This window comes from Staurois parvus, unplaced genomic scaffold (genome assembly GCF_062004578.1).
Source record: "Staurois parvus isolate SC_StPar_1 unplaced genomic scaffold, SC_StPar_1.0 ptg000673l, whole genome shotgun sequence".
NCBI lineage: Eukaryota > Metazoa > Chordata > Amphibia > Anura > Ranidae > Staurois > Staurois parvus.
Genome location: NW_028318469.1, coordinates 1,489,607 through 1,737,615, shown reverse-complemented (window position 1 = coordinate 1,737,615; position 248,009 = coordinate 1,489,607). Strand labels below are relative to the sequence as shown.

At 42.3% G+C, this 248,009-nt stretch overlaps 5 protein-coding genes and 2 pseudogenes across 6 annotated transcripts; 5 read left to right on the top strand and 2 right to left on the bottom strand.

Annotated features, from left to right (window-relative positions):
* The first annotated feature begins 2,009 nt into the window (after window positions 1-2,009).
* On the top strand, window positions 2,010-2,125 carry LOC149447701 (U2 spliceosomal RNA; annotated as a pseudogene).
* Window positions 2,126-40,223: 38,098 nt separating this feature from the next.
* On the bottom strand, window positions 40,224-70,066 carry SF3A1 (splicing factor 3a subunit 1). 2 transcript variants are annotated; one of them, XM_089652218.1, is made up of 16 exons: window positions 69,914-70,066; window positions 63,509-63,627; window positions 60,798-60,999; window positions 60,364-60,621; window positions 55,434-55,508; window positions 53,629-53,779; window positions 49,095-49,291; window positions 48,885-49,002; window positions 48,617-48,802; window positions 48,239-48,360; window positions 47,788-48,075; window positions 45,255-45,465; window positions 44,546-44,700; window positions 44,341-44,442; window positions 44,156-44,227; window positions 40,224-40,610 (listed from the first exon to the last, which is right to left on the bottom strand). In XM_089652218.1, the coding sequence occupies exons 1-16, from the start codon at window positions 69,965-69,967 to the stop codon at window positions 40,509-40,511; spliced, it is 2,412 nt and encodes an 803-aa protein (XP_089508344.1). In that variant the 5' UTR covers window positions 69,968-70,066; the 3' UTR covers window positions 40,224-40,508. The 2 variants fall into 2 exon arrangements, with proteins under 2 accessions (XP_089508344.1, XP_089508346.1); XM_089652220.1 differs by having other exon boundaries at window positions 63,509-63,624; window positions 69,914-70,058.
* A 264-nt stretch (window positions 70,067-70,330) lies between these two features.
* On the top strand, window positions 70,331-102,387 carry CCDC157 (coiled-coil domain containing 157). Its single transcript, XM_089652221.1, has 11 exons — window positions 70,331-70,483; window positions 75,009-75,267; window positions 78,695-78,869; window positions 82,648-83,284; window positions 83,392-83,469; window positions 86,050-86,237; window positions 88,469-88,645; window positions 88,768-88,930; window positions 93,387-93,526; window positions 99,863-99,963; window positions 101,162-102,387. Exons 2-11 carry the CDS (start codon window positions 75,020-75,022, stop codon window positions 101,361-101,363), a joined length of 2,109 nt encoding a protein of 702 aa, XP_089508347.1. The 5' UTR covers window positions 70,331-70,483; window positions 75,009-75,019; the 3' UTR covers window positions 101,364-102,387.
* On the top strand, window positions 96,281-99,339 carry LOC149447699 (uncharacterized; annotated as a pseudogene).
* A 13,247-nt stretch (window positions 102,388-115,634) lies between the features above and the next one.
* SEC14L2 (SEC14 like lipid binding 2) lies at window positions 115,635-169,891 on the top strand. Its single transcript, XM_089652217.1, has 12 exons — window positions 115,635-115,814; window positions 124,211-124,292; window positions 133,135-133,178; window positions 134,160-134,222; window positions 139,131-139,319; window positions 140,035-140,130; window positions 147,227-147,287; window positions 149,729-149,812; window positions 152,881-152,987; window positions 155,774-155,913; window positions 160,408-160,577; window positions 163,977-169,891. Exons 1-12 carry the CDS (start codon window positions 115,761-115,763, stop codon window positions 164,117-164,119), a joined length of 1,233 nt encoding a protein of 410 aa, XP_089508343.1. The 5' UTR covers window positions 115,635-115,760; the 3' UTR covers window positions 164,120-169,891.
* Window positions 169,892-172,823: 2,932 nt separating this feature from the next.
* Window positions 172,824-219,045, top strand: MTFP1 (mitochondrial fission process 1). The gene is made up of 4 exons (XM_089652216.1): window positions 172,824-173,270; window positions 194,556-194,683; window positions 202,497-202,729; window positions 218,688-219,045. Exons 1-4 carry the CDS (start codon window positions 173,201-173,203, stop codon window positions 218,770-218,772), a joined length of 516 nt encoding a protein of 171 aa, XP_089508342.1. The 5' UTR covers window positions 172,824-173,200; the 3' UTR covers window positions 218,773-219,045.
* Window positions 219,046-223,184: 4,139 nt separating this feature from the next.
* On the bottom strand, window positions 223,185-243,890 carry LOC149447695 (zona pellucida sperm-binding protein 3-like). Its single transcript, XM_089652215.1, has 10 exons — window positions 243,788-243,890; window positions 241,112-241,308; window positions 233,679-233,791; window positions 233,219-233,313; window positions 228,823-229,000; window positions 228,194-228,311; window positions 227,417-227,505; window positions 226,386-226,477; window positions 226,190-226,306; window positions 223,185-223,354 (listed from the first exon to the last, which is right to left on the bottom strand). The coding sequence occupies exons 1-10, from the start codon at window positions 243,864-243,866 to the stop codon at window positions 223,218-223,220; spliced, it is 1,215 nt and encodes a 404-aa protein (XP_089508341.1). The 5' UTR covers window positions 243,867-243,890; the 3' UTR covers window positions 223,185-223,217.
* Window positions 243,891-248,009: the final 4,119 nt, after the last annotated feature.

The window sequence follows — 248,009 nt, the reverse complement described above, 5'->3', positions numbered from 1 at the left end:
GTTACAGTGCCAGGAGGTAGGAAAGGGCAAAGCTCCATATAAACTGTCTTGACCATAATCTCTACAACTGCAAGTGGGCAGTGCGCTGGGTAAGCAGTGCCCTGATCAGACCTGGGTGGCTGGTAACATGTACAGCAGTTTCCTAGCAACCAGACAATAAACTCACATGTGGAATGTCCAGTTGGCAAAAAAAAACAAACAAAAAAAAGGAATCCAGTATTAACCACTTGCCTTCCTGAGGATTTCCCCCCTTTCCTGACCAGGCCATTTTCTTGCATCACGGCGCTGCGTTACTTTAACTGATAATTGCGCGGTCATGCAACGCTGCACCCAAATTAAATTTACGTCCTTTTTTTTCCCCACAAATAGAGCTTTCTTTCGGTGGTATTTGATCGCAACTCCTTTTTTAATTTTTACGCTATAAAAAAAAAAAGACCGGCAATTTTGAGAAAAAACAATACTTTTGACTTTTTGCTATTAAACATGTCCAGTAAAAAAAATTAAAATCAAATGTTGTCATAAATTTAGGCCAAAATGTATTCTGCTACATGTCTTTGCTAAAAAAAAGCATTTTTGTTTTACTAGTAATGGTGGCAATCAGCGACTTATAGCGGGACTGTGGCGGGCAGTCTGACACTTGGGGGGGAATTGACTTGGTGTCACTGACATCCCCAGTGTTACTCATCAGTGCTAATAAAAAGCAGTGACACTGTACTAATAGCACTGGGAAGGAAGGGGTTAATATCTGGGGCAATCAAAGGGTTAACTGTGTGCTGTGTGCCATTTATAACTGTGTGCTGTGTTAGTGCTTCACTGTAAGCACACTGCTTTGCATGACTATGCTGTGCAGGAGCTTACAGGGAGGAGAACTGTTTTATTTACTATTTATACCTGATTTTGCGCACAGCTGCTGCCCTGTAACAGAATTTCTGCTATGGGGCGGAGCTGAAGCGGTTAAGCCTTCAGATGGCCCATGGGTATCCCAGCCCTGGGGATCCCAGCACTGGGATGTTTGCTGCCTTGTGGAACTGCAAGTGTTGCATCTCCTAAAGGATCTGATCTGCGGGGCACCCAGCCAATTTGTAGACACCACCGGCGGGGCACCTCAATGCCCCAAAATTCTGGCCCTGCTGTATTTTTTACAGTGCATAGCAAATAGCAATGCACACTGAAGTTGGAGTACAATAACCTCCAGTAATGGTGTCAGTGAACACAATAAAAACTCCTGCATTGGTGTTGGTGGTCATAATAATAACCCCCAGCATTGGTGTCAGTAGATGCAACAATAAAAACCCAGCATTGGTATCAGTGTATTCAATCACAACTATCAGCATTGGTGTCAATGGACACACTAAAAACCTCCTTCACTGGTGTCAGTGGATGCAATACAATTTAGTGGTGCACCGTAATGAAAATTCCAGTGCTGAAACCGAAATTTCAGGATGCACCAAAACCAAAATGGACAGTTTTTAATTTTTTTAAAAAAAATGTATTTAATGTGGCTAACGCTTTTGCACTGAAGTCAATGAGACACAATTTTGCATTGAAGTCTATTTGACACGATTTTGCAGTGAAGTCACTAGGGGGCATTTTTGCATTGAAGTCTATGAGACGTGATTTTGCATTGAAATCTATGGGATGTGCTTTTGCAATGAATTCACTAGGGGGCATTTTTGCATTGAAGTCTACGGAATACAGTCTTGCATTGAAGTCACTAGGGGGCATTTTTCATTAACGTCTATGGAAACTCAACTTTGTATGCAAGTCTATGGAACGCGACTTTACACAAAATTATATGGGATGTGACACAATAAAAACCCTCAGCATTGGTGTCAGTGAACGCAGTAATAATCACCAGCATTGGTGTCAGTGGATGCAAATAACCCCCAACATCTGTGTAATATCAGTGAGTTCAATAATAACCCCCAGCATTGGTGTCAGTGGATGCAACAATAACCCCCAACATTAGTATCTAATCAATGAGTTCAGTAATAACCCCCAGCATCAGTGTCGCTTCTCGGCCTTTTGGCTAAGATCAAGTGTAGTATCTGTTCTTATCAGTGTCCAGTGGGGGTGCTCCCGGCCATTCTAGCTTTGCGGGGATGGCTGTTGTATAGTACCCTCACTGGTATGATGGGGGTCCGGAAGGCTAGTACCGGAGGGACAGAAACCGGGGAGCGCCACGAGTTATGCTGGGGCCCTGGGAGTAATTCCTCCGAGAAGACTGGAAAGACCCAGTACCTTCTGATTTGGACGGATCTACCTTGGTCTGGCCAGGGGCTGAGGAGGCAGAAAGTCTGCAAACTCAGTGCCCCCTGAGTAGACGCTCTCAGGGGTGCCACTAGTAACACTTGGGTGTGGGACCCCACTGTGTGAAGATGGCACATGGTCACTGTTTTTACACTCTTTTTGCACAGCGCCCTAAGGACCAGGCCTTTTGGCTAGGACCAGGGCAATTTTTGCTACGGGCCTCAGGGCCTGGTCTGTGCACAATTTGGCACGGTACCACTTTTTTATTTTCTATTTATTTAATTTATTTACACCTCCCACGTTTGTCACTTTTTCTTTCGCTTATGTGTGTGTTTTCACGGATGGAGGGTGTGGGTCCTCGGGCCTACCCTGAAGTCTAGGGGGAGGATGTGTGGCCTTTTGGTTCTTTCCTCCCCTGATCCCTAGGGGGCTTTTCTTCGGGAGAGCGCCCTGACCAAGTACTGTGTGTCTGGCTTCGGCTGGACACAAGGAACGGTGGTCAACCAGGCCTTTTGGCCAGGAGGACCAATTGGGAACCTTGTCCCCGTCAGGAGCTTTGTGCCCCGAGGGATCAGGGTAAGCGGTCCAAGCCCCTTTAGGGGTAGGACACAGCACACCCCTAAGTGCACTTTTTCGTGTGGTGTTTTGCACTTGCACTTTTTTTGTGATACACTTACGGGTTTTTCGTTTATAGTTGCACGTTTGCGGACTTAAAAAAAAAAAAAATCAGTGTCACTGAGTACAATAACCTCCAGCATTGGTGTCAGTGGACAGAATAGAAACCTCCAGCATCTGTGTCAGTCAATAAAAATCCCCTACATTGATATAAGTGGACACAATAACAACCCTCTGCGTTGGTGTCAGTGAATGCAATAATAATCGCCAGCATTGGTGTCACTAGATGCAACAATTACCCCCAGCATTGGTATAATCTTAGTAAGTTCAATAATAGCCCCCAGTATCGATATTACTGAGTATACTAATAACCCTCAGCATTGGCATCATTAAGTTCAATAACTCCTGCATCTGTATCAATGAGTACAATAATAACCCTCAACATACTATAGGTGCCAGTGAGTACAAAAAGTACCCCCAGAATTGGTGTCAATGGACACAATGCAAACCCCCGACATTGGCGTCAGTAAGTTCAATAATAAATGAACCCCTGCATTGTGGTCAGTGGCAGTGAAATGTATCCCCCCCTCCACACCCCCTGCATTACACTGACAGTGAAATGTAACTGCCTACTCCCCTGCAGTATGGTCAGTGGGAGAGAAATTTAAAGTGTTACTGAACTCACAACAGTAAAATCAGTCTGTATATGCAGTAAAGCATGCTTGTTATACTCACTGTGGAACCTAAGGGGTTAATCCTCTGCATTGTGTGAAAAGGCTGATCCTTTCTTCTCTGCCCCTCCTCTTGTTGAAATGACCACCTGATACAGACTGAATTTGTAGTCACATGCACATGCTCAGTTTGGTGTGTATTGCTAGAGAGGTTTTTTTTTCTCTTAGCAGAGTGTATGTGATCAGCAAAGGGCCAATCAGCACTGTCCAGACAGAGGGTCAGAGGTTTTACATCCTCCTAGAGCGGAAAGAAAACGCCTACAAGCTTTAACAAGTGCTCTGCTGATGTCACAAGACTGCTCTAACTGCTGATAAGAAAAGGTATTTAGCAGTTTATATTTACTAAAACAATTGCATTTCCATGTGTGTACTGTGGGAGACCAGATATAGTGAATGCAGGGGCCTGGGTTTAATATCACTTTAACCCTCACCCTTCTACATTGTGGTCAGTGGCAGTAATATTTAACCCTCTCTTCACCCCCCCCCCCCCGTATTGTGCGCAGTGGCAGTGAAAATTACACAGACAGACAAATCAGGGTAGAATAGATAACACACAGCTATAGGATGAGGCATATTAAATACACACACTATATTGCCCAAAGTATTGGGATGCCTGCCTTTACACACACATGAACTTTCATGGCATCCCAGTCTTAGTGTAGAGTTCAATACTGAGTTGGCCCACCCTTTGCAGCTATAACAGCTTCAACTCTTCTGGGAAGGCTGTCCACAAGGTTTAGGAGTGTGTCTATGGGAATGTTTGACCATTCTTCCAGAAGCGCATTTGTGAGGTCAGGCACTGATGTTGGACGAGAAGGCCTGGCTCGCAGTCTCCGCCCTAATTCATCCCAAACGTGTTCTATCAGCTTAAGGTCAAGACTTTGTTCAGGCCAGTCAAGTTCCTCCACCCCAAACACGCTCATCCATGTGTTTATGGACCTTGCTTTGTGCAATGGTGCGCAGTCATGTTGGACCAGGAAGGGGCCATCCCCAAACTGTTCCCACAAAGTTGGGAGCATGAAATTGTCCAGAATGTCTTGATATGCTGATGCCTTAAGAGTTCCCTTCACTGGAATGAAGGAGCCAAGCCAAACCCCTAGAAAACAACCCCTCACCATAATCTCCCCTTCACCTAACTATGCCACATGGCATAATGCAGTCAGGCAAGTACCATTATCCTGGAAACCGCCAAACCCAGACATGTCCATCCGATTGCCAAACAGCGAAGCGTGATTTGTCACTCCAGAGAACACATCTCCACTGCTCTAGAGTCTAGTGGCGGCATGTTTTACACCACTGCATCAGATGGTTTGCATTGCACTTGATGATGTAAGGCTTGGATACAGCTGCTTGGCCATGGAAACTCATTCCATGAAACTCTTTACAGATGGTTGTTTTGCTAATCTGAAGGCCACATGAAGTTTGGAGGTCCTTACCTATTGACTCTGTAGACAGTTGGCGACTTCTGCGAACTGTACGCTTCAGCATGTGCTGACCCCACTCTGCCACTTTTCTTGCCCTACCACTTCGTGGCTGAGTTGCTGTTCCCAGTTGCTTCCACTTTGGTATAATACCACTAACAGTTGACCATGGAATATTTAGTAGCAAGGAAATTTCATGGATGGACTTATTGCACGGGTGGCAACCTATCACGGTACCACGCTTGAATTCACTGAGCTCCTGAGAGCAACCCATTCTTTCACAAATGTTTGTAGAAGCAGTCTGCATGCCTAGATGCTTGATTTTACTACACCTTTGGCCATGGAGGTGATTGGAACACCTGAATCTAATGATTTTGAGGGGTGTCCCAATACTTTTGGCAATATAGTGTACATCCAACACTGGAAAAATTATGACTAGCATAAATTAGGGTAGCTAAGTGTAGGTCCTTCCCTGGAAGAATCGACGTTGTCATAGTGGGCAGGCTTGTAATCTTCTGGCCAAAAGTGTGTCATTGAATGGAAGAAAAGATCCCTTCTCTATGGAGATCTTCAATCTCCAGTGAAAAGTAACCCTTCATCCTCTGCATTGTGGTCACTGTCAGGGAAATTGTGAAATTTACACAGATGGACAAACAAAATAGGGTTAAGTAGATTGCACAAAGGTTTTAGGATGAGGCCTTCTGTATACATACATCCAACACTAAAAAAGGATGACTAGCATCAAGCAGGGTAGCTTAGTGTAATTTAGTGTCCTGCCTCAGAAGAGTCTACCTTGCCGTGGTGGGCAGGCTTGTAATCTTCTGGCTAAAAGTATGCCACTGAATGGAAGAGAAGATAACTTCTCTGTAGAGATCTTCATTTTTGGTCAGCCTATTTTAACCAAATGACTCTTAATGGGAGTACAGTAAAATAGCTTTGCCCATAAGCAACCTATATTCAGCTGAATCTAAAATCCTGTGACATTAAATGAAGGTATATAAATAAAATGTTTGATGCAAACCATGTATAATGTCTGAACCTAGATGAGTCTGTCCTTTTGGAGAGATATGCAGATAAAGCCATGGTCAGGAGGTAGTACTGAGATCTCTGTGAGAGGCAGTAAATACCTGGAAGTGTTACACTTACAGTCAGGTCCATAAATATTGGGACATCGACACAATTCTAACATTTTTGGCTCTATACATCACCACAATAGATTTGAAATGAAACGAACAAGATGTGCTTTAACTGCAGACTGTCAGCTTTAATTTGAGGGTATTTACATCCAAATCAGGTGAACGGTGTAGGAATTACAACAGTTTGCATGTGTGCCTCCCACTTTTTAAGGGACCAAAAGTAATGGGACAATTGGCTTTTCAGCTGCTCCATGGCCAGGTGTGTATTATTCCCTCATTATCCCAATTACAATGAGCAGATAAAAGGTCCAGAGTTCATTTCAAGTGTGCTATTTGCATTTGGAATCTGTTGCTGTCAACTCTCAAGATGAGATCCAAAGAGCTGTCACTATCAGTGAAGCAAGCCATCATTAGGCTGAAAAAACAAAACAAACCCATCAGAGAGATAGCAAAAACATTAGGCGTGGCCAAAACAACTGTTTGGAACATTCTTAAAAAGAAGGAATGCACCGGTGAGCTCAGCAACACCAAAAGACCCGGAAGACCATGGAAAACAACTGTGGTGGATGACCGAAGAATTCTTTCCCTGGTGAAGAAAACACCCTTCACAACAGTTGGCCAGATCAAGAACACTCTCCAGGAGGTAGGTGTATGTGTGTCAAAGTCAACAATCAAGAGAAGACTTCCCCAGAGTGAATACAGAGGGTTCACCACAAGATGTAAACCATTGGTGAGCCTCAAAAACAGGAAGGCCAGATTAGAGTTTGCCAAACGACATCTAAAAAAGCCTTCACAGTTCTGGAACAACATCCTATGTACAGATGAGACCAAGATCAACTTGTACCAGAGTGATGGGAAGAGAAGAGTATGGAGAAGGAAAGGAACTGCTCATGATCCTAAGCATACCACCTCATCAGTGAAGCATGGTGGTGGTAGTGTCATGGCGTGGGCATGTATGGCTGCCAATGGAACTGGTTCTCTTGTATTTATTGATGATGTGACTGCTGACAAAAGCAGCAGGATGAATTCTGAAGTGTTTTGGGCAATATTATCTGCTCATATTCAGCCAAATGCTTCACAACTCATTGGACGCCGCTTCACAGTGCAGATGGACAATGACCCAAAGCAGACTGCAAAAGCAACCAAAGAGTTTTTTAAGGGAAAGAAGTGGAATATTATGCAATGGCCAAGTCAATCACCTGACCTGAATCCGATTGAGCATGTTTTTCACTTGCTGAAGACAAAACTGAAGGGAAAATGCCCCAAGAACAAGCAGGAACTGAAGACAGAGCATCTCCAGGGATGAAACCCAGTTTCTGGTGATGTCTATGCATTCCAGACTTCAGGCTGTAATTGACTGCAAAGGATTTTCAACCAAGTATTAAAAAGTGATAGTTTGATTTATGATTATTATTCTGTCCCATTACTTTTGGTACCTTAACAAGTGGGAGGCACATATGCAAACTGTTGTAATTCCTACACTGTTCACCTGATTTGGATGTAAATACCCTCAAATTAAAGCTGACAGTCTGCAGTTAAAGCACATCTTGTTCGTTTCATTTCAAATCCATTGTGGTGGTGTATAGAGCCAAAAATGTTAGAATTGTGTCGATGTCCCAATATTTATGGACCTGACTGTACACATTACTTTGCATACATGCACTTACACAAAAAACTATGATGATAGGTCCACTTTAAAGTGAAGTTGTTCTTCAACCATGTTTCTATGTTTGGACTGAGTACAACAATGCTGGCCGATGGCACTTTAACGCAGCATGTTGTGCTGCACTGCAATGCATGTACTTTGCCTGCTACTGTAACAGTGTTTTGTGCACCTTCAAAATTAATGGCATTGTAACATACATATGTAAAGGGAGTCTAAAATGTTCTAATAAACCCAATCACTAAAATCTCATATTAGCCCTAACGTGTTAAGGTATTTTCAAAAGTAATTTTCAATCTTTTAACTCTGCATATTTCAGCAAAATAATACCTAATGATCCTACCATCATGGTCAATGTTAAAGTGACATTGAACAATATCCTTATTCTCCAAAAATAATCCATGCATATCTACTGCTTGACTAGGCTTGGATGCTGGTGGAAGGAATATACTGCAAGCTTCTCAGAACCATAGGTAACCAGTCATTAAGTACCATTACTGGAAACATCCAATATCCCAAGGGAAATTGTCAAGGAAAATGAAACAGTCACACAGGTGCGTGGATACTAAACAAGGATGAGCTCAGGCAAGTTTGGAGATGAGTCCAAACTCAACACAACAAACACTTTATTCCTGCGCTAGGAAAGGACTCAGTAGACCCAATAGGAATGTTCTGGAATTTTCTGGAATATGCACTGCTTTCTGCCCTCAACAGATCGGGGTGGTCCAAATACACTGGATACAAATGGAGAAACTGAAAAAGGGCGCACCGACCTAGTGCATTATTCTTTAAAATAATTTATTGAAGAAACAAAATAGGTATCATACTCACAATGGACATATTAACACAGGCATGTCAAACTGAACAAGATGTATGATCCAAACAACATCTGAGTCCATACGATGGAATCCTGGATGACCAACTGGCTAACGCGTTTCGAGGACACAACCTCTTCCTCCTATATGAGTCCAAACTCACCTGAGTTATCCTGCCGGGAAGTTGTCAAAGCCAGAAGCCAATCAGAGTAGGTGGAGGCAAGTACACAAGCCTCTTAGTTTCGTTCAGTTGTGGGACAGGGAATGCCACCACCTCCTATGATTGGCTGTTTTCTTTGACAGATTCCCTGTGGGATAGCTCAGGAGGGTGCAGGAGGTGTCCAAGAACACCTGAACTCTTTCCTAAAACTGAATACCATGGTTGGGATGGGTGGGTGGAGCAGTGAACTTTCTATAGGAGCTCTCACCATAGAAGTCCAAGAGTGGTGGTAGAGACAACAAATGACCTATTACAAGTATGCAGCAAATGATAACAGAATCCCTGATCTGCAAACTTGTTCCAGGTCAGTGACTCAGAAATTATATATGCCATTTAATCATTTGGCAGCCAGGCATCCAACACTTTCAGAAAGCAATGGCAGTAAGCAAAGATTTTCTTAAAACCTATCCATCTATCAGGGACGGACTGACAACTCATGGGGCCCCCAGGCAATAGGGGATCATAGGGCCCCTGTGTCCTCGCCCACACTCAAAAAAGCCTATGAAAAAGCCAATAAAAGGTACCAGGGGCATCTCATGGGGCCCCCTACTGACCCCAGGCCCTCGGCCAGTGCCCGAGTGCTCGAATGGACAGTCTGCCACTGCCATCTATACACAATACCAATCAATGAAACAGCTCAGAAACCAAGTTAAACAGAATTGAAATTGGTGAATGTAATTTCCCAACCCTTACCCTTTATTGCTGGGACTGGATGTTCCCAGGATTGTTATTCTTAAGCTGGGCATACTTGGGTCAGTTTATTTTGATCAGCCATATGGTCAATTTAAAAAAAAAATCAGCAGATTCCCCCATCCACACAAGCAAGGTGGACAGAGGACTCCTCCCTGCTGTGTTACTGTATTCTAACAGAGGGGACTCCTCTGCTGCCAGAATATACTGATCAGTGCTGTAGCCGATTGGCTGAAGTGCTTATCAAACAAGAATTTTCCAACAAATCCATTCATGAGAAGTGGATAATTAGATCGACTTCTCAAGAACGGGAATGGCCATAGATAGATTGAAATTCTGCCAGCCCCTGCTGAACTGGACATATTTTGATCCATCTATGGCCAGCTTTACCACTACTACAATATATTGGTTACAAGCATCATTAGGCCACTTTTTTGTACTACTGACTTGCATTATGGAATTTTCACACTGTTTATATGAAATGGTTAATTGTAAAATTCAATAAAAATGTATTGAGTTTTTCTGGCAGATACAAAGCTCATTGAGAAATATCCAGAACGTTTTTTAGAATAACCAGTTATATAATAGCATTTTTAAAAACATGCACTGAAAAAATAACGTGGAAATTGGGTGATATTTTATTGCTTCCTGTTGGAGTGATCATTCCTCACTTCCTGTGTTGGTGACCACAGTAAGAAAGTCAGAGGACAGACAGAGCAGTAAAAACACTTGCCTATCTACCATAAACACAGCTATATGCCTTTCACCAGATGGCCTTTTCACATTTACTAAATGAGAACAGAGGGAAGTGCCAATTTATGACGAGAACCCTACACTTTCCACCAACGCAAGAAAAAAATAAAATTCTGTGGCACTCAGGTAACAAGGAGAGGTGGGGAGAAGACAATAAAATGAAGCGCTCTATAAAAAGATGAAGATGATTAATGAACTCCCAACGATGAAGACAATAATAAAATATCATTATGTGAAATTGCGGAGGTTGTGTCAGAAACTAATTAAAATGCCACTAATATAAATTCAGTAGGGGATGATGCAGTCAGCTGTAAGGGCTTGTAGGGTGGGGGGGTGTGTGTTGAGGGTGATCAGGATACTTGGACTACTCCATTTTTGTGGATGGGGCCCAGCACGTCCATGCACAAAGGGTATCTTTACCAGAAGCATGCTCACCAATGCCTGGGACCAGGGGAGAACTAATGCTTCCTCCCAGGGGTGGACTGGCAATTTATGGGGCAATAGGGGATCATGGGGCCCCTGTGTCCTCACCCACACTCAAACCACACCCAAAACAGCCTGTGAAAGGTACCAGTAGGGGGCATCTCATGGGGCCCCCTACTGACCCTGGGTCCTCAGGCAGTGCCCGAGTGCCGGAATGGTCAGTCCGCCCCTGCTTCCTCCAGTGAATGAACCAGTAAGTAATAGGTATTACTTCACTTCCCGATCCGCAGTTGTCATTCCCCAGGAGAGCTGGCTGGGAAAGCAGTTAATGTAGCACAATGAACCCTGATGTCTCCAATAAAAGAACCTGTCACAGCCTATATGCTGTCACATAAGGGACTATTGGTACCCTACGTAATAAAGTTAAATAAAAAAAAAATGTAAACAATCTTTGTGACCAATTGAAAAAAATACATGTATTGGGGTACCTATGTATAAAAATCTTTATTCACTATGTTGGTGTTGTATTAACACATTATATGTGGATCTGGGTATATGCTTTATTCACTATGTATAAAAATGGCAACTGTCCTACACGTTATATATCGCTGTGCACGCTGGAATGACAGCTCTCAGAAACCCTCTGCATCCCTGCCTGCTGAGCACAGCGCATTCTATAACTGATACAACCGATCGGGGCACATTTCTAACATACGTTGGCTCCTGTCACTCTTCTGCTGCTGCTGGTGGTGCCATGGAAGTTTTATGGGTACTACAGCATACCCATTCATCCCCCTGGCAGGATCTCTGCACTGATGAGTAACGTTCTTCTTTAAAGAACCTCTGTAGTTAGACCATTCATTTCAACAATATTGCCATAAGATTACATGCATGTTTAACCACTTCCCATGTGCCCTATACGTGATTTTGCATTTCCGGCCACGGCTGTCAATCACCGGGTCCCAGCCGGTCCCAGGGAGGAGGACTGTTTTGTTTACTAACAGTTCTCCTCCCTGTCACCTCGGGCACACTGCTCTGGATGGCAGTGCACAGCACAGCCATCCAGAGCAATGTGATTACAGTGAAGCCCACTGACACTGACCCCTAGTAAAACACTCCCTGCCCATAGTTAACCCTTTGATCACCCCTTATGTTAACCCCTTCCTGCCCAGTGCCATTAGTACAGTGTCAGTGCTTTTTTTTAGCACTGATCACTGTATTGGTGTCACTAGGGTTGTCAGTGACACCAAGTCTGCTGCAGTCCCACTATAAGTTTCTGATCGCCGCCATTACTAGTAAACAAAATTTTTTTAAAAATCCCGGTATATATACTGCCATTTAGTAAACGCTATAACCTTCACATAAACCAATTAATTTACATGTATTGGGATTTTTTTAGTAAAGACATGTAGCAGAATACATTTTGGTGTAAATTTATGACAAAACTTTTTTATTGGACATGTTTAATAGCAAAAAGTAAAAAATATTGTTTTTTTTTTCTCTAAATTGTCAGTGTTTTTTTTTATAGCGCAAAAAATAAATAGCGCACAGGCGATCAAATACCATTGAAAGAAAGATCAATTTGTGGGAAAAAATGGACATAAATTTCATTTGGGTGTAGCGTTGCATGACCGTGCAATTGTCAGTTAAAGTAATGCAGCGCCGTAACGCAAAAAATGGTCTGGTCAGGAAGGGGGGTAAATCTTCAGGAGGGCAAGTGGTTACTGTATTTTGTTATTTACCTGTATTAGTCTCCATTGTGCGAACATCCAAAAGCCCTGACACTGCTTATGTGTGCTGAGCCAGCACAAGCAGTAATTAGAGGGAGGGACTGTGCTAGGATATCAACTCTTCCTGGAATAGTTAAATCTGCTAGAGAGTTAACATAGTTACAAAATGTTTTTTCCTTATTGCATTCTCTGTCCCCCTATCTGTCCTACTCTCCTCTACCCCCAAACTTACCTGACTCCTTTCACCGCTCCAGTGCTGTCTTCGGCTACAGCACTCACTTCCTGCTTTCATAGGAAGGCAGTTGGAACCATAGGCTCCTGCTACTGTCAATCAAACTCCTGTGAACAGGGAGCAAGGGCATGGCTTACCAGTGCGGTGTGTGTCTATGTATGCACACAGCCCAGCTCGGGAGCACAAAAGTATGGGTGCCTCCTAATGAGGCATCCGAAGCAGATAGAAACTGACAGCACCATTGGCGACTGCCAAAATAGGTGGTAAGGAACATTTGTTAGCCATATCATTGCACAGTGCAGGTAAGTATAACTTCTTTTTTTTTTTTATCCCTGATAATGTAATTTGTGACGAAACGCATCGGGTGGAGCTTGGACGTACGTCACCACAACTACTCTATAATATGATGGTCAAATATATCTGGTAAGCGTTCTTTGAGCACGGAGTGGGGTGACACGTGGTTCACTTGGATATATTTGATCATCTAGTAACTGAAGATTTATGATTGCATTTCAAAATACCTTTTAGTGCTCTTTTGGCATTGGGACTTATATCAGGGTGTGCATATCCTATCGCCCGATGCCCATGACATGTAGTTCCAGGTGCCGTTTTTTTCTACCTTTTGCCCTGCTGCAGGCAAGCAGCAGGGCTCCCCTGTCAGGTGGAAGCATTCGGGCGGCAGTGTTGCCGCCCGAATGCTTTCACACAGTGCAAGCCTCTCCGCCCCCCTGTGTGAATCTCCCCTCGCCCATTGTCTCCCGGTGTCAGGAAGCGCGGCGTCCTGTCGGCCGGCGCACGCGCACTGGCGACGGCTCACGCCGGGACACAAGCACCAGGTCCTGGCGAGCCGCAGATGACAGGACGCCGCGCATGCGCAGTAGGAGCCGCGGGCGCGCCTTGGGTGGCCAATGACAGCCCGGGGGCGCGTCCTGGACGGCCAATGACAGTGCAGGGCGCAATATTTAAAGATGCCCTGCACTGTCACTAATCGCCGCAAGGTCTATCTGTGTTCCTGAGTCCTGTACCTGAGTTATTGACCCTGATTACGCTGCCTTCTCCTGTGTTTGACCCGGATCGTCCTGACTACGCTGCCTTCTCCTGTATTTGACCCGGATTGTCCTGACTACTCTGCCTTCTCCCCTCCTGACTCCCGGCTTGTTTGACCTATCTACGGACTGACTTATCCTGCTGACCCTGCGTGTGACCTGACGATTCTCCGCCTGCCAATTCTGTACCTCGCCTACCCCACGGGACCACTGCTCGTGATCCATCCTGCTAGGTCCTGCCGGCCTCCTCACATCTGGCTCTCCCGGTACCTATACATCCCCGGAGGTTCCCTCTGCCACTGGTGGGCCTGCTCAGAGGTTGTGACCTGGTCCTGGTCTGTTTCAAGTCCATCCCCACCATCAGGGGCCCTGGTGAAAGCACAGACCGGGACTTAGACTCCATGCTTTGGGTAGCTCTGTCAAGTGGGCTGCCAGAGGCACCACCTGGCGGATCATAACAGTACCTTGCGGCCATGACAGAGCCAGGAAGAGGACCGGCGTCCCTAGAGGATATATGCCAGCACCTGGCGACTCTGACCCAGGCCGTCCAGAACTTTCACAGCCGCTGCACCCGTCTTGAGGACCGCATGGAGACGTTAGCCACCCAGACTCCTCCTGCTCCAAGTCCCGCAACTGTGGAGTCACCCGCTACCCCAGCATCCAGAGCAGTTGCCGCACCCCTAGCTCCCGAACCCCACGTTCCCCTGCCGGAACGATTCCGTGGAGACCGAAGCCGCTTCCGGGCCTTCCGGAACGCATGCACTTTATTTTTTGACTTGCAGCCCCGCACGTTCACCGCCGAGACCGTCAAGGTGGGGTTTATAATCTCTCTCCTTTAGGATGAGCCCCAGGATTGGGCTCACCGTCTGATGGAGAAGCGCGACCCCCATCTTGATTCTGTGACTGAGTTCTTTCAGGCCATGGCTGTCCTATATGACGACCCCCAGCGGGCTGCTTCCGCAGAGGCTACCCTATACTCTCTGCGGCAAGGCCGCCGGGCAGCCGAAGAGTATGCGTCCGATTTTAGGCGTTGGATGGGAGATACCAGATGGAACGATGCGGCACTATGTCACCAGTTCCGCATCGGGCTGTCGGAGTCGCTAAAGGATGAATTAGCACGAGTAGGCCTACCTGACTCTCTTGAGAAACTGATAGAGTTGGCCATCCAAATTGACCGCAGACTGAGAGAGCGTTGTCTGGAAAGGAGCAGCCAGGGTCAAAGGGTGGCATGGATTCCACCGAGAGAAGCAGCTCCAACCCCAGGGAACCATACCCGGAGCACGGCAGCAGGGGACACCTCGGAACCCATGCAACTTGGTCTGACGTTCCACTTTATCGGCCGAGGAACGTCAGAGGAGACGATCACAGAACCTATGTCTGTACTGTGGGGAAGCTGGTCACCAGGTGCGCTCCTGTCCTGCAAAAATGAGTAAGTCTGCTTCCTGTTGTTTTCCTTTACCTACAGAAAGGGGTGATCAATCTAGTTACCTGGCAATCCCTGTGTCTTTACAGCTCCCCGGAGGAACCTTGTCGGTGACCGCTATCATTGATTCGGGAGCATGTAGTTGTTTCATCGATCTTACTTTTGCTCACCGACAAAAGATCCCCCTCCAGACCAAAGAAAGGGGGTTTAACATCTTCCTGGCAGACGGGTCTAGCATAAAATCGGGAGTGGTGGATCAGGAGACGCCCCCTATTTTTACCACGGTGGCTGACCATCATCAGGAGTTCCTCCGTCTGGATGCCATCGCATCCCCCCTTTTCCCAATCATTCTGGGGCTTCCTTGGCTGCGGGCCCATAACCCCCAGATTGATTGGGAGAACGGTTGGGGGAACGGTTCAATTTCGGTCACCATACTGCCGGGGTCACTGCCACGTCCCAGGGTCCGTGGCCCCCAGGTTTCTTCTGTGCATGGATGGTGATACGGATCTTTCTCAGGTTATCCCTCCGGCCTACCACGATTTCCTAGACGTGTTCAGTAAGCGAGGAGCAGACATTCTTCCCCTGCACCGTTCATACGATTGCCCCATAGACCTCCTACCCGGGTCTGAGATTTCGTTTGGTCGCATTTTCCCTTTATCTGAACTAGAATCAGGAGTTTTGAGGGAGTATATTGATGACAATCTTCGGAAGGGATTTATTCGCCCGTCCACGTCCCCAGCCGGGGCCAGGTTGTTTTTTGTTGAAAAAAAAAGACAAATCGTTACGGCCCTGTATAGACTATCGTGATCTGAATAAGATCACAGTAAAAAATCGCTATCCGTTACCTCTGGTTCCCGAGCTCCTCCAGAGATTAGGGTCAGCAACAATTTTTACTAAATTAGACCTGCGGGGGGCATATAACCTTGTTCGTATCAGGGAGGGGGATGAATGGAAGACAGCCTTTCGTACAAGATTCGGTCATTTCGAATATCTGGTGATGCCGTTCGGGCTCTGTAACGCACCGGCCACCTTCCAACACTTTATCAATGACGTTTTTCGTGATTTCCTCGATGTCTTCGTGGTTGTCTACCTAGATGACATCTTGATATTTTCACCCTCACTGGAGGCTCATAGGGATCATGTGGCAAGGGTCTTAGCACGTTTACGCCAACACGGGCTCTACGCCAAGGCAGAAAAATGCTGTTTTGAACAGTGTAAAATCACGTTCTTGGGACTGGTCCTCTCTCCCGCGGGGGTCGCGATGGATCCCCAGAAAGTCACGGCCATTTTAGATTGGCCCACACCCACCGATAAGAAGGGGGTACAGCTTTTCATCGGATTCTCAAATTTTTATAGAAAGTTTGTCAGGAACTTCTCAGGGCTGGTCTCCCCAACCACGCAACTGACTAAACAAGGGATACGTTTTAAATGGACTTCCGAAGCTCAGACCGCGTTCGACACGCTCAAGAAATTGTTTACCTCTGCTCCCATTCTCTGCCATCCAGATTCTTCTCTCCCATACGTTTTGGAAGTGGACGCCTCCGAAAACGCGGTAGGAGCGATTCTTTCCCAAAGGAATGGTACCAAGGAGCTACTGCATCCTGTGGCGGTCTTCTCCAGGAAGTTGACACCGGCGGAGCGCAATTATGATATTGGAGATTGGGAACTCCTGGCCATTAAGTCCGCTCTAGAAGAATGGAGGTATCTCCTGGAAGGAGCCACACACCCAATCCTAATATTCGCGGATCACAAAAACCTAGAGTATTTAAGAACAGCAAAACGACTGAGACCACGCCAGGCGAGATGGGCTCTTTTCTTCTCTCGGTTTACTTTTCATATAACGTACCGACCTGGGTCTAAGAATACGAAACCAGATGCTCTGTCCCGCATTATTGAGGACCCCGACGATACAGTGTTACCTGACACAATTTTACCGTCCGGAAGTTTCCTCGCCCTGCAAACGGAACTTCGCTGCAGACTGATGGACGCTTCCGTTGGACTGCCAGTCCCGCCTGGGTCGCCCCTCCAGAACCGCGATGGTCTGCTTTGGAAGGAAAATCAGATCGTGGTGCCAGAAGGAGTTCAAACTTTGGTCCTGGGGCACTGCCACGACCATCCATTGGCAGGGCACTTTGGGGTGACGAAGACTCAGGAGCTACTGCAGCGCTCGTTCTGGTGGCCAAACATGGTCAAGGACTGCGAGCGCTACGTCCAGACCTGTCCCACCTGCCAAAGGAATAACCCCTCCAGAAGCAAGGCCTGGGGATTGTTGCATCCGTTGCCGATACCCAAACGGGACTGGCAAATGATTGCCATGGATTTTGTAGTCGAACTCCCAGCATCTCAAGGCTACACTGCAATAATGGTGATCGTGGATCGCTTTTCAAAGATGGCTCATTTCGTGCCCCTGGAAAAGACACCGTCGGCGCCGGAGACTGCACGGATATTCATTAAGGAAGTAGTGAGGCTACATGGGGTTCCCAAAGACATAGTATCGGATCGGGGAGTCCAGTTCACATCGAGATTCTGGAAAGCCTTATGTGAAGCATTGGGAATCAAGCTGTCACTATCATCCGCTTACCACCCACAGACCAACGGGCAAACGGAAAGGACCAATCAAACATTGGAACAGTACCTAAGATGCTACACCTCCTACCTTCAGGACGACTGGCTAACACTGTTGCCTTCTGCAGAGTTTGCCTATAATAACTCGAACCACTCAGCTACAGGACAATCCCCGTTTTTTACCAATTTCGGATATCATCCTACATTTCTCCCCGACCTAATGCCCGAAAATCCGGTACCAGCATCTCAAGATGTCTTGCATTTCTTTTCTGTCAATAACAAGACGATTCAGGAGGCCATCACTAAAGCCCAAGAAGACAGTAAAAAGGCGTTCGACAGGAAGAGAAGAGGAGAGCTGTTGCTCCAGCCAGGGGATCAGGTTTGGTTGGCTACGACCAACTTGAAGATGCTGTGTCCTTCAAGGAAGCTAGGACCGAAGTACCTTGGCCCGTTTCCAATTAAACAGGTAATCAATGAAGTGGTCTACGACCTCGAGCTCCCGGAATCTTTCATAATACACCCTGTGTTCCATGTGTCTCTCCTGAAACCATCCAGACCGGATTCCTTCCCGGATCGCGAATCCAGACCTCCCGAGGCAGTCACCATAGGTGAACAAGAAGAATATGAGGTAGAAACTATTCTCAGTTGCCGAAAGAGGGGGGGCCAGACGCAGTTCCTGATAAAATGGAAGGGTTATGGCCCTGAGGAGAACTCTTGGGAACCCATCCAGAACGTTCACGCCCCCAGGCTCATCCGGGAATTTTTTCGTGGCCACCCGCGGTGGAGAGATCGGTGGGGCTCCCGGAGGGTGCCCATAGGGGGGGGGCAATGTCAGGAAGCGCGGCGTCCTGTCGGCCGGCGCACGCGCACTGGCGACGGCTCACGTCGGGACACAAGCACCAGGTCCCGGCGAGCCGCAGATGACAGGACGCCGCGCATGCGCAGTAGGAGCCGCGGGCGCGCCTCGGGCGGCCAATGACAGCCCGGGGGCGCGTCCTGGACGGCCAATGACAATGCAGGGCGCAATATTTAAAGATGCCCTGCACTGTCACTAATCGCCGCAAGGTCTATCTGTGTTCCTGAGTCCTGTACCTGAGTTATTGACCCTGATTGACCCTGATTATGCTGCCTTCTCCTGTGTTTGACCCGGATCGTCCTGACTACGCTGCCTTCTCCTGTATTTGACCCGGATTGTCCTGACTACTCTGCCTTCTCCCCTCCTGACTCCCGGCTTGTTTGACCTATCTACAGACTGACTTATCCTGCTGACCCTGCGTGTGACCTGACGATTCTCCGCCTGCCGATTCTGTACCTCGCCTACCCCACGGGACCACTGCTCGTGATCCATCCTGCTAGGTCCTGCCGGCCTCCTCACATCTGGCTCTCCCGGTACCTATACATCCCCGGAGGTTCCCTCTGCCACTGGTGGGCCTGCTCAGAGGTCGTGACCTGGTCCTGGTCTGTTTCAAATCCATCCCCACCATCAGGGGCCCTGGTGAAAGCACAGACCGGGACTTAGACTCCACGCTTTGGGTAGGTCTGTCAAGTGGGCTGCCAGAGGCATCACCTGGCGGATCATAACACCCGGGTTCCGCTTGCCCATCTGCGGGCCCGGGACAGGCTCACTGCTGGTGGCTAGAGGGGAGGGAGGAGAGGAAACATGTCCACTCCCCTCCCCTTCTTGTCCTGACCCGAAAATGACATTTGACATCACTTCCAGGTCCCCATTCACAAATTCCCGGCAACTGAGGTTAGGAAAGAATGTAATGCGGTGCGACGTGCAGTGCATTAGATTCAGGGGAGCAGAGGGGAGACATGCAGGGTCTTTTAGACCTTGGATGTCTCAATAAAGAGAACTTGTCACCAAACAAATCATCAAATAGGGGACATTGTCCCTATGTGATGAGAAAAAAAAATAATTTTTTTTTAATTGTAAAAAATGAAAGTTACACCCAAGCACATAACATCCCCCCCCCCACATATATGCACATACAAACATAAAAGCACACGCTGGGGTGCCTACGCATGAAAACGTCGATTGTGATACACGTTACATATCACCGTGCACACCAGAATGAGAGCAATAATTCTAGCACCAGACATCCTCCGTAACACTAAACCGATGACCTATAAGGGGCTTTAATAGCGTCACCTATAGAAAATATAGGGTACTGAAGTTCGTCGCCATTTCACGAGTGCACGCAAATTTAAGGTTTGACAAGTTGGATATGTATTTACTTGGTGCAAGCTCATCTTTTATATTTAAAAAAAAAAAAATATAGGGTAATTTATTGCTTTTTTTGTGGCCTACAATGAACTAACATGTATTCTTTACTGAAATTTTGCAGTAATATCATACGACATAAAAATTTGAAAATGCCATTATTTTATTGTCTAGGGTCTCTGATTTCAGAAAATATATCATATTTGGGGGTTTTGTGTAATCTTCAGGCCTAAAATAATTTTTTTAAAGCTTGTGCAAAAAATGCAAAATTGCTTTGGCAGCGAAAGGATAAAGGATTTTTTTTTTTATCTGGACAAGTAGATTGTCATTAGGGACAAGTAGATTGGGGCACCGATTTAGTTCCTTGCACAAGTAGTTTTTTCAAAAATGACCACACCCCTGTATATTTTTTCTCACTCTGTTTTTTGCTGTACTTTTTCTACACATCTGTTAGTGTTGTCACTTTTCTTTTCACTTATACTTTATTTAATTTCATTAGATTGTTTCTTGCACTTTTAGCGCCACATTTATAAGATCTTTTTTATTTTAAACTAAATTTAGCATTTAAAGAAAAAATATGTATACGAGCGCACCTAATTGCAGCAGCTATACATCAGGTTACCATACACCTTAAAAATACCATAAATCAAAAATGTAGCGCTACAGACCCAAGATATTCCAATGAAGACAGATAGGTAGTTCATATGAATAAATGCCTAAACAAACATAACAGTTCATAAAAAGGGTGACTTTTAGTGATTTCTTCTCTGTCCTGCACTTCTGGTGCTCAGGCGTTGTGCAAAATAGTGCTGAGAGAATGCACACTCACCAGAACGCCCAGGAAAATGAGCGTTTAGTAATTATATTCCCCTTAGAGACATCAGCCGGTCAGGATAGGATAGTATGCTAGCCTCCCTCTAGAGCTCCTGGAAGTTACTGTGTGATCCCTCGGTAGGTGGTCTGTGGACTTCTCCTTGAGGACCACATACGTTCCTTACCCAGCGATGGCTGCAAATGAATACTCCCCAAGGGAGTCAAAACAAGGACGCCTCCATAGTGTAGTAGGTGATAACAGAGGTTTTATTACATAAAGCATCCAAGGTACACAGCGGTGTATACAAAAAACGGACTGACCGTCCAGTGGTAAAGATGGCCGCCGGAGCTCCACGATGCTCCGGCGGCGTGATGTCACGGCGTTCCTGGCTCCTCCTACGCGTTTCGTGCACACGCACGTCGTCTGGGGGGATTAGCATTTAGTGTCACCTTAAGGGGCACATTGCAAGTGAATTAAAAAAAGAATGTGAGAGCTACAGTCATGTTACAGAAACCATACCATCTCCATGTCATTAATGCCATCGCGCCAACTTTTTTAATTGTTCTAAAAGCTGGGAGGCGGAGGCAGGTATTTGGGTCATGTGTCCGCTGTGACTGCCTGTCAAAGTGGTCACATGATTGGAAAGCTTCCAATTGCAAGTATGCATCAGGAGCTTACCAATCCCCGCTGGCTACCATGCTGAGAGCGGGTTCCCTGCACGCTCCCAATTGTTTTAACAGGGCCTCATATATGCAGCCGCTCAGCATTAAGGCCCACCTGCAGAGAGGCCACATATGCATACACCCCGGCATGAAGAGGTTAAAGCCCACTTAAATGTGTTAAGGGGTTAAAGACATATTCCACTGTCTAAAAAAAAATAATAAATGCACCCATACTGCAAAAGGAAAGATGTGCATGTATTGATTTTGTTTGCATTGGACCTGGCAAAGCATTGCAACCGAGACCAGTGAATGGTGAGTGCAATGTACAGGCTCCTGTAGATTATTCCTTTGGCCGCAGGCCTCTCCCGCCCCCCAACCCCACCTGCTCTCTCCTGGCTCCCTTTACTCTACTCGGCATGGCCGGATCTAGTTGGATGCTGAGCTGTGCTATTCCCACTTCTGTCAGAACAGTTATCCTCTAAACAGCAGATGACATGGGATCAGGCCCGGACTGGCTGTAGGGCACACCAGGCATTTTCCTCGTGGGCTGGGTCCCCCGGTCCGCATATAATTAATGTGGGGCAGCCGCAAAACGCAAAGCAGATGCGGCAGCTGAGTTGCCCCTTGTCCCAAACCTTCACCGCTCCTCGGTCTCTCTACCGCTGTTCAGTCAGTTCCCTCCTGTATGGCCGTCAGAGCAGGGGCAGGAGCTAGCGGTCAGCAGACCCGTGGCTTGCCTGTGACTTTGAAGGGGGAGGAGCTGGAGGAGACCCCATCGCCTGATGCCGAATAGGTGTCACTGCTGCCGCCACAGACACCACAGGGAGCTGGCCCGGATTGAATAAATGTGAATGTGTGCCAGCCTGCCACTGGATTGGGACATCTCTTTGCTGGATTGGGCTGTCCCTTTGCTGGATTGGGATGTCTCTTTGCTCAACTGGGCTGTCTCTTTGCTGGTTTGCACTCTTTGCTGGATGGGGCTTTCTCTTTGCTGGATGGGGATGTCCCTTTGCTATATGGGGATGTCTATTTGCTGGATTGAGTTGTCTCTTTGCTATATGGGGATGTCTCTTCGACATATGGGGATGTCTCTTTGCTGGATGGAGATGTCTCTTTGCTGGATTAGGCTGTCTCTTTGCAGGATTGGGCATGTCTCTTTGCTGGATGGGGCTTTCTCTTTGCTGGACTGGGCAGTCTCTTTAACATATGGGGATGTCTCTTTGCTCGTTTGAGCTTGTTTCTTTGCTGGTTGGAGCTGTCTCTTTGCTTGATTGGGCTGTCTCTTTGTTGAATTGGGCTTGTCTCTTTGCTAGATTGGGCATGTCTCTTTGCTGGATGGCATTGTCTCTTTGCTGGATGGGGCTGTTTCTTTGCTGGACTGAACTGTCTCTTTTGTCGATGGAGATGTGTTTTTGTTGCTTGGGGATGTCTCTTTGCTGGATGGGGATGCCTCTTTACTGGATTGGGCTGTCTCTTTGCTATATGGGGATGTCTGTTTGCTGGGTTGGGCTGTCTCTTTCCTATATGGGGATATCTTTTTGATATATGGGGACGTCCCTTTGCTGGATGGAGATGTCTGTTTTCTGGATTAGGCTGTCTCTTTGCTGGATTGGGCTTGTCTCTGCTGGATTTTGCATGTCTCTTTGCTGGACTGGGCTGTCCCTTTGCTGGATTGTGAAGTCTCTTTGCTGGATCGGGATGTCTTTTTGCTATATGGGGATATCTCTTTGATATATGGGGATGTTTCTTTGCTGGATGGGGATGTCTCTTTGCTGGATTGGATCATCTCTTTGTTGAATATATGCATGCAAGTGGCACTGTGAGAGGGGGCTGTGATTGCTAGGGGCACTGTGATATAAATGGAACTGCACTGTAAAAGGGCACTGTAATCAATATAGTACCTCTTTACAATGCAGTCCCCTTTATATCACAGTGCCCCTTTACATTACAGTGCGGAGGACTGAATTTTCAGTCACCAACCGCCCCCGCAAACACCCGACCACTATTCCCCCCCTGGAGAAGTTTGCTGCTCAGGATAAAATGCCCAGGCCTATTTTTTGTCCCAGCCGGGGCCTCTCAGGTTGGACTGTGCATGGACTATACTGATCCCTACTGACATTTCCTGCTGCCGGGAGGTGAGCAGTGCTTGGAGAAGATGGGGGGTGGGTAATCAAGCCATGTATAGTCCGATCTGAGAGGGATCCTAATTTATGCAGTTAACCCATCTGCACTGGACTAATGACCAGTTAGAGCCTTTTATAAATCGTCCTTAAAAGCGAATACGTGCTGCCATTTTAAACATTTTAATTTAAAACATCCTACCTAAGAACAGCAGTTTCTGTCACTTGTACCTTTGCTTTCTATATCAGCCAGTCATATTAGCTAACCCAAATATGAGTGACTAGTAAAGTAAGAGTTATTTATTCACGGAGGAACAACATAAAGGGCCATTCACTCACTGACCCCCAAAGTAAGGAGCCCGTCTCCCTTTAACCACCAAGGTTACAGGGGTCCTTCTCCAACTGACTGCCAATGTAACTGGGGCCCTCGCTCCCATTGACCACAAATGTAATGGGAGACCTTCTCCCTTAGACCACCAATGTATCAGGGGTCCCTCTCCCATTAACCACCAATGTTTCTGAGGTTCTTTTCCCATTTGACTGCCACTGTAAAGGCGGCCCTTTTCCCATTAACCACAAATGTAATGGGGGTCCTTCCCCCTTTAAACACCAAAGGAATGGGGCACCTTCTGGGTGCACCAAAGCATTCTGGAGGTCACACAAATGTACTAAGAATTGGCCACCATTTTCCACAGCTGTGTATTCAATTAAAGAAAGATTCTCTTGTTGCCATGATCTCAGTTTGATTGTAACAGGGATGGAGGCAATGTCTGTTCTCCATAAATCACATACAGCATTTGGTGCCAGAGTCAACAGAAGGGTAGAAAATTTCTCTAGTTCCTAGCTAGGTGACAAATTGTGGGAAGTAGTGAAAGGAACATTCCAGGACAGGTGTTTATTTTGCTCATATATTTTACACAGTGAACTATAAAAGCAGTGTAAAGTGATTGTATATGTATATTGGGTGGGGTGGCTGCTGGGAGATCTTTCTTGGTATTCATCCCATCACAGCTGCAAGGACTGTCCACGTTAAAGCCTGAACTCAATTCTCTAATGCAGCCATTTTTAACTAGCGGCTCTTTGAAATTTTTAAGAGGGCAGCAGGTGAAAAACCTGTAACAGCGGGCCACAGTACGTGCCAAGGGGCCTAAAAAAAGCAAAGTCTATTAGGCTGCATTCCCACGGGTGACAGATGCCAAAGGGCCACATAAAGAGAAAAGTGTATTAGGCTGAATTCGCATGGGTGGGCACACAAAGTGTATCCAGTCATGTTAATCTGCGATGATTGCAGGCTGTGTGAACAGGCATGAATAGCTGCAGCCACTGAAAACCTGTCCTTGCAGTATCCACATGTAGCTGTCAATCCCAATAGCAGGACTCTGTATAATTCTGCCACTGGGACTTGCATTGTAGCTAATCACCCTTGTGAGTGCAGCCTTGCACATTTGCAGGGCTGCTAATACTACATTGAGGAACTGCTTATTGAACTACAAAGTTATACAGTAGATACTATGAAGAAGCCCAAGCATTTTACAAAATATCTGCACAGATTTGAGAGAAGGGATTTACCACATCATACTTGGTAGAATCAGGTTTCAGTCAGGTAAGATATTTGTTAACACAAATGGGCTACTGCCTGGTCATAGAAAAGATGACTTGTATCACATTAATTACCTACTAAATTACATTAAGTGGAAATGTGTTTAATTATGTATCGTAAACAGCATTACTAAAATGATTATAAATAACAACATATATTTTAACCGCTTAAGGTCTGTCCTATAGCAGTAATACTGCTACAAGGCAGACTCTCTGTGCAAAATCACGTATATAAACGTGATTCGCGCTCTCACCGGGATCGCAGGCCAGGGCACGCGCGCATGCCCACCGAACCGGTGGTGCCATGATTCGGTGCCCAAGAGATCAATCAACAGATTCAGGCAAGTCATGTTCGGCCTGGATCTGCGGATTGATCCCTGGCCTATCACACATCATCCTGTACCTGTGGTTACAATTACACAGGTACAGGAAATAATGCAATCTTCTCTCCCTGGGCACATTCCGTCCCAGAGAAAGAAAGAAAGACTACACATTTACAGTAAAAGCACAGCTAGGTCACATTTAACCCCCTGATCACCCTCCCCCCCTCCCCAAGTTAATTCCTTCACTGACCTGTCATCAGTGTCATTAGTACAGTGTCCCAGATAGCATCAGATTGCCCGCTACTACATCAGTCATCACAGTTAACCCCTTGATTTCCAGGAACACGCTCATACACAATAAACCTCCATTGCTAGTGTAGTGTCTGAACGGATTAATATCTTTGATCAGATCAGCACTATACCAGCATTCACATTAGTATAGTGTCCCCAAAAATGCAGCGTTAGCGGGATCAGCCGTGACACCTGCCAAAACCTGTGTTTAGCCCCTACGTTTAACCTCCCCCTTCTCCCCCAGCAAGTGCAGTGTCAATAGAATAGCAGAAAAATACCTGATCTCTGCTAGCACTAGGTACCTATAAATTTAGTGGCCCAAATGTCCAATGAAAGGTACTGTAGTGAATAGGCCTACAGGATTCTGAGCATGTCAGATGAGAGCAAAGGGGAAGCCTCACTGACAGAATCAGGCTCAGAATATGAACCTGTAGACAGCAGTGGCACCCTGACAGATAGCTCAGACAATAGAGTACAGCTCCCTGCTAAGGTCAGGCATACCCGACCCCGTTGCTGAGGTGGTACAATTGCATGATGATTCTCATATGCAGCAGAGTGCCAGTACTAGTGCCATGCTACCTTTTGGTGAACTGGTGAGGACCAGCGGCCTAGTACATCCTGGTCTTATACATACCAGCACTGCAGTATCACTTGGTGACGTGGCGAGTCCCATAAGTGCAGTACAAGCTGGTGCAGTGGCAAGCACAAGCAGTGTCCCGCAGCCACCAAGAATTCGCACAGAGGCACGTAGAGCTCCTAGTATTCTTCTAGATGTGCTTGCAAATCCTCATTGGCAGCCCACAAATTCTGCAGCACCCGTACTTCCCCCATTCACTGCCCAACCCAGAATTCAGGTGGAAACAGCAAATTTAACTACTCCCCTTGATTTTTTAAAGCTGTTTTTCACGGAAGATCTGTATGCATTGGTTGTGTATCAAAGCTATTTATATGCCCAACAGTTTATCACCGCCAACCCAAATTCCAAATTGTCAGACCATTTGCATGTAAACCTATTACGGTTTCCGAATGTAAAGTTTTTTTGGGCCAACCTTTAACATGGGCATTATTAAAAACAATGAATTGCGCTTGTATTGGTCCACAGACCCGATTCATCATATGCCCGTGTTCTCTGCTGCCATAGCCACGCATAGATATGAGAATATAATGTGATTTATGCATTTCAATGACAAAACACTCTGTCGTCCTCCTCCAGTATCTATACCAGTGTTTCTCAACCTTCTTCTTTCAGTCAAGTCACCCTTTAAAATTATGGACAGTACCGAGGTACCCTTTATAATTATGGACAATCTTGAGGCACTCCTTTCTAATATGTGAAAAATTATTTTAATAGTTTTATTTATAACGCAACAACATCCACACATATAGGACACCCAACGTTAGAAATGGTTTATTCTTTCAAAGCAAATACACTTTTGCAAACTGGTATTTGGTAGTATTCCAGTATTTCTCCATCACTGAACTAATGTGACCCCAGCGTTGATGGAAATGGGCAGGGGAGGTGTGCAGGCATCTGACATCCCCCTTATCAACTGATGATGCCATTGGTTGTCAGGATGCCAGTGGCTAGAAGCCCGTAATGGTGCACAATGAAAACCTGTGGCTTTGTGTAACTAAAAGGCAGGCTTATTAAAAATAAATAAGTGATGTAGCGCTGCTAAATAATAGTTACAGAAAAAAAAATTAAGAGTGACATAGCTGAATAAAAACGTCCATAATGAGTCCATATATGTGAAATCAATCAATTTGTAATAAAGATTCTTCCATAATTCATGTGCTTTCTTCTTGTGCTGATATCCCAAACACCATCAAGTAAAACAGTGCACATAACATATAGTGCCACCTCAGTGCTCACAGAACTCTCACCTCAGAGCACATGGAAATGCGCTTTATGATATCAAATAGACAAAATGATTCTTCACTTTTTCAATCCACAGCCATGTGATAGTGATCCAACATCTTTCAGCTTTCAATAGATTGTCAAACCAGAGCCAGGGGTCGGTCCCTTTAAGGGTGATGGAAGTCACACATTCCTATCCTTAAAAGGGAACAAAGGACACTCCCATGGTGCAGTATGTACTAATATAAAAATTTATTAAGCAGTAATACACTCACATGTAGTAAATTAATAAAATGCCATAAAATCATCAGGTGCAGGCTTCACTTGTCAGCTGAATTTACTATTCATGTCTGCCCAGAGCCAAGCCCCTTACACGTTACATTATGCCCATGTGACTTCATCAGAGGGGTTCCATCTGTTGAAGCCTTTTTATACAAACAGCCTTTTTACACAATGCAAAGGATAAACCCCTTAGGTTCCACAGTGAGTATAACAAGCATGCTTTACTGCATATACAGACTGATTTTACTGTTGTGGGTTTAATAACACTTTAATACCCCTGACGAAACATTATGCTGCCACCTTCAGGTGATTGAACACTGTTAAAATAAATACAGGAAATTCACTCCTAGGCACAACCCCTCCCAGCTAGGCAAGGCTTCAGTTTTTGTAGCAAGCCATGAAGCACAAAAGAGGGGTGGAATCGTTGTGCCCCTTGAGGTACTCCAAAAAAGGGATTTTAAAGGTAAATCACAAATCTCCAGGTTAGAACATCACGCAACAGCCTGGAAAACACACCAAGAGTAGCGTCTTCAATGCCTCCAGCATCAACCTGGTAAAACTTTGTACAAGTATGAACTGAAGACCAGGTAGCAGCTTTCCAAACTTGAGCCACTGAAACCTGATGTTGAATAGCCCAGGAACCATCATCACTCTTGATATATTGAACTGTCACCAGAAACGGTGGAAGCTTGAGAAATAAACTTATGGATCCGTCGAGAAATGGCAGATTTGGAAGCTGGGTGACCCTTCCTTGGGCCTTCAGGAAGTACAAAGAGGGAATCTGACTTCCAAACTGCAGCAGGTGGTTGACTTCAGGTAACACCTGATAGCACAGGCTACATCCAAAGTGTGAGAGACTTGTCCCCCCACATCAGAGGCTTATGAAAGGACGGCAACACAATGTCCTGGTTTGGATGGAACGAAGAAACCACCTTAAAGAAAAAAGATGGCCAAGGCCATAGAACCACCTTGTCACAGTGGAGCACCAGGAACAGTTCAGTCCAGGTTCCTCGCTACCAGAAGAATAAAGTATTTTGGACCCATCGCTCTCTACATCCCATCCTCTATGCCATAATCAAGACATGGAGATATAATGCATGTACAATTTTCCGTAATGATCTGTTTTTTTTCAGACATGTGATTGGGTAGTTATACAGTATATATCTAAATTTGGAGAGTTGCCAATAGTTTTAAGAGCTTGCCTGCTTTTTCCCATCTGTCTCAAGTTCCTATGGTCCGATCACTATAGGAAGTGGCACCACTGCACAATAGGAATAGGCTGGAAGTGGAGAAGATCTAAACATTATCAAGAAGTACTAAAATGTACATGTTACAGCCAGAAAGGCATTGCAAGTAGGAAGTTGTTGGTACAAGATGGAAAAACTCTGGTCTCTACATCAAAAGGTACATGCTGAGGAGTCTGGATAATAGAGATTATACCAAGCCAAGTACCTTATGCTGCATGCTTTCTTTAGCACTTTTACTTTTAGGCACAGTATGGAAAGTGCTTCTCTTGTACTTTTTCAATGTAAAATAAAATGTCCCATTTTATTTATTGGACAAAAAAAGCTAAAGGCTTGTGTTGTCATTTCTCCCTCTAGTGGTCAGAAATTGCACTTCAGCATTACAGAAATTAGCATTTTACTAAGCATAAGGCCTAAACCACACAGGTGATTTACATGACATTGTGTTGCTATGATTGTGAAATATAGACCAACCTGAAGTGAATACATATGCAATTTTCTTTGTCTATGACGACAAATATTTATACTATGTACATAAAAGCTGCAAATATTGCAAGCAAGGGACATAAAGCTGTTATTCGAGAAATATGCTGGCTTGCCATTGCTCATCTCCTTTTCAAAAATGCTAATTGCTGTATCTGGATATAGCTTGTCTGTCCCATTTGTGTTTTCTAGAGGATGCAGTTTACTGGTGTTTATTCACATCTTACTTCTGTGTGTATACTAGTGCACTTAAGACATTCCTTACAGTTGTCTCCCCAGTCCTTTGCCAAAAGAATGGGTTGAGGGCAGTTTTCTCTTACTCACACAGGAACCAGTAATGTATGCAATATTCTACCCCCTTCTTGCCAAATGCCAATCCCTGGCATCCAGTGTACACACTAGGCATAAACATACAGTATATTACCCATGCAAATACTTGTCTGTCCCAACATGCTGTAGAATGTGCTGACCTGGCCCATATTATGTTGTACCCCATACTAACACCATGTATGTGCAGGTTCTTTGCAGCTTTGATTAAAAAAGCAAATAAGGTTTAATGACCTCATATTAACAAAGTGATGCCACCCCATTTTGATCACATACAGGGAGATAGCTCTGAGAATCACAGACTGGATTATCTTTCGTTCCTTGCAGGAATCATTCAAAACTACAACCCAATGCAATCCTGGACCTCGCTGGCAGAGCTTTGTGCATTATTTTATTCTTTCCACTGATATAGATAAGGTTTGCAGTGAGAGCCAATGAGAGATCCTTCTTTTAGCCTGCTAGCAGTTCAGAAACTGATTAAAAATTAAACAAGCATTACTCCAAATTGGAAGTATTTTCCATAATTTTAAAGCAGGCTATGTAGTTTCACCAACACTGCCACAAATTAGATTCCTTATTGTGTTTGGTTGAGGAGTGCTGAATGTTCTTCTGCATATCTAAGCAGCTACTCCATTTATATCATGACACAAAGGAGTGTACTTTTAAAATGACCCAGTGTGGGCTGTCAATTATTGGGGTATCTACTGTACAGAATGAGAAAAACAATGCTTCAATACACAAACATCACTGTGCACAAATTGACAAGACATTGCAGTCGGGCTTGGTTGTTTGCTCAATGTGTGCCTTTTTCTCAGATGCTATCCTTGTGCCCAGTGCAGTCCTAGAAACAATATGGAGGCTCCACTGCCTCACCTTTGCAAACTGTTAAAGGACTTGAATAGTTTTCAAGTTGCCGACAAGGAAAAAGTATAAATATAATTCTGGACCTCACCGCCTACATACTTGTTCCAGGTTAGAGACTTAAAGTCACTGGATAAGAGTGCCTACCTAGCAACTAGCATTCTCATAAGGTCAGCAATAGCAACCACTATGTTTATTTTTCTTAGCACCCATTTTCAATGATCATATGTCATCAATTGTTTCTAGTTACCTCATTTATATTGCAAACTTTGAAGCTTAAAAGTACAACTCCAGTTAAAATGAAAAAAAAACACTATATATATATATATATATATACACACACACATATATATATATATATATATATACACACACACACACACACACACACACACACACACACACACACACACACACACACACACACAGCCTTGAAAAAGTATTCGTACCCCTTGAAATTTTCAACATTTTGTCATGTTACAACCATAAACATAAATGTATTTTATTGGAATTTTATGTGATAGACCAACACAAAGTGCCACATAATTGTGAAGTGGAAGGAAAATGCTAAATGGTTTTCAAATTTTTTTTACAAATAAACAACTGAAAAGTGTGACATGCATTTGTATTCAGCCCCCTTTACGGATACCCCTAACTAAAATGTAGTGGAACAAATTGCCTTCAGAAGTCATCTAATTAGATGTGTTGGTCTATCACATACAATTCCAAAAAAATTAATTTACATTTTTGGTTGCAACATAATGTGGAAAATTTCAAGGTATATGAATAATTTTTCAAGGCACTGTATGTGGGTTTATTGAAGTTTCAGGCCACAATTTGATAAGGGAGACTTCTGGGCATCGGATGCCCAGTCCCTCACTGTGTGCTGCAGTTGTAATGTTGTAATAGTAATGGAGTTGTAATAGTAATGGAGTCAAAAAATAAAACCACAGCACAAACAAAAAGGTAGGTGATCCAAAGTGTGTGTTTTTTCAGCTTTCCTCTGTCGGTGAGAAAGTAAACTTTTTTGTGACATTCACATTTTTATTGAGTTTATGAGCACAAACCACCACAAATGTTCGACTATCAGCAGGATTTACAGACACAAAGAAGGTGGCACTACAGTGTTCCGGTATACAACCAAGAATCAATATGTACACACTGAGATTATCCATTGAATAGCCTAGAGGCCTCATCATGATGTACATATCATGAAAGAGTAAGGCACGAGCTATGGATACCATTTGGGCTAATCACTGCGTGCCTAGTGTAGGCACCTACGTGTGCATGGGACCAGTCTTGAACAGACAAAGACAGACAATAAAAAAGTCAAGAAAAGCAAGGTAGGGAGGAGAACCCCTGACCAAGATGCCACCAAAACCTCTGGCAGCACAGCTGGACTTTTGAAGGTTTTCAGAGAAAGGACTGAAGATTGGATGAAGTGGAAAAGTTGATCCAAGATACCACAGTTGCATGGGATTTCTGATATCTGCATCTAAGCTTAGCAGTTAATTCCCCTATCTGCATAATGAGTTGAGTTTCCTCTACCCATTCTCTAACGGTAGAATTAGCTGGGGATAACTGCACGAGCTGCGGACAGGAGGACGCAGAAGATGCTTTTTTTGAGTCCAGAAATGGATCCTAGCACCACCTCTGGATTTTCTGGCCATGTTTGACCAGTAATCTTATGACCTAACCTAAAGATGGTGGTCCAGTGTTTAATTTGGAAACAGGTCCACCATAGATGCAATAGGATTCCCTCTGACTCTTCCCTTTGCTATCAGAAATTGAAGGGATGATCTTGTGTAAGGCAACTGGGCTCTTGTACCATATACAGTTGTGTTCAAAATAATAGCAGTCAGACATCACTAACCTGATCAATCACTGTTTTTGGTAGAAATGATATTTCTACATGGCAAATAATTTACTAGCAGGTGTAGTAAAGTTATAGAAATCCAACAGACCCAACAGTCATGACATGCATGCTGCTGATTCTGTGTATTTGAATCACTAATTGAAAGGGGCATGTTCAAAATAATAGCAGTGTGGAGTTCTATTAGTGAGGTCATTCATTCTTTGAAAAACAGGTGGCAATTATTGCCCTTATTTAAGGAAGGAGGGCAGCAAATGTTGTACATGCTGGTTACAGTGCATTTCTCTCTGAAATTCTGAGGAAAATGGGTCGTTCCAGACATTGTTCAGAAGAACAGCGTACCTTGATTAAAAAGTTGATTGGAGAGGGGAAAACATATAAAGTAGTGCAGAAAATGATAGGCTGCTCAGCTAAAATGATCGCAAATGCTTTAAAATGGCAACCAAAACCTGAAAGACGTGGAAGAAAGCGAACAACTACCATTCGAATGGATAGAACAGCCAAAATGGCAAGGACTCAGCCAACAATCAGCTCCAGGAAGATCAAAGAAGATCTAAAGTTACCTGTGAGTACTGTTACAATTAGAAGACGCCTATGTGAAGCCAAGCTATATGCAAGAAGCCCCCGCAAAGTCCCACTGTTGAAAAAAAGACATGTGCTGAAGAGGTTAAAATTTGCCAAAGAGCACATTGACTGGCCTAAAGAGAAATGGCGCAACATTTTGTGGACTGATGAAAGTAAGATTGTTCTTTTTGGGTCTAGTGGCCGGAGACAGTTTGTCAGACGACCCCCAAACACTGAATTCAAGTCACAGTACACTGTGAAGACAGTGAAGCATGGTTGCGCAAGCATCATGATATGCCGATGTTTCTCATACTACGGTGTTGGGCCTATTTATCACATACCAGAGATCATGGATCAGTTTGAATACATCAGAATACTTGAAGAGGTCATGCTGCCTTATGCTGAAGAGGAAATGCCCTTGAAATGGGTGTTCCTACAAGACAACGACCCCAAACACACCAGTAAACGTGCAACATCTTGGTTCCAGACCAACAAGATTGAAGTTATGGAGTGGGCAGCCCAATCCCCGGATCTTAATCCAATAGAAAACTTGTGGGTGACATCAAAAATGCAGTTTCTGAGGCAAAACCAAGAAATGGAGAAGGAACTGTGGAATGTAGTCCAATCATCCTGGGCTGGAATACCTGTTCACAGGTGCCAGAAGTTGATTGACTCCATACAACACAGATGTACAGCAGTTCTCAGAAACAGTGCTTATACAACTAAATATTAATGAAGTGATTCAAAGGAAAGCAAAATCTTCAAACATTTTTCAGTTTATATAGTGAATGTTTGAGTTTGTAAAGAAGAATACAAACACTGCTATTTTTTTGAACAGTCTAATATTCACTTTTCTTCAATTTTTTTTTTTAAGAGGAACAACACAAATTTGATATATTTTTCTTCATGTTTTGAGTTGGAATAGAATGTGTAGTGTTCCCAATGCATTTGTGTGTATGGAAATAAAAGCTATTAGAAGGATTTTGAGCTTTATTCACTTTTTTCAACACACTGCTATTATTTTGAACACTGTGTATAGCTGCCAATACTCATTTTGAAAGTTAGAAAGGGAGGATTTATCCCAGTCCTTCTCAGTTCCCTCTCCTGGCCTCATGTGCAAAAAAAGGGCATTTTTTAATCCTTGCATACATTTAACCACTTGAACTCCAGAAGATTTACCCCCCTTAATGACCAGGCCTCTTTTTGCTACTCGGCGCTGCACTAATTCAACTGATAATTGCGCGGTCATGCAATGCTGCACCCAAACGAAATTTACGTCCTTTTTTTCACACAAATAGAGCTTTCTTTCGGTGTAAATTGATCACCTGTGCGCTTTTTATTTTTCACGCTATAAACAAAAAAAGGCCAAAAATTTTGAAGAAAAAATATTTTTTACTTTCAGCTATAAAAAATATATAGTAAACTCAAAGTTGGTTATAAATTTAGGCCAAAATGTATTCTGCTACATGTTTTTGGTAAAAAAAAATCCCAATAAGTGTATATTGATTGCTTTGTGTGAAAGTTATAGCGTCTACAAACTATGGTATAAATACTGCAATTTACGCCATTTTTCTGCTATACAGCGCTGCGCTAGTTTAACGGAAAATTGCGCAGTCATGCAATACGGTACATAAATGAAATTTACATCATTTTTTCCCGCACAAATTGAGCTTTCTTTTGGTGGTATTTGATTGCCTGTGCGGTTTTTATTTTTTGCGCTATAAAAAAAAAAGGCTGACAATTTTGAAGAAAAAAAAAAATATTTTGGACTTTTTGCTATAAAACATGTCCAGTAAAAAAAAAAACGCAAAAATCAAATTTAGTCATAAATTTCTGCCAAAATGCATTCTGCGACATGTCTTTGCTAAAAAAAAAAAACCCAATACGTGTAAATTAATTGGTTTACGTGAAAGTTATAGCATTTACAAATGGCGGGAAAGATACTGGGATTTTTAGGTTTTTTTTTATACTAATAATGGCGGCGATCAGGGACTTATGGCGGGACTGCGGCAGACATTCTGACATTGGGGGGTACTGACTTGGGGTCACTGACATCCCCAAAAACACTAATACAGTGATCAGTGCAAAAAAAACAAAAAAACCACTGACACTGTACTAATGGCAATGGGGAGGAAGGGGTTAACTTTATTTTGCAGGGAAGGGTTATAGGAGTGAGGGGAGTGTTTTACTAGGGGGTGGGGGTGTGTACTGGACAGTACAAGGCTGATCGAGAAAGAGAAACTGTTCTTTCCCGATCAGCTCATCCTCGAGCTGACAGGGAAGTGACAGACAGCACAGCTACTGCAGCTGTGCTGTCTGTCACTGTTTGCCGCTGATCGCCGGGAGATAGCCGCTAAGGACCGGCTGTGACCCGGCGACTCACATCTGCGGCGGTGATTGGTGGGACAGATATGGTGGCGGCACGCCTCGCGCGCGCCCCCTATTTGTTTTCAAACCGTGGTTTTGCCTGCGAGTGCCGCCCTGCCGCCGTATATCTACAGTGGCTGGGCGGCAAGCAGTTAAACAAAAAAAAATTTAGGCCTGAAGTTTACACAAAACCTGCAAACATATATTTTCTAGGTGACGACACATGCATTTATGTTCATATGTGCATATATGTGTGAGTGGGGCCTCTTTGGGGGGGGGGGGGGGGGATATTATGTGTAACTTTACCAGGGGCTGTGGCTGTAGCTACTGGTTTGTGTGTAAAAGCCCTCAGTCATATCCGTTCAACGTACGGACTTGGCAGTGAAAAGGTTAAACAGTATCGGAAAGCATGTTATATAACTTGGGTAATTTGGGTTTTTGACATAGGGCCTCAGATCCCTTTAACCTCCCTGGCGGTATGACTATTTCAGATTTTTGGTGCTGAAAGCGGTACCATTATTTTGCATGGATATTTGGTGTTTTATATTGTAGGCCTGTAATTTTTAGGAATAACTCACTGAAATCTGTCCGAACAAGAGTCTAGTAAACATTTCGGGTAGGATAAAATTTGAAACACGAAATCATAAATTATAATTTAATCATAAAAAATATAACAATACATTTAATTCAATAATATATTCAAACCAAAAACACTGAAATTTGAAATATAGCGCCAAGTTCGCACATCACTGAACAAAGTCGCAAAATCGTTTTCAGTGTCTGATGACGAACTTCCCCCATGAATCATTATCACTCAATTCTGCAAGTGGTTCTAATTTACTATCGCTGTTCTCTAGCTGGTCTAAAACCGCTTTTGACATAAAGGGACGCTTTTTGGACGCCATGGACTTTTCTAAGTTTCCAGGCAGCAAGAACAGTCAAAATGCAGGCAGGGCACAGGACAAAGCACTAGGGACAAAATGTATGTGAAATGGTTTGAAATAGTAATGTTTTACTATGTCATTTTCGTTTATTAGAAAATGAGTTTTTTAAAATGTTTAAATTTGCCGCCGGGTCCAGCCCCCGTATGTCCTGACGCTCGCAGGGACCGGAACACGGAAGCCGGATGCCGGCATCAGCCAGAGGAGATGGCCGGGGGCGCTGCAGGGGACACATCGCGGGAGCGAAGGACAAGGTAAGAGCTGCAGGGAATCCCTGAGCAACACCGCATGGTAAGCCCGAGTGTAGCTCAGGGATACTGCTTTTGGTACTGAAACTTTACCCCGAGCTACACTGGGGAATACCGCTAGGGAGGTTAAAGCATCCCAAATTACTATTACATTTATAAAGGTTTGTATATTACCCAGTAGAAAATGAATTGTAGGACTATAAAGAGAACCTGTACTTGATCCATTCAAGGGGAAGTAAAAGGTATGCTTTCAAGCACATATTTACCTATAAACACTCTTCCACCACTCTGTTCTCACCTGTTAGAGCCCCCACAAAATGCTGTGCATATTCTGCCTTAAGGCTCATTTATACTTGCTTCAAAATGTGGCATTGGACACGCTTTTTTTTTTTTTGTAAGCACTCTGAATGCCAATTAAAGCACTTGACACTAAATAAAATGGTAAGCTTACAATACTGATCACATGTTGCGTTTACCACATCCTTATCGCACTATAGCCGAATGACGAATACAGCGCAGTTGTCCAGTTCTGGGAGGACGTCATATGATGTCCTCCCATAACCCGCCCTCAGCGGCACACACCCGGCGATCTCTGTGACCTACGGACACAGATCACATGGTGAGGTAAAAAGCCAAATCACAGCGGCGTTTTACCACATTATCAGCTGTGTCCAATGACACAGCAGATCACCGAGTAAATACAGTTACCGATTATCGGCAGCACTTTCCACACGCTTTCACAGTGTGATGAAACTACTGCCGATAACCAGCAGCTGTTACAGAGCAGATCGACACTGATCATCAGTGCTCTGCAGTGCGGCCCATCAATGCCACCCACCAGTGCCCATCATTGCTGTATATCAGTGCCTACTCATCAATGCAGCCTATCCGTTCCCATCAGTGCAGCCTCATAAACGCACATCAGTGAAGGAGAAAAATTACCTGTCTGCAAAATTGTAGAATAAAAATAAAGAAAAACTCTCTTTTTAAAATTCTTTGCACTTTGTTTATATTGCAAAAAATAAAAAACACCCAGTGGCAATTAAATACCACCAAAAGAAAGCCATTTGTGTGAAAAACATAATAAAAAATTTCATATGGGTACAGTGTTGCATGACTGCGCAATTGTCACTCAAAGTGCGACAGCGCTGAAAGCTGGCCTAGGCAGGAAGGGGGTATAAGTGCCGATAGGCAAGTAGTTAAAAATTATACCCCATGTCGCTGTCTTGTGTTCAAAATGTCTCCAAAGCCTCCATGGAAGTCTATAATAAACCTCACCAACAGTACCTGCAGATTTTGTGGGGTTTTTATTCAGAGTTAGCTTTGCTTTGTTTTGGAGGTATTGCAGATGAGCTATCCCAGGATACGCTGGGAAACCAACAAGCAAACCGGAAAAATGTTATCAGCAGTCACTTCTGGTTCATGTGTATATACACCATATTGCCAAAAGTATTTGGACACCCCCTCAAAATCATTGGATTCAGGTAATCTAATCACCTCCATGGCTATGGGTGTTTAAAATCAAGCACCTAGGCATGCAGACTGCTTCTACAAACATTTGTGAAAGAATGGCTCGCTTTCAGGAGCTCAGTGAATTCAAGCGTGGTACTGCAATAGGTTGCCACCTGTGCAATAAGTCCATCCATGAAATTTTAGGCCACATAAAAATGACAGAGCGGGGTCAGCACATGCTGAAGCACACAGTGCGCAGGTGTCGCCAACTGTCTGCAGAGTCAATAGCTAAAGACCTCCAAACTTCATGTGGCGTTCAGATTAGCAAAACAGTGTGTAGAGAGCTTCATGGAATGGGTTTCCATGATTGAGCAGCTGCATCCAAGCCTTATATCACCAAGTGCAATGCAAAGTGTTGGACACAGTGTTCACTACGTCACTACTGTACTCTAGAGCAGTGTACATGTGTTCTCTGAAGTGATGAATCACGCTTCTCTGTCTGGCAATCCGATGGACAGGTCTGGGTTTGGCAGTTGCCAGAACGGTATTGCCTGCCTGCATTGTGCCAAGTGCAAAGTTTGGTGGAAGGGGGATTATGGTGTGGGGTTGGGCTTGGCACCTTCGTTCCAGTAAAGGGAATTCTTGAGGCGTCAGCATACCAAGACATTTTGGATAATTTCATGCTCTCAACTTTGTGGGAATAGTTTGGGGATGCCCCCTTCCAACATAACTGAGCACCAGTGCACAAAGCAAGGTCCATAAAGACATGGATGAGCGAGTTTGGGGTGGAGGAACTTGACTGGACTGCACAGAGTCCTGACCTTAAGCCGATAGAACACCTTTGGGATGAATTAGAGCGGAGACTGTGATCCAGGCCTTCTCGTCCGACATCAGTGCCTGACCTCACAAATGCCCTTCTGGAAGAAAGGTCAAACATTCCCATAGACACACTCTTAAACCTTCAGCGCAGAATAGATGAAGCAGTTATAGCTGCAAAGGGTGGGCCAACTCAATATTGAACCCTAAGGACTAATATGACTGTGCACCAGTGCAAAAAGCAAGGTCCATAAAGACATGGATGAGAGAGTTTGGGGTGGAGGAACTTGACTGGCCTGACCTCAACCTGATAAGACACCTTTGGGATGAATTAGAGCGGAGACTGCGAGCCAGGCCTTCTTGTCCAACATCTGTGCCTGACCTCACAAATGTGCTTCTGGAAGAATGGTCAAACATTCCCATAGACACACTCCTAAACCTTGTAGACAGCCTTCCAAGAAGAGTTAAAGCTGTTATAGCTGCAAAGGGTGGACCAACACAATATTGAATCCTACAGACTAAGACTGGGATGCCATTAAAGTTCATGTGAGTGTAAAGACAGGCAACGCAATACTTTTGGCAATATAGTGTATTCTGGGAGTATCTGGAGAGCATGGGGCAGCAGGAAGATGAGTGGGGTCCGGACTGGAGGAACTAGCAGGTAGCACATGTGGTTTGCAACATGGGAGCGCTATAGCAAATGAGCAGGGACTGGAAAGAGAAGACTGAGTGGTACAGGATCAGCAGAGCTGGTAGACCAAAGCAGAACAAATTAGCAATGTCACACATGGTGCGGTGTGGGAGCAATATAGAGGGAGGTGAGTGAGGACCAGAGAGAGAGCAGACCAGACCAGAGGAGGATCAGCAGAGCTGGGGGTTACTATTGAATGAGGGATCTGTTGAACGAGGGTACTAATGAGCTGGAGATCTGCTGAGTAGGGGCAATACTGAGCAGGTTTTCTACTGGACCCCTTTAAAACAAATAGAAAAGTAACACACACACACCCGCACAGGGCATTTGCCAAGCTTCACAAAAGCATCACCAAAGCATCACAAACACTGACTGTGGGGGGCTTTGAATACAAGTCTTTTCTTGCACTTTAAGGTCAAACAGAATTACAAACTATCTGGCAATCCAAACACTTCAACTCAGTGAAAAACTATTTTTCGGTATTGTCTTTATTGTACAAATGCCGATAGGATAGTAACAATCTTCTCATGTCAAAGTAACTTATCTGTAAAACATTTCAACTTACACAGGTCTTGTTTAAAGTGCAAGAACTGTATGGAACCATGCTCAAAAATAAGCATAATGTGCTAGTATCATATCTAGCAATGAGGGCTATTTAGCAACATATTCTAAATCTATTTACTACATACATGAACAATCAGCATTACATTAGCACAATCTGGTAGCAAGAATGCATTTTATCAAGATGGTTTGCTTTATTTTTTACGGCCTCCTCTTTCCTTCAGTGCCAAGTGGATTGTAGCTCCATTCTGCATGTTGTAGTAAGCAAGAGAGTTTGAATCTTTAATAAAGATTCCCTACAGAAAAAAAAAATGAAAATGTTATTGAAAAGCTTGTAAACTACTACAGTGCTACAAACTTCCATGTACTTTCAAAAGTCAAATACTAAACACAACATACAGAAAACAAAATAAAAGTACTAGCAAGAATGGCAGGTGGCTTTAAAAGAACTCCAGGTTTCCATTCACGCAATAGTTCATTTGGGCCACCTTGGATCAAACAAATTCTATAGTAGAACAGTCTGGCTGCCGGGAAAGCTGTAATAGACTGTAGCTTGTGCTTCATACAGTAAATTGTGCTGCCTTTCTGCAAACGTACAAGTGACTTCCACTCTGCGGCTAGAGAAAGTTGCTTGTACAGCATCTCTGCCATTCAAGGAATAGCCTTTTTTTTGTAATCAATACAAGGCATTCTCTGATTGGGCAAGGTGGAGAGGCATGTGGATGACATCACAATCTCCACCTCATCCAGAGAACGCCAGTTGTATTCAACAAAACAAATACATTACTGTTCCTGAATGGGGGAGATGCCATACAAGCAACTCTTTTGCTGGTAGCACAATGCTTGTACTCGTGTAAGAAAACAATACAGCTTATCATATGCAGCACAAGCTGCTAGTCTATTACAGTGTGCCATTCCTAAAGGCCTTTGCGATACACAGCCTCACAACAGAACAGGAAATATATGTACAAAATCCATCCTGTTCATATCACAGTTAAAAAAAAAAAAAAAAAAAAAAAAGTTATTTTCTGAATGTGAATCTCCCAAAGTACTGTGCATTTGCCATTAATCAGACTCCAGGACCATTTACACATTTCAGCCACATGTCTATTAATTCAACAACATTATTACTTATATAGATATCCATAATAAAACACTTTACTTCTGTATCATATTTTAGAAAACAAGAAAGGAAGTGAACTAAAAATTGAAACAAGTCTTACTATAGATTTAAAGTACTATTCTTTTTCTGCAGTTTCTCTTATGACAATATGATTATTATATAGCGTGGCCCAGAATGGGGAACCAAAAATATCCAAAGGATCCCCAGAACAGGTCCAAAGCGTTATTCAGCGATCGCATCATAGTTACAATGGCAATGTTTTGAAGCCATGCAGGACCCCTTCTATAGGTATGATGAAGGAATGATGAAGAGGCCCTGCAAAACTCAAAACCGTTGCCACTGTAAATACAATGCGATTGCTAAATAAAGCTCTGGTCCCATTCTGGAGATCCTTGGTGTGCTGGTGACACATACTTTTCACTTCTGATGTTAAGGGAGGAGACTCTGAAGGGGACCCCTATGTAAACGAAGACTAATTTATTTACAAAACTAATTTTTTTTCCAACCACCAAAATATCTGTAAAATTAACAATGTGACCCTTGTAATGAAAAGTTTGGAGACTACTACTACTGCTCTAAATGAGTGGGTTCCAGGGACAATTTAGGAAAGTTTAGGATCCACCTCTGAAATGTTTGGATAATTAAAGCAAAGTTGCCAGGCAGAGCCCACACTAACTGTTCCTTAATAGGAGCGTACAAAATGAGGGATGCCACAAGAACGCAGCAAGTCTGGTACTGAGGATAGCATCGTGGTGAATACCTGAAGTACAGCAGAGAAACTGAAGGGCAGGATCCCACAGCAAAAAAACACAGGAAACAAAGATGTGCTGTAAAGATGGGGACAAGCAGGTTCACATTTTTGATGGCTATGACAGATTTGGTGGATTCCATATGGAAATTCTAACTCACAATTAGAACCTGGAGACCCAAGATGGAGCAAATTTCCCTGTAGGGTTTTGGAAAGGTGAACTGTACATTAGAAGGAAAAAAAAATAAAAAAATCTGGCAATTACATCCTGACCCAGAAAACCCAAGAGGGCTCAATGGAGATCTGCTAAATCTAGAAAGTGACAGAAGGGGGAAACAGAGGGGACAGGGAGCAAAACTCCAGGTAACCTAGATTCCATCTCCTCCACCCAAGTGTAAGATGAAAGCTGTCCAAAGCATCCTCAAAAGGGTAATAAATGCCCACCCCACCTCAGAAAGTGCAAGCACACCTTCCTGCAGAGTAAGGCTCAAAGATTTGATCCTTATTTTTGCATAGCTGGGCCAGGTGCATACTCGCACCCCACATAAACACTGTAATTCATCACATAGCCCTAGATAATGGTTTCCCATGGGAATTAAGCACAACCAGTCTTCTAGCATTTTTGCTCCCCCAACCATCACTTAAGCCAGAGCCTCCTGCGGAATTGAATAGAAGAAAGGGTTACCCAGGACAAAGCTATAATAAAGCATTGTTGCCAGAAACAAAAGATCAATGCTAATCGGTCAACGCGATCAATAGCTTTGTGTAAACACCAGTAGCTGCCAGATCCCTGCATTGCGAGGTTGACCAGTTAGCTAAATTCTGGCAAATGAGTGTGGAGAGGAGTATAGGCTTACTAAAAAGAAAACTAGGCGAAGGTTAGGTCAGCAAGAACCCAACCAAGACACTGTTTCTGAGAAAGATTTAGGCAACTGTGACCAATTCTGCAGAGGATGGTGGTGGTGGGCATTTTAAGTCCTTGCAATCAGGGGAAGCCAACACAGTGTACCAACCAAGTCATAAAACGTGCAAAAAAAATGGGAATTTACTTTCACTGAAACACAGAGGGTCAGAAATGGCCATCAACAAAAGTGGTTCCCACTGGGAACAAAGTGCAAATTGAACACTTTTTCACTACCTAGCTCAACCTTACAGATTTGCAAACTTGTTAAATGATCTGAAAATTTGCAACCGATTTTTCATTAGGTAACAGACATACAAATCAACAGCAATTTTTCTGATGAGGTCACTACAAGCAGTTTTCCAGGAGCAGGGGTCATATCTGTTAAGTTGTAAGTTATAGTTATGTAGAACAAGCTGTCATGAGCTAGTTTCACTTACTTACCTTAGCAATTTTTACATACTTGACCATGTCAAAGTACCAGATTATGCCCGACATCCCACTCTATAGTGCCTGTGCTTCCACTGGAAATATTAGCATGCAGCAACCCTTTTTAAATTATTGCTCTTATAAACGTTTAGGAAAGAGGACTGTGGGGGAGATTTACTAAAACTGGAGCACTCAGAATCTGGTGCAGCTGTGCATGGTAGCAAATCAACCCCTAACTTCAGCTTGTTCAATTGATCTTTGAGAAAAAAAAATTGGAATATAATGGTTTTCTATGCAGAGCTGCACCAGATTTTGCACTTTCCAGCTTTAGTAAACCTCCACCTGTGTGCGCATGTGAGCAACCCCCTCGCTGTGAATATTTATAGGTGAAAAACGTTGTAAGGAGATTCCCCATTTCCATTTGTTCTGGTGACCAGTCTCCAGAACATGAGGATAAATCAAACATTTTTATGTTTCTGTAGTATATTTGGGATAGGAGGTGAAAAGTAACTTTCCCAATAGAACATAAAAAAAATAAAATAAAAATCCCAAGCAAGAGAACGACTATACCATGTACAAGCTATGGTCCTTTAGTTTGACATTTAGGATGGAATACAAATTTTTCTGTTTCAATACTTACATCGTACTGAAGCTTCTGCTTCCCAGCGGGCATTCCCGTTGCCTCGTGAATTTTAACCTTTATTACAGAGACCTAACAGACACAAAAGAGAAAACTGCTTAAAACTTGCACTTTTGCAGCAAATGGGATGTTATATTCCTACTATACATTATCATTTCTCTACTACTACTACTACTGAGTGTTACCTGATCGGGGAGGGGAAGGGTGAATGCCAAAATTTGTCCATTTAGCTTCCATTCTGTCTTGTCCTGCATGTTGGGCACTTGTACTTTAACTGTAACTGGACCCTGAGAAAAAACAAAGACTGAGATTCCTTGGAAAAAAACCCCCCAAAAACCCAAAACACTGTCTCCAAGTAATCAAATTTGTGTTTGGAAAAATAAAACTAACCTTGTTCCGGCGCAAGAACTCTTCCTCTGGAATCAATGTGTCCTCACTCTTCATTTTCTTGGCAGAAGGCTCATCTTCCATTGGTGGTGGTGGATGAGCTGGAGGCAATGGAGCCGGTGCAGGAACAGGTGCAACAGGTGGAGCAGGGACAAATGCTAAAAAAGCAGAAGGCTTTTAAACTAAGTGGTTGTTTGGATCAAATTATGAAAAACGCAAAAAAGAGTCAATAAAATGTTTTATGTGAAATATATTGTGAGTTGCATATCACATGAAGAAACTGATTGGTGAGTAACTATCCCTTGGGATTATACAAAGCTAAAACGTTAAAGATTTGGGTAGTTTAGCATAAAAGATTTCAGTTTTCCATTAAACGATATGTAAAGTTCTGCAGAAAGCAGTTACACCTCACTGCTCCGCTGCAGTTGCCATAGTCAACAACATCCAACTTTCTGATTGAGAGTTTCACTTCACCAAAGAGGTGATCAATCAGCTCTCTCATGTCTGCAAGCTCCTTGTTACATTAAAAACACTGTAGGAAGGGGTGCCTTATCACAATATTTTTGAATAATTCTTCACGTTCAGCCTTCAAGTGTTTAAAATATTTTACTGGCAAATGTTTTGGGTTTAGGCATGCAGTTTACACAACCTAAATATTACCAACATGTCTTCAAAATACTGAATATCTGTAGTGGAAAAAAGTATTCAGTACCTGCTGGAACAATCATGTGCGGGGCTCTCTGTGCCATCATTGGAGGTGGGTTTGGTGGCATTGGTACCACATTTATCCTAGGCGTGTGCAGAATAGGAGGCATTGGAGCAGCTAAAACAGAACCGGGAGGAAGGCGCACCACAGAGGCCATGGGGGGCCTCTGCATCACAGGTACTGCGGATACCATTGTAGTACGGATTGGTGGCGGCATCTGTTAAAAATATTCAGGATTAATAATCTGAATAATGTCACTCATACATAATCTACTCACATAATCTAACATCCCGAGTATACCGGAAAACATTATATGGTTGATACCTGAGAACATTAATATGAATGATTTTCCAGAAGAGGAACATAAAGGCAACGTTCCCTTCCAATACATTTTTAAAAAGATAAACATGACTATACACTAATTGGTTTCATTCAGCCTGCGGGCAGAACAGATTTCTACATCCACAAAAACAGTGTAGATGGACTACTGCGAGTTGTAATGCCCTAAAAGTGCATGCAGACAAAAGTCTGTTGAGAAGTTGAGCCAGCAGGGCCACCCACTATTATAATTTTAGCCAATTCCTTGGCCCACATTCTAACAGTGTATGGCCAGCTTAAAGCCTTAATCTTCCTCAGACAGTTTTATCAGACCATATACTTACCACTCCATACAAAGAAGGGGCAGGTAGAGCACAAGCTTCATCAGAATGAGGCTGTGTGATGCATTGTGAAGACCTTAGGGTGGTGGGAGCAACTATTTGCCCTGAAAGAACTGCTGAGGGGAGGGGCATCATGGCACTTTGGTATAGCACCACTTAAGCAAGAGAAAAAAAAAAAAAAAAAAAAAAAAAAAAAAGGCATACAGGGCAAGTTAGGACACCACCCTGACTTTTATGCTACCATAGATACATATTTTTTCTGTTCATCATTACTTTTCTACAGCGTGCACACACATGAAAGGGGCTGCCATGTCAAACATCTGCTCTGCCATTAAATGGATTACTAACAGATAAGATGGATAACTAGGCTGGAGAAAATGATAGTGAAGACCCTATCATTTAATATTTATGTAAACACATTCTTATTTATCAAATGAACCACCTGCCCTCCAGAGGATTTACCCCCCTCCCCCCTTCTTGACCAGGCCATTTATTGCGATAAGGCGCTGCGTTAATATAACTGAAAATTGCACGGTCATGCAACGCTGCACCCAAAACAAAATTGATGTCATTTTCTCCCCACAAATAGAGCTTTTTTTGTGGTATTTGATCACATCATTTTTTAAACTATAAGCAAAAAAAGACCGACAATTAAAAAAAAAAAACAAAAAAAAAAAAACAAACAAAAAACCCCCAAAACAATATTTTTGACTTTTTGCTATAAATCATTCAATAGAAAAAAAAAAAAATAATCAAATCTCTTTATAGATTTAGGCCAAAATGTATTCTGCTACATGTCTTTGCTAAGAAAAAAAAAAAAATCAAATAAGCGTATATTAATTGGTTTAGGTGAAAGTTAGAAAGTCTACAAATGGCGGTATATATACTGGAATTTCTATATCCATCCATCTATCTTTTTATTTTTTAATACTAGTAATGGCAGCGATCAGCCACGACTTATAGCGGGACTGCAACTGACATCACCAGTGACACTAATACAGTGATCAGTGCTAATAAAAGGCACTGACACTACTAATGACATGGGGAAGGAAGGTGTTAATATCTGGGGCAATCAAAGGGTTACCTGCGTGCGTTTCACATTGTGTGCTGTGTTTTAGTAGGGAGTCATGCTGCTTTGCATCTCTCTGCTGTGCAGAGGGATACAAAGAAGCATGTCCATGCTGGCAGGAGAGAGATCTGTGCTGTGTACACACAGATCTCTCCCTTCTCAGCACTGCCGCTGATCAGAGTTCCGGCCGGGACCTGGTGATTGACATCCACAGCAGTCAATACTGGCGCGGGTAGAGCGCGCAGGCCCCCTACCCGGAAATGCAAATCACGTATATATAAACACAGGTGATTTTGCGCAGCCGTGCCGCCCTGTAGCAGTACTTCTGCTATAGGGCGGAGGGCAACAAGCTAACATGGAAGCTTATGGAAATGTTAAAGGATAAGGTCACCTTTCTAAAAAATAAATAAATGCACATTTTTCATGGGGGCAATTAATGATTGCTTTTTCATTATTTCTAGTTACCTCAGGGAACATTTCTTCTATCAATTCTCATATAGGAAACCCATTGCCACTCTGGTCACTTTTCGCTTTCCTTTTTTCTTAGCCTTATTACCCATAGGAAAAATTATCTTTGTTAGCAATTATCCCTGCTATGTCCGCACTCGTCCACTGTTCTAGATTATTGGAATCTACTTATTCATAAAATGAGACTGTCTCATTACCCAGAACTACAAAATCATACATACACACACGATTTTCCGTAGTTCTGCTATAGGGCGGTCGGGAAGCTGTTAAAAAAATAGAAAATGTGGACTATGGTTCCCACCTTGTAAATCTCCATAAAAGAAAAGAAAAACAAAAAACTTACAGACGGTGGCCGGGAAATAGGAGGATTGACCTGCTGATGAATAGACACTGGAGGTGGAGGTCTTGGAGCAGAGGTGATGGGTGCAGGACTGGGGATGGTAGGTGCAGAGGATGGAGGTGGCTGTGTGATATCGTTGGGCTTGCTAGGTCCAATCTTGTCCTTGCCATCCTCTTCAGGAACCAGACCCTTAGCCTTATGGATGGCCTCAATTTGTTCCTGTAGCGTAATATTGGCCTGTGCAGCTTGTTGGGTACGTGCCATGCTGCCAGAGTGTCCATCCCATGTAACCTGGACATGACAAAAATTATACATATCAATAACCAAGAAATTACCAGTTTTAGTAACTCCTCCTGCATTACTGTATGTTATCCATTGTTTCATCATGCATTCTGAACTGTGTAAATTGGTTTAATGTTTTATCAACAGTTTGTTAAATAAAACATTTAAATACCTTCTCCTCTGGTTTCTGGATCTCCTCCTCTCCAATCTTTTTACCGATAGCCGTTTCTTCAACACCGAAAATATCGGTACGGCGTTCGGCCAACTGCTTCAAGCTGCTTTCAATATCCAAACCTGATGAAGAAAGAATGAATGACAAAATATAAAGCACAAAGTACATCCAAGAAAGGAAAATGACAGAAAAGGGACAAGTGTGGGTATACAATTCTCTTCCTCTTTCACAGCAGGGTAGCATTTTACTGACAGCATTCGTAGTGCTCATAAAAACTAAAATAATTTAAATAAATTTGATAACATTTTGCCAACTGATAAAGGAACTTCAGTTAATGTACTGTGTCTTTCATAAACAGTGCTGCTAAATTCTATTTACCTGGAGCATAAACTTCATCATCGCCTTGCTTCTCTCGGATGGAGCGATCTCTCTGCTCCAACCAACGAGGATCCAAAAGTCCAATTCGCATATGCTCCTGCATCTTGCTGGCAGGAATCTTCTCCCCAGTAATGGGAGATACAAGGTATTCATCAGGTGCAGGAGCAGGTGCTTGTGGTTTAGAAGCTAAGAGAAAAGAAACACATAGTTGTTATGGACTCGGCGCTACAGCACAACACATTTACTACGAGAGAATGGCTACACCAACCTTTTGGATCATAATCTTTACGAACTATCACTTGATCTGGCGTGGGAGGTAAAGGTGGTGGCATTGGTGACTCAGGAGGAAGAGGAGCTTTCTGTGCATAATCTTCATCATCTGAACCCTGTAAAGAGAAAAAAAACCCCACACATATGTTAAAGGGGAATGTTGGCTACATGGACAAAGGATATAATTCCAAAACTATAGCTATATCACCTCATCCATATCCTGCACTTGAGTATCCTGATCCATTTGAGATGTGCCTTCTTCAGCTTTGCTATCCTTTACGTCCTCTTCCTCATCAGACTCTACTTCCATTTCAACTTCCTCACTTTCACCAAATTTCTCGTATCGCTCTTGGATCAATATGCGGGCACCCAGCTCCTCTGGTGTTGTAGGAGGTGGGAAGTTGCCTGAAACAAAAATACCTTTTTATCAATTCAATGCACAAAAAAAAAGAAAAAAAAAAAAAAAAAAAAGAAAAGAAAGGTGCCATATGCTTTTAAAAAGGGAATGTATAGTTTTGTTTGTTTTTCTTCTTTTAAATAAAATATTCTTTTAAGTTCATAAACAAATGAAAAAGGATATACATTTTTCTCTAAAAACGCATGTTATGTACAGTTAACCGCTTTGCTGCTGCGGGCTAATATACCTGTACATCAGCCCGCATCGGAGGCTCCTGCGTGGCTCACAGAGCACACCCAGGAGCCCCATGATCACTATATCGAGCGGACACAGCAGATCACATTACCGCTCTCTCCGGGTGATTACATGGTGTTGTACCATGTGACTGCTGTGACCAATCACAGCACTCACATTGTAAACGCTGGAAAGTGAAAGTAAAGATCGCTTCTCTTTGCTCTCACTGTGAGAGCAGAGAGAAGCAATCCGGCAGCCTGTGAGTGTACAGCAACCTGTTAGACTGCTAGTACACTCACAAACTGCAGTGCCAGCCGCCCCAGTTTAGTGCCCCTTTGTCTCTGATCACTGCCCCAGAATATCTATAACAAATAATGCAGCCTTCCCGTCATCTTTCCCAGTGAGCACAAAAACACCCTTAATACCCCACGTCAACATCCTGACCACCGCCATACCCCACGTCAGCATTCTGACCACCGCCATACCGCACGTCAGCATCCTGACCACCGCCATACCGCACGTCAGCATCCTGATCACCTCCATACCCCACGTCAGCATCCTGATCACCTCCATACCCGTCAGCATCCTGATCACCTCCATACCCCACGTCAGCATCCTGATCACCTCCATACCCCACGTCAGCATCCTGATCACCTCCATACCCCACGTCAGCATCCTGATCACCTCCATACCCCACGTCAGCATCCTGATCACCTCCATACCCCACGTCAGCATCCTGATCACCTCCATACCCCACGTCAGCATCCTGATTACCCCCATACCAGTGTCCTGATCAACACCATACCACATACCAGCGTCCTGATCACTGCCAAAGGACATACCAGCATCCGGATTTTAGGGTCTCAATTGATCAATTTTCAAATATATATCCCAGTTTGTAGAATCTAAAGTTTTCGCAAAGTCTAAATAATATACACTATTTTGGTTATTTGTACCCCAAAAACGTAGAAGAATACATTTTGGCCTAAATTTATGAAGAAAAAAAATTATAAAGCAAAGAAAAAAAATATAAATAAACACAAAGTGGTGATCAAATATCACCAAAAAAAAAGCTCTGTCTCAAAAAAATTATAAAAAAAAAAAATTTCATATGGGTACAGCGTTGTATGACTGAGTAAATGTCACTCAAAGTGTGATAGTGCTGAAAGTTGAATTGGCCTGGACTGGAAGGGGGTGAAAGGTTCCAGACTAGAAGTGGTTGTAATGTCAAGACATTTTTTTAACCTTACTGTATGCCCTGCATTAAGGGAAAAAAAAAATTGATCCACTTCTTGTATCCCCCACCTCACCTCCCTAAGTACTTGCCCAAGTCGTATCCCAATTCAGTGCTGTGCACATTTGCAGCAACGCTGGTCTATGTTCCTCTCCACACAGAGGTAGCAGCAAGAGCCACTGCCTTCTGCTGTTGTAAATCCTGTGGGGAAAGAGTGGGGGCAGGGCTGTTCCACGCTGTCTGTGTCTATGGATGCACACAGCCTGGCTTGGGAGCGAGTCCGCGTGTCTGCTCCCATAGCTGACAGAGGACCCCAGAAGAGGTTCAGTGCCAGTCTGTGCAATACCACTGCACAGAGCAGGTAAGAATAACATGTTTATTATTTTAAATTTAACCATTTTCCCTCCAGAGGATTTACTCCCCTTCCTGACCATGCCATTATTTGAGTTACATCGCTGCGTTATTTTAACTGACAATTGCACGGTCATACAACGCTGCACCCAGATGAAATTTACGTCCTTTAATTTCCCACGAATTGAGCTTTCTTTGGGTGGTATTTGATCGTCTGTGCGATTTTTATCTTTTGCGGTATAAGCAAAAAAAGACCGACAATTTTGAGGAAAAAAAAACAAAAAAAAAAAAAAACACAACATTTTCGGCTTTTTGCTATTAAACAAGTCTAGTAAAAAATAAAAAAAAAATCAAATTTCGTCATAAATTTAGGCCAAAATGTATTACAGTATTTATATAGCGCCAATAGTTCACTCAGCGCTGTACATTACAATGTGAGACAATACATGAGACCGTACAATGACAATACAGTGTAATACACAAGGGGTTCGAGGGCCCTGCTCTTTGGAGCTTACAATCTAGGAGGGAGGGGATAGTGGTATGGGAGGAAAAGCTGTGGGGGATGGAGTGGTGGGAAGAGAGGAGAACGGCAGTTAGCAGAGGTGGGTTTTCAGGGTGCGCCTAAAGGAGAGGAGAGTAGGCGATAGTCTGATGGATTGGGGTAGGGAGTTCCAGAGGATGGGTGATGCCCTGGAGAAGCCGTGGAGGCGGGTATGGGAGGAGGAGACCAGGGAGCTAGAGAGAAGGTGGTCTTGTGAGGAACGGAGAGTGCGTTTTGGGTGGTACTTGGATATTAGGTCGGTGATGTAGTTTGGGGCGGTATTATGGATAGCTTTGTACGTCACTGTTAACATTTTGAATTTAATCCGTTGGGCAATCGGGAGCCAGTGGAGGGATTGGCAGAGGGGGGTGGCGGAAACAGAGCGGTTGGTAAGGTGGATGAGTCTGGCTGCCGTATTCAAGATCGACTGAAGCGGGGATAGCCAGCGGCGAGGGAGGCCAGTGAGGAGGGAGTTGCAGTAGTCGAGTCGTGATATGATGAGGGAGTGGATGAGCTGTTTAGTGGTTTTCGGGGTTAGGAATGGGAGTATTTTGGCGATGTTGCGGAGGTGGAGTCGGCATGAGTTCGTAAGCGATTGGACTTGGGGCTGGAAGGATAGATTGGAGTCAAGAATGACACCAAGTACTTTGGCTTGCGGAGTGGGCCTGATGGTGGCATTGTTGGACGTGATGGAGAAGTCAGTGGTGGTGGGGGGGGAAGACTAGGAGCTCGGTTTTGGAGAGGTTCAGTTTAAGGAAGTGGAGCGACATCCAGTATTCTGCTACTTGTCTTTGTTAAAAAAAAAAAAAAAATCCCAGTACATGTTAATTAATTGGTTTACGTGAAGGTTATAGCATTTACAAATGGCGGTATAAATACTGGGATGTTTTTTTCCCCCTTACTATGGCGGCGATCAGCGACTTTTAGCTGGACTGTGGCGCGCAGTCTGACACTGGGGGGGGGAATAACTTGGTGTCACCGACATCCCCAGTGACACCAATACAGTGATCAGTGCTAAAAAACAGCATGACACTGGGCAGGATGGGGTTAATGTGAGGGGTGATCAAAGGGTTAACTGTGTGTAGAGAGTGTTTTACTAGGGGGCGGGGGTGTGTGCTTCACTGTAAGCACACCGACTGTGCACAGCCATCCCAAGCAGTGTGCCCGAGCTGACAGGGAGGAAGACTGTAAACAAAACAGTCATCCTCCCCGTCGGTAATCTCCGGACGCCGGCAGGTAATCTCCGGACGCCGGCAGGTAATCTCCGGACGCCGGCAGGTAATCTCCGGACGCCGGCAGGTAATCTCCGGACGCCGGCAGGTAATCTCCGGACGCCGGCAGGTAATCTCCGGACGCCGGCAGGTAATCTCCGGACGCCGGCAGGTAATCTCCGGACGCCGGCAGGTAATCTCCGGACGGTACCTGGTGATTGACATCAGTGTCCATGAATGGCCGCACTCGTGTGCGCCCCTACCTGGAAATGCAAAATCACGTATATATACACGTGATGTTGCGCACCCGTGCCACCATGTAGCAGTATATCTGCTATACAGCGGCGGGTAAGCAGTTAAAAAAAGTAACCTTTACATTAAATAGTTAAACTGCACATTTACATTCAAGTCAAAAGTGTGACCCATACATGGATTTAGAGAGGGTCTCTTTCTGCTGTGCGCTTTAGAAAACCCATAATACTCTGAATACTATCTCTATTGTAAACTTATGGCGCTCTCATCCATTACATTTTCTCTGCTGACAACTGTGTAAGAAGGCATTGCCCCTCACTTAAAGTTTTCTTCTCAAGTTCAAATCAAGCCATCCAGAATTAGGGGGAAAATAACCTGGCCTTCTATACACTAAATTATTAGAAACTCACAAAGCATTTTTGGTGAGCACAAAAGTTGGGATAAGAGACTTTATAAAACCATCATATTTAATCAAAAGTATTAAAGAATTACAAACTCATTCAAACAGCAATTAGTTTTTACCTTGTTCATTCGGCTGGAAGTCAACTGTTTCCACTACTACAAAATCATGCCAATCTATTTGCGCATAGGCCACACGTTCTCGCTCTTTCTCCTCTTCCTCTTTTTTCCTCTCCCTTTCCTGGAACTTGGCCCACTCCACACGGTAACGCACCTAAACATAGGGAAGATTAAAATTTTAACCACTTGCCCTCCAGAGGATTTATCCCCCTTCATGACCAGGCCATTATTTGCGTTACGGCGCTGCGTTACTTTAACTGACAGTTACGCGGTCATGCAATGCTGCACCAAAATGAAATTTACATTCTTTTTTTCCCATGAATTGAGTTTTCTTTCAATTGTATTTGATCGCCTGTGCAGTTTTATTTTGTGCGCTATAAGCAGAAAAAAAAAAAAAAAAAAAGACAATTTTGAGAAAAAAAAAAAAATATTGTGGACTTTTTGCATTAAACATGTCCAGCAAAAAAAAAAAAACAGCCACCATCAAATTTCATCTTAAATTGAGGCCAAAATGTATTTTGCAACATGTCTTTGCTAAAAAACAAACAGAAAAAAGAAAATCCCAATATGTGTAAAATTAATTGGTTTACGTGAAAGTTATAGCGTTTACAAAATGTTGGTATAGATAATGGGATTTTAATTCTACTAGTAATGGCTGCGATCAGCGACTTAGCGGGACTGCGGTGGACATTCTGACACTGGGGGGGGGGGAGAAACTAAATTGATGTCATTGACATCTTAAAGCACTGACCCTGTACTAATGGCACTGGGCAAGGAGGAGTTATTTTGAGGGGCGATCAAAGGGTTAACTGTGTTGGGAGTGTTCTTCACTGTAAGCACACTGATCGGGATTGGCTGTACTGTGCACAGCCATCCCAACCAATGTGCTCGAGCTGACAGGGAGGAAGATTGTAAACAAAACAATCAACCCTTCCTCCCTGTCGGTAATCACCGGGCACTGGCAGGTAATTACAGCCCAGGACCCGGTGACCGACATCCGTGGCCATGAATGGCGGCGCGGTTAAAGCTAGCACGCACCCTACCCAGAAATGAAAAATAACGTATATATACACGTGATTCTGCGCACAGGTGCCGCCCTGTAGCAGTATATCTACTATAGGGCGGTCCTTAGCGGTTAAAGCAGGATTCCGATTAGTTTGTTAACCTGATGGTTGAATCTGCTTCACAGTCTGTTTCTATCACACCGTAGACAAGGTCAGACAAAAAGCAATTAAAACAATCTGCTCTACAACAAACCTAATGCAATCAATAAAATTACCCAATAAGAATATTTAACTCAGTAGTTCAACTACAGACCAGGCTTTCTTCTGTATTCATCTCAAAAGAGGAGTTTTATAACCCTAAGAGGTTACAATGTCTAAATGTGTTCTATAACCACTGACATTTAAAATGTGTACACACACACACACACACACACACACACACACACACACACACACACACACACACACACACACACACACACCATTCATTTGTTTTTCTGTCAATTACATTGAAGTTCACCATTCTTTAGTTAAATTCTCTTCTAAAACAGACTGTACTATGCCTCATAACAGTAAATACAATGCTAAATAAATATTAAACACATTTGTGAGCCAATAGAAAAACTCTTTTACAAAAAGTTAAATACTTTAGATTTACCAAAGTTCAAAAAACTTTCTCAAAGAGATAAACAAAGTCAATTACTAAAATAAAATTAAAAAAAGGAATGTGGTTTAATTCAGAAGTAGGTTGTTTGGATTGTAAAACATTAATAAAACAGCAGCCAAACAAGACTGGACAATTACCTGGTCTAAAACTTCCGTGGGGTTCTCGGCTTCTTTCTTCAGCTTGGTGAGTAATCCCTTTGGAGGAATCAGGATCTGAAACAGACGAAGAGATCACTTACAAAGTACTATCCAGTGTCAGGGAAGGAGAGCTCACACGGTCATCTTTATTAATAGCTTTGTAATAAAGTTAGTCACTTCCCAGCCAGCCTGCAATGACTTGCTGTTGAACAGCTGCCTGAGCATACATAGAAAACAGACGTAGTAAATATATTCAAATACAATCATCTTGTACCAGAAGATCTGCAGCTTATTTCCTGTGAGAAGCATTTAGAAATGTTTCTAGCAGTTACAAGGTATTCCCAAATATACCATATTGTCCCTAGAGGGACAAAATAGTCAAAATGGAGAGAAGAACATCTGTATTATACTTGCTTTGTTGTGTAGTTGTGAGATGGAGTAAGACAGACAAACAGGGATATTTATAAAAAGGAGAAAAGTGGGTAGTTTTGTATTTTATGATTTTGCACTATCAATACCTTAATTCACCACTCTGATACTCTGCTGCTGTTTTTAGTTTTTCATATATATTTACAGATATCAGCACACTTCTAATTTGTAAAACAAGAGCTTAAAGCATATCTAAACCCAAAAGCAAAATGAATATATTGCAGCTTACCAATCCTTGGTGGTTGTAATAGTTTTTTTTTTTTTTTTTTAAGTCTTTGCCCCTTTGCCCCTCTGTTATTCGACTTCCTTTGACAGACCAAGCTGTCCAGCAAAAGTGACAATTACAGGGCTTAGATAAACCACTTACCACCAACAGGGGTGCTTACAATGGTTACTTATTATTCACGTAAAATCTTTATCCCAACGGCTTAAAAAGTATCACCTTGAGTTTGGGTTTATCAGTCAGGTCCATTTTGAAAGTGCATCTAATACAACTCTCTCCACAGACAGACACTGCTGTCCAAGGGTGGCTCCATTTCTCCTCCACAGGGTGGGGGGCCCCAAGACAGAAAGTGCGTTCCTGGCTGGATCACAAGGTGAACAATGGAAAAACTAAAAAAAAGTAACACTAATGCAACCACATCATTTAGCCCCGATTCACACCACTGCGACTTCAGGTGTGACATGCAATTTAAAAATCATATCTGAAGTCGCATCTAATGTATTTCCATGGCAGTGTCTTAATAGGTATGATTTCAAGTAGCGAGATTTGAAAGAGACAGAATAACCATAAAGCCAGCAAAAAAAACAAAAACACATGATACAAATGTTATAAATTGAGCTGCAGTTCAGTGAGCAAAATGGGTATTTGATACCCAAGCAAAACATGACTTAGTACTTGAAGAAACCCTTGTTGGCAATCACAGAGGTAAGACCTTTCTTGTAGTTGGTTACCAGGTTTGCACACATCTCAGGAAGGATTTTTGTCCACTCTTCTTTACAGATCTTCTCTAAATCCTTAAGGTTTCTTGGCTGTCGCTTGGCAACTCTTAGTTTCAGCTCCCTCCATAAATTTTCTATAGGATCAAGGTCTGGAGACTGGCTAGGCCACTCCAGGACCTTAATGTGCTTCTTGAACCACTCCTTTGTTGCCTTGGTGGTATGTTTTTGGTCATTGTCATGCTGGAAGACCCATCTATGACCCATCTTCAGTGTTCTGGCTCAGGGAAGAAGGTTTTTATCCAAGGTTTTACAATACATGACCCCGTTCATTGGCCTCTCAATGTGGCAAGGTCGGCCGGTACTTTTAGCAGAGAAACAGCCCCAAAGCATAATATTTCCAGCTCCGTGTTTGACTGTAGGGATGGTGTTCTCTTAAGGCCATATTGAGAATTTTTTTTTTCCACCAAACATGGCGAGTCAAGGTAATGTCAAAGAGCTCAATATTGGTCTCATCTGACCACAGCACTTTCTCCTAATTCTTCTCTAAATCATTTAGATGTCCATTGGCAAACTTCAGACAGGCCTGTACATGTGTCTTGAGGAGGGGGACCTTGTAGGCACTGCAGGATTTCAATCCATGGCAACACATTGTGTTACCAATGGTTTGTTTGGAGACTGTGGTCCCAACTGCCTCACAAGCTCCTCTGTGTAGTTCTGGGCTGATCCCTCACTTTTCTCATGATCATCCTTACTCCATGAGGCGAAATCTTGCATAGTGTTCAAGACTGAGGGTGGTTGATGGTTATTTTGTATTTCTTCCATTTGCGAATAATCGCTCCAACAGTTGACTCCTTCTCACCAAGCTTCTTGCTGATGGTCTTGTAGCACATTCCAGACTGGTGCAGTTCTACAATCTTGTCCCTAAAGTCCTTTGACAGCAATTTGGTCTTTTCCATGGTGGTGAGGTTTGAATGGAAGAAAAAGATTCTGGACAGGTGTCTTTTATACACATAAGTTGTCGTTAGGAGCACCTTCTTAAATTGAAAGAACTAATCTGTGTACCACAACAGCACATAGCCAGTCTGTGGGAGTCAGAATTATTGTTGGTTGGTAGGGGATCAAATACTTATTTTACTCACTGAACTGCAACTCAATTCATAACATTTGTATCATGATTTTTCTCTGGATTTTTGGTTGATATTCTGCCTCGATCATTTAAAATACATCCATGATAAAAATTATATACCCTTCAGTGGGCCAACTTACAAAACCTGCAGGGGATCAAATAATTATTTTCCCCACTGTATCAGTGCTTTAAATGGGACCAAATTGCCCCACTTTGAAAATCACCTCAAAAAATTGCCAGATTAGTGCACCACATTTAAAGCAGTACTTTGGATTTCTCCAAAACAAAACTCACCTATATGTCAAAGCTGTGAATATACCATTGTATATTAAACGAGTTCTCCCAAGGTTGGCAACATGCATATAAACTAACCTGGCAAACCAGAATTAAGAAATTAGTCTGCCGCTCCCAAGCCCAGAATGCGGGGGCCACTTCACAAACTGTTGGGTGCCAAAGGGGCTCATCCATAGCCCAAACACTTGTGAATCAAAGAGCTAAGAATGGATGGCACAAAAGCAGAATTATAAACTCCATGAGAAGGGCCCTATTATTCCTTCTGTATTGAACTGTATTTGTACCATCACCATTTATTTTGTAAAGCGCTGGGTAAACTGTTGGCGCTATATAAATCCTATATTATAATAATAATCTCTCATAGATACTCCGGATTGGAAACACAGCCATCTTGCTTCTGCAAGAACAGAAAATTCATGCGATACAAGAGGGGATATCACCGTTGTGGACCGATACTAACCTAGAAGGGGGGGGACCAGGCCGTGGATGGTCATTCTTGTTTTCTAACAGGCGTTTTGGCCCTTTGGGTCGCTTCAAGGAGGTGAGGGGGCAAATCATCAGTTTATGGATTATTTCCTTCTGGTTGTCATGCGAATTTAACTATATCACCTGCACTTTGAGTCGTTGGATTATTTGGTGTTTATACGCAACTTTGAACTTTATTTTTCTGGACAATTTTTATGCGACACTTTAATGGTGTTTTTTTTGAATATCACTTTTGTTGTGATATCACTTAATAATGTTTGATTGTATTTATTATTTTCTGTCTCCTAATCACTGCACTTGTCACTATTGGGTGATATATTTAATCCCACATTCAGGGATTCACGGATCTTTTTTCACTACTTTTCACTATTTTTTGGCTAATTTACAGCCTGTGCAGTCACCATTATTATCAGTATAACTGATCCCATATTTCAGAGATTCACCTTTTATGTTGATTATTATAGTTCATAATTATCGGAGTCCCAATAGGACTTTTTGACTTTTATTCTTGTTTATTTCTTTCACTGGCGTTTCTTTAGCTATACATTATCAATTCACTTTTTTTGTCCCACTATGGATCCCCTAGTGGATCAGTTCACTTTATGATCTGTGAGTTATTGGTTTGTTGTATTCACTGAATTGGTGGCATTCATTAGTCACTTATAAGTTTGGTACGAGCCATTTTGGCTGATTCAAACTGTTTTTAAGTGCATTCTATTCTATTTTACGCATTTGTCTATTGGCATGTTACATTTATTGGTTTATTTATTTGATATTTTTTTGGGATAAGCAAGTGTGGGAGTGGTGTAGTATTGGGGTAGCGCTGCACTAATTCACTTTATATTTTGCACAATATCCATTTGGTATATGGTTGGGTGTTAGCAGCCCCCTGCCCATAATTGTCATTAGTACATTTTGAGCACCGCAGGAGGTCCCTATCGTTTCATAGATAAAATGTTATTGTGGCAAAATAGCACAAAGCACCATCTGGGCCCTTCACCTAATGAGTTTCACCCAAAACTGGGCCCAACTGCAGAGACTATCAAATTATAATATTTAGAATTTTCTGGTGACTGGGACTCTTTAATCCCCCATGTATTTTTAAGCACTCAGGTCGAGAGGGTTTGGGGACATTTTAATGAATAGTTGTTTTAGTGTGTGTGAGTCGAAGACTAGAAGATTGCTCTAATGGGAATAAGACATTTTAGGTGCTAATTGACTGAATCCAGGAGGGAAAGTGTTACATTCAGCACTGTAGCAAGTAGATTGTCAATGGGCTGTGTTAGGGAAAGGTGAGCAACAACACTGCTGTACTGCTGCCAAGTTCAACGTTATCAGTGTAGGAGTCAATCTGTAATGCCAAGTGAGAGGCAGAGTACAAAAGAGCACGACAGTGCTGAGTAGGAACAGATAGCGTAATCCCTGCAAGAACACAAAGCTCTTATCCGGCTAGCAGTGACATCAGCAATGTTACAGAGGGGCAGTCTCCCAAGACAAAGGCAATGCTGCAGTATTTAGTTTTATAGACAAGAAATAGGCACCACCTGACAGAAGGCAATGTATTCAGCAATGTTTCAGCTTTTTTACTAACGGTAGACACCAAAATATTTATAACAAATTAGCTGTGGCTAATTTTAGCTTTAAAGATGATACCTTTGTATATTGTTCCACTAGCTTGGTGAAGTAGTTGAAAAGACTGTGCTGGGGCCTCAGGAAGTCAAATTGGTAATTCCTCTGTTCCTTCTGCATCAGTTGTGTCAAAAACTGGCGCCCGTTACGAGCCACAAACTGGGCTGTCAGTTTCACCACATCCAGGTCAAAGGCAGAGATAGAAGGTGGATCAGCTACAAACTCAAAATCAGGAGGGGGTTCCTTTGGAACAATGGTTTCTTGGACAACCTGAGCTTGAACCTAAAAGAGAAAACCACTAGTTTAGTACAGCATTTTAATTAAATTACTTGTCAAACTTTAGTTATTTGCTGGTGGTAGTGGTGGTGTTGGGAGGATTTCAACAACATATCAACTTAACTGCAACATAATACATTTTGGGAAACAATTCTGTTTACATTTGTAGCACAATCACATACCTTCTGAGGAAGCTGCTGTACAGACTGCTGTTGCTGCATAACTTTAGGTATGGCAGCAGATGGCTCCTGTGCTTTTCCCTCTTTGAACTCATTGACCTTGTGACGGTAGTAAGCATGATAAGGATCATTTGGATTCAAAAAATTAAATTTAGGATTGTTGATTTCATTTTGGCGGATTCTGGCTTCAAACTCAGGGCCATTTCTGTCGCAAAAAAAAAAAAAAAACACAAGTCAGACTTTTTCCTCATAAATCCAGGTATGTTTATTATTAATAAAAAGTAATACAGAATCATATGCAGCAAGGTCTGTGGGCTGGAAACTAAACAGTATATAGTCATAATTTAGGTTGGAAAATGTGCCAACTCACATTTATTTACAGGAAACTGACATGAGGTGAACATGGTTGCTCCTAGTGATGACCTGTCCTTCTAAAAAAAGGTGGTTGTCTGGCAGCCACCCTCACCCTATAGCGTTAATGGCTTAGTTCACCTTTAATGAAAAACTGCCCTTGCAGATAAGTGGCGTCTGCAAATAAACTGTGCAGCTTTGACTAAAGTTGCCCTTGCTATGGATATAGGCAATTTACATACTTCATGAAGCCAGACCTGAAAATTCTCAGGAAGTGGATAAGAACGCTACTAAAAGAGCCCCAGCTATTACAGTTCACCCCAACCATCGCAGACGTGAGCACTCAAATGCTGAGCCCAGAGCTACTGCATCAGAGGAGAGAAAGTGCATGTGAAGGAGTGTGAATCAGAAAAAGCTTGCTCCTGTGAAAGTGAACATGAAAAGTAAAAGCTGGGCTTCTCTTAGCAACATCCAGTTTTCCAGTGAGGCTTCATGAGGTACGTAAATGGCCTACACCTATAGCATTCAATTTTGGTCAAAGCTGCAGTTTTATTTTATCAACAGAAGCCCCTTATCTGCATAGTCAGTATTTTGGTAAAAGTGAACTAAGCATTTAAAGTGATTCTAAAACTCTGTTATAAGCTTACCTGTAGGTTAAATTAATATCTCCTGAACGTGCACAGTTTAGGAGATATTCTCTCATTAAATCCAGCGCATGCGCTGTGTGCTGTGGCCCGGGACTCCCACGCGCATGCTGGGGAGTGACGTCACCGTGGACCGGGCTGTCCAGAATGCTAGAGCTCGTGAACCCGGAGGGAAGACGGATGAAGATGGAAGCCTCTACAGCTGTGACAGCGCGCTACTGGAGGGCTTCATTTTAAGGCAAGTTTTACATAACGTGCGAATATGCAATTCATACTAGTATATTATGACATCACCTTGAGGGTAACTTTTTTTTTTTGTCTGCGGTTTACTATAGCTATAAAGATTTGATTTAGGGAGACAGAATAAGGATGTAATCATGTAGCCAAGAAATCAGGTCTCTTGAGAATCCTAGATCGGCAGCTTTTCACTGTCCCGCTACATGAACCATGGACTGGATCCAATGCTCCAGACAGATGCCATTCCCAGGTTTCCCACAGAAATTCCAGGCCAAAAAACAGTCGCAGCATCTGATGCAGTGGATGCTCAGGCTTAAATGATTATCCGGGAGGAAATGTGCCCCATGAACTGGAAATGTGTCATCACAGTGCCATACTGCTACAACTTAGTGGCCCGGCCCTCTTCTCCAGCAGGGTCAAGGTGCACCTAGAAATGACCTTACCAGAACGAAGAGGAGCGGACCACAAATGTAAAACTACCCTTAGACACACCCACCACCTTGGTCCACGCAAACGTGCTGCTCTCTCCAGTATCCAGTACCAGCGACACTTACCCACCGGTCACCAGGGGGACAACCCCAATACTCCTGGCACTACACTTCTAGTTGGAGTTGCCTGACAACCATAACTGATGCAAGATCCCACTGGAAGAACACAGAACAGGACACCCTTCGGTAAGGGGAGTTAGTAACACAGTTACACCGTGTACTAGCCACCTTGAAGGGGCTCAACAACCACAGTTATTAGAGCCAGGGAAACACAGCAAACATGAAAAAGTATAAACCTGGAGGTCAGAAACACAAAACAAACATGAAGGGGAGAGAGGGGCTTTTTAATCTCTGCTCCGATTTGTGTTTCCTGTTGAAGGTGGAGCCAATCATCTCAAGTATAGCTATCCTGGAAGAGGATTTGGGAAAATGATTGTTTTGAATCAGTAACTTGGCATACTTAAACCAGTGGTTAAGCATAACAGTTAACTAGAATTTTCAGAAGAGTATGCAGTAAAGTCACCCCCAATATTTCATTTTTAAAAAGTTTAGAATAATAATATATGTAGACCTTATTTATCAAAAAAATGTATGCTGGCCAAAGCAAACAAAAATTTCTGCATATTTCAAACCTGTTGTATATAATTATACTAGGAAACCGGGATGCTATGGAATAGTAGCGTTACAATAAATAAAACCCAACTTTTCCTTAAAGTTATTCATTTTAGCAAGCCATTAAAGGCTTACATATTAAAATGCATGATAAAAAAAAAAACAAAAAAAAAAACAAAAAAAAAAAAAAAAAACCTTGCCTGTAGCAACCAAAACCCTACTGTAATTGACCAAATATGGGGAAAAAAAAAATGTTACTATCAACAACTTTACACGTAGGCTCCTTGCCAATAACGTATAATGCCATTCCTACTACACCATAGACTACGAAATCTAAAAAAGCTGAGAGAAGGAAAAAAATATCAGAGCTTGTATCACTTACCTTGCCACAAAGCTTGCTGTCTTGTCCACGATATTTCGGACTTCTGGTGGAGGATAAATAATACCCACAATAGGCTTGGAGGGAACCACCTCTTCTTTTTTTTCCTCCTCCATTTGCTGCTGAAGAATAATTAAAGAAAAATGTTACTTTGTCTGAGGGCTATATGGGGATTGTAGCCATAATTTGGTACACTCTTGTAGCCCAACAGTTGGCTGCATGTTGATCTTCACTATTCTCTTCCAAGGAAAGCCAGCACTTGTTTATAGCAGCAACTTTTAAAGTAGAACTATAAGCATTTTTTTTACATTTCAGATAGAGGTTTATACGGGAGGTTTATAACCCCAGTCAGGATTTTTTTTTTTTGTTCCATTGCGGAGATTTTCCTTTACTTCCTGTCTCATAGCTAAACAGGAAGTGAGAGGAAATCCCTGCAAATTAGGGAATTTCTTGGGGATCCCCCCCAAGTCAACAGAACTAATGTCCCCATTAGAAGATTTCACCTATATTAACTTTCTGGAGACAACCAAAATGTGGGTTTATTTTACTTTCACTTTCAATAAACTGTAAGCTCCAAGGAGCAGGGCCCTTCAACCCCTCATGTATTGAATCGTATTGTTACTGTGCTGTCTCGTGTACGGTCTCCCATTATAATGTACAGCGCTGAGCAAACTGTTGGCGCTATATAAATCCTGTATAATAATGATAATGGAAAACAGGACAAATACAGAGTTTGAATCTCCCCAACGGGGACACAGATCATTAAAAACTGACAAGCGTTCTACTCCCTCTCTACTCTTCCCAAAACAAAGAAAGGTTTTCCTTTAGTTATACTTTAAGTCTATTAAAGTGTACCTTTTGTGATTCCTGATATTTTCTCGTAGAATTAACACATCACTGTGTTGTAACATGGCCTGTGCAGTGAGCAGAACATTAGGTGGGACCCAACAGGCTCCACCCGCTACAGGAGGGGGCAGAGATAAGACCAGACACACTGCACAAGAAGTGACCGCAGTAGTGAGTGCTTTTTTTACAAAACGTTTCTGCACTGAGACAAAGGATCGTTAGATTACTGCACAGACCTGGAAGAAATACACAAATCACATCAAGATTCAAGAGATAATACAAAAAAACTCTTGAATGTAGACAATACTGGCTTATCCCCGAGTTCAACTTTAGCCCTAGTTCACATTATGAATATCACAGGAACGTGGTGGTGCATTCCTGTTCTATTCACATGTGATTCAGTGCAAAGTGATTTTGGCCCATTCGTTCTGCATTTATGAAATGCGTTTGGGGTGTGTGAACTTAACACTGACAGCCACTGCAGGTCGCCACTGCAGCGTGTTTTGAATGCAGTGTGGGAAACGCACACGGATCGCGATTGGTTAAGGAACCTTTTTTTGGACGCCCCACAATTTTGTTTGTGCAATCGCGGCACATTTGTTGTGCAGAAAAAAACCAGCAAAAACGCCCCATGTTTTCAAGTGCCATTGAAATGAATGGCACCTGAACGGTTTCACATTTTCACAGCGCATTTTCAATCACGGCGATTCCGCACACGAATTGAAACCTCTAAGTGTGAATGGAGCCTTAGATACACTTTGGCTTTTGATGAAATACTAAACCCTCCTGCAAAAGCAGAGGAATGCAGAGGTTGCAGCTTTTATCATTACAAACAGATCGGCTGTGGATGATGACAGTAAATGCTGCCACCTAGCAGTCACTTTGAGAAGAGGGATGGAAACAAACTCAGGAGAGGAAAAAAAATAGTCTGTTACATTTTGCCAGGCCTCTCCTGAAGAGCCCATGTGTGAAATCATGCCTTAACACCATGCTGAAAGCGGATCTGTGATTGGATGGTAGACATGACTCCTCTCAGCCACCTCCTTCCACAGGATCATATCACAGGGCCAATTAAAGTGACTATGCAATCAGAATGAACAATCTACTTTTAGCGCCATTCATACCTCTGCATTTTGGGAATGTGCATTTCCACAAAACATTCCAGAGCATGCAAAAAAAGCATGTTGAGCAGGCGGTACCATTAAAGGAGAAGTTTGGCTAAAGTTATTTTGGACCCAGTTCTCCTGGATCACAGGATTGCAGTTTGTTCTGCATGCCTGTGACCTGTTTTCAGCCAACAGAGGGCTAAAACCATCATAGAGCCAATCCAGGCTCTGTAAAGATCCCAAAGCCCGACCCGCAGCTGGCTCAGCCTCTCAGAATGCCTCCGAGAGCCTAAACCCTCCACAGCCTGGCACTCCAGTGAGCACTGAAGGGGCAGAGCAGAGAGCTGGTGACTGACAGTGACCGGCTTTCTGCTAACTGAAAATGAGAACTGAGTGATCAGCGGTCTTTGATCGCTCAGCTCTCAATCTTAGAAGTGGTGGGGGACAGATGCTGCATCCACCTAGGTGAGTATAGTGTTTTTTGTTTTTTTTTTCCAACCCCATACTTCTCTTGACACCTTCCCGCTGGCTGTATGCATATATGCAGCCTCTCAGCAGGTTGGCCTTAACACTGAGTGGTCACATATGTGAGGACCTGTATAAACAGCTTACCATGCTGAGAGAGCACTCCCTGCACTATAGCTGGCGGGGATCAGTAACCTCCCAATGCATATTTGTGATCAGGAGCTTTCCAATCATGTGACCACTGTGACAGCCATCACATTGGTCACATGACCCGAATGCCCACCTCCCGGCATCTAGAAGCTCTTGAAGGGCCAGGAGGTGTCAGTGGGAAAGGGTTAAAGCTACATTCACACCTCAGCAATTTGCAGCTTGAAGCTACAAAACGCACAAACATAAAAGAAGAAATCAATTATTCTCTGTGGTGCTTGTTGATGCCTGTAACTCAAAAAGATCTGGAGCTTCTTTAGCAGCTTAAATCGGGCAGACAGCAGCATTTTGAGTCCCACAGAATCACACAGATATGTGCGCTTTTAAGATGTCAACAAAGCAACAAGTGATGTCACAGATAATACTGTTATCTATTGGCTAACACAAAAACGCCTGAAGCTCCAACGCTGTAATAAAACATGCAAAAATCACACAACAAAATGTGTGCAAAGATTGTAACTCATCTGCAAATGCAGCCTAGTTGTTAAAGCACCCCAAATATGCCTAAGAAACACATTTTGTCATGGTGCAAACAAAACACAGCGAAACACTCCACTAGCTATTTTGCCAGGTTTGTCATACAGCAAGTGAATGGAAAGCTGTATACTGTCACACGAAAAACATACACAGGTGTGAATGAGGCCTTATGTCTACCATCCATTATGTACCGCAAGGCTTCATTCACATCTAAAAATCAGTGGTGCACCAAAACGAAAATTCTGGACTGAAACCGAAAATCCAGGATACACTTGGCTGACAACTGAAACAGACAATTTTTTTTTCTAAAAAATATATTTTGTACATATATCCAGTAACGTAAAATAACTTATTGAATATATATGTGTGTATGTATATGCTGCACAATAATTTAAAGGATAAGTTCACCTTTTGACATTTTTACCTGCAAAAAAATGTGCATTTATTTTTTGTTGCAGGAGCCTGAAAAGCAGATCGCTGGTGGCATGTAGGACTCCTGCAGACTTGTCAGTGTATCGGTCTGCTCGTACCTCAAACCGGCAAGCAGATACATACTGACAAGACGACTCACCAAGGATGTTGGGAATTCTACTTTTCTCATTCACAGAATACAGTGAATGAGTAATGCGACCTGAGCTCCACATGGCCACTTTAAAAAAAAAAAAAAAAAAAAAAACACCTGACAGCTAGCAGAAGTTCCCCCCCCACCTAGAGCTGGTCCTTTCATAACGTTACACTCTGAATATGGATGTAACATGTAATGAAAGGTGAACTTATCCTTTAACCACTTGCCTACCGGGCACTTTCACCCCCTTCCTGCTCAGGCCAATTTTCAGCTGCTGCACTTTGAATGACAATTGCGTAGTCATGCAACACTGTACCCAAACCAAATGTTCATCATTTTTTTGAGACAGATAGAGCTTTCTTTTGGTGGTATTTAATCACCACTGGAGTTTTTATTTTTATTCTGTTATAAAATTTTCTAAATAAGTAATTTTTCTACTTCATTGATGTGTGCTGAAGAGGCCGCACTGATAGACTGCACTGATGGGCATTGACAGGCCTCATTAATGGGTACTGAAAGACAGCTCTGATGATCAGTGTAGATGTCCCCTCTGAGGAATGCCATTTACCGGCTCTACTCACACGCTGTGGCATTGATTGACAGCACTGATGATCAGTGCTCTGATTATCAGTGTAGATGTCCCCTCTTGCCACTTACCAGCTCTACTCATGCGCTGTCAGCGTGAGGAGAAGACTGACGATAACTGGCATTTCCTGTTTACATGCGATCAGCTGTGATTGGATTGGGGCACACATGCACAGCTAGAGTGGGAGGTTGTCACACGGCGGGAGGGAGGCAGTTAAGAAAAAAACCATCAGTATTTTTTTTTGTCTATTTCCCTATTTTTGGTGGACAATATATTGATGCATCACTACTAGAAATGCTCCAGCACCTTTTTTTTTTTGGAGGCAACTTTGACATTTTTTTACATGCCAAAACACCTGCTTTCTTGGGGGTTTTGGGGCCCCAATCACACCTGAGCATAGCGGAGGAAACACTTTTTCCATTTTTCATGCGTTAATGCTAGTGGTGTACAAAAATGAAAATTCTGGTGCTGAAACCAAAAATTCAGGATGCACGTGCGCAAAAACCGAAATGGAAGATTTTTAAAAAATTAATATATATTTTGGAAAAAAATACACTTTTACGATTTAAAAAAAAAAGTATATACTCCAATTTTTTTGTAAAAAGATGATGTTACGGCGAGTAAATAGACACCAAACATGTCATGCTTTAAAATTGCGCATGCTCATGGAATGGCGTCAAACTACAGTACTTAAAATTCTCCATGGGTGATGCTTTAAACATTTCTACAGGTTAGCAGTGTAAAGATACAGAGGAGGCCTAGTGTGAATTATTGCTCTTGCTCTGACTTATGTGGCGATACCTCACATGTGTGGTTTGAACACCGTTTATATATGTGGGCATGGCCTATGTATGCGTTTACCATTACATGCAAGCACGGGGGGGGGGGGGGTCACTTTAAACTTTTTTTTTTAACACTACCCCTTTAAAAAAAAAATGTAATCAGTTTTATTCCTATCAAAAGGAATGCATGCATCCCCTGTGATAGAAATCATTAGTGACAGGTCTTTATGGAGAGATATGGGGTCCTTAAGACCCCACATATCTCCTCTACAATGTAAAGCATTGGATCCCAAAAAAAAAGCGGCCTTGTTAAGGCACCAGAACCGACATCACTCCAGTCCTCCAAGGGCATAGAGATGAGTGGAGGCCATCTTTCCTTTACTTATCTCTATGCCCAGCACCGGGATCGTTCAGTGGTTTCTCTGGTAAGGCTCAGAACCACCAAGCAGTGGTGGGTTGTGGCAGCGTTATTTTCCTATCAGCCAATTGGGGTGTTTTCAGCCAAAACGTTTCAGCCACCGAAATTTCAGTGCACCCCTATTAATGCACATCACATCTAGGACAGCTCTATGCACAACAAACGCCCCCAAGTAGCTCCAGAACCTTTTCTGTCATGCATTTTTTTTCAGTGCCCATTCATAACTCAGCAAAACAGGCATCTCCTACCTGCACTTGGGGTGCTATAAACAATTAATGGCACTGCAAGTGTGACCCGAGATTGCAGCACATTTGCAAAAACGCTACATTTTTGCTTGTTTAGGAAATGCAGCATTAGGCCCAATTCATATCTGAGCGTTTTGTAGCGTGAAGCTCCTAAGGGAGGGAAAAAAAAAGTCACTATTACTCTATGCAGATGGTTCACATCTCCACTTCCAGAAACAGAACGCCTGAAGCTCAGAAAAGTTTTGGAGCCACGTTTGTAGCTCCATTTAGGCAGACTGATGCATTTTTATTCCCATACAAATACATGGAAACGTGCAAATTGTGCGTTTTCATGCGTTTAGCGCGTTCTGTCACGCGACCATGAGCGCTTTCCTGGCATGGCAACAACTGATGTCACAGATGAGATTTTTCTCTATTGGCGAATACAGAAACGCCTGAACTTAAAATGCCCGGAAACGCCTGAACAAATCACACACAAGCATTTGCAAACGCGCAAAAAAAAACCCCGCTATGCTCAGGTGTGAATGGGGCTAAAGGGCCTGACTGACTAGAACAGTGTGGGAGAATGTATAGTGCCCATTGGAGGGGTCTATAGCCCCCCTACTATGACTACATTGCTAGTAATGTCCCCGCATATGGAGGGTCTCAGTAGACCCAGGCAGCCGCCTGTATTACCTATGGCAGCGATAACACGGCACAGCTCACACTTACCTGGCCTCCCTCAGGCGCCTGAGGCGCTAGCAGCTGAACTGGACCCGCCGGCATGGTGTTGGCCTCTCCCGGGCTCCTAGCAGAATCCTCAGGCGCTTAACACCAAAATGGCGGCACCACGGAGGAGAAAAGGACGGGCGGAAGTGGCGGAAGACACTCACATGCACCTCAGGGCAGGCGGGGGGGGGGGAGTGTAGGAAACTCTGGGTTTGAGAACAGCCAAGTGCAGTGTTGGAATTTGTTAGCATGCAAGTCATATGCTAAGGCTGTCTAGTCCTAGCTGAGGAATAGTAGGAACCATTTCAACTAGCACAGCAAATCCTGCACCACCCCTCCGATACATAGAGAATAGCACGTTCCAAATAAAACCGGAAATACGCGGCACGGAAGTTGCCGGAATTTGTGGCTTTGTCGCTATGGCAACAGATGTAGTGTACTAACAGGGAGAATTTGCAGCTTCCAGCAAGCGATTTGCCCGGGTCACAGCTGGGGATCCTTCATCATTCCCGACATGGAATAGTCCTGGAATTATTCCGCACACGTGGTCTGTACTAGTCACATGTCCACAGAGTAAGTTCTTCCCGAACTACCTGCCCTGAGCTGAACCCTGGACAGGCAGACTACCCATCATTAGAATCCGCACATTGATGATGCTTTTCTCTTTCTGCTACATTTTCGGCTTTGTTCACACTATGGTACAGAGATGTTAGCTTTTCTGCATGCGTTCTGCAAGGGTACAATGAAACCGATTGTTCTCTATGTGTCCTGTTCACACCACAACACTGTATCTGTACCTGTATCACATGCAGATGTTTTCTGTACAGGAATCTGCAACGTGTATACAATTCACTGAACGTGCATAAAAAGGAATGTCTCTGCAAGTGAAATCTGTACGTCAGTTTCCATCAGTTTTTCTGCACTTATGATGTGAAGGAAGCCTTAGAAATACAGCTTGATGGCCTCCCAACCAGTGATTGGATGGGGAAGGAGCAGCAAAAGACTGCTAAGGTAATCTCTCTGCTCTCTCCAACTTGTCAGCAAATTTTAAATGGAACTAAACTAGAAAATGCATACATTGCAGTCAGGCAGGGTCTTTATTTCTGAAGACACATGCTATGTCTCTTCTTCAATAGAAAAAACATACCTGCCTGTTTACACATGCACAGCTCCGTGTACATTCTCATGCCTTGGTGCCCAGATGGCTGAATGCCCAGGCATGTGCATAGGATTGCCACCTTATCCCGTTAACCCCAAACACATAACAATTACACAGGTTCTGTGTATGATTAAGGTTGTAATTAAACCCTAGACACCGAGTGTATGCAAATATGTGGCCTTTTGGCGTTTGGGCCTTGACGCCGAGCGGCCGCATATTTGCGTGCCATTAGAAAATACATATGTACTGATAGCGCGCGCCCTGCGCACCCCCAACACATATGTCCGTGACTCACAGAAAGGTCCCGATCTCCCCTTGCGATCGGGACCTTTTCCGATCATGTGACCGCCGTGACAGCAAATCACGGCAGTCACATTACCTTAAAACCCCATCTGCCTCCCAGCTTTTGAAACTCTTAAAGGGCCGGGAGGCACCAGTGCAAAGGGGTTAAACTCAGTGCTTTATCTGCAATAAATTCCCCTCAGAACCTGTGTAATTAATATGTGTTTGGGTTTAAAGGAATGAGGTGGCAACCCTACATGTGCAGATGTTACATCCTCCCACAACAGCCAATCAAGATGGTGGAAGAAGCCAGGATGAAGATGTCAGTGTGGACATCTGATTGTTGGAGCAGAGGTAAGCATCACAGAGTTTAGTTCCACTTTAAGTCACTAGTTCCACCTCTGCGATTTAAAATCGTGCAATTTGTGTGCTATTCCAGGTGCGATTTCGGAAGAATTTATTGATACTTGTGAAGATTTTCAACAATTTCCATTATATTCTATGTATGTGAAATCGTCACAAAACTGCAGAAGAAGTACTGCAAGAACTACTTTAGAAATCGCGCTGCAGCAAATCGCACATATTAAGACACATTCATTAGGTTTGATTTCAATTCGCAAATCTCACCAGTATGACCGGGCACTAAAGGAAAACTGTAATGGTTTCAGGTCAGTTTTATTTTAAAGTAGTGAAGCCAGTTACAAAAATCTCAAATCTCTTAATGTATTCTTTTAAAAATTATTTTGAGTCTTTTTAACTCTGAAGCTTTCATTAAAGCGGAACTAAACCCTCCCATCCTTTTCAGCCAAGGAAACTGCCATCCTAGCCTCTGTTTGATCTGCAACTGTCATGGTGCTACACAGCCATTTGATGGTTTGACAGTTTGGTTAAGAGACCAAACAAATGTGACAGTTACATTCCAGGCATGTGCCAGGAATGTTACTGCTTTGGAAACTGTTAAATCGCTTGGTTTAGTTTACTTTAACGGTCATTTAAAGTGGAGCTAGAGTTAAAGTGGAACTAAACCCTACCTTTTAAACCAAGGAAGCAACTATCTTAGCCTGTGTTTGATCTGCAACTGTCATGATGCTACACAGCCATTTGATGGTTTGACAGTTTGGTTGAGAGCCCCAGCAAACGTGACAGTTACATTCCCAACAGGTGCCAGGAATGTTACTGCTTTGGAAACTGTTAAATCGATGGATTTGGTTTACTTTTACGTCATGTAAAGTGAAACTAGATTTAAAGTGGAATTAAACCCTCCCATCCTTTTGAGCCAAGAAAGCTTCCATCTTAGCCTGTTTGATCTGCAACTGTCATGGTGCTATACAGTCATTTGATGGTTTGACAGGTTGGTTGAGACCCCAAGCAAAAGTGACAGTTACACTCCCGTCAGGTGTCGGGAATGTTACTGCTTTTGAAACTGTTAAATCGATGGGTTTAGTTTACTTTGAAGGTCATTTAAAGTGGAATTAGAGTTAAAGCGGAACTAAACCCTCCCGTTCTTTTCAGCCAAAGAAGGTGCCATCTTAGCCTCTGTTTGATCTGCAACTGCCATTTGATGGTTTGACAGTTTGGTTGAGAACCCAAGCAAAGGTGACAGTTACATTCCCACCAGGTGCCAAGAATGTTACTGCTTTGGAAACTGTTAAATTGATGGGTTTAGTTTACTTTAACGGTCATGTAAAGTGGAACTAGAGTTAAAGTGGAACTAAACCCTACCTTTTTAACCAAGGAAGCAGTTATCTTAGCCTGTGTTTGATCTGCAACTGTCATGATGCTACACAGCCATTTGATGGTTTGACAGTTTGGTTGAGAGCCCCAGCAAACGTGACAGTTACATTCCCAACAGGTGCCAGGAATGTTACTGCTTTGGAAACTGTTAAATCGATGGATTTGGTTTACTTTTACGTCATGTAAAGTGAAACTAGATTTAAAGTGGAATTAAACCCTCCCATCCTTTTGAGCCAAGAAAGCTTCCATCTTAGCCTGTTTGATCTGCAACTGTCATGGTGCTATACAGTCATTTGATGGTTTGACAGGTTGGTTGAGACCCCAAGCAAAAGTGACAGTTACACTCCCGTCAGGTGTCGGGAATGTTACTGCTTTTGAAACTGTTAAATCAATGGGTTTAGTTTACTTTAAAGGTCATGTAAAGTGGAGCTAGAGTTATAGTGGAATTAAACCCTCCTATCCTTTTCAGCCAAGGAAACTGCCATCTTAGCCTGTGTTTGAACTGCAATTGCCATAATGCTACACAGCCATTTGTTGGTTTGACATTTTGATTGAGAGCCCAAGCAAATGTGACAGTTACATTCCCACCAGGTGGCAGGAATGTTACTGCTTTGGAAACTGTTAAATCGATGGGTTATGATTGCTTTAACGGTCATGTAAAGTGGAACTGGAGTTAAAGTGGAACTAAACCCTCCCATCCTTTGCAGCCAAGGAAGCGCCCATCTTAGCCTGTGTTTGATCTGTAACTGCCATGGTACTACACAGCCATTTGATGGTTTGACAGTTTGGTTAAGAGCCCAAGCAAATGTGACAGTTACATTCCCACCAGGTGCCGGAATTGTTACTGCTTTGGAAACTGTTAAATCGATGGGTTTAGTTTACTTTCACTCTAGTTCCACTTTACATGACCGGTCGTGTAAAGTGGAACTAGAGTGAAAGTAAACTAAACCCATCGATTTAACATAAACGCGCATAAACACACATGTGCACTATGCAGTTTCAACCATGTTTCGCAAGGCATTCCGGGAGGACATCATGGGGTTCATTTACTAAAGCTGGAGAGTCCAAAATCAGACTCCCTTCTGCATAGAAACCAATCAGCTTCTAACCTCAGCTTGTTCAATGAAGCTTTGGCAATGAAACCTGGAAGCTGATTGGTTTCTATGCAGAAGGGAGTCTGATTTTGGACTCTCCAGCTTTAGTAAATAAACCCCCATATGACAAGCACCCAGAAAGACAAAAGTCCTGCCACCCGTCATATTACAATAGGCTGGGAGGGAACTGGTTAAGCAGCATTTCTCCTGCCAGTAGAGAAGGCATTCAGAGCAGCTGAGCAAACACTCAGTGTGCATGAGGCCTAAAAGCAGCAAAGCTGATGGTCAATGCACAAGCAGTTGTTTCCAGGAAGCCCACCCTGAGCAATGCCATGAAGCTGCCACTGAAGTGCATGTACACAGTAAATGAGTGCAAATAGGCTGCATAAGATCAGCAGACCTGAATCCCTCCCAGAACTGGACAACCGTGCTGTAGCCGTCATTCTTTTGACAGGTTTCATAGATCTGTGGCTCTCATGCAGGAAAGGGTGTAATTATTATTATTATACAGGATTTATATAGCGCCAACAGTTTGCTCAGCACTTTACAATATAGCGGGAGACAATACAGTTCAATACAAGAGGGTTAGCTCCCTGGAGCTTACAATCTAAGAATGAAAGCATACCACCCTGCCCCTCTTAAAGGAGAACTATACAAATAAAAAATTAGGGACAAATGAGAAGGACGAAAGGACAGAGGGACTTTGTTCCAAATGAGGGACTGTCCTTCCAAATCAGGGACAGTTAGGAGATATGTGAAAGGTAGCATTTCAAAAACAGATGTCTTCTACCTTTTTTATGTAAGTTTTCTTATTGCATTGTTTACTTAGGTATCAGAAATATGGCTTGTATGTTGGGAGATCGTACATGTATGGAAAGCCTGCGGAAGGACATCACTGATCTTCAGGGTATCGTGATTGATGTTTTCTCAAGAGTGGGTGCTGTTAGAGTGCCCTCTTGGAAATTCCCAGATAAAATGTCCTGTGATCTAGACCTGGTACAGTTGCTGGATAGATATGACTATGTGGAGAATGATCCAGAGATCACACAGGTTTCACATATGGTGTTACTGGAGCTTGTGATTGACAGGTATGGTAAATTTATGTAGTTTTGCAATATCTATTGCATAACCCAAATAGAGTTTTTTTTTATATATATATATATACACTCACATTTAGGCAGGCCATAGAGGAGTTCTTTGTCAATCGAAAAATAAAAATGGCTCATACGATTGTGCCATATTTGTTTAGTTTCTCGACATAAAACCCGGCATGTTGGATCAGGCACGATTGATTTCGACACAAAAATTGTGTGTTGCAGCTGACACACTAATGATGTGGAAAAAGAACGACCAAGAATTTTCGCTCAGTTTTCGACTTGTCTATGGCCTGCTTTACTCTTAAAAATAAATGTATAACTAATAGCAAAACTTTTTTTCCCTTAGATTTAGGATGAAGAGGTGAGGGGTTGGAACCACTGTTAGGACTTTGTCTGGGTCCCCATTAGAGAGATTTAGAATTTTTAATTCTCCTGACCACCGATGTTACTTGTAATAAACATGACGGTAAATCAGGAATTTTGAGCTGCCACCAAATTCCAATGGGGCACTTGTTCCTGACAATTGTCTAAGAGGGGATATTCCTCTTGTTGGAAAGATATTCTCTCACTTTCTGTTGAGTTCAAGAAGTGATGGGATACTTCTGTAATTACATTAGATACAGGTGGCAAAAAAAAGTGATGGCAATCGTAGCCTTACCCTACTCTATCCAAAATGAAAAAAGGTTTTGCCTTTAGATATACTTTAATTCAGGGGTCTTTAAACTGCAGCCCGAGGGCCGGATGTGGCCCTTTGCTACCCTTTATCAGACCCTTGTGGCACTATTCCTCCCATTGAGACCAACAATGGGGCAGTACTTCTTCCATTGAAACCAATTATGGGGCACTATTCTTCCCACTAATACTATAATGGGGTACTACTCCTCCTACTGACCATCAACCCTGTGGCCATGTTTATTCTCACTGATGCTGGGGACAGGATATTTTTTATCCTCACTGGCCCCAACCCGGCCCTCCTAAAGTCTGAAGGACAGTATACTGGCCCTTTGTTTGACAAGTTTGGAGACCTCTGCTTTAACTGAAAGCTGAATAATTGCATTTTATCCACCATTTTACTGAATGGCCTATGTTCGCTTTTCATTACGTCTATTTATTAGAACTAAATTCCTGGGCTTGATTTACTATGGGTAATTAGGCTGTTCACTTTGCAAGGGAAATTAAACCAGAGCTTAGTGAATGAGAAATTTGACTTTGCAAAGAATACCCAATCACATGCAAGGAATTTTAAAAAACTGCATTTATGCTTGCATACGATTGGATGATGGAAGTCAGAAGAGCTTCACCTCATTCATTAACCTCTGGGGAAAATTCCTTTGCAAAGTGCAAGAGTATGAACAGTCTATTTGCCTTTAGTAAATTATTATTATTATACAGTATTTATATAGCGCCAAAGGGTATGCTCAGCGCTGTACAGTAGCAAGGGGGACAGAACATGAGAAAAGACAGTAACAATACACTACACGAGGGGTTCGAGGGCCCTGCTCTTTCGAGCTTACAATCTAGGAGGGAGGGGAAGGTGGTACAGGAGGATATGGCTGTGGGGGATGGAGTGGTGGGAGGAGTGGAGGAGGTTAGTTGTTAGGTGAGGTCCGGTGTTAGGTGAGGTTGGGGTAGGCTTCCCTGAAGAGGAGGGTTTTCAAGGTGCGCCTGAAGGTGAGGAGGGTAGGTGACAGTCTGATGGATTGGGGTAGGGAGTTCCAGAGGATGGGGGAAGTCCTTGAGAAGTCCTGCAATCGGGCGTGGGAGGAGGAGACCGGGGAGCTAGAGAGTAGGAGGTCCTGTGAGGAGCGGAGGGCACGGGTAGGGTAGTATTTGGGTATCAGGTCAGTTATGTAGTTCGGGGCGGCATTGTGAATGGCTTTGTAGGTCAGAGTTAGCAGTTTGAATTTGATGCGTTGGGCAATCGGGAGCCAATGAAGGGATTGGCAGAGGGGGGAGGCAGATGTGGAGCGGTTGGTGAGGTGGATGAGTCTAGCCGCTGAGTTTAGGATCGACTGGAGTGGGGATAGCGTTCATTTGGGTAGGCCAGTGAGAAGGGAATTGCAATAGTCCAGGCGTGAGATGATGAGGGAGTGTACGAGTTGTTTGGTGGTGTCTGGGGTAAGGAATGTGCGTATCTTGGAGATGTTGCGGAGGTGGAGCCTGCAAGATCTAGATATCAGTTGGATGTGGGGTAGGAAGGAGAGGTGGGAGTCCAGGGTGACACCCAGGACTTTGGCGCGTGGGGTGGGAGAGATGGTGGCATTGTTAGTAGTGATGGAGAGGATGGGGGGGGCACGGGGTGGGGGGAAGACTAGGAGCTCGGTTTTGGATAGGTTAAGTTTGAGGAAATGGAGCGACATCCAGTCTGATATGTCGTTTAGGAGGTGGGCGATGCGGGCAGAGAGTAAGGGGGTGAGGTGGGGGGTGGAGAGGTAAATTTGGGTGTCGTCGGCATAGAGGTGGTAATTGAAGCCGTGGGAGTGAATAAGTTTGCCAAGGGAGGAGGTATAGATGGAGAAGACGAGGGGCCCGAGGACAGAGTCTTGGGGGACCCCGACAGAGAGGGGGAGGGAGGGGGAGGTGGCAGTGTTGTAGGTGACGCTGAAGGAGCGTTGGGAAAGGTAGGAGGAGAACCAGGAGAGAGCAGCATCCTTGATGCCAAGGGAGTGCAGTTTGGCAAGGAGGAGAGGGTGGTCAACAGTGTCGAAGGCCGCGGAGAGGTCGAGGAGCAGGAGGATAGAATAGTGGCCTTTGGCGGTTAGCAGGTCAGTGGTGATTTTAAGTAGGGCGGTTTCGGTGGAGTGCAGGGGACGAAAATCTACCTCAAGGTGTACCTAAAGCCAGATTATTTTCTGTGCAGGAATTTGAAACGTATAAAACTCATTGAAGCGGCATGAAACCTGATGTAAACTGATGTCTCTGCAAGTGAAATCTGTGCATCAGTTTCCATCCGTTTTTCTGCACGTATGGTGTGAACGAGGCCTTAGGCACAACAGGAACAGCATGGAAATCTTTTCAAAGTGAAATGAATCGTCAGTTGTCCTCAGAACAGGTGTCGCTATTGGAACATTTTTCCTTTATTCCTGTTCTGGTGACAACGCAGAATTTTGGATTGGGATTTCACAGGTCAAATTCAGGTCAGAAGGGGGGAATCTGAGAGTCAATGCATTCTGAATGAATTCTGAATGATCCCAGAAGTGTGTGAAACTGACGACAAAAACCCAAAGCCCATTGATACAGGCCCTAAACATGTTGATTTGGAACCAGGTTTGATAAAAAATAAAAAATGGCATCCAAGCAACCCTCTGTACAGCCAAGTCAATACATATAGGTGAAATGTCATGCTGTATTCTCACCTGCTTAGGTTTGACATTATGTAAACATTTACTGCTTCTCAATTATCTTCCTATGTGCCCAGGCTGCTTCTCCTGCTTCAGAGTTTTGACATTTACACAGAGTTAATAAACAATGAAGGTCGGTTCACTCCAGCCCGTAGTCCTGGACCCTCTATGTCCATTGGGCTAACAGTTCGGAAATATTGGAGCAGCATGGTGAAGTTAGGAAGTGTATCCCAAAAAACACAAAGTGGAAAGGTAAACATGGGAACTATTGCTTTTATTTTATGATCAGTTATATATTACATTTGTTTTGAACATTTTACACATTTTCAAAACTGACCTATCGTATTATTATTTTTTCATTATTCGTATAGAGTCTTTATTTTGCAAGTAAACATTTAAAGCCCCATTCTGGGCTTAAACTATTTTTCCCACCCCCCTCTAACCCACCTTTCTAGGCATTTCCCCCCTTACCTTCAGAAGCCAAATATACTCACCTAAGTCCTCTCTCCAGGTCCCTGCCACCATCAGTTTTGGGTGTGAGGGACCATGAATCTAGTGGTGTGAATGGAGCTCAAGAACAGCAGTCCTTTGTGATCCCACTGTGATAAAGTTACCCACTTATGGATCCTGAGATGACTCCACTCCTGGACATCTATTAGGAAGTATCCTTGTCATGCAGGCACTGATATGAACACCTGAAGAAGAGAGAAAGGTTTAGGAGAGAGGCGACATTGAACCCAGAATGGGGCTTTAATATAAGGTGTCTTCATAACAGTTTGTATTCATTCTTGATCTTCTAATAACAAAGCCCAGTTCTCCTTGTTTACTTGTTGATCACTTCTCTCTATTTGAAAATCCAAACCATCCTGAGCTAGCAGAAAAGGAAGGGATGCATAACTTCACAGCTTCATTCAACTGTGTGTGTGTGTTTTGAATAGACTTGTTTAGCAAGAGACATAATCACAGAGCCTATTCAAAGCATAGTAAAAAAATTAGCTTGATTAAAAACTGAATGTGCTAAATATTGAAAGTGTTACTAAACCCAGGACCCTGCATTCACTATATTTGGTCTCCAACAGTACACAGAACATGAAAATGCAATTATTTTAGTAAATATAAACTGCTAAATACCCTTTCTCATCAGCAGTTAGAACAGTCTTGTGACTTCTATCAGTGTTCAGCAGAGCACTGATTGAAGCTTGTAGGAGGAGTTTTCTCTAGGAGGATGCAGAACCCCTGACCTCTGTCTGGGCAGTGCTGATTGGCCCTGTGCTGATCACATGCACTCTCCCAAGCAAAAAAAACAAACAAAAACCTCACTAGCAATACACACCAAATTGAGCATGTGCAGAGTGTCCCCACATGATATGTCTTATCAGGAAATAAGAGGGGAGCACTGGAAGAAAGCGAGGATCAGAGAAGACAGGGTCAAACAGCCTTTTTACACAATGCAGAGGATTAACTCCTTAGGTTCCACAGTGAGTATAACAAGCATGCTTTACTGCATATACAGACTGATTTTACTGTTGTGGGTTTAGTAACACTGTAGATATTTACCTGATTAGTTTTTTAATTTTTATTTTTTTTGGCCCTGAAGAGCAATTAGGTTTTGTCTTTTATGAAAAAAGGAATCCAAATGGTTGCCCTGAGACGCTTCTTCAGTTGTTTTTGTACCAGTCTTCAGAAAATCATCCCATTTTGTCATGAAAAATAGGAAATGCATGTACACCAAATAGGCAGGGATTTGATTCCTTAGCTATACATTTTACTTAAAGCTGGAAGATATAAAAGATGCAAATTATTGCAACTCTGTAGGCACTCATTCATCATATTTAACATAAAGAGATTCATTTACTAAAACTGAAGAGTGCAAAATCTGGCAGAGCTCTGCACAGAAACCAATCAGCTCAGGTTTTTCAAAGCTTAACTGAACAAGCTGAAGTTAGAAGCTGATTGTCTACCATGCACAGATGCACCAGGTTTATCACTCCAGTTTTAGTATATCAACCCCATTTCCTATTTTGTTTTTAATACAAGTAGTGTAAGTACCTAAATGTGACCTGATATTAGTCACTTAAAGTTCCTGTACAGCAGAGCTCAGACTGTGAGAGTGAGAAGCAGCACAATTTGCTGACATACAGTGGGGATCGAAAGTTTGGGCACCCCAGCTAAAAATTTGTATTAATGTGCATAAAGAAGCCAAGGAAAGATGGAAAAATCTCCAAAAGGCATCAAATTACAGATTAGACATTCTTATAATATGTAAACAAAAGTTAGATTTTATTTCCATCATTTACACTTTCAAATTAACAGAAAACAAAAAAATGTCATCTGCAAAAGTTTGGGCACCCTGCAGAATTTATAGCATGCACTGCCCCCTTTGCAAAGCTGAGACCTGCCAGTGTCATGGATTGTTCTCAATCATCGTCTGGGCAGACCAATTGATGTCAAGCTCAAAGGTTTTAAATGCCCAGACTCATCTGACCTTGCCCCAACAATCAGCACCATGGGTTCTTCTAAGCAGTTGTCTAGAAAACTGAAAATAGTTGACGCTCACAAAGCTGGAGAAGGCTGTAAGAAGATAGCAAAGCGTTTCAGATGTCAATATCCTCTGTTCGGAATGTAATTAAGAAATGGCAGTCATCAGGAACAGTGGAAGTTAAAGCAAGACCTGGAAGACCAAGAAAAATATCAGACAGAACAGCTCGCAGGATTGTGAGAAAAACAATTCAAAACCCACATTTGACTGCACGATCCCTCCAGAAAGATCTGGCAGACACTGGAGTTGTGGTACACTATTCCACTATAAAGAGATACTTGTACAAATATGGTCTTCATGGAAGAGTCATCAGAAGAAAACCTCTTCTACATCCTCACCACAAAAATCATCGTTTGAACTTTGCAAATGAACATATAGACGAGCCTGATGCATTTTGGAAACAAGTTCTGTGGACCGATGAGGTTAAAATTGAACTTTTTGGCCGGAATGAGCAAAGGTACGTTTGGAGAAGAAGGGGCACAGAATTTAATGAAAAGAACCCCTGTCCAACTGTTAAGCATGGGGTTGGATCAATCATGCTTTGGGGTTGTGTTGCAGCCAGTGGCACAGGGAACATCTCATGAGTAGAAGGAAAAATGGATTCAATAAAATTTCAGCAAATTTTGGATGGTAACTTGATGCCATCTGTGAAAAAGCTGAAGTTAAAGAGAAGATGACTTCTACAAATGGATAATGATCCTAAACACACCTCGAAATCCACGGGGGATTACATCAAGAGGCGTAAACTGAAGGTTTTGCCATGGCCTTCACAATCTCCTGACCTCAACATAATTGAAAATCTATGGATAGACCTTAAAAGAGCAGTGCGTGACAGACAGCCCAGAAATCTCAAAGAACTGGAAGACTTTTGTAAGGAAGAATGGGCAAAGATACCTCAAACAAGAATTGAAAGACTCTTGGCTGGCTACAAAAAGCGTTTACAAGCTGTGATACTTGCCAAAGGGGGCAGTACAAGATATTAACTCTGCAGGGTGCCCAAACTTTTGCAAACGCCATTTTTTTGTTTTCTGTTATTTTGAAAGTGTAAATGATGGAAATAAAATCTAACTTTTGTTGACATATTATAAGAATGTCTAATCTGTAATTTGATGCCTTTTGGAGATTTTTCTATCTTTCCTTGGCTTTTTTATGCACATTAATACAAATTTTTAGCTGGGGTGCCCAAACTTTCGATCCCCACTGTATGTTGACAAGTAGCATGCTTATAGGAGGAGAAAAGCTCATCATTGTGCTATTCTCCTTCATTGTCCAGTCCAAGCTGGGACCAGGTCTATGGCAGCATGTGCTCAAAGGAACTATGTTGAGAGTGCTGGCCATAATTCAACCTAGAAGAGATCATCTAATGGCGTAAATCAAGCCAGCTTTGGTTTAAAGGTATTGCAACAAAACTATCTTTTGTATCTTTTAATGGCTATTCCTTGTCAATATGTTGTCCGGACGTCTGCTTAGTTATTGCCTATCTTTCTACAGAGAGTCTCTATACAAGACAATACTGTTGTGACTAAAAAGAGTGAAATATCGAAAGATCCTTCCCATTTTTCTGAATCCAGACTTCAGACAGCCCCCACACGTCTTCACAGCTATGGCATTAGTAGCACCTCAAGAGAATCCAGACTTGAAACTATAAAGGACAGACAGAATGTAGGCTCACAGACATTAGAGTCTGCTCTCGTACCGTGTGATGCATGTGCCATTGCCCAGATTAGCTTGAAAGAAGTCAGTGATGCCATTGTTAGTGTATGTAAAAGTCAGAATTTGCCCACATCTCTCACAAAAGTCCAAGACGTTTTACCACCTGGAGGTATTCTGTCTCCCAGTGAAATGCGATACTGGGCCAGTGAAGAGAGCAAGGACCTGGCTCGCATAGCCAAACATCTATCAGAGCTCACCCAACTGATACAACCTCTGAGAAATCAGCTTGAAGATACTAAGGTTGAGAATGAGAGGCTTCAACAAAACATGGAAAGTTTGATGAATCGGCTTCGGGTACAGGAAGAAGAGATGCAAAGACAAGCAAAGGACAATGAAAGGAAGTTACACAAAAAGGGGCAACAGAGTCAGGAACTGATGGACAAGTTGGAGAGGGACAAGGAAGAGCTCAGAAAAGGTATCAGTTAATTAAACCTCCTCCTGGTCACTCAAAGAACACCTTAGTAGGATGTAAGAGTTACTAATTTACTGCAGAGTGTTATTCACTCTATATGTTTGATTTAGGCTCAGCTGTCCTAGAAGAAAGAGTTTCGATCTTGAAAGAGGAACTAAAAATGCAACACTGCACCATCCGAGATCTAGGTGAGGTTCAATGAAAAATGTATTAAAAAGCAAGAGTGAACATACTGTATATGCACTGCTTTTCTACTTTGGTTGCTATGAGCTGCACAGTTGCACAATTCCATATGGACAGTTACAATCAGGTTACATTATTTACAGCTGTATATTAACCTGTACATAACAGCCACGAAAACAAGAAAGAATTAAAAGCTTAGAAAGAAGCCAAAAAATGAACAATGGTGAAAAGGGGGAAATATTGGTAATCAAGAAAAGAACAGCAGAAAGAGAGCTAATCTGTTCAAATATACACACATATATAAATTTACTGTTACCTGCCAGTTTTATCCCCCAGCAAATAAAATAGAAAAAATATATTTATTAAGGTGACCACAAACCATGAAAGCTGATAGTACTATCTCCGTGTCACATTGCCCTAATGAATGACCCATGTGAGACTCTGAAATGTTACACTTTCCTGTGACTTCAATCATGCTTTAATAAGGAAGACAATTCGCTGGTCAGTACAGCACACTGCATAGGAGGTCAGAACCAATATGGCCTTCAGTGAAGATATGCTGACTGTCGATCAATATTTGGGACATTGAAAGTAAAGGTACCACAGAATTATAATTCAAAACTATCTTTAATATTTATTGAAATAGTACTTTTAAATATCCTTAAGAGGTCCTTATGGGCGTAACAGTTATGAATATTTATAAAGCATTAGGCATTCTCTGTGAACATTCTTAAGCTGGCTATAGGGGGATTGACATTTGTCCAAATCAGCAGGGACTGACTGAATTGTGATCCATCTATGGCCATTCCCACTTGACAGAAGTCGATCTAACAATTGACTTCTGTCGAACAGGACTGTTGGAAAACTTTCTTTTGATGAGCAGCTGCAGTCAATTGGCCTAGTGAATTTTTTTTTGTATACTAAGTGCACAAAGTAATGTGTAAGTGTGACACTTGTTGATATTTATTTTCTCTCAAAGAGATCACTGTACACCTCCTAACAATATCTTCATCTTCCCTTCTCCTCAGAAGGCCAGCACCCTCTTTGCTCAGGCACCATGCAGGCTCAGAATCTTTATCATGGATTAAAATCATTCCCCTAACTGAAATAATCAGGATTTTTCTGAGACACAACTTGATCATTTATACTACTTACACCACTCCAGCTTTGTTGATATGAAGATGGAGGAAAATAGCTATAAATTGCTCACACATTGGTACAGTGTCTCTTCTAGGCAGGCTGTGATTTATCCTTCACTGTCGGATACCTATTGAAGGGCATGTGGCCAGCATGGAACCTTCCTACACATATGGTGGGAATGTCCTAAATTACACCCCTTTGGACATTAGTGCTCAAATTAAAATTATTTTGGATATAGATGTTCCGGACTCACTGCTACACTTCTTGCTGCATGTGTCGTCGATTCCTCTTAAAGTGTGTTTTGTAATTCCAATATATTGCAAGAAGTCCCAGGTGTGGACTCGATATGGCTTGTGATGAATATTATGGAGGTGGAGGGATGGATTGCTAAATGCAAAGACAAATATGACAGATACAGGTACTCCTTGTACCTATAAAGCAGCCATTATGAATGACGGCATTATACTCCTAGAGTTCACCTCTTAGCCTAGGTGCAGGTCTTTAACCTTTCGCTGCCACCAGTGTAACTACTATGTTAGAGGCAGTGCAGACCTTTAAACAACCACTATAGCAGCCTGGAGTTTTTAACCTTTTTAGTCCTGGCTGCTGGCTATGTAATAGCCAGTGATTTAGCTTTAAATCCACCCAATCACTTATACATGGTGGGGAACATGCAGCCTCCCAACCTGACCAACACATATTAGATATTGTACCTTACACCAAAGTAAGATCAATAATTTAGAAGCCATCTGTAAAGGCTTTAAAAGTGTGGTTTACGAACAGTGTTGGGTACCGGTTGTGTGCAAATTTGAGGCTTTACATATTTGGTATCTATTTACTTAATGTAGCCTCATCTATTGTATTTTACTGTAGTACCCTCTAATGCAGACAGTTTTTTTATGTATAGCTAGAGGTTTGCTAGAATCCTGCATGGGAGTCAGCAAGTTTACTTCAAGTTAGGGCTGAAGGGCTCTACAGGTCAGTTCTCTGGTACCTCTTTAAGGGGTTTGTGACACCAGGAGGTGGGATTTAGGGTCATTTGACCGCAAGTAGTGATCGGGACCTTTCCACAAGGTGCCGATAAATATGCTAGGAGTGCACAGAACGCATGGTCTCGGCACATCTTTTGCTTACATTGGGTCCGCAAAGGCCCAGCCGCCGAGAGGCCGCATATTTGCGTATGCTCGGCACCCAAGAGTTAGTGTTTTAAGTAATATTCAGGCCTAAAATGGGCATTTTATTGTGTGCAAAAAAAATTAAAAAAAAGGCTCTGGCAGCAATCAGGGTTAATGCTACTGTTTAGTAATAAAAGCTACATTTTATTTGAAAAGCATACTGTTGTATACTGTGATTATTTTTCTTAGACCCAAATTGTTCCTTCAAGTGCATCACTGAATTAAAAATGATTATGAATTAGTCCATACTGAAAGATCTGTATTCTGCAGAACTGGCAAGACAAAGACTGGTAAATGAGATGCAAAACATGGTGCACAAGGAAGAGGTCTCTACTCTGGAAAAGAAAATGAATGATTTAAAAGTACAGTTAGACAACACACTGCAGAAACTACATGAATCAGCAGAGGCAGTATCTAAAGAGCGAGCACGAGGAGAGAACCTTCAGATCCAAAAAGAGGTGAGTGCCTCCAACCATCTAAATGAAAAATTAGATTTTTCCATTTACTGTAAAATTTTTTTTTTTTTTAGTCCATTAAAGGTCAAAGGAATTCAGCAACACTCTGTTTATACTGCTTTTGGAACACTGGCACACAGAATAGTTGTAAACCAACTTCCATACAACCCAGTTTAGTGGGAAAGCAATACACAAGGCCAGCAAAAAACACAAAAAGATGGGATCTGTGTTCTTTGAGGTACACGTTAAAAAAAAAAAAAAATTAATGTAAGTACACATGCTGTATCTTGTTTTCTCCATTGCTCATTGAAGGATGTAGCAAAAGCAGTCCAGCAGTGGGCAATAGCCACTGACAATAAATTAACAATGTAAAATGGTCAAAAGAAAAAACACTGGTGCAATTACCAAGGGAACTGGTCCACAAAGGGAACGTGGACCAAAAGTGCTGAATCAGTAAGATTAGAAACAACATATTCACAAACCTGGGAAAGTGGTGCTGCTGAGGATTTCAGGCAGCAGGAGGTGACCCAGTGCAGCAGCGGGATGGTGCTTCCTCTAGCCTGAAAAGCGGAAGAAGACGCATGGAGCATGCAGCAGTCAACCCAGCCAATAGTGTCAGTGTTTGATCCCTTAGCCTTTACCCTTTCCGTGACAAAAAAAACAGTGGTGGGAAATTAGAAATAGTGAAGTATCTCCTGGTGTTTTAGCCTGTCTGGCCCTACTCACTAATTGAGCCTTTAGAGGCAGGATCACACATTGGGCTTTGCCACATCTCTGGACCAACAGCTAACAACACATAGCTACATAGTTAGGTTAATAAAAGACACAAGTCCATCTAGTTCAATCAATAGTAAAAAAAACAAATATATATGCACAGTCCTATACTGTCCTATACTACACAGTACCCTAAGGTCTGGAAAGTGCCAATGTCCAAAGGTCACATTCAAGGCTAGCCCTGCACATCCAGTCTTGTAAATGTGACCTCAAAAGCTGTTGCTGAGGAATTGCCGATCTGGATAGCTGCTATGCAAACACTAGCTCAAGCAGCTGTGTAACAAGGAATCTTGATTTGGATCACCAACAAAAATATAATCAGCGTTGTAGCACAAAATCTTGATTCAAGTTACTAAAGGCATAATTCCACAAAGTTGGAAGGTCAGCAGAAAATGTTAGACTTTTTTCATCAGAGCTGAAGAAAGGGTATCCAACCTCCTCGGATACTAGCAAACCAAAGCTATATAACCTGACTGTTTCTGAATTCTTGTGGGTCCCTCAATCAACTATGGAGAAGTTTAGCACAATTTTGCCACACAAAAGTGTGACGCCTAATTTTTTCCATTTGGATTCCCAAGGTTGAACTCTATCACCCCTCCCCCAAGATAAAAATTAGCTATGGCCCTGGGTAGTAATAGTATCTCGGGATAAACTGTGTAAAAACAATTGCATATATGACAGTTCAGGAACCTAAAACCTATTGTTATGAATGTAACTAGTATATTTTAGTATTCGTTGTTACTCTGAAAAGATCCAGGTCTCAGTAGTGAAAATGACTTAAAGTGTTACAAAACCCACAACAGCAAAATCAGTCTGTATATGCCGTAAAGCATGCTTGTTATACTCACTGTGGAAACTAAGGGGTTAATTCTCTGCATTGTGTAAAAAGGTTGTTTGATCCTTTCTTCTCTGTTCCTCCCCTTTTTCAAGCGACCATCACTTATCTCCAGACTGAACCGTAGGCATGCACATGCTCAGTTTGGTGTATATTGCTAGAGAGGTTTTTTGTTTTTCTTGGGAGAGTGCATGTGATTAGCACAGGGCCAATCAGCGCTGTCCAGACAGAGGTCAGGGGATTTCCATCCATCTAGAGCAGAAAGAAAACTCCTCCTACAAGCTTTAGCTAGTGCGGGGCTGAACACAGAAGCTACAAGATTGCTCTAACTTCTGATGAGAAGAGGTCTTTAAAAGTTTATATTTACTAAAATAATTGCACTTCCATGTTCTGTGTACTGTGGGAGACCAGATATAGTGGATGCAGGGTCTTGGGTTTAGTAACATTTTAATATGGTTATACCTATGCACTGAAATGCATACAGTTTTTGCTTTATGCTGCTGTTTGTGGCTTTTTTTTTTTAGAATAGTCTATTCCATTTCTCTGGAGTCTTAGCAGACAAATATCTGTTGCGGTATTCTATTTCTCCAATAATTGTCTTCAACCCCTTTCCAATGAACCCCAGTCCCTGCAGGCAAAGCAGAAATCCTTGTTGCAACAGTTGGATCGGCTGTCACAAGAGTGTGAAGACTTACGAGGCAGTCTGGGTGATGCAGAAGAGGAAAAAGCAAAGCTGGAAGAGCAAATAGAACAAATAGAAAAAGAGGAGGAAAACCTGAAGAGACAACTGAAGGATCAGCAAGTACTGCCACATACAATATTTAGTCTGCCAAAATAAGGAATTTTGCCTGACAGAATTCTGCCCTTGGCAGTTTAAGCTATTCACAGCAGGTAAATCCTACTATTTTCATCCACTGCTTGTAGGAGATGGTGAGGATACTTCAGAAAGAGAAGGTGACAATTGAGAAGTCTGTGACAGAAGTGACCAAGCAACTTACAGAACTACAAGGATGTTTGCAGGAGCAGAAAGAAAGGGAGAGATTGTTGATATCATACCCAGACTTACATCCTCTACCAGAATTTGAAAGTAAGATTTTATAATGGAAACTGGACTTGAGCCATTTCCTTGTCAGTTCTGTAAAGAGAATGTCATAGTTACATAACTTAAAAGGTTGAAAAAAGACCCCGGTACATCCAGTTCAACCTATGTGTTTGTGATTGTTATTCTCTAACAATTACCCTAACCCTGTATATTCATATACCATGTTTTCTAAAGGGCTATAATTATTGATTTATCTCTAGAATGTATGCTCTGTTTACTGGATGACAGTAATTTGCTAGCTTTGTTAGCTGTGACGTGGTATTACATGCTATTGCTAAGTCTATGTTTTACAAGTACCCCCAGATCTTTCTCCATCACCAATTCTCTCAGAGGAGCCCACTCTAATGTACCATTTCCATGTGTAGTTTTGTCACCCAAATCACTTTATATTTCTGAATATTGAACCTCATCTGCCATGTAGCTAATCCAACTCCTATTTTGTCAAGATCTTACTTTAATGATGCTATATCTGTGAAGGTCGCGGCGTCAGACCCCAGCCCTTCTCACCAAACTTGTGACCGAAGGACTAGCCAATCTAAAACCGCGCTGGCACGTGCGTAACAATGCCACGCCCAGCTGCACCCTGCACAAAGATTTTCCAGCTAATGGACCACAATCTGTGTACCTGCAGCCTGGGAGCGATTGTTACTGGGTCAGTTTAATTACGCAATTAACCCTTCACACTGCCACCACCTCCTTTTTGTACAGAGAAAGAGGAAACTCGGCAATAATAGCAATAACACTATGATGTTTGAATAATTGTTTGTATACACAATGTCACCGCAGACAGATGTATGCAGACGTTTTAAAACACAGGAGCTCTTTAGAAGCAGGGATTCTTAGTTTGCATTAAAGAACTTTAGAAACCGTTCAACACTTTCAGAAAGTAAGATTTATTACTAAAAGGTCAAAAGGGTGCAATAAAAATATTTACAGAAAAAGATGTAGCCAATATATATATATATATATATATATATATATATATATATATATATATATAAATATACAGAGAGCAATAACACAGCAAAGAGATAACAGAAAGAAGTTTAGAGAGATAAAGTACTTGCCAAAAGTCCTGGGTTAAGCAGATCAAGTTTTCTGAGCAAAAGGGCCTTGTCTCCCAAAGTTAGTTCCGATGTTAAAAGGGAGCTTCTTCAACTTCAACTCAACTCAGCTTAGCTTAGCTTACTGCTCCAAGCATAACAGCCTTTTTCTAGGAACTCAGCAGGGTGTATCCTTGAAGCAGAGAACCAATCGCCTCATTTGGGGAGGGAGTTGTAGGCGGAGACCCCAGCTAGAACCAAAATCCCTCGCAGCATATATCATGACCCATAACTTACCCTCGGTGCATTTAGCAGCCTAGCCACTAGTAGATTGATATGCAGAAGCATCTGCTGAATGTCTAGATATGAAATATGACATACCTGCTTAGGGTGGTTAAGGAGATATCATTTTCTGCTCTCCTGTAGATTCCAGCTAGGGGGTGTAATATATCAGACGACTTGTCTTAAAGTGACCGATCTGAATATATGCCTGGGCTCCTTGTAAGTCTTACATATTCCAAGATATGAAATCATAGGGGAAAGGGGATTTTGAATGTGATGTCTGTTTTACGGCTTATCTGGAATGTCTTTGAAGCTCAGTGAAGGACTTGGTTTATGGCTTTACGATATCTCAGATTGAGAAGCTAACAGACACCTGGGCACCAGCTAGTGTGGGATTTATAACCCTGGAGCTCTCCCGCTGAGCCTGATTGCCTGTGATCTCTGCATCATACAGACCACATGTCACTCAACAGAGAGGGAGGGAGGATTTGGAGGGAAGCTGATTTGGGAGTAGAAATGATACAAGATGGAGGCCTTTGCCAAAATGGAGGTTCACATTCATCTCTGTGTGCACGATTGCTACAATATCCTGTGCTGAGTTATTTCCTTGCATAATTTGGTATACTCAGAAAACAATGAAAGTGAACTCTGGATTGCAACCTCTATATCAGTGGTTCTCAACCTTTCTAACGCCGCGACCCCTTAATACAGTTGTGGTGACCCCCAACCATAAAATTATTTTCGTTGCTACTTCAGAACTGTAATTTTGCAGTGGGAGGAATAGTGCCCCAATCGTTGGTGTCAGTGGGGGGAGGAATAGTGCCCCATCGTTGGTGTCAGTGGGGGGAGGAATAGTGCCCCATCGTTGGTGTCAGTGGGGGGAGGAATAGTGCCCCATCGTTGGTGTCAGTGGGAGGAATAGTGCCCCATCGTTGGTGTCAGTGGGAGGAATAGTGCCCCATCGTTGGTGTCAGTGGGGGGAGGAATAGTGCCCCATCGTTGGTGTCAGTGGGGGGAGGAATAGTGCCCCATCGTTGGTGTCAGTGGGGGGAGGAATAGTGCCCCATCGTTGGTGTCAGTGGGGGGAGGAATAGTGCCCCATTGTTGGTGTCAGTGGGGGGAGGAATAGTGCCCCATCGTTGGTGTCAGTGGGGGGAGGAATAGTGCCCCATCGTTGGTGTCAGTGGGGGGAGGAATAGTGCCCCATCGTTGGTATTAGTGACACAAATGATGGGGCACTATTCCTCCCACTGACACCAATGATACTTACCTTGCTGACCCCTGCTCCAGCCTGGGCTCGCTCTCTCCCTCTCCCATCTACAGCCTGCAGAAGCAAAATTTGCACTTACCTGTCAGCTGTCTTCCTTCTCTGGCCTCTCTCCTCTTCACTCGGTCCTGCAGCTCCCTCGATCTTCTTCGATCTGCGCGCTCTGCCGCTCGGCTCCTCCTCTCCAAGCTCCACCTCCTCGCCGGTGATTGGCCGCCTGTGTGCCTCTCCTGAGCTACAGTTCCGGTGGCCAATCAGCGGCGAGGAGGCGGAGCTGTTGAGTGATCCCGGAGGTGTGGCCAGGTTACAGGGGCAGCATATCATCCCGCCCACAGATCGCGAGACAGAGCAGCGGTGTCTCGGTTCCTAAGACCATCGGAAATATGTTTTCCGATGGTCTTAGGCGACCCCTGGGAAATGGTCGTTCGACCCCCAAAGGGGTCGCGACCCCCAGGTTGAGAACCGCTGCTCTATATCATTAATAAACAAATTGAACAGCATTGGTCCAAAGACAGAACCCTGGGGGCACACAACTCACAACTTTAGACTGTTCAGAGAACGAGTCACTTATCTTTACTCTCTGGACTCATTCATGTAACCAGTTTCCTATCCATGTACATACCATTTACATGCCACAAATAGTCTTTAACGGCATGTTATAATCTGATTACAGAACCAAATATTACCATCCTCTTCATAGGCAGTGTCCAGGAGGCTTCCTGTCAACATCAGTAACCAGAGGAGAATTAAAGGAAGACGTTCGGCATATAGGCTTTTGGCTAAAATTTAGCTCCCTGTCACTCTCAGGGAATTGGGGGGCAGGGGGAGATTTTGCTAACAAAGTAAGGTGTTGATAACCTGACGACTAAATTCTTCTTCTTGAATCAAGCATGTGAAAAGATCATAGGGATGCAACTGATGTTAATTTGCAAGACTTCCTTGGTTATTTTATGAATGCCTTTTAGTTGCACTTGTTTTAGATTGTTTATAATGTGTACATGATGATCACATTACCAAATTACCACACCAAATTTTCACAGTAACCAGATTAAGGGATCATGTCGCCAGAAAAATAGCTACTGCAGTTATAAAGAGGTGCCTGCACATAGCTAAAGCAGCCTCAAAAGCATGCAGATAAAGTCAGATGCTGGGCAGCTGTGAAAGGCAATGCTCTGGTGCTTCTGCTTTGTGTCACAACTTGTCATTAAGTCTCGCCTCCTCATTTTATAGACTTCCGTTTTATAGGGCAAAGCAATGTGTGAGCTGCAGCAGCTCAAAGCAAGAAATTAATTTTTAAAGTGGAATTCCAGTCAAATACTAACAAAGTCTAAACCTACTCCCACCCCCATTCTAAGACTAATCTATCTACTTAAAGGAAATATGTCTATACTTACCTATTCTGAGGCCGGTCCGGTCACATGATTAGGTCCCAGCACCAGTTTCAGTGTAGAGAAGGGACAGCCAATAACGGATGCCCCATAGTAAGCCTATGGTGACGTCATCACCCAAGCTCTACAGCCACTGTCGTCGATCTCTCCTTTTTACTGAAGCTGGCTGCTGGAGAGATCATGTTAGTGCCCTCAGAATAGACTTCTTTCCTTTACAAGGTAGTTAGAATATGCTTAGAATGTAGGTGAGAGTAGGTTTAAGCTTAGACTTTAAAACTCACTAATGTAAACTAATAAAAAGTGAAATATACTAATATAACTTAATTTAATGCACATCAGTGTTTTGTCCAATAGTAAAAGAATGGTGTATTTGTTACTGTAATGATGATTTTGAAAAACAAAAGATTTTTATTAATTATCTTGAATGTTTCATTATATGACTTTATGGTGACATTCTTAAGGTTCTGGTGATATCACTGAAGATATGGAAAAACAGCTCCAAGCAAACAGCATTCGTATCAACATTTTAGAGGAAGAAAACACCAAACTGAGAGCCAGTCTGCAGAAACTGGAAGAAAAGAGCAAACAAGGGCCACTTCAGGTGAGTGCCACAATCTATGCAGCCAGTGGAATGCAACTTGATACTTAACTGACGTAAAAGAACAAAGTGTTCATACTGAACATTTACAGGTATTGTAATGTATGCTTGTATTGTGATGAACTGTAAATATGAGAACACTAAATCTATCTGACAAGAATACCTGGATCACAAAATTAGCTGAAAAAATGTATAATCCTGTGTGAGACTTTGTAGAAAGGGGTTAGCTGCCTCCAGCCTCATAGCTAGTTATCTGGACCCTGGCAGGTGTTTTTTTTACATTTTCTTTACAGTCAAAACATTCTAAAGTCTAAATACATGGCTTTTATGGAGAAGAAAAAGTGATAGCTCAGTTAAAATACTTCTAGGTTTACACTTGTGCGTTTGGTTGCCGCTGCGGGATGGCACCTGTTCCCAAAGTTGCAACCACCTGCATAAAGAAACATGCTGCCGCTCAGGAGATTCGTGGGTGTACCATTAATCCTAATGGCACCCCCGCGCAGTAGAAACCGCAGCAGGTTTTCCACACTGCTCTATGCGTCTTCCCTTCGGCTGTGTTTTCTATAAAGGTTTTCAGTGTATACAGCAGCCCAACAAATGAATGGGCTGCTGTGCACAAGCAAAGCAGCCGCAGGGAAACCGCATAAATGTGAACCAGGGCAGTACTAATTCTTAAAATGAAAAATAATCTCTTTATGCTTGTACCTCCAGGTAACTTTACCTATCTTTCTTGTTCCTGTCTGCTGACCTGATCCTCACTACTACCATCTTAAAAATCTGGGTACTTCTTGGAATGGAGAATAGGAGAACATTTGGCACTCTGCCTGACTTCTCATATTGCAGTGGTTATGCTGAGCAGCTAACCACCAGGCCAAAGCTCTGTAACACTGAGGCAAAAGAGTTTAACGGTGTGTAGGTGTTTTCTCTGGGTAGGGCGAGTACTTGCCTAAAATTTTTGCAAAAGCTGCAGTGGGGTGGGGGCAGCAAAACAGAATTGGGTAAGGTAAGTTAAAGGAAACCTTTCCTGAGAAAGACATGGGGGATAGTAGTACTTTGTTTTCGTGCTGGTTTGCTAACTGTCATGTTTACCCCTTTGCTTCAGGACATTGTGTCCCTTACCTGGAAAAAGCATATAAAATAAGAATGTCTTTATTCTGACTTTGCAGATATGTATGCTTGTTTCAGATCAGTGGCTCACATTTTACGGAACTCAATTGGTCAATGTACAATATTAGCCAGACACAGCTAACACCTCCCAAAGGGGAATGGCAACCACAGCTCCATGGGTCTCTCAGGAAAGGTTTGCTTTAAAGTTACTGTCACTGCTGACAGCTGATCATGTGCTTAGAGGTGATTGCCTATACTTGCAACCATATAATGTGTCCCTGAGATGCCTTAATGCCAAGCAGTTGTGTTCAGGCAAAGACTCCACCATTTCCTGGTAAATACCAATAAGAAACCCAACTCCAACATTTCCTGTCAGTGTCAGAATTTTAGTATTTCTGTTTGCCCATAAACATGAAACTCTTTGGACAACAGGAATGTGTGGGAGGAGGAAAGAGTTAGACACTTCCAGGATATCCTTAACTTATGCCTTATCAGTATGGCCTGTGATTTGGGCAAACCAGGGACACTGAAAGTTGTTTCCTGTATCTCTAGGTGCCTGCATTCTATACCTGTGAGTAGGTTTTCTGTGGTTGTTAAAGCAAGAGTGCAACTTTAGGGTACCAGAGGGTTCATGCTGTACACTGGGGATATATTTTTGCTCTCACAGACATGCTTTAAAGAGTATTTCCACTTTTGCAGCCAAATTGGGATAATATCAGCTTTATTATTGTTGCATGTTCGCATAACTCTAATGCTCTTTCTTTATCGTACATCACAGGACACAGAGCAGGCTATTCATGACTATGTGGATTATAGGCCACTTATAGGTGAATGGACCAACCAATCAGAGAGGAGGTCCTCCCCTATATAACCCCTCCGATACAGGAAGTTTCACCACATACAGGTCCCAGCCTCCAGATGTAGGTCTCAAAATCAAAACCCAAGGAGGCCCTGGGTACAAAAGTCGTCTAAGACAGATCCAAAGCCCACCTCCTTATAAAGGTGCACCCCCACTTGTTTGGGTGGGGGGAAGGCTTTTGAATTTTTTGGCCGTATAGAGGGTTCTAATCTAAGACAAAAGGGTAATTTCCATGATTTCTCTGGGGTACAGACTAGAATTTTGGATATTTCCCTCTCCCCAGTTTCTAAGATCAAATGTTTCCAACGAATCCAGAGAAAAGAAGAGCTTTATTTCAGGCATTTGATTGCCTATTGCCTCAATGAGTAATCACAGAGGTTCCAGCAGATGAAAGGTTTTAGGGGTTTTATTCAAACCTGTTTACAGTCCCAAAACCAAATGGGGATGTAAGGCATATTTTGGACCTCAAGGGGCTAAATCAGTTCCTTTCGTATGGAATCTGTTCGGTCAGTAGATTTTTTTAGCATCCATAGACATCAAGGATGCATACCTGCATGTACCGATTTTCATTCCTCACCAAAGATTTCTGTGGTTTGCAGTAGGGGCTCAGCATTTCCAGTTCATAGTACTACCGTATGGGCTGGCCACAACTCCCAGAGTTTTCACAAAAAAATCTTCCTCTGGTGGTGGGGCTACTCAGAACTCGGGGAGTATCGGTCATAGGTTATCTAGACGATCTCTTGTTTAGAAATCAGTCGGTGCCAAATCTGAGGCAGGAAGTTGTCCTTACGATGCAGATCCTGGAACAGCTGGGCTGGGTGCTCAACCTCAAGAAGTCGGTCCTGGAACAAGTGCAGAGCCTGGAATTTTTGGGGATGGTCCTAGACACAGTTCAGGCAAAGGTATTTCTGCCTCCAGGGAAATGTTGCGCCCTGAAGAACGAAGTTTGCAGTTTGAAGGCCAAGAGGTATCCTTCAATTGGTCTTTGTATGAGGTTGTTAGGGAAGATGGTGTCCTGATTCGAGGCTATTCCCTATGCCCAATTTCACTCCAGACCACTGCAAAGGTACATTCTGTCTGTTTGGAACAAGATTCCAGCTCTGGATTACTGCATATCTCTGTTTCCAGTGGTGCAGGAAAGCCTGAATTGGTGGTTGATAACACAGTTTGTAGATGGGAAGATCCTTACGGCTAGTGTTGTGGAAGTTGGTAACCATCAATGCCAGCCTTTCAGGTTGGGGGGCCATTCTAGAGGAGGCCACAGTGCAGGGAACATGGCTTTCACGGGAAAGGGTTTTTTGCATCAATGTCCTGGAACTTCGAGTAGTGAGAATGGCTCTGAGGTATTGGACATCCAAGCTTCAGGGTTGGCCTGTAAGGATTCAGTCCGACAATGCCACAGCAATGGCATACATCAACCACCAGGGCGATATCAGGAGTCAGGATGCTCAGAAGGAGGTGAACTACATTCTGACCTGGGCAGAGAGATATGTTCCAAGTCTGTCAGCAGTGTTCATTCTTGGTGTGAAAAATTGGCAGGCAGATTATCTCAGTCGCCAGTAGTTGATTCCAGGGAATGGACTTTGCATCCTGATGTTTTCAAGGAAATCCGCCAGCAATGGGGTTGCCCGGATGTAGACCTATTGGCATCCAGGTTCAACAACAAGGTCAGTCTTTTTGTGTCCAGGGTAAGGTACCCTCATGTGGCAGGGGTGGAAGCCTTAGTGATTCCTTGAAACCAGTTCTCACTGATTTATGGCTTTCCTCCGAACCAACTGCTGCTGCGTCTCTTATACAGGATTATAGTGCTCTGGCCTGGCCCAGGTGGGCCTGGTACGCAGACATAGTGAAGATGGCAGTAGATGGGCCGTGGGCCCTGCCATATCAGCCAGTCCTGTTGTCTCAAGGTCCTATATTGCACCCAGCTTTACAGTCGCTACATTTGATGGTGTGGCTATTGAAACCCAGATCCTGAAGGATAGCGGAGTGTCGGATTCTGTCATCTCCATCATGTTGGATGCTAGTAAGGTAGTTTCTAGGAACATTTATTATAGAACCTGGAAGGCTTACATTGCCTGGTGTGAGGTTCTCAAATGGTACCCATAAAAGTATGTGATTGGCAGGATTCTGTCGTTTCTTCAAACAGGGTTACAGAAGAATTTGGCTGTTGGTACCATTAAGGGCCAGGTTTCAGCATTAGCTATGCTATTCCAGAGGCCCATTGCATCTCACAGTTTGGTCCGCACTTTTTTACAAGGAGGGATGCATATTGCTCCTCCTGTCAGGTTGTGTCCTTGGAACCTGAATTTGGTTTGGGAGGTTTTGCAAAAGCCACCATTTGAACCCATTGAAGAGATTCCACTGGTCCTTTTGACTCGTAAGGTGTTGTTTTTAATGGCAATCACTTCTGTGAAAAGGGTGTCAGAGCTGGCAGCTCTGTCTTTCAGAGAACCATTTCTGGTTTTGCATCATGATAAGGTGGTGTTGCAAGCTCATCCCTGCTTTTTACCAAAGGTGGTTTCTAGTTTTTGTCTCAATCAGGGCATAGTTCTGCCTTCATTCTTTCCTAGGCCTCAGTCAGCACAGGTCAGGAGGTTAGATGCTCTATTTGTGCTGCCAGAGGGGCCTAGGAAGGGGCAGGCAGCATCCAATGTGACTATTTCTCATTGGATCTGTCAATTGATCATTCAAGCCTATGGTTTGAAAGGTAAAGTTCCTCCCTTTTGGATGCAGGCACACGCTACCAGGGGCGTGGGGGCATCTTGGGCAATCCGCCATCAGGGGTCAGTGGCTCAGGTTTGCAATTCTGCTACATGGTCTTTGATTCACACATTCACAAGGTTCTACCAGGTGGATGTCACAGCCGCAGAGGATATTGCCTTTGGTCGCAGTGTTTTACGGGAGGCTGAGTAGGTCCTGAGGGATTATGGATGGTGGCTATCATGGTGTCACCCTCCCCTCAAATTTCTTATTGCTTTGGGACATCCCGCATAGTCTTTAATAGCCTGCTCTGTATCCCGTGATGTACGATAAAGAAAATTGGATTTTTTTCTACATACTTGCCTGTAAAATCCATTTCTTGGAGTATACCACGGCACACAGAGGTCCTGCTCCTCTTTCTGGAATTTTCATTGCTTACTACAAAAACTGAAGTACTTCTTGTATAGGAAGGGTTATGTAGGGGAAGACCGCCTCTCTGATTGGTCTGCCAGTATCCATTCACCTATAGGTGGCCTATAACCCACATAATCATGAGTTAGCGTGCTCTGTGTCCCATGCCGTATTCCAAGAAATGGATTTTACAGGTAAGTATGTCAAAAAAAAATCAAATGTTTCTGATTCTAGCACTGAAAAATCCTACTTGGTTCTCTTTATTTGTGAAGGTGCTGGGGGGCTGTGTTTGCTATAATTAACCCTACCTGTACTCTGTAGATCTCATTATGAGTTGAAAACTAGATTTGAGCACAAAATCTAAACTAGGGTTGCAGATTTGAAAGCAGGCTTTCGGAATTATACATTAATGAGAGGAAACTCAGTTTTGCCTTAAAGCCAAACTCCAGGATATTAGCCATTCCCCTCCCTCTCCCCTATAACTAACTGCTAGTATGAAAAAACGAACTAAATGCCCATTTTACTTAACTTAAGCCATAGTAATATGATGAGCCTTCTCTCTTCTTACTAGGGTACTTCTTCAAGTGTCCACATCACTGCTTGCATGATGTGGACATCACATATTGGTGGAGCTAACACTTGCAGCAACCAGGACCTTTCTCATAAGCTCCAGAGGCAGGAACTCATAAGGGAAGGGAGGGAAGTGAATGGACCAGTGCCCAAGAAAATAACGGCATAGAATATGTCTGGTTCCCAGGTTGGGAAATTAGTTTGTTCATGGAGGAAACTGTGTCTTTGATCCATTACACTGCAAGATGGCTTAGGAAGAGGTGTTTGGAATCAAGAATCAGGGGTAAAGTAATTGATGCACAATGGAACATTTCAATTTAATTTATTCCTGGAGATTATTTCTATGCCTTTCTCTTGGAACAGACTCAATCTTAAATTGTTCAGAAATGCTTACAGTTGGCCATAAGACCTTCTCCCCAGAAACATCTAAAAGAAGAATATTTTTTTTAGGCATGCTCTCTGAATGGGAACACATAACAAACATATAGTGTGGTTTTCTCAAATTATACTGCAAAAGTAGAAATACACTTTATATGCAACCAGTTTGGATTCTGATTGGTTGTAAAGGAGATTACTGCACTTAAGGACTGATACTTAGGAAATTTTACTGAAGTACTATAGTTCTATACAAAATAGTCTGTCTGTAGATACATACATTTTGCTGTAATAATATTGTTTTTCTATACATCCAGATAATTCCTCAGACTCGATTGTGGACACTCACGCCCAACAGAGAGGAAATGTCTCCAGAACTTCGGCTTGCTTACAATAATAGCAGAAGAAGCATAGCAAAGTAAGTGTTTTGTCAGTATTCTTTGATGTCATGAACCATTTGGGCTACATTCACATTTGCATTGCTGAGTTAAAAAAAAGCTAAACACAGGCATGCAGGCATGAATGTAGCCTATAGTAGAACAGCTTTTATGCTTCCCAGATCACTTTTCCTGTGTTTAGATGGTTCTGCTTTAAAGGGTAACTCCACTTTTGTGAGAAAAAATATTGCAAATAAAATAAAAGTAATACTGCATATACAATTGCTATACAAGCCAAATTGTAATTGAATGTTAATAAAAAATACCTTTCACTTTCAATCTGGGACACTGTAAATTTCTGTAAAATTTATTGCAGTATGGCAAACTGGTGGCGTTTTGTATGGAACACCCCCATAAATGTCATTGCCTGCTTGTGTGATTAGCTCAATGATTTTCCTGCACAAAGTTAGATTTTAGGCATCCTCTGCAACAAAAAAATCATTTTTGGTGAGATACTCCCAAAGGATTATGTGCATCCATATTGATGCAGACCCCACATTTTCCTCATGCGCATGCGCATCTGCTGATTAATATAAAAAAAAAAACCCTTCCTTTTAGATTTTTTCTGCAGACAACAAACAGCTTTTTCCTCAGAGCAAAAACAGGCAGGACTCTTCAACAGAGTTTGTTAAAGCGCTTGCAATGTACTTTGATCACCCAGAGGTGATTGATCTCTTCTCAGCATTAGTAGAGTTACTCTTTCAAATAGATTTTGCCATGTTTACACAAGTTTAGCTGCATTTAGAGTTTTTAATTAGATACTGGATGTACAGAATTCCATTTTCTTTAAATCCAGCTAAATTGGCTGCATCTAAACAAAGGTAAATGGGGAGTTTGAATGACGCTATTGATTGCCTGCAATTATATTCTTTCAGAAATGTCACTGCCAGCATGACTGAGGTCTTTTGGCATCCTTAATAACTTTCAGTAGGTTTACAGTCATGGAGATACTGTATATTCAGTAGCTTATTGTTCCCCCATGGTAATAGAGACATTGTGAACATCTACACTACCAATAGACATACACATCTGTAAGACATCAGTATGTATTTCTACTGTATATTCCTGACAATGGAAAGAATAATGATTCGGTCTGCTATGTTTTGCCATTCATTGGCTATAGTCATCATTTTGCTTTTTTCTTTTACATTTATTTCTTGTTTTTCTTTATTCATACAGGCCTCCCACTCCAAAACTAAATTCATTCACCTTCACGAAGGATTCAGAGAGCACCTCAGCTTTTGGTCAGCCAGAACAAAAAGGTTCCCGTCAAGCTGTAAATCTTCTAACGTTTCCATCTGAGAACTCTTCAATCGCTGCTTATGCACGTGTCAAGCAAGTAAAGGGTAGAAATCGAACCCCTAGCTCAGATCGCAAGTAGCTGGCATACCAACACATAAGAATAACAGACCTAAAACTAAAGTCTTTCTATCTGGGCCTACTCCCATATTGGGGTTGGTGTACTAAATGAGCAAATACTTTCTAAATGAGCAGAGGCTGTTCATTTAGCAATCTGAATGTTGGTAACTAAAGAGAACATGTGTTAATTTTTATGCTTTTGCAAGTGAATTTAAAAAAAACAGGATTTTTTTTTACGCTCCTTGAAATTATCTTTGCAAAGTGAACATTAACTTACCTAACTGATCAGTCTATATTTCTTGAGAAGAACACAACCCTTTTGTCAGCTTAGCATTGTTCCTATGACACATGACTCACTTTGAGAATATAGTGCGATGTGCCCTATCCTATTATTTGTAAAGACGCGATGAGTGGAATTTATAAAAACTAGAGCAGCCAGAATCTGAAGCAGTAGTGCATGGCAACCAATCAGCTACTAGCTTTTCAAAGCTTAATTGAACAAGCTAGAATGTGATTGGTTGCCATGCACTGCTGCTCCAAATCACATCTGTTCCAGTTTTGATAGATTCCCCCCAATGTACTCTAAAATTATATTAAACATGCAGCTTAAAACCTTTTCATAAATTGCACATTAAGGTTGTTTGTATTTGGACACTAGTCCTGGCAAAGGGGTAAGTTGTCCCCTTTTTTTTCATACAATAGAGATTCAGCCTAAAGTGATTCTGTAGTCTTTTCATAATTTTGAACATCATAATGTAAATAATCGTAGCAATGTGTGTGTTATTTTTATATATATATATATATCACAGTAATAGTGGCTCATTATCTGTACTTTCTGCTTAGTAGTACTACACACTGTGTTTTCGTATTTTATTATTTTTATAATTTTGAAGCAGCGAACATGATAGTGAGAACATTGCCATGGGCAATTAGAAGAAAGTTCCCAACACATCTGGTCAATATAGCCAATCTGGTGCCATGAGATCTTTTGTTGCAGTCATTTTTTGTCACGTATGTTTATGAATAATAAACTAGTGTTGAATTTACTTTTATAAACATGTCTCATTTTTTCTGCAAATCAGTTTTTAGCATTATTAGGTGGCAAAGAACAAAAACCATGTCTAATACTTGTTATGTCTGAAAATATCAAGAATGGATTAACATTTTAAAAGTAAAAAACTACAAAAGAGTACACGTAAGATAAATAACCTGTGACATACAGTATGGCAGCACAAAGATAGAATTATTCAACAACCTGAAAAAGTGTATCCTCCAGACACCTCCATATGCCTGGAATCCAAATATTGCAGAAGAAAGACATAGAAAGAAATAAGAGAAAATAAAAAAAATAAAAAAAAAAAGAGAGGGAGGGGGGAGAGGGCACGGGGAACATGTCTCATTTCTGCCTGCAAGTGTGATGTTAAATTCTGACTTTTGAATTTGAATGCAGTATGTAGTTCACAGAGAGGATTGAGCGCACAACGTCAGCCCCCTAGGCAGACATTTATTAACAATGAAGGGAAAATAGCTAGTATAAAGTTTCTTTGCATTCAGTGAAAAGCTCATTTGTTCATAGTGCTACCACTTCTGACTGTTGTGTCTGTTACAAAGATAAGTTCCTATCAGGCCAAATCCTTTAGGCCACTCCCTATCTATTATCACTTGATTCAACAGGATCCTGGCATGCAAAATACTGACTGGACAGATTTCCTGCTACATTGGACTATTTTTCTACCCTACTACTGGCAATAGACTGAATTTCTGTAAAAGGGTAACATAAAGTTTCAGATGCAATGAACAATAGTAGACTTAGCAATTTTTTTGATCTTGAAAACAATGTTTTAGCATATACATTAAAATGATTGTAAATGTTTTTTTTTTTTAATGACCAAACATGTACTTACCTGCTCTGTGCAATGGTTTTTGCACAGAACAGCCCCGATCCTCCTTTTTGGTGTCACTCGCCAGCACTCCTGGATCCCCCGTCCTGCTGAGTGCCCCATAGCAAGCGGCTTTTTATGTGGGCACTTGTGCAGGGTTGATTCCGAGCCGCAGTGTGTGTCTATGGCTCGGCTTCCCCCCCCACTGCTCTCTCCTCACTGACTATGATTGACAGCAGCCGGAACCAATGCCTCCATGTCCAGTGGGGTGAGAGAGAGTGGAGAGAGCCGCTGCTCTTGGGCACAGTGTTAGATCAAGATCAGGCTCAGGCAAGTAAGTATTTAGGGAGGCTGGGGGGGAGCTACACACAGAAGGATTTCTACCTTAACGCTGAGAATGTATTAAGGTGAAAATCCTTCTACCTTTTACAACCGCTTTAAGGCACTAATTAAAGATTAAAGTGCAGTAATCTACAGGAACAAGTCAGAACTCAGTTATTGAAGTCAAGTCACGTCAATGGAAGAGCTGGTGTGGGTGGACAAGCACTGGGATGGGGGGGATTACAAAAACTGGAGCACTCAGAATCTGGTGCAGCTGTGCATGGTAGTCAATCAGCTTCAGCTTGATCAATTATACTTTGACAATAAAACCTGGATTCTGACTGGTTTCTATGCAGTGCTGCACCAGATTTTGCATGTTCCAGTTTAGTGCATATAGCTTGTGTCTGAGATCAGCTTGAGATGCTTTAGAATTTAGTTTGAGTTCATTCACAAGTCCATCTGACCTGGATTTGAATATAAACTGCAGCTGTGCTCCTTCTAAGCTGCTTTTACAGACTTGACTTGTATGGGGACAAAAACAGTTTTGATGTAAAAACCTGAAGGAACATTCTGGGGAAGGGTTTGCTTAAATTTGTGTGTCTCTAAACATATCCAAAGAACTCTGAATTCTTCTAGTTCTATATACAGCAACCAATACCCTTCAGAAGATCCTGTTTAACCTGACTTGCATAACCACTAGACTAAACAATGCATGTCAGGTGAGTACCTGTAAGATCTGCGCTATTGTTTCTATTGTGCAGCACTTTGATCCTTTAGTGTATACATTAGAAAGGGGCCTATAAATAACATCTGATATTTTTATAATCCAATTCTAGTGGTTTAGTGTTTCTAAATATTAGCAACATTTACACTGAATAAACTCAGCAGAAATCATGTTATGAGTTCCCAAAGAAGAGCAGTGCGTAGAGGTCTTATAGCTTAGTTAGAATTATGTTAGGATTGCTTGATGCAAACCTAAAGCTTAACTCCAGCCTCCCCCGCACCCCCAAAAAAAAAAATATTCCTGTCTTTTCAATGAATTGAGCAATGGCAGCACTGTGGATAGTTCTAATCTAAGATGACATTGGAACTTTGACATTGTTTCTGTTCAATGAAACATGGCTCCTAGACTGTATAACAGACATTTGTAGGTGTCCATACACTCATCAACTCATATTTAAAGTTTCCTATATTTCTTGAGAGTAATATTAAAATCAAATATACCATTGACAAGTTTTCAGAATGTTTCGTACTTGTCTGTTAATTCACCAGACTTATTTATATATATATATATATATTTGTGATATATTTAAATAAAACATATAATATTATATATATACAGTATATATATATATATACTGTATATATATATAAAAATAAATCCGGTGAATTAACAGACAAGTACCGAATGTTTTTTTTCTATATACACTTTAAAAAGTTGCAATTTCTTTCCTTCTCCCCCTTCCTTTTCTTCCCATTCCTACTGTTCCCTACTTGAATTCTGCCTTTGTATATCTACTCTCATCCTTTCCTATTGAAGGAATATGTTTTCCCAGTCTTCTTCTAAAGTTTTATACTTACAGTTTCATTTCTACAGTTCTGACTGTAGACCTTTATGTTGATTTCTGTTGTTGCCATCTGACATCCTGTGACATCACTCCTCAAGATGTTTCCTGATATTGATGGCATATGCTCATTATATCCATTCATTTTGTAAAGCGCTGTGCAACCTGTTGGCGCTATATAAATCCTGTATAATAATAATATCCACTGTAGTGTGGGCACATTTATGGTCCATATAGTAAGGTCTTCTTATCTTACTGCGGTCTTTACTCATTGGAGTTGGTTTACTGAAGGTACATAGACTCTTGACATTGCTAGGGAATTTTTCCCAGAGCTTAATGAAGGAGGTAAAGCTCTGCTGATGTCTATTATCCAATCATATCTAAGCAAAAATACTGTTTTTTTTTTCTTTTTTAATTTTCCTTGCTTGCGATTGGGTATTTTTTGCAAAGTGAAATTTCACCGCATTCGCTAAGCTAAGGGAAAATTCCCTTGCAAAGTGAACAGCCCATATGCCTTTAGTAAATCAAACCCACTGCATCTAGATTTGTATTGTTACCATGTGTAATTACTTTACTTAATTCTAATAAGTTCCTTAGGCCCACTTTAATTTTTTTCTTGATGTGCCTAAATCAAGAATAATAAAAATTAAACTACAGTTTAACACCTGCTCATTCAACATCACTTGCTCCTTTGAAACGTCCAGTGTCATATGAAAAGTCATACATATAGCAATATTAGGCAATCAGAGCAGTTTTATATCATACATAATGTAAAAAAAATACATCTCTGCAAATCTCTTTCAGGAGCCTATGGTTCCCTTCTTTATGAAGAAGTAAAACATAGCTTTCATCCCATGTGCATCACAGACATTCACCAGCCAAACTGAGGAGATTCTGATGGATTCCTGCTGTACTCTGCCAGTTTGAGAATGGATAGGTGTCTTAGTGACATGGAGAGGATTTAGTAAAACTGGTGCATTCAGAATCTGGTTCAGCAGTGCATGGTAGCCAATCAGCTGATTGGTTTTTATGCAGAGCTGCGCTAGATTTTGCACCATGTAGTTTTATTAAATAACCCTCATAATTACTTTCAGTACCCTTAGTGCCCACTCATCTGTGTGTACATGTTGCAGCATGCCTGGTAATGCATAAATAACTCTTTTACTTGAAATGCATTTTAGTGCAGTAAACTTCATGCATTCTACTGCAGGAAAATGGACAAGTGTGAATAGACTCTAAGGCTAAGATGACATATGTGCGGGTGGTACGGCTGCGGATCCGCACAAAAATCTGTGCAGCCACACCACCCGCACAGAGGAATGCGGACCCGCGGGCAGGTGCCATTAGTTCTAATAGCTACATTTTCAGAAGAAGCGCAGAGACGTCTTCCCTGCGTGTCACGGGGCACGGGAGTCCATTCAAATGAATGGGCTCTCGTGCCCGCGCAAAACGCGGCCCACACGGCTGCATATATGTGAACCAGGGGTAAGAGCCTGTGGACACCAGGACATGGTGCAAGAAACCCACATTCCGTGAGCTTTTCCTGTACCGTGTTTAAAATGCAATGGGTGTGCAGACTGCTGTGGGTATCAATGTAATCCTAATGACTCCCCAAACACAGATTGCAAACGCAGTGAGTTTGTCCTCACTGGATCGTATAGTACCACACTATCATGCAATTCAGTTGCAATGCACATTTAAAACTAGTGCTTGCACTACTTTTGGCGCAATCTAGTGTGAATTTGGCTATTCAAATAAGTGGGCTGAAAATCATTAATATACAGGATTTATATAGTGCCAACAATTTGTGCAGCGCTTTATAAAATGAAAATCACATTGCACTGAGAAAAATACTAAGGTATTATTTACACCAGATGCAGTTGGATGCATATTTAAAAGCAGCATGAAAACGGTACAAATGCATCATGCTGCATCTCTCCATACTGGAATGCATTACTAATGCATGTAAGGGTTCATGTACACTGCAGCTGATAAACTCACATTCAGGAGCTTTTCTGCGTTTTTTTCAGCAGCCCCTGAACTCTCCCTAATGTTTTCCTATGTGTCCATGTACACATCGTCGTTTACAGTCGTTTTTTTTGAACGCACCAAACTTGCGTTCAGGAGTAGATTTTATCAGCGTTTCAAACTAAAAACATTTGTGAACACGTGTAGATACGGCTAACCGCATTTATAAGCGTTTGCGTTTAGAAGCGTTTTTTAACTGTTATCCAACCATATCCAAATGCTGTTCAGAGCCTTTTTTCATCATCAGAAATGCATGCAAAGCGTTTTCCATGTATTCAAATGGACCCAGTACACCAGAACAGTCAGTTTCAGGTTTCGCGTGAAGGAAAAAATGGTAGAACATGCTGCATTATGCTCATGATGGGATCCATAGTGAATACAACCAGAAAAGACAGGTCATCTCAACACATACTGCTCTCGCTGCTTCTTCTCTCTCTATTTCTCTCAAAACGTCTGAAATAGTTCATTTTTACTGTTTTTCAGTGCATTCTGGGCATTTTGGAAGGTCTCCTGATGTTGTCTTTAAAAAACACTTCTAAACGCAAACGCACAGACGTTTTTTAACCTATGTTTTCCAGCAGTCAGTTTCCATCGTTCAGAAGTGTCATCCAAACGTCCCGTGTACATGGAGCCTAAATGCACCTCAAAAGCACAAGCAAGCAAACACACAAACATTTTTTTTTTAATTCCAAAGAACACACTGCAAACATATTTAAACTCAATGAATACGCATTGCAAGAACATGTAAATGTACATGCAGAAATGCTCAGTTTCGGGGGTTGCAGCATAAACGAGTCCTGAAGGTGCCGCTGTTGACTCCTCATTCTGCTAGTGCTAGTTATCTGGCTGTCTTGCTGACCCTCTGGCTTCAATACGTTGTGTCACCAACCCAGGATAAGTACTGTATAAAAAATAAGAATTCTGTCACAAATACATATTTATGATTTTTGTTAGTGGCCTAACGCAAAAGCTAGGAAAGTTGTATTTTCAAAGAGGACCAGCAATGACAGCTCCATATTTTCCAGAGAAAAGATTTACTTTATACATTTACCTCTATGATAATCCTTAGTGACTCATACTGTATGTCCTAGTGCTACAAGGCCTTTGATAGCTGTGTGATCACTTCTGATAGTGTTATCAGTGTTTCTGCAGTCTGCAGCAGACTTTGATTGCATGGAGCTGGTGTTATCATCATCTGAAAAATAATTTCTGTGCATGGCTATTGTGGACTGATATACAAACCTATTCCAAATCAGTTCTAGCAATGCAGAGACCAGAGACAGAATAGGAATGCATTGACAAGATATGAGGCAAGCGCAGATAATATGGTAGCTGCTAGCACAAAAGGCAAGGTAACAAACCCACAGTAATCATTTCAAATGTAAGTGCAGCACTAAACTATAAGTGACAAATACAATCATAAAGTGCGTATGTGAATAGAAGTGTTACTAGTAAGCGTGCCCCTGACGACATGCATGTGCACGAAACACGTTAGGTGGAGCCTTATGTGCTGACGTCACGCCGCCGCAGCTGGAGCTCGGAGCAGCTGCCATTTTGGTATGCTTTTATGCATTTAGCTCTTTGCTGTATCCACGTGGATTGCTTTTAACTATTTACAATAAATACTACACTATATTGACATACCTTCAACTCATTTGATGAGCTTCTCCTCCTAGGAGGATCCTTTGCTGGTTTTGCTTAGCCCTGACCCTGGAGAAGTCCGGTCCCTATTTATGGCTTCCTGAGACCCCCCAAAAGGATCAGCATTACCATTATTATACAAGTAGCGTTCTGTTGAGTGCACATCCATATAAGGTGGTGGATTCCCATGTTGGATCATGAGCACTCTTGAGCATCCCAGCTGGTATTGCTGCACCTTGTAGTTCCATGAACACCGGGCATTGCTGTGTCCTGTAATGCCACGGACTATGTATAATCACCATTATTGCTAAATAAGCACACATATATCACTTGACACTTCTGTGACCTGCAGTGCCACGGACTATCCACTATTTATATTCAGAATTTTAGAGGTTTTTTTTCATTTTATGATTCTATGTGATCTGAGACCTTTTATTTGATTTATCTCACTGGAATATTGTATGAACACTTCTATTCACATAAGCACTTTATGATTGCATTTGTCACTTATACTTTAGCGCTGCACTTACATTTGAATTGATAGGAATGCATTCGTTTGCCTTCCTATGACTCTTCTGAAGTGAGGCATAATCCCTAAGAAGATGTGAACCTTGATCTGGGCACCGCGTGCCATAAAAAATTGCCATTTTTCTATAAAATATTATTTTTACTCTTATTCTTCATATGTTTCATCTCAGTCCTGTTGCCCTCCTCCATTCTTTTTTGCAACCACTTCCTGTCTAAAAGCATGCATTGCAGCAGTGGCAATGTCAATGCTTAGGACTGGCTTTCTGATGGTGACAACGGTGGACCTTGGCATGGCACCTATAGTCTCCACCAGAAGAAAATGTGACTGGTTAGCAATGCCGGAGGGCAATTGGGAGACAAGAAAAGAGTATTAGCACCTGAATAAGGATCTTCATATCAAAATTACCAGGTACTCATTTAATGATAGCTGCAGATATAGAAAGGATAAACATTTCTTTTCTCTTTCAGTTTTTCTTTATTGAACTTTAAGAAAAGAGTACAAGGATACAGGGTACATGTTCCCACAGAATTGAGTAATGACGTAAGATGGTATTATCAAAATCAGTATTGCTTAAAAAAAGTAAAAAAGGTTTACAGCTTTCACACTGATGTGTTGCAGCTTTCCCACAGCATTTTCTGAAAATACCAAATTTCCTGCATGCAGGCTTTCAGAAAACACACCAAAACTGCTCGATCTATTAGAAATCTAAAACTGTGGGTACACTGCCCTGTAGGAAAACCACTCGCATCAGTGTGAAAATTCCTGTAAACTGGCCATAGATGGATCTTTTTTTTAAATCAAACAGCAGGCTGCTAAAAGAAAAAAAAACAATGGATTCCCCCATCCACACATGCAAAGTAGATGGGGGAATATTCCCTGGTGTGCTATTGTATTGTGACAGTAGGACTCCTCTGCTGTCAGAATACACTGATAAGTGCACCAGCTAATGGTTTTTGCACAGACTAGCCCCGGTCCTCTTCTTCTCGGGTCACCAACTGGAGCTCCTGGCCCCTCCGCCCTGCTGAGTGCCCCTATAGCAAACCGCTTGCTATGGGGGCACTCATGCATGGCTCAAATCTGCTGTGATTGACAGCAATGGGAGCCAATGGCTCACGTTGCTGTGTCTCAGCTAATGAGGACGGGAGCCATTGCTCCCGTGCACATCGCTGGATCGAGATCGGGCTCAGGTAAGTATTGGGGGAGCTGTGGGGGGAGCTGTACACAGAAGGTTTTTTACCTTCAACGCACCAAAATGCATTGGAACGCACATACCTCTATTTAAATTGAAGAAAAAGAGAGGGGAAGAAATTAACTGGAACGCATCAAAAACGCATTGGAACGCGCCAAAAAGTCAAAATGCGCATGCCGAAACACATTTGGAATGCATCTGGACTGCGTTTCTATGGTGTGAACCAACCCTAAGGCTCCGTTCACATCAAATCCGATTTTTGAAATCGTGCGACTTACAGTGAAGTGGTACGATTTCAAAATCAGGTGAGATGCCGATTTCCTAGTGATTTGCAAGACATCTGCCACAGATGCAGGGTGGATAAAAATCAATGATTTAAAAAAAAAAATTTAAAAAAATCTGATTTTTTTATTTAAATCTGATTTTTTTTATTTAAACCGGATTTTTTTTAAATAAAATGCTTTTTGAGGAAAATATATTACCATCCAAAGGTTATTCCATCATGAAATAAAGATTAGTTTTTTAATTATGTAGAATAAGGCTGTATATGTTTAATTGTTTTGGTAAATAAATTCCATGAATCCATTCACAAGGTCATGCTCTTCCAGAGGTTTCTGTAAGATTATTGGGCAGTTTCTCTGCCTACAAGATATTATCACAGATGCTTGGTTTACTTTTGCAGTTCTCAAAACTGAATTTGACTCAGCGGAGATCACATGCCTCTTCACAGCGAAAATGTTATAACATGAACAGAGTTAAGAAAAAGACCTTAATCCTAACTTCTACAAACCTATGAATACAGAATCAACCCCTTCAGTGCTAAATTTCAAGAAGTTCAGTGAATAGAATAGAAACAATATTTTTCTGATTGTTTGGAGTGGAATAGATCTGCACAAGAAGAAAGTGAAACTAAGTGTGAGGAGGAAGGGGCTGACAGTCTAAGTTTCTTAAAATATATATATTTTGTTTAGCCAAATTAGTTAACAAACATGGATGTTTAAGCAAATAACATATGCTGGAATGTTATTGTTTCAGATGAATAAATCTATTTAAATGGTTATTATTAAGGTAATGATTATTTTTCTCCTTCCTAAGTACAACAGAAAAGTTGTCCAAATATGAATGATTAACCTATTAAACTGGGGATAAAAAAACTAATATGAAAAGTTGTTATTCTAAAAATCTTCATCTACTTGTATATTAAAGTTATACCAGCAAGAATTAGTCTTTATGTAGAAAACTAGGATTTAAATCAAGCCTTACTGACTAGTGATTTAAATCATGATTTAAATCAGTTTGATTTAAATCAATTCCACCCTGCACAGATGTCTATGCAAATCGCAACAAAAGTACCGGTAGTACATGTACTACTTTTGAAATCAGTGCAGCTCCAACCAAGTTGGAACCGCACCGATATGACCGATCTAATAGCGGACAATAGGGTGCGACTTGGCATTCAAATCGCATGCCAAGTCGCATCCAGTGTGAACCAGCCCTTTATGTTTGTATTTACACATATGGGTTTATGTGAGAACATTTCTGAAAAACATAAGCAGCATTTAATGTAATGATCAACACCAACAGTTTGTGACAGTCAAGTCTAAAGCTGGTCATATACCATATAATCTGATTGTACAATGTGTGTCCATTTACACTTGCCTACCTCTGATTTGGTCTGCAAAAAAAAAGGAAGGGGGATACATCCCTTTCTGTCTAGACGGACCAGATTGGAGGATAGCGGAGTCTGTTTACCCCAACCACCCATCATATATCTGTGCGAGGGCCGTGTTGTGTCTGCGCAGGATGCACCGGTGTTCCATATGAGAAGCTGCATGGACACAGCTGCTGCTCTCAATTTGACAGCTGTGTTGCTGCAGGTTCCTCAATGCAGACAGACTGTGTTCAGGGACCCATATCTGCATACACCTGCACCCACACAGCTGTCAAATTGGGAGCAGTGGTTATGTCCCAGTTGACTTGAATGGGACTGCCTGCATGTGGATGCATGGAACACGTGTACATCCTGTGCAGGCAAAACGCGCCCTCACACCAGTGTACACTCAACCCCTTCCTGCTGACCACTTCTGGGCCCTTTAAGAGTCCTAAAAGCCAGGAGGTGGAGGCAGGCATTCAGGTCATGTGACTGGCTGTCACAGCAGTCACATGATCGGAACACTCCTGATCTCAAGTATGGATCAGGAGCTTACTGATCACTGCTGGTTACTATGCTGGGAGTGTGCAGGGAGCGTGCAGGGAGCGTGCTGGGAGCGTGCAGGGAACGTGCAGGGAGCGTGCAGGGAACGTGCAGGGAGCGTGCAGGGAACGTGCAGGGAGCGTGCAGGGAACGTGCAGGGAGCGTGCAGGGAACGTGCAGGGAGCGTGCAGGGAGTGCGCTGGGAGCGTGTAGGGAGTGTGCAGGGAGCGTGCAGGGAGTGTGCAGGGAGCGCGGTAAGTTGTTTACACAGGGCAGCATATATGTGGTCACTTGGTATAATGGCCCGCTCACTGAGAGGCTGCATATATTTGTGGTTAAGTACACCCACCTTATGGTGGCCATGCACACTTCAATAAATGATTGATTTCTTTTCCAATCTTTCCCAAAATGACTAAACGATCTATAGTCAACATCTGATTTGATATACCTCTTACGGGGAATTTACAATTGTACGATCGATCACATCTCTGTTTCCTTTATGTAGAGCTTTCTAAGGGAAAACGGGGGAACGCACCTCCAGCATTGAATGTACAGTCATGGCCGAAATTGTTGGCACCCTTGATATTTCTCCAGGAAATCATGTATTTCTCACGAAACGTATTGCATTAACACATGTTTTGCTATACACATGTTTATTCCCTTTGTGTGTATTGGGACAAAACAAAAAAAGGGAGGAAAGAAAGCAAATTCGACATAATGTCACACAAACCTCCAAAAATGGGCTGGACAAAAGTATTGGCACCCTTTCACAACTGCGGATAAATAAGAATGTTACAAGCATGTGATGCTCCTGTAAACTCACCTGGGGCAAGTAACAGGTGTGGGCAATATAGAAATCACACCTGAAAGCAGATAAAAAGGAGAGACGTTCACTTAACCTTTGCATTGTGTGTCTGTCTGTGCCACACTAAGCATGGACAACAGAAAGAGGAGACGAGAACTGTCTGAGGACCTGAGAACCAAAATTGTGGCAAAATATCAACAATCTCAAGGTTACAAGTCCATCTCCAGAGAACTAGATTTGCCTTTGTCCACAGTGCGCAACATTATCAAGAAGTTTGCAACCCATGGCACTGTAGCTAATCTCCCTGGTCGTGGACGGATGAGGAAAATTGATGAAAGATTGCAACGCAGAATAGTCCAGATGGTGGATAAGCAGCCCCAAACATGTTCCAAAGACATTCAAGCTGTCCTGCAGGCTCAGGGAGCATCAGTGTCAGCGCGAACTATCCGTCGACATTTAAATGAAATGAAACGCTATGGCAGGAGACCCAGGAGGACCCCACTGCTGACACAGAGACATAAAAAAGCAAGACTACAGTTTGCCAAAATGTACTTGAGTAAGCCAAAAGCCTTCTGGGAAAACGTCTTGTGGACAGATGAGACCAAGATAGAGCTTTTTGGTAAAGCACATCATTCTACTGTTTACCGAAAACGGAATGAGGCCTACAAAGAACAAAACACAGTACCTACGGTAAAATATGGTGGAGGTTCAATGATGTTTTGGGGTTGTTTTGCTGCCTCTGGCACTGGGTGCCTTGACTGTGTGCAAGGCATCATGAAATCTGAGGATTACCAAAGGATTTTGGGTCGCACTGTAGGGCCCAGTGTCAGAAAGCTGGGTTTGCGTCCAAGATCCTGGGTCTTCCAGCAGGACAATGACCCCAAACATACGTCAAAAAGCACTCAGAAATGGATGGCAAAGAAGCGCTGGAGAGTTCTGAAGTGGCCAGCAATGAGCCCAGATCTAAATCCCATTGAACACCTGTGGAGAGATCTTAAAATTGCTGTTGGGAAAAGGTGTCCTTCCAATAAGAGAGACCTGGAGCTGTTTGCAAAGGAAGAGTGGTCCAAAATTCCGGGTGAGAGGTGTCAGAAGCTTATTGATGGTTATAGGAAGCGACTGATTTCAGTTATGTTTTCCAAAGGGTGTGCAACCAAATATTAAGTTAAGGGTGCCAATACTTTTGTCCAGCCCATTTTTGGGGTTTTGTGTGACATTATGTCATATTTGCTTTTCTGCCTCTGTTTTATATTTGTTCCAATACATACAAAGGGAATAAACATGTGTATAGCAAAACATGTGTTAATGCAATACCTTTTTTGTGTGAAATACTTGATTTTCAGGAAAAATATCAAGGGTGCCAACAATTTCGGCCATGACTGTATGTAATGGCAAGGGTTGCTGAGGTGTGCGGGAGGGTCTATTGTTGCTGAGGGGGTCAATTGTCGGCAGGGTTCTATTGTTGAGGGAGGGGGTCTGTTGATGCTGGCTGCTGGTAGATCTACTGTTACTGGTGGGGTCTGTTGTTGCTGAGGGGGGTATTTTGTTGCAGAGGGGGGCTAATGTTGCTGGGGAATCTATTGTTGAAAGGGGGTGTATTGTTGCTCGCTGCTGGGGATCTATTATCATTAACAAATTCCATATTAGCCCCACAAAATGGTACTTGGTTGTGTATTCTCTAAAAGGGGTGTTACTGGGAGGTGGGTATGGGGTGGAATCAAGGAGGGTACAGGGCAGAGACAAGGGGGAGCTCCTGCACCTGTTCTCTGAGGAAAAAAAGCCCTGCCTCCATGTAATCCCATAACTTGATCAATAAAAATACAATCATATCCATGAAGAACTGACTGATCATTTTTCACCATGGCTGATCGACTGTTTAATAGAATCCAGTCTAAATGGAGTCTTTGATTGTTCAGATTCAGTTGTTTTAGATCAAATCACACACAGATCAGATCATTGAAGTGTGTATGGCCACCATGAGACCAATCTGAAACTCCCAATGCACTGGCCACCGAATTCATTGACTGTCACAAATCAGGCAGACCAGCAGCACCGAGGGACACGAGAGAGCCTCTCACTTTCTGTTCCTGCGGTGCCTTTAAGAAGAAGAAAAGGGCGGGCCGGCTAGAGGGAGGCGGGGCCAAGGGCTTGTGATATAATAATAACGGGAAGGCTGATGAGCTGAGTGTGACAGTGACACACCCTCCCGTCTAATACAGACACAGGAGCCGAGCTGACAGGTGGAAAGAGCAGAGCCGGGTAGCACGATGAGTGGAAGAGTCGGGGACCTCAGTCCTAAACAAGAAGAGGCCTTAGCCAAGGTGAGCCCCTGCCTCTGTCACCAGTACTGGCACACCTATGTGTGCAGCCAGTCCACTGATCTCTGCTAGGCTGCACTGACAGCCAGTCACCTCCTCATTATTACCACTCATCTGGATGGCCCCTCACTCACTGTCCATGACAGCTTCTGTGCCCTGCATGGCACCAGCCTGCCTCTCATACACAGATCCCTCAACTAGTCCTCCAGCCCTAGATCCTCTTACACCTGGGACACCTGGGTTATTATTCTGTATGATGATCACTGGGATGTGGTTAGTAATCCCTATTGTGTGACACCTGGGAGTTTATAATAACAAGAATGAACACAACACATCCCCTGTGCAAGATTGCTTCTTAACCCTTCCACTGCCAGACAACTGTACACACCGATACATCATAGAAATAGTGCGCTTTATTACTTGGACCGACACATTATAGATCCAATATAGGTGTCATAGAACAACACTGCGCATTTCACTACCGGGGGGAATCCTGACTAGTACCTGTCTATTTAATGTCCATCCATCCATCTGACATCTATATATCACCATACCTGTCTATTTAATATCCATCCATCTGACATCTATATATCACCATACCTGTCTATTTAATGTCCGTCCATCCATCTGACATCTATATATCACCATACCTATCTATCTATCTATCTATCTATCTATCTATCTATCTATCTATCTCTATACCTGTCTATTTAATATCTATCTATCTATCTATCTATCTATCTATCTCTATACCTGTCTATTTAATATTTATCTATCTATCTATCTATCGCTATACCTGTCTATTTAATGTCTATCTATCTATCTATCTATCTATCTATCTATCTACCTATCTGTCTGTCCATCTCTATACCTGCCTATTTAATGTCCATCCATCTATTTGACATCTATCTATCTATCTATCTATCTATCTATCTATCTGTCTGTCTGTCTGTCTGTCTGTCTATCTCTATACCTGTCTATTTAATGTCCATTCACCCATCTGACATCTATTTATCTATCTTTCACCATACCTCTCTATTTAGACACCTATCTGTTTATTATCTATCTATCTCTATACCTGTCTATTTAATATCTATGCTATCTATTTAATATCTATCTATCTATCTATCTCTATACCTGTCTATTTAATATCTATGCTATCTATTTAATATCTATCTATCTATCTATCTATCTATCTATCTATCTATCTCTATACCTGTCTATTTAATGTCCATTCACCCATCTGACATCTATCTTTTTATCTATCTTTCACCATACCTGTCTATTTAGACATCTATCTATCTATCTATCTATCTATCTATCTATCTATCTATCTATCTATCTATCTATCTGTCTGTCTAGCTCTCTACCTGCCTATTTAATGTCTATCTATCTATCTATCTATCTATCTATCTATCGATCTATCTGTCTATCTCTATACCTGCCTATTTAATGTCTATCTGTCTGTCTCTATACCTGTCTATTTAATGTCCATTCACCCATCTGACATCTATCTATTTATCTATCTTTCACCATACCTGTCTATTTAGACATCTATCTGTTTATCTATCTATCTATCTATCTATCTATCTATCTATCTATCTATCTATCTATCTCTATACCTGCCTATTTAATGTCTGTCTGTCTATTTGTCTGTCTGTCTATCTATCTATCTATCTGTCTGTCTGTCTGTCTGTCTGTCTGTCTGTCTGTCTATCTCTATACCTGTCTATTTAATGTCCATTCACCCATCTGACATCTATCTATTTATCTATCTTTCACCATACCTGTCTATTTAGACATCTGTCTGTTTATTATCTATCTCTCTATCTATCTATCTATCTATCTATCTATCTATCTATCTATCTATCTATCTCTATACCTGTCTATTTAATATCTATCTATCTATCTATCTATCTATCTATCTATCTATCTATCTACCTATCTATTTAGACATCTATCCATCTAGCTATCGATCATCTATCCTTTGTGCTAACTGTCCTATTTAAACAAATCGCAGAACCACAATTTATACAAATAGCGGAACCAGTGTGCATGATGATGTCACGGCCAAGGTTCCACCCGACACGTTTCGTCACTGAATGTCATTGTCACTATATTGAATTTATGTAGTAGTTGTAATGTATTTTCTTGAAATTTGTAATTAAAGGAACAATGCACCTATTTTAGTTTATTTAATATATCTGTTTTATTTGTCTATCTCTTTACTTGTCTATTTAGACATTTACAGTATCTATCTGTTTACAATCTCTATATCTTACTGTAGTAGGGCAGTTCCACCTCTAACTGTGACTATGGTTGCAGCACTGCGGTTACATTTACAGAGTTAAAGCAGATGCTTTTCAGAGGTTTAGCAAGGTCTTCTGCACTTTTAAATGTAGTCTTGCTTACCTGATCCTCCAGTCTTGCAGTCTCACTCCAGGCCAGGGGCGGACTGACAACTCATGGAGCCCCCGGGCAATAGGGGATCATGGGGCCCCTGTGTCCTTGCCCAAACTCAAAAAAGCCTATGAAAAAGGTACCAGGGGCATCTCATGGGGCCCCCTACTGACCCTGGGCCCTTGGGCAGTGCCCTTGTTTCCAAATGGTTAGTCCGCCCCTGCTCCAGGCTATAAGACCGGTCTCTTCTCTACTATGCTCTGCCAGTCATAGTTTCTCTGACCTCATCAAGTTCAATGCAGTACCTATAGCCCTGAATTGAATGTACAGGGCTGCATCTATCTATCTATCTATCTATCTATCTATCTATCTACCTTAGGACATACATTTAATGAATCCCTTCTTTTTATGCTGATCAACCTACAATACATTTTTCCATTACAAGCCCACCCCCGGGAAGACCATAGAGAAAGCTGTTCTTCATAAATTACCAAATGAAATGATGTAGGCACAGTAATATTGATTGTGATGTTTAATAGCTATCAAGAAATGATCTAATAAACTGTTCTCAATGATGTATGTTGTATTCCTAATAATGTAGCTGTGTATAACGTGTTAATTTGTCCTACTAGCATAACATTAGCCTTGTATTTTATATGGGCCAAACCTCCTCAGTCAAACCAATAGCGTGAAAAGGGTTAACACTTTTCCTAAATCTTTATCGTGTTTTATTTTTGTCTATGACCCAGTTTGTATGCATTATAATCATGATACAACCATCATGAAGCCACCACTGTAGATATGATATGGGTAAGCTGGATGTTATCCAGTAGTTAATGCAACTCATTTATCTAATCAGGTTCATAGGGCAAAGCAGAGACCTTGACTGCTTAAGGCCACTGTGTTTATGACCTTAGTGCCATCATACACCTGATACCAGGACATTAGTCACGTGGCTTTTGATGATAGTAAGAGACCTAGACACATACCACCCATCTTTCATCAAAAACTCTGACAAGCAAGCTGACCTGAATTAAGGAATAACTGAACACTTTGTTGAGAATGAATAAAACATTTTTAGAACGGGAAATCCACACTTAAAAGAGTTCTATGGTCACAGCATACACTTTCATTTTATAACACTTGCATGATAATATCAATAAAACAATAGGTATACTTTGCAATCCAATGTGAACTTCATTGAAAATTCTCCTTTCATGTTGTGAGTTATGCGTGTCTGTTGGCCATTTCTTTTCATAACTTCCTGGATTCCCTGCATGCTTTGCAGCTTCCTCTCTGCTGTTTATTTTCTATTTATAAGGACTACATATCCCATGGTACCCTGCTGCCTGCCATCTTGGTTAGAAAGTTTTCATAAACGTGTGCAGGATGTTGGTGTTATGGAGATTTCCACTCACTACCTGTCCAGGTGATGGCATTAAACAGAAGACATTGTGGAGAAAATCATTCTCACTGGGGACACAAGCAGTATTTAAGATGTTACAGAAGTTTCCACCCTTCCCTACCTTTATCCTGCCTATTCAGGGCAAACCCCGGTGTCTTCCGATAGTGATTCAGCCTGGTGATGGGCATGGGCACTGTCACGTGGGGAAGATCACAAGCTCTCCCATACCAGAGCGAGGGCTCCGATGGAGATGGTAAGGTAGATTGGATGGGTGAGTATACTTGACTGGTAGCTAACAGCAGGCACCTTCACTTTGTTTCTGTTTTAACAAAAGATATTTCCTGGAATTCATAAAGAATGTCAGACACTCTTTAGAATTCAGGTATACGTGCATGCCACAAATATTGGCGTTTGCAGCAATTTCATGTCAGGAGGAGGTGCATAAATTTGTTGCACGAGGCAGCCGGCACTCAGGCTCCATTCACATCTGGGCGTTTCACGCACAAATCTAAATCACACTGCAATGCTGTGAAAACACAGCACATGTGTTTGGGTGTCATTCATTTTCCATGTAACCTAAATGTAGCGTGATTCTGCCGCAGTTCTCGCGCAATAAATTGGGCTTTGCAAAGCTGGTTGCCCAAAAAGGAGCAGGAGCTTCTTTTGGACAACAAGCTTAGCGCAATGTGGTGTGCTGCGATTCCAACATGTTTTTTTTTGCCTGACAGTGATGGCAGAACCGCGCCACGTTTAGGTGAAATTGAAAATAAATGGTACATGAACATGCATGGTGATTCTGCTCGAGAATGCAAATGCCTGGTTGCAAAGGTGTGAATGCAGCCTAAGGCTGGAAGGCGCTCAGAGCAGCTCAGTAATGCTGAACCTGATAAACTCGCAGGTCTAGTGTTTACCCCCCCTCTTGGTCACTGCGCCCATCACACAATCAGGTGCGGCACCCAAGAAGTTTTGTTGTAGGGTGGGTGCGACTCTTGAGACTGGTCCCCCACCAGGTCCATCTCCCTTGTGACCTTCAGCAGAACATAGTGGGTGGATTCCATAGCTGCTGTTTGACTGACTAGTGGCTATGGAATCAGCCCGCTGCTGTACGAGGTCAGTCACAGGGGAGGCAGACCTGATGGAGAACTCTGAGAGCCTAGTTCCCCATCAGGCCTTGTGATTGACAGTGGACGCCAGAGGGCAGATTCCATAGTTGCCATTCATTCTAATAGCTGCTATGGGATTCATCCACTGCCATTCACTGTCTATCACAAGTTTGTTGGACCTGATGGGGCAGGCTCTGCCCACAGTCCAAGGCCAGCCCTGTGTAATTGCTGGCCTTGGACACACCGGAGTCTATCTTCTAGCAGTGAATGAAGCAAATACACAGTAATAAATTTAACACAAACCCCCCCCATCTCGCTGGCCAGTCTCTGTACACTAACTTTGAGTTGATCTTAATAACATCCAGTTTTGTTACTTACAACCTGGAGGTAATTCTTTTTGAATTTGGCACAGCCATAGCAACATATTGTAAAAGTAATGCAAATAAGAAGTATCTGAATCTGTTGTACACGTTGGAACGATTAAGAGGGAGGGAGTAACTTGGTGCTTGACATTGGAGTGTTGGAGGAAATCCTAAAGATGGGGAAGAACTTATATGTCAGATATTTGACCAGCATACTAGAACTGTAAAATATTGGGGTTTATTTATTTAAGGAACATAAGCTGTTCACTTTGCATGGCAAGTCGCACTGTGCAATTGAATTGCCCCAGAGCTTAGAGAATGTGGTCAACTTTGCAAAAATTACCCAATCACATTTAAGGAAAATAAAAAAAAACAGCACGTTTGCTTGTAGATGATTGGATGCTGGAAATCAGCAAAGATTCACCATATTCATTAAACTCTGGGGAAAATTCCCCTGCAAAGTCTGTTTGTTTTTTAAATCAACCCCATTGGTTAATGGAAACTAATCAATTATTTCTCTTTATAATGGCAAGAGTTGAAAATCATAAAGACACTCCAAACTGTTTGATAAAATGCCCTCTGAATCTTTTTCATTAGGATGTTCTCTACTATTTTCTCAGTTAGCACCATGGACACTTGTATTTATTTGGGAGTTTTTCAATTATCATCTTGGTATGTTTGAAAAAAAGACTCACTATTCCCAGGACCATGCTGCTCATTAGGCCAACTGAGGCGGCTGCCTTAGGCAGCACTCCTGGAGGTACGGTGAGTGGGCAGCACTGAGGGTCAAGTTTCCATACCAGATACTCTCTTCTCAGTGAATGTTCAGCCCACGGGCCACACATCATCATGGATTGTTATGATGCAGGCAGCTTCCTGCAACATAAATAGTGATGCTGTGGGGCATGGCCTCCTGTGTTCTAGCAACCAAATACACTGTGCAGCCCAGCCACCAGCGTCCTAGCAACCAGTGACGAGTGGTGGCAACAATGGCTGCATCCAGCACAGCCATAGCACTTACATTGTATATTTTATTCTTGGGTTAGACCTAGAAGGCTGAAGTGCCCATCAAGTCTGTCTGCAGTACTTCTTAGCACTTATACCTCAGGCTGAGAAATTTCCTTTGGACTAAAAAATCAGAAGAGAGACTCACCAGGAGAGGAAAAGTAGGCATCCTGTATAGTACAAACTGGAAAATGCATAGGTTCACAGGGTGCAGATATTGTAATTGTTAGATATTACAGGCCTAAAAGGATACATTGACCTTTTAAAAAAAAAATAATAAATGCACTTTTTTTAAGGTAAAAAAAAATGTGCATTTTTTTTTTTCAAGGAGCCTGGAGAGCATTGCACCTACGATCACAGATCACAGGTGCAATGTCAGGCTCCTGCAGCCTCTCAGGATAGCTGTGTGCCACTACTTGAGAGCAGGAAGGTCAAGGAACTAGCAGAGTGCTCACCAATGCCCTCACAATTCATTGAGAACTACAAGCTGTCAGCAGCAATGGACGATGGTACTTGTAGTCTACTCATTCACAGGAAACTGTGAATGAATGACGTAGCCATATAGGCGGAGCCCTGCACAGCCACACTGTTTTCAGATTGGGAAGTGGATGCTGAGAAAAGATCCCTCGCCAGCTGTCATGGGGGTGGGAGGAGGATGCTGAACATGTTACACCTTAAATAACATTCAAATACCATTCAAAAATGCCCATGGCACTAAAGCATCTTGCTCACAACAAATATGCACACAACAAATCTACATCATGGAAAAACACTCATGTCTCTTTCAGGGCATACATATGTGATATAGTTTTGGTTGGGCACTTCCCATCATGCAGCAGAGCCTAGTGATCATGGTGGCAGGAGACCACCTTAGTGTTAAGGCAATGGTCAGGGGCCAGTGAGTGTCACCAGGGGCGGACTGACCATTTGGAAACTCGGGCACTGCCCGAGGGCCCGGTGTCAGTATGGGGCCACATGAGATGCCCCTGGTACCTTTTTCATAGGCTTTTTTGAGTTTGGGCAAGGACACAGGGGCCCCATGATCCCCTATTGCCCTAGGGCCCCATGAGTTGTCAGTCCGCCCCTGAGTGTCACCATAGTTTATCTGATCACTGTAACAAGTTGAATTAGTTCTACTGAAAAATATTCTTTTTACATAAACCAGCTTAGAACTGCTCCTTTACGGTCAGGACAGATCTTCTCTGTCAAAAAGATACCAGTGTCTTTGTACAGGAAAGGTTGTCTTGTTTTTTACTGTAGTGCCTATTTATTAGGCCTAAATAATCTTAAAATAATAAAATGTTTTTTATGTTCATAGTAAGATTTTTTTTCATCTACTTCTTTCAAGCACATCTGAGAGTTTCTGTTTGCTATTATCTATCTCTTATCAGTATGTCTCATAGATTATAGGGTTACTGAAGGTCAAACTAAGCAGCTCTATTGTGTTTCCAGTTAGCCTATGCAGTTGGTGGAGACCTGTTAAAATCTATATACCTGTGTAGGCAGTCAGATGTGGATGTATAATGCAACCACCGAAGGCAGCAGGATTGGGAATCTCCATTTAGAAAGTTGGGGGAGGGGGCAACAAAAATAGTCTCAAGGGGGAACAAAATAAATCATGTAATGTTTTCTAATGAACCCTTTAAGGTGTTCCAAGGGGGATAAAAAGTAGTCAGGTATGGTTTTTTTAATTGGCCTAAGACCCCTACACACGAGTTGAATACCGGCCGGTGTTGGCCAGTTCAACAGAAAGTGGCCTTCATTTGCCCAGTGCATACACCAGCTTGTCTGACAGAAGCCAGCCAAACAACCAGCTTCTGTCGAACGAGCATGCATGAAAACCAGCATTCGTTCAGTGCTGGCAGCCAACAGCTGTAAGCGCCAACCAGTGTGTTCTGGCAGTCCCTCTGTCAGAACACAATACCTCAGCAGGGAGAACGCTGTACTAACATCACATACATTGCACTGTTTTCTCATGTCAATTTATCCTGGTATAAAGTGTTGTAGCATATCAATTCTTTGTATCAAATATGAGGACATATTCTGTGTAACAATGGATGCATTCTAAGCTTTGGTCAGTGAGTCACTTCAGAATGATTAATAAATGTGACTTCTTTTCTCCAGTTCCGTGAGAATGTAAAGGACCTTCTACCTCAGCTCCCCCCATACTCCCAAGATGACCATTTTTTACTACGATGGCTCAGAGGTAAGATTCTCCAAGTAGAGCTCCAGGCAGATATTAATGAAAATAATAATCTAGTTATGTATTGATGCATTATTGATAAATGTAAGGTTATGCACTTGGGGGTTAAGAATATGCATGCATCATACATACTAGGGGGGTACAACTGGGGGAATCAATGGTGAAGGATCTGGGAGTTCTGGTAGATCACAAGCTTAATAATGGTATGCAATGCCAAGCTGCGGTTTCTAAAGCGAGCAAAATCCTCTCTTGTATTAAAAGAGGTATAGACTCCAGAGAGAAAGATATCATATTACCCCTGTACAAATCATTAGTAAGACCTCATCTGGAATATGCAGTTCAGTTTTGGGCACCAATTCACAAAAAGAACATTGGGGAACTGGAGAAAGTACAGAGAAGGGCAACCAAACTAATAAGAGGCATGGAGGAGCTCAGCTATGAGGAAAGATTAGAGGAACTAAATTTATTCTCTCTTGAGAAGAGAAGATTAAGGGGGGATATGATCAACATGTATAAATACATCAGTGGTTCATATAGTGAACTCGGTGTAGAGCTATTCACCCTGAGGTCATCACAGAGGACAAGGGGGCACTCTTTACGTCTGGGGGAAAATAAATTTAATCTCCAAACACGGAAAGGTTTCTTAACAGGGAGAGCTGTGAAAATGTGGAATAGACTCCCTCAAGAGTTGGTTCTGGCCAGCTCAGTGGATTGCTTCAAAAAAGGCCTGGATTGTTTCTTAGATACACAGAATATAACTGGATACTAACATTTATAGGTAAAGTTGATCCAGGGAATACCTGATTGCCTCTCGGGGGGGATCAGAAAGAATTTTTTTCCCTGCAGGAGCAAATTGAATCATGCTTTGCTGATTTTTTTTTTTCCTTCCTCTGGATCAACTGTGGGTATAGGATTATACAGTGGGGCAAAAAAGTATTTAGTCAGCCACCAATTGTGCAAGTTCTCCCACTTAAAAAGATGAGAGAGGCCTGTAATTGGCATCATAGGTAGACCTCAACTATGAGAGAAAAAATGAGAAAACAAATCCAGACAATCACTTTGGCTGATTTGAAAATAATTTATTTGCAAATTATGGTGGAAAATAAGTATTTGGTCAATATCAAAAGTTCATCTCAATACGTTGTTATATATCCTTTGTTGGCAATGACAGAGGTCAAACGTTTCCTGTAAGTCTTCAGAAGGTTGGCACACACTGTTGCTGGTATGTTGGCCCATCCTCCATGCAGATCTCCTCTAGAGCAGTGATGTTTTGGGGCTGTCGCTGGGCAACACGGACTTTCAACTCCCTCCAAAGGTTTTCTGTGGAGTTGAGATCTGGAGACTGGCTAGGCCACTCCAGGACCTTGAAATGCTTCTTAGGAAGCCACTCCTTCGTTGCTTTGTTGTTTGGGATCATTGTCATGTTGGAAGACCCAGCCACGTTTCATCTTCAATGCCCTTGCTGATGGAAGGAGGTTTGCACTCAAAATCTCACGATACATGGCCCCATTCATTCTGTCCTGCACATGGATCAGTCGTCCTGGTCCCTTTGTGGAGAAACAGCCCCAAAGCATGATGTTGCCACCTCCATGCTTCACAGTAGGTATGGTGTTCTTTGGATGCAACTCAGCATTCTCTCTCCTCCAAACACGACGAGTTGTGTTTCTACCAAACAGTTCTATTTTGGTTTCATCTGACCATATGACATTCTCCCAATCCTCTTCTGGATCATCCAAATGCTCTCTAGCAAACTTCAGATGGGCCCGGACATGTACTGGCTTAAGCAGGGGGACACGTCTGGCACTGCAGGATCTGAGTCCCTGGCGGCGTAGTGTGTTACTGTCAGGGCAGGAACGATGGAATGGGCAGGCAGGCCTATGGTACGGTCACGCTGCGACTGACGACAGCCACTACCCACAGACCAGAGTCCCTCAGGGCGCGGAGTCTAAGCCCCAGGCTACCCTTCACCAGGGCCCCTGATGGTGGGGATGGACTTGACGCAGCCTGAGACCAGGTCGCGGCCCCCGAGTGACCCCAGCTGCGATAACGACTGCCGCCAATGGCGTACAGCTGGTGGGAGCTAGATGGGATCACGAGTAGAGTAGTCAGACAAGCCGGGTCAATAACAATGGAGCAGACAGTACTAGACGGTAGGCAAAGAATACTCAGGTCACGGGCCGGGTTCAACAACGGGAGGTCAGATAAAGGGTTAACGCAGAGAGTAGTCTTGTCCAAGCCGAGTCGGTTACCAGGAGAGCAATGGGAACAACACAAGAGCTTGCAACAGGGCAACATACAGGACACAAGTGCAGAGCACACTTGCAGACAGCAGGTTTAAATGTGCTCAACCACACCCTTCTGAGGAGGAGCCGCAGAAGCCTGAAGGCATAAAAGGTTCCCACCATGCTTTGCAGAAAACCAAGATGGAGGCCAGCTCATGGAGATGCACAAGCTCTGAAGAAAGGTAGGACCTTGACAGTTACTCATGGTAGCCTTTGTTACGTTGGTCCCAGCTCTCTACAGGTCATTCACTAGGTCCGCCCGTGTGGTCCTGGGATTTTTGCTCACCGTTCTTGTGATCATTTTGACCCCACGGGGTGAGATCTTGCGTGGAGCCCCAGATCGAGGGAGATTATCAGTGGTCTTGTATGTCTTCCATTTTCTAATTATTGCTCCCACAGTTGATTTGTTCACACCAAGCTGCTTGCCTATTGCAGATTCAGTCTTCCCAGCCTGGTGCAGGTCTACAATTTTTTTTCTGGTGTCCTTCGACAGCTCTTTGGTCTTCACCATAGTGGAGTTTGGAGTGTGACTGTGTGAGGTCGTGGACAGGTGTCTTTTATACTGATAACAAGTGCAAACAGGTGCCATTGATACAGGTAATGAGTGCAGGACAGAGGAGCCTCTTAAAGAAGAAGGTACAGGTCTGTGAGAGCCAGAAATCTTGCTTGTTTGTAGGTGACCAAATACTTATTTTCCACCATAATTTGCAAATAAATTCTTTCCAAATCAGCCAATGTGATTGTCTGGATTTTTTTTCTCATTTTGTCTCTCATAGTTGAGGTCTACCTATGATGCTAATTACAGGCCTCTCTCATCTTTTTAAGTGGGAGAACTTGCACAATTGGTGGATGACTAAATACTTTTTTGCCCCACTGTATCTTCTTTTTTTTTTTTTTCATGGTTGGACTGAATGGACTTTTGTCTTTTTTCAGCCAGACTAACCATGTATTTATTTGTTTATTCACATGTATGTTTATGAATACTGGGGTGCCTTGATGCGGCCTCTGCAGCTGTGTGCAAACTAAACTCTTTGTTTATAACATGAAGAGCTAGACAGGGTCATTATGGTTTTGTTGCAGGCTGGCTGGTCAGTGAGCTGGTAATTTTTTTTTTATGTGAATATGAATAGAGCTAGTATAAATACTGGGATATAACTTTATGTTCTCTTCCTGTAACCCCCTTTTCTCCAGTACTCAGACTGTCAGAGTGAGGGCATGTAATTTCAGCAGTTTAGGTCCCTTTCTTTACAAAGTACCTAATACTGTTAGTTAAGTACCAAGAACTTGCTTATCGGAGAGGGAGCAGTGGGATCTGTATTGTGTAGCACCTTCATTGTTCAATCGGCAGGCTGAGTTGGGAGTCGTGACTAAAGCTTGCCATACATGGATTGAATTTTGTCCAATTCGTGGTGAATCAGCTGAAATTGTTTTCTGGGTGGCCTTTGTGGTCACCACCTGAAGCTGGCCAGAAAATTCATGACAGAACAGTGCCTGCATCTGATTGGATGAAGGTGCTGTTCTGTCATGAATGGGTGACGGTGGTCCTCGGGTTCCAGCTGTCAGAATACAATAGTTGGCATGCAGATTCATCCATCTCTCCTGGATGGGGGTATAGACTGAGTTTCCCTCATGGGTAGAAGAAGAGAAATCTTAACATGTACGGCACGGTAATAATGCTTACATTTGCTAGAGTTTTGCTTTATCTTTTAAATACATTTATTGCTATTGGATGGGTATAAATCAATTATCATCTTAGTACTTTGCTCCCTGAAATATTGGCATAATAATAAAGAAGATATGAGCAAGCTGGCCCTTTTTTCATCCTTATGTAGGCATTTTCTCTTTAGATGATAACCTAGCTGGCATTACAGTATCACACATCTGACCTTCTATTACAGCTTGTGCAGTTATATAATTGCAGTAATATCTGCCATTATAACAAATGTGCCTATCAGATTGATTATATTACATGGAGATAATCGCTGATCCTAGACTAGTGTCAGTGAAAACAAGCTCACTGATACAAATACTTCAAAGTACTAATCAACTAATGATTAAAGCACATTCAGATTGCCAATGATGGCTTTATTATAAATAATACCAACTTTGTTTTGTTATTTTATTAAAACCTTTTTTTATCACAGATAATGGTTGCTGTTTTTCATTGATCATTTGTTGCTAACGTATGTAAAGTAAAATCAATATTTCAGACATGATACCTAACCTTATCAGTTTGGTGATGCAGCGATCCTTTAAGTCAGTATTTCATGACATTTCCAGTGTAAAGTACACAGTAAATCATAGCTACGTGCTTCTATTTTTATTGTAAATATATTTCCCATCAATACTAAATTATATACCTTCTGCTGTTACACCATGCAATTAAAGTGTTACTAAACCCAGGACCCTGCATTCACTATATCTGGTCTCCCACAGTACACACAATATGTAAATGCAATTATTTTAGTAAATATAAACTGCTAAATACCTTTTTCTTATCAGCAGTTAGAGAGGTCTGGTGACTTCTATTGGTGTTCAGCAGAGCACTGGTTAAAGCTTGTAGGATGAGTTTTCATTCTCCCCTGATTGTCCTATGAGGCTGCAGGATCTCTGACCCTCTTTCTGGAAATTGCTGATTGGCCCTGTGCTGATCACATGCACTCTCCCAAGTAAAAAAAACTATCTAGCAATACACACCAAACTGAGCATGTGCAGCTTGCCCCCAAGGCTCTGTTCTATTGCGGAATGGATTGGGGACTGCAGAGAAGACAGAATCAAACATCCTTTTTATACCAGGTGCAGGATTAACCCCCTAGTGCAGGGGTGGGCAACTGTTGCCCTCCAGCTGTTGTAGAACTACAAGTCCCATGAGGCATTGCAAAACTGACAGTTACAAGCATGACTCCCCAAGGCAGAGGCATGATGGGACTTGTAGTTCACCAACAGCTGGAGGGCCACAGTTGCCCAGCCCTAGTGGATATAACAAGCATGCTCTACTGCTTATACAGACTGATTTTACTGTTGTGGGTTTAATAACACTTTAACTATGCTTGCTACCTTTATCCTAATACTCACCACTCTTCAGTAATTTAGTAGTGTTGATGATCAGTAATTATCTACCTACACAAAAGGTTAAATGATAAAGCATAGAATGAGGAAGGAAAATATTCACTGCTAGTTTCACATGCTTGTCTGCAACTGTGTCAGGTAGATTTCACCATCCAAGCATGACATCCAGGGCTCATCTGTCAAATGGTCTACAGAGCTACTTCCCCTGACAGGCAGACTATCACTGTCAACAAAACTAGGATTGCAGATCTTCCACCAGTGTGAGTAATAAAATGTAAACCTTTTGCTTTACTTAACCACTTCCAGTCCAAACTTTTTCACCCCCTTCCTGACCAGGGCAATTTTCAGCTTTCAGCGCTTTCACACTTTGAATGACAATTGCGCGGTCATGCAACACTGTACCCATATGAATTTTTTACCATTTTTTTGAGACAGATAAAACTTTATTTTGGTGGTATTTATTCACCGCTGGGATTTTTGTTTTCTTTTGCTATGTAAATGAAAATGTCTAAAAATTTAGAAAAAAATAGTTTTTCTTATAAAATTTTGCAAATAAATAATATTTCATCATAAATCTTGGCCAAAATGTATTCCGTTATCTTTTTAGTAAAAACAAAATAAGACAAATTAGTTTATAATCAAAAATTATAATTTTAAACTTTTGTTTTACATTTTTTTTATTTTTTTTTATATTATTTATTTATATATATTTTTTTACATACTGTCACCCTTGCAGTACAGTGTCACTATGGTGACACTGTACTACTTGTGGGGGGTGATGAAGATTTTTTTTTTTTTCACACTGATTGCTTTTACACCCATAAAGGATGTAAAAGCAATCATTTCTCTTTCTCTCTGTCTGCATTCCTGCAGCCATTGAGAAATACTGTGAGAGCTGTGATTGGTCACAGCTTGTCACATGGTACAAGGCTGTTGTGAATAGCCTTATACCATGTGACCTCTGTGATCATTCATAGATTTCACACGTAGTAAGCAATGATGTCAGAAGTGACATCTTGCTTACTACTTTGCACGTGATCACTGATTGGCCAATCAGTGATCACATGATCGGGACTCGTACAGAGGTCTCGTCCGACGATTGGTGTTTCACTGTGTCCAGAGGACACAGCGGGCATCGTATCACGGTGCTGCGTGCTCCCAGGGAGCGCGCACAAGCAGGGGGTGGGGAGGCCGTTTATAAAAGGACACCCGACCCTGCAGGGGCCGGCCGGTCGGTCGGGAAGTGGTTAAAGAAAATAAAAGTTTGCAAAAATTCCTCTTTTCTATATTTTATAAATTACATAAATGATTATATTGGTAATGGAGTCACAAAGGAGGCAAACTGCTGCCGTGTTCATGGCCTTGGAGGACCCAAGAACGTTAATTGTTGTCACTCTTTATTTCACAATTTCTTTATTTTCTGAATGGCAATTTACATTGGGACTAATGTGCCTCAACCGAGAGCCAACCACTTGGCTCGAATTAGCAGAGCAGCCCCACTGACTGAAGAGGCAAGTTGGACAGATGGTGCCACCTGTCAACTTAACACGTCACGTTACATTTTCTGCAACGTAAAGCATTCCGAGCATGACATGTAAACAGCTCCCTCCAGTTGCATTATAGGCTTTAGCTGGGCGGTCGTGGAGGGAGGAAAAACCATGGCTCAAATGCCAGCTTTTACTGCTGCCCATGTGAAAAAAGGCCTGAGTGTTTTATAGCTGGAAAAGGCTATCATGATCACATAATTTTGCTTTATTTTGTGAGGTGTTAGATGTGCCTTGAGAACTTGGTTAACATTTTGCATTTTGGGCCAAGAGTTATTACTTTTGTTGTTTTTTTCTTCTACAAAAGGATTGGAAATTGTAAGCTAAGTAGACCATTCAATAACTGTACATGTCTGCTGAATACATTTCTCACTTGTCACAATATACAGCAATGTTTTCATTTTCCAAATAAGCTTTGCCTTTTATCCTTAAAAGCCATCTTTTGAACTCACTTTGCCCTGGCCAGGGTTACATAGTTAGTCTGGCTGAAAAAAGACAAAAGTCCATCCAGTTCAACCATAGAAAAAAAAAACAAAGTTATAATCCTATACCCACAGTTGATCCAGAGGAAGGCAAAAAAAAAACCCAGCAAAGCATGATCCAATTTGCTCCTGCAGGGGAAAGAATTCCTTCCTGATCCCCCCTGAGAGGCAATCAGATATTCCCTGGATCAACTTTACCTGTAAATGTTAGTATCCTGTTATATTCTGTGTATCTAAGAAACAATCCAGACCTTTTTTAAAGCAATCCATTGAGCTGGCCAGAACCAACTCTTCAGGGAGTCTATTCCACATTTTCACAGCTCTCACTGTGAAGAAACCTTTCAGTGTTTGGAGATTAAATTTCTTTTCCTCCAGACATAAAGAGTGCCCCCTTGTCCTCTGTGATGACCTCAGGGTGAATAACTCTCCACCGAGTTCACTATATGAACCACTGATGTATTTATACATGTTCATCATATCCCCCCTTAATCTCCTCTTCTCAAGAGAGAATAAATTCAGTTCCTCTAATCTTTCCTCATAGCTGATCTCCTCCATGCTTTGTATCAGTTTGGTTGCCCTTCTCTGTACTTTCTCCAGTTCCCCAATTGTTCCCCAATAAGGTGCCATTATTAGTCTGTTGCAGGCAAGAAGAAGAATTTCCTCCGTCTCCTCTTAACCAATGGTCAGACTGCAACATTACAAGTCACAAGTTAAGTGACTTTGTGTATCTAAGCCAGCATCTCAGTCTAGGATGTAAGTTTCTGACCCTGAATGATGCTTGAACAAGATATGGTGTCAACCTTTAGGCCCCATTCACACTTCACGTAGCGGGAACTTGCGTTCCCGATCGCAATTTCCTGTGGGTGTTTTTCTTGCGATATGTGTCACAATCAATGGGCTTCCCTATGTGCGTTTGTTGCCCAATGTTGCCTGCTCCTTTTTGGGCGACAAGCTTCACGCAATTTATGTATGTATGGTTCGGATTCATATTCTGTATGATGCATATCTTGCACCACAATAACTGGAGCCTAGTGTAAGAAGGCTGTCTTGAATTTATGCTCCAAGGAATGCAGAAATCGGGCCCTGATATTCAGATGTAATTTAAAGATTAAAGGCCCTGGTGCATAAATAACTGACTTTGCTGCAATGATGGTAACATCATGTTATCTAGAACCTCCATTGGTTAGCTTTCCAGTGTTCACTTTTGTTCCCAGTGCACTTTGTAGGGCCAAAGAGCAACTGCACTATTTGCAGATTACCTCTAACTATATGTATTTACCATTATTGCTATAATATTTACTTTTTGAAAGTATTTTGCTGTCTCAGGGGTTTGCAATATATTATCTGCTTCCTTGTGTTACAGGACCTTTTGGCAATAGATGGGTTAAGGATTATGGATTATATGTCTGTAATGTAATATCTCTATAATCTCTCTGTAATCTCCTCTCTTCTCTCTCCCATCTCCCAGCCCGATGCTTTAACCTGCAGAAATCAGAGAGTATGCTCCGAAAGGTGAGGAATGTAAACTTGCAAAATTGATAACGTCAACCTGTAACCGTAACTTCTGCATGAAAACAGGCCGTTGTGGACTCAAACGATGGTTTATGTTGGCCATAAATTTTCAAAAAATTGCAGCAAGGCCAACAACTAGCTGCATGTGTAAACAGTAAAAAAAAATGACAGAGCTGCTTTATCCTGTTAAGGCCTCATTCACACGGGCATACCTCTCTGTACACTCAAGGAAACGGCTGTCTTTGTTCGCATTTATAAGTGTTCCATCCATCCATGTGCAAGCAGTCCTATTCATGTCTACTGGGATGCAGTGGCTACATGGATGGTCCCAGTATGACAGCAATACATGTCCCTGAATGCACACTCTCTGCGTTCACAAATAAGCACCCACTTGGCTGTCAAATTGGGACGAGCAGTTGTCTTTGCAGCTGATGTGTCCCAATAGACTTGAATGGAACTGTTTGCAGGTGGATGCATGGATGACCCCCACAGACTTTCAGCTGAGAAATACAACTTGGCGTTGTCCCAGTGTGTGATTGAATGCTGAAAGAACAGCAATGATGATGATGATGACAATGATGATGACATCATCAGTCTGCCCTCTCTTCCTGTAAGGAAGCTCCCACAGTTAGAAGGACAGCTTTATAGAAACAGTAGAGCCTTACTATCTCGGAGTTTTGCCCTTTCCTATCACAATTTCCTGAGTTCTGCCATGCAGGGGAGTTGGCTATTAGGAAAGATTTGGGGACTTTTACCTTTGGAAAGTTCTTTGTAAAAAAAAAATGTAATGAATTCCTAACTGGATTCAGTGGTGGCTATTTACATCTGTTATCTTGTAACATCAGTGGCAAAAAAAAATATTTTAAGATGTAAACATTGCTTGAGAGAGTTGAATGTTTGCTGTATTAATACTGTTATAATTCATATGGTGCTTGCATACCAATAATTCTTTACGTTGAACTAATTGAATTTCTTACGCAGCATGTGGAGTTTCGGAAGCACATGGATTCTGACAGAGTGCTGGACAACTGGCAACCTCCAGAGGTGAGTGAATTGTACATATCACTGTCCCATTCTCTGGGTGCTTGAGACCCCTAGGCCCCATGCACATGAATTCCTCATGCACACTGGTTACATTGAGTTTGAGGGTCAGTAATGATAACTGCTGTATTTATGTGTGGGCTTATAATAATCAGGCTTTAAATTGCCAATAGGTGTCAAACTGACAGTACTGAAATCCATTTTGCATGTTAACTACATCAACCTATATATACGTAAGCTTCAAATTAATTTTTTCTTCCCATGCACTATGGACAGCAAATGGATTTTTCAGGTCATGATTGTGTATAGGCAAAGCTGGTATAGAGCTGGTCATGCGACAGTAAAACTAAACAATAGAAGCATCTGTACAGCCTTAAAAACTGCAATTTCTAAGTACAGTGTATAGGATATGGTACCGTATTAACAAATGTCATTCTAGTTTTATTCTGTCATCTGTAGAACTGTATTAGTAGTATAACGGTAAAGTGACACTTTAGCCATATGTGGGGTTTCAGGGGACTTCTTTTTTTTTTTTTTTTTTTTTTTTTTAAATCCAGGGTTTTTCCTGTAACTTTACTTATTTACAGATGAAACTTGAAAAATTTGAATATCGTGCAAAAGTTCATTTTAGTTCAGTAACACAACTTAAAAGGTGAAACTAATATATGAGATAGACTCATTACATGAAAAGCAAGATAGTCCAAGCCGTGGTTTGTCATAATTGTGATGATTATGGCTTACAGCTCATGAAAACCCCAAATCCACAATCTCAGAAAATTAGAATATTACATGCAATAAATAAACCAAGGAATGTACATAGAACAATATCAGACCTCTGAAAAGTATAAGCATGCATATGTACTCAGTACTTGGTTTGGGCCCCTTTTGCAGCAATTACTGCCTCAATGCAGCATGGCATGGAAGCTATCAGCCTGTGGCACTGCTGAGGTGTTATGGAAGACCAGGATGCTTCAATAGCAGCCTTCAGCTCTTCTGCATTGTTCGGTCTCATGTCTCTCATCTTTCTCTTGGCAATGCCCTATAGATTCTCTTTGGGGTTCAGGTCAGGCAAGTTTGGTGGCCAATCAAGCACAGGAATCCCACGGTCATTGAACCATGTTTTGGTGCTTTTGGCAGTGTGGGCAGGTGCCAAGTCCTGCTGGAAAATGAAGTCAGCATCCCCATAAAGCTTGTCTACGGAAGGAAGCATGAAGTGCTCCAAAATCTCCTGGTAGACGGCTGCGTTGACCCTGGACTTAATGAAGCACAGTGGACCAACACCAGCAGATGACATGGCTCCCCAAATCAACACAGACTATGGAAGCTTCACACTGGACTTCAAGCATTTTGCAGTGTGTGCCTCTCCATTCATCCTCCATACTCTGGGTCCTTGGTTTCCAAATGAGATGCAAAAGTTGCTCTCATCAGAAAAGAGGACTTTGGACCACTGAGCAACAGACCAGGTCTGTTTTTCTTTAGCCCAGGTAAGACACTTCTGACGTTGTTTGTTGTTCAGGAGTGGCTTGACAAGAGGATTACGACATTTGAAGCACTGACGCACTGATGCACTGACTCCAGCCTCAGTCCACTCCTTGTGAAAGTCCCCAACCCTTTTGAATGGCCTTTTCCTGACAATCCTCTACAGGCTGTGGTCATCCCTGCTGCTTGTGCACCTTTTCCTTCCACACTTTTCCCTTCCACATAACTTTCTATTAATGTGCTTTGATACAGCACTTTGGGAACATCCAACTTCTTTTGCAATTACCTTTTGAGGCTTTCCCTCCTTATGGAGGGTGTCAGTGATGGTTTTCTGCACAACTGTCAGGTCAGCAGTCTTTCCCATGATTGTGATTCCTACTGAACCAGACTGAGAGACCATTTAAAGGCTCAGGAACCCTTTGCAGGTGTTATGGCTTAATTAGCTGATTAGAGTGGGACACTTTGAGCCTAGAATATTGCACCTTTTCACAATATTCAAATTTTCTGAGATTGTGGATTTGGGGTTTTCATGAGCTGTAAGCCATAATCATCACAATTATGACAAATCATGGCTTGAACTATCTTGCTTTGCATGTAATGAGTCTATCTCATTTATTAGTTTCACCTTTAAGTTGCATTACTGAAATAAATTAACTTTTGCACGATATTCTAATTTTTTCGAGTTTCACCTGTATATACATATATTTACACAGTAAAGGTTCACTAATAACAGTAGTTCATTTATCATTTTAATGCAAGACGAGTTGCTTAAAAGGAACACAACTACGTTATGTGACGATAACTGAGCAGTTTAACTGGCTGCAGTCCAGACTTGTAAAATCCCTTTAACTAATCTGCTGAAAAAACCTGCTCTGCATATAGATAGGTGTCAGATTAATGCTAACCCTTACTCTGATACCCTTGTTCGTGTGTGCCAGGAAATACGTTCAGGTCAATCCTTTAATGTGGTATAAGAGCTAGTAGACATTATGTGCTTCTAGCCACAGCAGCCTCTTGTTTTCTGTGGCAGATCCAAGGAAAACTGTATACAGTACCACACCATGGTTGTACACAAGGTTTCACAAAGCAAATTCTCAGAATTTTTTTTTCCCAGTATACTAATTTTGTTCATGATATGGAAAGTCTTCATAGGCTGTAATCTCTAATGTCTCTACTTATCTCAAGATAAGTAGACACTAGAGCAAGGTGAATCAGCAGAAATGTTCTAACCTGTCAATCAAGTTTAGACATATTTCAGTTTCTTGTACATTTTCTTTACCTGTACTATTCTGAAGCTCCCTGTCAGGTAGGGATGACACATTAATCACACTGAACTGAACTTGTTCTGTAACTTTGGAGCTGTTTTCTAAAGCTGGCCATACAGGACTTGTTTTTTCATTCTGCCAGCGGGCTGAGTGAAAAAATTGACTGATTCCCCCATCCACAGATTTATGGTGGATGCAAGAATCCTCGCTGTGTCATTGTATTCTGAAAGCAGGACTCCCCCACCATCAGAATACACTGATTAGCGTTGCAGCCGATTAACTGCATGGTCTGATCGAACCAACATTTTCCAACAAGGCCATTCATGAGAAGTCGATCGATTTATCATGAACAGGAATAGGCAAAGATGGATTGAAATTTGCCTGGTCTGTGGTGAAATGGCCCAATATCAACCCATCTGTAGCCAGCTGAAGTGGCTTCTTCAGTTATAAGTTTATTGTATGAGCTGCAAAATGTCTTCAACATTAAAGAAAAAGGCCAGTTAATGTGGTTAACTACTACTAGATATATCATCACCTGGACAAATGAGAAACCTCACATACATCACATGGTAAAACTCACTGTAGCCTGTATAACTGTACAGTGTGTCTGTGTTTAAATATATATATATAGTTATATTGTAACAACAGGGATTAGGGTAGCGTTGCGGATCTCTCTGCAAGCTAAATTTTATATATTTTCGAGCCTGTGTTAGGTTTATATCTGACTTCACTGGGTCACTAGGTGAACAGACATACTGTAGATTACTAGTGCCTCTGTGTGTGTGTACATAGGTCTATAAGAGGCAATATCTATAATATTACTGTGTCATGTAAATAGGAAAGTATTTAAAGCCATTGCATCTTTATTTATACTTTGAACTTTGGAATTTTAGATAAGACTTTTTCTTACTTCTTACTACCTGGAACCCTGTACAATGTTATCATTTTTGTTGATATAATTGAGTGGGTTGGTTGTTTTCTAGTATAGCAGCACAAAACAGTGGCATTTACAAAGCAGGGAGCATATTTTATAATTGGATTATGCAAGTAACCAAGTAACTACAATAAAGTCTATGTCAGGACAAGACGGAAAACAAATCATCTTTTAGGTACATGCACATTTCCCCATGCTAGAAGTGCACTCGCATATCAGCAAGCAACAAAACTCCCAGATCGCATCAACGTCAGCATCCTCCCTCACACGGGAACAGTCGGAACACGCATTATCAGCCAACAAAAAAATTCAAAGACTGTTCAATCTTTGCAGAGGTCCGGGTGGATCCTGAACCTCCAGAAGTCCCAAACCTTGGAAATTGGAACCTGGACTTTGGAAACTGCCATGTCCAGGGTGGGAAAAACTTAAACAATCAGGTCCCAGATATACTCTCTACTTTACAGACCATTAGTCAACCAACCATTTAGTTTTGCAAGAGGGGGGCTTGATAATGGCCTCTTTCAAGGTAGTTGCATTTTCCCAGTTCCACTCCAGACAATTGATATTCTGGCCATGTGGGACAAGAATGCACATTCTCTGGACCATTGCTTTTACCTTACGCTAAAGACCTGATTGGCTGTGATATGGTGGCTCTCAAGTCCAGCTGTGGAGTTGGGAAAATCCTTCCTACTGGACTAAAAGGTTTTCATAATGAAGTCACCACTCTCTGCTCAGAGTGGCTGTGAGAACTCCGCGATCAGCGGTCAAGTGATTGCTGAGTTCTCACTCTTAGAGCCGGAGGGGGACAGCTAGGTAAGCACAATTAAAAAAAAAAAAATACTTCTCTTTTAAAACTAAAGGCTCCTGTATATGACAGTCTAAACAAGCACTAAATTACAATGTGATGCACAAGCCTTCTAAAGTAAACAAAACACTTTTAAGATGCGGCAAGGTGGTGCTACTGTTTTATTTTACAGGGCCTCTACTTTCAGAAAATATATCATTGTTTGGGGGTTTAAAGTTTTTTTTTTTTTTTTGCAGATTTTAACATGTGTGACAAATTAAGAAAATTGCCCTGGTAGAAAAGTGGTTAATGCATTTAGCCATGCAAAATATCTAGAACATAAACAGGGGTTGGTAGTTATAAAATACTGTTTATTGCTTGTGAATGTTGACTTTTTTTTTTCTTTATCACACCATATGTTACTTTATTTACAACTGTAATTTCTCCAGGTAGTCCAGAAGTACTTATCCGGGGGGTTGTGTGGTTATGATCAAGAAGGCTCTCCTATTTGGTACGATGTCATTGGGCCCCTGGATCCCAAAGGGATTCTGTTTTCTGCTTCCAAACAGGACCTCATCAAGACAAAAATGAGAGATTGTGAACGTATGCATCTGGAATGCCGACTGCAGACTGAGAAGGTGAGAATTCTTGGAATATGGCAGGCTAAAGGTTAAAAATTGTTCTCCATTTTACACTACTAACACAAATGTGTCCTTAAGAACCAGAAAATAGAATGACCCCTTTGTGCTACTGGCTCTGAAAGCCTTCAGAGATCTGTTGTTGCAGGTTTAGGAAGAAGATAAACATCTGACTTTACCCATGAAATGCCCTGTAAACGAAGGTTGGGTTTCCTTGTCACCTTGGAGTTGTTTTAATGCCCTGTTGCAATCACCAACATGGAATAAGTAAATCCAGGCACTTGCCACTAGAACAAGGTGTAGGAAAGTTTTTCACCCATTTTTACTTATGTTGTACTTAAATAAAGATAAGGGCTCAATATAGGCAAAGCAAGCACAGTGCCACCAAGCTGCTCTGTGGTTCTGTTTACTGTTCCGTACATTACTGCAGGAAATGCGGCTGATTTAAAGAACCACAGAGAGTAGCAGGGACCAGGCACCTGATACACCCGAAAACAAGCCAGATGCAAGACTGTAAGGAGACTGTAAGACTGAAGGAGATTGAATAGTCAGTTTGTAATGTGTGGCTACTTTATTCATATGAAGAGAACTGTTAATTCTTTGCACCCAGAATCATTATACCTTTCTAAATGTGAAATATTGATTTATCAGCACCATATCACATATAGCACAACAACCAGTCAAAAATGTATTTATTTTATTTTTGTCTTTGTAGCTGGGGAAAAAAGTTGAAGAAGTTGTGATGATCTATGATGTGGAAGGTTTGGGACTTAAGCATCTATGGAAACCAGGGGTGGATTTGTATGGAGAGGTAAGAATAGCATTCACGCAAGAGATATCAGTTTGGAATATTTGTTTGAGAAGGTACTACTATACCTGATATGAAGCTAACATTCTGCCTGTACCATATATATGCATCTCTGTACCCATACGTTTATGGTCAATTTGTCATTTTTTTTGTTATGTATCTATCTCCCTTTTTGATGTATTACCTAGAATAAAAACTAACAATACAAATTTTGTACAAAAGAGCATGACATACACAAGTGATACAGAAATTTCTGTATATTAAATGTCAAGGTTCTTAAGGCCCTTGTTACTGTTTAACTATTATGAAACTATAGGGTTGATTTACTAAAGGGAAATAGGCTGTGCACTGCAAGTGCACTTGGAAGTGCATTGAAAGTGCAGTTGCTCTAGATCTGGGGGGAACATGCAAGGAAAATAAAAAACAGCATTTTTGCTTCGACATGATTGGATGATAGAAATCAGCGGCACTTCCCTTAATTTCAGAGCTTCCCCTCAGACTTAGAGGAATTGCACTTTCAGTGCACTTGCAGTGCACAGTCTATTTGCCTTTAGTAAATCAACCCCTATGAGAGTGTTTTTAATGTTATTGTACATTTTTGTACAGATTTTTTTTACATACATGTGACCATGTAGGCATGACAATGCTTTCATGTGTGTGTACTTAAAGATTAAAAATTCTTTGTATTGTGCTAGTGATCAAAAGAGAAGGCCATTCATTGGTTACAGCTATAGGTTTTAAGGCTGAAAAAAATAGAAAAACAAAAAAGGTCAGATTTCTTGATATAGGGGACTCAAGTGCAGCTTCTGACATCACAAGGGCCACACATAATATTCAGTGATTGCAGGGGCTCATGTGGATTGGTGTTTTTTTCCTGCATTTGATGTGCATTTATAAATCCAGGTCATCCAAATCCCATTGACTTTAATTTGGATGCAGCATGTCCTATTGAGTGTTTGAAATGTTGGAAAAACATATCAAACCCAGGTGTTTTCTTGTCAAACATTGCTGTGACAGAGGGTAGGCAGGACAGAACACACAGAGTAGATGGCAAACGCACAAAGCTTTATTGAGACAAACAGATGACAGTCACTGAATAGGGGAATTCACAGAGAAGGTGAATACGCCAGTAGAGGGCAGCAAGGAGGGGCCAACACACTTATAGTCCAACACTGAGAGCCAAGGAAGAGTCTCTGTAGCAATTGTAATCCAACGGGGGTGGTGAGTCTCTGTAGCAATTGTAATCCAACAGGGGAGGTGGGGGGTCAGCACAGGAACAGTTCAAGTAAAACAGGGAGAGTTATGTACTCATGGATCCGACAGGGTGCCTGGTCTCCCACTGGGGGTCTCTGGAGCTCTGGCAGCTGTCAGGCAAACTTGAATCTCTCCCCTAGGCTGGGGGGAATCTGGATCCCTGGCAGCTAGCAGGCAGTCCTGCAACTCTCCCCTAGGCTGGGGGGTCTCTGGATCCCTGGCAGCTAGCAGGCAGTGGCTGGGGGTCTCTGGATCCCTGGCGGCTAGCAGGCAGTCTTCCCCTGCGCAGGGGGGTCTTAGGCAGGCTTAGGTCTCTGCAGAGTCTGGCCAGGAAAGTCCCGTCGCAGCTGGGGCTCCTTTAGTGGCTGCACAGCGGTGAATACCCTGGGAGCGCCCGGCATCAGCTTCTTAAGCTGATGTCGGATGCTCCCTGGTCGCCTAGGCAACTGGGGCGGGCTGGAGCTGGCGTGCCTCTGGACTGGGGCCGCGCCTCTCGTGAGCGCGGCCTTTGTCCAGGGACATCCACAAGCGCGGGAACTTCCCGTGCCCACGCTGCGGATGACAGGGCTGAAGTGGCGTCAGCAAAACGCCGTAGCCCGGAACATCTCTGGGGGGAGGTTTGCACCTCCCCACGGGGAGGTGTGAACCTCGCCACCTTCTCCTCTCCGGCCTAAGCCGGAGAGGGAGAAAATAGTGGCAGAGGTGGGGAACGTCGCACCTCTCATCCCACTGCGGCGGGACAAGAGGTGAAGGGGGGCCACTGGCCCACAGGGATGAAAGCGGCTTATCAGGCTGGAGACAGGGGACACAGTGGGGGCCAGGATGACACTGTACCCCTCCAGGACATCAGAGGGGCCAATGGAGGAAGCAAGCTAGGGCAGTGGAGGTCAGGCAGCCAGCTGGCCGGGGGGGCGGGAAGCCACTGTGATGGATGTTGGCCATTTGGCAGGGGTCCCTATTCCGTGACAGTTGCTTTTTCCTTTTAAGCGCGGTTGCATGCATTTGAATGATGAACACAAAAAGCTGTCAGACAGTGCAGTAAATGGTCAGAAACTGTGAACATGTTATAGGAGTTAGGAGACAGGGGGCATACATCAGGAAACAGCCATGGACTGGAGATACTTCACAGGAGACTGCTAGAGATCATAGCTATTAGAGTCCTTTTACAAATTAGTGTTGCCATATTTTTGGTCCCTACAGCCAACCCTCTTGTGCCACTTTTGATTTTTCTCTTAGCAAGATCCATTAAAAAAGATAAGAGAAAAAAAAAAAAATTACTAGAGAAAACTGCACGGAGAAAGATAGTGTAACAGAAATAAACCAAACTGTGTACTAAAAGTCAGTCAGAAGATTTTTTTTCTGTCACTGACATGAATGAGCACCCAGGTAAGGACATCTAACCTCTGCAGGAGCCCCAAGGGCCATGCAGTAAGTGCTGAAGGGTTGCATGTGGCCCCCTCACTGGCTGGCCACCACAAGAGCCAAGATATAAAGATTGACAGAAGATATAGTGAAAGTAGGGCACATCCACTGTGTTTGCTTTTTGGGATGTTACATGTTTTACGTGATATACAGTATATACAGTTGCAAGAAAAAGTATGTGAACCCCTTGGGATTACGTGGAGTTTTGCATGAATTGGGCATAAAATGTGCTCTGAACGTCATCTAAGTCACAACAATAGAAGAACACAGTCTGCTGAACATAATACTACACAAACATTAGACGTTGCCATGGTTTAATTGCACATAACATGTAAACATTCACAGTGCAGGGAGGAAAAAGTATGTGAACCTTTGGACTTAATAACTGGTTGACCCTCCTTTGGCAGAAATAACCTCAACCAAACATTTCCTGTAGTTGCAGATCAGACCTGCACAACGATCTGGAGTAATTTTTGGACCACTCCTCTTCACAAAACTGTTTCAGTGTAGCAATATTCTTGGGATGTCTGGTGTGAATCGCTCTCTTAAGGTCATGCCACAGCATTTCAATCGGGTTGAGGTCAGGACTCTGACTGGGCCACTCCAGAAGGCGTATTCTGTGCCGTTGCAGCCATTGTTTTGTTGAATTACTTGTATGCTTTGGGTCATTGTCCTGTTGCATCACCCATCCTCTGCGGAGCTTCAGTTGGCGGACAGATGGTCGTACGTTTTCCTGCAAAATGTCTTGATAAACTCTGGAATTCATTTTCCCATCAATGACAACAATCCGTCCAGGCCCTGAGGCAGCAAAGCAGCCCCAAACCATGATGCTCCCTCCACCATGTTTTACAGTGGGGATGAGGTTTTGATGTTGGTGTGCTGTGCCTTTTTTTCTCCACACATAGTGTTGTGTGTTCTTCCCAAACAACTCAGTCTTGGTTTCATCTGTCCACAGTATATTTTGCCAGTAGTGCTGTGGAACATCCAGGTGGTCTTTTGCAAACTTCAAACGTGCTGCAATATTCTTTTTGGACAGCAATGGCTTCCTCCTTGGTGTCCTCCCATGTACTCCATTCTTGTTTAATGTTTTCCTTATTGTAGATGTATCAACAAAAATGTTAGCATGTGCCAGAGATTTCTGTAGGTCTTTAGCTGACACTCTGGGATTCTTCTTTACCTCATGCAGCATTCTGCGCTGTGCTCTTGCAGTCATTTTTACAGGACGACCACGCCTAGGGAGAGTAGCAACAGTGTTAAACTTTCTCCATTTGTAGACAGTCTGTCTTACCGTGGACACATGAACATCAAGGCTTTTGGAGATACTTTTGTAACCCTTTCCAGCTTCATGCAAGTCAACAATTCTTGATCGTAGGTCTTCTGAGAGCTCTTTTCTGCGAGGCATGGTTCACATCAGACAGTGCTTCTTGAAACCAGTAAACCCAAAACAGGTGTGTGTTTTTTAAGGGCAGAACAGCTGTCAGCAACATATCCAATATCATCACACTGATTGGAGTCAAGGTTGGCTCACTCCTGGCTCCAATTAGCTCTGGGAGAAGTCATTAAGCTAGGGCCTCACATACTTTTTCCTCCCTGCACTGTGAATGTTTACATGTTATGTGCAATTAAACCATGGCAACATCTAATGTTTGTGTAGTATTATGTTCAGCAGACCGTGTTCTTCTATTGTTGTGACTTAGATGACGTTCAGAGCACATTTTATGGCCAATTCATGCAAAACTCCACGTAATCCCAAGGGGTTCACATACTTTTTCTTGCAACTGTAAGATCCAAATCACATGGTGTTACTGGAACATCTAGTTCATGATCCATTTTGTAACAACATATATCTATTTGACATATTCTTGTTTAGGCAGAGTAGTGTGAAAGATGGAAATGTGGTCAGGATTTGTGCTGATAGTCACTCATAGTTAAGAATTATGGATATAAAGCATGATGATATTACAAACTGACAATGACTGATTTGGTACAGTGTATATGTTTAGAGTTAATAGCAATCTCTAGCTTTGTTTTAGCAGACTAAAACAGGTCATAGATTATGCAGTTTTCTTTCCAAAAATCTAATTTCCCCCATCAACACAGTCAATGTTGATAGGGGAATGCCTCCCGCAGAGCTAGTGCCTATAGCTGCCCACAGTAATTGTATATAAAAAATCCAACAGGCTGGTTGTACCCAAGTTGATTGATGGATCAACTTGGGTAAAACCAGCCTGCCCATAGATGGATCAAACCTCAACCGGTCCCTGCTCAATTCCATCTATCTATGGCTGACGTAACGTTAGTAGGGGTTAATAGGTATTTTGTGTAGTTTGTTAGATCCAGTGTTGATGGATTAACAATAGAAAAGTCTGCATTCACGTGTTGTGTATGGATCGTATTTTATACTGTACGTATATTAATGTTTATTCAAACATTTACATGCTTACAATGTACAGCTTGTGTGGAGTCTATTGGCCGCTTCCTCTGCTCAAGGCAGACATATAAATTTCAACAATGTGTAGCCAACGGTGCTGCTGCCGCTGATGATATGTTATCAATCACACAATAATAATAAACCCACGTTCTGTATCTTCACAAAAATTCAAACAACATTAGCTGTGACAGCAGCTGTAGTCAGGGTCAATGCCCATCAAACATATGAAGAAAGAATATTATACAGCGCTATCATCCACTCTTATCACACTATATGATACAGATCCACTCATTTAACACCAATAACATTAACCTGTATACAAATGTGTCTCACCATAAAGGTGTATGTGTGTCGTGCTTTTACTATTATAAATACAAATCAGTTACCTTATACATGAATGAACATCTTCTATAAAAAAAAAACTAATTAAAAAAAAAACCCAAAAAATTGTGTCCATACAAGTCCACCAAAACTGCTTTATGCTAATTGATTGATGTGAATGTACAATATATATGTAAAGCGCTGCGTAAATTGATGGCGCTATATAAGTACCTGAAATAAATACAAATTTAGCTGTTAATATAACAGATTTTATGTACTTATATATATCCCAAATGAAAGTTCTCTGTGCTCTTGTGCAAATCCACCTCTTCCTCTTTACACCAATTTCTTACCAGTGCACTTTTCTCACACTCGCCGAAGGAAGTGGGCCCTCTTCTATATATGAAGAGCAGCCATGCAAGTGGGTAAGATGTTAGCTCAGGTAGTGTTGAAGCTCCAAGTGGGTCCACTTTAAATAAACCTTTTCCATTTTATTCTTCCTTCACTGGCAATGTCTCTTCTCACCCTTCCATAGATAGTGGCTCCAAATAAACCATGTTCATCCGTGCAGTTTCTTTTATTACACATACTGCATGGATGAACATGATTATGACATCCAGGCAGAGACCCTAACAGTAAGATTCCTGGAAGAAAGATATAGGAGAAGGTGTCTAGACCAGATAAGGAGATAGGTAAAACAGATGAATACAGAGGAGTTGCTCAAATCCAGAGAAATTGATAGAAATGCTTATGGAGTAGTGGCCAGTTTTGAATACAGCAGCCAACCACATTTTTTTTTTTTATTTTAACAGGTTTTTATAAATGTGGAATGTATACTATATGTAAAACCTGTAACAGCAATAATAAGAAAAAAATGAGCTTCCAATCCAACAGGTATCAAAGAACAAATAAAATAAAAACATTTATTACATTTAGGACAAAGTGTGTTACCTATTTATTGGAATGTCCTTGTGGAACGTTCATTCAGAAATGGCAGAAATCATTCTGCTTATATTACAAAAATTAAATGTAGTGCACTCATCAGAAAAATGAATTAAATAAAGCTCAAATACACAGTAAACATCAATCCACAATAAATCAGCTGTGAAAAAAATATATATTAATAGTCCAGATCCCGAGATCAAAATGTCCAAATAAATGTGTTAACCACTTTCCACAATCATGCATGTATTCAAGACACACTCCCTGCTCACCTTAAGGTTCGACCTATGAAATAGAATAGGTCAAATGCATTTTGTTGGTATAAATCCTTCATGTAGCGATGAATCCATGTTTGATCCCTCCAAATATGTCTTGTGGTGTAGCAGCACACAAGCGTTAGTTACTATATTTGATCATTCTGCATATGTGCTGCTGCCACATAAATGACTCAGGGAATGTAAACATCAATATTGTGTGACCAGTATCTGTAACGCCTCTGGTTGCACGTCGTGGATAATTAACATTTTGGCCCTGAGCAGTATTGGTGGCCAATAGTGTCCATGTATGCTATACGCATGTAAATGTTAGCACGAATGTTACATGGGTGTTCTAATTTTTACAGCATGGTAGCTTTCCAAGTGACTCCTTATAAAAGACCTAATGTAATATTAAAGTAATAATAAATAATTGTTATTGTAATATATGCAAAGTAATTTTGCCATTCTCCAGGTCTTGAAAATGTTTGAAGATAATTATCCAGAGGCATTGAAGAGACTTTTTGTAATTAAAGGTGAGCTATATATGACTATTGTAATAAAATGATCGGAATACTAGGCTTGATGGTGGCAGTACATGGAACATGCTTAAACAATATCACTTATCTAAAAAATTGCAGTTAATCCAAAATAAACAATCACTCTAAATAATACTATATCCCCTAGACGCAAAAAGTTCACTTATCTGCTTTTTTACTTATATACTCCATGGATGCCCAGAGATTCTGTGATTATATCCAAAACTGAGCTCATAATATTGGCCCCCCTTTCCCTGACTTTTCTGTCAAGATCAATGGCACAACCATCAACCCACCCTCCTATGCCTGGGTGCTAGGTGTAATCCTGGATTCTGAACTCTCCTTTTGGCCCCACATCCAATCCTTGTTCGAACCTTCCTGCCTCAACCTACACAACATTTCCAAAATACGCTTCTTCCTAACCAATGACACCATAAAGCTTTTATTTCACTCTCTGGTCATCTCTTGCCTCGACTACGGCAACTCCCACCTCATTGTATTACGTTTACGTAGGCTGTCCCCCTTTAGTCCATAATGACTGCTGCCGCCAAAATCATCCACCTTACCAACTGTTCAGTGTCTGCTACCCCTCTCTGCCAATCCCACCATTGGCTGCAACTCACCCAATGAATTCAATTCAAAATACTAACAATAACTTAGCCATCCACACCTTTGCCCCAGCTATATAGACGTAGTCTCAAAATATCAACAAAATTGTTCTCTTCATTCCTCTCAAGACCTCCTGCTGTCTAGCTCCCTTGTCACCTCCTCCCATGCTCGCCTCCAGGACTTTTCCAGAGCCTCTCCCTTCCTATGGAACTCTTTACCCCAATCTGTCCGACTGTCTCCTACTCTGGCCACTTTTAGACAATCCCTGAAAACCCTTCTCTTCTGAAAAGCCTGTCCCACCTCCAGATAACAACTGTATTTCCACTTTCTGTATCAGCTCATCCCCCACAGTTATTACCTTTTGTATGTCTTGACCCTCCCTTTTAGATTGTAAGCTCTAACAAGCAGGGCCCTCTGATTCCTCCTGTATTGAATTGTATTGTAACTGTACGTCACTGCTGACAGGGCTTCTATCTTCACCTGGTCTTCTTTCCGGATATGCAGGCTATGGCCGCTTGATTGGCATGTGTGCAGGAGTTTTGGCCATGGCACAGAGCTCTGAAGGAACAGCATACCCATGTGCTTGCGTCAGGGACGTCATCGGCTGCAGGGACACTGAATATCTCCTAAACGGTGCATGTTTAGGAGATATTCTTTGTACCTACAGGTTAGATTTATTATAAGCTTACCTGTAGGTACAAGTGTCCACTGGGAGTTTACTTCCACTTTAAAGTAGAAATAAAGGCAAAACTTTTTTTTCATTATGGATAGAGTAAAGGAAGGCTATAACCCCTGTGAAGTTTTTTTTTTTTTGCCATCTGTATCCCATAGGGGAGATTTCCCTTCACTTCTAGTCCTATAGCCAAACAGGAAGTGAGAGGAAATCCCTCCAAAGTGAGGAACTCTCAGTGAAAACAGTAAACAGCACAAATAGAGAGGCTGAATCTCTTTAATGGGGGCACATACAAAAAAACTGACAGGTGTTTTAATCCCTCTCCACTAGTTCCAAAACGAAAAAAAGAAAGTGTTGCCTTCAATGATAGGGTAATGCACTTGCATTGCAGTGCTCCACAATACCTGATGCTACGGTGCAGTGTTACAAAATATGACAATAACGATTTTCAGGATGCTGTGGTCTGTTAGCTGCCCAATCAGTTGTCTTAATGCAGTGCAAAAATTCAAATGGGCCTTTAAGTGTCAAAATTCTCTTTAGGATTAAGAGTTTGTTTCTCTTAAATAAGGAGGTCTGTTATCCACGCTAATGGGAGTTCTTCCTGTCCTCAACCTTTTCTATCAATTGAGATATAAGTTTGCAGAGTTAATCTGACCATACACTGCAATTCAGCCTATTACTGCTGGCTTAGCCAAACCTCAAGCAGTGTATAGCCCTGCCAGCGCTGACGCAAGTTAATTGTTCAGGCAAATTTTGTTGAAGGAGCCTGCTGAAAAATTGTCGGCTGAACAGCACCTGCTTCCTGGTGATGCCTGCTATCAAAATACAATAGTAGGAAGAATATGTACATCCCCGCTGTTAGCGTGGATGGAGGAGCCTGTTAGATTTTTTTCCTTCAGTCCGCAGGCTGAATAAAAGAGATCTCTGTGTATGGCCAGCTTTCTTTATTGGGAGTGAAAAAATATGTCTTGTTAGAAGGTTTGTTTGTCTCCCCAGTAGTGTTACAGAAGCAGAAACCTGATAGAAATGGTAACTCTTCTCTACTCTATCTAAACAAAAAAAATACTGGCATTAGGCTCAAAAATTAGGCACTTAATTTCAGTTGATTTCTTGTTGAGTAAGATTGATGATTTCAGTTTTTTTTCTTTCTCTGCAGCTCCTAAACTCTTCCCAGTGGCATATAATCTTATCAAACATTTCCTGAGTGAAGACACAAGAAGAAAGATCATTGTAGTAGGAGGTATGGATCTTTTTTGTATGGGTCCTTTTTTTTTTGTTTTTTTTTTGACAAAATTGTTTTGAATCTAGGGGCCAGGTAAAAAAAGTTAGAAGCCAGTTTTTTTTTTTTTTTAGCATAGCAAGGGTTGTCAGCGCCCGGGGTAAGGCAACATTCTCTTAGATTGTAAACTCCAAGGAGCAGGGCCCTCCTCTCCCGCTTGTATTGAACTGTATTGTTGCTGTATTGTCTCCTGTTATATTGTAAAGTGCTGAGCAAACTGTTGGCGCTATATAAATCCTGTATATATATAATACTCTTAGATTGTAAGCTCCAAGGAGCAGGGCCCTCCTAACCCTCTTGTATTGAACTGTATTGTTGCTGTATTGTCTCCCGTTATATTGTAAAGCGCTGAGCAAACTGTTGGTGCTATATAAATCTTGTATAATAATATACAACTCCTAGGCGACAAGCTTCACGCGATGTGATTTACTGCAATCACAGCAAAACCTCAACACATTTTAGATGCCATTAAAAATAATGGCACCTGAACCTGTGTTTTTCATACAGCAATTCTACAGCAATCTCAAAACATCCAGGTGTGAATGGAGCCACCTCATTCACAGATAACCGATTCTGGATGCATTTTCAAACTCACAGATTCACATGACAGACTAGATGTTATATTTTCCTATTGAGGTGGTTCACACAGATGTGATTCACACACAGTGGGGTTAATTTACTAAAGGCAAATAGGCTGTGCACTTGGAAGTGCACTGAAAGTGCAGTTGCTCTAGATCTGAGAGTTACATGCAAGTAAAATAAAAAAAACAGCATTTTTTTACTTGCACATGATTGGATGAAAGAAATCAGCAGAGCTTCGTCTCATTTCAGAGCTTTCCTCGGATCTAAAGCAACTGCACTTGCAGTGCACAGTATATTTACCTTTACTAAATCAACCCCATTGTGTTTTGAGTGCCATTACGAAAAGGGTCCTGTGCGAGTTTGTAGCAATGCGTTCTAGACTTGCAAGTTGTAGAGTAGAGTGGCATGCGGAGATAAGTGTTTACATAGGATTGATATTGGCAGGAGTTTTTGCATTGAAATCAATGGGAAGAGTTTTTTTTTGCATTGAAGTCATTGGGACGTGATTTTGCATTGAAGTCAACTGGAGCCAGTGTGTAAACCCAGGTGTCAGGACACTATTTCTAGTCGCTATGGTGACTTGGCACCTGGGATTTGTCGAGCCTTGTTTTAAGGTAACCAAGCACATAACCACTAGCTTTAGTGACCCATGTGGCTGCCTTTCGGCCCAGTGTTACCATGCTATTTAGGCAAAAATAGCATTTGATAAATACATAGGGCAAAATGAGTGTGCACTTCAGAAATTTGTATTAGAATAATTCTACTCTAAAGAATGCTGTACAGGGGTTGATTTACAAAAACTGGAATACTCAGAATCTGGTGCAGCTGTGCATGGTAGCCCGTTAGCTTCTAACTTCATCTTGTTCAATTAAGCTTTGACAAAAAAACCTGAAAGCTGATTGCTTTCTATGCAGAGCTGCACCCGATTTTGCACTCTCCAGTTTTATTAAATAACCCCCACAATGTTTAGTAAAAGTTCACTAAGCTCTGTTTGCATCTAAACTAACCACCTAACAACTCCTATGCAATTTTAGGAAGCAGAAACCCTCTGCATAAAAAAAAAATAACTCATACAGCCTTTTATTTCTTTTTTTTTTAATATTAATAATTCATTTAATAGTATTAATTCAGAAAATGCAAACTCTGTTTTTACAGCTTGCGTACAGGTATACAGCAGGTTTCTCCATTGTGCGAGACGTTTGTTGTTAGTAGAATCTGCTATAAAATAGGAAGACCTTCCAGCCATACAATCTGACCATCCTCAGGCAGAAGAATCCCCCAGTTTTTTTTTTATCAAACAGTAATTTTCTGCTCCGAAGTTCTGTGTGAGGAATTGGTTTGTTGGTGAATGACGCCAGCACCACCTAAAGTGGAGCTTACCCAAAAGGGGAATTTCAGTTTTAAGGCCGCAGGGCCTCGTCCCTGCTCCCTGTTAAGGATTGGCACTTCCCCAAGCACCCCCCCCCCCCACAACCCCGAAGTCTTCTGGAAAATGTGACAGGTCCCAGAAGACTGTGGGACTATTTACAATGCGCAGTGCTGCTCGTGCATGCGCAGTGGGCACCCAGCTGTGAAGCCGCAAGCTGTCACGGTCGGGTGCCCGCACTTAAGATACCAGTGCCGGGGACACAGGCTGCGGTGAGGACACTGCTGGATCGTAGGACAGGTGAGCGGCAGTTTTTGTAGCTGCTGACTTTTGTTTTTTTTCACCGGAGACTGGAACTCCGCTTTAACTTAGAGGGTAACAATAACAAGCAGTTTTCTAATATTATTCTGAAAGAGAGTTTAGTGCCAGATGGCCCCTATGATGATTTTGCTATGGAGCCTAGTACTTTAAAACTTCATTTTTGATTTTAGTTCATATTTGCTGTTTAAGTCATGTTATTCTAATGTCTTTGACGAGCCACCTAGTTCTATCCACTGAAGTTCCATTCCTAACTCTATGACCAAAGTACTGTATGTGTTTAAAGTACACTTCTTGAAAAGAAAAGTAATGGATTGCCATTGCTGACTTCCTTCTGAGAATGCTTGTTGCCTGGTTGTGCCTGGCTTCAATAATTTGAAGTCACAGATCCTGAACATGCAAGGTATTAATGAATGTTACTTTTCCCTATACTTGTTCAAGGTCAGTGACTCAGAAAAAAGTGAAGTATTAGCACCAGCATGACTGCCAGGTTACTAGCTTTTTAAAAAAGAAAGGTCAGGGTCAGTAATGGTAGCCTACGTAGTTTTCTCAAGAAGTCTGTACTTTCAGCTAAATGGCTCAGTACAGAGTTCATTTCATTTTCCATTGCAGCAAAATAATCATTGCCTGCTGAGTTTTCATTTAGTTGGTTCCCATTGCTTGACCTGACTGAACATCTAAATCCAACGTGTGTGTGGGATTCTGTTATGACTGACTATAAACACTATTTGTGTAATGGACCAACTATGTTTGTATTCTCTAGAAAACTGGAAAGAAGTACTTCAGAAATATATAGATGCAGATCAGGTGCCCAAGTACTATGGAGGAACTCTAACAGACCCTGACGGTGATCCAAAATGTAAATCCAAGGTATGATTAAAAGTTTTATTATAATTCATGCATAAGCCATGAAGTGTGACTGTTGAATATTTGTATAAACATTTAATAGAGTTTGCTTATTTTTGTGTTGGCTTTGGGGTACATCAACAAAACAGTCAGCCTATTAGCTACAAAACACTAAGACACCATGGAAAATGGTGTCTTAGATCAGCTCATAATGCAACAGTAGATTCAATTTAAAGTATACAAGTATAACAAAATATCCAAATTGTGTATGCATTAAAAGATACGTTTTGCAGTAAAAAAAAAAATGCATTTATTATTTTTTCACCAGTGGATTGCCGGTGCAATGTCAGGCTCCTACAGCTCTGTGCCTGTAGCTCTGTATGGGCTGTCAGTTATAGAACTGTGGGAAGTGTGAATGGTCTGCAAGCGAGCTGTTCAGCACCCTCACAGCCCATTGAAACTACAAGCCCACCTGCTGTAGTGGCAGACAGAACCCCTAGTTTATTTGTTCATAGATCTCTGTGAGTGAATGATGTGACTATGTGAGCGGTGCCCCGTGCAGCCATACCGATTTATAGATGTCAGGGGTGAGGGGGGGTGTTGTGCTGGAACATGTTATATGTTACACCCTAAATACAGGTGCAACATGTGACATGTTCCAAAAGTTGAAACTCATCTTAATGCTTGTACTACCATTTCATGTTTGAAGCATGAAACAAACTTTTTTTAAGCAAGCAGCAGCTGAATATGGAAAGGCAGTTTTTATTAAAGTGTTACTAAACCCAGGACCCTGCGTTCACTCTGTCTGGTCTCCCACAGTTCACACAACATGGAAATGCAATTATTTTAGTAAATATAAATTGCTAAATACCTTTTCTCATCAGCAGTAAATAGCAGTCTTTTGACTTCAGTAGAACACTGGTTAAAGCTTGTAGGAGGAGTTTTCTTTCTGCTCTAGGAGGATGTGACACCCCTGACCCTCTGTCTGATTGGCCCTCTGCTGATCACATGCACCCTCCCAAGAAAAAAAAAAAAACCTCTCTAGCAATACACACCAAACTGAGCACATGCATGTGACTATAGATTCAGTCTGTATCAGGTGGACATTTCAACAAGAGGAGGGGCAGAGAAGACAGGAGCAAACAGCCTTTTTTCACAATGCAGAGGATTAACCCCTTAGGTTCTACAGTGAGTATAACAAGCATGCTTTACTGCATATACAGACTGATTTTACTGTTGTGGGTTTAGTAACATTTTAAGCCTAATGCCTGCTCTTTTGAGTAGTATATATTCTGATACACAAAACAACTTTATATATACGTATGTATTATGATCAGCATAACATTTTACAGTATAGTGGAACTCCAATCTATATCTAACTAATCCTAAAACTGCTTCCATCCCCACTTCTAATTCCTATTCTAACTACCTTGTAGAAGGAAGATGCACTCAGGTCCAGCAACATGATCAGGGGAGAGGAGAGATCGCTGACAATGGCTGAAATGCCTGTGGGGTGACATCATGCCATTGGCTTACTATGGGGCATCTGTTGTCGGCTGTCCCTCCTCTTCCCTGAAGCTGCAGCTAGGACCTGATCATGTGACCAGACAACAGAGCCCTAAGAATAGGTAAGTATAAGCATCTTACTTCTACAGGGTAGTTAGAATAGCAGTTAGAAGGGGGGTGGGAGCAGTTTTAGGCTACATTCACACCGCCATTTATGGCCAGTGCAAATTGTGTGCAAAAATCTTTTGATTCCTGTTGTGGCTGTGAGTGGCTAGGTGCGGGTGCCGGCCTCACACACCAAGTGCGTCCAGCAGCAGTCATCAGATAATCACTGGCTATGCAAAGAACCATGAATAGCTGTGGCCGCTGGCAACCTATCATTATTGTGAACTGGGCCGGCAGCCACACCTAGCCACTGAGCAGGAGTCACAATATTTGCACCAGCCTAAGTCACCTGTGTGAATCTAGCCTTAGGCTTAGTTAGATATAGACTGGAATTCCACTTTAATTGGATACCTTTAACTGAGTTGAACACTGTTTTCTGAAATGTGAGGCTAACACCAATCAGCTACTATGGCTGATTTTAAAGGAAGGAAGTTAGTGATATATTTAATTCCTGGGCTGTTATGAGCCTACCATTTTCATCCTTGCCAACACTTTGATGAAGGGGTACTTTTCAACCAAAGATACACATTGGATTGTAACCCTGGATATTTATGATAAAATAAATACTTTTGGACTATTTGTGTGGCACTCTTGTATTCTCCAGCTCGAGGAGCTTGAGGAGATTTGAAGGCCTCGGAGTTCAAGAGCTGCCTAAGAAGAGCCATTTTACTTTCCATCATAGACTTCACCCTGCACTGTGAAATTGAATTAATGGTGGACAAAATGTCTATATAAATACTCTGAATCTCTCCTGCATAGCCAGCCCAAGCCTAACAAACCTCAAAGGACACAAAAACGTTAGATACACATGAAACAAATCAGCTATGAAGAAGAATAACTGTCATTGTGGTGCAATGTGCCCACGTCATAGTAAATCAGGAAAATATAAAATGCTTCCCTAAATGTCCTGGCTCCTAGAACATCCATGGACTCTGTCTTACATCTCTCTCTGAATTATTAACATATCTGCTCTTTCATCTGATGAAAATGCATGCAGATGGGACTAAAGCCTTCTTAGTGACAAACATAAGCATGGGATTAAGTAAGGTTTAAATGAATATGAACAACAAAGAAAAAAACTGTATCATTTTTATATACTGGTTTATCATGTACACTGACTGTGACTTTTGTTTTTACAGATAAATTATGGAGGAGATGTCCCTAAGTCCTACTATGTGAGAGACCAAGTGCAGCAGAACTATGAGAATAATGCAACAATCAACAGAGGATCCAGCCAGCAAACGGAGTATGAGATACTGTTTCCAGGTTGTGTGCTCAGGTTAGTAGTCATAAGCTCCTTTTTATGTTGATTTCTCCAATGGACAAAAGTTGTTAGTGTTAAGTGGACCCACATGAAGAATAGTAAATCTGACACTGTTAATAGGATATAGACTAATCTTTAATAAAAATAGCTAGAGAAAACACTTTTTATATTGATATATGTTCTTTGTAATGATTACATTGTTTAAACGGCCCATTGAGCTTGAGGGAGACGAGTTACAATTACTGTATTTTTAAATATTACTTAACCACTTGCCATCCGGCCATTGTATATAAACGGCCGGACAGTGGCAGTCCAGGGGCGAGTTGCCGTTCATAAACGGCGCCTGCATTTTCAAGCTGTGCGCGCTCCCTGGGAGCGCGCAGCACCGCAATCCGGTGCCCGCTGTGTCCTCTGGACACAGTGGAACACTGATCATCATACGGGACCTCTGTGCGAGGTCCCGATCATGTGATCACTGATAGGCTAATCAGTGATCACATGCAGAGTAGTAAGTACCAAATCATACTTACCTAGGTGGATTTAGCATTGGTCCGATGCTGCATTTGTCCCCCACTGGCTCTAAGATTGAGATCTCACTGCCGCTGTCTGCTCTGCCCCTTCCCCCCCCTGCTCACTGGAGTGCTGGGTTGTGGAGGGGGAGAGAGCGGCTAGTTCAGGTTCTCGGTAGATCCTGACTTTAAAGTTGGGATCTTTCCCCAGCCTGGAGCAACTGAGTGATGTCAGCCGACTGTCAGCTGAAAACAGGTCACAGGAGTGCAGAATGAACTGCACTCCTATGATCCACAGGAAAAGTACAACCAAAAGAGCTTTGGCTTTGCTTCTCATTTAAGACGGGTAAAGCTGGGCATACATGGATCAATGGACTTTTTATGATCAGTCCTGTTGAAACATTTCCATTTGATCAGCTGCAGCTCAGTGTATTTGGACAGTGGGGGAGTCCATTGTCAGTATACAATGAGACTGTGGGAAGGATTCCCACATCCACATGGAAAATGGATGGGGAATCTATTCAGTTTTTTTCATTCAACATGCTGACTGAACGAAAAAAGGAAAAAACTGACTCATGTGTGGCCAGATTTGCTCCTTGCCTTCCTGCATCTAACTAATTGTTTAGTTCCTGTAAGCAGCAGCACTGGTTCGAGCTCTGAAATATTACCATTTTCTGGACATTTTCTACTTTCTTCTATCACAGAACTATTGTCCTGTAACATTTTTGTTTGCTTCTAACCTGTGCACTATCACACTTTCAGGTGATAATTGCTTAGCGTTTAGCACTGTTGTATAACATCAAGGTCCTAGATTCCATTCCCACCAAAACTATACTGAACTTGTCACAGTCCCAGGGGTAGAAAATGCACTCATTGTTTGAGGTAAATGCCCAAGTGCTTACATAGAGATAGCCATACAAATCTAAAACTGGTATAGAGGCACTCACAGGTCTTGCAGAAGAGGTAGGTCAAAACAGCAGTGTTTTTATTGTTGACTTTTCAGTGAAGCTCAGTCCTTCTTTCTGAAGACCTTGAGCTTGTATGTTTGCCATGTTTCCTTCCAGGTGATCTGGTGTCCTCCTATAACCATGCCAGAAGATAATGTATATTGGATTCTGCCTAAAGTTGACCTTAGTGTGCCTATGTGTCTATATTACTGTGGTACTGCATTAGAATCTAAATCCCTTTGTAGAACTGAATAGTTTGATGTTCTCGGAAAGTAATGAAGAAAATAAATGTCATATCCATAGGATTGTATTAGTGGATAATGTTGGGTGGTTGCAGTGTGTACATTACCATTCTCGGCCTGCAGTTGGAAGGTCTTGACCAGTGAACTTTTGACATACTTTTGGAAAAATGTTTTTTACTTTTAATAGTTTTTTTTTTGCATACAAGCTGTCAGCACCTGTGGTAGTGAGCTCTATGGATCCTCAACTTGGGGTTCCCCAGGGTGCGGAGTCTAAGCCCCAGCCTGCTTGTTCACCAGAGCCCCTGATGGTGGGGATGGACTTGCAGCAAGCTGGGACCAGGTCGCGGCCCCCAGGTACACCCAGCTGAGGTGGAGGAGACCGTTCGTGGGAGCAGAGTATAACGGGAGAAGACAAGAATGCAAACGGAATCAAATAGGCAAGCCGAGGTCAGGACAGGCGGAAAACAAGCAAAGTCGGGAACAAAGCCGGGGTCGGTACACAGATAGACAATATAGGATTCGGGCAGCAGAACCACGTAGGAGCTTCAACAACTAAGAAGTTGCTCAGTCAAAGTGGCCTAGTCTGAGCACATCTTATTTAGAGACAGGCAGACAAGGAAGCGGGCCAGGAAGTGATGGAAGGGAAGGAAATAAAACCCAGAGGACAGCAGACAATGCCCATAGATGAGCACAGACAACATGAGAAGGAATCAGGAACAGGACTGCAGCAAGAAGGTAAGAACACAAACGAAACTGCAGGCTAACTTGTGACACAAGCTTTTCATTACAAATAAAACAAGCTTTACCCAGACCCTTTTTTTGCACACTCCCATCCTTCACCCTGTTCTTAATGTAAACTATAACTCGGGTAAACAAGCAAGATTAGTCTGTATTCTCATCCGATCTTCTTAAGATGAGCAGTTCAAGCATTTCATAGGATCAAGTTACACATATGCATTATATCCAAGGAATCTTTGAAATATTAAATATATTTAAAATATAGTAGAATATTTACAGAAAAAACCAAACCATATAGACTAAGACTAACTTGAAAGCAGTATGATGATGCAGAGATCCCAGTCTCTCTCCAAATAAAAGGAAAATCCAACAGCTCTAATGGAATTTGGCGTTCCAAGTTGTCCCCATGAATTAAAATTAAAATAATTTGTCCAGTGTTATCCTGTCATTAATGTGTAGTCTTCTGATGGCAAGTAGTGTGAATATCACCATAGATATAGCACTGTCCACACCTGAGTCGATTCTTCAATTGGATTCAGGTTCCCAGTGCTGGCTTCACAGCTGGTTTTCCACTGTGCATGCACCAGCCGTGCTGCGCTTTGTGAATGGTCCAGCAGTCTTCTGGGACCTGTGATGTGTCCCAGAAGGCTGCAGGGAAAGGAAGAGGGGACATAGAACTTTTGGTGATTCGACCGGAAATGGGAGCGAGTACTTGTCAAAACCATATACCAGCTCCCCCAACTGCCAAAAAGTGCCAATTACTAGAGAGGCGGGGGGGGGGGGGAGGATGGGGGAGGCGGGGGCAGAACTTCCTTTTTTGGGTGAAGTTCTGCTTTAAAGAGACCACTGATCTCTCCATGTTCTTTTCCTTGGACTACAGATCTTTTAGTCCCTATACTGTGGATAAGAAGACTGAGGGAGTGACATAAGACAATAAGCAGGGCAGAAACCACAAAGGCTACGATCATATTACTGCATGTCACAAACAGGTTCAAAATTGCGCACGTTCTTGACATGTAGAGAACCATGTTGCTCTTTTGAAGACACTCAGGATTGCCATTAATTCTTAATGGTATCCCTCACGCATCAGGAAACATAGCACCATGTGGTTCTGTGCGGTGTGATTTTAAAAAAAAAGGATTGGGGACTTATTTCCCTGTGTTTCTTGTGGGTTGGGCAGCCCACTGAAATAAATAAAGTATACAAATGTACTGTGTGTTGTCAGCCCACAGTAGGAAATTAAGAGCTGAGTATATTTTTGGCAGATCAACAGGCATTTTTCTGTACTTGGGTTTTTTCAAAGGGTTAGGCATGTATTACAGAGATATAAAGCATTGTTTTTCTTTGTTATACCTTTTATATATGCTTTAAAACCCAACTTTGGACATATTTGTTTTCAGTAATGAAAGGAAGGACCTTCTAATGGTCTTTATTTACTACCCGTGTCCTCATTTTGGAGCTTCCCCCACCCCCCTTTTGGGAGAGGGGGTGATGAAAAAACTCTGCAGTGAAGGGCAGAGACTACAACAAAACTATTTTTTTCAGTAAATGAGGATGGGAAGAAACTTTCTCAGGTTATTATTACTGGCTTTGTCTTCCTGTCCCAGTGACGACTCTCTGTCCCTGTGAAAACTAGCCATCCATTAGTAGAATTTTGTTTGAAAATTTGAAGTACATTTGTTCAATTCTCTAATTGTGAGTGGATCAAACTGCTTTTTTTTTCCACTGCAGTGATGGAAAAATTTGAAGAAGCAGAATAGAAGATTTTTCTCATTTTCTAAATTTCCAACAGTATTTTTGTTTTTTTTAATTCTGGAAAGTCCATTCACTAAATAATTTTAACTTGGATGATGTAAATGTGATTATACACTGTTCAATAAGGTTGGCATAATGAGAATATTAGGGGAATAAATGTTAAATTGTACAGTTTTTTAGCTCTTTCAGTATTTTTCTTGTGTAGCAAGGACCCGTGGATCAGAAGTCATTGTCTATTCACATGACATAAAAAGCATTTTAGATTATTTCTCTAAATCTATTGATTTGTCACAAACCAATAAATGTTTGTTTACACAGGTGGCAATTCCAGTCTGATGGTGGTGATATTGGGTTTGGGGTTTTTCGAAAGACCAAGGCAGGGGAAAGACAGAAGGCTGGAGAAATGGCTGAGGTGGTGCCAAATGAAAGGTACAATGCACATATGGTACCAGAAGATGGAAGCTTGACCTGCGCTGAGGCTGGAACATGTGAGTCCAAGAGTGAACTGTTATACATACAGCTATGCAGTTGGCTGCAAACCAGTAAATGGAAGCACAGTCAATAGTGAATGATGGAAATGTCAGATTCTATTCACTTAACTATGACACGTTGACAGTTTTTAATGTCTGCTCTCATTGGTTATTTTTGAAGTAAAAAGCAGTTATGGCTAACAGGCCAGGGACAGTATGGCTGGGGAGGAAAGAAATAGATGACGCTGGATGTCCTCCAGCCAGGAAGTGAAGCAGGCTGTATCTGACTTGCTGCAGCTTCTAATGTGAGAAGCTCCCATTCTGCGGTGAGGGAGTAACCAATTTCAGGACAGCCTATACAAATGTGCAAGACTAAACATAATGCTAAAGTCCACTTTTTAACATTTTTACATTTTTAAATATATGTGAACCCTTACCTTGCAAAGCAACCCATTCAGTTTAAAATGGAAATGAAAGTCAAAACGTGTGTATATGTATGTATGTGTGTATATATATATATATATATATATATATATATATATATATATATATATCTGTGCAAAAATTATAGGCACTTGTGACAAATGCTGTAAATTAAGAATGCTTTCAGAAATTGAAGTGTTTTTATCAAATAACAAAATGGAAAGCAAATGAACATAAGACAAATACAAATCGAATCAATATTTAGTGTGACTATCTTTTGGATTCAAACCAGCATCAATTTTCCTAGGTACACACAGGGGTCGATTTTACTAAAACTGGAGAGTGAAAAAAATCTGGTGCAGCTGTGCATGATAGCCAATCAGCTTCTAACTTCAGCTTGTTCAATTAAGCTTCAACAAAACAAAAAGGAAGCTGATTGGTTTCTCTGCAGAGCTGCACCAGATTTTTCACTCTCCAGTTTTAGTAAATCTCTCTCACAGTGCAGTTTTTGAAGGAACTCGGCAAGTAGGTTATTCCACACATCTTGGAGAACTAACCACAGATCTTTTGTGGATGTAGGCACCCCCAGGGACTGAGACTGTGGGACGGAACTTTAATTTTGTTATCGCAAATGTGGCATCGGCTTGTATTTAATCTGCCTGTATGCCGATTTAGAAAAAAATGTCCCTTGATGCTGCAGCCTCCTTGGCCCCTTTGAGTAAACTGAAGGGGCCCAGGGAATATGTATTAGAATACCCAATAGCCGTGAGGAACCAGGGAAGAATAAATAACACTTGAAGCTGCTGCCTGGGCCCCCTTACAGGAGGCCCTGTGGTACCCCCTTATCGGCGGCCCTGTCTGTGGGGGCTAAATCATCACTTCCAGGATTCTTTTTTCTTCTTTTTTCTGAAGATAGTTCTTAATGACATTGGCTATATATTTGGGGTCATGATGGAAAAGTATCTGCCTGTATTTCTCAGCATCGAGGACATAATGGATCCTGACCAAATCTCCAAATCCATTTGCAGAAAGGCAGCCCCAAACTTGCATGGAACCTCCACCATGCTTTACTGTTACCGGCAGACACTCATTGTTGTACCATTTTCCAGCCCTTCGGCGAACAAACTGCCTCTTGCTACAGACAAATATTTCAAATTTTGACTCATCAGTCCAGAGCCCCTGCTGCCATTTTTATGCACCCCGGTTCATATGTCTTCATGCATAGTTGAGTCGCTTAGCCTTGTTTCCATATAGAAAGTATGGCTTTTTGGACGCAATTCTTCCATGAAAACTACTTCTAGCCAGACTTCTCCAGATGGTAGATGGGTGTACCTGGGTCCTACTGGTTTCCACCAGTTCTATGCTGAAGACACTGCTGGGCATCTTCCAATATCAAAGGGAAGTAAGCATGATGTTTCTTTCATCTGCTGCATTAAGTTTCCTTGGACGACCACTGCATCTATGGTCCTCAAAGTTGTTCAATTAATGATGTCCTCAACGCTAAGAAATAAAGGCAGATACTTTTCCATCATTTCATACCATTAGGGAGGCATGTAATTGGTCCAAAATTTATTCTGCAGCAGGACAATGACCCCAAACATGCAGCCAATATCATTAAAGTGTAACTACACTGTATCTGAGCACCACAAACCAAAAGTGCTATTTTAATTAATTTTTAATATTCAAAGCAAACTCCTCCATGTCTCTATGCTTTTTTTTTTTGCTGAGAAATAACTTAGAAAAACACCCCTTAGCATTTCTGGCTGTGGCCATCTTGAGTAAGGGCAGATGATTCATGTAGCATTTACTTCCTGGAGTCCATCTGCCCTTAGCTCAGGCATGCAGACAGGATGTGTGCGTAACTGAGAAAACCCCTCCTGAAGACTCCTGGGATGTTGGTATAATTTGCCTAGGCATGGAAACTAGGAAGTAACTGAATAAATAAAAAAAATCAGTTTAAAGCAAGTAAATACGATATACAGTACTTTCCTATCTACGAATGCTAAGCATAGGGATTCAAAATCGTCAATGTTGATTTAGAGAGTGAAGTTCCACTTTAAGAACTGTCTTCAGTGTAAAGAAGAACAAGGGGTCCTGAAAGTGAAGGTTTGATCCCCACAGTGCCTTGATCTCAACATCATGGAGTCTGTCTGGGATTACTTGAAGAGACAGAAGAATTTGAGGCAGCTTACATCCACAGATGATTTGTGGTTAGTTCTCCAAGGTGTTTGGAACAACCTACTTGCCAAGTTCCTTCAAAATGTGCGCTGTGTGTGCCTAGGAGAATTGATATGTATATTAAGTACCTTTTTTTTATCTATTTTTTTTTGTACGTGATCACATGACCTTTGTTCTCAGAAGCATAATAAGCTTGGAAAGCTGGGGGTGGAGAAACAGCTGTACTCTTATCTTCCCAGTGAATGGCTGTGCAGGGGGGTGTTTCAGCACAAGTCTAACCATTGGAGGATCAGCAGACTGTTCTCCCAGCACAGCCAGAAAACTGACCACATTGGGATGGATCTGCTTCTAGGCCTAGTGTAGTCAGTTTTGAAATAGGAAAGCAAAGAGACTAGCAGGATCACCAGGTATTTCACACAAAGGAAGCAATACAAGAATAGGATACCTTTTTAACATACACATATCAGGAATATGAAATCTTGGCCCAAAATACACTTCCACTTCCCAGTATGACATTTGGACAAAGATTGGGCTATTAGGGCTACTTGTTATTTAATATGGGTGTGACCTGGGCAAACATTTTTCCGCTCAGTTAGAAGAGGGAAGGAAAATGTTAACAGCATTAATATTGTCTGTTAACTGAGATGCACAAGAGGCAGTAGCAGGTTTTGGAAAAGCAGATGTTCATGTCTAGCATTTTCAGAGAAACATTTGCTTGTCTATGGTCAACGTTATTCACTAATGAGTTCTTATGTAATCAGTAAGTGATGTGATCACTAACATTTTTGCTTGTCTGGTCCCCCGCTTCCTGTTTAGATGTGCTTCGCTTTGACAATACATACAGCTTCATTCATGCCAAGAAGATAAGCTTCACTGTGGAAGTCCTGCTGCCAGACCGCAGCTCTGAAGAGAAGATACAGAAGCTAGAAGAAAAGCTGGAAACCAGCCTCAGCCTCTAAGGAGACACCAAAAATGCCATGAGTGCTATGAAGCCTATTTAAGACCCCAAAGCTTGGTTGTGAAACAAATATGTATGAAATTTACGTGTATATAGGAAACAACAAAGGACCTTAAAATGCAATGAGGAATATCGCAACTTACCCTTATTGCATTTTAAAGTGGCAACATATTGACTGTGTTTGATAGTCATAGTCCCTTTTACATGCCAAAAAACTTCCATAACGACTACTGAAACAATAGTACCTAAGGATAGCACAAAACATATCAACATACTTGAAATTGGTGTAACTCAGGCCAGTCTGCTTAATTTTATTCATCCTTCAAAAATACCATAGGTTGCAATGTGGATCAATTATAGACATTTTAATTCTTACCCATTCTACCTAAAACTAAATGAAGGTTTTGACTGGAATTCTGCAATAAGATATAGAACTATTTGTCATTTGTTTGGTTTTGTTTCATGCTGGTTATTAGATGTAATCCTGACATTTAATTTCTTCATAAATACTTGCAGTGTTTATGAAATACATTTTACTGAAATTTTTACTTTTTTTTTTTTTACTTTTATTTATACTTTAATAGTAAAGTATAAGTAATTTTAACTCCCTTTCCCTCCCCGTGTATTTCATGCCAGTTGTTCTTCTGTTTGACCAATCTGTAATCCAATATGCCCATATGAGTCTTACACCGATGCAAAGTACTGGAAATGTGTTAGGTGGGATAGCACAGTAATGTACAGTTTCACAGAGAACTCTTAATACATTTCTGCTTGTTAGAAATGTGGCTTTTCTAGTTAGTTAGAATGCTGAAACAGGGAGATTAAGCTTTATACATGATAAATTCAGTGCTAAATCCACAAAGGCTGTTATGAAATTAAAATACAGTTGAAAATAGGTGCAAAATTACTGACATGAAAGTTAAAGCTGTTGTTTGTACATGATGGTGAGTAACGTGCAGCTGTTGTTGATGCCGAACACCAAGCAAACAGCTAAATGCACATCAAAAAAAAAATTATAGTCCTGAGATTTTCATGCTACTTTTGCCTCTCCCAGCCTGAGTTCTGCTGTACAGGGATTGCAAGGAGCTGATACCAGGTACAGCTTAGGAATTTACTTGGATGCTTGAATTTAAAAAGTAAATACCCTTGGGATTTATTAATGAATACAGGGCTACATTAATTTGTGTGTTTTATGTCTGTCTAGAGTCACGCCATTGACAGACGAGGCTGCTGTATTCACAACAACACACTGTTTAAGATTCCAAGCACAAACTATGCTCAGAGTGTCTTTCAAATACGGTGATGCTGAACAGGAAAAGGGCGAGATGCAGAAAGTGCCTTGAACAATGTGGCAATTTCCCTGGCAACTGTATTCACTCAGGCAGCCATTACATTTTACAGTGAGATCACTAAAATATGCAGCAGAGAAGTGAACATCCAATCCACAGTAATTATTAAGATATACATACATATCTTACATGGATTACTTGTGATTGTCATCTCTGACAAACACTTTAAGTTTCAGGATATCTTAGCCACATTACTGGCAACAGGGATAAATCATTTTAATCTTTGTGATTGTCAGGTCACTGTCACCTGATAATCAGTGGATTTCTTCAGTTTAAGCGGTTTTATTATTTTTAGTGTATACGTACTGTAGCTCAATATTATCACAAATGTTGTATTGCTGTTAATGTACTTGAATTGTACTTGTAACATGGCAACTCAATGATATACATACAGGAGGGGAAGTTAGCAAATCAGTTGTATTTTTTTGCATGGCAGTCAGCATCTATTTTTCATTTTCAAAGCTTAATAGTTCACCTAACACCAGGCTATCTCCCCACCCCCTTGGTACTTACCACCAGGTTGCTGAGCTGTCAGCAGTCCCACAGCTGCTAGCTGCTCCAGAACTCCAGGGATTTCATATCCCTGCTCTTCTCCCTCCTCTCCATCAGCACTTTCAGGACAGATCACATGGATTCTGACTGGTCAGCGACGTCACCATGATCGCTGGAGCGGCTGCAGGGTGCTGACAGCTTGGCAATCCCAGTATAGCAGGGACTGGGAGGTGGGGAGGGTGTCTGTAAAGGTATTTTTTTAGGTGAAATAACACTTTAACTGAACAAACTGAAGATAGAAGCGAGTTGGTTGTAATGCACATCTGCTTCAGATCTATCTTCAGCTTGTTCAGTGAAAGCAGAAGTAAAGTCCCAATACTTACCTTGCTGGCTCTAGCATCTTCTACCCAGCTTCTTCTTGGTGCCAATCTGCCATCTTCATTGGCAGTCATCCCAGCACACAGGATCTGTGCTGAAATGTAAAATGAGCTGCACATGCACTGCTCAGTGTGCATTCCAAAGAACACTGTAAGCAGGCAGGCAGGTAGGTTTGTTTTATTGCAGAAGTAATATTGCATGTCTCCTCTGCAATAAAGAGCATACCTGCTTGCAGCCTTTAAATCTGGGACTTTAGTTCCTGTTTTATACTTTGAAATTGAAATACAGAACCTGGTTGGTTGCCATGCACAGATTCTGGCTGCTCCAGTTTTTCTGAATTCTTACTGGTTATTTAGGGGAATTTATCAAAACTGGAGCAGACAGCATCTGGAACAGTTGTACAAGGCAATCAATCAGTTTCCAGATTTCATTCTCAAAGCTTAGTTGAATAAGTGGAAGCTAGAAGCAGATTGATTTCCATGCATAGCTGCTCCAGTATTGATACTCCCCCCCCCCATTGTGTTTGTCATGAACAGTTGGTTTCTACCTGAATCACTTTTTTTTTCTTTGTTAAAATTTGACTTTTAATTAACTCCTGCAGTCTTCCTCTCTAGATGCAAGAATAGCTGTGGTGTAGTTTTTACAATTTTGTAAATTTGTAAAAGAAATATACTTCAAATGAAACTATATATGTGTACCTTTGTAATCTAATGGGTGAGCTTTGAGGACTGGAGTAGTCTTTGTGATATTTAGGTTAATTCTGCCAGCTATGATAAAAACATCTCTAACACCAATGCAAAAAATTTACGTTAGGTCTGCCACTCCTTCTTCCTGCTACCACGAAGAAAGAGCTTTTCCAACACTGAAGTACTATTGGTCACTGGAGAGGCCTTCCTCCTGGTTAGACCCAGCCAAGGGTAGGTTCTATGCAATTGGTTGCTTAAGAAGATGGACATAGAATCCACCCTTGGCCATGGAGAAGAAGTGTCATCCATGGGTAATGGCAGACCTAAAGTCGTTATATCACGTTAAATCCACTTTAGCAAAGAAATTGTTTTATCATATAGTATTATGATTTATGAAAATAGGGAGGAATTAAAAAAGGGTTGTTTCCACAGGATCAGTTATCATTTATACTTACATTGAGATTGTTCTGTGAAGCATCTTTACTTTCTTTTCTGAATTTTTCATAAATCCGCCAGTTTTACTTTACTGTTTACAAATACTAATTAAAGCTGAATTCCAGGCAAGCATTGAAATATTCCCATGGGAATTATTTTACCTGTCAAATTGAAATATTCCCATGGGATTTATTTTACCTGCCAAAGAATGTGTAAGTCTATAATGCTAGTTTTGTGATTGTAGCACTCCTGACGGACAACGCAGTAAGATCCATAACCTCTGTGGAAGCACAGCTTGGTTAAAAACAGACCAGAATGTTAAAGCGGTAGTAAACTTCCCCCCCCAAAAAAGTTTAAACTTTCCCCCTGCAAGGAAATATCAAAATGTGCTAGTATATATCACATACTAGCACATTATGAAAGATGTACCTTAAAAGAAGCCCTCCAGCGGCATGCTTTCACAGCTGACAGGGCTTCCATCTTCACTCGATCTTCCTTCTGGGTTTACGGGCTCTGGCCGTTTGAATGGCCACGCTGCTATTATATCACTACCCACGCATGTGCATGGGAGCCAGTCACTGCACAGCACTCTGAAGAGATGGCATGTAGTCCCTTCAGTGAACAATGCACATGCGCAGGTGATGATACACATTTAGGAGATATTCCTTCAACTTTGTTACTACCACTTTAACCCTCTGCCTCACCATCCATAACATGTTTCATGTTACTCCCATATTCAGGATGTAACATGTTACAAATGAACCGGCCACCGCATCCCCCCAATCCCCGTTGTGACAGCTAGCAGGGGATCACAATTGCTAGCTGTCAGAATTTTTAAAAAACGCAGCTGTGCGAGGCTCTGCCCATCTGGCCAGATCACTCACTCACAGTATTCTGTGAATGAGAACACTACAAGTTCTGACATCCTTTGCTGCTGTCGGCTTGTAGTTCTCAATTAACTATCACGGCGCTGTGGAGCGCCTTGGTAGTTCAATGAGTCTCCGTATCAGTAGTATCTGCTTGTCCGTACAAGGTGAATGGGCACACAGTGACACAGGTCTGCAGGAGACCTGCACGGCAACAGCAATCTGCTGATCGCTGGTGCAATCCTTTAGAGGCTCCAGAAACAAAACAAAAAAAACTGCAAATTTTTTAAACCTGCAAAAAAAATGTGCATTTATTACTTTTTGTTAAAAGGTGAATTTATGCTTTAATCCTCATTATCCTAGTCTGTGTGCTATAATCCTCATTATCCTAGTCTGTGTGCTACTTTCTAACAGGAGATCAGTATCAATACAAAGTCAGGTACTTACCCTTTTTTTTCATTTAAATATTTTATTTAATATACAACTGTATTAATTGGTGTTTATCCTCATGGAGTTCAGCTTTAATTGATTTAATTGAGATTAATTCTATTTAGTTCTGGATCATAAAATTGTTTTATTTAAGTTTTTTTGTTTGTTGATAAACCCATGATAATAAGTTTTTATGTTTCTGTGTTTTAGCAAAAACTGCTATAGAGTTTGTTTTTTTTTAATCCATGCAGTCAACTGCTTTGATTGCTTTGATACCCCACAGTACCCTCTCTTGAGGCTTGTTTACACTATCAACATATATTTAATTCCCATAATTGGCATAGATTATAAATTTGTATAGTTTGCTTAGTTTATAAATCTGCATTTATAAGTTCCTAGTTATCCGTTATGTTGCCTGTAATTCCCTCACTCCTGCTCAGGAAACCAGAAGAAAGTAAACCTTCACAGGAAATAAAAAGGTATGGGAGCCAGGTACACTTGTATGTATGAACCTCTACGAAAAACAATGTACTGTATATGCATTTTTTATTATTAGGTAGTTTTATAGTTAAAACGCTTTGAAAACACTGTAAAATGCACATATTTATTTGAAGCCAACAGCATACTAAAAATATCTGTCAAAACATCATTAATATTTTAGAGAACATTATTATAAAAAGCACAACTGGACCTAATGCAAATTACTTTAATGAACGGTTTCCTGTGGTGAATGGAGCATAAACATCTAAGCTCCTTAAATTAAATATATTAGTGTGTATCTGCGCATCAGATACATCTTCAGATAAACCCATCTTGCAGAACATATTATCCCATATGTAGGGTCAGATAAAGTGAAAATGATCCTGTTGTTTGGGTCAAAGGAAAGTAAAGTTTTCCTACCCTAAATTTTCTTTCTCTGTGTGTTTCTGGTCATTTAATGGACCTACTAGATCTGCGGTTGTCTCACCAGTTTTAGCTACCATAAGGCATTTACATTCATTGTAATTACAATCTGAATTGAAAGATTTTCTGATTTGTTTTTTCCCTCTTATACCCCAATAACACAGGCTGTCCATTGCATTACAATTTTGTAGTTTCTTTTTTTTTTAATGAAATTGAATAAATCTGTTAGCAAATGCGTCTTTGTTATTTTTTTTAAGACAACACATATACACTCAACTTTTTTGTGACCAGGGGTCATTGATGCCTTGATGTGCCAGCCAAATTCAGCAACATTGGCAAGTGTTGGTTAACTCTGTAACTACCGTAATTTGCATATATATTATTTAATTTAAAGAAAAAAAAAATATATGAGACACTTCTGATTTTTTTTTTTTAAGTTATGGGCTGAGAAAAGTGAAAAATGTAAACAAAAGTGTTGGAAAAATACAGTAATAAATGAACTAGGTTCAGGCTCTAATGGCATCTCATAGCTGTCATTACAATCACAGGATCGGGAACCACTCCACTTGGTTCCCATTCATCAGTGGGTATCATCAGCCACACAAGTTGTTGGCTGGTGGCTGTAAAAGTGTGCATGGTAATATTATATACATATGGTGGGCATGAAGGAGTTAAAGAATTGTACATTTCCGAATAACATGATTTTTGATAACTTGCAAAATAGTAGCATTGCCTAAATACAATAAGTGGTGCTTCACATGACCGCTGAGTTCTCACCACCGCTGTGAGCAGAGTGGTGACTGTGAGTCACTGCTGTCTGCTCTGCTCCCCCCCCCCCCATGTGCTAAATGGAGAGGTAGGCTGTGGAGGGGGAGGGAGCGGGGTTCAGGCTCTCAGCACCTCACTGAGAAGATGAGACAGGTGCCGCTGCAGACTCTGGGGTGGCTCCTGACCAGGGGCGGACTAACCATTTGGAAACTAGGGCACTGCCGAAGGGCCCAGGGTCAGTAGGGGGCCCCATGAGATGCCCCTGGTACCTTTTTCATAGGCTTTTTTGGTTTGGGTAAGAACACAGGGGCCCCATGATTCCCTATTGCCCGGGGGCCCCATGAGTTGTCAGTCCGCCCCTGCTCGACTTTAAAGTCGGGATCTTTAACCCAGCCTGGACCGGCTGAGTGACATCAGCCAACAGCGGGCTTCAGTCTACTGTCATCTGAAAACGGGTCACAGGAGTGCAGAATGGACTGCACTCTTGTGATCCACAGGAGAAGTACAGCCAAAAGAGCTTTGGCTGTTGTTCTCCTTTAAAGAGAGTTGGGCTGAGTGCTTCTCCACCATTTAGAAGAAGTCTGTTATTTTAACAACAGCAGGTGAATAGGAGGGGTGGCGGGGCAGCACGTAGAGAAACCGATCCCCTCCATTTTCCTCCTGCAGGCACTGAAAAGCTGCAAGAGGAAAATGAAGGGCATCATTTCCTGTATATGCCACCCCCCATCTAGGTGTACAGGGGAGCCACACAGGACCCCTGGAGCATGGGACTGGGTTGCAATTGCAACCCCTGTACGTACGCCCCTGAGGAGTACATAGGTCATGATTGTGATGTTAGCATCGCAGTGCAGCAAAAGTTTAACTCTATGTGCGCCAGTGCATTGTAAAGCATCGCTACACATTGTATCGTGCTGCATTGCAATAGTTCAGTGGATTCAAGTGTGGTACCGTGATAGGTTGACACCTGTGTAATAACTCCACAGTGCACAGAAGTCGCCAACTGTCTGCAGAGTCAATAGCTAAAGACCTCCAAACTTCATGTAGCCTTCAGATTAGCACAACAGTGTGTACAGAAATTCATGGAATGGGTTTCCATGGCTGAGCAGCTGCATCCAAGCCTTACATCACCGAGTGCAATGCAAAGCATCAGATGCAGTGGTGTAAAGCACGCTGCCACTGGACTCCAGAGCAGTAGAGACATGTTGTCTGGAGTGACTACTCACGCTCCTCTGTCTGGCAATCCGATGGATGTGTGTGGGTTTGGACGTTGCCAGAATGATACTTGCCTGACTGTATTGTGCCCAGTGTAAAGTTTGGTGGAGGGGGGATTATGGTGTGGGGTTGTTTTTCAGGGGTTGGGCTTGGCCCCTTAGTTCCAGTGAAGGGAACTCTTAAGGCGTCAGCATACCAAGACATTTTGGACAATTTCATGCTCCCAACTTTGTGGGAACAGTTTGGGGATGGCTTCTTCCTGTTCCAACATGACTGCACACCGGTGCACAAAGCAAGGTCCATAAAGACATGGATGAGTGAATTTGGGGTGGAGGAACTTGACTGGATTGCACAGAGTCCTGACCTCAACCTGATAGAACACCTTTGGGATGAATTAGAGTGGAGACTGCAAGCCAGGCCTTCTCGTCCGACATCAGTGCCTGACCTCAGAAATGTGCTTCTGGAAGAATGGTCAAACATTCCCATAGACACACTCCTAAACCTTGTGGACAGCCTTCCCAGAAGAGATGAAGCTATTATATCTGCAAAGGGTAGGACAACTCAGTATTGAATCCTATGGACTAAGACTGGGATGCCATGAAAGTTCATGTGTGTGTAAAGGCAGGTCAAAAGAAAAAAAAAAAAACAATACAAGCTCTCAAGTCTGTGAGCATCCCAAGACCACAGTAACAGTCACTCCCTCACAAACCAAAATTCATAAAACAAGCTAGGAACCAATATGACAGTCCGTGTGAATGGATTTTTGTGCGGAACCACAGCGGCACCACCTGCACAGATGTGAACCAAGCCTTAAAATGTGTATGTTTCACTGAAAATATCATTTTTGATAAACATTTGCTCCTCTTTCACAGGACCCACAAATTCAGTAGCGCTGTTTTCTTTATTCTACTGGGCCTATGTTTTCAGAGAGTGAATGGTGACGGTTGTGTTTTATAAAGTGTAAGCTGTGAGAGAAATAGCAAAAAATGGTCTAACTACAGCAGTGAGCACGGCCTGGCAGTGAAAGGGTTGAGGTGGGAGCTCTCTGTAGAGGAAGTCACATGACCCTGCCCGTGTCCATTCATTGGGCGATCTCGGACACAACGTGCTGGGACCGTCTAACAAGCTCCGTCTTGAGTAGATAGCGTAGAGAAGTGTGTGGCCATCTCCTGTAATGTTTGGGTCCGTGTTATATAACACGCAGCCCCGTCCATGCCTCGGTGTTGCTACAGACAACATGGCTGTCAGAAGCCGGGAATTTACCACATAACCCTTTCACTTGTCTCTTTCGTTATATGTAATGCTGTGGAATGAGTGGCTCTGGGCTGGTGTGGTATGTTGCAGCCAGCGGTGGCGAGTGAATGGCTGTTGCTGCTCATGGCGCGGCTTGTCTAGCGGAGCTGAGGAGAGAGGTAGCAGTCCGCCCCGTGTGGAGCCTCGTCTGAGTGTGTGAGGAGGCAGTGTTGATACCTGTGTGCGGGTGTGTGCTCGTATGTTGTGTGACTGTCCCTGACTGTGCTACCCTAAACCACACTACCCCGTGCTGACTTCCCGGCCAGCAGGCATGGCTCCTCATCCCCAGCCTGACCATGCACAGCCTGACCTCTACAGGGACACGTGGGTCAGGTACCTGGGTAAGTGACGGCCGCTGGGCACACTCCATACACACTAATGCGAGGCACTCGGGTTATAGAGAGTCCCCCTCTGCTCCCTGCTTTCTGACTTTACTGTCACTTCTAATGACCTTCATAGTGGGTGGAGTGGACAGAGCATGGCACAAGTTGCCAGTAATCCAGACATGGTGGCAAAGGATTTGTGTTCTCCGTGTTCACTTTCAGCTTTTACTTGTGAAATGTTTCTGATTGGGTTTCTTTCACACCAGCAGTCCAATCAGATCCATGTGATCGTTTGATCGCAATCTCACCGTTGGACTATTCACTTGCCTGCCAGCCACGTACCTGGCATGTCACCGCTCTTTAGAGCCCATTCACACGTGTGACTTTGGACCCCAAAGTTGCCCCGTGTTTCCCAGTGTGTACCATTCATATCTGTGCAACTTCAAGCCGTTTCTACACTACTTTGGTCCGACTTTCATACAACTTGAGGGCCATAGACTTCAATGTAAACCCTTCAAAGTCGCACCTGAACATTGTACATGCAGCTTGTGTGCAACTTTGTACAGTAGAAACAATTATCCTTGGTCAAAGCCAAGATCGCACTCATCCAAAGTTGCTGTGAAAATCGCAGGATGTTGAAGTGGCGCAAGTGTGACTGGACCCTTAAGTGGTTGTACTGGGATATTGTCTGCAGCCAGAGGTGGCTCTTTAATTTGGCAAGTTAGGCGGTTGCTAGGGTCTTGTGGCTGCCTAATTTGTCTAACAGGGTTACTCAACAAGGGTTCTTCAATGATCTACCTGTCAGTTGCAAGCAAGCAACTGACAAGTATATTGCATAGACAAATGAGCAGGGAAGCCGCTGGCATACTATTGGCTGTAGTGTGTTGTTCACTGCTGGCCCCTCCTCTTCCCACTGGAGGACTGTTGAAAGCTTCCTCTGAAGCTGGGTAGGTGAAAGAAGCTGGTACAGTAGTGTGCCCAGCTTTGTCCCTCCCACTGTGTGTAACAGTATGTCCCATACAATGCCCTGTCTGATTTGCCCTCCAAAAGATTTACCCCTCTTCAAGACCAGGCCACTTTTTGCTGTTCGGCACTGTGATATTTCAACTGGTAATTGTGCTGTCGTGCAATGCTGTACCCAAATAAAATTGATGTCCTTTTTTCACACAAATAGAGCTTTCTTTTGGTGGTATTTGATCACCTCTGCAGTTTTTACTTTTTGCGCGTTAAACAAGAAAATACCAAAAATTTTCAAAAAAAACCAAAACAATATTTTTCCCTTTTTGGGTTATAAAAAAATATCCAATAAACTAAAAGTTAGTCATACATTTAGGCCAAAATGTATTCTGCTACATGTCTTTGTTAAAAAAAAAATCTCAATACATGTATTTTAATTGGTTTGTGAAAGTTTTAGTGTCTACAAACTATGTATATACAGTATTGGAAATTACACAGCTTTTACTTTCTAGCTGCCTGTCACATTTCTTGAGGTGCTAAAATTCCAGGGCAGTACAACCCCCCCCCCCCATGACCCCTTTTTGGAAAGTAGACACCCCAAGGATTTTGCAGAGGGCCATGTTGAGTCCATGGAACATTTTTATTTTTTGACTTTTTTTTTTTTTTCCTTTTTCTACACAAAGTTGCCACTTTAATGATATATTGCTCATGGATTCCATGGGTATATGTGGAATAACACCCCAAAACACATTCTTCTACTTCTCCCAGGTATGGGGATACCACATGTGAGAGACTTTTTGGTAGCCTAGCTACATACAGGCCCCCAAAATCCAATTACCACCTCCAAGCTTTCGAAGGGCATATTTCCGCATCGCTTCTCCACTGCCTATCACAGCTTCGGAGGCTCTAAAATGCCAGGATAGTACAAACAACCCCCTATATGACCCATTTTTGAAAAGTAGACCCCCCAAGGAATTTGATAAGAGGCATGGTGAGTATTTTACAGATATCATTTTTGTCAGAGTTTTGAAAAAGAAAAGAAAAAAAATTTTTGTTTTCTTCGTTTTCCAATAACGTGGCAACAAATGAGATCTGCAAAATACTCACCATGCCTCTTAGCAAATTCTACTTTCCAAAAAGGGATCATTTGGGGGGGAGGTGTTTGTACTATCCTGCCATTTCAGAGCCAACATTAGAAGCTTGGCCACATATTGCCAACTCCTTGAAGACCAAGCCTTTTCTGACACATTATTCACATGAAAAAACAGGTTGTTTTTTTTTGCTAGAAAATTACATTGCTTTAAAAAAATATATGTTTTTGGGTTCAGAGGCTCTAGAGAATAAAACAGTGGGTGTTGAAATTTTTTACGTCACACAGTATTTGCTCAGCAATTTTACACAAACAGATCTTTTGGGAAAAATACACTTTTTAGAATTTTAATGCACAAAAACACAATATACTGCTCAATTGTTTGATTAAATATAAATGATGATGTGCCAAGTAAATAGATACCAAACATGTAATGCTTTAAAATTGAGCATGCCTGTGCAATGGCAACAAAGTACATACATTTTTATTATCGATAGGGAACGCTTTGAAAGCCTTTACAGGTCACCAATTTAAATTTACAGGTCTAGTGCTAGAATTACTGCCCTTAAGCTGACGTTCACAGCAATACCTAACATGCATGGTGCAACCGTTGTATACATACTGGCACAGGGTCAACGCACATGCAGGTGTGTGCGTGCAGGAGGGCAAGGGTGCTTTTTTTGTTTTCTTTACTTTTATGGCTATCACAAGGAATGTAAATATCCCCTCTAACTGCAATAGGCATTGACAGGTATTCTTTTTTTGAGAAATCTGGGGTCTAATAGACATTAGATATCTCCTCTGCCCTTACATCATCTGATCTCACCAAAATCGGTGTGATCAGATGCTTTTCCAGTTTACAAATGGCGCTGTTTACCGTATTTTTCGCTCCATAAGACGCACCTGACCATAAGACGCACCTAGGTTTTAGAGGCAGAAAACAGGAAAAAAAAATTCTGAACTAATGGACTGCAGACATAGTACAGGAGATGACCAGAGACTGCGGACACAGTGCAGGGGATGACCAGAGACTGCGGACACAGTGCAGGGGATGACCAGAGACTGCGGACACAGTGCAGGGGATGACCAGAGACTGCGGACACAGTGCAGGGGATGACCAGAGACTGCGGACACAGTGCAGGGGATGACCAGAGACTGCGGACACAGTGCAGGGGATGACCAGAGACTGCGGACACAGTGCAGGGGATGACCAGAGACTGCGGACACAGTGCAGGGGATGACCAGAGACTGCGGACACAGTGCAGGGGATGACCAGAGACTGCGGACACAGTGCAGGGGATGACCAGAGACTGCGGACACAGTGCAGGGGATGACCAGAGACTGCGGACACAGTGCAGGGGATGACCAGAGACTGCGGACACAGTGCAGGGGATGGCCAGAGACTGCGGACACAGTGCAGGAGATGGCCAGAGACTGCGGACACTGTGCAGGAGATGACCAGAGACTGCGGACACTGTGCAGGAGATGACCAGAGACTGCGGACACTGTGCAGGAGATGACCAGAGACTGCGGACACTGTGCAGGAGATGACCAGAGACTGCGGACACTGTGCAGGAGATGACCAGAGACTGCGGACACTGTGCAGGAGATGACCAGAGACTGCGGACACTGTGCAGGAGATGACCAGAGACTGCGGACACTGTGCAGGAGATGACCAGAGACTGCGGACACTGTGCAGGAGATGACCAGAGACTGCGGACACTGTGCAGGAGATGACCAGAGACTGCGGACACTGTGCAGGAGATGACCAGAGACTGCGGACACTGTGCAGGAGATGACCAGAGACTGCGGACACTGTGCAGGAGATGACCAGAGACTGCGGACACTGTGCAGGGGATGACCAGAGACTGCGGACACAGTGCAGGGGATGACCAGAGACTGCGGACACAGTACAGGGATAACCAGAGACTGCGGACAGCACAGGGATGACCAGAGACTGTGGATAGTACAGGGGACAGTACAGGAGATGACTGCTGACCTTTGGGGAGGGGGGGGGAGCGGGTACCTGAATTTGACAGGTACCTGCTCTTACTTCCGCGGAGTTGTTCTTTCATCTTACCTGTTCCTCTATCCAGCCGCGCGCTGTCTTCCCGGCTTCTGTAATGGCGCTCGGCATGACAGCCGGGTGCCCAGTGCGCATGAGCGAGAAGCACTTGCGCTTTGTGATTGGTCCGGCGGCTTCTGGGATCTGTCGTGTCCCAGGTGCCGCCTTACCATTCACAAAAAGCACCGCTTCCTGCGCATGCGCACTTGGCACCCGGCTGTCATGCCCACACTACAGAAGCCGGGAAGACCGCGCCGCTGGATAGAGGAACGGGTAAGATGAAAGAACAACTCCACGGAAGTAAGAGCGAGTACTTGTCAAATTCAGGTACCCGCTCCCCCTCCCTCCCCAAAGGTCAGCAGTCATCTCTATAAGGTCCCGCTGTAGAGCTGAGCGGCCGGCCCGGTATTCTGACACGGCGGCAGTGGAAATACCGGACCGGCCGCTCCATAAGACGCACTGACATTTTCCCCCCTTTTTTGGGGGGAAAAAAGTGCGTCTTATGGTGCGAAAAATACGGTATATCCTGCGAAACAAGTGATGAAATGAAAGTGATGAAATGCTCGTAGCTTCCAATTTCTTAGACTGTAGAAGTAATTGGAGCCATTCTGGTCTCTGATCAGCTCTATGGTCAGCCAGCGGATCTGTCGACTGCGTTCTCAGTTTCAGGAGACAGAGAGCCCAAGAAAACTGTGGAAGGCAGCAGGGGGGAAATGTCCCTTCCCGCTGCTCATAAAAACAATTCAGCTAACTGGCCACGAGCATTGCTTTTACATCAAAGCTGACCAGCTGAAAAAAAAGGCAACCGGAATGATGCCTGTAGCTGCAGGCATCATCCCGGTATAACCACTTAAAGTCCAGCGACGTACCTGTACATTGCTGGTCCATGTTGGGCATATATGTAACAGCAGAGAACATGGACATATGATGAATCGGGTCTGTGGACCAATATGACCGCAGTTCATTCTTTTTTTGCATTCACACCCCAAAATAGGAAGCAACGCAAGATTACATCGCCTTGCAAGAGCTGCTGCTCGCCCGCACAATGCGAGTAAGCGGTTGGTAAGTAGTTTAAAAAAAAAAAAAACTTGTTTTTTTTTTTTTGGTTTTTTTTTAAATTTATTTATTTTTTAAAATACTTTTATCAGAATAGTACACTGATACCATAGTAACATTGTACAACTTGGGGGGAGGGGTGATCAGGGATTTTATTTTCTATTACACTTTGCTTTGCAGGAGAAATAAAGATAATTTCTCCTGCAGTGCAAAGTTTGCTGTCATGAATGAGTTAGGTTTTTGACAGCTCAAGATAGTGATCTGTGATTGGCTGGAGCTGGTCACATGGTAAAGGGTGCTGTGATTGGACCCATGTATCATGTGACAGCTGTGGGCCAATCACAGCTCACTAGAAAGAGGAGCAGAGCTGCTATGAATGAGATCGATTCATAACAGCTTTGCTTACATTGTGATTATGTGATTGCATAATGATCACATGATTACCGGGTGCCGTTTACCGGGATCTTCATTCCGCTGGACACAGCAGTCACGGGGTGTGCCGTACCCCCCTGTTAGTACAGCTAGCGTGATGTACGGGTGTTTGGCTTTGCCTGTAGCTGATGCCCGGCCGCAGTACATTGTGGGCGAGCGGTCAGGAAGTGGTTAATGTGCCCTGTGCTCTGTCCTATGCTATGTGCCCTACTCCCATGTAATGTGCCCTGCTCCCACATAATGTGCCTTGCCCTCATGCTATGTGCCCTGTGCTGTGTCCCATGGTATGTGCCCTGCTCCCACATAATGTGCCTTGCCCTTGTGCTATGTGCCCTGTGCTCTGTCCCATGTAATGTGCCCTGCTCCCATATAATGTGCCTTGCCCTCGTGCAATGTGCCCTGTGCTCTATCCCATGTAATGTGCCTTGCCCTCATGCTATGTGCCCTGTGCTCTGTCCCATGGTGTGTGCCCTGCTCCCATATAATGTGCCCTGCCCTCATGCTATGTGTCCTGTGCTCTGTCCCATGTAATGTGCCCTGCTCCCATATAATGTGCCCTGCCCTCATGCTATGTGTCCTGTGCTCTGTCCCATGTAATGTGCCCTGCTCCCATGTAATGTGCCCTGCTCCCATATAATGTGCCTTGCCCTCATGCTATGTGCCCTGTGCCCTGCTCCCATGTAATGTGCCCTGCTCCCATGTAATGTGCCCTGCTCCCATATAATGTGCCCTGCTCCCATATAATGTGCCTTGCCCTCATGCTATGTGCCCTGTGCTCTGTCCCATGGTATGTGCCCTGCTTTCATATAATGTGCCTTGCCATCATGCTATGTGCCCTGTGCTCTGTCCCATGGTATGTGCCCTGCTTTCATATAATGTGCCTTGCCATCATGCTATGTGCCCTGTGCTCTGTCCCATGGTATGTGCCCTGCTCCCATATAATGTGCCTTGCCATCATGCTATGTGCCCTGTGCTCTGTCCCATGGTATGTGCCCTGCTTTCATATAATGTGCCCTGCTTTCATATAATGTGCCCTGCTCCCATATAATGTGCCTTGCCCTCATGCTATGTGTCCTGTGCTCTGTCCCATGTAATGTGCCCTGCCCTCATACTATGTGTCCTGTGCTCTGTCCCATGTAATGTGCCCTGCTTTCATATAATGTGCCCTGCTCCCATATAATATGCCCTGCCCTCATGCTATGTGCCCTGTCCCATGTAATGTGCCCTGCTACCATATAATGTGCCTTGCCCTCATACTATGTGCCGTGTGCTCTGTCATATTCTATCTGCCATGCTCCCATATAATGTGCCTTGCCTTCATGTTATGTGCTCTGTGCTCCGTCCCATGTAATGTGCCCTGCCTTCATATAATGTGCCCTGCCCTGCAGCCCCCTCACACACAGTTTATCCCAAATTGGACCCAGAATGGAGCATCTCTGCAGAAAAAGCATGTTTCACATTAAATAGGTATATTTGTATTTAATGCTGTTTAAAAAAATAATTATCAACAGCTCGCTAATCATGTTCCATGAGCTGTAGATGTTAACATTATTTCAGGGGTTCCCTGAGATCTCAAACTTTTTGCCAGGGGTTCCTTAAAGATAACGGTTGTGAAGCACTGGCCTAACGTTAAGAGGCCTGTCACACTCGCCTCTCACATAACCCTCTGGTACTCCACCCTCCAGCCAATGAGGAGTGACGTTGTGTCCCAGCATGCCACCCCTCCCATCCACAGGACAGCATTATCTGTACTGGAACTACAAGGAGGGATGCTCCACGGGACAGAGTTATCAGTGCGGCAGATGAGTTAGTGGAGTTACTGCAGTGCGGCAGTTGGCATCTCATGTCTCGGTCTATATTTGGTATGTACTGTATTTGTGAATTGTGAGACACTGAAAACCTGTAATGGACTTTTTTCCACCCTCCCCGGCCTGAAGCAGATGAGAGAGTTATGGGTTACAGCACACCTAACTTGTTATCCCCACTCCTGAACTGCCAATGGTTGCCTTACCTATCCACCAGTTATTTGTAGCGCTTGAATTATTGTTCCCATTATGGGTGTGAGTGGGGTCTCATGTCTACGTTTTGCCTCACAAAGTCTAGAGCTGCCTCTGCCTGCAGCTGCAGGCATCATCCCATTACTGTTATTCACAGCCGATAGCTTTCTTGTAATGGCAATCGGAGTGGTTAACAAGCTGCTCGATTGCGAGTACAAGCAGCTGGAGGGGACGTGTGTGTCCCCTCGCCTCCTGATGCCTTCTGCCGCTTTGATCTCCCATCCCACCGAGAGTCCTGATCCACCAACTGGCACTGCCGCCAGCTAGTCACTGAGCCGAACAAAAAACCGATCGGCTTTGTTCGGCTCCATTAAATAGTTAACCGGAAGCGATGACCTGATATCACTTCCGTTTTACTCGGAAACAATCGGGGCCATTTGTAAAAAAATAAAAGCATTTAATCACACTGCTCTTGGTGTGATTGAATGCTTTTAAGAGCAGAGAAGGCATTTGGGGTCCTTTTAGACCTCAGATCCCTCCCTCCAGGCAAAGAGTACCTGTCACAGGCCTATTTCTGTTACAAGGGATGTTTACATTCTTTGTGATGCTTTATAAAAAAATTATCCCTGTCCCCCCCCGTGCTTGTGCGCAAAGACAAATGAACGTGTCGGTCCCATGTGCACGCAAACGGCAATTGTCCCACACGAGAGGTATCGCCACGAATGTCAGATCATGGGCAGTAATTCTAGCACCAAACCTCCTCTGTAAATCTAAAGTGGTAACTTTTAAAGGCTCCTTGGATAGTAAAAATTACGTCGTTGTTGCATGGGCAGGCGCAATTTTAAAGTGTGATGTGTTTGGTATCTATTTACTCTGCGTAACACCATTTTTTATATTTTACAAAAGATTTGGGTTATGTATTTTTTTTTTTTTTGCATAAAAATTAAAGTCTTCTTTCCTCCCAAAAATTGCATTTTTAAAAATCGTGTGACCCATGATATAATAAATTTCAAAATCCACCAATTTATTCTCTAGGGTTTCAGCTTTAAAAAATATATGTTTGGGGGGTTCCAAGTCATTTTCTATCAAATTTTTTTTTACATGTAACAAAAAGTGCCATAAAAAGCCTGGTGCTTAAGTAGCTATAGGCAGGTAAACATAAACCGATGCGTGTCTGTTCACATCCAGTAACAGAGTCTGTCTGGGTCCCACACCATTACACCACCACCACCACCACCACCACAAGTGTGAACCATTGATACAAGGCAGCATGGAGCCATGCTTACATGTCGTTTTATGCCAAATTCTGACCCTACCATCTGAATGTCGCAGCAATCAGTCTACCCATTCTCCTCTGACCTCAACCAGGCATTTTCGTCCACACAACTTCTGCTCACTGGATATTTTCTCATTTTCGGACCATTTTGTATAAACACTAGAGAGGTTTGTGCATTAAAATCCCATGAGATCAACAGTTATTTAAATACTCAGCATAGCCCGTCTGGCAACCATGCCACGTTCAAAGTCACTTAAATTCCCTCTCTTCCCCATTCTGATGCTCTCAGCTTCAGCAAGTCATCTTTAGCATGCCTAAATGCACTGAGTTGCTGCCAAGTGAACAGGTGTACATAATAAAGTGGCCGGTGGGTGTATACACACATTCTAATATTAGTCTAGAGAGGTTAGAGATTGCATAGTATAAAATACTGAACACACCTTTAACAAACATGCACCGAATAGGTGCAAGCACATTCATGTTCATTTCTTAATGCATATACACTATTGCTTTTACATGCCTTTTTTATGTACATATTTCACTTTAAAGATTGCATCTTTGCTCATCTTGGGTGTTGCAGATGTCAAAATGCTCATCAAAACTGGCATAATATACATTAAGCTCATATTAAGCTGTTTTGATCTAGTCAAGGACATGAAACAATCTACAGTATATACACTATAACCTAGCCTTTTCTTTCCATTTGCATTATGAATTGTCATCGCAGATCCAGGCCAATGTAAACATTTAGCTTCTCTGCATTTGCACTGTTACAAGCAGTAAAAGCATGGCAGTCAGTGTTAGGAAAATTAAGTGCTTGTTCACATCAGTCAGGTGTGGTGAGGGAATGCGTGTGAAACCATGTGTTTTCCCGCAGCGCGCATTGCTGCCTTTGCATGTGTCTGTGTGCCATTAATCGTGCCAGCACTTTTTTTTTTTTGCATGTTTCAAACACAGGGCAGCCCAGTGAAATAAGGTGCTGCCTTTAAATGTGATTCAGAAGGCACTAAAAAGTGTGCATGTCTAAAATTAACTTTTTTTTTTTTTAATTAAGTTCTATTGTCAAAGTATTTAGGAAATATGAACAAATCATATCCCTCTATAGTGTGTACTTGTCTCAAATAAGAATGCTAACTGTCATTTTTGTCTGCTGCTTCTTTCCTCTATCTGCATGAGTCACTTCTGAAAAGTTTTCCTGACGCCAATAGAAAAAAGGTGGCAGGTGAGGGCGCAGCCTGTGATTGACAGACTTAGCTCAGTTTCAATGTGCTGTGTGAAGGGGGTGTGTCTTTTCCCTCCAGTCAGATCTCAGAACTTTCCTCACTGAGCTCAGCAGAGTAACTTCAGCTCTCTGTCCCCAGTTTTCTGACAGCCCAGACAAGCTTTCTAAATTCTGGACTTTGGATGCAGAGAAGACTTCAGATAGATACAGTGCATCCAGAAAGTATTCCCAGTGCTTAACTTTTGCCACATTTTGTTATGTTACAGCCTTATTCCAAAATGGATTAAATTAATTTTTTTCCTCAATATTCTACAAACAGTTCCCCATAATGACAACGTGAAAGAAGTTCGTTTTGAAATCTTTGCAATTCATTAAAAATAAAAAAAAACACATGTACATAAGTATTCACAGCCTTTGCTCAATACTTTGTTGAAGCAACTTTTAGCACCAATTACAGCCTCAAGTCATTTTGAGTATGATGCTATAAGCTTGGCACACCTATTTTGGGGCAATTTCTCCCATTCTTCTTTGCAGTACCTCTCAAGCTCTATCAGGTTGGATGGGGAACGTCGGTGCACAGCCATTTTCAGATCTCTCCAGCAGAGATGTTCAAGCGAGTTCAAGTCTGGACTCTGGCTGGCCACTCCAGAACATTCACAGAGTTGACCCATAGCCACTCCTATGTTATGTGGGCTTAGGGTCATTGTCTTATCGAAAGATGAACCGTTGCCCCAGTCTACGGTCCAGAGCGCTCTGGAACAGGTTTTCATCAAGGATGTCTCTGTACATTGCTGCATTCATCTTTCCTTCAATCCTGACTAGTCGCCCAGTTCCTGCCACTGAAAAAACATCCCCACAGCATGATGCTGCCACCACCATGCTTCACTGTAGGGATGGTATTGGCCAGGTGGTGAGCGGTGATTGGTTTCCTCCAGACATGACGCTTGGCATTCAGGCCAAAGAGTTCAATCTTTGTTTCATCAGACCAGAGAGTTTTGTTTCTCATGGTCTGAGAGTCCCTCAGGTGCCTTTTGGCAAACTCCAGGCAGGCTGCCATTTGCCTTTTACTAAGGAGTGGCTTCCGTCTGGCCACTCTATCATATAGGCCTAATTGGTGGAGTGCTGCAGAGATGGTTGGTCTCTTGTCTCCAGAGAAACGCTAGAGCTCTTTCAGGGTGACCATTGGTTGCTTGGTTACCTCCCTGGCTAAGGCCCTTCTCCCTCGATCGCTCATTTTGGCCGGGCAGCCCACTCTAGGAAGATTCCTGGTGGTTCCAAACTTCTTCCATTTACGGATGATGGAGGCCACTGCTCACTGGGACCTTCAATGCTGCAGAAATGTTTCTGTACCCTTCCCCAGATCTTTGCCTTGATACAATCCTATCTCGGAGGTCTACAGACAATTCCTTGGACTTCATGGCTTGGTTTGTGCTCTGACATGCACTGTTAACTGTGGAACCTTATATAGACAGGTTTATAACTTTCCTAATCATGTCCAATCAACTGAATTTCCCCCAGGTGGACTCTATTCAAGTTGTGGAAACATCTCAAGGATAATCAGTGGGAACAGGATGCACCAGAGCTCAATTTTGAGTGTCATGGCAAAGGCTGCAATATGTTTTTTATTTTTAATAAATTGCAAAGATTTCAGAACTACTTTCATATCATTATGGGGTATGGTTTGTAGAATGTTGAGAGAAAAAAATATGAATTTAATCAATTTTGAATTAAGGCTGTAACATAACAAAATGTGGCAACAGTTAAGCACTGACTATTTTCTGGATGCACTGTAGGTACAACTTGGGCGATACACAGAGATGAAACAAATCCTCCAAGGCCAGCCACTTCACTTGGTGTATGTGAGGGTTTACAGCCACTTTAACTCCCTCCTCTCCATCTTTGCACTTTGTGACCTGTATATTTACCACCATATTTCTCTGTATGACCTGTATAATAATTATGCACAGTATCTAGTACAAGAATACCAAGCTTCATGTTTTAACCACTTTAATTGTGTCTAAAAATGAGATCACCTTAGGGTGTCTGTTTTCAAATGGGTTCATTTGAGACTTTATTACTGTCTTGTCATTTTTATTTGCTATATTTTATAAAAGAAAGTAAGGGAAAGTTCTTTTTATTTATCTTTTTTACTTTACATAGTGTAACATAAAACCCATTGATTGTCAATTACCTCCAAAATAAAGCTCCATCTAAAAAAATTAAATAAAAATGTCATTTTGGTCCAGTGTTACATGATCAGGTAATTCATCAAATACATACAACACAGTGCACAATAGTACAAACAAAAGCACCTTATTTTGTGTGTGTATGTGTATATGTATATATATATATATATATATATATATATATATATATATATATTATGTATGTGTGTGTGTCCTTTAGCCTCTGCAGACACCCTGTGGGAGGGGCGAAATGTGTTGGACGTAGCTTCCAGTTTTTTGGTGACGTCGCATCCGGTCTGTGTCACGCATGTGAACCAGCAGCGTTCCCAAACTGTGCTGGAGCCCTCTACTTTTTACAAAGCAGATACATTTTTTTCTATATAAGTGCAATTTTAATCCCTAATCCAAACTACTTGATGTCTGCACTATAGCAGTTTTACTGCTACAGGGCGGACGCTCTGCACAGAATCACACATATATAATATACACACCTGATTCTGCATTTCCGGGTAGGGGGCATGCATTTCGTCCTACACGTGCTGTCATTGGCTCACATAGTTGTCAATCACGGAGTCCCGGCCAGCGATTAATGGACGGGACTCGGCGATCAGCAGAGCAGCAGACAGGAGAGAGATCAGTGAGTGTAAACAACATACAGTGGGGCAAAAATGTATTTAGTCAGCCACCAATTGTGCAAGTTCTCCCACTTAAAAAGATGAGAGAGGCCTGTAATTGACATCATAGGCAGACCTCAACTATGAGAGACAAAATGAGAAACAAAATCCAGACAATCACATTGGCTGATTTGGAAAGAATTTATTTGCAAATTATGGTGGAAAATAAGTATTTGGTCACTTACAAACAAGCAAGATTTCTGGCTCTCACAGACCTGTACCTTCTTCTTTAAGAGGCTCCTCTGTCCTGCACTCATTACCTGTATCAATGGCACCTTTTTGAACTTGTTATCAGTATAAAAGACACCTGTCCACAACCTCAAACAGTCACACTCCAAACTCCACTATGGTGAAGACCTAAGAGCTGTCGAAGGACACCAGAAACAAAATTGTAGCCCTGCACCAGGCTGGGAAGACTGAAACTGCAATAGGCAAGCAGCTTGGTGTGAACAAATCAACTGTGGGAGCAATAATTAGAAAATGGAAGACATACAAGACCACTGATAATCTCCCTCGATCTGGGGCTCCACGCAAGATCTCACCCCGTGGGGTCAAAATGATCACAAGAACGGTGAGCAAAAATTCCAGGACCACACGGGGGAACCTAGTGAATGACCTGCAGAGAGCTGGGACCAACGTAACAAAGGCTACCATCAGTAACACACTACGCCGCCAGGGACTCAGATCCTGCAGTGCCAGACGTGTCCCCCTGCTTAAGCCAGTACATGTCCGGGCCCGTCTGAAGCTTGCTAGAGAGCATTTGGATGATCCAGAAGAGGATTGGGAGAATGTCATATGGTCAGATGAAACCAAAATAGAACTGTTTGCTAGAAACACAACTCATCGTGTTTGGAGGAGAGAGAATGCTGAGTTGCATCCAAAGAACACCATACCTACTGTGAAGCATGGGGGTGGCAACATCATGCTTTGGGGCTGTTTCTCCGCAAAGGGACCAGGACGACTGATCCATGTACAGGACAGAATGAATGGGGCCATGTATCATGAGATTTTGAGTGCAAAACTCCTTCCATCAGCAAGGGCATTGAAGAAGAAACGTGGCTGGGTCTTCCAACATGACAATGATCCCAAACATACCGCCCAGGCAACGAAGGAGTGGCTTCATAAGAAGCATTTCAAGGTTCTGGAGTGGCCTAGCCAGTCTCCAGATCTCAACCCCATAGAAAACCTTTGGAGGGATTTGAAAGTCTGTGTTCCTCAGCGACAGCCCCAAAACATCATTGCTCTAGAGGAGATCTGCATGGAGGAATGGGCCAACATATCAGCAACAGTGTGTGCCAACCTTGTGAAGACTTACAGGAAACGTTTGACCTCTGTCATTGCCAACAAAGGATATATAACAAAGTATTGAGATGAACTTTTGATATTGACCAAATACTTATTTTCCACCATAATTTGCAAATAAATTCTTTCCAAATCAGCCAATGTGATTGGATTTTTTTTCTCATTTTGTCTCTCATAGTTGAGGTCTACCTATGATGCCAATTACAGGCCTCTCTCATCTTTTTAAGTGGGAGAACTTGCACAATTGGTGGATGACTAAATACTTTTTTGCCCCACTGTAGATATCTCTGCTGTCAGTTGGGATTTGCTGGTTTTTATCTCTCTGCAAAGCAGGTAGATAAAAACCAGCACTTCCCCTACTAAATCACAACAGTGTCCAATGTCAAATCACTCTCTAGCACACAAGCATTTGATAGCCCCAGATGTTAATCACTTCCTGCCCAGTGCCATTAGTACAGAAGCAGTGCTTTTTATGAACACCTATCCCTGGCTGGAGATGTCTGTGGCAGTTAGTCAGTTCCCCTCAGCATCAGTGTAAGAATCCTTGATGAACTATTAAAGTCCTGCTATAGGTCGTTGATCTCTGCCATTACTAGTATAAAATAAATATTCCAGTGTGTGTGTATCTGTGTGTGTGTATGTATATATATATATATATATATATATATATATATACAGTTGCAAGAAAAGTATGTGAACCCCTTGGGATTATGTGGAGTTTTGCATGAATTGGGCATAAAATGTGCTCTGAATGTCATCTAAGTCACAACAATAGAAGAACACAGTCTGCTGAACATAATACTACACAAACATTAGATGTTGCCATGGTTTAATTGCACAAAACATGTAAACATTCACAGTGCAGGGAGGAAAAAGTATGTGAGGCCCTAGCTTAATGACTTCTCCCATAGCTAATTGGAGCCAGGAGTGAGCCAACCTTGACTCCAATCAGTGTGATGATATTGGATGTGTTGCTGACAGCTGTCCTGCCCTTAAGAAACACACACCTGTTTTGGGTTTACTGGTTTCAAGAAGCACTGTCTGATGTGAACCATGCCTCGCAGAAAAGAGCTCTCAGAAGACCTACGATCAAGAATTGTTGACTTGCATGAAGCTGGAAAGGGTTACAAAAGTATCTCCAATAGCCTTGATGTTCATGTGTCCACGGTAAGACATACTGTCTACAAATGAAGAAAGTTTAGCACTGTTGCTACTCTCCCTAGGCGTGGTCGTCCTGTAAAAATGACTGCAAGAGCACAGCGCAGAATGCTGCATGAGGTAAAGAAGAATCCCAGAGTGTCAGCTAAAGACCTACAGAAATCTCTGGCACATGCTAACATTTTTCTTGACACATCTACAATAAGGAAAACATTAAACAAGAATGGAGTACATGGGAGGACACCATGGAGGAAGCCATTGCTGTCCAAAAAGAATATTGCAGCACGTTTGAAGTTTGCAAAAGAGCAGCTGGATGTTCCACAGCACTACTGGCAAAATATACTGTGGACAGATGAAACCAAGATTGAGTTGTTTGGGAAGAACACCAACACTATGTGTGGAGAAAAAAAAGGCACAGCACACCAACATCAAAACCTCATCCCCACTGTAAAACATGGCGGAGGGAGCATCATGGTTTGGGGCTGCTTTGCTGCCTCAGGGCCTGGACGGATTGTTATCATTGATGGGAAAATGAATTCCAGAGTTTATCAAGACATTTTGCAGGAAAACGTACGACCATCTGTCCGCCAACTGAAGCTCCGCAGAGGATGGGTGATCCAACAGGACAATGACCCAAAGCATACAAGCAATTCAACAAAACAATGGCTGCAACAGCACAGAATACACCTTCTGGAGTGGCCCAGTCAGAGTCCTGACCTCAACCCAATTGAAATGCTGTGGCATGACCTTAAGAGAGCGATTCACATCAGACATCCCAAGAATATTGCTACACTGAAACAGTTTTGTGAAGAGGAGTGGTCCAATATTACTCCAGATCCTTGTGCAGGTCTGATCTGCAACTACAGGAAATGTTTGGTTGAGTTTATTGCTGCCAAAGGAGGGTCAACCAGTTATTAAGTCCAAAGGTTCACATACTTTTTCCTCCCTGCACTGTGAATGTTTACATGTTATGTGCAGTTAAACCATGGCAACATCTAATGTTTGTGTAGTATTATGTTCAGCAGACTGTGTTCTTCTATTGTTGTGACTTAGATGACGTTCAGAGCACATTTTATGCCCAATTCATGCAAAACTTCACGTAATCCCAAGGGGTTCACATACTTTTTCTTGCAACTGTATATATAAAATAGTTTGTAGATGCTACAGCTTTCACACAAACCACTTAATATATACTTTTTGGGATTTTTTTTTTTACTTTTTACCAAACACATATAGCAGAATACATTTTGGCCTAAATTTATAGAAGGCCATGTTCCACTTTTTTTCTCTGGAACTGACTGCACTGGTGTTAACTACACCTTCTTGCCAAAAATATTGAGACACCCCTCCAAATCATTGGATTAGGGTGTTCCAATCACCTCCATGGCCACAGGTGTATAAAATCAAGCACCTAGACATGCAGACTGCTTCTACAAACATTTGTGAAAGAATGGGTCGCTCTCAGGAGCTCAGTGAATTCAAGCGTGGTACCGTGATAGGTTGCCACATGTGCAATAAGGCTACGTTCACACTAGCCTTGTTTGCAAGCGGCAGACAGGCGTTTGGGAAGCGTTTTTACCGTTTCCCAAACGCCTGTGAAAATTCTGCCCATTGCAGCACATGGTGCTTGTCAGGAAAGGACTCGCCGCTGGTGGTGCTGATGGGCTGCAGTATCAGTTCTTGCCAGCGGGTGATTTTCAGCAGCCAGGATCTCACCTCCTGCAATCAAGCCATCACCTGAGGCTGATTGCAGGAGGTGTATTTAAGCAATAACCAGGCCTGCAATCGGTGCCTTGGTGTATGGTTCCCATGTGCCTGTGATAACCTGTTTTCCTGAACCTGCTCCCTGTTCCTGTGATCTGCTCCGTGTCCTGTCTGTCTCTCTGTACCCCATGCTGGATCAACTGTGTATGACCCTGGCTAGCCCTGACTACTCTTTTGTTCTGTATATATTGGGTGAAGGATTCTGATTGTTTGTTTTTTTACTTGCAAGGTGGGTTTTGTATATTGGTGTGTTGCACAAATATACTATATTATTACATTACTCCTGAAGCCTGCTATTCCCTGTGTCAGTCCACACATCTCTGGTCATATCCGGATCCTTGACATATGATCAAGCATGGGGTACAGAGTGGCAGACAGGACACAGAGAAGATCACAGGAACAGGGAGCAGGTTCAGGAAAACAGGTTATCACAGGCACATGGGAACCATACACCAAGGCACCGATTGCAGGCCTGGTTATTGCTTAAATACACCTCCTGCAATCAGCCTCAGGTGATGGCTTGATTGCAGGAGGTGAGATCCTGGCTGCCGAAAAGCACCCGCTGGCAAGAACTGGTACTGCAGCCCATCAGCACCACCAGCGTTGATTCCTTTCTTGACAGTGCTGTTCACACGGGAGTGTTAGCGTCGCGGAAAAACGGCCGCCTCTGGTCGAGTCAGGAGTTGAAGCTTTCTATTCAAGTCTATGGTGCCGCTCCCAACTGCAGTGCGGTTGCGGGGTGTTTGCGTAGTGTTAACATCATTCAAACTTCATTATAGGTGTTCGTGGAGCGTTTTTAACGCTCGGCAAACGCCTAGCAACCGCCGCTAAACCGCACATGCGGCGTTTGCAGAGCGTTAAAAAAAGCTCCACGAACGCCGGACCAACGCTTGTCAAACGCTATAGGGGCGTTTGACAAGAGTTGGAAAACAGTCAAGTGTGAACGAGCCCTAAGTCTATGAAATGTCCTTGCTACTAAATATTCCATATTAGAAGCAACTGGGAAGAACAGCAATGAACAGGCACGAAGTGGTAGGCTTGTAAAATGACAGAAAGGGGTCAGCGCATGCTGAAGCACACAGTGCGCAGAAATCGCGACTGTCTGAAGAGTCAATCGCTAAGACCTCCAAATTTCGTGTGGCCTTCAGATTACCACAACAATAGTGCGTAGAGAGTTTCATGGAATGGGTTTAAATGGCTGAGCAGCTGCATCCACGCCTTACATCACCAAGTACAATGCAAAGAGTCGGATGAAGTGGTGTAAAGTATGCCACCACTGGACTCTAGAACAGTGGAGATGTGTTCTCTGGAATCACTAATTACGCTTCTCTGTCTGGCAATCCAATGGACGTGCTTGGTTTTGTGGTTGCCAGTACTTGTCTGACTGCATTGCGCCAAGTGTAAAGTTTGGTGGAGGGGGGATTATGATGTGGGGGTGTTTCTCAGGAGTTGGCCTTGGCCCCTTTGAAGTTCCAGTGAAGGGAACTCTTAAGGCATCCGTATCGTCTGACATCAGTGCCTGGCCTCACATGCGCTTCTGGAAGAATGGTCAAACATTCCCATAGGCACCCTCCTAAACCTTGTGGAAAAATCCTTCCTAGAAGAGTTGAAGCTGTTATAGCTGCAGAGGGTGGGTCAACTCAATATTGAACCTTACAGACTAATACTGCCATTAAAGTTCATGTGTGTGTAAAGGCAGGCGTCCCAATACTTTTTGCAATATAGTGCATGCCATTGGAAATCATATAACCTACTACCATGCGTTGATGCAGAAGGAAAACTTACTGGAATGCATGTGGTGTGAACTGGCTCTAAAAGACACGTTAGTGTAGACAGAAAATAAAATAAGGATGTAGCACACTTAGCATATTTAAAACTCAGAGCTGTTTTACATGAAAAGTTTACAAATTTACAAAATTGTTTTCCGTAGTAATGATAATGAAATTAAGTAAATGATAACAGTGGGCAGAAAGGTGAAAATTGTCATGTTTCTTTACATTGGTGATCAATTGAGACATGCCCCCTTCCGTTGGTGGTCAGTTGGAGATGCACCCCTTTACACTGGTGGTCAGAGGGAAGAATGCTCTTTATATTAGTGGTTAGTGGAAAGCTAGTCAAATAGATCATTGATGTCAGTGGTTACTTATCTCAGAGATGGAAATTATTTGCTCAACGAATCCTCAGCAAACTCTGGAGAAACCCTGGTTGAGGGGATACTTTAGGGGGCGTATAGGGCTACAGCTATACACACTGCCCTCAAACAATTTTGCAGTACTTTTTGACAGCTGCTTTTTTTTTCTGGCTCCAAAGTTGCCAGTATCCTAAATAGTACACAGGCTATAGCATATGGGCATATAAAAATACACAGGATCTTGCTGGCAGCTTTGTACACATGCAACATTTGAGCAGTGTTTAAATGCTTACAGCTTAAATGACCTCTTTTGGCCACCACTGCTCAGCTAGTTGCTAGGACACAATGGAGGACATAAATCTACAATAATGACACCAGATATTGCGTGTTTAGGCAGCTCTGAGTATGCACTATTGATATTTACATGTCGGCCCTGAATGATATTTTCATACTGCATAAACTGACAAGGGGGACGGAGCCAGCATTGATCTAGGATGTTGTGGTCCTCCATCAGATCCACTCTGATATATACAAAAGCATTGGTGCAGACACATTTCAATATTGGCCATGAGCAGTGGTGGCCAATAGAGTACATTTACACTGTACACATGTAGGCCTTAGCACAAGCATTTACACACATACAGCATAAATTATGTCAAAACACACCTCCTGGAAGGCAGATTGTATTTTCAAGCCCCTGAATGGCGCTATAAAATACGTATTTAAAGCAGTCCTCTAGCTCTTACGCCTTCATAATAAAACACTTAATACATAAGTAGAACATGTACACACTAGGGACCCATTTGTATTGTTTCCTGTAGTTCTGGAACCATGCCTTGACTGCTACTGGACTGTGTCCTTTGTAAAGACCTTGGTTTGTAAGTATGAGGTGTAAGATCACTCCTGACCCTGAATATATTGATTTAGAATTTTGAAACCTTTCAGGGTAAAGAGAAGTCTGAAATAGCACAGAACATGACTCAGCAAACTCAAGCTTCCTGCCTGCCGGAGGAACCAAAAATACAAATTAAAAGGGGCCTTTCAAAAAAAGAAAAATCTTAAAGTGGAAGGAAAGGCTTTACAGGGGTGTCAAACTGGCGGCCCTCCAAACTGCAAGTCCCATCATGCCTTGCCTTTGGGAGTCATGCTAGTAACTCGTCAATCTTGCAATGCCTCATGGGACTTGTAGTCTGGCAACAGCTGGATGGCTGCCAGTTTGACACCCGTGGGCTAAATGCTAACTGTTTTTAAAATATGTTCTCCCCCACCCCCCTTCTGCTTATACTTCCTACCATGTGTGAGAAAAAAAAAAAAAATCTGTATACTTAACTTCGTTTAGTCCGGTCACGTGATCCTGCAGCTCCAGCTCTATCGTGTCATGGAGTGCTAGACAGTTGCTGGGAATTCTTGAAACCAGGGTGTCACCCACAGACTCTCATGGCCCAGCCGTTTTCAGTGCTCCCTCCTCTCCCCTGCAGCCACCACTCACTGACTCAAGGGAACTGGAGATGCAGGACCACGTGACCAGATCAGAGCAGACTTTTTTTTTTCTTTTACACAGGATAGGTAGGAGGAAGGGGAAAGGAACTTTTTTTTTTATAGTAGCTAATGTTTAGTCTTTAATTTCATTTTAAATGATAAAATATGTATTCCCTAGGGCATCTGTTTAGTTTAAACAAATGTAGGCTTAGTGGCACAAGAATATTAAATGCATGAGACAATAAAAGTGCTTTACCTTACCTTGTTGCTGAACATGTGTATATCTTTGTAAACGTTACCACCATAGTTTGGTCATGGATTGGGGAATATTCCTTGATAGCTTTATTCTGCTCTGGTTTTGTAATCAAAACAGCTGCACAAATATCTTTATGTGTATACAATGTTTAATGTTGACTAGATATTTGTGCTAGGATCACACATAATATAATTTTTTTTTTCAGTAATAATATTTGAAGATGATATTTGACTGTTGTGTTTTTTTTTTTTTCTTTAGGCTATGCCAATGAAGTTGGAGAGTCATTTCGTGCCCTGGTGCCTAAAGCACTAGTTTGGGCTACCTATGGTGTAGCCACAGCCTATGTTACTGCAGATGCTGCAGATAAAGGAAGGAAAGCAGCAGAGGTATCTACAGTTTTGCAGTATTAAAGATTAAAAATCACAGTAGGAACTATTCTGTTATGGGATGGTATTGTAATCTGCTAATTGTGGCTGCAAAGCAAGCTACTCTACTGTTTATTTAGAAAACCCATGGTGATTTGTCATGTGTTAAATATTTCTTAATTGTACATTAAGGGACATAGGGTGAGGTATTCATGCACATGTGCATATCTTCAATAAACTCCTTCCCACTTCCAGCCTTCTTCAGTTTTTGCTAGTGTCCTATGAGAACTGGCATCTCTTCTCTGAGAAGAAGAAAACTTTTTTAGTTTTTATCAAGATTTCTTTCATCCAGCAAATGTCTTAAATGGCTACAGAGCAAGAAGGGGCTCATTTTGCAGCTTTCATGGATTAATTAATCCTCAGCTCTGCCACGAAAGCCGTAACCAGACCCTGCTGGTTATAATCAGGGCCAGCCTGCAATGTGTCTTTAGGCACTGCATTCTGCTGAAAGTGCTAACAGAGTGCTTTACAGGTCCAGGAGCATGGTTCATCTGTCTGGTAGAACCCTGTCCCTGATGACCTCTTACAGGGTATGCGTGCCATGGGAGCAAAGACTGGCAGGAATGTCAACCTCTTTGGATCCTGCCTCTTTATCACCTGATTTGCCTTTGGGGGATGCTGCAGAGCCTTTAATGGACCTCATCTTGGTGAGAAGGGCTTTTTTGCCCTTGCAGGGAGTCTTTTTGGTGCATACAGTACTGATTTCCCCTAAGCTGTAATTTTGGGCTCTGACTGCAATCCTAATGGTTGTGCAGCCAGCGGTGGGAAGAGTAGCTGCACCAGTGTTTAAAATGGACACTTGAACAGCTTTCTCAATGGCTGCGCTGGCCCTGGGCCCTCCTGCTCTTTGCTTGAGTCCCCTCTATCATGCCCATACTGTGCATGTGCATGCCATCTTTGGGTGCATGAACCTCATTGTCAACCTACCATCTCCACAGATTTATCAAATCTACTATCCTCAGGGCATTACCTGGACTCCCAGCTTCCATATATTGAACTGGTCACAAACAGCATTAACTCTTCCTGCTTCAGCAGCATTTTTTTTTTGTGTGAATACCCTTCTCAATAGTCTCTCACTCTCTACCATGGTACAGCAGATTATAAGAGCAAGGGCAGCGGTTTTGGGGGACCTGGCCAGTTTGCAATCCTCCATTAATGCTATGGGCTTTTGCAGTGTCCTCTCCAAAAGACCAGGCACCAATAGCCTGAATCACTGTCTCCTACTGGAATAACAGCACTCCTCTTGAGTTTTTCTTAATCCCTTCCTTAATATTATATAGGAAGAAATTCTCAGCTGGTATGTCTGAGTTTACAGGCAAAATTACAGACATGATAGCTAACTCCGAACACAAGGGTCGCATGTGTCCACCTCTGAATTCCCTAAGGCTGCAGTTGCTTTTACACAGTCAGCCGAGGATGAGTAGGATTTGAAGTATCGGCACACAAGGAGACTCAATCTGCAGACAATACAAAGGCATTGTTCAGTTTTGAATGTTTTTGTTTTAGTGCAGTTAAATTCCCTGTGTCATTTTTTGCTTTACCTCTTAGTGATGAGCTTGAGTTGTGGCTGCAGGTTGTAGTCTCATGACTGATCATTTCCCCTATGTCAGTGTATTCACCTAGTTTGCCTCTATTCGCTAAAGCCACAACAATTTCTTGTTCCAGTTCATGCCTTGCCATTTCTTCTGTTGCATCACAAAGGTGGGAGTGTTAATGTGATTAAATCACATTTCCTCTAACATGATGATCCTTTTGTGAAGGCTCTGCTTGATCTAATTACTGCACTTGCAGTAATTACACTGCAGCTGCACAGTCCTAGATTGCTAGACCTGGGGATTGTGGGATATGTAACTTCTTCACAGGAAGTGTCAGTTCTTAGACTACAGACAGAGGCCATACATTAACCTCTGCAGTGCCATGTTGCATGCCTCGTGTTTGAACTCAAACAGAAATTGCTGACACCAGAATGTGGAGATTTACTATACTATAGGCTGTGAAAACAAGGCAAGACACCATGAAACTAAACCTACACCTAAAGTTATCAGCCTGGGTTTTTAAAGGGCCCCCAACCTGTTAAAGACTGTTCCAGTGCATTTCCTGTTGCATCCAGTCTTGTATAGCAATTGTCCTAACCTGGAAAAAGTCTTTGCGCCTCCTAACCAGTTTTCCCAGCAATACCCTATGAAGTAGAAGTTACTAAAGAAGTAGTGGGGACCTGTCTCCATTGTGACCCAGCCACAATGAAGCACTACTAAGGCCTTGTTCTCAGTCACAGGTTCTGCCCTGCAATTGTCATTGTGACTATGTCCAGCTGCTGAACCAAAGCTGTCTTGTTCAAGGTTATGTTCCAGGATACTGGATGTTTCCTGATGGATCCTTCTGTCCTCCTACACCAAAAGCTCATGCCTGTGGCCTTACTCTGTTATGTTAATCGGCTAGTGGATATTACATACCAACCATCGATACATATGCAAAAGGACCCATTCACTAAAATGTTGGTTTGTGGAGCATCAGTACAAGAAATACCTCTTGTGCATGCCCTTTGATGGGCAAGGCCTTTTTGGCAAATCCCTGGATAACATTATCAATGAGGTCACTGAGGGAAAGGGAAGTGTACCCCGTTTGCCCCAGAAAAAGAAGGCAAAATCTCTATCTGGGAAATCCTCTACTCCTGAGGCCTCCAAAGTAAACCCTTGAATTCAGTACTGCTAGAAGTTCTGGACCCCAAGTCCCCCTAATCTATGAACATGTTCTCAAAGTGAAGAGCTGCTCTCAGAGTGGAGGATGTCTGTTGGCCTATGTGGTCATTTGATCCCAAGATGTTTGGGTCCAGAATGTTGTATTCAAAGTCATTGTCTCAAAAAATGAAAGGTTCCAAGGTTTTTAAACAAACCTGCTCAAGGAGCAAAGGGGACATCCGCCCCATACTGTATCTAAATGTGCTCAACACCTTCCTCTCTGTACAAGATCCCCAGATATAATTGCAAGGTCAGTCACTGCTTCCTTCCATCTGAAATTCCGTCTGCCTTCATAGTCAAAGATGCCTACTTGCATGTGCCTGGCTACCCAATGCATCAATGCTATTTGTGTTTTCCTGTGAACTTGCAATTATCAATTTTTTGGGCCTTCCATGTCCACTGCACCTTGGGTTTTCATCAGGGTGGTAGCCTCTGTTCTTGCTCTGCTTTCAGAGCATATCCATTGTGAGATCTCCAGACAGCCTTCTTCTGAGGTAAGTTATCTCAGGCTCTGTAGGCAAATGTTCATTGGACTGTACAGACCCTACAAAGATTTAGCTGGATCCTATATGTCCAGAAATCTGTACTGCAATCTTGTCGCTTAGGGCACTTGGGAGGTTGCTTCGGCAGGACAAACTCCAGACTCGCCAGCCAACTCTATACTTCTGTAGGAGGTTTGGGGCTTAATGGTGGCTTTTTTCAAGGCAATCCCAAAATGCCAGATTTCACTTTATATTGTTGCAACTCAATATTCTGGCATTTGTGGGACACAACCTCTGAACCCTCACATAGAATTGAGCAGCAAAACCAAGTCTGCCTTGGCACAGTGAGTCACAAGTTCAGCAATGGAATCTGGCAAATCCTTCCTCCCATTAGTTAGGAAGGTTCTCAGAATGGATGGCAGCTTGTGAGGCTGGGGAGGAGTCCTAGATACTCTCTTGTTAAAAGGAATTTAGTCATCAGAGGAAACTCCTCTCCCAGCGAACCTGGGCCAGTTTAGTTATCCCTTAAATGTTTTGTCTATGAGGATTAAGTCAGTTAAGTTCTGTCTATAGGATTAAGTCAGACAACACTACAGCGGTAGCTTGCATCAGCCATCAGGGAGCAACCAGAAAACTCTCTGTGAATCTGATTCTGGCTCCGCAGAATTTTATATTCCAGCCCTGTCTGCCTTGCACATTCAAAGTTTTCTCCAGGTCCAGGAATCCCCTAGACTTTCCATGCCTGCCCTGCAGGATACAGAGGGAGGGAATTCTGGTGATTCTCTCACCTGGGTCCAACAAATCTTCTGTCCCAAGGGTCAGCCACTGATGACCTCTTACTCCCATACCCCCTCTATGAGAACTACTGTAAAGGCCTAGAGACTGTACCTTTGCTAGGAATCAGAGTCTTCGGGCTCTTATTCTCCGTACACTTGATCATTAAATAATCTGTCCTTACTTTCTTACGATTTCAAACCCACAGGGCTGAGCTAAAACTATTGTACATGTTGTGGAGAACTATGCTTTGAATCCTTTTGATTCTCTTTTCTAGGTACAACCTTCTTCCCTATTATCAGTTTAGATATCTTCAGGTTGAACACGCTTTCAGCAGGTGGTTTTCATCTCAGCAGCTTGATTTGACCTGCCCTGCTCTTGAACATCTGCTTAGGGCCAATCAACTTAAAAAAACAGCCTCAGGTTTTTACCAACACATTCTTCTAGCCAAACCCTCTGATCTAACGGCCCTTAGGCAAAAATGCTTTATATCCTGGACCTGGATGACAAAGTTTTGGCTGATCTCTGTAACCTGCCCTTGTTTCAGCTAGGGATAAACTAATTCAATTTAAAATAGTTCACAGAGTGTACTCCACACCATACCATCTCCAGAAACTGAACACAGAACTTTCTTCTGCCTGCTGGCACTGTGGTCTTCCATATTTTCTTGACGTGCCCTGTTTATATGTACATACTAGGAGGAGATCCTTGCCTCTGTGAATGCAGTTGTTCAGACTGGTCTGACTCCCACCCCTAAATACTGCCTACTTGGCCTCGCTGAGGATGTGGCTCCTACTACAACTGAAACAATGTTTGTTTTTAGGCCTCTTTTTTTATGCTAAGAAGGCTTTTACAATGAGTACCACCATCTTCTCAGTTCTGGAAAAAGTTTGTCAACTCAATCCTGTTACTGTATCAGGATACCTACCTCCTATAGGGGATGCCTGAAGAAATTTTACAAAGTTTGGGCTAGATGGCTTGAGGATACTTTGACAGCCTCAGAATTTACTCTTTAATTTTCACGCGTGAAACCTTTGATCAAGGATTTCTATGTATACAGTACCTCTTTAATTTCTTTTCCCTTTTTGGAGTAGACTGCAATTACACAAGTCACTTGATATTTGTTATGTTGTGTTTTTGTTTATTTACATGTGTTCTTCCCTTGTATGTATTAGGACTTGGAGTCTGTTTACTCAACTTTTTAAGAAATAACAACAAATTAAAAAAAAACCCCAAAAAAACGACAAGTCCTGTCTGCCACTGTGGCAGATGTTTTGTAGTTCTCAATGGACTATGAGTACACTGATCAGGGCACTCGTAGTCCATTGAATCTTCTTTCAGTTTTCTAACTGAAAAGTCCATATGGAGGTAAGGGTAGAAAGCTGGAGGGAGAATGTGCAGGTACCTGAGACTGCACCCGCAATCCAATGCTTTGCAGGCTACTGTTTAAAAAATAATAATACATTCACATTTTTTAGAAAATATGTCCTTTTATTATTTTTTGCTAAAAGGTGAACTTGGCCTTTAAGTACCATCGAGGGTCAAATCTTGGCCTTAGTGGTTCTTTTTCAGAGACTGCTTGCCTCTCACTATCTAGCGAAGGCCTTTGTACAGGATGTTGCTTACATTCTTCAGAGACTGCCATTTGAATCTATTATATATATTCATCTGTCTACCCTTAAGCCTAGTACACACAATGACAACATCGGACAAATGATCGCCCATTTTTTTGTTTTTGTTTTTTTTTTCTTTGCATGCTAGTCTCATATCGAAAATGAATAGGTTAATAAAGTTAGGCAAATTCTCGTAAGACAGAATACAGTTTCAGATGTGATGTATTGTATTGTAATATATTCTTTTGTTTCTGAGCATGCGTGGTCTTGGTCACTCGATTTTTTTTTTTTTATTATTATTATACAGTATCTCACAGAAGTGAGCACACCCCTCACATTTTTGTAAATATTTTTATATCTTTTCATGTGACAACACTGAAGAAATTACACTTTGCTACAATGTAAAGTAGCGAGTGTACAGCTTGTATAACAGTGTAAATTTTCTTTCCCCTCAAAACAACTCAACACACAGCCATTAATGTCTAAACTGTTGGCAACAAAAGTGAGTACACCCCTAAGTGAAAATGTCCAAATTGGGCCCAAAGTGTCAATATTTTGTGTGGCCATCATTATTTTCCAGCCTTTCCTTAACCCTCTTGGGCATGGATTCACCAGAGCTTCACAGGTTGCCACTGGAGTCCTCTTCCACTCCTCCATGATGACATCACTGAGCTGGTGGATGTTAGAAACCTTGCGCTCCTCCACCTTTCATTTGAGACAGATGCTCAATAGGATTTAGGTCTGGAGACATGCTTGGCTAGTCCATCACCTTTACCCTCAGCTTCCTTAGCAAGGCAGTGGTCATCTTGGAGGTGTGTTTGGTGACGTTATCATGTTGGAATACTGCTATGCGGCCCAGTTTCCCAGGCTCTGCTTCAGTATGTCACAGTATTTGTTGGCATTCATGTTTCCCTCAATGAACTGTAGCTCCCTAGTGCTGGCAGCACTCATGCAGCCCCAGACCATGACACTCCCACCACCATGCTTAACTGTAGGCAAGACACGCTTGTCTTTGTACTCCTCACCTGGTTGCCGCCACACACACTTGACACCATCTGAACCAAATAAGTTTAACTTGGTCTCATCAGACCACAGGACATGGTTCCAGTAATCCATGTCCTTAGTCTGCTTGTCTTCAGCAAACTGTTTGTGGGCTTTCTTGTGCATCATCTTTAGAAGAGGCTTCCTTCTGGGATGACAGCCATGCAGACCAATTTGATGCAGTGTGCTGTGTATGGTCTGAGCACTGACAGGCTGACCCCCCACCCCTTCAACCTCTGCAGCAATGCTGGCAGCACTCATAAGTCTATATCCCAAAGACAACCTCTGGATATGACGCTGAGTACGTGCACTCAACTTCTTTGGTCGACCATGGCAAGGCCTGTTCTGAGTGGAACCTCATCGTGTGTACTAGACATTACTCGCATGTTCCTAAACTTGAACAGCGTGTACCACATCCAGACAATAGAGAGATGTTTACCTCTCAGCTACAGCTACCCTTGGCACTTTGACTCCTTGTCTGTCATTCCTGAAGGTCACTGTAGCAGACAATCTGTTTTTTGTTCTACTGCCACCAAATGAATTCAGCAAGTCATCATTCAAACCCATGGCCTCAAGGGCAAGGTTCTAACTTCTTCTGTCAAGGCACACTCCACCAGACCAGTTAATGCTTTATGGGCTTTTCAGCATCAGACATCTGTTTCTCAGATATGCAAGACTGCCACATGGTCTTGTGTCCACACATTTATTAAATTTTACCAGTCTAATGTTCAGGTCACAGCCAAGATTGGCTTTGATTGTACTGTTCTTTAGGCAGCTCTGTAGGCTTTGTTGAGCCACCTCTGTTAACCTGTTGGTTATTGTGAACGTGTTTGCCTTCTTTTGCTGTTGGACTGCTTTTGCATGTCCCAATGTACCTTAATACTCCATCTTGTGTCCCTTAAAATAGTATTTTTGACTTACTGTAAAATCCTTTTCTTGGAGTACATTAATGGACATGGCTCACTTCATCCAGTGTCCCATTTATGTACTCCCAAGAAATGGATTTTGAGGTAAGTCAAGTTATAATAAAAAGATATAAAAACAGGAGGTTATAAGACTTTTTAAAATAGCAGACAAAATACGACACAATATGTACTGGCCTCTTATTTATTTTTGTTTTTTTTAGCTGAACAAAGACAGCCCAGAAAGAACAAAGGGCGTTACAGTAGCAGTGATAGATACTTTTGTCTGGCAAGCTCTTGCATCTGTGGCCATTCCAGGATTTACCATCAACAGAATATGTGCTGCTTCACTTTATATAATGGGACACGTGACTCGATGGCCTCTGCCAGCACGAAAATGGGCTACTACTGCAATAGGTCTTTCTGCAATTCCAGTTATCATAACACCAATAGACAGGCAAGTGCTGATATTTGATATTTTCCATCTTTGTTGGCATGTGAAATACCAGGTGACTAGCATTCACAGGGAAGATTCTAAAATACTGTCAGTGTTTGGGGTTTTTTTTTGTTTTGTTTTTTTTTAAACAGCAGTTATTGATGCGTCATGTAGAATTTCATCAAATTGAGTAAAATATATGTCACATACTCAGTGAAGGAAATAAGTATTTGATCCCCTGCTGATTTTGAATGTTTGCCCACTCACAAAGAAATGATCAGTCTAAAAATCGAATGGTAGGTGTATTGTAACGCTGAGAGACAGAATAGCAACAAAAAAATTCAAAACAAAAGCATGTCTAATAAATGATACACTGATTTGCATGTTCATGAGGGAAATAAGTATTTGATCCCCTATCATTCAGCAGGATTTCTGGCTACCAGGTGTCTTTCATATAGGTAACAAGCTAAGATTAGAAGCAGTCTCTTAAAGAGTGCTGCTAATCTCATTTTGTTACCTGTATAAAAGACACCTGTCCACAGGAGCAATCAAACAATCAGATTCCAAAATCTCCACCATGGCAAAGACCAAAGAGCTGTCCAAGGATGTCTGGGACAAGATTGTAGACTTACACTGGGCTGGGCTGGGCTACAAAACTATCGCCAAGCAGCTTGGTGAGAAGGTGACAACAGTTGGTGCAATAATTCGCAAATGGAAGAAACACAAAACAACTGTCAGTCTCCCTAGATCTGGTGCACCATGCAAGATCTCACCTCGTGGAGTGTCAATGATCATGAGAACAGTGAGGAATCATGTCCAGAACTACACGTGAGGATCTTGTCAATGATCTCCAGGCAGCTGGGACCACAGTAATCAAGAAAACAATTGGTAACACACTACGCTGACAAGGATTGAAATCCTGCAGTGCCCCAAGGTCCCTCTGCTCAAGAAAGCATATGTTCAGGCCCATCTGAAGTTTGCCACTGAACATCTGAATTCTGCAGAGGAGGACTGGTTAAAAGTGTTGTGGTCAGATGAGACCAAAATCGAGCTCTTTGGACTCAACTCGCCGTGTTTGGAGGAGGAGGAATGCTGCCTATGACCCCAAGAACACCATCCCAACTGTCAAACGTGGTGGAAACATTCTGCTTTGGGGGTATTTTTCTGCTAAGGGGATAGGACAACTGCAAAGCATCACAGGGACGATGGACGGGGCAATGTACCGTCAAATCTTGGGTGAAAACCTTCTTCCCTCAGCCAGGGCATTGAAAATGGGTCGTGGATGGGTGTTCCAGCATGACAATGACCCAAAACACATGGCCAAGGCAACAAAGGAGTGGCTCAAGAAGAAGCACATTAAGGTCCTGGAGTGGCCTAGCCAGTTTCCAGATCTTAAACCTATTGAAAATCTGTGGAGGGAGCTGAAAGTTCGAGTTGCCAAACGTCAGCCACCAAACCTTAATGACTTGGAGAGGATCTGCCAAGAGGAGTGGGCTAAAATCCCTCCTGACATGTATGCAAACTTGGTGGCCAACTACAGGACACGTCTGACCTCTGTGATTGCCAACAAGGGATTTGCCACCAAGTACTAAGCCATGTTTTGTGAAGGGGATCAAATACTTTCCCTCATGAACATGCAAATCAGTGCATAATTTGTTAGACATGCATTTCTTTTGAATTTTTTGTTGCTATTCTGCCTGTCAGTGTTACAATACACCTACCATTCGATTTTTAGACTGATCATTTCTTTGTGAGTGGGCAAACATTCAAAATCAGCAGGGGATCAAATACTTATTTCCTTCACTGTAGATTACATTGTGACTTGCATTGATGTGATTCTAATGCAGCTAAACGTAATGCAACTAAATGCACAGTTTATTTATATGTATATATGTATGTATGCATTTAGTCTTTTAAACTCATATAAATGTAGGGTTGACATTGGCAGTATGAATAAGGTTTTATTCTTTTAAGCAATGCTAATGTACATATACACAAATGGACTGATCAGTGAAAAGTCAGCTAACCGGAAACTTTCTTGTACTAATCAGAATTCTGATTTTCAAATTAGATCTGATTTAAAGAAATGAGAACTGGAAGCTACTTGCTTTGGACACCTGGAAGGTTATTTCTTGCATATTTTTCCTGTATCAGCCCTTAAAGTAGAATTCCAGCCTAACTATAAGTATGCTTTAAAATGTCCCCTCATGCTACCTATACTTATTTTTTGTCCACTCCAGTACCGCCACGTGATCTCCTGTCTCAGTGAGTGGTGGCTACACGGGAGAGGAGGGATCACCAGCTGTAAATTCTGGGAGTTATGACATCACTCATAGGCTTCAATGTCCCAGCTGTTGGCATCCCTCCTCTCCCCTGCAGCAGCTGCTCATGGACATGGGGAACAGAGCTGTGGCTCACGTGATCGGAGCGGACTGAAAATAGGTAAGTATACACAGCCTTTTTTAATTTATTTATATTTTTTTTTTGCACAGGTTAGGCAGCATAGGTGGCAGAAGGGGGGAGAAAACATTTTTGAGCATAGCGTTAGGCTGAAATTCTACTTTAAAATGATTATGGGATTATTGAGCAAAGCCCTACTCCAGTCCAGGGGTGGACTGACCATTCGAGCACTCTGGCACTGCCCGAGGGCCCGGGGTCAGTAGGGAGCCCCATGAAATGCCCCTGGTACCTTTTTTATAGGCTTTTTTGAGTGTGGGCAAGGACACGGGGCCCCATGATCCCCTGTTGCCCGGGGGCCCCATGAGTTGTCAGTCCGCCCCTGCTCCAGTCTGTACCTTCAGGAATAGGAGGAAGGGTGGCTTGTGTTCTGGACTGTACTCCAAGATATGGAATTTACAGGCAATTCAAAATTCCTCTTAACTTAATTTTACAGTGCTTGCCCCAGGCTAAGTATTTATAGATCCTGAGATGTCCCCCAGGCAGTAAATAAAAAGAGTGTGGCAACCCTTACTTGTCAGTTACAGATGGAGTGTATCGCCCCATAGGATTTTGTGGTTCATGAAGTGAACGGGTGGCAGTGGAAGGTTTATTGCAGGGGGTTAACCACTGACCACACCTTGCTCCCCACCTGAGGTATAATTTGTCTTTTCCTGTGTTAATGGGTGTTGCTGGGAAAGGAAGCAAGCAGGCTGTGTGGTAACAGGTCTGTAGGTCTGAAGCAGACCCAGTGTGGTCTATTTACTAACTCAGAGGCTTAATAACGGTTTTGCTGGACTTTTGTTTTGGACTGTGATTCTTACCCCTGCAAGGGAATCTTCTGATTTTGTTGTAAACTCTGGCTAATAAACGTGGACAGGAAGCCCTTAAACTTACTTTGTGCATGGCAGGGCTGGATCTAGCCAGTCTGACGTGGGTGGTGCAGTAAAAATGTCAGGGGGCAGAGGATGGGAGGTCAACAGGGGAGTGTACAGAGGTCAGTATGGCAGTGTACAGAGGGTTAGCAGGGTAGAGGATGTATAATATGTTCCTAAAGGAAACTGTAGCCTTTGAACAGTATAAACAATATGTAAACATTGACAATATTAACCACTTCCCACCGCCACCTCTTGGCTCTTTAAGAGCTTCTAAATGATGGGAGGCAGGCATTTGGGTTATGTGACCGCTGGGATTGGTTGTCACAGTGGTCACATGATCGGAAAGCTGCAGATCATAATTATGTAGCGGAACCTGTCTGGTCCCCACTGGCAACTGTGTTGGAAGTTCGCGTGGCACGCCCTCAGCACAGGAAAGTAATTACACAGGGCCGCATATATGCAGCTTCTCGGCCTTAATGCCCACCCACTGAGAGGCCGCATATATGCGTACCATCAGCCGGAAACTATTAACAGTACTCATAACAAGTAATCTGCCTGGTTTAACAATTAAAAAGTCAAGACAGCATGACAAAATGTATGTTTTTATTCACACAAAAAGGACATTTTCGTCTTAGGTGCCGATCAACTTCTGTACAATCAGCCTTTAGGAAAATTTCCACTTGATCAGCACGGCTGGCAGCAACATATTGAGTGCATCAGTGAGGATGAGTGTCTTGTTCACATCAGAGTCCCCCAGCATTGCCCCTATACATCAGAATCCCCCCTTACATGCTTGTCTCCGAAATCTCACCTTACATCAGTGTCTCCATAGTTTTACCACCTTACATCAGAGTCTTCAGAATCTATCGGCGTGCCCCCTTTCATCAGAATTCAGATGTCCCTAAGTGCTAACTGGACGTGAAATCAATTGAGCACATTTCTGGAGCTCCTGGAAGAAGGGGGGGGGGGGTGTAAGGAGACAGATGGGGGAAGAGACATGAGGGAGATGGGGAGTTTGCTGGCTGGCATTGTGAGTGTAACCAACAGCCGCTGAAGCTCCTTCTGATGGACAGCTGGAAACCCTGCCAGAGTACAACAACATCCATCAGGGGGAGGAAGTTGCCTGGGGGGGCAACACAACTGAAGTCTGCCCACCCCAGCACCCCCCTAGATCTGCTCATGGTGCATGGAATACCTCTGTACAAGCTTTCTGCTTGAAGCTGGTATCAGTCTTTCACCTCAATGAAGAAAAGATGGGCTTGGGTATAAGACTACCTTGTCTTTATGAAGAATGAGCTGGCGACTCATTCTTGTAAGGAGCTGTTCCTCAGAGGCACGTTTGACAGAAGTGATGGCAACGAAGAAGTCCACTTTGCAGGAGAGGTCATCAAATGGGAAATCACTGATGTGTTCAAAAGGTAGTTTTTGCAGGGAAAAGAGAACCAAGTTGAGGTCCCATGGAAACACAGGATGCTGTAAGGAAGGCCTGATCCTAGATACACCTTGAATTAAGGTTTTGACAAGGGAGAGCGAGGTCAGTGGTTTCTGAAAAAGAATACTGTCTTTTCAGAGTGCTTAAGGCCAAGTTCTGGTCAAGTACTGATTATAGGAAGGTATAAGTGTGAGGCATAGAGTTTTCATACCTGGCAAAGAAGAATGTCCATGTACAATAATAATTGTTCTTTAAAAGGATAAGTTCACCTTTTGTAACATGTTACACCCATATTCAGGGTGTAATATGGAACATGCTACAAATGGACCAGCCCCCCTGATCTCCGTTGTGACGGCTAGTGGGGGGGGGGGATCTTCTCCCTTCTAGCTGGCACAATTTAAAAAAAAAAAAAAAAAAAAGGAGGCCATGCGGGGCTCTGCCCACACTGCCATATCATTCATTCATGTTTCACAGCCTTTGAGCCTGTCAGCTTGTAGTTCTCAGTGAACTACCACCAATGGTAGTTCATTGAGTCTTCCTGTTAGTATCTGCCTGCACATACAAGGTGTATGGGCACACAGATACACTGACAGGTCTGCAGGAGACCTGCATGGCACCAGCGATTTGCTGATCGCTGGTGCAGTGCTTTACAGGCTCCAGTAACAAAAACCTGCAAAAAAAAGGTGCATTTTATTATTTTTTATTTAAAGGTTAACTTATCCTTTTAAGCATAGTAAGGAATTCCAGAATCACAGCTCCCTCTGTCCATTAAGACCTGGGCTTCAACAGCCATTCTGTTAATGCTAGTGATTGGCAAGCAGGATAGAATACAGGACTCTGAGACAGCAGGTCTTGTCTGGTCTGTTGGGAAAAGGCCAGGGGTCATCTTCTAATAGGCTGATTTTTTTGTTTTGAGAACCAGGTTCTTCTGGGCCAGTTTGGTGCAAGAATCATTGGTTTCTCTCTTGCTCTATTTTGTGGAGCAGGCAAAGTAGAGTTTGTGCTAGAGGTTCCTTTGTCCTGCCTAGGGATGAGCTCAGACATCTTTAGATCCTAGTCTCAAGGACAGACTCATTATCCAGGGATTTTTGCTGTCCACATCCCAGGAGTGGACAACTGGAAGGTGGATTTAACTCGGCCACTACCGTATAGACTAAAGGAGAATGGGTCCTTAACCCCAAGCCCCATCTTCAGCCTGTTATGTGAGAGATGAGGGACCCCAAATGTGAATATCCTGGCCTCCAGATTCAATGAGCTACTTCTGTTTGTGCCTAGGACCAGGGATGAGCTCAAGAATGTTCAGATCCTAGTCCAAACGTGCCTGCACTGGCTCCCCAGAAAGCTGTTACTGTCCACCACCAATCATAAGCGGCTGAGGCATTTTCTGCTATCGTATGTATACAAAGGGTTTGTATAAGTGCAGTTGCAGGGTGGGGAATGCTTTGGCCACCTCTGTTTAGCAGTGCGCAGTAACAGCATTCAGGTGGAATCTGGCAAAGCCCTATAACAGATCTGCTTGTGTGTCAGGCTGTGGCGCGATTAGAAAGGTACAGGAAGTCCTATACCTTCTTAATTACATCATGTTTGCAGATGTGCCAAAGGTCTCTGTCAGGTACTGAAGGCTGGGCAGAGCACTACAGCACATCTGCACATGTGTGGGTCAGGTGCAACATAATACTCACCTAGGCGAGAAAGGTGGAAGTGCTGCTATAAATTAATAATAAATATCCACTTGAAGGAGTTGGGGGTGGAGGTCCACCTTTTGAGCATTCCTTTTCCACTGGATAGAACTGGCCAATGATTTTCGGAGTGAAAATGTTTTCTGGACTGACCCACAAGTCATAAATTGCCCATTCTGTTTGTGAAATTACTCCAACTTGGGTAGAGATGGTGGAGCAGGGGAATGAGCCTGGTATTAGGAGCTGTGGACAGAGATGGCTGCATTAATACTGAGAAAATGTGACATAGTTGCAGAAAAATCTGCCTTTGTCAGGTAGGCCACTTGTTGTGTGAAATTAGATGCAGAAACGGGGGTTAAAATTAGGTCCTACGCCAGTGCAAGGAAAATCATGTAGACCAGTAGCAAAGTCCTCATGGCAAAAGGGGAGGAGGAAGAGCCAGAGTACTTTATATGGACTTCAGGCAAAAGTTGCAGTAAAGTGTGGAACCTGGGGTGCGATATAACACCCGGTCACTCACATGAGACTAAGCCAAGAGTGATTGAATTTTGGTGCCCATTTTGAAAAGTGTACACTGTAAAGTGAATACATTCCAACATTTCTTTTCCATTATCTGTCAGAGATGCAAGCTAACTACATTCATTGCACACAGTGCCTAGGTGAGCGTTCATGCAGGATCCAGTTCCTGAAGCAACAGTATAGGCCACCCCCCACAGCACAGAGTCTGGGTACATCTCTCAACATTTTACCGAGGTTGGACTGATCCAGATATATGGCTTCTGTTGTAATAGAAGACAATGAAGAGTTGATTGAAGAATCCAAAGATAAAAACTAGTTACAGTGTTAAGAACCCTGCATTCACTATATCTGGTCTCCCACAGTACACAGGACATGGACGTGCAATTATTTTAGTAAATATAAACTGCTAAATACCTTTTCTCATCAACAGTCAGAGCAGTCTTGTGACTTCTATCAGTGTTCAGCAGACCACTGGTTAAAGCTTGTAGGAGTTCTTTCTGCTCTAGGAGCATGCAAAACCCCTGACCTCTGTCTGGACAATACTGATTAGCCCTGTGCTGATCACATGCACCCACCCAAGAAAAAAAAAAACCTCTCTAGCAATACACACTAAACTGAGCATGTGCAGAATGGCTGCAGTTCAGTCTGTCTTATCGGGAGATAAGACGTGGACATGAACAAGAGAAGGAGTGGAGAAATTAGGATCAAACTGCCTTTTTACACAATGCAGAGGATTAACCCCTTAGGTTCCACAGTGAGTATAACAAGCATGTTTTACTGCATATACAGACTGATTTTACTGTTGTAGGTTTAGTAACACTTTAAGTTTTAAAAATGATTTCTCTGCAAGGGAGAAGGGGTCCATCACTTTACGATTCAACATGCTGCACTTCAAGGCACAGTTCCCAAAGAACATTCCAGGCTAGCCCTGCAATGACCAATCCAGCCTCCAAAGCTAGTGCAAGGAAACGTCAATTCAGATAAGCTGCATACAGAGACCAGTTCAAGAAGCAATGTAACAGGAATCTTGAAGAAAAAAATGGTAGCTAGTAAAAAAAAGGTAGACTTTTCCCAGCAGTGAAGAGAAATGCATCCAACCTCCTAGGACACTAGCAAAGAAGACAAAGCATGCTGTGAGAGTAGGAGGGGTTATACAGTTATACAGGGCTGGCCACATGTTTTTGACAATGTCTGTGTCCTCCTGAACGTGGCAGTATAACCTGATTGTGGTGACTGCACTTAGCCTCACCCAGTGCAGATTTTCCAGAACATAAGACAACACTCTAAATGGCAGCAGACTAAGAGTGATCATTCCCCTGGGTTGGTTAAATCCATAGTTAACCCTTTTCACATACAGACAGTAGCTGCTGCCATGTGTTTAAATGGAAACCGATGCTCAAAGCGTTTGCTGTAGCAATTTTAAACAAATGTCACAAACATCTGTTTGTGACACTTGCCACCACTCCAAGACAGGAATGTACAGAGTTGAAAATATGGTACCTTTCTTTAAAGAGGCACAGATTCTTTAATTTCTTGTTTAAACTGGAGCATTCAAGAGATTCAGCTCAGCAATTTTTAAATACCGTAATGAAATTTATTGAAATAAAATAACAAATGTGGCATGAAAATATTTACAACAGAGGAATATTACAAAATAAATAGAAATCGCAAAAATAAACAGGATTAAAAATGAAAGGTACTTGGCAAAACGTTTGCCTGGTTTTGGGTTTCTGTGCAATGTCCGAGTTGCTTCAGAGTAAATCTGATAGTTACTGGCTGTTTCATAAATGATTCCCAGCATCCGTAGCAGTTTTATTGTCAAATGAAAGCTGCAGATGCCAAAAGCAGCATTTTTGCTGACCCTCTAGAGGAGTGGTGCTGAGCCAACCAACCACCCAATTAAAAGAGCTAAGGGGTGTTAGGTAGGAGTGTTTTTAGTCCCCTTGCACACAGATGCATGCATTTACTGACGTTTATATGCAGAAACTTGCTGGCAGAAAGATCCTGAGTAATAAACACAAGTTTTGTTCCATAAAGACCTTGCATCCACACGCATATAGGTGCATAAATGTGTGTGTGCGTATAAATGCATAACATTTTCTCTTTATCCTATTGTAGTTGCCAGTGTTGCAATTTATGCACTTCCACTTGTATATACTTGCATATAGTATGCGTGTGAATTACTGCACTCAAAAATAAAACTTTGTCTTTATTTTATGGCTCTAAATCTTATCCCTGTATTATGGATTTTTATGCAGCTCTGTGCATCATGCCATAGACAACAAATACACCTGAGTTCAGATCATTAAAAAAGGCTTTTTTTTGCCCATGTGCAAGAGGCATTAGTATATTCCAATGGGCACTCTGTTAATACCATTTATTCTATTCATAGCCATTTTTCCAGAGGCCATGGTTTTGTAATTTGACGTCCAGTTGTAATGTTTGGGGGGATGGCAGGACACTGACTTTTTTGAAAAACATAGTCTTTTATGAAGCACAAAAGGCTATTCAGCAGCAAAACAAAAGACCATATCCGCAAAGAAGAACTCAAAACCTAATTTTCAGGTTAATATAGTCTAACAGAAAAGAACATGCTTACTTCAGCCAGGGAAAACTTCAGCAGAACAGTCCAAACACAGTGTGCCATAGGGCCCTGCCAACAATGGCGCTTTCTGCCACGTGTATCCAGACTCAAACAGGTGCAGCATTAGCAGCCCTCCCTTTCCATCTCCTCTCCATGTGCTATTTCCTTTTCAGCTCTCTCATTTATAAACCCCTGCTGTGTCTCTTAAAGTGGTATTAAACCTAAAACCAAAAATTTTATATATTGCAGCTTAGCAATCAGTAGATGTTATGGCTGCATTCGGTTTTGTTTTTTTTCCATCTGTGTTCGCCTGGTTAACTTGCCAACAACACACCTTCTGTATTAGCGTGCCCACAGGAGCATAGGGGGACACCTTTGAAGCCAAACCCCAGATAACACTTTATAATCAATTACAGCAACAGTTTTATTTTTTTTTATTTTTTTTTGGGGGGGGGGGGGGGGATATGTGTTCTGGACAGCAGATGTTTAACGAAATAAAATTGCAATTTGAAAAAGACCAAAATGTAAATTTGGATGCCTTTATAGTCTAGAATACATAGGCATGTACAGAATATTCCTGATTGTTATCTTCTAATTAAGCAATGTAATCTTGTGTTTTGATTGTACCTCCATTCTGAATGGTTTTTGATTAAAGTTATAAAAAGATACTAGACCAGGATGTGTATTTAGTTTAACCGCTTCCCATCTGGCCTAATGCAGAAATACTGCTACTGGGCGACACGGGTGCACAAAATCACGTATATATACGTGATTTTGCATTTCAGGGTAGGGGGCGCGCTCTCTACCCGCGCTGCCGTGACTGTCAATCACTCGGCCCCGGCCGTTGATTACTCTCCTGCGCTTGGTGATTGCCAAGGATCTCCAATAGGGAGGAGAACTTTGTAAATAAAACAGTTCTCCCTTTTCAGCTCATGCACACTGCTGTGCATGGCTGTGCACAGCACAATCCCAAAACATAACATGGCAACAAGTAAATGAAAATCACCCCTGTTCAAAAGTCTGCATACCCTTAGTTCTTAGTACTGCATATTGCACCCTTTAGCATCAATGACAGCATGCAGTCTTTTGTAATAGTTGTCTAAGAGGCTCCAAATTCTTGCAGGTGGCATAGCTGTCCATTTGTCTTGGCAAAATGCCTCTAAGTCATGCAAAGTCTTTGGTTGTCCTGAATAAAATTCTTGTTTAAGATCTCCCCAGTGTGCCTAGATGATATTAAGGTCAGATGTATTTTCTGAGAACATGCTTCATTCATCTTGCCATCAATTTTCACAAGATGCCCCATGCCTTTAAAGCTCACACACCCACAAAACATCAATGAGCCCTACCATCCTTCTTAGTAGGGATGGTATTATTGCCGCTTCAAACATAGCGGTTGTGACCATAAAGCTCCATTTTGGTCTTGTCACTCCCGATTACAGTGTGGTAGAAGCTGTGAGGCATGTCAAAATGTTGTCAGGCATATTGTAACTGGGCTTTTTTGTGTCATTGGCGCAGTAAACGCTTCTTTCTGGCAACTCGACCATGCAGCTCATTTTTGTTCAAGTATTATCATATTGTGCTCCTTTAAACAACCAGACCATCTTTTTCCAGAGCAGCCTGTATTTCTCCTGAGGTTACCTATTGGCTTTGCTTTGTATTCCAACAATTGGAAGTTGTGACTTCAATCTTCCTTGGGCTACCGGACCTTGGCTTCGTATCAAGAGATCCCTGAATGTTACACTTCTTAATAAGTGGTTGAACAGTACTGACTGGCATATTCAAGGCATTGGATTCTTTTCTATCCTTAAAAAGTTCCATTACCTTGTTATGCAGATCTTTCGCCAGTTCTTTTCTGATCCCTATGGCTCAGAATCTAGCATGCTCAGTACATCCACATGAGAGCTAACAAACGCATTGACTATTTATACACTGACACCAATTTAAAAAGCAACAGATGTGGGAAATTAACATTTAATTTAATTGGCATTTTAACCTGTGTGTGTCACCTTGTGTGTCTGTACCAAGGTTAAACATTCCAGGGTATGTAAACTTTTGATCATGGCCATTTGGGTGACTTTGGTTATCATAATGATTTAAAAAGGAGCCAAAAAATTATGTGATAATAAATGGCTTCATATGATCACGGTCCTTAAATAAAGGCATGATCAGTCATATTTTCAATATCAAATTAATTATTTCAGCCTGGTTATGTAAACTTTTGAGCACAATTGTACCTCTAGAAATCAAACAATCCAGCAGTAGAAGGGATAAGAAAGATAATCAAAGATCTGCAACCTAGGAGGATAAAACACTGAAATAAATATTTCAGCAACCCACAATGCTGGCTTTCAGGCAACTGTCCAACCTTAGACATAAATTAATCAGCAGGACATTCTGATTACAGAGACACAAATGAAAGAACCAAGCCTTGCATTAACTTACACTGAAAACTGCACAGCCAAATCAATCCATTAAAAAGTGTCACACATTCAAAAAGGGCCTTCATTATTATAGGATCATACAGCAGTAATGTGGTGTGCCTCTTTCAATGCACAAAAAGTGCAACCAAGGATCTTATATTGACAAAACAGGAAAGAAATTACAAAAAATAATGAATTTACACACACCATAAAAGAACATAAGGAAGATGATTTCTGCACACCAGCGGGACGTAATTTCTTACACCCAGACCACTGTATGGAAGACATAATTTAGTTCTTAAAGGAAGCTTTAAAAATATTCAGGAAAGGAAATTTTTTGAGAATCATTCTGTTTGCCACAAAAGGTAATGGACTAAAAATGGGTTATTCTGATTAACTCACAAGGTAATGGACTCAATATGGATCTCCGTTTTCAAAATCACTATCCAACAGTTTTATGACCACTCTCACTTCTGTGACTTCCCTACCATCCCATTCAATAGCAGTTCTCCATTCCTTATTTTAACAACTACCACATTTTCATGTATATGTTTGTTTTTCCCCCTAGATATTGTCCTACTTAACAATTTGCTAAAATTTTGTGTGTTAGTACTGCTTGGACCTTAGTAGAAGGTGTAATTGTGCAAGTGCACTAATACTGTTAAAATCACTGCAAGCTTTTCTAAAAAAAAAAAAAAAAAAAAATTAACTTCTTCCACTTCATGTAATGTGTAATGAAAAATAAAAACCACATAGCTGTATAGGAAGAGAAATATTATATATAGTATATGTGGCTGACTGAGCTAGTTGTTTTATTGTCTCTGGCTTCACTGAACCCAGCACAGTAATTTGCAGCAAGTTCAGTGTTGATGGGGGAATCCCTCCCGTGGAGCTATTGCGTTCTCCCATTGGGAGCTGTCCCTGCCACAAGCATACAGTAATTATTACGAGCGGCTTTAGACGCTGGCAGTAATCGCATGCTAAAAGTTCGACATGCTGGTTGTACCCAAGTTGATCGATGGATCAGCTCGGGTGAAATCAGCTTACCCATACGTGGATCGAATCTCAGCCAGTCCCTGCTGAACCGCCTGAGATCCAAACCATCTAAGGCCGGATTTACATCTAATGATCTACACACTTGATATGAGGCAGTGGTTCAAAAAGTACTGAAAGAACTGGATCAGCATTATATCAAGACAACTAGAATTTATAGGACAGGTCTGCAATGATATCCTACATATTTGACAAACCTTTTTCAGGACAGCTTTCATTTCCATAAATAAGAACATTTTAAAATCCACCAGGCATCACTGAACATGATCAGCTCCCACCCTGCCTCTTCAACAGGAATAACTCAGGCTTGTTTGGATCTTAGTGCAATCCTACCTGAGGTATTCCACCAGGAAGCTTTCACTGCACACTGCCACTCATAAGTGGCAGAGGCATTCCCCTCCCTGGAGCAGCATGTCTACACACGCCTTGTATAAATGCAGAGGAGGGCAGGGAATACCTCAGCCGCTTATGATTGGTGGTGTACAGTGAAAGCTTCCTGGTAGGATAGCACAGGTGGGGCTTACTAGAATCCGAACACGTCTGAGCTTCATTCCTACTCCTAGGGCTTCCCTAGTCCATGACTAGCTTGTTCTGCATCTTCCTTTAATAGTACACTGATTAAAAAAAAGTGTTCCTTTAAGTTTTTTTGAGCAGAGTATAGCATCAAGTCAATTAAACTCCTGCGATATTGATCTTGTCAGTTAAGTAACAGAGGGGGTTGTTAATCAGTTTCAGCTGCTTTGGTGTTAATGAAATTAACAACAGGTGCACTAGATGGGCAACAGTGAGACAACCCCCAAAACAGGAATGGCTTTACAGGTGGAGGACATTGACATTTTTTATCCTACTCATCTTTTCCCGATGTTCTCTAGTGGGCCCCGTGCTCACTGCCCGGCACCATAGATCTCAATTGGCATTTGCCATTGAACACCAGAATTGTCAGGTCCGCCACCGGTGCCCTGTGCTTTTCACAGATGAGAACAGGTTCACCCTGAGCACGTGACAGACAGGAAAGGGTCTGGAGAAGCCATAGAGAACATTATGCTGCTTGTAACATCGTTCAGCATGACCGTGTTGGTGGTGGGTCAGTGATGGTCTGGGGAGGCATATCCATGGAGGGATGCACAGACCTCTACAGACTAGAAAATGTCACCCTGACTGCCATTAGGTATCAGGATGAAATCCTTGGACCCATTGTCAGACCCTACGCTGATGCAGTGGGTTCTGGGTTCCTCCTGGTACACGACAATGCCTGGTCTCATGTGATGAGAGTATGCAGGCAGTTCATGGAGGATGAAGGAATTGATACCATTGAATGGCCCCCACGCTCACCTGACCTAAATCCAATAGAACACCTCTGGGATGATATGTTTTGGTCCATCCAACACCACAAAGTTGCACCTCAGACTGACCAGGAGCTCAGTGATGCCCTGGTCCAGATCTGGGAGGAAGTACCCCAGGACACCATCCGTCGTCTCATTAGGAGCATGCCCTGATATTGTCAGGCATGCATACAAGCACGTGGGGGCCATACCAACTACAATTTTGAATTGCTGCAATGAAATTTCAGCAAAATGGACTAGCCTGCTGCATCCTTTTTTCACTTTGATTTTCAGGATGTCTTTGAATTCTGTCCTCTGTAGGTTGATAATTTTAATTTCCATCAATTGATGGGGCATCCTTACATTCCTAACACATTACCCCGTCCATATCAGTATAGATATCCAGCATGAGATTTTTTTTTTTTTCCCCATTGTGATCTGATGTGTTTTTAAAGTGTTCTTTTATTTTTTTTTTGGGGCCGTGTAATATGCAGTTGGCACGGTTTTCAGATTCAGCCTAGATGAACAAATATGGGGAATATGTTTGCTAATATGTCTGTTAATCAATTGTAAGCTATTGAAATGTTACATATGGCCACAAGATGGGGGAAGTTCACAACAGATGCTGCAAGCGTCTAATAGCCTTATTTAAAAAAAAAAAAAAAAGCTCTGTTTCTGAAGTTCTAAATGGATTCTCATTGATTGCTATGTTACAACTAAGACCCCTTTCACACAGGCGATCCTATCAGATCTGCTTGTCAGTTTTCCAAGAGGACCTGAACAGAGGGCCCATTTATTATAGGGACCAGCAGATGTAAACAGACTTGTGTCCATTTATACCTGCCTACCTCCAATCTGATCCTCTAAAAAAAAAAAAAAAAAAAAAAAAAAAAAAAAAATATGAAAGTGGATCCATCCCCTTCTGTTTAGGCAGATCGGATCAGAGGACAGTCAGGTGTAAACGGACAACGGAGTCTGTTTTACACTTGACTGACCATTCAGCAGAACGGGGTCAGTCTGAGCTTATCACCTACCCACTCTGCTCTGATCAGCAGGGAATCCGCTCACAGAACAAACAGTCCACCCAGTGTAAAAGGGGCCTTTGCGGACAAGAGTTTGATACGATATTAATCTCGTTTCTGCTGTAGCAACATTTCCCCAATGTCAAAATGGCCAAAGTACAATTCTGCTATACCTATTGGAGTCACACCCTCACCGGCCAGGATGCTGCAGACTTTTGCTGCTTTCTTACTAGCAATTAATAGTGATGTCTTGCTTTCAGGAGGTAATTTGACCCTGTAGCAATGCTCTCACTGGTAAAAATTCATCAATGAGAGAATTGCTAATATGACTAGAAACCCAGGTCAATACCTCATAGATTCTGCATGTGGCCTTTGCTGCAATAGATTTAGACAAACACAGAACTTTGACTATTACAAACAAATCATATATATTTTACATTCTGGTCGTGCTGATAATCCCTGTAGGCTAACACAGCAGATTGTGCTGACATTGCATGATTCAAAGAACCTCTTCTATAATAAAAGACAAGCACTAGTTAGCCCCAGCCATCCTTCCTAAGCTAGAGCTTTTGTAGTTAGAATATATTAATCACAAATGGTTTGACTGATTTTACGTTTTTTCATTGCTTTTCAGGTTTGTGGACCTCTTGCTGAATTCCAGTCTTCGTAAACTCTATGACAGTCATTCAGAAAAGACAGATGGCTCCCACACTTCTTGACAAACTGTACAGGAAGCAACACTATCCTATCTTATATTCAGTACAGCAAGCTTGTTTGTTCCTGCAGACAACAGACTGGACTAAAAAACAAAATACCAAAAGAAAATTGTCATGATGTACGCATCTGCTAAAGTTCTTACTGCTCTATCAGCAGAATTTCCTCTTCTAGCCCCAAAGCAGCAATACATCAACAAAACAATGTTAATTAAAATGAAAGCCTGTATGGAGGTAGTTTTAGCATTAGTTGCAATAAAGAACAAGTAAAAGCTGGAATATTGTCTATAATGTTGTCAGTGTTGTACAATTAGTGAAAATATATATACATACACACATATACATACACACACCTTTTTTTTTTCTTTTTAATGCAAAGGTTTAGTAGTGTGTGCGTGTAGAGGGTTGTGTGGGCACAGTGGCCAGGAAATCTTCTCTCCACAGCTGCTGTCACATTTAAAACCAGCAGCTAGGCAGGGCTCCACCCACACAGGTACATTATTCATTCAGTTTCCTGTGAATGGATAGACTAATAAAAAAAAAAGTACCATTAGCCATTGCTGCTGATGGCTTGTAGTTCTCAATAACACTTGAGGGCACTGGGGAGCACTATCATAGTTCACTGAGCTTCCTGCTCTCAAATAACTGCCTGCCCATATGAAATCTGATCACAGATGCAATACTCTGCAGGCTGCTCAAAAAAAAAAAAAAACTGAAAAATTTTGAAAGGAAAAAAAAAAGTTTAGTTTGTTACAAAATGTTGTAAATAAGTAATTTTTCTCCTTCACTACTGTGCTCTAATGAGGTTGCAGTGATGGGCACTGTAGGGCATTGACAGGCATCACTGATGGGCAATACTGATGATCAGTGTACATGTCCCCTCTGAGGAATGCCGATTACAGGCTCTTTTCTCCTCACGAGCTGTCAGCGTGAGGAGAGGACTGCTGATAACCAGCGGTCCCCATTTACATGTGATCAGCTGTGATTGGACAGAGCTGATAACAATAGAGCCTACATCATCGGCTCTTTACAGCGATCCACTGTGTCCCAAGGACACAACACCGATTGCCACGCATCCCCAGGAGTGCACATGCGCAGCTAGAGTAGGAGGGAGTCATATGATGTCCTCCCAGAATGAGAGAACTGCTGCTCATCCATCACTTCCTTATATGACAGGCAGGAGGTGGTTAACATGCAAATTTCTAAAACATTGCCAAAAAGATTTTACTATTAAGGGTAAAAACACAACATCAAAGATTTCCACACCTGTTCTGCAGAATTTGTGGTCTATTGTCTGGCCTGCCCATGTGGTTTATATAATATAGGCAGGACTATCCATACATTGTGGTGGCGGTTTTCCCCAAAGCATTTCCTTAGAGGACAGAAAAGAGAAACAGTGTACCCAGACACTTTTTGGAACACCATGATCAATCTACAGAAGGATTGAGGGTCTGGGCCATTGAACCCATCTCCATTTGGCAGAAAGATTTCAGTGCCTCTGCCAAAAGGAAGAGGTACTGGATTTATGACCTAGATGTACTATCCTAGAGACAAAAAAAAAAAAAAAAAAAAAAAACAGCCCTATATTGTAGGGTTATATAAATGGCTATGACTGTTGTACTGACTATTTTGATCCCCATCTTTCAGGTTCCATATCTAAATTGACCTGTATGTTCTATAAATAATGGGTGGCTGGTTCATTCCTCCCATAGACAGTGAATTACCCCCACAGTCATGATAAATTATGCATAAAAACTATTGCCTCTACACCTTATTTTATAACTGTTTATATAGAACCTCTTTTATGCCTCAAGTTCATAGCATGAATTTTTTTTTTACATATTGGTTGTAGTTATCTTATGATTTCCATGATGGTTCTCTTATTAATCTTTTAATTAGTTTTCTAGTATGTATGTTAGTACTCTATGCTGCTGCTATACTTAGCAGTAGCTATTATTACACTAGCCCATGGATCCCCAATTTGCTTTTTTTCCCCCCTTTATTGCATGGTCTTTTCCTTACCAGTATTTTATATTTACATGTCAGCATTGAATATCCATCCATTATTTTAGCTATAATACCCTCTTATTTCAGTGACAGCTCTTATTGCGTTACTGGATGTATTAGGATGCACATTTACTGTCATTGTAAATTTAATCTTATCCAATATTGCTTGTGCTGTCCTGTTCCCCAGTCACAGCCCCCTCTCTGCACATTCCCTCTATTTAACAAGGGTCATTTATCCTGTGGCTAGGTCTCACTGAAGGAGCCATTTTTGCAAATGCTCCAAAATACACAACCCCTTTCCTAATGTCACTTCTAATATATACATTCTACAGCATCCCCAGAAGATCAGTGGCCATCTTTGCTCTTTACGCCAAGCCCCTCTGCAGCTGCTGGTTGGCACAGAGGAGGAGGAAAACCGGTGATCTTGCACCAGAAGGATTAATGAGCCTTTTCATGCAGTGTGGGTTTTTGTTTTTTTTGAAGTACTGGAAATTGCCCTTAAAAAGCACCTTCTTGCCTTATGCTTTCCTGGATTTCATCTTCAGGCTGCTATAGGTTTGCACACAAAATATGCATGCAGGTGCTGTCTATGGTAAAGTTTGATATGTCACTCAGAATGGATTTAGGTCAATCAGGAAGCAGCCACAATCTGGTCTGAGACCTAGCAGCAGGCCGTTAGCTGCCCAACAAGGGACAAATTAACATTCGTTCCAGAGGGGCATTGTGCTAAAGGATCAATAATCTACAGGTTAGATAATCCTTCATGAGAACCATACCAAAGTCTCTTTATGAAAAAAAAAGTCTAGCTCCCTTGCTGTACTGATCTACTAGTTTCAATACCTTGATCAACTGACCCAGAACATTTTACCACCTTGATGACCAGGTGATATTCTACCATTTAGCACTGCACTACTTTAAAGCGGTAGTAAACCACAAGGTAATGTCAATCTTTTGTTATGCATTGCAGAACTAGAACTTTATGAAAGCCTTGCCTTTAAGTCTCCCTAGCGGTCTGATTATGTTCATATTTGTGCTCAAAGCGGTACTTTTTTGCATGGAAATATTTTTATTGTAGGCCTGTAATAAAGAAATAATTCACTGAAATCTGTCCGAACAAGAGTCTCAAGTTTTATCCTACCCGGAATGTATATTAAACATGAAATCATAAATAAAAAAATAAAATTTAAATTCAATATAATCAAACCAAAAAACACTGAAATTTGAAATAGAGCGCCAAGTTCACACATCACTGAGCAAAGTCGCAAAATTGTTTTCAGTGTCCGATTATGAATTTCCCCACAAAATTATTATCACTCAATTCTGCAAGTCATTCTGATTTACTAATCACTGTATTCTAGCTGGTCTAAAATCGCTTTTGACCTAAAAAAGGTGGCACTTTTTGGACGCCATGGACATCTGTTTCCAGCCAGAAAGAACAGTAAAAATGCAGGTAGGGCACAGGACAAAGCATTCGGGACAAAAAGTAACACATTACTGTATCAAATGATTTCACAATGTGGTTTTAGTGAATGTCACTTGTCAATTTCAAATTTCCCACCGGTTTCATCCCCTGTACGTCCCGATGCTTACAGGGGACAGAACCCAGAAGACACGCCGGCATCTGCCGGATTACATTGCTGGGGACACTGCAGGAGAGACATTGCGGGAGTGCAGAACAAGGTGAGTGAGGGATCGTGGAGCAGCGCCGCATAGTAAGCCCGAGTACTGAAACTTTATTCCAAGCGACCCTTGAGAATACTGCCAAGGAGGTTTTAAAAAAAAAAAAAAAAAAAAAAAAAAAAAAAGGGAAGCAGCATCTCTCCCCACAAAAAGCTTTGGTTGGGGTCAAGCACCACTATTTTGCAATAAAAAAAAAAAATTATAAATATATATTCCATCAGACCAGGCTACCTTCTTTCATTGCTCTGTAGTAAAACTCTAAAATCTCACAGGCCCATGGTAGGTGCTTTTGGCTGTAGATGCGCATCAGCATGGGTACCACAACCAGTCTGCAACAATGCAGCTCCATGCAAAATAAACTTATGCCCTTTTCTGCTTTCCACAAAAAACTTAAATGGACAAGATGTTTAGTTGTTACGACATTTGAAAGTTGTAGATATATTAGGCAACAAGGTAATCAGTGTTATTCACTTTACCCATCTGATATTATGGTTGATCTGTGTATGTTGAGGGGAAAAAAAAAAAAAAAAACACAAACAAAAACCACAATTTAGGAAACTTGCATTTAGAATGTCAGTCGTGCCCTTTTATGCATCAGCTGACTGGAGCTGTACTCTATATAGTCTCACTGTATAAACCTCGCATCCACTGTTTGAGGTACAGTACTAATGTAGGATTTGTCAAAGGAATGAGACATCTGAAAACTTGCACAAGAACTAAAACCAAAGAGGCAATATTGAAAGTCTTTATTTAAAAAGCAGATTTTAGTGTGTAACAGTGACAAGGCAGCGTTCAGTCTTTTCTTGTTTGGATCGGCCATACAGTATAACTCCAATGCACAGCAGGAAAAGAACAGCCAGCTCCAGGAAAAGTGCCCCAACAGCAGGTGGCAAAGAAAAGCCTGCAAAAAAAAAAAAAAAAAAAAGAAGTTTGCCTTTTATAGTCAGCCAGGTTAATCATAAATCCAAGTGGATCCAAAAAAAAAAAAAGAAAAAAAAAAAAAAAAAAAGTTTGCTTTACTCCCACCTCCCCCCTACTTGGCACTTTATGGGGGCAGGTATTGACAGTCCACTAAGCCAATCTGTCATATGTGGGTATGAGGGTACAGAGAAAGATCTTAAAGAAAAAATAATAAATCAGAAAACAAGCTACTTCACATATGTGGATTGGATGCAATTCAAAGTGCATCCAAATCAGCATATGACATGTGAAAACAACAAAACTAAAAAAAAACAAAAAAAAAAACCAACAACACACAACATTGCTTCCTATGGTACCTGTTCATACAAGCCATTTGAAAAGTCAGCTGATTTCTGAGCCATGCCTTCAGGTGCGGATTACTGGCTATTGACTTCTATAGGAACAGTTTCTAAACCACACATGTGTGAACAGGATAAAATACTGAGCTAATCCTGTCCTGAACCAGATGAAAACCTTACATATCCTGCACTCCGCTATTAATGGAATCTTCTATTCCTCTTAACAGCCCATCCCCCACAGTTATTACCTTTTGTACCACTAGCCCCTCCCCCTTAGATTGTAAGCTCCAAGGAGCAGGGCCCTCCTATTGAACTATATTGTCTACAACTACATCAATTAGCTGTGAAACCTGAGCTTCAATCGGCACATGTGTAAATCAGCTGTAAAACCTTCCATGTACTGTAGAATTAAAGTTGGTAATATCTATACGATCTGTACCAATCTATGGTAAAAGTAGAAAAGTTTGAATAAAGTTTTTAGGGAAAAAGTACTAAAGTGTGACAAAGTGTTAAAGCCCCAAACAGTAGCAGTCACATTCCCTCAGTACAGTCAAAGTTGCAGCCACCTTACATATACCGACGACTAGCAGATTAACTGTACATTACAAACCAAAAGGAATACATCAGCAATCCTAGAGCTCTGCCATGTCAAGTACAAATACATCGCAACTAGCATATGCCTACATATTGTGTGCCTCACCACCTGAATGGGATCTCTATTATTCATAGAAAGTGCTGTAATTGAGCAGCTAGGAAAAATAGTCTTGCAGAAGAAATTATGCCCCCTCCATCTTTAGGCAATTGTAAAATAGATTCTAGGATTTTATTCTTGCCAGTTTGCCCAATTAAAATTCTGAACAGGGAAAGTGTTTTTAAACCATTGCATATTAAATACACACTGGTAAATTGTGCATGACATGCAACAGCTGTGGAGCCCAAATAATTTTAGGATTTATCCATCCTACCATGGACAATGGGAGTTCACAACAAGCTGTATGTTAAAGGAGAAGTAGTGGCTCAATCACCATGCAAAAAAAAAAAAAAAAAAAAAAAAAGGAGAAAGCAGGCAAGAATATGGCAATATGACCTTATGCCAACCAGAGGAAAGTTTAACAATCTCAAAAAGTATTATTTTACTGAAAGTAGTTAATACTTGGAATACACTTCCAGCAGAGGTAGTGAGCCAGTCAATCGCTTCAAAAAAGTGCTTGGGGCAAGCCTAGATCTATACTACAAAAAAAAGTGGCACTCCCCAGTTTCTAGAGGCAACTCAGGACTTGCTAGAGGGACCCTCCCCTTCGAGTCTGGGTCTTCCTCCACCAACACTGCTCTAGGACCCCCCCCCCCCCCACTGGTTGCTGGGGAAACCTCAATCTTTTGGGGGGGGGAGGAGTGTGGTTTGTGTCTGAGGCAGAGATACATTTCCAACTAGAGACCTAAAAAAGGAAAAAAAAAAAAAGCCATCAGTTCCCTAATGGACTTAACCAGGTCCCCCTGAAAAAAAAATAAGGGACCTCCTCCCTGATCAGGCTCTCAATGCAGGACTCTACCCCTCTTGCAAGGTGACCCTCAGGGACTCCTGGATGAAGGTGTTCTTTAGCCCCCTGATGCGGCTTGGGCTTCTCCCTGGCTTTTACCTGTAACATAGCGAACAGACTGGCTGCCCTCCCTGCACCCCCCCCCCCCAGGCAGGTGTGGGGGAGACTTGATTGAACCCCTCCCACCCCCTGCTCTAGTCCCTCTAACCACCCTCTGAGGGCTGGGGAGACCCCCTGGAGCTAGGGGCCAAATAGGTAAGCAAAGGCTCCTCTAAGCCAACTTCCCTGAGACTGGCTGGTACCAGTGTCCCCTGGTCCCAGGTGCCTCCGCTCCAGACATGTTCCAGGTGGTGGTCCACCCCGAGGTCCTGAGTTGCCGGCCTCTGCAGGATGTAGCCCTTGACACCATTGAACTCTGGTCCACACTTCAAGGAAGCCACATCCTGGGAGGAAGTCCTGCCCATCCACCATGATATCCCCTGTCATCCTACCCAGCCTCCATTGTCAGCACAATGTGGGGTGGCGGTACCTCTGGACACTGAACCATGGGCGCCCAGCACCCCAGACCTTACCAAAGATGAATTGGTCTCAGTCTGCAAAAAAAGTTTGCCCTTTCATTGCAGTGCCCAGCAAGCCTTTTTTGGCAACAGCTTTACCATCAGCCTAGAATATGCCCAGAATTTAGCAAAAAGATTACCCCTGTGACTTTATTGGGGTTTGCAGATTTAAAGTAGGATTCAAGCCCCCAGGCAGACACTCATCCATACAGACCACCTTGTGACCATTTGATAAAATTGCATCCTCCATGTCCCAAGAATAAAATTGCTCAATACAGCACATGTTAAAGCAAAAAATTCAGTTATTGGTTTAAGGCAGAGTTTTTAAAAAAGAAAAAAAAAAGAAAAAAAAAAGAAAAAAAAAAAAGGAAGGATGGAGTACCCGTCTGTGTTGCTCTGGATTCGCTACCAGCAGAACCAGATTTTCCATCGCCAGTTGGGTTCTGTACTTTGAAAGGTCCAAGAACCATTGTATGAATAAGTCCGCCATCTTCATTTTCTATACGAAGGGAAAAAAAAAAATTACAGTGTATTTAAAGAAAATAAAGAATTTTCATATGGGCAAAATTTTCACTTACCATTGACATCTCTTCTCTTCCTGGAACTTTTGGTACAGACATTATCACAGCAACTACATACAGTATTGTCAGCATTCCCAAGAAGCTCCCACCTGAGGAAGAATTTTACAGACATTGGTAACGGCAAAATGTTTTCACTCTCAAGACTAAAATATAAAAAAAATAAAATAGGGAGCTTAAAATTTTAATAGACGAGTGGTTATAAACTGCTCTTTGGTTAACATCTGCATGTTACCTTGACAAGGGCAATTGTGACATTGAACAGTGTATTGTGCTGCCTCCGTAAAATTCTCACTTGAATCTACAAGTTGGCATGTTGGGCTCAACCGTACTGCAGTCTTGCCATGCAGCCACACCTGTACAGGGTTTTCCCAGAAGTCTGCAGTATGATTTGAGGAATTGTCAGGTATTTAAAGTATGTCCCTCATTTTCTTGTCAAAAAAAAAAATAAAAAACAAACACCATCCCAACTGAAATCTTCAACCAAAATTACTTAAGTAGTGCAATCTGGTTTTCTATATAATTTAGGAACATTTCCATTTTTATGTTTGTGGCAATTTACATTGTAAAAAAGCCTTCACCATACCACCTCTACTTTGTAGGTTTTTTTCTAATAACAGCCCCCCCTTCTCTCCTGCTTTTAGGGGGTGAAAGAAAAAATTCAATACTTCCAGATATGTGAAGCGCGTCTCCTGCCCCCTTCTTTCTACAGAATATTGGTGTTAGATTCTCAGGCACCCAGCAATGTCACATGTGAACGGAGAGGACATCAGCCCTGTGTAAGTGCCCTATATAGAACCTATACAGGGCTCCCTTACTCCTGATGGCTGAATTCAGCAACAAGCAATATAAAGCGAAGTAAAAACAGCTTGTGGATGGCAGGGTTCCAAGTTGCATAACATATGCAGGTTACATTGTCCTCCACATAATGCCTTGTAAGAGGTTTAGGATGGGAGCAGACATTTGTTTTCCTTGAAAGTTTTCCCTTTTTGAAAGTCTAAAATACAGACAAAATATGAACAGAATCCTACCTGTTTGTGTCAAGTAAATAGGAACATGCCTTTCTGAGCTCTGTTACACCTTTAGGGTCCCAGACAATCAGCTTAAAGGTAAGGTAGATCTGCCAAAAGAGAGCCGATAAGTTGGAGCCCCACAACACTGTTTGCCAATATGTAATATAGGTGGGTTTAGGGGTATATCTACCATGAGGCAAATGTAGTTTTCCTTGGGTGGCATTTCAGGGGGCAGAGTTGCCCCCAAACCATTGGCGTATCATCCATGGGTGCAGGGCATTCACTGAACAAGGGCCTCTGACCTACACACTTTGAGGATACTGTCAGGTGCTACAGTGGACAAGTGTCCACAGATAAAGTATCCCCTCTGCTGGCCCTGTCCTCTCCAGCACTAGTCCTGCCCCCTTAGCTCAGTTGGAGCCTCTTCCTGACAACTTTCCCCGGGTGCCTAAGCTGCTGCGCAGGGAAGGGGGGGGGGGGGGGGGCGTGCGTGAGTTGGTCTTCTGGGTTTTTTTAGTGCAGGGCAGTGATGGCAGCTGAGGGGTTCCCAAACCCAAAATACACCCCCCTGCCTCTCCACCTTAAACAATAACCCCTCCCACCACAAACCACCACCTGCCCCCCACCCCTCCATCCCAAATAACCCCCCCCTCCCTACCCTAAAGGAGGATGGGGTGGAGTTTACAGATGGAGATGGAATGCAAAACAGGAAAGGATGGGACAAATGTAGTGGGGGAGGGCACCCGATTTTAGTCTTGCCTAGGGCAGTACAACCCCCACACACACACTACTTGCCTCATCACTGTCTATCATGAATTTCATTGCTGGAAAAGTCAGCCATATGACATTTATCCGATTTTGTTGATCTTGTGCGACAAACTTTGAGTATGTCACCTTTCCATCTACAAAACATCTGCAGAAAAATGAAAAAGGTCTGTTAGCCTTGTGCAACTTTTGTATCCCACTGTAGTGTTGCATCCCACTGTTTACATAGAATAGTCCCCATTCTAATAAAAAGCATTTATTGGGTCTTCATCCCCAATAGAGCATTTCTCCACATCTGGTCTTGGAAAGGGAATTGTACTTCAACCAAAATCTTCCTAGTTTTGAGATGGGAGTTTACAAACTTAATAGTGAACACCTTCATTTCTAAGCCTGGAAGCCCTGATCCCAGTATACCCCCATGACAACCAAGCATGCCACAAAAAACCTTCCTTGTTAACTTTTCAGATTAGGAACTTATCTACTCAAAACGAGGTTGAAAGGATTTGTATGTGCACTTGGACAAAGTTGGAGACCAGAAACCTCAATAAACCCATTGAGATATAAAAGCATAGCTGAATTAGGGCATAGTTTGTATCTGAAAAGGAGAAATCCACCCACAACTTAACCCAATCATGTGTTTAGATGCACAAAATAGTTACCCATGGTTGGTGATCAAATTGTATCTGGGTGGTACAGTGGTGTCTTCAGTTGGAGTCACTATGCCTTCATCCACAAAGATTCTCAGAGGCATGTGGTAGCCTATATCCACGGAGAGTTCCAGGTTGATGGGGGATCCCAAGAAAAAGTCTTTTGCATTTAAAGCACCTGAGAAGTCATCTGATGGGAGAAATTTTATAGACAATGGTAATCCTATTGCCATGAATAAATGAATCTTTTAAACTGCAGCAAAATTGTTTTAGAGTGTGGAAGAGTTTAAAAGTAATGAAGACATGATTTGTGACCCCCTTTTAAGTAAATTGCCCCCTCACTTCCTGTCAAAAAACAGCTGGAACTATTTTTTTTATTTTTGCTTGTTTACTGGCAGATTTGTGCAGGGAATATCTGCAATCCTAAAACCTGGGAAGGGTTGGAACCTTTGGTTTATTGGAATACCATTTTAAACCAAAGATTATCCCAGCTAACCAAATGAATGGAAGTAGAGTAAACCCTGTCCCAGCAACTCTTTAGGGTTTCCTAAAAATAGTATTGGTGCAATACAAATAACTTTATAGTGGCACAAAAAAGTACTAAAGGTTTCTGGACAGGATTTTATAGAAAAATGTAGAAATTAGAGTTCTGTTCAATGCTACACATACCCAACTGGATTGGTCTGCTTCCAAAATTGCAACCACCTCATATTGGATTTTTTAGTCATTACAAAAGGCTATGTTACAAATTTAAAGTGATTGTAAACCCTTACATATGTTCAGTGAAGTAAGTAGCCTCAGGTGATACACAGATGAAACAAATCCTCCCAAGTAGTGCCTATTTATCTGCAGTCCATCAGTTTTAAAGCCCAGAATTTTTAAAGCTTGAACTTTCAGGGGCTGGAGTTAGGGGATCTGATGTCACACTGCACATATCAGGGAAGAGAGCTGAGTGTAATCTAGATACCCGAGTGGAGGGAATGGAAGCACAGAGCCCTGACTTGGATCTATTCGCAGACACCGGTGCTGCCAGCCCTTCCTCCATGGAGGTGGTTTGGCCCAGTCTGCTGCAGATGCCAGGTGTACCATCCTGGACTGTCAGCCAACTGTAGTGTGCCCTACTGTCCTCACACCCCAGCATCCTACAGTGTCTGTTCTCTTGTCTGTTCCTGGCCCCACTCACTTCTGGTCACATGGCTGGAAGATCCTGCTGATGGCAGAATGAGGCTTGTAGTTCACACCCCCCTGCTTCTTGCAATCAATTAAGTGCTGGAACCATGTGGGGAAAGACCGCATCCAGGTGGCATTTCAACACTACAGTGACAGTCCCACTGCCCTGAGGACTAGAGTGCTGGTGCCAAACTGGGGAGCAACATGTGAGCAGGAACGAACCTGCAGCTTAGTTCAGCCCTCCCTGGCTTCCCTATGCTTGCCTCACAGGGGTACCAGACCCTCCCTGGTCTTCTGGTTACAAAAAGAAGAAAATGTTCTGTTGTAGGGAGAAAATGCAATCAATACTTGAGGGCAAGGGGGAAGGGAGTGGACTTCTAACAGTTGTAAATTGATTGAGTTTCCTGTAGGAAGCAGCCTCTCATCTCAGGTGAGCCATCCTGGAAGGTGATCAGAGGAAGACTCCTCCCCCCAACCACAAATTTGTAAAATTATACAATGAAACTCCTACTGAAAGTTTGGCGACCCTAGATTTAGATATTTCCTTATACCAGGTTGCACAGGCATTGAATTTTAATGTGCCTTTAAACATGCAACACGTCTAGCAAACATTGCAGCTTACCAGTTAAAATTTGATGGCTGCATATTTTTTTTTTACCATTTTCACCTGATGATCCTGCCAGCAAGTCCTGTTCAAAAAACAAATCTGTCCTCCAGATGTACCAGTTTGATAACACTAATGCAGCCACCATATCTAAAGATTGTTAAAGCAGTATTAAACTTAAAATTTCAGCTTACCAACTATAGGCATGAATATGGTATACCAATTAAAAAAAAGGCAAATAGAGAAGGATGCCAACACATTGAACTCTGCAGCCAGCTGTATTTTTTGCCTGGGCTTTACAACTCAAAAACATGCATGTGCAGCAGCTCTATCCACTCCCCATTGTAAAATCAAAAAACCTTGCTAGGTGACTAGGGAGAAGCAAAAATGTACTCAAACTGCCTGTATAAAGTAGGCCTTAAGTTGAACTTCAGGTTAAAAATTAAAGGGCAAACAGGAATTTTATTGCAGAAGAGACATGCTTTGTCATGCAGAATTCAGGAGGGTAACAAACGCCATAGTGCTTTCCATATACACACACAAAAAACTAGAGTAGTTTTCAAATCCACTCATTTAGCAGCACACCAATTGTCACCACACACTTCAGGAGAACATTACCTTCTCTCTAGGGGTTGCTCCAAACCAGGGGCGGACTGACAACTCATGGGGCCCCCGGGCAATAGGGGATCATGGGGCCCCTGTGTCCTTTCCCAAACTCAAAAAAAGCCTAACAAAAAACAAAAAAACACCCAGGGGCATCTCATGGGGCCCCCTGACCCCAGGCCCTTGGGCAGTGCCAGAGTTTCCAAATGGTCAGTCCACCCCTGCTCCAAACACAGGTGGGATTTTCCTTGCCTCTACCAGGTGAAACTCGAAAAATTAGAAGATTGTGCAAAAGTTCATTTCAGTAATGCAACTTAAACAGTGAAATATAGGAGATAGACTCATTACATGCAAAGCAAGATGGTTCAAGCTGTGATTTGTCATAATTGTGATTATGGCTTACAGCTCATGAAAACCCCAAATCCACAATCTCAGAAAATTAGATTACATGCAATCAATAAAACAAGGATTTTACATAGAATAGCGGATCTCTGAAAAGTATAAGCATGCATATGTACTCAGTACTTGGTTTGGGCTCCTTTTTCAGCAATTACTGCCTCAAGGCGGCGTGGCATTGAAGCCAGCCTGTGGCACTGCTTAGGTGTTATGGAAGAGCAGGATGCTTCAATAGCGGCCTTCAGCTCTTCTGCATTGTTCGGTCTCAGGTCATTTTTCTCTTGGCAATGCCCCATAGATTCTCTATGGGGTTCAGGTCAGGTGAGTTTGCTGCCCAATCAAGCACAGTAATCCCACGGTCATTGAACCAGGTTTTGGTGCTTTTGGCAGTGTGGGCAGGTGCCAAGTCCTGCTGGAAAATGAAGTCAGCATCCCCATAAAGCTCATCTGCAGAAGGAAGCATGAAGTGCTCCAAAATCTCCTGGTAGACGGCTGCGTTGACCCTGGACTTAATGAAGCACAGTGGACCAAAACCAGCTGACGACATGGCTCCCCAAAACACAGACTGGAAACTTCACACTGCACTTCAATCCTCTTGCAGTGTGTGCCTCTCCATTCTTCCTCCATACTCTGGGTCCTTTGTTTTCAAATGAGATGCAAAAGTTGCTCTCATCAGAAAAAGGGGACTTTGGACCACTTAGCAGTTCTGTTTCTCTTTAGCCCAGGTAAGACTTCTGACGTTGTTTGTTGTTCAGGAGCGGCTTGACAAGAGGAATATGACATTTGAAGCCCTTGTCCAGGATCAGTCCACTCCTTGTGAAAGTCCAACACTTTTGAATGGACAGCAGTGACTAAGGAGATTCACCTGTAAACTGGCACCCATTTTATAATGCCTCTATTTCAGATATGTAACAGCTTTCATGTAAGCAGCAAGTTTCAGGTCTCAAAAAAGTACTAGTTTCTCTGAACAGATGCACCTTACATGTTACCCCTCAGCTATTTGCAGTTTGTTCTTCATGTATCTATACTGATAAGATTGTAATGTTTCATTGGTTATTCTGATTAAGAAACGCCTGTTGAGCTTCCGTACATCATACATTGTTCAGTTCAATAAACTTCAGGAATACTGCTTTAAACACTTGTGTGGAGAGTGTTATTTCCCCAGATTCAGTGGTGAGAAATGTGATCAGGTCGACAGACAAATTGACACCCCCCCCATCAATGACTTCACTCCATCCCTCCACCTGCAAACTCAGGAATTTGTAAAACGTCAAAAAGACTCATCTCCACTAAAAACATGCCAGAGTCCAGGCCTGGATGCCAGCTGTAAACAGCTAATTAGTCTTGGCAGGATGTCTGTTTCCACAAACCATGAAAAACTTCTCCCCCATTGTAAAATAACTCAGTCAAGCCTGTTACATATGACCTATAAGGAAATTCAAGCTCTAGGATTGTATATCATGCCATAAAATGTCTATTCTACAACTTAATGTCAATTATCCTGACTAGAGTTTTGTATATTTGTACTTTACTCTGGAGGTTTTACAATTTTATTCTGCTTACCAGATCAAAGTCCTCCTTTACTCCCAATGAGTTGAGGTAAAAAAAAAAAAAAAAAAAAAAAAATGTACTCACCATTCATGAAGCGGGAGCTGAAATTAAGGTTGCCCATGCCAGATGCGGCTACAGACACTGTAGTTGCCAGGTCTGCAGGGGGTGGGGTCATGGAACTAAAGGAAAAGAAAATATCAGACACAGTACACCAATCGAGATGCTGACCACAGGCACCATATTCCAACTGATATACCTCCTGAAAATGTTTAAGTCCGCTACCCAATTTTTTTGTTCCAAGCTATTCCATTTTAGTTGAGATCTTAACTGATCATGCCCAGGGCAAAAAAAAATTAGGTTGATAACTGAAAGCAGTTTCACAAACGGCCAATGACCATTGCATGATTCTCCGAAGACCCACCATCTACATAATTAAATTACTGTATAAAAAGTTGGTTTGCCCCCCCCACCTTTATTCCAGTTTACACACTTCACAACATCATTCATTACACTAGTATAAGGTTCATACACACCATCTGCTCACCTGTTTACTATGCACGTTATGGGCTCAGAAAAAGGCTGAGAATACTGGTTTTCAATTATATTTGTAGGCTTGTAAACCAGATCCACAGAAAACTTCACAGCGTTGCCAAGGCCCTGCAGAAGAGCAGCAGAAGTAGTTTGTACCTAAATGTTAAGGCTTCAGAGCATTTACAATGGACACAACCTATCAGAGGACAATGACATCAGGTCCAACATACTATGAAAGCAATAGCTTTGTTTTAAAATGACTCAAACAAAACTGCTTCCTTGCAGTTAAGTGTGGAAGGGATAAATCTATTAAGAGTGGGGAGTGATTTGATCAGGTCAACATTTGTTGCCATCTTTCAACATTATGGAACATTCCTGTCCAGATGACTGGTGGCAAATAGAAGTGAAGTCCATGAAGCAGACCACATACAGAACCAGACAATTCTAATTCCCCCTCCCAAAAAAAAAACCAAAACAAAAACCACCCCACACACGCAGTTACCACATCTATCCGGTAAGCTCCATTACATTTGTTATTGGCTTTAGATGCATTTGAAAGCAACATCACTTTTTGTACCAAGTTGAAAACTCTTTGCACTCAAATTACTAAATTTCTCCCAGTCATCTCATACCTACCACTATAGTCCAAAATGAGAACTGGAAGTCAGATTAGACTTGAGGTAACTAGAAGTTCTGACAACAGGCAGTCCACAAAGCTGCAGACTACTGTATTTACTTCCAAAGATTAAGCCCAAAAGTCATAATACAGTTTACCAATTCTTAAATGTGATGGCTGTATTAGTTTTTTTAGGCTCAGTTTTCATTTGGCGATTCATCCAGCAAATCTGCTGGTTTTCAGAAGCTCAAGCTCCCCAGCAGAATGTATCAGTTTACATGGATGAGAACCCATTTGCCACCAACAGGGGTGATTAAAATGATCAGCTTTTATTCTCATGTAAAACCTTTATGAGAGTTTGCTGTAACTGATTATAAAGTGTTAGAAATGGAGTTTGTCATATGTGATCTTCTATGTGTTGTTGTATTCAAATCTGCTAAATAGATTTAAACACTCCCATCCCCCAGACTGACAGTACTGCTGTGTTGTGTGCTCATTCCTTTAGAGTGGTGGCTCATTAATACAGGTGGTGTGTAAGTGGCTAGATCACCAAGTGAAAAGCAGAGGGGAAAAAGAGCCGAAGAAGAAAACTGATGCAGCTACTATGTCTGATTGGTAAGCTGCAATTATATATTTTGGGCTTTGGGTTTAATGCCACTTTAACTTTCCCACTATTCTGCAGTCTTAGATAACAGAGTGCTAATGAGCTAAAGCTCTTCATTTGTAGGTATGACAATTTTAAAGCTCACTGGGCACAACTGAAAACTCACTTTAAGGTTCCATTCACATTTGTGCAACTTCAAAATTGTGCGATTTTCATTGCGACTTTACGAAACTTTAAATTAGTGCAACTTGTACAGCACAATCATCCTTGGTCAAAGCCAAAGTTGCATGTATATCAGTTAGGTGCAACATTGGAGGGTTTGAAGTCTATGTCCCTCATGTCGCATGAAAGTCAGACGAAAGTAGTGCAGGAACTATAGTGGAACACACTAAAATGTCAGGTTTCTGATGGGGGAAAAACAAAAAAAAAGGAAAAAAAAAGAAAAACCATGCTTGCACAAGTGTGCACACTTTTAAAATACTTTGTTGACGCACCTTTTGACTTTATTCCAGCACTCAGTCTTTGGGTATGAGTATCAGCATGGCACATCTTGACTTGGCAATATTTGCCCACTCTTACTTGCAAAAACACTCCAAAGCTGTCAGATTGCAAGGGCATCTCCTGTGCACAGTCCTCTTCAGATCACCCCACAGATTTTCGATCAGATTCAGATTCAATTCCATTCAAAAGCCTTATATCTGGTGAAGCCATTCCTTTGTTGATTTGGATAGATGCTTTGGGTCATGAAGTTTTTCTTCATGTTCAGCTTTCTAGCAGAAGCCTGAAGTTTGAGCCAACATTGACTGGTATTTGGAACGGTTCATAATTCCCTCTACCTTGACTAAGGCGCCAGTTGAAGAAACAGACCCCAAAATCATGATGCTGCCACCACCATGCTTCACTGTGGGTATGGTGTTCTTTTGGTGATGTGCAGTGTTTTTGCACTAAACATCTTTTGGAATTATGGCTAAAAAGTTAAACCTTTGTTTCACCAGAGCATAACATTTTCCTGCATGCTTTTGGGAGACCTCAGATGTGTTTTTGAAAAAAAAATTTAGCCAGGCTTGGATGTTTTCCTTCATAAGAAAAGGCTTCTGTCTTGCCACTCTGCCCCATAGCCCAGACATAAGAATACAGGAGATTGTCACATCTACCACACAGCCAGTACTTGCCAGATATTCCTGCAGCTCCTTTAACCACTTCCCAACCGGCCATTGTATATAAACAGCTGCACTACAGGGTCGGGTGGCTGCAATCCGGTGTCCGCTGTGTCCTCCGGACACAGTGAAACACCGGTCGGACAGTGATCACATGCAAAGTGGTAAGCAAGATGTCACTTCTGACATTGCTTACTATGTGTGAAATCTGAATGATCACAGATGTCACATGGTACAAGGCTATTCACAACAGCCTTGTACCATATGACAAGCTGGGACCAATCACAGCTCACTCAGTTCAATGGCTGCAAGAATGCAGAAAAGGATTGCCTTTACACCCATATAGGATGTAAAAGCAATCGGTGTTAAAAAAACACCCAATAGTACAGTGTCACCACGGTGACACTGGTGCTTGGGTGACAGTATGTAAAAAAATTAAATATAAAATGTAAGAGTTTAAAAAGTATAATATGGTTATAAACTAATTTGGCTTTTACTAAAAAGATAACGGAATACATTTTGGCCAAGATTTGATGAACTTTGCAAAATTATAAAAAAAAAAAAAAAAAACCACACAACACTTTCTGGACATTTTCATAGCAAAAAAATAAAAATCCCAGTGGTGATTAAATACCACCAAAATAAAGTTTTATCAGTCTCAAAAAAAGGGTACAAAATTCATATGGGTACAGTGTTGCATGACCGCGCAATTGTCATTCAAAGTGTGATGGTGCTGAAAGCTGAAAATTGCCCTCGTCAGGCAGGGGGTAAAAGTGTCCAGACTGGAAGTGGTTAATACCAAAAATTGTTATGCACCCTCTCAAAAAAAAAAAAAAAAAAAAAAAAAAAAAAACTCAAACTAAACCAATACTCAAAGTAATACACAATAATCCTAATAATTCAAAAATGATAGTGTCCAACAAAGTCCATATAATCATACAAAAAAATTGCAGTCCTTATAGTCCAAAGAAATTCCTTGTGGTAAACAGTTTCCCAAGTGACTGAACCAAATATAAAAAAAAAAAAAAAAAAAAAACCCTACACATGATCACTAATAGTGCAAAAAAAAAAAAAAAAATTGTGAACCGTGTACAACATGCCAGTGACAGCAATACTGTGACAAACCATTCAAAAATTGTGAAAAAAAAAAATAGTGTGCACTTCTATAGTGTGCAGATTGAATACTCTTACCAAATAAAGCATAAGGCCTGTAATTCTTAGGTAGGATGATGTAGTAGATATAATAGGGAGATCCTCACTGCCACAGAATACACTCCTCTCTAACCACCAATCTCCATGCTCCAAGTGATGTCAATCATATGAGATAGAGGATAGTGCAAACCCATATAACACTTGAAAAATATACTTTATTACTGTGCTTACATGGTATTACATCTTTAAAACCGCCATCATATACAATATGTATAGCTACCAGCTCTCTGAAACTCCTCCTGTGGTTTGGATAGGAGTTTCCAGGATCCAAAATGGCCACCCAAACACTTCTGGTTCCGCTGTGCAACTGACGTCACTTCCCTTTGATGCGTTTCATCATTGAACCTAATCATACCCTTTACGATTAAGGCAATTCGTGCAATATTAACCATTAGCCGCCCGGCCAATGGCCGTTTGGCGGCTTCAAATGTGTCTCTGCACTCCGGGTGCACGCCATTTGGCGTGCTCCCGCACATGTGCAGTTTGCGCTAATGCAGAGCGGCGCAGCAGTGCGATCTGTCATCGGCCGTGCACCTCGGACACTGCCGATGACAGATCCGAGTACTGGCTCCCGTTGCTGGTACCATGTGACCTGCTGTGACCAATCACAGCAGGTCACATTAAAGTTGTATACAATGGATGGCTTCATTCATGATGCCATCCATTGTATACTAGTGCCTAGCTGTGAATGGTCACAGCTAATCACAGGCACATGTCATGTGATTAGCTGTGACCAAATCACAGCTAAGCAAAAAAAAAAAAAAAAGCTGAGTGAATCAATTTCATTCAGGTAAATGCTTGCTTATAGCAAAGTAATTCTTTGCTATAAGCATATTGTGTAAAAAAAAAAAAATACTGATCACTTCCCCAAAGTAGTACAGTGTTACTATGGTAACATTGTACTACTTTGGTCATAGTAAAATATGAAAAAATCTTAAAAAAATAAAAAATTAAATATAATAAAAAAAAATTAACACTATATATTTTTTTTCATACTGTCACCAGTCAGTGTCCCTGTTCACCGCCATGCCAGTTATATGATGACGCTGTACTGCACTGGTGAGACAGTATGTAAAAAAAAGAAAGTGAAAATAATTTAAATTTTTTCATTTTCTGAAAAATGACAAAAAAAACACAACTTCAAAAAATTTGCCATGCCTCTTATGAAGTACGTCGGACTGTCTACTCTGCAAAAAGGGGTCATTTGGGGATCTCTGTACTATTCTGACATTCTTGGACCTCAAGAAATTAGATTGGCTGTCAGTACTTCAGGATTGATCAATTTTCAGATCTATACCTTAGTTTGTGAACTCTAACTTTCCTACAAACTAAAAAATACATCCTAATTTGGGTTATTTTCACCAAAGACATGTAGCAGAATACATCTCGGCCTAAATTTATGAATTATTTATTTGTAAACTTTTATAACAGAAACAAAGAAAAATGTGTTTTCAAAATTTTTGGTCTTTTTTGTTAATTTAGCAAAAAATAAAAACCCCAGCGGTGATTAAATACCACCAAAAGAAAGCTCTAGTTGTGTGAAGAAAATGATAAAAATTTTAGTTTGGGTACAGTGTTGTATGACCACGCAATTGTCATTCAAAGTGTGAGAGCGCTGAAACCTGAAAAATGGCCTGGACAGGAAGGTGTAAAATTGCATGGTATTGAAACTGTTAAAATAAGTCCATAAAGAAACAGATTCAAACAGTGTCCATAGAGTCATAAAGTACAGTATTCCAAAGTGCAGGATGTGAATGAAATCACAGGGGAATCCACCACCTCTGCCAGATGTACATTCACCAGAAGGTTAACAGGCATATAGGTATATCACATCTGGAAGTGAAGAGGCAGCCAGGGGGTTAAACAGACTGCTCCATCAGAGGCATAGGTGGAAGAGGAACCCTTGTCCTAGGGGAGATAGCATTCCTTAGATGTGGTGCCTGCATTTGTTTTAAGGCTGTTTTTATTTTCACCTGGTGATCAGGCCAGTAACACTGTTTTAGGGTGGCTCCACTCTAAAACAGGAAGTGTTACTGGCCTATGCATCTGATTGAGCAGTTAGTTTAACCCCCTGGTTGCCTCTTCACCTCCAGATGTGATATACCTATATGCCTGTTATTAACCTTCTAGTAAGTGTACATCTGACCATGGTGGTGGATTCCCCTGTGATTAATTTCATGTTCAGATCCTGCACTTTAGACTACTGCACTTTATGAATCCATGGACACTGTTTGAACTCAGTTTCTTTATGGACTTATAATTTTAATATTGCACGAATTACCTACATGCAACTGTGAATCAGTAATATTACAATTTGTTTATTATTTTAATTGCACTTGTAGTGCATTTATCACTTTTGCTCACAGACATAATTTCCTTACCGTTTGCAGATTTCCTGTATTATATTTGCAAGTTTTATATATATTTATGTGTTACTCTTTACCGTTCCACCTGATACATTTCCTTTTCCATTGTAATTTTAGTGGTGCACTTTAGAATACACTTGTGGGGATCATTACCTATACTTTGCGTGCTAGCTGCTTTATAATACACACACTATGTGCACAGGAGATGCCCTTGCAATCTTACAGATTGAGTGTTTTTGCAAGGAAGAGTGGGCAAATATTGCCAAGTCAAGATGTGCCATGCAGATACTCATACCCCAAAAAACTGAGTACTGGAATAAAATCAAAGGTGCCTCAACAAGTATTAGTTTAAGGGTGTGCACACTTATGCAACCATTATTTTAGTCTTATTTTTACTTCCCTTCACCTAAAATATTTCAGTTTGTTGTTCAACTGAGTTGTACAGTTTATAGGTCACATTAAAGGTGGAAAAAAGTTCTGAAATTATTTATCTTAGTCTCGTTTTTTACATCAGATACCTGACATTTTAACAGGGTGTAGACTTTATATCCCCTGTATATTCTACACCAGGGGTGGGCAAACTTTGACTTGAGGGCTGCAATGGGTTCATATATTGGACCCGTGGGCCGGACCAAAAGTAGATTAATGATGTGTATGTGTCATCCATAGTAAGTATAGTAATATTCCCCCATAGTAATTCATCCCCCCATATTGTGTCAATGCACTTACCTTTGCTCCGCACGTTCCTCTCAGTGTTCCCGCGCCGTTCCGGTCTTCAGGGCGGACTGTGAGAGGAGCCTAGCTCCCCTGCCTCACACTGCCCCGTTCCTCACGCTGCCCCGCCTACACACATCCTGACAGGCAATGTTTGCCACGCTCCGCGGGCCGGATTAAGAAGGTCCGCGGGCCGTAGTTTGCCCATTGCTGTTCTACACAGTTGTGGAACATGAGTTATGGGTAAAATATACACTTTTGGTTAGAATTCCATGAGGATCACTTTATATCACATCAGCCCCTAAACATTTTAAACTTATGTGCCCAAAAGGTGCCCCAGGTATATTAGGACTCTAGAAATGATCTTGGCTAGATTAAAAAGCTGTACAGTCAAGCTATAGTGTATGGCAAGCTTTATCTCTGGTTCACATATATGTAATTTAGAATGTGTTTGTCAATGGAAAAGGTGGAATGGGGGGGGGGTTGGAAGAGGACTGGAGCATGCCAATCCAAAAATGTAGCAGATATAAAAAAAAAAAAAAAAAAAAAACACATTAAAGAACCCTAAAAAACAAACATGAAAATTGCTGTTCAAGCATAACTGAATGTGATTTGCAGGTTAAAACTATAAAACTGCATGATTTTAGAATGCATATATGTGATCCTAGGCTTAGGGTTCATATTTACTAATCAGGTCTCTTAACGTCAGCTAAAGGTGGCCAATATACAGAGGGGATAGAAGGAAAACTGATCAAAATTCTCTGAAAAAAAACTCACCATTCTATTGAATCCACAAGCTTGGTAGTGATATTCAAATACAAAGTAGCCAAGGAGTGCAGTTTTACTAGAGACCGGGCACTTCCCCAGGGTCAAGAGAGCAGGGTTCAATCTTTTATTTGTACCCAGTGGGTCAACTTTAACAGCCACGCTGACAAAAGTGTTATTACACTCATGGAATACACTGTTTGGTGGAGCTGCAAAGAAAAACACATTGTAAGTTGGGATAATGTAATGCTTATGATCTCTCCGTGAGCCTCAAAATTTTAAACATCTGTATCATTAATTTTAAGACAGAAAAACGCTTTGCCATCTGTCTCATTGGGGAGATCTCCCCTTCACTTCTGGTCTCAGATAAAACAGGAGGCGAGAAGAAATCTGATGTGAGAATCCCAGTTTGTCACCCAGGTCACCAGAACTAATGCCCCTATTGGAGGATTTTCCCACTTCCTGTTCTAGTGACAACCCAAACCTTTGTCTTACTTTCAGTCTTGGTAAAAAGTAAAATGGGGCAAGAGGCCAAATCTCCCCAACAGGGCAAACTGCGGCACCCGACATGTTTTCAAATTCCTCTTCACTAAAAAGTGCTCTGCTTTAGCAATCTAAGCTATCTATATATTGCCAAAAGTATTGGGACACCCCTCCCTGGCCACAAGTGTATAAAATCAAGCACCTAGACATGCAGACTGCTTCTACAAACATTTGTGAAAGAATGGGTCGCTCTCAGGAGCTCCGTGAATTCAAGCGTGGTACCGTGATAGGCTGCCACCTGTGCAATAAGCCCATCTGAAATTTTCTTGCTACTAGATATTCCACAGTCAACGGTTAGTGGTATTATAACAAAGTGAAAGCAACTGGGAACAGCAACGCAGCCACAAAGTGGTAGGCCACGTAAAATGGCAGAGTGGGGCCAGCGCTTGCTGAAGTGCAGAGGTCACCAACTGTCTGCAGAGTCAATATCTAAAGACCTCCAAGGTTCATGTGGCCTTCAGATTAGCACAACAGTGCGTAAAAGCTTCATGGAATGGGTTTCCATGATCGAGCAGCCTTACATCATAAAGTAAAATGCAAAATGTGGGCTGTTGTGGTGTAAAGCATGCCACTACGACTCTACAGCAGTGGAGACAGTGTTCTCTGGAGTGACGAATCATGTTTGGCAATCCGATATACATGTCTGGGTTTAGTGGTTGCCAGGAGAACGGTATTGCATTATGCCAAGTGTAAAGTTTGGTGGAGGGGGGGATTATGGTGTGGGGATGTTTTTCAGGGGATGGGCTTGGTCCCATAGTTCCAGTGAAGGGAACACTTAAGGTATCAGCATACCAAGACAAAATTTTATGCTCCCAACTTTGTGGGAACAGTTTGGGGATGGCCCCTTCCTGTTCCAACATGACTACGCACCAGTGCACAAAGCAAGGTCCATAAAAACATGGATGAGTGAGTTTGGGGTGGAGGAACTTGACTGGCCTGCACAGAGTCCTGGCCTCAACCTGATAGAACACCTTTGGGATGAATTCAAGCAGAGACTGCGAGCCAGGCCTTCTCGTCCGACCTCACAAATGCACTTCTGGAAGAATGGTCAAACATTCCCATAGACACACTCCTAAACCTTGTGGACAGCCTTCCCAGAAGAGTTGAAGCTGTTATAGCTGCAAAGGGTGGGACAACTCAATATTGAACCCTATGGACCAAGACTGGGATGCCATTAAAATGCGTGTGTGTGCGTGTGCGTGTAAAGGCAGGTGCCCCAATACTTTTGGCAGTCTAGTGTATGTGCATGTTACATCATTGGTGGTAACTCACTTATAGGTGTGAATGGGCCCTTATAGTTCCCTGTCACATTAAAACCGCAGCACAACATGAAGAGTTGCTACCTCATCCCTTTAAAACTGAACACATTACACAGGTTCTGTGGCTGATTAAAGTGGCATTTAAATTCACTTAGTGCCTTATCAGCATTAAAGGATAATCTCACCTTTACACAAAAAAGAAATAAATTCACTTTTTGCAGGTAAAAAGAATAAATTTTTTGTGTTAGGAGCCTCTAAGGCATCACACCGACATGTAACATGATCCCAAAGGTGAACTTATTTAACCTCTTCAGTCTGGGCCTAGACACCGAGCGGCCGCACCTTTGTGTGCAATAAAGAAAAACGTGCTGAGACCACACTCCCAGCACACACGTCTGGTATGCCTCTCCTCTTGATCGGGGCCTTTCCCGGTCAGGTTTCCATATACAGAAACTGTACTAGTGACATTGTAGTTAAAGTGCATTCAATTTAGGCCTCATGCACATTTGCATGAACACAAGAACTCAAGGCTGGCAGGAGAAAAAAAAAAAACCCACCACACAAACTAAAAATGCAGTTTTTATCCCAGCATCCAGTGTCTGCCTATAAAGATATGAACTTCAGAGCATAAAATACTGTTGCTTGTGTCAGAAAACAGGCCAATATATTACAGGGTTCAATGACTATCTTGCAAGCCACAAAAGAAAAATCTCAAAATGAATAACTGGGTTATATTGAAGTGAACCAGACATCCAGCAAAAACAAGGAAATCATTTTGTAATTGACTAACACACAGTTTAAAGTGGCTTATCTACAAAACACAACAAACAGATTAGAGAGAACAAACACCACTAATCCCAAGATGGCTACTAAGCACATCACTCACCATCCTGACCCCTGAGAGCGGTGACCCAGGTTAGACAGACTACCAGCACAATCCAGAGCCCCATATTGAAGTCACTCATCACTCCACACCAGTCTTGGATAGATATAGACTACTAAGGCTGGATCAATTAGGATCAGCTGATCCATGATTAACTCTGTCATAGCACACAGAACATGTCTGGATAGGTAATGGTTTGTGGCTGACGTGTAATCCAGCGTTGAAGGATATGTATCTTTTTTGCAGACCATGGCTAAACTACAGATTTTCTACATGGAAGACTTGACACTTCTTATTTCACTTCTCATTTCTCTGTTTTGCTTGTTTAATTTCATGTGAGACTGAAAAATAAAACCTGATTGACTGCCCTGGGCAATGGCTACATTGTTAGGTTAGGTTTACACCTCTGCGTTTTGAGAATAATGCGTTTTTCCACCTCGTTTTGTGGTGCGTTTTGATTTTTTTGCCAAAAACATGTTTTTTGACACATTTTTGATGAATTTTGCATTTTTTTTGCCAGTAGTAAAGTATTGACTTTAATGGCACTTTGACGTGACTTTGAATGGGTGTAACTTGGATGCAACTTTCATGGGACTTTGGATGGATGTGACATTCATGTGACTTGGATGCAACTTTGATGGGGCTTTGGATGGATGTGACTTTCATGTGACTTGGATGCAACTTTGATGGGACTTTGGATGGATGTGACTTTCATGTGACTTGGATGCAACTTTGATGGGACTTTGGATGGATGTGACTTTCATGTGACTTGGATGCAACTTTGATGGGACTTTGCATGGATGTGACTTTCATATGACTTGGATGCAACTTTGATGGGACTTTGGATGGATGTGACTTTCATGTGACTTGGATGCAACTTTGATGCTACTTGAGTGCCACAGAGTGTAAAGTCACATTAACCCCTTGGTACCGGCGCCTCCTGGCCCTTTAAGGGTTTCAGAAGCCAGGAGGCGGGGCGGGGTTTTAGGGTCATGTGACCACCATGATTCGCTGTCACGGCGGTCACATGATCAGGAAAGGTCCCAATCAAAAGAGGAGATCGGGACATTTCCATGAGTACTAGACATGTGTGCTGGGAGCGCGCAGGGTGCGCGCTCTCAGCACAAACGGTTTTCTTAATTGCAATTGTTCGGCCGCTCAGCGTCAAGGCCCAGACGCCGGGAGGCCGCACATTTGCGTGCGGCCAGCACAAAGAGGTTAAAGTCACATCACACTTTTTTTGCTAATAAAAGTATAACAATTCTATTCATGTTGTATGACTTTGACACAACGTTACACTCTGTGGCACCCAAAAAAACAAAACGCATCAAAAATGCATACCTGCGTTTCTGCCACATGTCCATTGAAGTCTTTTGAATTAAAAAAAGTCCCTGACCCTTTCCAAAAATGCAGCGGTTGAAAAACAGAGGTGTGAACGTGTCCCATAGGAAACCATGTTAAAAGGACTGCAAAATGCACTAAAAAACGCACTGGTGTGAGCCAGGCCTAATTCTACTTTTTATAAATCATCCTTCCTGTGAAAAAGTATACACCAGCCTTCCCATTTCACAACTCTGAATTTTAGGCACATTGCATTTTTAGGATTTTATGTAAAGCTTACTTGTTTTACAATTACATTGTATAGGTAAAAATCATCAAAAAAGCTCTATGTTCCCTCTAACGTGTAAGCCCACCTTTGTACAAATGTGATACTTAAAGTGTTACTAAACCCACAACAGTAAAATCAGTCTGTATATGCAGTAAAGCATGCTTGTTATACTCACTGTGGAACCTAAGGGGTTAATCCTCTGCATTGTGTAAAAAGGCCGTTTGATCCCTTCTTCTCTGTTCCTCCGCTTTTTCAAGACCACCTCTTATCACCTGATAAAACGGACTAAACCGTAGGCATTTTGCACATGTTCAGTTTGGTGTGTATTGCTAGAGAGGGTTTTTTTTTATTCGTGGGAGAGTGCATGTGATCAGCACAGGGCCAATCAGCACTGTCCAGACAGAGGTCAGGGGTTCTGCATCCTCCTAGAGCAGAAAGAAAACTCCTCCTACAAGCCTTAGCTAGTGCTGAGCTGAGCACTAATAGAAGTCACAAGACTGCTCTAACTGCTGATGAGAAAAGGTATTTAGCAGTTTATATTTACTAAAATAATTGCACTTCCATGTTGTGTGTACTGTGAGAGACCAGATATAGTGAATGCAGGATCCTGAGTTTAGCAACACTTTAAAGGGTATACGAAGGACCTCTGGGGATGCTGAAAATAAATGTAAAGGAAAACTCTACTTTCGTAGGAAAAAAACTAGCAAATAAAAAAAAAATATATATGACATATACAATTGCTACACAACTCATATTGTAATTGAATGTTATTAAAATTCCCTTTCCTTTTCAATCTGCAGCTCTGTAATTTTCTGTAAAATGCAATGCAATATGGCTTCCCAGAGGTGTTCTGTACATAGATGGTGTTTGGAACCCCCTCCCCCTTCCTCAGAAATCTTATTTCCTGCTTGTATGATTGGCTTACTGATTTTCCCACAAAAGTGGAGTTACCCTTTAAAGCAGGCTGTAAGGAGGCAATACAGCACCTCCACACCACCTATCAAATGCTCTCTGAACAGTGATTTTAGCATGGATCGATCTTCAATTACCAAAGCTACTGTGAATGAGCTGTAAACCCTGGTTCACAACGAAAGCTTTAAAATCACTCTACTCTAGCGTTGATCAGTGCAACTTCACATATGGCTTGCCAACATCTGAGCGACTTCATGGACGATATCAATGCAAGTCGCATATGAAATTGCAAAAAATAGTGCATGAACCTTTTTCAAAGTCAGTGCAAATCAGAGTTGCATGGGGCGTGTCCAAGATGGCGACCAGAGTGGCCGCATAGAAGAGAGCTCTGCCGCCTGGTTCATCCTAGGGGTAGCGGGCTCCTACCACCACCGGAGACCCCTGCGGGCCTGCCCTGCTGCATAGAGAGTGGAATCGAGTCGGTTTGACCTCCCCCCCCTCCGAAGTGACGGACGTTCACGGCCTACTGTGGCCTATGCGGCCTGACGTGGCCTCCACGTGGATTGGATCCGGCTTGAGACCCATCCCGGGTGCCGCTGCCCTGCTGCCCTGCAGTCTGGAAGCTTGGAGTGGTGAGTTGCTGTCAAGGGAAGGGTGTTGTCATTCACTGGACCCTAAATCTGGCTCTGGGGATTTGCGGCTTGCTGGGGCCTACAATCTGGGAAGCCTGTGCACCTATCCCTGGGGTGGTCTTGTCCGGGTACCTGGGAAGAGGTGGTTGCTGACTGAGGGGGAACATCTGAGTGATCTGTAGAAACTCCCCCGCCCCCTCGTGGCGCTCTGCAGGGCCCTGGAAATCCTGCACCCAGCCTGGCTCCTGTATCAGGCTTGGGATCCTGCTGGGGTCTACACCTGTTTGGTACGGGTCTCCGACTTCAGTGAGGGGCTTCAAAACCTGATTACAGTTCATATCTCCCCTCCCCCTCGAAGTTATAGTGTCCTGAAGTACCACGGATAGAGTGATTGTCTCCTGCATGAGTTCAGCTTCGATTATACTTATTCAGTCATATGTGGGGGCCGCGGGGTTCCCATACCCGCATTCTGAGCCAATTGTTATAGTAACCATTTTTTTCTGTTGGTGCAAATGAGATTGGGGATGATTAGAGGTAAGCTTTCGACCGCTGGCAGAAGATCCGAAACTACACAAGCTGCAAAAACTAGTCGGCCCTCGGGGGCTAAAACAGGCTCCACCATGGCTGCATCCCCCTCCCAGGAGCCCAACCCACCTACTGCACCTGCGGACTTTAACTCTCTCATGATGGTGATTACCAATGGTCAGACGGTGCTCACCACGAAAATAGAACACCTGCAGACTGATATAGGACTGATTATGTTTTTTGGGAGTTTTTACTCCTTTTCCTTTGTTGCAAGGTACATTTGATCTTTTCTGTGGTTCAGTCTGTGCATGGTATCAAGCTAATGTACTGATTCTTCTGCTGCATATTTTACAGTTCTATGTTTTCTTCCTGGGATTCTTCCCGAGTGACAACTATGTTTTCGAATACTTATTTTGAAATGTATCTCCTGGAACGTGCGGGGCCTCAACTCTCCCATAAAACATACCTTGATCTTCCAAATTCTCAACTCTTATAATGTGGATTTTGCATTTTGCATTGATATTTTGCATTTTGCAAGATTTTGCAT

What these genes read in the sequence shown, in the direction of transcription:
- SF3A1 (XM_089652218.1), bottom strand. Translation starts at nt 69,967, where the DNA reads ATGCCGGCGGGTCCAGTTCAGCTGCTAGCGCCTCAGGCGCCTGAGGGA. An exon ending in TACAGCAGCTTCCTCAGAAG is followed by an intron (nt 60,622 to 60,797) that starts GTATGTGATTGT and finishes TTTCTCTTTTAG; the next exon opens with GTTCAAGCTCAGGTTGTCCA. An exon ending in CCCTTCCCCTCCCCGATCAG is followed by an intron (nt 44,228 to 44,340) that starts GTAACACTCAGT and finishes TGTGTCTGTTAG; the next exon opens with GTCTCTGTAATAAAGGTTAA.
- CCDC157 (XM_089652221.1), top strand. Translation starts at nt 75,020, where the DNA reads ATGGCTTGTATGTTGGGAGATCGTACATGTATGGAAAGCCTGCGGAAG. An exon ending in GACAACTGAAGGATCAGCAA is followed by an intron (nt 88,646 to 88,767) that starts GTACTGCCACAT and finishes CACTGCTTGTAG; the next exon opens with GAGATGGTGAGGATACTTCA. An exon ending in GCAAACAAGGGCCACTTCAG is followed by an intron (nt 93,527 to 99,862) that starts GTGAGTGCCACA and finishes CTATACATCCAG; the next exon opens with ATAATTCCTCAGACTCGATT.
- SEC14L2 (XM_089652217.1), top strand. Translation starts at nt 115,761, where the DNA reads ATGAGTGGAAGAGTCGGGGACCTCAGTCCTAAACAAGAAGAGGCCTTA. An exon ending in TTTACTACGATGGCTCAGAG is followed by an intron (nt 124,293 to 133,134) that starts GTAAGATTCTCC and finishes CCCATCTCCCAG; the next exon opens with CCCGATGCTTTAACCTGCAG. An exon ending in ATCCAAAATGTAAATCCAAG is followed by an intron (nt 152,988 to 155,773) that starts GTATGATTAAAA and finishes TTGTTTTTACAG; the next exon opens with ATAAATTATGGAGGAGATGT.
- MTFP1 (XM_089652216.1), top strand. Translation starts at nt 173,201, where the DNA reads ATGGCTCCTCATCCCCAGCCTGACCATGCACAGCCTGACCTCTACAGG. An exon ending in AAGGAAGGAAAGCAGCAGAG is followed by an intron (nt 194,684 to 202,496) that starts GTATCTACAGTT and finishes TGTTTTTTTTAG; the next exon opens with CTGAACAAAGACAGCCCAGA. An exon ending in ATCATAACACCAATAGACAG is followed by an intron (nt 202,730 to 218,687) that starts GCAAGTGCTGAT and finishes ATTGCTTTTCAG; the next exon opens with GTTTGTGGACCTCTTGCTGA.
- LOC149447695 (XM_089652215.1), bottom strand. Translation starts at nt 243,866, where the DNA reads ATGAGTGACTTCAATATGGGGCTCTGGATTGTGCTGGTAGTCTGTCTA. An exon ending in CAGCTCCCGCTTCATGAATG is followed by an intron (nt 229,001 to 233,218) that starts GTGAGTACATTT and finishes TTCTCCCATCAG; the next exon opens with ATGACTTCTCAGGTGCTTTA. An exon ending in TCATGATAGACAGTGATGAG is followed by an intron (nt 227,506 to 228,193) that starts GCAAGTAGTGTG and finishes CTCTTTTGGCAG; the next exon opens with ATCTACCTTACCTTTAAGCT.